This window comes from Abramis brama (assembly GCF_963993115.1).
Source record: "Abramis brama genome assembly, chromosome: 5".
NCBI classification, from domain to species: Eukaryota; Metazoa; Chordata; class Actinopteri; order Cypriniformes; family Leuciscidae; genus Abramis; species Abramis brama.
Window position 1 is genome coordinate 24,579,791 of NC_139967.1, and position 212,726 is coordinate 24,792,516.

Genomic DNA, 212,726 nt, shown 5'->3' on the forward strand with positions numbered 1-212,726 from the left:
AGGTTGTGGGACTGTGTGTGGACTCTGGCTCCCTTCCTCCAATGCAGACGACAGAAGGGTGAGTATGCTTCACAGCTCCCCGCCACAACAACTTCCCGGCCTGTAGTTCCGGCTTTTGTCACCCCGTGACACAGAGACCACACCACTATACAAGGAAAAATTGGAACATCTGTTGATTGACTGGCCTACTGTATACTCAAAAGAGATTGGACATTCTAGCATGGTCAAACATCGAATTATAACCACTGATGAACTGCCAGTCAGAAAAAGGGCATACAGACTTTCTATGGACAAACAGAAATTTGTTGATGATGAAATTCAGGAACTGTTGAATAAAAAAATCATACAACCATCTGTTTCACCATGGGCATCTCCTGTCGTTGTTTACCCAAAAATGATGGAAGTTGCAGGTTGTGCATTGATTGTAGAGGCTTAAATGCCAAAACACATCTTGATGCGTACCCCATGCCACAAATCCAGAAAATATTGGAGTCTTTCCATGGCGCTACTGTCTTCAGTACATTGGATCTCAAAAGCGGCTATTGGCAACTTGATATGGAAGAGGATAGCGTACAGAAAACAACATTTGTGACATCAGCAGGCTTATTTGATTTCTTGTGCTTACCTTTCGGCCTCAAAAACTCAGTGGCCTCATTTCAGAGACTTATGGAGACGGTGTTGAGAGCCCTCAAAGGCAAGTGTTGTCTGGTATATATAGATGATGTAGTCATGTACACACCGACGACCTCACTCAGGTATTCCATTGTTTATACAATGCTGGACTTACACTTAACCTAGGAAAATGTAACTTCATGCAACGCAACATAATTTCATTCCACATTTCTCAACAAAAGCAGCACCTTTACATGCCCTCAAGCAAAAAAAAAAATCCACCTGGATTTGGGAAGAAGAATGTCAAAGAGCTTTCAACATCATAAAACAGGACTTGACTCAAGCACCAGTTCTCTTACCGCCAGACTTCAATAAACCATTTCGGGTGCAAACGGATGCAAGCGAGATGGGACTGGGTGCAATACTTACCCAAGAGATGGAGGATGGTGAAAGAGTCATTTCATATGCATCCAGACTCCTCAGAGGAGCAGATAAGTCAAGTGTTCAGCAGTCATTTGGGCAGTTGAAAAATGGAGACTATATCTAGAAGGGTGGACATTTGAGGTCATTACCGATCACACTGCACTCACTTGGGTATTTCAACATCCTAAGCCTTCATTGCAACTGACTTGTTGGACAATACGGTTGCAGGGTTACGACTTTACAGTCAAATATCGAAAAGGCCATTGCACTGTAGTGCCTGATGTGTTATCCAGGTCACCAGAACAACTATCCTCAGACATTATTGCAGTAGCCCAGCTAACAGGGAACATTCACTAACGTTCTTTAAAAGTTGTGTAAATGTTAGTACAAAACGTTATTAAAATAATGTTTTTGGAACGTTCTTATAACGTTATTAACATTCTTGTAATGTTGAGAGAAAACGTTAGAACAACGTTCTTGGAACGTCTTTATGACTTTATTTGTAATTGATGAACGTTCTCATAATGTTGATAGAAAACGTTCTTAGAACAACGTTCTTGGAACGTCTTTATGACGTTATTTGTGATTGATGAACGTTCTCATAATGTTGATAGAAAACGTTCTTAGAACAACATTCTTGGAACGTCTTTATGACTTTATTTGTGCTTGATGAACGTTCTCATAATGTTGATAGAAAACTTTCTTAGAACAACATTCTCAGAACGTCCTTATAATGTTATTAGTATTTTCTGAATGTTATATTTAGGCTATCATAAAACGTTCTGGGAACATATGTTACTTGCTGAACATTCTCATAATGTTAAGTACACTTGTTAACAAATGTACACTTCTGAACATTTGTTAACAATCACTACATTTATATAATATGCCTATATACATCCATAAAAACATTTTAAACATCACAGTAGTTAATAACAACATAGACCCCAATAAACCAGCACTTATACAGCCTATTAATAAATTCATATAAATATAGTCTATCCTCATACGTGAAGCACTGTTAAATATATTGAAATACATTTTGAAAATATAGGCTATTATTTCAAAAATACATTGAACATAAATCTTATAAATTGTTCCTCATGTTACATCTGTAAATATGTGTACATATACAGTATTATAAAATATATTCATGCCTTATATCATGTATAGTTTTTAATAAATGTTTTTGCAATTTTATTTTTACACCACGTTAACCATTTCTATAAAGCTATATTATATTATAGGCCATATTCTATTCTATTCTATTTTATTCTATTCTATTCTATTCTAGCCTATTATAATGACTTTGTAAACATTGTTTTACATTCTCAATGCTTCATATTCTCATTCCGTTTACAGTTTGGTGATGGCCACAAGCCTACTATAGACTTAATAATGTATCAAATTTCAGGATATTTTATCTGATTATCAAATAATTCCCTCCATCAATTCTACTTTTATGTAAATGCTTTTTATATAATATTTTAATATTTTAATGGGCGCGCGCGCTGAACATTAGAGTTGCATTTGAACCACTGGATAGCTCATGACGTAGGAAAAAAAAAGAAAAAAAAAGCTCATGACGTCATAAACTGTGGCCTATGTCACACTTCCTGCTTCCGGAACGCGGAGTAGGGATTCAGAACTAACGGTCAACAGTATTTCTCGATAAGGATTTAGATTATCAGCCATAATGTCTAAACCATCCGAGGTAGACTGACCACGAGCTATGAGGTTGTGAAACGAAGGTTCTCTTACGAGAGGTCTCTCGTACTGCGTTGAAAACGCTAGGGGAAAAACTCTTTTTCACGAAATACTGAAGCAAAAAATTATCCTTTAATTTTGAAATAATGTAAAGCGCATTGCAGCAGCACGCAGCCATGGGCGAGACGGCTCGCTCGCTCATTGGCTGCTCTGCGGCAACTGCATAAGCCTATCGAGCGAGGCCTGTGGTGACGTCAGGCCAATGAGGGCGCTTCGCGCCCTCCTCACCACTTCCCGCCGAAACGGGCGTGGCTTAGTCCTATAAAAGGAGCTCGAAAAGGCTGATTCACTGATTTTTCATCTTTTCAGCGAAGCTCACGCATCGTTGGATCACGAGAGGAAGCAACGCGTCGTCTGAGAAGCACTTCAGCGGGACGAGTCACTCACGGAAGCTGCTGGCCCACGCCGCCTTCGACTGCCGTTCCTGCTGCGCTTTCCGGCGCCCATATCCTTTTTCTGTTTACTCTCTGTGTGTGTGTGTGTGTTCGCCCTGCGGTGGTCCGCTCCGGTTCGCCCGCCTGCTTCACCGGTTTCGCCTGGATCACTTCCTGATGCTCAGCGACCGCTGTCTGCCGCCGCTTCAGCAGAGGAAGCTGATTCTAAAGCCGCGTCGGGGGATGATGACTCGTGCTCTCTGTTAGCCTCGGGCAGTGAAGACTGGGCGAGCTCTGCGGATCTCGCGCTTCCTGCCCGTACACCTAACAGAAGAGCTAACATCGAGAGGGAGCTGATGCGTGTACTCTCGCTGGCCGCGGCGAGCCTCGGCCTTGAGTGGTCCGCTCCGGAGCCCCCTTCTCGGACTCGACTGGATGGTAGCTTTCTCCCTGGTGAGCGCACTTCTCCGGAATCCAAGCCTGCCCCCTTTCTTCCTGAGCTTCATGAAGAAGTTGCGAAGGCTTGGAGCGCTCCCTTCTCAGCTCGAACACGTTCGTCTGTCTCACCAGCATTCGCTACGCTCGACGATGCTAAAAACAGAGGCTACCATTCGCTTCCGCCGGTGGAACAGGCGATAGCGACCCATCTTTGCCCGCCCTCTGCTGGACGGCGGACGAAACCGGTGTTGCCATCCAAAGCCTGCCGCATGACGTCGACGCTGCTCGCGCGAATCTTCTCCGCCGCTGGGCAAGCCGCGTCTGCACTACACACCATGGCTACACTGCAGATCTTTCAGGGAGATCTTCTCCGTCAGCTGGATGAGATGGGACCTGATGCAGTCTGCCTCTCGGACTTAAGGAGCGCTTCGGATCTCTTTCTCCGCGCTACTAAGTCCGCTGCACAGGCCATGGGACGGTGTATGGCTTCCGCCACTGTAGCTGAGAGACATCTGTGGCTAACGCTCTCAGATATGGCTGATTCTGAGCGCACCGCGTTCCTCGACGCCCCACTATCTTCTGCTGGCCTCTTCGGATCCTCTGTCAACGAGTTCGTAGAGAGATTCGCCGAGGTCCAGAAAGCGTCTCAAGCCTTTAAGCACTTCCTCCCGAAGCGCTCTAGCTCTTCAGCGAGCCGTGCTAAACCGGCCCCACGGAGCTCTCAGCCACAGCCTCCCCCTCCTGCTGCTTCGTCGCAACACCGACAGCAACGCAGCTCGAGGCCCCGCTCTCGCTCTGCCAACCGTCGCCCCGCTCCCCGTGGAGCTTCGCATCCAGCCCTTAGCCATCCATGCGGACGCATGGGCAGCGCTTCCAGGGGTTTCGGAATGGGTGCTAGGCATTATAAAGAAAGGCTACTCGCTACAGTTTTATCGACGTCTTCGCCGCTTCACAGCGCGCGTCGAGACTACGGTGAATTCAGAAGTAGCACACCTACTTCGCGCCGAAATATCAAAACTGTTGAGCAAAGGGGCTATAGAGCCTGTGTCTCAGGCTCAAAGCGAAGAGGGGCTGTACAGCAGATATTTTCTGGTTCCCAAGAAAGACGGGGGTTTCAGACCCATACTGGATCTAAGACGGCTGAACAAAGCATTAATGAAACGCAGTTTCAGAATGCTCACGACCAGGAAAATCCTCGCGCAAATTCGCAGAGGAGACTGGTTCATGTCGATAGATCTGAAGGACGCGTATTTTCAAATACAGATAGCGTCACGTCACAGGCGATACTTGAGGTTCGCTTTCGAGGGCCAGGCATACCAGTATACAGTCCTGCCGTTCGGCTTATCCCTGGCACCTCGTACATTTACGAAGTGCATGGACGCAGCGCTCGCGCCTCTCAGACTCAGAGGCATGCGAGTGCTGAACTATTTGGACGACTGGCTGATTCTAGCTCAATCGCGATCAGAGCTCGTGGAGCACAGGACCATTTTACTCGATCACCTCGAGAATCTTGGTCTCAGAGTCAACTGGACGAAGAGTTCACTGAACCCCAGTCAAACGACTTCGTTTCTGGGCACAGTTCTGGACTCACAGTCTATGATAGCGCGGCTGTCACCACAGCGCGTGCTAGACATTCAGCGCACGGCGAAACTGTTTCGCTGTGGCGCGACCGTCACGCTCAGGAAATTTCAGAGGATGCTAGGTCTTATGGCCTCAGCATCATCAGTTCTCCAGCTGGGCTTGCTCCGCATGCGCCCTCTGCAGTTCTGGTTGAAAGAGCGGGTACCGCGCAGAGCGTGGGCATCCGGTTGGCTGCGTCTCAGGGTCAATCAGAGCTGTGTGGAAGCTCTAAAACCTTGGAAGTCGAGCGACTGGTACCAATCAGGTGTAAGCCTGGGGACTTCCTCGAGAGTGTTAGTGGTGTCGACAGACGCCTCCACATCGGGATGGGGAGCGCTGCTCGAGGGCAGAGCGTTTTTCGGCCTGTGGTCAGAACGTGAAAAGCTCCAACATATCAACTGCCTGGAAATGATGGCAGTGGACAACGCGCTGACGCGTTTTCGTCCCCAAATCAAGGACCAACACGTCTTAATCCGTTCGGACAACATGTCTGTGGTGTCCTATATAAATCGCCAGGGCGGTCTCACATCCTTAAACCTGTACAGGCTGGCGGAACGCCTCCTTTTATGGGCTCAGCGCAACTTGCGCTCGCTGAGAGCAGTGCATGTGCCAGGGATCCAGAATCTGGGTCCAGACAGACTGTCCAGGAACAACATTCCTACGAGCGAATGGTCTCTACACCCGCAAACAGTCCGGCTGTTGTGGGAGAGATTCGGCAGAGCGGAGGTGGACCTGTTCGCGTCCCACGAAAACGCTCACTGCCCCGCGTTCTTTTCCAAGAGCGAGAGCGCGCTGTCCCGAACGTGGCCGCGCTGTCCGCTCTATGCTTTTCCCCCAGTCTCCCTCCTGCCTCAGGTGTTAGAACGGATCAGGGAAACGAAATGCTCAGTGCTGCTCGTAGCGCCGCTCTGGATGAACCAGCCGTGGTTTCCAGTCCTGATGCAGCTAGCAGACACTGCCCCGTGGCCAGTGCCATTGAGGAGGGACCTCCTCTCGCAGGCCAGGGGTTCGATTTGGCATCCTCACCCGGAGTTGTGGTCCCTCCACGTGTGGGCGCTCAACGGGTACCCGCTGATCTCTCAGTAAGGGTGCTAAACACTATCACTCAGGCTAGAGCACCGTCAACCAGACGGCTTTACGCCTCAAAGTGGTCAGTATTCTCCAGCTGGTGCACAGCTCGGGGTCTTTCACCCCTCGATTGTGAGGTGACGGAGGTTCTTTCCTTCCTACAGGAGCTGTTGGATAAGGGCAGAGCCCCTTCCACGCTCAAAGTCTATGTGGCAGCTATTACAGCGTTCTCTGAAACAACGCTTGGTCAGTCATTAGGGAGGAACGATCTAGTCATCCGCTTCCTCAGGGGAGCGAGGAGGCTGAATCCTCCCAGACCTCCTTTAGTCCCTATGTGGGACCTCTCTGCAGTTTTGGAGGCCATGAAAGGTCCCCCTTTCGAGCCCATCCAAACGGCTAGCCTCAAACATCTGTCATTCAAAACAGTGTTTCTGTTGGCTCTCGCTTCAGTTAAGCGCGTAGGTGACCTGCACGCGCTCTCGGTGAGCGCGGCGTGCTTAGAGTTTGGGCCAGGTGACTCGAGTGTCATACTCAAACCTAGGCATGGTTATGTGCCAAAATCCCTCAACACACCGTTTCGGGCTCAGGTTATCTCCCTGTCTGCCCTGCCGATGTCAGACGAGGAAGGGGACTCAAGTTTTCTCTGCCCTGTAAGGACCCTGAGAGCTTATGTGTCTCGCTCTTCTGTCTTTAGACAGACTGAGCAGCTATTTGTCTCGTTCAGTGGACGTTCCAAGGGAATGGCTGTTTCGAAACAAAGCCTGTCCAGATGGATAGTCGATGCTATAGCGCTAGCTTACACTGCCAAGGGTCTTCAGTGCCCGTTGGGTGTCAGAGCGCATTCCACGAGAGGCGTTGCCTCATCGTGGGCTTGGTCTAGTGGGATTTCCTTACAAGACATATGTATGGCGGCAGGCTGGGCCTCGCCGTCTACATTTATTAGGTTTTATAACCTAGAGGTCCCCGCTCTACAGGCTAAGCTATTGTCAGTTTAATCAAATCAGTGGTCTGATTAGGACTCTGAGGCCGCGAGCGCAGTGCGCTGCCGGCTATCATATGGGCAGTATTGCGTAAGACCCACATATTCCCACATTAGTTCAGGCTCCCCGCCTTGTCTATGTGATGTCATGTTACTGCGTCAGTGGACGTCACCATATAAGGGCAGAAGGGTTCCCTTTCTGTTCCAGGACTCTCTGTGAGTCCCTCTAGTGATTTATGCTTGATAAATCCTGGGTTCCAGGTTTATGGGTGATTAATCACAGTACGCACGGCGTTTTGCACTGGTTCCCCTAGCGTTTTCAACGCAGTACGAGAGACCTCTCGTAAGAGAACGTACTCGGTTACTAACGTAACCTCGGTTCTCTCTAGAAGAGGGAACGAGTACTGCGTTTCTGGCCGTGCGTACGGTTCACTCTGGTTCGCTTCGGCGATGAATAAAATCAGTGAATCAGCCTTTTCGAGCTCCTTTTATAGGACTAAGCCAGCGCCCTCATTGGCCTGACGTCACCACAGGCCTCGCTCGATAGGCTTATGCAGTTGCCGCAGAGCAGCCAATGAGCGAGCGAGCCGTCTCGCCCATGGCTGCGTGCTGCTGCAATGCGCTTTACATTATTTCAAAATTAAAGGATAATTTTTTGCTTCAGTATTTCGTGAAAAAGAGTTTTTCCCCTAGCGTTTTCAACGCAGTACTCGTTCCCTCTTCTAGAGAGAACCGAGGTTACGTTAGTAACCGAGTACGTTTTTGCTCCTGTAGAAGCTATAAGTTCGTATGAAATAAAGCTTGTTTTAAGAAAAACATGTTTTATCCGCGATCTTATGAAAAAAAAACTACACTAGTACCCACAATCCTAAGCGTAGCAGCAACGTCTGCTGATTGGTCCAACTCGCTGTTACCATAGAAACGTTTACCTTACTTAATGTATAGAACTACATTTATTATAAAAATAAAAATAACTGTTTCTATTTAGACTTTTAATAATCAACTGTTGTTTTAGTTAAAATTGTACTTAATTTAATTTAATGTTTGATATATTTTTGTTTACATTCAGAGATATATTTCATATACTAAAAATAACTAATGCTGTTGTGCACTACATTATAGTTATTTCAATTACTATTTTTACCTCATACATAGGCATAAGGGATGCCTGGGGAGGCAAAAAAGCACATGTTCTGCTGTCGCGAATGGGGCCCTACAAAATATTTTACTGGGACATTTTGAGGACAGCCCCAAATGGAGAGCTTGAAAGCGAGGTGAGCTTAATTGAATGACTGACTTGTCTACTTGGATTGTATATAATTTATCCAAGGTAATGCTACATACTCTTACTCATTTATCTGTCTCACAGGTAATAAATGCATACATAGGCCAGGCAGTAAAAAAAACAAAAACAAATAAGAGACGAAAAGGCTCTTCAAATTGACTCCTTTGAAATGACCAGAATATGGGAGAGAAAAAACTCACGACTGAAAGTATGCACAGGAAAATCTTTTTTGTAGGGCCTTTTTAAGTGGATTGTAATTTAATAGAATTTATTAACTGATTTTGTAAATAATTATTATCTGTTTTAGTGTGATCCAATAAAATACAAAGTGATTTTGGGAGCCGTCCATGAGCCGGGTCACTGGATGTTGGCTGTAAGTACCTTGCTCTGTGCATTGCTGACATTTGTTGAGAGCCACAATATTACCAATAGCTGTACAACATGACTATATTGATACTATACAATAATATATTATAATATAATAATCTACTAATCTACAGGCAATCTTTCCGTCTGAAAAAGGAGCCTTGTGCTGGATCCCCTGGGGAATGATGCATGCAAAATAAAACAGTGTTTGGAGTCCACAAGGTAATTGTTCCAATCACATAACGTTTGGTTATGGCGTGTTATGTGCATGCTCAGCCGCATCTAACTTCCACTGTAAACACATGTATGATGCGAAAACAATGATGCGTCGTCACGGCTCTCAGCCCGCCCTCTGTTCGTTGATTGGCCGGCTGTTTTTAGGCCGGAGGAAAACGGAAAGCTATTACGCTGTCTCAGACTGAGTACAGAAGCGAAATGAAATTGAGCGGAAGTACGAAGTCTGACGTAGTCAGGCTAGCAAGTTGTTCCCTTTTAATTACAAAACTAAAATATGTGTAAATATGTTGGCATAATTTTACCTTTGTCTTGCCTTTTCAGGGCCTTTGTCAGAAAACGAGGCTGCAGTGTTTCAAAGTGGACAGCCAGCACAGCTCCACACAGTTCACAATTGGATGGAACGTCATGTGGGGTATTTGTTCTGAAAGTAAGTTTTTTTTTTATCATGCTGTGTCCACTTTGTTATACTGGTGTCTACATCATTATAACAGTAAAGTATTTTAAAACAATAGTATGCTGGTTTATATAGTACTTATGTATTTATTTACTATGCACTAACAAATCAGTTATAAGCATGTGTCATATTAGTATGCAGAGAAAATTCTGGCAGGGGAGCCTCTGACGTTTGCAAACAAGGCGTCAGCAGTGAACAACTTCAGGAAAAAGATCGCCATGACCCTGCTGGATGAGAGTGGTACGTTTGTTTAATTATGTACTTTTGATTAATAATTAATCTTCTATGTGAGCGGCTGCACAATAGAAGTGCACAAAATATCACTTGTAAGTCTTTAATTCAAGAACTCTCAATACAAAAAAATGTGAAAATTCAAGACAAAGAACAGAACAAGTAGTATAAATACACAGGAGATTATAACTGAGACAACAGGTGAATGGGATAACTAATCAGACACAATGGGAAAACTGGATCAAAAGACAGGCACTAAACTAAAACAAAATAAAACATAACCCTAACACCAGTCAAATTTAGAGCTCAACACATCAATGACAGCTTTTACTGTAACTTGTGCTGGCAAATGACCATGGTATAAGGAGGAAAATCCAAGGTTAGCCGTTCATTAAACTCCTCTGAGCCTCTTTGCCTCTGTGGTGCAATAAAATAGTTTAATGAGCTAGTGGATTATCCCTTACATACAATATGTTATTTAAATGATTAACACATTTATACATTTATTGACAAGTTAAATTTCTTTTCAATGGTGACCAGATGACCTTACTGATTTGTGCCGCCATTGTGGGGAGAATAATGTGGAGGAGAAGGGCAAGACAACACCTTGGGTAAGAAGCTATTTTTTAAATAAAGAAATCCACCATAGGGCTCTGATCATTCTGGGCATGGCCTGTCTTTGCTAGAGTAGGAAATATATGCATCACGGGTATATGTAACTCATATTCACCCTGAAAATGCTAATTATTATCTTTGTTGATACAGATCCAGTGTGATGTCTGTGCCCGTTGGTTCCACAAAACACCCTAGCAACCGCCTAGCAACACCCTAGCAACCACCCAGAATACCCTAGCAATTGCCTAGCAACAGCATAGCAACCACCCAGAACACCCTAGCAACCAACCAGAATACCCTAGCAACCACCTAGCAACAGCATAGCAACCACCCAGAACACCCTAGCAACCACCCAAAATACCTTAGCAACCACCTAGCAACACCATAGCAACCACCCAGAACACCCTAGCAACCGCCTAGCAACCACCCAAAATACCCTAGCAACCGCTTAGCAACACCCTAGCAACCACCCAGAACACCCTAGCAACCGCCTAGCAGCCACCTAGCAACCACCCAGAACACCCTAGCAACCAACCAGAATACCCTAGCAACCGCCTAGCAACCACCCAGAACACCTTAGCAACCCACTAGAAAACCCCCAACATCTTTTTAACTTTAAACTACTTTTAACTTTTAACTAATTTAAACTTTAAGCTAATTTAAACTTCAAACTAATTTAAACTTTAAACTACTTTAAACTTTAAACTAATTTAAATTTCAAACTACTTTAAACTCCAAACTATTTTAAACTTCTTCAAACTTTCAAGTTTGTCTCGACAAACTTTTTAATCTAGTTTTTCTTTATAATTGTAGCCTACGTAGTTTTAAAGGCAGGGTAGGTAGGATTTAAAAAAAAACAACAACATTCCAAATGTGTTTAAACTGTATTTATATACCAATACATAATTAAAATATAAGTACTCTGAAAAGAGAGTATAAAAATCGAGTGTCTGTAGTCCTCTCACGACTGTTGTAAACACAGCTAATTATTTCCATTCACTCCACCCCCTCCCTTCTGAGCTCCTTCCAAAGCCACGCCCCCAAAACACATGAACGCGCGACGCCAAACGCTCAGCTGGAAGACGCATTTATTTACCTGAGACGAGTGCAGAGGAAGGAGCGCAGTGCATGCAGTGACATCATGTCAGAATCACATGTAATAAAATACCTAACCTAACTCACTATAAATATAAACAAATAAGATGGCTTTTAGTACTCACTATCAAGCTAGCATATCGATACTGGTAAAGTTTAAAATATATTTTGTTTTATTCGGTAACAAGCTATATTTATAGGTAACGAGCTATATTTATAAGGCAAAGCTAAAAACAGGTTGCATTGATACACATTTTTCCATTTCCATCAGTTACACTGTGATGAAGGTGAATTTCGTGTGAGATTCATAACATATACGGTGTTTTGCATGTAAGAGTTTCCATGATGAAAACATTGTTGACTCTGATGAGGACTACACTCCGCAGACAAGTACCGCATCAACGGTTCGAGGACAGGTCCGGGGTCGAGGGCGAAGCAGAGGAGGTCGTTCAAGAGTGCGGGCAACCAGGGTCCGAGGAAGTAGTTTTTGCCTTGTTTGCCTTCGCTGACTGCATATGCAGGTGCTTTGAATTTTGAATGCTCTTTCTCTGCCATAATTTTACTCTTCGTAGGTTCCGCGCCTCTCTTGCACTCCCCTCAAATCAAACGGGTGCGCGCGATCTTGTAGCAACAGGGGTGGTAGCCATTGGTTGCGAGAGAGAGTGACAGTCGCCCAAACCAATCAATTGTTTCGTCCCGGATGGAAATAATGAGCTGTGTTTATTGCAGATTAAAAGGTAGTTTTTGCAGGTAGTCACTCGATTTTTATACTCTCTTTTTCAGAGCACTTACATTTTAATTATGTATTGGTATATAAAGACAGTTGAAACAAATTTGAAAAAAAGTTTTTTTTATAAAAATCCTACCTAGGTTTAGGGGTAACTTTGGGGTAGGATTAGTGGCTCAAACTATCTTTTAATGCTATATTGTTAATAAAACTGCAATTTCCCTACACATATCTGTCCATTACGTTTTATCCTTTTAATATTGTCTATAAAATGGGTATGTTTAGGTGTGGGAGTAGGGTTAAGGGATCTTACATTTATAATCTATAAAATGGTAAAAATGAAATTATACAGATATCTTTATGATATGAAATATTCGTAAATAGTTTACGTTTTTTAGCTGTAAAAACGTAATAATGTTACGTTTAAACGTCCATATTATACGTTTCAGCATATATCCAAACGTGCAAAAAAGTATGTTTTCTATCTTTGAAAATTACGTATTAATACTACGTATTAACAATGAGACCAGGCTGAAATAACTTAACATTTAAGGGTTAACATTTATGGAGTAGCCACACTGTTATTATTAAATGTTTATGAAATAATAAATCACCATTAGTAACATCAGTCAATCTGTTCACTTTACAGATGGAGCATGAAGAGACTGGACCACAAACCGGACCACAGTGCTAGTTTGGCACCCCCACACTACTTATATTTAAGGGTTAGTTCACCCAAAAATGAAAATTCTGTCAGTAATTACTCACCCTTATGTTGTTCCAACCCTGTAAGACTTTCATTCATCTTCGGAACACAAATTAAGATATTTTTGGTGAAATCTGAGAGCTCACTCCTCCATAGGCTTCTAGGCAATTTAATTCTGCCGGCCCAGAAAAGTTAGTAAAAACGTTGTTAAAATAGTCCAAGTGACTACAGTGGTTATCAAACGACGAGAATACTTTTTGTGCGCAACTTACCCCAGCATGTGTTACAACCTACCCCGGTATTGGGGTAGGTTAAGGAACATCATGTATCAACTCACGAGGTCTGTGATATTCTTGTAGAGGGTTGAATTGGTTCCATTTGTAGTAAACAAATGTGGGTACTTTGTATAAAAGTTTGAGAACTGAAGCTAAACAATTCAGTGAGTTATAGGTGCTGAAGCAAAAAGTGTTACAACCATCCCCGGTCTCCCCCTACACTTGCAGGTGTTGATTATAATTAAAGGTGCTCTAAGCGATGTTGGGTGACGTCACTTCTTGTTGACGTTCAAAGTATTGTCAAACAAAACGGAGGCTAGCTCGACCCTCCCTCCTCCTCATCCTGTCCACTCCCCCTCCCTTCCGTGCTTCCTTTTCCCTCTTCTTTGCTATTTGTTCATCGGAACGTCGTCTCTTTGGTCGTGTGTCGGCCATATCAAAATTCAAGAGAATATAATTCTAAAGTTAGTCGTTGTCTAGAACATCTCTCCTCTAGCTAACTTCCCTCTTCATGCTTCTCTCTCCTCCACTCCCAACACCCCTCTTCATGTGCACGCGCACTAACCCCCCCAACCCCACCCCCACATCATTCTTGTCAGTTATTGGCTGGAACGCTGTTTGTTGTTTCGTGGTGCGGGTTAGCCCAGTTTGTTTTTATTGCCGTTTGTGGAGTCTGGGCTGTCTACAGAGACCGCGTTTTTTTGCAGTGTGTTCAGGGAACAGGCATCTAGCGGATAGTGAGGAGATGTTTGCTGTATGTGACAAAAGATGTTTCAGCCTAAAAAACGCGTGACATCACTTAGAGCACCTTTAATTTACTGTTAGGCCCATTAAATAATAATAAGGATAAACAATATTTAAAAAGTATATATTTATCTAACACCTGACTAATTAAAAATGAACCTCAAAACATAACATGCTAAATGGGGTATATCTATATCTAGCATAAACAATTTTTTGTCAGAACGTCATCTCGCAGTTGCTGAATGTCGCACAACAACGTTGTTACAGTCATGTCGCATCTTACAATTCTACGTTGTTACAATGTTGCGAGCACATAGACAGAGACGTTGCCATAGTAGAAATGCAATGTGCCACAGACGTTGCCACAAATGTGTTTGCTGGGATCTGACTGCAGCTACATGAATTACATCAGAAATCACTTGTAAAAGATCAGGCATTAGAATGAACAGGGTTACTTACATGTTGTGGCAATACTGTCGATTCTATATCATAAAAGCCTGTAAAGTCTGCGCGGAGTTTGCAGAATCCAGTGAAATGTACCGAATACGAATAAATTATGTTCAATTGAGATATTCACATTATTGAAAATAAATAACCACAATCCTAGCATTAGGATCCTTTGGAAGGTAATGTTATTTTTAATCCAGTGAGTGACCCTGTGCTCTTCTCTCTTCCTCATCTCACTAACGCCAGTGGGTTCTAAGTGATCGGTCTAAGAGGCGGTCTTTCAATACTCTATTACGTCATAAAGAGCCACAGTCCACGATGAGTCGTTCGCTGGGCCTGGTAACAATAAAAGCTGATTTTGGACTAACAAGGACATTTTGAGTTCTGAAACTTTCAGGATATTCTTATAATATGATGACCTCTTATATGTCAGAACCTCAAGGAAAATTGTATTTCTCATTTCATGACCCCTTTAAATAAGATAAAATGTAAATTACTTGACTGTGAATTATAAATGTATAGTACTACTTAATAACGAACAGATGTTTTTAGCAGGCCAGATCTTCACTATAATGTAAATGCATTATGTTCCTTAAAAAGTTTGTAAACAAAGTCAAACACTTTTTATACTTTTTTAAAAACCATTTAGACTTAAGGTTTAAAATGAAAATAGTGAGTTTTGTTACTGTGGTTGTTTAGCTCTTTTGTTTATATAAAGCTTAAAACTTTTAAACCGAGAGGTAACCTGCCAAACCGGTTTTCTTCGCACAGGGCATACCTGTACTGAAAAGTCAAACATTTGTTTCTGTATGAAAAAAACTTTACTCACACAACTAAACACTTGAAAACAAGCGGTACATTTTTTAATATTTAAAGCTACCAGCTCAAAGCCACTAGACATTAATTTCCAAAAACATTTAAAAAAAAACATACAAAACAATAAAAAGCTAATGTAACAAATCAATAACAAGCATGTTTGTTTGTGCATTAGTAACAATAGCCATTATTTTGTAGGCACCAAAAGCTAAATATTTAGCCTGCCACCATGCACACAGTGTGGTGAACACATATGTAATAAAATGTATCCTCTTATGCACCAGTTCATCGAGCTTCACCCACCCCTGTAAAAACACTCATATGTGTGGAAGAGACAACCAATCTGGTTCTAATCCCCTGTCTTGAGCTGAAACCCCATTATGTGGGGAAGTAAATATTGACCTCTTCTAAATCATAAATAGGACTCAATCTCTCTCTCTCTCTCTCTCTCTCTGTCTGTGTGTGTGTGTGTCGGCACCATTGCAAGTGTATGCGCCTAGGTGTGTGCAAACAAACATGAATATTGTATGCTTGTGTTTCTGTCTGTCAATTTCTGCCTTTTCAGACTTCACACTATAAATCAAGACAAAAGCTTTCATTCTCCCTAAGGTCTGAACCCAAAACTGTCTAATGTGTTTATCGTGTCTTTGATCTCCCTATAGTCCTGCCAGCAAGCACCACTATAGCCAGTCACAAGACAAGAAGGCCTCTGATGATAAGATCCCGTGTTATGTGGCATTATTTGTTTGCAAAGGCAGCTCTCACTCAGTTCTTCTGCACATCAATTTGGTCTCTGTGAAGATAAGAATTACACTGTGATTACTTGGAAATAATGGAGGCTGAATGCAGAAGTTGCTAAAGCTGAATGCAAGATGCTGTAATAAACTAAAGGAATTAAGGAAGGGAAAGTCCCATATGTTACCCATATGTTATTGCAAACCAGTATGACTTAGATTTATTTATGTGAAACAAAACAATTCTGAAGAAAGTTTTATGCCCCTAAAATAAAAATCAGTGGGATACAAAACCACATTGGACCCCAGTTTTCTTTTATTGCATGGACGCATTTTATTTTAAATATCTTATTTTGTGTGGGTGTAAATGAAATAATCTATCCCTTTAAGTGACATACAGAGAATATACATTTGAAGTGGATCAAAAACCTTTCACCAAAGTTATACATGAATTTTGAACAATACCCGTTCTTGTCTTTGGACAACTTTTTTGATCCACTTCAAATGTTGACAATGTAGTTGTGTATGTGAGAAGTTGTGCTGGATGTAATCATTGTCTAGTTGGATATACTTAACAGTTAGCATTAGTCACCTTATCTTTATGGCTCCTCTGGTGAGCCCTGAACTGCTCTGGGTTTGTGAACATCTGTTGGCAGAATGGGCAGACTGACTCCGGGAGGGTATTCCACGGTACCCGTCCGACTGAATCTGGAGAGTTCAATTGTTCTTCCAGGTGATCTGCCTTTGTCCAGTGCTTCTGCTTATCTGTGTATACCATGCTAATAACCGACGGCCTGTCGCTTCTCACCGCTGTGTTGCTCTGAGATCCAGAACCAAATTCTAACCTGGAACCGCAATCTGATCGCAAACCAGATTCTGGTTTCATAGCACAGGACCTTGCGTTACCTTCCTCTAAACTCTGTGGAGCCTCTGAGGTGTAGTTGTGTTGAGGCCTCCCCTCCTTGCCTGAGACTGAGGTGTGTGTGTCTCTTGGGAAAGAAAATCCTGTAACTCTGCTCTCATTGTTTCGAACTCCTGCCTCATTCCTCTGGTTCTTCTTCACATTCCCAGGTTGAAAGGGCCTCTTCTGCAATCCAGACGCTTCCTGTCTCCCCTCTGCATTAAAGCTGACCAGCCCTGCACTCCAGCTTTCTAATGGAGGCACGGAAAGCTGCTGAATGCAGTGGTGCAGAGATGGGTAGTCCACGTATTTAAACTTGGGCACCTTTTCTTTAGGACTGGAGGGCCTACAGTTTGGTGCCTTTGCCAACGAGCAGGATCCCAGCCAACCGTTCAGTGGAGGCACAGAAAGCTTTTGGATGCACTGGTGCAGGGAAGGGAAATCCACATACTGGAAACGAGGCACCTTGCGAGGAACATCACAGAGATCGTCTTTTCTCACACGCATTTGTGTTGAGGTCTCTGAGTCACCCTGCTCTATCCTGACCACTTTATCTTTATCTGCTAAGGCGGAGCACTTGGGATTGCCACCTCCATCTAGAGGCAGGTGCCTCCTGTCCTCCATCCCTCTATCTGCACAATGGTGCTTTTGTCTCCTGTAACCATAAAGAGATATAAATTGTTATGAAGGTCTAATGAAATATAAAAGTGTCCAAAACAGTTGTTAAAGGATTATTACGGGTTCAATACAAGTTAAGCTGAGTCAACAGCATTTATGGCATAAATGTGCGGGCACTATAGCGAAATTTCAGGATTAAAAGGTTTCAAAAAAGGTTGTTTTTTAATTGTAGTGATGCATACACACATAGAAGTCACTTTCAAACCAAGATGGTTTCTGTTGTCAACCCTGTGAATTAGCACGGGAAACTTTTTTGCATTCAGGTGAAACTCCTGATCGAATAGATTACTATTGACATGACTGGATTTCACCTGTGAAATTCCTCAGAGCAATGGTAAATGTGACCACACCTTAATGTTGATTACCACAAACAAATATTTAAAAAATAAATTTTACGAGGCGTTTACAATAAATGTAACTGCGGCTTAGAATGAAGCTAAAAAAAACACACGTGTATTAAAACTTGCTTATTATTTGAACTGTAAAACTGTTCTCAGCATTTTTACAGTCGTTTTAGGGTTGACAGCTGGATTTAACTTTGCAAAAAAGGTTAGTATGTTAGTATTCACAAAATCATGTTAACATGCATTTTATTTAGCTATGTTTTGTGGCTGTTCAACTTAACCTGAGTATTTAAACGTTTTACAGATTCACCCCATATTATTTCCATTGTAACATAAGTAACTTACTGTAACTTTTTTTTTTTTTTAAGAAAAAAGGAAATACTCAGTTGAAGCATATTTTGTTCACTTAAAAACTTAGCAAGAATCAACATGACTTTTTCTTTTGTGATAAGTAGTACTTCAAGTCTCCAAACATTCTGGGACAAACAAATAATTACAGATGTGGGTTGATCCTTATTATATAGATTAGACAGAAAAGCATTCATTAGGCATGCTTTGGTATGTGAAACAGGCTTCCACATGCATACTGGGACCAGACCCTTTAAAAGAATACAGCTCACCCTCACTGCACTCCTGAGGGGCTGTGGATTTCACGCCGTGTGGGTGGGTGGGAATGCTCTCCACAGGCCAGGCTGGGAAAATTATAATAAAAAAACAAAAGAAAAAAACCTGTGAGATGGCAGGAGATGTGTACACATATGTGTGTGAGCATAAAGTGCCTATGTGTGCATTTGTGAGGGGAGAGATGGTCTGAGCTGCTCCTGTAGCCCTGTGCCATGGGTATAAATAGCTCTGCAGGTATGGAGTAAAGGAGAAAAGTAGGTCAGCTTCAGACTGATCGCCTTCTCCAAGGGGCCCAAAACAAAATATCTGTCACACACACACACAACACTACAATCTTCTCTTTCTGTATTCTCTATGGTCAAAACCACACAAAAGCCTATAGGAGCAGCCCAGCCCAGCCTGACTTCAAATCACAACACACATCTATTGAAATTGACACTGGCTCACTCCCCATGTGTAATCAACAGGTGAAGAGATGTAGTTTACCACCTGGTTAGCCCACGGGCTATACGTTAATGGAAAATTCATTTTATCTGATCTCTCACAACCACACCCCAAGCTTTATCTATAGTAAAAAAAAAAAAAAAAAACATAACTGATCTAAAATTAGGGCAAATGATTAAGCTCCCAGGCAAGATATGAGCCTGCTGAGTGAAACAGCTCATGCTGTGTTCAGTTGTAAATATTTCCTGTTTATTGAGGGCTGTGGTCAATATAGAGATTGAAGAGCTGGTCTAGATAGATAGATAGATAGATAGATAGATAGCTTATATTTGCTTTTGACACAATTGATGCATACAATAAGTAAAAGGTTAAGTTTTTTTTTTTTTTTTTTTACATTTTATATAGCCTACATATAAATGTTCAAAACTCTTTTACTCATTTCTTATTTCGTTTACTTATTTCATTTGTGTCAAAACAGAAATAAAACAGAGAAAATAAAACATGTAGAGACGTGTAAAATACTTTAAAAACTTTCGACAACTAGTTTCCTTAAATAGCAATTGGATACATTTAACATTTCTTTCTTCTCTTTCATATGTCTAAAAGCCCCCGAACATTGCTTGGCACAGAGAGAAAAACACACAGTGGAACCCGCCCTGGAACCGTGCCGGGCGTGGGGGATAATAACCGTGCTCCACATTCACACTCGCTGTGTTGTTCATGAGGAACTGGGTCACGCGCCGTGGCCTACATTTTTAAGGTTTGTTGTCTTCGTTTTTTTCCCCTCCCCACATTTATTTGGGCTGGCCCCGCCCTCGCTGGCTGGGCTGAGCAGTGCAACGGGGGTTGGGGAAGAGCGGTTCGCACGGTTTGAAGCTGAGAGCCCGAGCTGCCAGGCAGTTAGATGCGCCCTCGCAACATGTAGACAAACAGAGCATTCACACGCGCGTGACAGCAGAACAGAGCGCGAACCAAAGAGAAATATGCGCGTGCAGACACAACGAGCTAATACAGAAAGATGCGCCTGTCGGTCTACACATATTACTGTGGCTTCTTATTAATCCACGTATTCCCCCGTAAAATGCACCTGTCAGAAAATAAACTCATTCAGGCAGCGGTTGTTACAAAACCTGCATAAACTATTACGAGGTGACGACAACAATTCAGATAACAAATAGGTAGCCTATATTTGAATATATAAGATATAATTTACACATTTCATATTTCCAGAGGTTTACCTTATGTTACCGTACTCCGTGGAAGTCCGTGAAGTGCATGTCAAGTGAGTTCTCCGTTGACTTAACCGGAATTGTGTTCGTCTTATTTCAAAGAAGACAGACCCTCATCATTTAGGCATATTATTTAAAATAAAGCATAAGGAAATTATTGCTCTAATGTCAAAATAATTCGTTTGGTTTCTTGACGGACCATTTACACTTCTTCAATTTGAAAACAATGACCAAGACGGCACAATATTATTTATCCTGTGTTAGTATCAGCGCCACTTTACCAGAGACAGTTCCTTAATGTGTAAAATGTGGTTTGGCTCTAGGAGCCGCTATTCGGATTCTGATAGAGGGAGACGAAAGCCAATCATAGTTTGGTCACGCTTCATGACACACCCATGGACTCCGCCTCATTTACGTTTCTGTGTCCAATCAACGAGATGGTTTTTGATAATTGGGCGGAGCCAACATGTCCTAGTTCTAGGCGAATTATAATTCAGCTCAAGACTCCGTTTACTCGAGTCACCCGAGCGCGAGTTGACACCCAATCCTTCGCGCGTCTTTATCAATCAGTCATATTAGCCTTGACATATGCACGCAAAACAGAGATGTCTTTTCTTTCTTTTATCATCGCACGGATATACAACTTGATTAAATGTTTAAATTAATAATAATACATCTTGGTAGAATTAACACTGGGATCTTTTGTTTCTTGTGCGTTGACATCCTCATACCTGTAACTCTTATTCAATGTGGGAGAAACATCCGTGTTTGTGGGCTACATTATATTTGCTACTCCGATGCGCTGGAAGAAGACTTTGAACTGACATGTTATCTGAAACTGTCCAAACAAACATAAAATAGGGGATAACTGAGAAAATCTTATAACCTTTTTGTTTTTACATTTTACAAGATTTACATTTCATAATTCTAGGAAGGTAAAGGTTAGGCTAGTACATTGAGGATTCACATACTGATATGGAGCTAAATAAGCACATGCATACACTAAGAAAGAATCTGCACATTCACTAAAACCATTTTTTATTTACATAATCACAGACAAGATAAAATGGTGAGATTTGCTATTGAAATTCAGCTACATCCTGCTGTGACTGTAGCTCCCCTGATTGTGCTTTAGGTATCAGGTGACAGAACGTCATCCTGGACAGCCACAGGCGCCAGAACCCTCCTATCTTAATGAAGATATCCAGACCACACATTTAAAAGTCTGTCATGGCATTCTTTCAAATAATTCCCCTTTTGGGGCACATATAGCATATATTTACAGAGTGCATGAGCAGGCAAAATAGTGCTGAGATAATCTTTGGATACATTTTCTCTTTGGTAATATTTCAGGACTCTGAAGCAGGGTTTGACATCAGGATATTATGCATGGAATGTGCCGAGTATATCAAGATAATGTGCCATGCTATTATAAACCTGACAATTTGTGTCTGTCTCGGCGAGTTTCCTTTTTTAAAGTACCTCTTACTCTTAACTCAAAGAGGACAATTGAGGTAAGCTAATCAAATGATAGCAAGTAATTCTCTGCCATATAGTCTTGGGTTTAAAAGTTGTTTTATTGGCCAAGAAAACTGCTCTGAACGCATTTCGCTTTCTATAAAGGCCAAACAGTGCCACATGAAATGAAACAGAATGAAAGCAAGGAAAATGTGAAGAATGTGACGTTTTTTGAACTAGCACCTATTTATTATAGCCTGATATTCCTAGCAAATAAATTCAACACAGTATTTTAAATAATTTCAACACATGGATATTACTGCTGTTATTTTCCACTGAATTATAACTAAGTTGTCAGGTGCCATTATAAACAAGCACCATCCTTCACTTTTGTCTTATAAACAATGAAATGAAGAAAATAAATCTCTTTGTAGAAGTGGATTAACTGGAGGGATCACAGATGAATGAGGCATGTGCTGTTGTTCTCATTTTCATGTCTGGATGAGCTGTGATCTCAGCAGTGTCTTTCATTTAGTATTGGATGAACTGCCGTATAAACTATACAGTTTTTAAAAAAAAAGTTCTCTGTGACCATCCATAGCAGCTGGTACATGCCATCTTGTTGAGCTGATGGTTTCGATGGACTGGCGTTCAGGTTGAGTGTTTGTGCCTTTTGTCAGATGTCCTAGTGAGGTTTTCCACTCTTTTTTGGAATGAATCGGGTAGAAAAAGTTTTTTGAACACCTCATTCCACTCCTTTCATCCCCTTGCCCCACTTTCTCCTAAATTTGATAGGCTGGTGCAGAAACATGAGCATCACAGCCTATTGGAAGGCACAGAAACAGAACAGCATGAGTTCAAAAGTTTGAACAACCTTAAGTTGCAGAGCTTAAAGGGACAGACACCTAAAAAAAAAAAACTCTCATGTTTCCAAACCTGTATGTTTTCTTTCTTCTGCGGAACACAACAGAAATTAAATGCCGTCCAAAGCAACATTGGATCCCAGTGATTTTTCAAAATATCTTTTTATGTTCCATAGAAGAAAGAAAATCATATAGGTTTGGAATGACAGGGTGAATAAAAGAACTAAGACATGTACTGTAGGTATAGTTACAGCAACTACATTAGTGAACTGTAAACTCTTTTATCCATTCATTAGGCAGAAAACTGAAATCTTCCAAACTAAGAAATAAACCAAATGTGACTGAAATCACTGAAATGTCTCTGTTCTCAACCTCAGCCCATATTCTTTTGTCGATCCAGGAATTTCTGCCGCCTGTCAACCGGAATCTCATCCAAGCTGATACCATGGTTGCTCGCCCTTTGTGGCAACATAAAGAAAGATATCAGCATATCGACACAACACGTTTAGTTTACTCTAGGTGTACATGAATACAGAAGTGTTTTTTCTTTCTTACCCAGGAGTAAGGTCTGGCGGTATAGGTAGTGCCTTGGTAAATCCATCCCTCCCAACCAACCAAAATGTTTCCTCTACACCTTTACCCTGTAAGAGAATGACAGGAGCTCATATGACAGGCTTCAAGACATTTATGAGGCATTTAGTACAATACTGTATAATAGAGTGTGTTCCCTTGGTTATAGTGTGTGTTTCGTGGGACTTGTTAAAAAATAAACTATCTTGAAACACACTTTCACCCTCACACTAGTTTACTGAATTTGTTTATTAATAATGTCCAATGGAGGACATATATGCAACAGTGAAGAATTATTATTATTTTTTTTCTGAAAGTCATGAACCTTTATAGTTTCTTTTCCATCACATTTCAAATGATGTGTTCTGTGTAATAACATTATGTGCATGGTGGAAATGACGGTGATGGAAATTGTAAACATTTTTTAAATAAAGTGGTCGTCTCCTTTCTTTTTGTTTATTTCATAATTAGCATTCAAGTGGTATTTGCCTTGATTTTTTTTCTACATACATCACATGTCTCATATTTATCAAGTGTCAAAAAATCTTAAAAAACAAGTAAAACGCCTGATAAATCTGTATTAGGAACAAAACGTGTCTGTTGCGGTGGAGATGATGGCAGAAATTTGGGACAGATGAAATTGTGTAAATATGTATTTATTATACAATCACTTTCACAAAAAATATTGAATTGATGCTTTTTTTACTGTCTGTTTAGATCATAGTTATCATTATAGTAATTTTAATAAAAATCAACTGAGACATAAAAATGCATGAACTGAAGAAACATTTGTCAGTGTGTGTGTGTACCTTGAGCTCTGTCCTGCCCCTACAATCTATTTTATAGCCAAGTTTGAGGCTGTTCAGGACATCAACAGTACTCTGGTTGACATGAATTCTGTAAGCTGTAGAAACAGGGAGAGCAAAAAAAATATATTTTTTTATTTATTTAAATTAATTATTAAATAATTAATACATCAAAATAAATTGTTACAAATGTATCACTTAATCATTGCCCACACTGATTTCTTCTGTATGAGTTCATACAGACTCATCAAGAACATTGTGCAGAGTTCTATTTGAAGGTAATGATGTTCCCTGAGAAACCACTAGATGACAGTATGCCTCTAACTGTTAAAGTTTTCGAGCTGATGCACTAGGCTTTGTTACATCACTGGAGACGTTCTGTCACTCTTTCGTTTCCTTCAGATTATCTGGGCAAGTGTGTTCTAGTCATTTCATTGCGTAGGTGAAATCACACAGTACTAAACGTGTGACCTTTGTGGCCCAGTCTATGATGAAAACATCTTTAATCTTTCATTTAAGATTAATTTGAAACAACCTGATTTTCAAACAAAGTCTTCTTGTACAATATGATAATGTTTACAATAATTCTGAAGTAGTCTAATTCAATGCCCACTACCATTCAAAAGTTAAAAAATTGATTTATTTAATAAAGAATACAGTAAAATATATTAAAATATCTAACGGTTAGTTTCACTTATTTTATATATAGATAGTTAGATATTTTAATATATTTTAAAATATAATTTATTCCTGATGCCAAAGCTGAATTTTCAGCATCATTCCTCCAGTCTTCAGTGTCACATTCCAATATGCTGATTTGCTGCTCAAGAAACATTAATTATTATTAGCAATGTTGAAAACAGTGCTACTGCTTGATATTTTGGTGGAAACTGTAATAAATAAATAAAAATCAGGATTTTATTGAAGAAAAGGACAAAATCTTTTGCAACATTATAAATGTCTTTGCTTTCACTTTTGATCAGTTGAATAAAAAGTATTGATTTCTTTTAAAAAACAACAACTTTTGAATGGTAGTGCGTTAGCAAATATTTAATCAAATCTCACACATTTTGTCCATGTTCTTCAGCATGAAACGTGAAGTAAATGTTCTTGGGTAAATGTGACAGAAGGTCTGATTAAAGGTCAGAGAGTTCAGGGTGATAGCGGAGGCTGAGTTCTAAGAGGACATTAGCTTTAAAGCAGAATTTTCTTTCTAATTTGGCTTATACTCTTAAGAGCTTACAGGGAACTCTTCACTTTAAGCCCTCTGAGCTTCTCACTGACATGCACTCACTGATCAGCACACACACACACACAAAGCACTAACTACTGAACCTTAGCTAGAGACAAATTCATGGAATCACGACTTCAGACACAAGTAAAAAAAAGCGTACATCGTTAGTATCAGACACGTGCTGATGTATATACATATACAACACAAAAGTTTTAGGTGGACTCACGCAACCCTGTGGATTCCATTCGGGAAGCTGTGTTTACTGTGTCCCCGAATAGACAGTACCGAGGCATCTTCAACCCAACTACACCCGCCACCACTGGACCTGTACAGACACACATAAATAATAAGTTAGGACATTAGCGACTGCATTACATTTCATAAAATTACATAGTGCTGCGTCAGTTCAGTCACACCTGTGCAAGCACCATGTGATCTCTGTTGAGTTGGGGGGTGGGGGAAAGGCCCAGCGCTGTGCTTACTAATTGGATGAATCTGTTAATTGGATGATGCCCGGGATTTACATTTCACTTGTTCTAGGAATACACAGCCATCAGAGGATCAAGTGTAAATACGTATTTACATTTAGCAAACATGTTCAGTTTGGTGATGTAAGACTAGGCCATTTTTGTCACTGAAATTATATGGCTGATTTTTAACTTTGTGAGAAGGGCATAAAGTGCTAGTAAAGTGCTTTACAATAAAATAGAAAACTGTTATTTTAAATTTGTAATTTCACAATATTGCTATTTGAACTGTGTTGAAGCCTTGTGGCAGCGTTTTGACACGTAGTGCAGAGTTCGAGTCCTGGCTCGGGAATCTTTCCCAATCCTATCCCCCTCTCTCTCTCTCACTTAGCTTCCTGTTAGGCTACGTTTACACGGAACTGATCTGAAGAGAAAACGCAAAAGTGATCACTTTTTATTCTGCGTTTAGACGAGCGTTATGGGGGGGAAATCTGCGTGCATATGGTGACGCAAAAGTGTGTGAAATTCAGTGTAGTATGCACTCCAGGCGGCTAGGTGGCACTGATCGGTGCCTTCACTGTCTAGCAGACTTTTGCGTTTTTACCGTTTAGACGGAAACGCGACGGTGGAGCGTTTTTAAGATTTCCACTCTGGAGGGTGGTTTCACTTTTTTGCGTTTTTAAGCCCCAAAAACGCTGTCGCCGTCTAAACGAAAGGCACATCTGATAAAATATTTTTACGTTTTCACCCGCGAGCGTTCTCGTGTAAACAGGGCTCAATAAAAGCAAAAAACGGCAAAAAAAAAAAAAAAAAAAAGTCTCCACAAAAGACCCCAAACTTTTGAATGTTATTGGTGTAAGTGTTTGTGTGCATTGTTCTTTTCTTACCAGAATGGAGTCCAATGCGGATTTTGACTTTGACGTCAGGCATGTGCCTCATTTGAAATGTTCCGATGCAGTGCAGAATGTCTAGAGACATGTTGGCCATCTCTGCTGCGTGACGGTTACCATTTCGGTTCGGAACACCTGATGCCACCATGTACGCATCACCAATAGTCTCCACCTGTTGATATATAATTTGTCATATAAAATGTTCCTTTCAGAAAAAATTCTGTTTTTGTAAAGAACTGTTTGCATGTGTTATAGAAATGACCTCAGATTATAAAATGTTATATAAATAATTATTTTAATTTAGCCCATCAAAAGATTTTTAAAAGAATATCTTACCAAAGAAGAAATATTTTACAGTATTTTCCCTTTTTTATGCACTCTCAGAAAAAATGGTCCAAAACCTTTCACCAGGGCACACCCTTTCAAACGTGTAAAAATGGACCATTTAGGTACTAATATGAACCTTTGGGGCATTATTATGCACCTTTTAGAGCTAAATAAGGTACAAAAGTTTACTTTTTGAAAGGGAACCGCCCCAGTGACAGCTTTTGTACCTTTTTTTCTGGGAGTCTCTGATTTTTTTTAAAGGGATCTGCAGCAAAAACACTCTAAATCTGATATTATGAGATCAGTATAATGAAAGAATCTCCTCAATTTCAAGTCAAATATAAAAAAGCTCATGCGGACCTTGTAGACATCGTGGATTGCGATGATTCCATCGAAGAGTGTGTAGAGGTCGTTAAGCAGATCGACCACTTCGATAGGTTCACTCAGAGCAGAAATGGTGGTGAAACCCACAATATCACTGAAATACAGTGTGACGTCTGAAAAGTGCTCCGGTTTTACTGGCTTTCCTGTCTTTAATGCCAAGGCCACAGACCTGAAAGACAGAATGGCATTATAAGAAACAAGAAGAGAATAGGGAAAGAAGGGTGAAGTTAGACTGAAGTGGGACTCACTTGGGCAGCATCTGGGCTAAGAGAGCATCAGTTTTCTGACGCTCTACCTCTAGTTCTTCAGTCCTCTCTCGGATCAGATCCTCCAGGTTTGAGGAGTACTGCTCCAGCATCCTTAACATTGAGTCAATTATATTTGTCTTCTTTCCCTTGTTCACATTTTTAAACTGCAAGTAAGAAAGTAAGAGACAGAGAATAGTATTTTTTGTTTTCTCCCCTATGTTTTATATGGTGAATATGTGTGTCCTGGTAAACCCTACATTATGGGGACAAAATGTCCCCACAAAGGTGGCACTATCCAAAATCCTTGTCCTTGTGTGGACATTTTCTGGGCCCCATGAGGAAAACAGCTTGTTGATGTTTTTTTGTTTTTGTTTTTTTATTAAATGCAGAATGTTATGTCTGATGGGTAGGTTTAGAGGTAGGGTTAGTGTAAGGTGAATATACAGTTATATACAGAATATACAGTTTGTACAGTATAAAAACCATTACATCTATGGAGAGTCCCCACAAGGATAGCGAACTTAGATGTGTGTGTCTGTGTGTGTAAGGATCTTCAGTTTAAAGATCTTAAAGGGGTGGTTCAGGATTTTCGACATCGGTCCTCATTTTCAAGTGAGCCTGGTTGTTATTCATCAGTGGAGACAGTTTTCAAAAAAAATTATCCAGTCCTTACTTTTGGATAGTTCGCCTATGCTAGGCTAGCGCGAGTCAACGGCGCACGTTAGCCTGCCATTTTACTCCATTTTACCCACTCCACAGTACACCAAAAGCAAATAAATTATAACGCCAGACTATCGATGTAAATGTCTGTTGAGAGAATAATGTTAGAAATCAAACTACCCTTTCATCACATTGCATTAGTTATAATTTGTTCCCTGTATTTATAAGCAGTCTACAGCAGCGGCGGAGTTATATTTGGTTACCTAGGAAACCGAGAGAGCCGGTCCACATAACAGCCATGCAAGTGTATTTACCTGCCGCTGACACTCATCACTAAAGTTACAGAGTATCTACATAGGACTATTCTCTGAATAGACATTTACATCGATAGTCTGGCGTTATAATTTATTTGCTTTTGGTGTACTGTGGAGTGGGTAAAGCTGTTTTTAATGGCAGGCTAACGTGCGCCGTTGACTCGCGCTAGCCTAGCATAGGCGAACTATCCCAAAGTAAGGACTGGATGAATTTTTTTGAAAACTGTCTCCACTGATGAATAACAACCAGGCTCACTTGAAAATGAGGTCCGATGTCGAAAATCCTGAATCACCCCTTTAAGACTGTTCTCATGAGAATTTGTGTGTGTGCGCGTGCACATGAGAGAAAAATAAGCTGTACCTGTTTGAAGATCTCCTCAAATGTGGGTCTCTTGTCAGGATCCTCACTCCAGGCCTGCTTCATGATCTGAATCACCTCCAGCGGAGCTTCATCCACAGACACAGTGGGTCTGCACAGCGGTGGAGGAGAGCGCACCTTATCTATGATTTCTGCACACAGAGATACACAACTGAATTGCTCCAAACAAGCGTAATTAAATCATTGCTATTTTCAGCTTCTCCATTAATTAGGTAAACATGGAAAAATGAACATCGATGTGGTAAGCGATTATGTAGTGGTGTGTGATAGTGTCAAACCTTCAGGAGGCATATCCAACATGCAAAAGGGTGCGCAGCGAGAGATCACCTCCTGCATGATAATAGCAAAGCTGTATACATCTGCTGAAAACGCCCCCTTCTTCTTCAGATTAGGGTTCCGCAGGATCTCTGGAGCCGTCCAAAATTGATCTGAATCAAAGATACAGAGATCAGAGTCAACCAGAAAGACTGAATACATAAAAGCAAGCAAGAGGAGACTCTATATCCTGGTTCTCATGACACTTTCCATATGTATTATACGTACCCTCCGGTTTGCTGTCCTCCAAGACGATGTTTTGACAGTTGATGATTTCATTGAAGCCATAATCTGTAACCTTCAGAACAAACCTGCCATCTACCACACAGTTTCTTGACTTCATGCGTCCATGAATAATCCCACGATTATGCAAGTACTTCATTCCCTGAGAGAAAATTGATAGAGATGTATGAGAAGATGAACACAGGTGACATCTTTGACAGTTCATTACTTAACATGCAGCCAGTCATTCTTTACCACATTTTCATCCATATCTTCATCTTCTTACTGAGTTGTTCTTACATATCTGTTCATCTATGCATTCATTCAACCCTTTGTTAATTGAGCTTTCCTTCCATCGCTTCAATTCCTCACCCTGATCAGATCAAGGAGAAGAGAGGATTTGAACATCCAGTCCAGTCTCATTTCCTCGTTGTTGAGTAGGTCTTCCAGGCTGCCTCTGGTGCAGTGCTCCGTAACAATGCCAAATATGCCATTATCCAGGAACAGACCCAGAAACAGGTTCAGATTCTCATGGCGCATGTCTCTCAGCTAGAGAGAGAGAGAAGGGAGCAAACAGAAGCAAAAGGGTGCAGCATTCAGTTTTCCTTCCAAAACCTGTCCACAACTTATTAGCTAACTTTCATTTCTTTTCTCTCACTTTCTCTCTCTTACCTTGATAAAGATGGCCTGTGTGCTCTCAGTGATTTCTGAAACAGAATCTCCACAGGGGCATTTCTTCAACCAAACCCAATCACCCTGACAACACGGAACAATTCAGTTTAACACAACACCACACCACATGTGCAGACAGAATCTCCTGACTCTGTTTTTCTCATTTCCTACACTGAGTTTAGAGGGAAATATGTATAATTCTATGGAATTCATTTAAATAAGGTACTGTAAATGGATTAAATTGAATTACGAGGACTACACTTATATTGGTACGTATGTTTTATTAATTATAAAATATTATAATGAAATACATAATGTGCAGTTTGATAAACACGCAAGGGACAAGTGATGTGTAGAATTTTGTGAAACACAGACATCTGCAGCTTTCGACATATTCTGCATACTACCAATACGTCTCCACAACATCTGATTTACAACTAACTGCTGTATGTTGTTCATAATAATATACAGGCTACTTTATACCACAGTCCTCTAATCTAATTGTAAGCTTAGTTTGCCTGCAGTAACGTACAGGTTTTTGAAATGTAGCGCTTACTTTAATCACCAAGCACCCTGATTAAAAATCCAGCATTGCTGGGGCCAGTTACATAAACATAGCCATTGTGTTAAGACTGTGCCTTAAAGGGTTTGTTCGCCCAAAAATGAAAATTCTGTCATTAACTACTCACCGTCATTCCGTTCCAAACTTGTAAGTCCTTTGTTCATCTTCGGAACACAGATTAAGATATTTTTGATGAAATCCGAGAGGTTTCTGACCAGCCATAGGCTCAACGTCATTGCAAAGGTAGTAAAGACATTGTTAAAATAGTCCATGTGACTACAGTGGTTCAACCTTAATGTTATGAAGCGACGAGAATACTTTTTGTGCGCAAAAAACAAACAAAAACAATTACTTTATTCAACAATTTCTTCTCCTCTGTGTCAGTCTCTGACGCTGTTCACATTGTAAACACAGTGCAGCGCTTCCGGGTTCTACGTCAGAAAGCCGGCTCAGTATCGTCCGGCTCCTGCGTCAGCAGCTCACGCATGTGTCAAGGTGCTCACATGAAGAGTGTCAGAGACTGACACAGAAGAGAAGAAATTGTTGAATAAATATATAATTTTTGGGTTTTATTGTGCACAAAAAGTATTCTCATCGCTTCATAACATTAAGGTTGAACCACTGTAGTCACATGGACTATTTTAACGATGTCTTTACTACCTTTCTGGGTCTTGAAAGTTGTAATGATGTTGCTGCCTATGGACGGATCACAAAGTTCTCGGATTTCATAAAAAAATATCTTAATTTGTGTTACGAAGATGAACTAAGGTCTTACAGGTTTGGAACGACATAATGGTTAGTAATTAATGACAGAATTTTGGTGAACTAAACCAAAAAGAACTAGAAAAGTTTAAGAACTAGTAAGAAACTATAGTATGACTAACTAGCCGTTATTTAGGGGTAATCAGTCTTACTTTTCGGTATCAAATTAGATCAATATGTTTTTATGGAGTAGGAAATGGAAAACCCTGAGCAGAGCTTTAAAAACCTAGAGCGATTACTTAACACTTTGAACACCTGAAGCACAACTACTTTCAAATTGCTGTTCCAGTTTGGTGCATTAGGCTTTCTTTGGAACTATATTCAAATTTTGTCTGAAACATTGGTTACTTTCTAGTATTCAGAACAAAATTCCTCGTTTGTGTGATATTGCTTTAATATAGAACCAAAACACTTTGCTAGCAGCTTATTATGGTGTATGTCTGGACATAAAACGCACAGATTAACACACCTCAAACACAGCAACGTTGGACGTTTCAGGAGAGGAAGTAATGTAACTGCGAGAAACTGAGTGGTGTGGGGTTTTAACATCTAGTTGACTCTTCACCATACTATCCTCATTCAGCTTCTACAGAGAGAAAGAAGAGAGAGAGATTGATAAAGAGAGAGGCATCCACAAAAAAATCTATGAAGAAGAGAGAGAATTAATGACTGAGTAATTTCTATGAAAAGACTCATTCTTGTCCTATGTATTACCATCAGCAGGGCACACACTAAAATTATACAATTAAATTATTATCATACTCTCCTCATTCAGCTTCTACTCACAGAAAGAGAAATTGAAAGTGAATGAGACATAGACAAAGTCTATGAGCAAGACAGACACACATAGCGAGAGAGAGAGAGAGAGAGAGAGCATTTGTGACTGACCCTCCTGCTGAGTGTGGTGTTGATGAAGACCAAGTCATCCAGTGTCAGCACTATCTTAGCAGCGCTTCCTCCTCCTCCTCCTCCTCCACCAAATGCCACCAAATGACCGTGTTTCCTGGACACACACACACTCACATACTTATTTGTTTGTCAGTAAGACTATAAACTTGTTCAACACAAGGTGGTTTGCTAAGAATCAAGCAAGTCAATTCATACCTTACTTGTAGAAAAATGACACCTGCCCCACCTATCAACACAATGAACAACAAAAGGAGGAAGAAAAGTCCATCCAGGCCTGAAACAAAAAAGAAAGAATGAGAAACAGAACCAGTCGTGATATTGATGACATAAAATGTAATGTAATGAAATTTGGCATTAGAACTTCTGCTTCCTCACCTCCACTACAAGCAATATAAGGGCTGAACCAGCAGTTTGAGTCACTGCTCGGAGAAGCTCCAGCAAAATGAATCGATTTCCCAAAGTACTTCAACCCTCCATATTTTCCATACGTGTGCGGTGCTTCGAGGGCGTGCGTGAGGTGTAGGCTGGAGCCAGATCCATCTGAATCCAGGACAGCGTAGCGTGCCTGCATTCCTTCTCCATCAGAACCTGCTGATATCTGTTGGTTAAAGCCATTGAATTCAAATCCGCCTTCGTTGCTAGCCAGTGCATCACCCGATACCCAGCGCCCACCACTCGTAGCACGACTCTTCTCTGCAGCCATAGCTGTATAATAGAGCATGTTATAAATCGTCCCAAAAAATGGAGTAACCTGCCAAGAAAGAAAAAAAACACAAAAATAGGAAAAATAACACAAGAGTCTTAGTGTGATTCTAAGCAATTTCTCATACCAGGGAAAACTTAATAAGTGTCTGTTGTTCGCTTTATCAAAGTGTTATTTTAGTATCACTATTATAGTTTTTTACAAATATTCTGAATTCGTTTTTGAATTAGTGTTTTGGTCATTTGTCATTAGGATGTGTCTATATATTTTTTATTCATTTTTATTTCAGTTTGTTATTTTAGTACATCAACCCCCGGTTTCACAGACAAGGCTTAAACTTATGCTGCGTTCCAGGCAACCTGTAACCCGTGTTTTTCCAACTCGTAACTGGGAGTACATCGTTCCAGGCAACCTGTAACCCGTGTTTTTCCAACCTTATACCCGTGAAAGTGCACTGGAACGGCAGTCAAACCCGTGACTTCCCACCCGTGAACTCGTACTAGATCGATGTACTCCCAGTTACGAGTTGGAAAAACACGGGTTACAGGTTGCCTGGAACGCGGCATTAGTCCCAGACTAAAATGCATGTTTGAGCTGTTTTAACTGAAAGAAACTTATACTAAAATATATTAAAACATGTCAGTGCCTTAGTTTTCTAAATATTTGATTTGATTTCAGGTAACATTTCTTTTATTTCAAGTAACGAAAAATGTTTTTTTATGGTTTTAGTTAACTATTATAACCCTGTTTTATGTGAATCATTTAGAGACAAAACACCAACCTGCAAATGTCTTAGCATAAACAAATGATGTACATATTAAATACATAACGCTTAACGCCTTTTTTTCTGTGCTAAAAAACATCTGAAGAGTCACTATTGTGGCAAAGATTCTTTCTAATAACTTATAGCGTTTGCTTTTGCTATTTGTGTCCCTATATAGCTTTTTAAAATGAGACCACTAGTTCTAAAACCATTTGGTAAGACGAGTTCAGACTCAGTGTATTACCTCTTCAGCTGGTGTGCTGGTGCGGATGTCATAGGATTCCCGTGCTGCATTAAAGGCCTCATAGAAGTTTTGTTCCCCTTGGTCCATGGTTATTGTTAAGACCCCATCGTATGCTCGTCGCAGTTTGGTGTCATTGGCCAGGATTGGATAGTTCACATTTTTATATGGCAGTGAATACAGTAGTGTGTCATATGGGATGAAGATGTATCCTCGGTCAATCATTCTCATGTCCAGTGCTGTGGTTAGCAACCGATACTGTTCCTCTCCACCAATCAGAACAGAGTGCATGCACATAATGACAACTGCGCACACACACACACAAAAATGAAGAGGGAGGAAAAAGAATTGAGCAATAAACGAAGGAATAAGTTGATGTTAATAATTATTAAAAAACAATAAGATATAACACAATAACAGATATAACAAACTTTTTGCCCCAATAATATTTATAGTTTCTGTCCTAATATTACACTCACAGAAGAGCACACACTTAAATTATAAATAAACTTTGTTAAAATAATGGAATAAATATATTTTTTAAATGTATGTACAGTACATTTTAGATTACATACATTTTCTTTTATATGATAATATTTTCAATCCTTATTCACAGATTTGATTTATCTTAGTATAACTGAAGATATAGAAGCAGATCATTTCATTTGAAAACTCTAACCACTGTTCTGTAATCTTCTGTTTTTAACTGAGGTTCTAAAAACTTTAGTTAAGAGTTACTTGCTGCACATTTTAAGTGTACCTTTTTAAACATAACTCAGAACTCACCCCTCACTCGATCCATCTCTCGTATTGCCTTTAGGGCTCGTCGTGGTCCCTCCTTGTCCGCCCCCATGGTAACAACCGTGCCAACTGGCAGACCAAGAGCACGCAGGGATGCTGCTAGTTCATGCCCAGTCGCTTCCCACATGTCATTCTCCACAGTTATAATCCCAACATGTGCCCAGCGGAAAAAGCGCAGCACAGAGAAGAGCACGCGAGAAGACAACGGGAGCGGCCGCAGAAAGGAGGGATACATTTCCTTATTCATGTCAGCCTTCAGGCAAGCCCAGGACAGGATGCCCTTGTTCCAATTCTTTGCCAGCAGTGCAGCAGCAGTGCAGTAGGCAGGGTTTGCTGGTCCGAGAAAGGCCGCACCGTAACCCTCCAGCTCGGCAAAGCGTACCAGGCCTCTCGAGCTCGAGCAATCCTCATTAATTAGTGTGTAATCATACCAGTAGCCTTTGTTGAGGTCGGGGTCTTTGTTTATACGGCTAATGGCTAATCGGGCAGCTAGGTCTGGCAGGGCTTTGGAGTACATAGGGTCACACGCCCATGGTCCTACTATGGCAATTTTGAAGGTGGTGCCCCAGGCCTCACAGGGCAAGTATGATAGCATGACTAGAGGAAGGAGCAAACTGTTCCCCCACCAACTGTGGCTGCGTAGCACTGGGGTCGAAGACACCGAGCTCGCTGGGCCATCGGGGCTTTTTGCTTTTTGCTTTGAGGTTGGTTTTTGTCGTCGCTTTCCTGCTGAAGACTGCGGTTGCCATTGTGGGTGGTGGGACTGGCAAAGAAAGCTAGAGTTTCTGTGGTCATCCATTTCCATTTTTTTTCTACTGTTAAGTGTCAGGGATGGTGAGACAACAGGTGCCACTGAGAGATGTTGTGTGTTTATGTGAATATTTTGTCAGGGACAGTATGAGGGCTGATAAAAACACACTCAAAACACCCAGCTCTCGATTTGGGTTCTACCCACTGAGGGTCACTAGCCCAAAACTATTGCACAATAACCAGCCATTACTGTCTGTTATGGAGATGGAGCAAATGTGTGAAGTTTTGTTTGAGAGAAACAATAAAGGTTTGGTTAAAGAGAGGGGAAAAGACAAGGGACAGAAACAGAACAGAAAAAGACAAAATTAGTCTTTCTTCTTAGAATTAGAATATTGCAGTTCTTTTTACCATTGTTTACTATATTTATTAGTGATGCAAAAGTGGCTCAAACATCAGTATCAGGGTCATTCATAATGATACCAAGGTCAACAGATCTACACTACGGTTCAAAAGCTAGGGGTCAGTAAGATTTTTTTTTTTTTTTACAAAATTAATACTTTTATTCAGCAAGGACAATAAATGTCACAAACAATTTTTAAATAAATGCTGTTCTTTTGAATTTTCTTTTCATCAAATAATCCTGAAAAATATATATCACGGTTTCCACAAAGATATTAAGCAGATATACATACTGTTTGTATATAAATATTTATATATTGTTTAATAATTCTATTAAAAGGAATTAATTACATTTTAAAATAAATAAATAAAATTAATATAAAAAGTATTATTATAGTAACAATATTACTGTTTTTACTTTATTTTGATCAAATAAATGCCTTAGTGAGAGACTTCTTTCAAAAACATAAAACATATGTAAATAAAATAATAGCAGATCCTTTTTTTGTATCTGAAAAAGTATGTGACTTCATTTCTTGTTTTAAACTATCACGGTTTCCACAAAAATATTAAGCAGATATATATATATATATATATATATATATATATATATATATATATATATACACTGTTTGCATATAAATATTTATATATGGTTTAATAATTCTATTAAAAGGAATTAATTACATTTTAAAATAAATAAATAAAATTAATATAAAAAGTATTATTATAGTAACAATATTACTGTTTTTACTTTATTTCTTATTTTATTTCTTCTATTTCTTATTACTTTACTTCATTTCTTATTTTAAACTATCCTTCAATTACTTTTTTATTTTGTACTGAGGCAGAAATATAGGGTTCCAGCCTGAATTATGTGTTTAGCGAGGATGAAATATATATATATTCATATTATTTCTTTTAACAGAATGATATCTATCTATTACTTCTTTTCAGAGTGGCAACTCTCAATTAAATGCTGTTTGGTTTGCTAATAAAGATTTTGTGGTGACCAAAGTGAAACTGAGAAATAGGAAGCAGGGTATAGAAGTCTTCTTCAAACCACTACTCATTCTGGCCTTTCCATTGCGATCCTAGAGACCTGATCTCTGATTGTAGGCTTGGTCTGGTCAGCTGACCAACCACTTCCTCACCTGACTCATGTGCCATCTGTGTTTAAAGGTGGAGCTGGGGTGAAGTGTCACACAGCATGTACCAGGCTGTCTCTCTCTGCCTCTATCCATTGCTCAACAGGCAGAAAGCAGATTACAAGCTCTGCCTTCATTAGCCCTGGTCATAATAACTGCCAAATAACGTAAGGCTTAATCAATCTTAATCTTAATCAACCTTATCTCTTTACATAATCATCACTCTGTATCTATTGACCTGTCAGAAGTCTTTTCTTCTCAGATTTTTCATTATTTTTCAACCTTTTAATCCATGTCTTTAGTATTCTGTATTACTTCTGTATAACTTTCCTCTCTCCCTCACGTCTTAACCGTCTGGCTTTCTTTCTTTCTTTGGACCTTTAGCCAGCACTTAAATACCCCAAGATTACAGCGGATTGCATGGGATTCCACGACGGGTTACCCCCGTGTTTGAGTAATTTACTGTCTGTAATATTGGTTCACTGGTACACCACAGCAATTTTTATTTGTCTAGCTGTCTACTTATAACCTCCTTTTTATAGCCAATGATGTATTAAAAACACATATGCAGTACATTCAAGTTGATATATAACACGGTGATGTAACATGGTGATGATATATAACACATTCTTTTAGCATTTGCAGTATAGTTTCCTCTACACTGCCTATTTTGTGGCATTTGTACCTGGATATGTATAAAGTATGTAATGTGTTAGTTTAAGTGACTGAACAAAAACATTATAGTGAATGGACACCTGTAATAGAACAATAATATTTCTTCACCACAAAGAGTCATATATTTGAATGTTAGCAGAGTTAGCAAATTACATCTTTCGTAAATTGATTCAGACAGTTGACATTTAACTAAGTAGACCCAATAAAATTAGATAGTCTAAACTACTTTTTGGCTGATAAGAAAACAGAATAGAGAAATAAAATAATGCATATATTATATAAACAAAATTATTTAACAAACTCTGCTTATACAAAGTTCAAAAAAGCCAAAGCATATCTAATGATGTTGTAACAACCTAAGATTACTTGGCATCCCTCAGGGAAGTCCTATAATTCTCTAAGAATCCAGGACTACTCAAGCAAATTCAATATTGAAAACTACTTTTACTCTTAATATAGAGGAGCAAAGTATTGGCTAACCTGGTGTGTTTGGCAAATTGAGAGCCATGATGAGTGCTCGTTCCATTAGAACACAGAGAGTCTGGGAAGAGCCAGCGGGAGACCAGAACTGCGCTCCCAGAGAAGTGGATGTAGATGACAAAATCCAATTTAAAAATGTAAAAGTCCAAATTGAAGGTGGAGAAAAGACAAATATTCCATGTAAAAACAAATAGAAGAGCAGTCTTTAAAAAAAATGTCTTTGAAAAGAATTGTATAAAAAGTACAGAAGTAGAAATCCACCTTTCTCTTTTTACAGTGGATAGTTGATTTTTGGTTTGTGGTCTCCGGAGGTTGAAGGCCCTCTATTAAACTGAGTCCTGCCCCAGTCTGGAGAGCCTAATGGGGGAGGCCACTGGAACAAGAGCCTCTCTGAGTCCTGGGTCTTACTGGGAACACGCAGATTTACTGACAGAGAGAGAGAAAGAGAGAGAGAGAGAGACAGAGAGAGAGAGAGAGAGAGGTAGCGCTGGACAAGGAATGAGCAGAGGAGAAAGGAGGGGCAGGCCAGGAATCTAAGAGGTGACTTCTTAACCCTCTTTAGCCTATAATCCACACATACATGGCAAAAGGCATTTTGCCTCCACAGTGAATGTGAGCTTGTGGCTTAGAAATATATTGATTGACAATTTTTAAGTAAATTGAAATATTCACCAAACTTATATACTCACACTCTCAGTCACAACATTAGACATTTTATTTATTTATTTAAAATCATTTTAGCTATCTCTACTCTCTGAGTCCAACTATAAATGGTTGGTTTTGGCAGGCTATTTCCTTTTTAATGCAATACTGTGACAGTTGCGTGATGGTTGATAATTAAGCTGAGAATTTGATCCCATGCACTGTCTGTGTAGGATCAACACTGAGCCAACAAATATAACAGATTGTACCTGTACTGTCCTACTCCAACTTGTTTCCTCAGGTGCACTCTGTAATTTTTATTTTTATATTTTTATGTTACACTGGCCAATATGGCGGTCCCCCGAAATTCACTATTCACAGTCAGCCGTGATTAATATTCCAATATTAGAAAATTTTCAGAAAATAGTAACTGAAATAAATGAGTAGTATTTGGTATTTGGTACTCAGAATGGCAGCCACATTGTTTAGGTCACAGATTTTGTTCGGCTACTGACATGACTAAAGTCTCTTTTTTCCCAGAGGTACTATAGATTTATTTTTTGGGGAAAAAAATTTAAATGAGGAAAAATATTCATGTCTCTACATACATCTATGTGACAGTAAAAGAGCATCAAGTTAACACAATGAACAGAAAAGCGGACAATATGAAGATCACACAGCACAACTTCTGCAACAGGATTAAGATGATGGTGTTAAACCATTAGTGTAACACGTCCTCACGTTACATTAAAAAAATCCCAAGTGTCAGTGTGTCCCTCTTTCTTTCCTGCTCCTCCTCCTTTCTTCTTGATCTTTCTTGAGTTTATAAGCTTGGCTAGGAATGCCCAACAGGTGAAATGAGATTTGAGTTCCCAGGAAGCCCTAAGCCACGATACCTTTGTTCATTGTGACATTGAGTCCTATAACACTATTACACTCTTCTTATTAAAGTTTGCTTTGACATAAAAAATACTTTTCAGCCTGTTATTTGTGGGTCAGACATAAAGACTTTATCCAGGTCTTCCTGGAGAAGACCTGGATAAAGGGTACAAGGTCAGCAAGCTCTTATTATGAGAAGCTGTTAAAAAATTAAATGGAAGGATGGAGATATATGAAACGAGAGAGAGGGAGCTGTGAGGTAGTCATTCAGAGCTTGTGGAGTGGTAAGCGCTTTAAGGTCAAAGCCTGTGAAGATTAGGCCCTGACTATATCCTTGAGCAGCCCTCCAAAACTGGAGCAGTGCTTGGGACTTTATTCAAATTTATACAAACTAATTTATAAAAATTAGTTTGACCAAAATATTAAATACTGATTTGTAAAATAGAAATGGCCCAAGACAATAAAACGATTAAATTTGCCATAGAGCTCAGACACATAATAGTGGCTTAGGTTTCTATTTCAAATAAATGCTTTTTTGAATTTTGTATTCATCAAAGAATCCTGAAATCCTATAAAATTATACAAATTATACAGACCCCAAACTTTTGAATGGTGGTGTATGTTTTGGACCATTCTTTTCCCTCAAAGTAAAGTAATGGTTTGGTCTGTTTTTGAATGTGTCATGATTCACCTGTCACCTCTGCACTACACTTCCCATCATCCTCCCTGGCTCCCACCTGCACTCACTTCATAATCACCCACACCTGCCAGCAATCACCCTCATCTGCTCCACACTACAAAAGCCTGCACCACACACATGCCCATGTTATCATTGTCTGGTCTAGGACTTATCCAAGTTGTGCATATTCTTTACTCCCGTCACCTTCATGGTTGTTTTCTGCCTGCAATGTATTTATCATCTACCTGTTTAAATGAAGACTGTTTATTGTTACACCCTACATCTACGAGTCTGTTTCCTGACAGAATGTTGCCGCCTGTCACTTGATCCAGTTTAATCGTTCCTTCCCCTTTACTGGCCCCATTAATGGTCCTAACAGAAAGAGGACCTCCATGCGGCCACTGGCAATATTGGCTTAGCTTTGACCACAGCCCTATTAAACACTATGTGGTTGGCTCACATTAATCAGAGTGCTGTTGGAGCATTGGAAACAAAGTTCACCTTTTGACCCAAGATGCTGTGCCGGACAGAGAAAGACAAAGCGCATATATCTTTTGTCTCATTCTCCACCCATTCACATTTTTTTACATCATTTTTCAGTACATCAGGACATGTTACAGCACCATAAGTGTCTTGATCAAGGTCATAATACTGTCAAGAGGTTGAGGGGACATAAACACAAACCTTTAAGGCTTTTCATTCGGTCATGACTGTTTCCTGCCCAATACTTCTAACCAGCAATAAGTAACTGTCTGATCTCACTAGCACTAGGCCTGCTTGTGTGTGTCTCACACTAGCTCATGATTGATAGGAGTCCATTTTAAGATAATCAGATTAGTCAGATTGGGTTGTGCTGAGCTTCAACCGGCAAGCCTCTTACCTCCAATCAGAGAGAGAGATGAGGTGGGGGGATACAGGTAGCCTCAAACATTGTCTAAAATAATTTTGAATTATTAGTCAAAGAATTATCAGTACATTATCATAGTAAAACTGTTTAAAGTTTTATAAATTATTAAAAACTGATAAAGTTTATAAATGCTCAAATACAGCAAAAATGTGTCTGTGTATGCAGTATTTTTGTAAAACTGCAGTAGTTTAAAAAAAAATAGCTCACCCAACAATGAAAATCCTACAATTATTTACTCATCCTCATGTCCTTTGAAACCTACATTTCTTTCTTCTGTGGAACACAAAAGGATTATTTTTTTTTTTTTAAATGGCAGAAGGTTATGAAGAATGCGTTTTTACATTGCAATGCGCTGCATTTTACTAGTTTTATTATGTAGCCGAATATGAGCTAGAAGTATGTGTTTTATCGTTGCGCTCATGTCTCAGGTTTTTTGTAGCGTCTCGGGCATGACACTGTGTTCTAAAAACACAGCAATCAAGTTCAACTTTTAAAAATGCATCTCTAGACCTTGCAGACTTTTTTTCATTTCGCAACCCTTCGTCTTGCAAACAAAAATGTGTTCTTTTGTGATTGGCCCCTAAGCTGCTTTTCCATACAATTAAAGTGAATGCAGCGACCACGGCTGTCAAGCAAAATATTTCTAGTGAATAACAACTTAAATTTAATTATGTTCCTTATATAAAAGCACAATAAAAAAGTCAAGGACTGATATGTGGATGAGTATTTTCATATTTGGGTGAATGATGTAGGTTATATCTACATGGCATATCAAAGTAAGTCATTTCAGAGCTGCTATGCTGATAACTAAGCTTCATTCATGCAGATGTGCAGGATGGATCCTGATGCAGCCAAGAAAACCTGTGGCATTCCAGGTGGGCTTAAAAACACTGGTCATGTTAACCCATATTGCTGACCTTCTGAACCTCAACCAACACACCTAATATGAACTTGTAAACCAGTGAGCAGGAGAATGGCAACAATTATGTAAAAGAAATTGAATTTCAGAAGATGCTTCTGTGTTTATAAATTTAGCCAATCAAAGAGTGTAATCAGATCCCCAAAAACCAAGCAGGCCTGGAGACTGCTCTGGCAAACCTATTTTTACAAGTATTCAAGTTTTTTTACAAGTATGTTTTTGTATCTTAAAAAGCTTTCAGTAAACTCTAAGGCATATGTTTAAATTGACTGACAAAAAAAAAGAAAAAGTTTTCTAGACATTTATCTCTCAAAATCAATGTCCTGCAACATAATTGGGTCCTAAAGGCATTCATAATATTACAAAGATTCTGATTTTGGTGAATAAACAAAGATTTTGTAAGATTTTAAAAAGATGTTTATTGATATTAATATGTAGTCAGCATTTCATATTTGAAAAAAGATAAAAAAGATATCACTTATCACTTACAATAATACATTAGTTAATACATTACAATAGTACATTCATTAAACTGTTTTTTATTTACCTGTTACTAAACATGTACAAGAATAGCAAATTTTAAAATAACATGTTTGCAGTATTCCTTAATAAGTCACATAGGATAGGCCTTAACTGGGTGTTTTTCATTAGGTATGATTTCAGCGTTGTCATTTGTCTTTTGTGTTCAAAACTTTCTCGTTACAGTCCCAAAACTGTAAGACTCTGCTTGTTGTCCACCACTCTACATGGACTTACATCATCTTGAAAGAAGGACAGCCTATGGGTAAGAAGCGCTAAGGCTTCAACATTTATTACCCCGAAGCACCTTTGACGCAGGCAGCGGAAGCAGAAGCGTCTATCACAATGAGGGCAGACAATGTTGGGACAGCCTATTCCGTTGTGTGTAAGCAGGGCCTTGCAACCTGGACAGGCCCTGAAGTATGGACATCCTCTCACCGAGCTTTGTGGGTCACTGATTTTTGTGTCGCTGAGGAGGGCAGCACGGAGCGCACAGTTCGGCAGCATGCAGGATTTGGTGGTCGAAGAGTCGCGTGGCCATTCTCTCTGACATGCCAAGCAAAACTGAAACACGCACCGCTTCGATTTAGAGCAAGACCTGCAGACCGCGCACTGACCATCCAGAGTGCCAATATCAGACTGCTGACAAATGGGACACTGGGAAACGAGGAAAAAAAATTGTGGGATTTGGTCACACAAATAAATAAAGAGGGGCCCTACTTCACAGATTCCATTAACTTGCTATTCCACTTTTTTTTTTCTTTTTTTTTTTAAACAGTATCCAGCTAAATATTTATTTGAGTGAACATTTGCACAATATTTACAATTTCCATAAATGTTTTTTTTTTTAAACTTTATAAATTGACATAAATCAATAGGTAGTTAAGATTTTGTATATATATATATATATATAGGCACACACACACAATGACCAGTGAAATATGTAGCCTTATTGACGTAATTGAAGGTGTAATTACATTCTGAGGGGTAAATAAATTATTTTAGTTAAAGGAATAAAACTAGTACAATAATAAAACTATAAAATAAAAATAATAAAACAAGTATTTTTCTTCAAAAGTAGGCCTACTTCAAGTACAATTACCTTAAATAATGCTCTGGCCTAATCAAGAACAGTATGGGAGTACAATGACTCATGTACTTTACAACCCAAATCTGAAGCATTTGACCCTGACATAGTTACATCATGAGCTTATTCATTCAACTACAGAATCAAAACTGCAAAAAAATAAATAAAATACTGATCTTACTAGTTGCCTTAGGAGTACATTTTTCACAATTTAACATCTAAAATAGAACTAAAATGATAGCTATAGTTCAATGACCCTAAAAGTTTTAACCCAGGAAGGCTCTTCTAGACACTTATCAGTGGAAAACTACGTAACAGTTAATCAGACCCCTTGGCATAGTGTGCTAAATGAAGTCTAAGAGCTTAATTCCCCTCCTATACTATGTCAGAACAAGTGCCTAAAAATAGCGTGTACAAAATGTCTGACGTCATGATGGATATCGGAGCTCTCGCACGGTCAGTCTACCTTTGGAACGTTCATGGCTCAAATCCTCCTGGACTACATTCACAGATGACAAACCTGAGTGAGAGAGAGAGTAGACGAGGGTCAGCGGATTAGAAAGGAAAAGGTAAGACAAAGGTATGGAAAACTGTGCTGGCAGGGAATCTGAGGACACTGACACACAGACATTAGGGGAGAGTGGGGTAAGATGAGCCATTTTTTACTTATGTGGTCCTCAAGAAAAGAGATAATTAGGCAGGAGTACAATGAAAGTTGTAAGAAATGTTTCCTATCATTGAAAATGATCAGAATACATCTGACAAAGGGTTCTAAAAATATGGCTAAATTTACCCCATATTAGGGGTAAGTTGATCCGAGTCAGTGGGTAAGTAGCACCATCTGGGTGTAAACTGACCAACTGAATCTGAATCAAACCCATGTGAAATTTTAAAGATAATTTATCTCTTTTAAAAACTACTTTAATAACCAAATTTCTTGTTATAAATAGTCATATTTATTTTCTGAAAGCTAACTTAAACAACATAAAACCAACCAAATGAAGTTGAAATTTCAGTATCTTTAATTGTTTGCATTTCTGAAACAATAAGTTGAAGACCAAAGTTCTAACCTTCAATGTCGAACACGTTAGGCAAATTAGGGACTACAGGTGGAAAGATATATATATATATGATTAAGCATCTTTTGGTTCTTATCAGATAAGTTTATTTGATTGTTCCCATCATATAAACATAAACATAACAAGTTAATATTACATTGAAATTATACCAGTTTATACTTAAGATAATTAACTTAAATTTACAGTGCTCTATGGTGGGGTAAGTTAAAACGCTGGCTCAATTTAACCCACAGCATTTGGCTCACTTTGCCCCATAGCTGCCATTTTGGACAAAGTTGTTTGCTTGCCAATTCAGGCTAATATTTAGCAAAATGATTTGCATGATTTTATACATTGCTAAATCACCAGTATGGATCAATCAAAAATATTTTTAAGGGTGGACAAATCTGCTTTGATGTAACAGCCATTACATCTGTTATACTAAAATTTTACTTTGACAAGCCAAAAACAGTTTTTAAAGTAAATCGGTGTCTTCCACTCCTGACAGAAATCATGTGCACGAGAATAACATCTAAGGTGTAAAATAACAGGCACTTCAAACATCTTTCTTTTTTTGCCAACAAGAACAAGTGTATTCGAAAAGTCTGAATTCTATTCAGTGACTCTTGCAATAGGATGTAAGCCTATAGAAGAACAGACAACTAGAAGTAAAATTAAATAAGTAGGCTACGTACCGGTTGACTCAGTGTTCTGTCCACTTCTTTGTGCGTAGAGACACGAAACGTTTCTGTTTATTTCCTGTAAGCTTAAACAGGGGAATACCAACAGACCTGCTTCTTTCACTTTCAGTTTTTATACAGACAATAAAATAGATTCAAAAGATACCATATTGACAGTCTTCAAAAAAATTACTTTAATCTGAGAAAGGTATAAGCCTGTATGTGTCGTTGTTTGGCTGTTTGTTTGTTTTTCTTGAAAAATACTATTAATTTAAAAGATGGATTATAGCGACAGCTGCTGACCAGTGAAGGAAAGTTCTGGCTCTGATCACTCATCAATGCTGTAATTATGAATCTGTTTTACTGCATCCTAATCCTCTACCATAATCTAAATATGTTCTGAGGAACTTTTCCATTCTCGAAAAATGTCAAGATTCACTGCAGCTTTTACAATAAATCGGCAAGATACTCTTGTTGCCTATTCAAATAATGAAATCAAATTACATGCAGAAGTTTACAGTTAACCAAAATCACAAATTTAATATGAATTCTTCAGTTCCAAAATGTTTCTCTTCATTCTCTTAAACAATTATTTGAATCATCAGGATTATAATTTGATCTAATCATAATTTTATTCATTTCTGCACCTCTGGCTTACAAAGAAAAGAGAAAAACACAACTTTTGGAGTAAACATTTATTCTCTTTGGTAATTACTCTTTTCCTTTCCCATTATTAAATCAATCAAATTTAAATTAAATGTTATTTTTAGTAGTTTATCCTCAGAGTTATTCCGTTTATCCACTACTACAGTTCTAGATGTCGAAGGATCTCAGTGTTATCCACTATCACACAGGTCTCAGGATCATGATCATCATCATCATCATCATCGTCATAGTCATCATCGTCATAATCGTCATAGCATTCTGGGCGCAGGCAGCGAAAGCAGAACTCCTCGTTGCAGTGTGGACAAATTATGTTAGGGCACCCCTCACCGTTGTGTGTTAGCAGGGCATGACATCCAGGACAGGCCCTGAGGAACGGGCATCCTTTCACCGAACTTTGCGGTTCACTGATCAGTTTCACGCTGAGGAGGGCAGCACGGAGCGCACAGTTCGGCAGCATGCAGGAGTTTGTGGTCGAAGCATTGTGAGGCCATTCCCTCTGACATGCCCAGCAGAACTGAAACACGCACCTCTTCACTTTAGAACAAGACCTGCAGACCGCACGCTGACCATCCAGCTTTCTGATATCAGACTGCTGACAATGGGGACACTAAAAAGTCAGACAAACAGTGAACATTCGTCCTTCAGTGACCCTTTTCTGCAGGATACATCATGTCAGTATTAGGTGGCAACAAATGACTTTGGTCACTATGAGCCAACCACTAAAAAAGTATGTTCTATATAGAATGAATGTGTGTAATATGAATATAATTCAGACGAAGTACATTCCAGCATGTTGTCATTTTCATGTGACCTACCAGCGTCAGTTGCGTCGCTTCACTACCTTTCACAACTCTTCTCCTGAGGCCTCATGGGATAGTAACGTGTCCATCATATTATGCACACTTCAGAATCTTGCCTGAAGCAGTAGGTCTTCCGGATACTTTTTGCCTACTCTTTTATGAGTACTATGAATTCAGACATACTTCTTGTCACATACTGTTTTTTTGCCTACTATATAGTAGGGAAGTATGTGATTTCGGATGCAGCCATTCTGAAGTGCGTTAACTAAGAACACTTTACTATACTATGAGGCCATGGAAGAGGATTTGTGAATGGAAGGGAAGCAACGCAGCTGATTCCCTAGGTCACATGACAGTGACAACATGGCAGATGTAGTACAACCGAATTTAATTCATACTACATACATTCATACTATATAGAACATACTTTTTAATGGTTGTGAAGCAAGTTTAAAACCAAATGTAGTACCTACTATACAGTATGCGGTTTCGAACACAGCCACTGTCCTTATGATTGAGTCATTGAATTATTCACTCAACTGATTCTATCAAAAACACTGAATCATTCGGTAACAGGGCAACTGTGTGTTGGTTGGAGATGCAATAATACAGTGATAAATTGTGCTGGCTTCGTTGGATATATTTTTGTTGTTGAAAAAAAAAAAAGAAAAAAAAAAAAAGGCAAATTTGTGTCTAAAAGTTATTAAGTGTTATAAAATTCACTGTATACGTGCATTATTTGACTAACACCAATGGGAGGTACATATTACGGCTTTTTTGGAAAAATAGTTTTTCACTCTGAAGACTAAAAAATTACTGTTTAATGTTATTTTTTAGTATTCTTTTTCTTTATTCATTTTCATAATAATTTCATAATGTATTTTGTGAAGTCAGAGTATGTTATACATGTATGCTGAGCAGAGATCTGGGATGAGCTATATTTTGCTTAGAGGTATGTGTGCAATCTGATGGAAATGTACCACGAATGTATACACCAAGGATAGTTTCTTAATATAGAAAGTGGATTGTGCCATGTGTAAGCATGACATATACGTTCCATTTTCAAAGCTCAAGCAACATGTTTTGCTACCTTACAAGAAGCTGTAAGTCTCTCTGTGATGTATACAAGCTCAATCTTACTGTACTGAAACGCAGAGACCTGGCATGAATACAACATCTTCTCAAGTTTCACTCCTGACATATAAGAATAAAGATTTTTCTTGGCAAGATAACTGGTGTCCGGTCCCGTGAATCAAATAATAACGGGGAAAGGCTTAATTCCAAGTCTACACACTCAGTGCAGACCCCTTGAGTGCACTAAATTAAAATTTCCTTCCTAGAGGATTAGGTTATAATGAGGGCAGATTGTACAAATTCATGAAAATAAAATGAAAATGAAACGAAAATAAAAGCGTTACCTTTGGACTGTTCATGGTCTAAAATGTCCTGTTCCACATCCACAGATAGACTGAGAAACCTGAGAACAATACAGAGAAATACTGGTAATTTAGAGTAAATTAAAAGGTTTAAGCCACTGGAGAACAACATGCATATTCAACACAGTCACAGTTTTCAAATCAGTCATTAGTCAATGCCTAATTCTTAATACAACGAAACAACACTTTAATGTACAAATGTCAATCTCCTCTGAACTGACTGTTCACAATGATAACAGAACATGTACAGAGTGAAGTAACTAGAAACAAAACATTAAAAAGCAAACAAATACCTTCTTCACTGGCAGATCATAAACACGTCTGTGCCTGAACCGGTAGGTTCCTGCTTGTAATCACAGCTTGAATGAAGGGGAATACCAAAGAACCACATAACTTTCACTTTGTCTTTACTCACAAATGTCAAGCACAACCTTATATGACCTTTTTTTCACTGCTTCTCAACTGATTATGACAGGGTGGGATCATTTTATCTGACATTAACAGTGAGTGCAAGATTTGTTGTCTGTTCAGGTCATTTATGGGACAGATGAATTCACCGATTTCGGTATTCGCCGAAAAAAAAAAAAAGAAGTGATATCACCTGCATTTAACATTTAGTGATAATAAAGTTTTAGTTATAGGTAATTGTTTCTTAGTCACAAATATTTTAATATTCCCATCTTAAAAATAATTAATATTATCATTTTTAGATTAGGCTACAGCAGTGCATTTAAAAATACAATAAAATACTTTGTATAGCCTACTATACTTGTATTTGTCAGGATTTGATGGTCTGTAATACAGGTCTGACAGTAGGTATATTACACTTTGTTATTTAATTGCACTTGCACTTACAATTGCAAGATGATCATTTTTGTATTAGCCTATATTTCATCTTTGCGATCACAAACAATTTTTTAACCATCAAAAACTTTTCTTTTAAGTATTTATTTTAAACTTCTAGGCTAATTTATGTATTTAACTAAATAAACTTACATTTAATTGTAACTGTATACAATTTCTTAGAATTAACTGGAGCATAAGACTAGGCTGAGAAACAAGTCGATATCGCCATCTTGAACAAACAAATGAACGATTCGAAGAAGCTGCATGGTTCAGGACATATTTATACCTGCTTATTTGTACTTCTGACAAATCCATGACATGAAAGTTAAACAACCAACAATGTAGGGATAAACTGTCGCCTACAAATCATTAGAGGTGCGTTACCAATAACTTTGTCAGTATAGTACCCTATCCTTACCCCTAAACCTAACTTAACCCATGACTTATCCCTTAAATCAAGGGGAATAATGGGTGAATAACACTGATGTATTAGCACCTGACCCTGGTTGTAAGTCTAAACTGGACATAAACTGTAAATTGGCCCTAAAATTTGATTGGTTGTTTGGAATGTAGTTCCAGGATCAACAAAGATGTTGATCCAGGAACATTCTGTACTTTGTGAACGGTGAAATCACATTCTATTGAGAACGCCACTCGAGATCAAGTACAACATGTTCCTAGATTAACATCAGGAAATAACAGCATTAAGGCGAGGTGCTGTTTAAGTTTATAGCGTTTGTTTGTGATTTAATAGGAGTGTCTACAATCAGGGATAGTCCGTGGCTTTGTTATCTGTTTCGTACAGTAATAAATTGTTCAGACAGGGTGTCATTCAGAAGTGATAAACTTATGGATGGCAGGTCGGACCACATGATATTCGTTTATCGATTCATATTCAAAACATATCGCCTATCACTTATTCAAGGGGATCAACATAATCGGAGATAGGCTATGTGAAGAGTAGCCTACGGTAAGAGGACATCTCACCTTTTAACACGAGCTATGCGTTTGTTTCGAAGCGGAGTAACGTTAAGTCTTTTGAGGATCTGGGGCTCGTTCTTCGTACGTTGCTTATTACATCCGAGATCAAATGACACATCCAAGATGATATCATCGTGCTAATCATGATCCGGCTAATTGGGTTCTTCGAACACACCTGTTGTTTATGATTAGTATAGCTGGATTGAGTTATCTGAGATAACTGCGCGTTCATGCGCTGGTTTAAAAGGGGATATGTATCGATAGTAGAAACATTGATCAGCAACGCTGCTATTGGCTGTTCAGCGTGGCCAAAGAGCGCGCACAGTTTTTCTCCTCAGCAGAGCAAGAACTAATAGTCGAAGTTTATTCGGAATTTTAATGTTTAATCAAAACGCCAGGGAACACCTCAAAGTCTACAAAAGCCAGGAGAGAGGGCTGGCAAAAAGTAGCAGACAATTTAAATCCGTTAGAAGTGGCCATGTTAGATGTTTTTATCTCTTATTAGCCTTATTTGTATTTTAATAATTGCATAATTACTTTGTTCATTGTAATGTCAGAGTCACCACACTAGAACATGGGAACAAATAAAAGTGAAGAACAAAAAATTCTACATAATGGTAATTTTTAGTTAAATTATAGTCTCTTCTCTTCTATAAAAGGCACTGTTAAATAAACGGTTGTCTGTTTATAAAAGCAACCAAGAAAAAGGCTGAGAAAAAAAGAAAGAAAAGATCTTAGTAGCCTACACTGTAAAATAATTTTTGCTGCATTAAATTAAGGCTGTATAGTAATTTCAACTGTTAAATCTTGAGTAATGATGAATTGCTTTGACTTGTGAAAGTGAAAACTGATAAACTTATGTTAATGTAAAAATATTTTGCCATGAGTTATTGATCACATGTTTCCCAAGTGTAGTTCATTGTAATGACATTGTGTTTTCCTCTTTTGTGCAATTTTACATAATACACCAACACTTGTATCTGTTCCCAAGAAAGTGGCTGAAATATGTGCAGTAAGTGGACATTTTCTAACTTTCCAAAAGAAAGAAAGTATAAGACTCTGTAATGTCCATTTGTTTCCATTGCACTGGACAGTGAATAAACCCTCTCAGATAACTGTCATATGGAGGAACTAGCCTACCTGCAAGTGCATAAATAACTTTACTTAATTTATACTTGTATGCTTTATGGCTGCAATATAAGTTGCAGGATTCCACATCAACAGAAAGGCCTACAGAAGAGTCTGCACAGACAGATGAGACATAGGCCTACAGGTGGGCAGTGTATGGACAACTTTTCCTTTTTATTTGTTGAATGAGGCATGTGTCTAATATCTCTTGTTGCAGGCACTTGACCACTGGCTTTTCTTTACAAAGAACAATTGAAATAAAACTCAAGGAACTAAGCATATTTGTCTTTTATTAAACATTTAATGAAAAGTGTTTTTTTTTTTTTTTTTTGGCAGTGTTGTGTAATATGGCACATGCAACAATGTCACAGGCCCTGTCAGGTGTGCAACCCTCAGACTTTTCACACTGAAATCTTCTTTTTAGTTAGCCAAAGTTCATTTCATTGTGTGCCCTTGTTCAATGAGCTAGAGCTGCATTGTAACTGGTTTGGGTCAGGGAATGGGGTCATAAAACACCTGTCTGCAGGCAGGAACATGTCATAATCACCTATGAAAAAATGCAGTTCTGTTAGGATCAGCATAAGTGTGTGTAATACAGTGAGCTTGATATTTAATTGTGGAACTTTCCTTACAAATAATGTGCATAAATGTGAATCTCTGAAAATTCTTAAGTCATGCACAGATCCTGGCCATTTTGCTTTCACATTTGTGATATGGAAGATTTGTCAACTGCCTTTTTTTTTTTTTTGATATATTATTAATCTGGAATATTAAGAATCACAATAGTAACTGGGCTGCACATTTACATTGTGAACCCCCTTTCTGTTCACATAATCCCCTTCATTGAGGCCTTGATGGCAGTCTGGTCTAGCCTATAAGCCTGAGTGACATATATACTGTAATCAGCATGGTCAAGATTGCATGATCTTCATAAAAAAATATGATAGCCTAAAAAAAATAAAAAAATAAAACTGCTTAAAAAAAACTGCTTTACAACATTGGGTCTTAAGTGGCTTGGAAATGCCACAAAAAAAAAATAAAAGAAAAAATTAAAACTGTTTTTTAAACCTAAATCGCCAGGTAAACTCCGAATGACACGACAGACAGCACTTTCCATAAAGTTCTCCACATCTCCAATAGTGTAAAGGAAAGAGCCACTCGCAAATAATAGGGTACAGTTTTTGCTGTAGCCTAGTTAAAGCCCGACTCCGACAAGTCGAAAATAAATGTGCGTTTCCAACAAATTAATAATGTAAACGACAATCTCACGAGTCACGAGAAAAAAATATATCTCTCAGAAAGTGCACTACCGCCCTTCCCGTATCAGCTCCGCTTATGAAGCCGGGATCTAATCTTGTTTACATGAAATAAGCCTGCTCCCGAGCAGGTTTAAGCTTGCGCACCTGTTGCTATGACAGCAAGTCCAGGATGAGCTTCGAAGAACCAAACAATCCAAGATCATGCCAAATCGTCAACAATCAAATCCAGCTAACTGAGTTAGCGACGTACGAAGAACGGGCCCCTGGTGTTCCATTTTATTTACATAACACATCAGTGATTCTTGGGAATTTGGATAAAGCAGGTTTTAATTTTGAAAATAAAAAGTTAGTTAAATTACAAAATCTTAAGTAGGCCTAGGCTATATCATTATAGACCAAGGTCTTGGTTGTTGTTCAGCAATGCACCGGACCGGTGCAACCTCCTCATATTGTATTTTTTTCATAAAATAGTCGTTTCACCAGTTATTACTTTGTTTTTGTCAACACTGTCAGACAAAATAAAAAGCAAATTATTTTTTATTTATTTGGTCTAATATGCATTGAGTTTTTAAATAATTATCTGGCATTCTTAGTACATATATATGCTGTTAAATGTTGAATATTCACTTTTGTTCTTTTTTATACTGTTTCACTTGTGCTCCTTTAAAAGATCTAACATCATACAACTTTTACTTTAAGCCTAAATAGAAAAAGTAATGTTTTTTTTTAATTTAACAAACATAGACTATTACTTTAATAACTCGACAGCACTGATGAAACATATTGTAAGCATATTCATTTAAAACAAATAAAACTGTTTTACGGTGGTGACAGTGGCCTACCACTGTTTATACTTTATTTAACGATTTGGTCCAAAAAATAACAATCCTGAGCACTGTGATAAACATTTTAAGGAATATAAGGTACAATTAAGTAATATCATTATTAAAAGTACCCCCATCCCCATATCATCAAATATCAAATCATCATAGTAAAAAATAAAGTCATTACCAGTAGGAATAATGTACAATGCATCACTGACATCATCTTAAACTGTCATCTAGTGCCCCCTACTCATACCCAGCAAGCAATTTTGCGTCTAATAGCCGTCTAAACACAGCCCAGACGTCTAGGCTAAAACTAGGCTAATTTTGGGCTGTCAGTGAAAATCTAATAGACGTCTAAACATAGCCCAAGAATAGACAGCTATTGAATGACTACACATATACGTCTAATAGACGTCTAACCATAGCCCAAGAATAGACAATTAGACAGCTATTGAATGACTATATTTATACGTCTAATAGACGTCTAACCATAGCCCAAAAATAGACCAGTCATCAATTAAACAGCTATTAAATGACTACATATATATGTCTAATAGACAGGCAATATGGGTCTAGGCTAAAACAAGGCTGATTTTGGGCTGTCAGTGAAAATTTAATAGACGTCTAACCATAGCCCAAGAATAGACATCATCAATTACACTACATATACATGTAATAGACAACAAAATGAGGCATAAGGATTATTTTCACTCAAATATAACAGGTTCTCATAAATGAAAATCCATCCAAACTAATTGATTATAAAGGGATTTATTTAGAACAATTATATTAACAACTTAGACAACATTCAAACATAAAAATTAACAAATAAAATATTGGAAAATATACAAAAAAATTTAAGAATTAATTGTTAGCTTTATGGTGCTCTCCCTGGTGCTTGTTTAAAATGACCAGAAATTGCATTTTTTATTTCCCATTCAGTCGCCGAAGGAAAGTTGGTCATCACTGCGTCTGCCAAATGAGAAAAAGAAAAAAATTATTGCTCAAGAAAAGCATTGTTGACAATCATTGTGCAAGCACACAATTTTTTGCCTGCATAATGGTATTCTGTACGAGGCTTTCGGTTCGATTTCAGTACGGATTTTTAAACAGAACTGTTCGTTAGACAATTTTTCCTGCTGACCAAACTTTTTTAATTACAAATGTAGGCATGTCAAAAAGGGCGCTCATAATGTAAGAGAAATCATAACAAATCATGCTCTTTCAGGTAGTGACCATATAGACCTGCATTATATGACTGACTGACAAGAACAGTTTGACCTAAAAATATCAAAATTGAAACTACTTCAGAAACAAAGACGCCTACATCTTGGATGCCCTTGAGGTAAGCTAAAACATACCAAAATTTTATTTCAAAGTGAACGATCCCTATAAATCATTCTTTATCACTTACTCATATAACTCTAATGAACATAAAAATATATTATACTTAATAGGGGTAGTTCACTTAAAAAATAAAAAATCATGTAAGCATTTACTCACTTTCACTTGGTTCCAAAACTGTATGGCTTTCTTCTGTTGAACAAACACAAAAATATATATATTTTGAAGAATGTTGGTAACAAGACATTTAATGGTAGTCATTGACAAGTGTCCTGTGTATTCAATTGCTGTACTTTGTTGACTGATTGCTGGATAATTTGCAATAAACAGTGTCTTTAAATCAAATAAAGTGGATTACATCACTCCAGTTCTGAGGTTTTTACACTGGCTATCTGTCTGTCAAAGAATTCATATCAAAATACTACAGCTGGTTATTAAATTAATTAACATTTTAAGGCCAAAGTAAATTTCTAATCTTCTGATGCATTATGAACCATCCAGAGCAGACCTCTCAGGTCATCTGGGACAGTAGCCAGCTACTTTTATATCCCCAAAGTCAAAACAAAGCATGGAGAAGCAGCATTCAGTTTTTATGCACCATATCTGAAACAAATTCACTGAAAACTGAATGTATGCTGCATATTTTAATTCTTTTAAATCAAATTTAAAGACTTTACTGTTTGCCATTACCTTTTATTAATTTGAAAGGAATTTTTTTTATTTTTTTATTTATTTATTTTTATAATTTGTTGCTGTTAAGTTTTATGTAAAGTACTTTGAAAATTTGCATTAAATCAAAAACTATTATTTCTTACTCTAATCTAATAACAAAAATATATTGGTATCTTTAATAATATTAAAAAAATAGTAATGATAAGTTTCATAGTTTCATGCTTACCACCTTGAATTTAGATACATTTTAGATTAAGAGCAACCAAGCTGGTTGTTTGGAACTAATTTTTAATGCGGGCGAAAGTCAAAATGAACGTTAGAAAAAACACAATTTAATCGCTTCAAACGTGTTCAGATGCAACTGGAACTGCTGTATAAAAGCAATAGCGCTCGTGTTCGTAAGGATATCCACGAACATCTCCACTCTCATTCGCGCTATATTGTTTAATAATAGCATGCAGTAGGCCTGTATGGAAGAAATATAGGGGGAATTACATATACACATATAAAAGAGGTTAAAGCACTAGGGGTAAAATCTTTGCGTGGCAGGGGGAGCTGCCACTCGACCCGTCACTGCTAGGGGCAGCTACCACTCGACCCGTCACCGTTATATGTGCCTGCAACTCGACCAGTCACGGATATATGTGGCTGCCTCGCGATCTTACACAATATGTATGTTTTTTTTTAACCAAATGCAGCGCGTAGTCTGTAATCTTAGCTTATATTTTATTCGCTCTTTTTGCACGTAGGCCTATTGGAGCGCGTCTCGAGGCTCTAAGCGTCGCGCCAGCCACAAGATCTCTCACTGTTTTCATCTACCAGACACTCCGATTGATGCACGGGAGCACACAGACAGTGCAATCCTGCTCTCATTTACCTTTTTGCCATCTTATCTTACATTTTATTCAATCTTTTTGTTCATAATTGAGCGCGTGTGTTGGCTCCTAAAGCGTCGTGCCAGCTCAAGATCTCCCACTGTTTTACTGCCTGATACTCTGATTGACATGCTGAAGGGAAAAGCAGACGAAGAGTCTTCACTACATTGATGTGTTTGTTTTATAGGCCTTGTAGGCTATTTTATTTCATTTTATTTACAGAATATTGCAGAATATCAACATTTAAGGATGAGGTCTTTGAATTTGCATCAGTGAGAATGCTGATAAGATTAAAATAAGTTAAAATAAATAGAAATTAGTGCATGGGGTTTTACCAATCGGTGACTCTAAAAAAAAAAAAAAAAAAAAAATCAACACTGGTAGGCTACGGCAAATCCAACACAAATGGACTCACTGAATTTAGAGTGTAAAATTGAAAGCATTTTAATGATTAATTTAATATATATATATATATATATAAACAACACAGCAATATTTTGCACTTGCCAGTTGTTATTTTGTCAGTTTTTCACACAAACATTTAATGAGAAAGATGGTACGCTACCTACCGTAATTTCTACATAGACCTTTATCAGAATGTCGATCACAAGTAGCCTAATAATTATGATCTACCATAACAATAATTTGCATAAAAAAATTTAAATAAAAAAGTAAATAAAATAAATAAAAATCGATAGGCCTAGGCTATAAAACAAACAAACTGATGTAGTGAGGAATCTTTTCCTTCAGTAAAGTATCGGGCAGTAAAAGTGAGAGATTTAGAGCAGGCGCGACCATAGATATCATATATAAACGCTAGATGTCTTATGGCGCAGTCACTTCCGGCATCACCGTTCGGCCATCTTACCACAGTGAAGCTGTGCATTAGGTGAGTGATCAGCATGCACACAAATCCTCATATCTCGCTGAAATATTGACGGATTTACAAACGGTTTGGTTTCTTACAAACGTTATTAACGTGGCTATAATTCCGAATGCTTGAACATGTATGTTATAATTATTCATATGTATGCAGTGTATGTATGTAGTGTCATAACTACATATCTGACGTTTATAACAAACCAAACCGTTTGAAAATCGGTAGAAAATTGAGCAAGTTATGGTTATTTAAAAGTATATGCACCATTAAACGAGTGAGCGAGCACACTGTGGCAAGATGGCCACCACGTGCGGACGTCGACCTGCATTGGCCAGCAGCGCGCACGAGACATCTAGCCTTTATATCTATGGGCGCGACGCTAAGTTGTGGCTGGCACGACGCAGGTGGCGTGACGGTTTTGTTATGAACATAAAGAGTAATAAATATAAGATAAGATGGCAAATATGAGCAGTATTTTGCTGTGTGTTTATACACGTGCATTAATCGGAGTGTCTGGTAGCCTACGTGAGAGATCTTGAGGCAGGCTCGACGCGTAGGTGTCAAGACTCGCGCTCCGGATTAAAACGGCGGAAAAAATATATAAAGTAAAGGTGGCAAATGGGTAGGCTAAATAAAAGTAAAAGTAGAAGTAAATGCGGGATGCGTATCTATTTTCTATATTTGATCACATGCATCAGTCGGAGTGCCTGGTTGTAGCTGTAAGGCAGGTGAAAAGCGTTTAGTTAATGGTGAATATTGACCTATTGTGCTTACCATTCTTGCCCGCTAGCTACAGGGGATCCGCGCTGCATTTTGTTTAAAAAACACCTTATATATACGTCCCGAGGGGTAACGTAACGGTGACTGGTCGAGTGGCAGGCGCATATATCCGTGACTGGTCGAGTGGCAGGCGCATTTAAGACGCGCAGACGGTTGTGACAGTAGCAGTGTCCAAAAATATGAACAAGTTTAAGAGAAAATAGCAAACTTAAGGCGGGCGTACACGGTGCGAGTTCGGACCAGGATCGGACACTCGGGAGGTCGAGAGATATTGCACACGCTGCGAGTCAGTTTAACTGATAATCGCGTCAAAGCAGCTGCACACGGCACGACTGTCTGTCCTGCACGAATTTTATCCCGAGCCGGCAGCAATCACGTGAGCTTTCGCGCTAAACACAGAGACCGTCAATGTTGCATGCAGCAGGCAAAGCTTCAGATAGAAAAAATGACAGAAATGTGTGTGCAAATGATTTGTTGTAAAGCAGAGAACAGTAGCCATTCCTTTCAACATAAAAACTAAAGAGAGAGAGAGAGGGGGTGTGTGTGTGTGACAGTGTATGCGCACCCTGTATGGTTGCTGCCACTGAGGTATAGCCCCACGTGGTTGTGTATGATTAGCAATAGGGGACAGCTGGTGAAAATCGGGCCGACTCCCCGAATTTTTTAAACATGTTTAAAAATGATCGGGAGGTCGGGGAGGTGCTCATAACGTGCTCGGCTCGGCTCGTGATTCCTCTCACACGCTGCGAGCCGCGACCATGCGAGCATCACCGATTCCACTCGATTACTCCCGAGTGAAAAAAATCCTCTGCGAGCTCGTAAAAACAGCAAAAATCGCACCGTGTACGCCCGCCCCGGGAGCTTGAGTGATCTTGAAGCATGCAGTAGAGCTGAAGGTTTGAAAATGGGGTCCTTAGGAATGTAGTTGACCATGTAGTTGCCTGATTTTATTGCTTTTTATACATATCTGACGGCGGTGACGAATATGTGGGATACATATTGAGCAAACACAAAATAATAGTAAATATTGTTAAAAACTCACTGTTTGTAGTTTTTAATACATATTACAATGTACTCTTTCATGTGATAAAGATAGTATTCAATTAAATTATTACGTTTTGTTTTTTAATCAAGTAAGTTTAAATGATTATCACCTATCCGGGGACAACTGATTTTGTAGGCAATGGGCCAGCATATAATCATTAATAAAAATAAACCTACAAAATAACCTTACATATGTGCAAATGACCCCCTTATAACCTTGATTATTTTTATTCATGAAAATGTTAATTTCCAACAGAATTTGCACTTTTCTTAGTGGGACATGTTTTTGCCAAAGTTTCAAGAATCAGTGACATTGTGTCTTACTGCCGACCAATGACGGCCAGACCTCAAGCGCAATGGGAGGAGCATGCATATATGTAAGCGTTGGTGTGTGTCTGTGTGTTCAGTTTCCCCCCCAACTCTAAACTCTGGACCACTCTGTGACACAAACGCGTAGTTTTAAAGAAGTAAGATGGGAGACATTTCAGAGTGCAGCTGTTCGTCAATGGGGTTGTGTTGCATTGGTTTCGTTACGGTTGTATATTTCCTGCTGAGGTGGTCATGGCAGTGTTGGCACGGATTCAAGGCATACATGATCTCTGAGATCTGGCAAACGGACTTGAGGACATATGGCCAGTGGGCTGGTAAGTCGTTTCTTACAGCTGCAGAGTGGGTTCCGTTCTCATCCTGTAATGATACAATTACTTTGATTCGTTGATGCAATACAGCTTATTCTTTCACTGTAAATGTCTTTGGCAAGCCGTTGTAACATTTATTCCCTTCACCAAATCTATTTTTGCATTATGAATACTTTTTATTTTTAGTCACAATAGCTACAAGTAACTATACCAATGTTCATGGGCCAATGACGTGACGCCTACATTTTCTGTCCGATTTAATTTTTTTTCCAGGTAAAAACGGGTTTAAATGCATACAAAGATACTGTATTTTGTAGTACCTCTCCCATGTATGTACTCACTTTAACTTTTCAAAAACCTTTCGTTATTTGTAATTTTATTTGTTATTTAAAGTGTCAAAATATCATGTGGTGCGACTGTCCGGCCATAACTTCTGTTTTGAAAACGTCTTTGAAATTACTCTAAATGAATTCAAATTTATTTTCTGCACTATTTGGCATGATTTCCAAAGTGTTTTGTAATCCTGTAAAAAAAATCAAAGCATTTGGATTTATATTTTCATCATAATATATAAACAAACTTTGTCCTATGATGTCCATTTTATGAAATATCATGTGGTGCGACCATCAAGGAACTACCATTTTGGGACTTTTATGTTGAAAACTATTCAAACAAAGGAAGTTACATCATATACAATTTTCCAAGGACCCATGAAAGCAGCAAGCAGGTTTGTAATTCTCTCAAATTGGAAGAAAAAAAAATTATAAACCTTTGTAATGGTTGGTATGTAGTTACCACATTTGGATGTCATGTGGTATGACCTTAAAAAAAAAAATTAAAGTTATTTCTTCAAATATATATTTTTATTATAAATGTCATAGTGACCTTTTGTGGGAAGCTTGCTTGTTTTGTTTAGGTGGCCAATTCTGGTGGTTCTGTAAATTTTGACTGAATTTGAAAATATCATGTGGTGCGACCACTGCAGACTGTTTTCCATGATTCATATATGTCCTAGATTGGCAGTTTTTGTGCTTTTATATTCAATTGACGGTTTATATACAAAAAGTACTTTAATTTAGTATAGTATTTAGTATCATTTGGAATAGATTTTTATGCAATTTGGTTACCTGTGTGTTACCTGTATACAATACTTGTATTTATATCTACAACATTATTATTTGTTAGAAATAAACTCTGTCAAGTTAAATTAAATGGTGCACTTATGTTTGCGATGTGATTTTTATATATAAAAAATATAAAATATTTTTATATATTTCCTGTTTAAGGAAAATTCTGTGAAATTTGTATAAAATCTGGTTTAAATCAATTTTTTGGTATAAAATGTATTGATCATTGATCTCTTTAATTAAATTTTTTATTATATAAGGTATTTGTGTCATTTGGAGCAACCACTCTTCATGTGGTGCGACCAATAAAAGCAATCACTGAAATATGAATCACTGATACAGAGATACATATTTAAGTGAATTATATTTTTTAAAAGATTTGTATCAGTTTTATGTGATACTAATCATCGGTTTAAAAAACCGCCCACAAAACCTCTCACACTACAACTTTAACATAGTAGGATGTCCTGTTACTTTATCCTCTACAGTAAAAGACCTAGGTGTTATACTAGACTGCAACCTGTCTTTTGAAAATCATATTTCATATGTTACAAGAACAGCCTTTTTCCACCTTAGAAACATTGCTAAGCTACGTAACATGCTATCAGTTTCTGATGCAGAAAAATTAGTTCATGCATTCATGACCTCGAGACTAGATTACTGTAATGCTTTATTAGCCGGTTGTCCTGCATCCTCAATAAACAAGCTACAGTTAGTCCAAAATGCCGCCGCTAGAGTTCTTACTAGATCAAGAAATATGATCATATAACACCAATTTTATCATCACTACATTGGTTACCTATAAAGTTCCGTATTAATTACAAGGTATTGCTACTGACTTATAAAGCCCTAAACGGTTTAGCTCCAGTCTATTTAACGGATCTTCTATTGCCCTATAATCCATCGCGCTCTTTAAGATCACTAAATTCGAGGCTTTTGGTCATACCTAGGATATCCAGATCCACCAAAGGAGGGAGAGCATTTTCACATTTAGCTCCAAAACTCTGGAATAGTCTTCCTGATACTGTTCGTTGCTCAGACTCGCTCTCCCAGTTTAAAACTAGATTAAAGACGCATCTCTTCAGCCAGGCATTCATATAATACTTTTAATCTTACAGTTAAATCCAACCTCTAGTTCATAAACGCCAGAGGAGAACTGGCCCCCGACTGAGCCTGGGTTCTCCCAAGGTTTTTTTTTTTTTCTCTCCATTAGGTCATTAGGATATTTAATTTAATTAATCAATCAACAATACTATTGATCAGCATTACCAAACGTGGACATTTTCCACTAGAAACAAGCATTGATGTATTATTTCAATTTAATACTGTGAAGCTGCTTTGATACAATCTGTATTGTGAAAAGCGCTATATAAATAAACTTGACTTGACTTGATTTTACAGAAAACATAAGTCTGTTAACTAGATTTAAGAAGGATTTAAGATTTAAGGATTCCAACTCTGAAATTCTAGAACAAAAAGTTGGATCATTATTTACAAAAACTCAAAAGAAATGCAAATACTTTTTCTAAACACTTTAATTACTAAGAACTTGTAAAAAAAAAAAATGTTAAGCATGTTAAGAAAATTAATTAATTTTAAGATAAATCACGGTTGCACCACATGACATTTTTTTAAGGCTATGGCCAATTCATCTAGATGAAGAAACACCAAAATCACTTAAATTATTTTTTTATATGAGTTTGTGTACACAACATCCTTAATGTTTGAACAATTGCAACAGGTATTCGAAAATCGTTATACGTCATCGACCCTCAAATGACACATTTTGCTATTGAATTCTGTTTGATTATATGCATGTCAGTTGTTGCTGGTACCTGTTCTTGTTAAACTAGCAACTAATCATCAGGTACTAGTAGCCTACTTATTTTTCTATTTATTAGATACAATTACCCATTTATTATACACTATATTATATTTCTAAATTGTTATTGGTAGCATATATAGGCTACATTATATATTTCCTTTTTATGAATATCTACAAGTGGCCAACTGAATTGATCACTATTCAATTCACTACTTTTGAAATAAGTACTAGTATCTAATAAAGAGTTAAAGGAATAGTTCACTTTAAAATGAAAATTCTGTCATCATATACTCACCCTCATGTTGTTTCAAACCTGTATGAATTTCTTTCTTCTGCTGAACAGAAAGGAAGATATTCAGTGCAGGCAGTTTCTGGGTCCCATTGACTTCCATAGTAGGAAAAAAAATATACTATGGAAGTCAATGGGACCCAGAAACTGTCTGGTTACTGACATTCTTCTAAATATCTTCCTTTGTGTTCAGCAGAAGAAAGAAATTCATACAGGTTTGAAACAACATGAGGGTGAGTATATGATGACAGAATTTTCATTTTAAAGTGAACTATTCCTTTAATAGTAAAATTGGAAAATATATGAATCACTATGACATTACATAAATACTAATAATTAAAACGTACTACTTAGTTTTAAGGCATACGTGTTCAAATGGATTGCCATTAAAGTTTGATCATGAAGAATTCACCACAGCATTTGTGAAGTTTTTAAACTAAATTTGTGAAATTTTTGAACATAGAAACTGGCACTCTGGTGTTCTTAAATGATTTCATTGTCTTATATGAGCTGCCTAAACTAATTTACTCATGTAAATGTAAAGTTGTCTGCTGTACTGCTTTATACAGGGACCAGCTTTTATGAGACCAGGAAACATTATATGGAGTAAGTCAATGTATCAGGTTTTGACACCCGTCTGTGTTAGTTAAACTAAAAAAACGGATTACCTAAAAGATCTGTTACCAGCATGAATTTTGTGCTGGTCCATGCCGGTTTGTACTGCTCAGCACAAGTTTTCTGCTGGTTCAGCTGGTGGACCATGCTTTAACCAGCAAAACCCTTCTGATTAGCTGGTGGACCATAGGGAGTCTGGCAGGCAAGTGAGGCAGCAGGGTCTTGCTGGAGCAGGACAGATGTTTGCGGTTAAACAGCATGAAGGGGCGTCACACCAACATCTAGTGTCAAAAACGCAACATGTGCTTGTGACCTGCTTTGCTATGTTTTTCTGCAGGGGTGTACTTTTGCATTGGTTGAACAGTACAGTACTCGTTCTGCTCAGGGCATCAGCACAGCCAGAAACTCATCATTGCTGCCTTGTCAGACTTATTCTTATTTACTTAAAATTTGTCTAGGCATAATCAAACACCTTTAAACATCAAATACTACTGAAAGACAATTATGGTGGTTAAAGGTGGGTGATCTAATGATAACTGACAGTAGAAGACAAAAGAGGAAAGAGTGCTGATATTTGAAATTGACAAATTTCACAAAACTTTCCCCTGTCTCTCACAGTTGTAACTGGAGCAACCTCAGGGATTGGTCGAGCATATGCTGAAGAGGTCAGTAAATAACAGTTTTTTGAAAATGTTAATTACATGGGAGTGTAATAGCACTGCGACCAAAATGGACCGCATATGCGACCTTTTGAAATGCCATTGCGACCCTAATTTTTAATGGGTCGCAAATGTATCACTGATTATTTTTGTACCTACCTTATGTTTTAGGCAATATGCTATGATTTACTATGAGCATTTATTAAAACAGAAATGTGTATTTTAAGAATACGTTTTATAACGTGCTCTGAGCATTCAACACATCAAGTTTTATTCAGTTGCGTAGCCTAACGTTGATTAAAAAAATAAATAAATACGGCTCTGAGTCTATCTACATCATAGACTGTAAAAAAAGATCTACATACACGAGTTTCACGTTTCCATGGTAATCAGTCACTCTTGCATCACGACACGCCCATGCTCGCACCCACGCTGAATCCATAATTTTCACCATAGAGGTCGCAACGAGTTCAAAACGGCAAAAACGCTTCACTCCTTTTCCCGAAAAAGTCAAGCACTGTAAGTTGTCATGTGGTATCCGAATTGTGTTGCACAATGATGAATAACACTGCCTATTTCTCGAGTTGAATAATGAACAAGTTTTGTTGGAAATTGAAAATATTCACTACCCGCACAAACGTGCGCTTATTTTCAGTCTTTTTTTAGTCGTAATGTCTTTTATTTTCACAGATATGTAATCAAAGCCCTTCAAATTAGAATAAAGATGGTGATTGTTAATGCTGAATTTGGATTTTCATGTATTAACAGCCACTATATCTGCTTGAATCATGCAGCGTTGTAACGTGTAGCCTACATGATGTTTACCATATAATTCAGTAACACTTTACAATTGTTAGATAAAAAATTCTGTAGACAAACTATAAGTTGTCTTGAAAAAGCCTAACCAGAAAGTTTGAAGTAGTTTTAAAAGCTTGAAGTTTGACATAGCCTACACAAAAAAAACAATTTGAAATATGTAAACAATATAGTACAATATACAATACTAGGCTATGTGCACTATAAAGTACAGAACATCTTTCTTTCTTTTTCTTTCTTTCTTTAAACATAAATAGCATATTAAGCAAAAACCTGTCAACAAAGTTCTGAAAAAAAAAAAAAAAAAACCTGGTATAACCCTTGGCATTCTGTCCCCCTCACTTTTGAAATGATGGCTACGCCTGCAAGAAGGCATGTGGTTTAAAAGATGGCAAGTAAAATAAAAAGTACATCTGTATGCAATACAGTTTCATTATTGTTCATTATTATCCAGAGCAGCTTGCTATAAATAATTTGTGCGACCAAATCATGTTTTGCGCCAGTAACTGAAAAAGTTAGTAGCGCAAGTGCCACCAGTGGAAAAGGTTAGTGTAGTTCCCTAGTGTAGTTCCCTAGTGTAGTAAAGGTTAGTGTAGTTAAGTTTGTAATTAACTATTAATCTGAGATGCAGTTAGGGTTTCTTAAAGCTACATGCAATATTTGACTGCGTTTGGTGACTTAAAACACCCTTAGCCATCACTTAAAGTCAAGTTTGCTCTATTATTGTCATTAAAATGCAATTTTAGTGCAGTGTTTGACTTTATAGGCGAATTGCCATAATCCAGATGCACTAGTAATTTCCGTTTTCCAAAACCGTATGGATGTGGTCAAGTATTTTAACAGATTAGAATCCGGCCCTCTCTTGGCTGTGACAGTGTGTTCTTGTCCTCAGGCAAGGAAGAGGAAAGTAGTCTGATTAATGAGAGGATGTCCATCATACAATGCGTTTGCAATCTTCCATATCTTATCAAAACAGTGAAAGACTCCTGTGATTGACTTCCACAATGGCTTTCATTCATATGGAAAAGTACTTACTAATTCACTTCTATTTACCTCTACCTCTATACACATGCACATATATAATGTTTCTTTTACGTATTTGTATCTTAGCTTGCCAAACGAGGATTAAACATTGTTCTGATCAGTCGCTCGGAAGAAAAGCTTCGCAGAGTTGCCAAAGAAATAGGTGAGTTACAAAGTGGAAGTGAAGAGGAAAAAAAAAAGCTTCTCAAAGAAGTGAAATCTGTCATCAGAACAGAGAAATATTAGACCACATTTCCACAGGTTGGAATTTGTCATGAACTGTCATGAACCATTTTTGCATATATACTTTAAAAAGGATGGTCTGATTTTCAGATCAATTGTAATCCATATTTAATCTGTTCTTTCAGCCAGATTAGTTTTTTTGTGGGAAAAACTATGTACTATTTGTAAAGAGTAAAAAGAGCATAAATCAGCTTTGTTTTGTTTGTTCCAGAGTCTCAGTACAATCAACAGACACATGTGATTCAGACAGACTTTACAGAAGGCCATTCCATCTACCCAGTTATCGCACAACAGCTAGTGGGGCTGGAGATCGGAATTCTGGGTAAGATAAAGATCAAGAATGATATATTTATACAATGCAGTGAGGATGGTGTAAACGAATTGAAACGAACTGAATTTTGACAAGCCTTATAGGGGTCATAGCTTAAATGTTTTTCATTTCTGGGTCCAAAAACTTTGTAATTTAGTTTTACATGACCATTTTTTTAATAGTATTTTTGCTACTGTACCTTCTTCTATATAAAATACATTTTTGAAGACTACAACTCTAAACTGCTAAATGTGGGTTATAAGGCACTGAGGTTTTATATAAATAATATATAGAACTTTTTAAATTTAAAATAAATGTCAGCTACTCCTTTTCTGTGTTTGGTCATTCTTCCCCTATATTTTACTTTAATCAGCTGTTAAATAACTGGAATAATAGACTAAATCACCATCACCTCTAGGTGTTTAGGAGCAATGGTATTTACCTCTGCCTCGTTATTTCAGTGTAACTAGCTGGGGCAAATACCAAAAAAGGACTTTTGTATGTGAAAACATTAGCAGTAATGTAATAATGTATTTATCTCTGTAAAGTCACAGATGCTGTTTTCCCCTCAGCTTATTTTCTATGGTGTAATGCCCATTTTTCTTAGCAGGAGCTCCATGCTATCAACAAGTAGGATAATAAAATACAAATCAATAAAAAGTTGAAGATAGGTGTATAAATGATTGATTTCTTCTCTTCTCCCTTTAGTGAACAATGTAGGTATGAACTATATTGGGGTTCTGGCAAATTTTCTGGATGTTCCTGATCCAGACCAGGTCTGAAACACCTTTCATACACCACACAGCTTGACTTTATTGTAATCTGAATCCATTGCATGAGAGTCTACAATATAAAGTACTTTCTTCTGTTTCCAGAGAATCACACAGGTGATAAACTGTAACATGCTGTCTGTCACTCAAGTAAGAATATCTGTATGTGAACCTGTTTACACATGGTTTGTCATACAATATATCATCTCATATATCATCTTGACATAGTACTGGCATACATTGATTGCATAGGTCATTCTAAAAAATGGGTGCCATTTAAAACGTAAAAAAAAAAAAAACTATAGATGGAAATGGATATAACAATGGATGTATATTATACAGATATAATCCAGTATTGTCTTTACTGTTACTTTTGATAAATTTAATGCATTCTTGCTAAATAAAACTATTTCTTTAAAAAAATCTTACTGATTCCAAACTCTTGGTGTGTATGTGTATTTATATTGTGGTAGATTTTTCCCCTACGCACCTGACTTAGGTTGAACCTGATCTCCTCTATACTAGAAAATATTATACTCAGTTGAGTTACCTCTGAACGCACAGGTTGATGCCTAAGCCGCAATCTAACCCCGCCTAAGAGTCGAACGACGTCTCGCCCCCCTATCGAACACTATCACTTGGGAATAAGGTCTCTAGTGTTCTTAACGCGATCCACACTATCACTTGGTAGTAAGGTCTCTAGTGTTTCGCTAAATACCTTGCTGCAAAGCAATAATGACAGATAAACTTCAGCAAATGTCCTTTAAATGCTTTAATCATGGCCGGGAGAGCTCTCAGAGCAGTTCTCCAGAGAATCTCACCCAAAAAGAATAATACATCAGGTTTTATAGGATAAAGACAGACACATCAAAAATAAGCATGCTTATCATAAGATCTATCAATATGCAATATGATTGGTTCAATTGGTAAAGCAAGCCATTTTCATCCTGTTACTGGTATAAGCAAAAATATCTGGAATCATCAAAAACATTGTAAAGGGTTAAGAGTTCAGTTGATTACTCAATATATCATGACATAATACAGACAAAGAACAGAATGTTTTGGTACGCCTGGAAGGGGAAGTAAAGATTTTTAGAGTTAGGAACATGGAACAATATATACACATTTCAAATAGTCTGGGAAGATCAGTAAGGTTTCTTTTTCTTACATAAATTAATAGTTTTATTCAGCAAGGATTAAATTGATAAAAAGTGACAGTAAAAACAAAAGATATTTTGCTACAAAAGATTTCTATTTCAAATAAATGCTTTTCTTTTGAACTTTCTATTCAACAAATAATCCTGGAAATAAAAAGATTAATAATGGTTTCCACAAAAATATGAATCATCATAATGATAATAAGAAATGTTTTGCATCAAATCAGCATATTAGAGTGATTTCTGAAGGATCATGTGACACTGAAGACTGGAGTAATGATGCTGAAAATTCATGCCATCACAGGAATACATTATAATTGAAAATGTTTTAACTGTATATTGGTTTAATAGAAAGGCCCTCATAACATATCTTTTTATATAAAATGTTACATTGATCTGTGAAAAGAGTTTGGTGGCGACAACAACAGTGATGCCGATAATAATATTATCAGTTGTTTTGTAGATGTGCAGACTCATTTTGCCAGGCATGGTTGAAAGGTAAACCCGCAGCCGGCTCTGATCTTATCTGTTCAATTATGAAAACTGTTTATGCTTTAACTGAGGGCTTGTGTTTACTCTCAGGGGAAAAGGCCTCATTATAAACATATCATCAGAGGCAGCCTCTCAGCCTCAGCCAATGGTGTCAGTGTATTCTGCAACTAAGGTACAACGTTGTTACAAACAAACCACATTTCACATGCTTCTATATTTGAATAGAATACGACCTTGCACAAACAAAAACACTAACTTGCTCTTCTCTTACACCCAGATATTTGTTACATATTTCTCTCGCAGCCTGCATGCAGAATACAGGTCACGGGGAATCACGGTTCAAGTAAGTCCAGTACTAGTAAACATCTTGTATAAACATTGTTTGCCAAACGTTGATGTTATTTCTCTTCCTTTGTCCAGTGTGTAGCCCCGTTTATCGTCTCCACAAATATGACTTATAATGTGCCGGTGAATCCGCTGGTAAAAAGTGCTGCTTCTTTTGCTAGAGATGCTCTGAACACTGTAGGTTACACAACGTACACAAGTGGATGTTTAACTCATGCACTGCAGGTAAACAAATCAGTTTGTACAGTGTGGGAATGCAGCTTTTATACTAAATTTTTGATCCTCCTCAATACACAGTTTGTACTATATAAAGATACAGGGTTGTGTGATCATGTAGAAATTTATTTTATTTAAAAAAAGAAATGTAGAAATCTGAATATGTTAAAGAAAGATAACTTATCACCCTTTGTTGTTTCAGCACATTGCGCTGTCAATTTTTTTCCCGGGCTGGCTGCGTCTCACGTCCTTTTGTGTAAAACTCGTGGCAAAATTTGCTCGTACCATTGAACCAAAATTAAAGGAGAGGATGGCGCAGACAATCAACAAACAGGACTGACACAAACCGTGGACCACAGAGATGTACATAACACACAAACATATGCCTAATGATATTAATAAGAACTATACACACAAACTATTTCTACTGCAGTGACAGGTAATCAGATGCATTATAACAATACAACCACGTTTATACATTTTCTGTTAAGTTGGCAGATCTAAGGTCTACGTAGAGTTAATATGAGTGTATTTGTATAGGAAGCAGATTCAGCAGTATCAAACTATTGACCCTTTTCACAGCACAGAGTTCAATGACATTTACACTAAGCTGGGTTAAAAAGAAAAAGAAAAAAAGTCACTTATGCTTACTAAGGCTGTGATTATTTGATCAAAAATGCAGTAAAATTGTGAAATATTGCAATTTAATACAACTTTTATTTAAAATATGAAAAATGTGGAAAACAAAAAATTTCTCAATGTAATTTATTCTGCAATGCTGAATTTTCAGCATAATTACTCCAGTCTTCGCACAGTCACGTGATCCTTCAGTAATCATTCTGGGTTCCAGAAGTAAAAACTCTGTTTTTGAACCAAAGATTTTGAATGATAACTTGTACACCTTTAAAGACACACTTACTGTGAGCTACGAGGTTGTATAGGTTGAAAGTAATCATGTTTAACAGCGGAATTCCTGGTGAAAAACTACATTAGCCATGATGCTGTACAGAAAATAACACCAATCAGAGACGAACAAAGCAAAACACTCTAAAATTAGCTCTCTAGCTCCGCCCACTCCCATGAAGCACTGTATTCTAAACTTGGAAATGTGAAAAAGAGCCATAGGACAGGACTGGAACACATTAACTACTTTATAATAGCTAGTTTATACTGTAGGCTATTTAAGCCTATTTATTGCTTTTCCATAATGTGACATGAACACACTCTAGGGTGGAATATAATTATAATTTCAGCATAAAGAAAGAGTCGATGAAGGAAAAAGATGACAAATGTTTTGTTTAATCATTTAATATTCGGTTTACAAACTCTACATTCAGTCATATGATTAAGCTATTGCATATACAGTGCTAGTGCTGGGTAATTGCAGTACATCCTAACTGAACTTCCTGTTGAGCTAAATTGTCAACCAAAGATCATGATTGTATACTGTGATTGTATGAATGTATTTTTGAAAGTATATTAATGGTAATGATGTGCCTTAACAATTTCTGATTTCTAAATATTCCGGATTATATGTAAACTGGATTGTGTAACGCAATTTTTACATACTTAAAGCACTGTTCAAAAAAACATTTTTTTTTATATAATTATGTATGTACAGAATGGAATTACTTGTTTATCATAAGACCTCTTGTCCAGCTTTTATAAAGGCCTGATATTCTTGGCCTGCTGCATTGTTTTTTGTTAATGCTGACAAATTAACACATGCGCAAAATATTCAAGTATTATTTATAGCCAGTGTCCCTTTTCAGTTCCCAAAGACCAGCACAGACTGAACACAAACATCATCATCAGCTCGGACCAATCAGATGATCCTTCATGACCTTTCACCTCTGCCTTCAGCCAGTCAGAACATTCATAAGTACAAAGAGCATTTGAACTGTAGAAATGGCAGGGTGCAAAAACAACAAAAGGTAATCGGGAATTTCATGAGCCCCACAATATGAAATCCAGACCTACTAATGAAAACAGGTGCACAAGAAAACACTTTCACTCTTTCTCCCTGCTTTCTCAAGCACACACAAAATATAATAATAATAAATAACATAGCATGTCTGTCCATATGATTATCCAGTAAATACACCATGAATGCGCAAATCCATTGTAAGAACTCTAATCTGAAAGCTGGGAACAGCATTTCTGCCATCACACCAAAAATGACCTAAACCCCTGAGGACTCCTCATTGGCCTGCAAGCTCTACCTGGGTCAAAATTGGTTCAGAGGGTTTGTTTCATACTAAGAAAAAGCAGAAATGATTAACAAAACGCCTCAACGGTGCATCACAATAACAAAACGCAGAAATGATTAACAAAAAGATTCAACAGTACATCACAATAACAAAAATTGAGTGAACAGGCTCAGTTTGCCCCATTACAGTGCCAACAATAACCATGTCTCATTTAGACAAATTCTTTCCATCCCAATTATTTTTTCCATACAGTGTCTTGCACAAACACAAAAACATGGATCACAGGATCTGTTTAAACATTTACATTTACTGTCTGACACTTGAATGAACATTAGCCATTCAAATTTATATGCAGACACTCCCTTGCCACGAAAACACTAAACTTTCTGTTGATGAGATTAAACGGAGACGCATGAAGAACGCAAAAATAACCGCACACTGCAACATGATTTGGCAGTACACACCCATAAACACAAGCCGTTTTCACCAATAACACACACTCCATCCATCCATCCATCCATCTTTAAATAACATTTTTACCAAGAGCACAAACTCCACCCATTTTTGATGGTCTTCAAAATCACCCACCATTTAAGAAGTACTTGTACACTTGTATTCTGCTCACTAACATTTCAGATTTTCCTCTCTATCACACAAACACACTTTGGTTATTGTTTCTCAGAGCTCAGTACATGTGACTGGTGTGACCCCGTGAATCAAGAGAGCTGGGCCCAGGTCTCGCGTCAAAGCGTCCAGCTGCTCCAGGTACTGCTGTGACAGCTCCGAACTGGAGGGAGGGTGGGGCAAGTACAGGAAGCGCACCGCTGCTGGAGAGCTGTGTTCCTTCAGTAGGGCATTCACAGCACACAGGAAGTCTTCAGACACTTTTTGCCTCTCTGAGCTTTGCTCTCTAAACATGCGTGCCACGTTATCCCACGCCACAATCTTAATAGAGGCACGGATCCTCAGCTTGCCCAGCAACTCTCTAAATTGCTCCTCTTTAGCCAGCCAGCCCTGGTCTCCCGATTCAGACTCCACACAAACGAATATACGTAACCTCGCACGACGCCACCTGTTGGCCATGTTTAACACGCACGCCATCTGAAGCAGGAAAAGACTGCACACGTCTGCGCAACTGGCACTGTCAGGGGACAGTAGGTTTGTTGGCCACACGTCGATGGTGTCCACGCTGTCATTTCCCCTAATGCCTGTTACACCTTTGCTATCAGGCGGTAGCTGGAAGAAGTACCTGGCTAAACAAACATTCTTGCCCATTTTTATGGCATCAAGGATGATGCTCACATACTCCTCGGGCTGCAGCGTGCGAGGGCTCTCCGCATGGCGCACCAGTGGAAAATGAGCCTGCAAGGATGGGAGGTCAACCCCAAAATTATCCCCCTCACCCCTATCGCCCTCGCAAAAGACAGGGTCCTGCAGGAAGTAGTCCTCTGGGTAGCAGTTGTCATAGAAGCCCAAGACCAGGGTATTAGGCTTCATACCTCCTGGAAAAGAAGAGAATACATAGAAGTATTGATACATTTTTAATAATTTGATTCTGATTTGAAGATTCTCTACATGTCATGTTATACAGAGCAGAGTTTCAAACTCATTTAAACTGTTCATTAAAAGAACTGGAACAGTTTTTGATTTACTAAAAAGAACCAGCTCACAGTAGTCATTCGTTTCTGAAATGGGCTACACTGGTTGTGCTGTATGTTTTTGATTCACTAAAAAGAACCAGCTCACAAGTATCATTTGTTGTGAAATCAGTTAACACTGGTTGTGCTGTATCATTAATGAATCATTAATATGGACTAACTCATAGGAGTCATTTGTTTGTGAAACAACCAAAAGCATTGGTTTTGTGTGTTTTTGATGCACTAAAAAGAACCGGCTCACAAGATGCCTAACCCCAAAAGTCTGAATGACACAAACAGTGATTGTTTACAGCCAACTCAAGATTATGTTCAGCTAAACTGAAGGAAGTGCTTTCTTTGAATACATTTAAAGTTCTCTTACAAACTGCTCTAAAAGGAACGTGTTGCTTTTTTCCTTGTGATTTGAGTACTTTTATGGTATTTTTTTTAGCAGTCTGTGTTTTAATTTGCGAAACAATTGTTTTGTTTTCTTAAGTGAAACTTTGTGCTGCCAACTTGTCTAGGACTCTCTGTCTGTAATTTCACTGGCTAGGCACTTGTACTTTGTACAGTAACAATGAAGATCTAGAATCTAATCTAATAGATGCTTTCTGGCTCCGTGTCAAAAAGATAACCTGATCAGGAAATGTCTCACCCAGTCCAGTGATGCGAAGCAGATGTTGAGTGCCCTGCCTGACGGAGGGAGAAAGAGTCAGATCCACAAAGGCCTTCACATCCAACTTATCCACCAGACTCAACCAGAAATTATACTGCGGCTGCACTGGGTCTGAGGGCAACATGTCTGCAAGAGAGAGTTCAGAGAGATTACATTTGGTCATTTGCTCCTTTCCATTCTGTGTGCAACAGCATGATAAAGTAAAATGAGTTTACAGGAGGAAGCAGGGTTCGTACACTTTTTCCAAGGTCAAATTCAAGCACTTTCCAGGTCCATTTTAAAGCTTTTTCCAGCACCTTACACTACCGTAAATTACATACCAATACATAGTTAAAATTATTATTTAGTGTTTTTATCACATCAAAAGAGATAAACAGCCAAATGTTTCATAATAGCAGAGGGCTGCACGATATAGAAGAAAAATGAGATATGCGATAACTCATTAAATAATACGATATTCAATATGCGATACGATAATGCTTAAAGTGTGTCAAATTAACTTAAATTATCTTTAAAATATCTTTAAAATGATATAAACTACACATACGTGTTTCACATTCTTTTTGTGATAAGAAAATATCCCTACAACTTCAAGACAGTGAACATCAGTGTTCTGTAGCATAATAAGTGTTATTTTAACATAACTGGGGTTTAGGGGTTCAGGTTATCCTACATTAGGTTTATTTAACAACAGAAACTGATTAATCAAATGTAAAAATAAACACTGCTTAGTTTTCACTGCATGAATTAAATATACTGATTCTTATTAAAGTTTTATTCTTCAAAATGTATCACTAAGTATATAGCCTATAATTTCATTATATTAATGTCCAAATATTGCTTACAATACCAGATAATGTGATTTATAGGCTGTAAAACTGAAATAATTTCAAATATGAAGACTTAGAAATATTCAGAAATATTTGACAGGCCTTCCCGTTTTGGGACACATTCTTGATATAGACAAGGTTTGAACAATATCTGAGTGCACAGGCACCTGCCTGATAAATGTATTTCATTGCCAAGATGTCTTGGGCCAAGACATAACGTTAGCTAATACATTTACTGGAATAGAGCAGTGTAAATATTGCATAGGGCCATCCTAAACCTTACAGTAACAGTATACTTCTTATGACACTGACTGATTTCAGTTCAGCAATCAACGACTGCTGTTATGCACTGGGCTAACGTTTGCAGGTTCATTTGCACGTTACAGTTCTGTAATTTTGGCAATGTTCACTGCATATTCCACAAATGAACGTGACATAACGGACATGCAATACTTAAATTACATTATCACACCAAGTACTCTCAGTCACTAATGGCCCTTTCAGATAGGACGCGGACCGCGCTGCGCTATGAAATGAAACCGATATATTTATTTCAATGGCTTGCGCCGCGCGACTCGGACCAAAGCGGAGCTCAGCGAGCTCGCGCGCACGCCGCGGTCAAAGTTTAAAATAGTTCAACTGTTGCCGCTGCGTGGCCAATAAAAACGGTGCATCCAAACAACCGCGGAAATCAAAATGAAAACTCCGCCTACTTTTGCTCTGGCCAGGTAACGCAAATCAATCTGTATCTGACTCTGAAGGGCTACATTTTTTTTCTCCATTTAATAAAGAACTATTTCGTCAGAAAGATATTTCTTGTGAAAGAAATACAGTTACAAATTCAAGCATTTTCAAGCATTGTATCCAAAATTCAAGCACTTTTCAAACCTTGAAAACACAACATCAAAATTCAAGCACTTTCAAGGATTTCAAGCACCCGTACGAACCCTGAGGAAGACTGTTTAGTATAATAAAGGGATAGTTCAGCCAAAAATGAGAATTCTGTCATCATTTAGACATTTGTTATTAAGAAAATATTTTGAGATATTAATTTATAGAAGTGTGTTTGTCCATCCAATGGAAGTCAATGCCAATCAAAATGGTTTGGTTATCGACATTCTTCAAAATATCTTCTTCTATGCTTCGCAGAAGAAAGAAGTCAAACGATGACATGATGAGGGTGAGTACATTACATTAGCTGCAAAAATGTAACCGAAACAAAACAACACGAGGTATTTTGGTGTATCCGACTTCCCTGAAAAGTGTAAAAGCCCTGTGACTATGTGATGTTATCAAAACATGGCTCTGTTTATTTGAGCATCCTGACCAGACCACACAGCTACAATGACCCCATTTACATAAACTCAGGAAATGTTTATGCAACTGCAAATAGTTTTTGGAGAAAGCAGCATTCTAAAACATTAGGTATACATGATCTCTGATTTTTTCTTTAGGAATCGGAGGAAGCAGTTAAAACGTCTGAATTTCAGCCAGAGATCATAAAAACACATAAGTGGTCACTAACAAGGGTAGAAACTTTTGGTCTATTGGTCTTGTGAAACTTGGGTCCTCTCATAAAGCTGCCGCCTGAACCTAATACCCCTTTTGTCCTACCCAGATCTCCGATCTGCACATGTCCAAGAACAAACAGCCCTCCTTTCTTCAGCTGGTTGACAAAGCAGATGAGCTGACAGGAGGAGCGTGGGTTCGCCACCATCAGTAAGACCTGCGGTCGCCAGAACTTCACATGATCCTTACGGGAGTCTAACATCAGAAGGTACTTCCTCACCTGAAAGAGCAGAGAAAGATTGTCTTGTGGATTTAAAATTTAGTGCATTCACATGTGTTTTGTGTGCGTGTGTATGTACCTGATGGAAGATTAGTGCTTGGCTGATGTAGCCCCAGCTGCTGGTGGGAGAGCGGTAGTGCAGGATCAGCAGGAGGAGTAGCAGCAGGACGATACTGGCCGAGGAATACACTGGGTTTATCACGAACATCATTACCACACAGCTGACAATACCCAACAAACATGTGTGCCAAGAGAAAAACTGAAATGTGGGCCTGGAAAGAAAGAAGAATGAAAATATACAGATAAATACTTACACTACTGTTCAAAAATTTGGGGTCATTACGATTTTAAGAAATAAATACTTTTATTCCGCAAGGATGCATTAAATCAATGAAATGTGACAGTAAAGACTTCTATTTCATGCTGGTCTTTTAAAATTTACACATAATATTTCTATTTTTACTGTATTTTTTTGATCCAATAAATGCAACCTTGGTCAGCAAAAGAGACTATCAAAAACATACACACACACACACACACACACACACACACAGACACACCAGTACCTGAAGTTTGGAGCGGAGGCCCATTCCAGAGCCAGACAGGCCAAATCAACCGCAGCATACGCCAACAGGTAAAACACTGTCACGATACCAGCAATCACATTCAGCTGTCCTGCAAACAGTGTACACTACAACAAACACACACACACACACACAAAATCTTAAAAGCACACAATGCAAAACCAGCAATGCAAGTTTGAGAGGTCCCTGACAAATCTCGCGAGAATCACGACTTGCTTTACGGCACGACGTCACATACATCAACAGCATATGAAGCAGCCTCTATGGAAGACACTAGCACGCATTTCAGACGTGAATCATGGAAGAGACGACGAAGAAAGCGTGGTCGGAAGAGTCAAGGAAAAGAAAACGAGGGATCAGGCCGTGAGTGCAGAGACGGCTCTGCGTGAGTGGCATTTACGACAGTAACGTTAAATACAAGTACTCCACAGCGACTCTAGGGGTTGCTGTTTGAGAAAAACGGACACGTGTGCCTTTAACAGACATACTCTTTCTATTTTACGTGTCACAGAAATAGCATCCAAAGACATATGCACACAGCTCCCTGTACCTGCACCAGGCCCCAGGTGTAGAGCACAGATACCCATGGGTTCCCAGAGCTGGAGGTGACTGCAGCCGGAGCCAGAGGCAGACCTGAAACCAGATCACACACACAGCACAGATCAACAAACCCATGACACACCCCAACAGAGCAGTACTATCATCTCACTCCAGGATACTATTACACCATCATATCATAACAGTCTCCTCACCCATGCAACTTAGTAACTGTGTCAGTGGGTGGTTGACAGTATGATTTCCTAAATCCAGGGAATTACACTGTTAGGACATCATTTTATATGTTTACACTACCATTTAAAAGTTTGGGGTCATTTTATTTTTTCAAGAAATTAATACTTTTATTCAAAAAAGATGCATTAAATTTGTCAAAAGTCCTGAAAAACTGTACATGAATGAAAAAATGTAATGATGCTGAAAATTCAGCTGTGCCATCATATAAATAAATTACATTTTCAAATGTAACAAATTAAAAACAGCTATTTTCAGTTGTAATACATTTCACAGTATTTTACTAATTAATAAATAAAATCTTTTTATTCTATTTTTGATCAAATAAGTGCAGCCTTGGTGAACAAAAAAAAAATTTTCAACTCTAGTGTATAATCATAATCAAATAGTAATTTAGTAAAGAGTCTTGGAAAAAGTGACATTAAATCATACAAGAATTTAAAATGTGTTATATGAGCCATGATAAATGAGCCAGACAAATATATTCTTATTCTTTTTCTTTTATGCAAACAATCCGAAAATAGTGAACTGATGTTTCCTATTTGTGCATGCATTATAGTTTAAATAAATGTGTACTGGTGTTTTGAAGTGGCTTGCATTCTAGATATCTTACATTTATGCCGTTTTACGCTTGTTTATTCCTTAAATTGAAACTTTTCTACAATAAGTTTCTATATAATAATAATCTGTAATAATTCTGTCACCACGATCCCACTGTGTGACAAATCATTTTCTGTGATTCCTGTGAATGATTTTTTAAATATACGTTTTGACAGGAAAAATTGTGAAGTTTTCATAAATAAATTCTCAATAAGAAAAGATTGTTTTTTGATTCTGTCAATTAACCGATTTCAGTAGAAAATGATTGAAGGAAATGAGCATGTGTTCTGATTCTTTTAGTAAAAATGTCCCTTTTTTACCTTCTTGCACAGAACATATGACCTCTCACACCATGTAACAGCCTAGAAAATGTGACAAAAATGAATATTCACTAATCATTTTTCTTAGGAACCATGAATACCGCTTTCCAAGTATTGCTCAATAACAAGCCCAAGTATTTTCCAATAACACTTCTTGTGGAGATGTCAACAACCATACCATATATCACCATCTCAGTATCAGTTTCCAGTCTGAAATTTGTCCCTTAAAAAGACCAAACCCTCAAATGCACACTAACCAAAAAGCTGGTCCAGAGCAAGAGCGTGGAGGATTCGGGAAGCTCCTATCATGGAGCACATAGCAGCTGAGAGAGACGCGCAGTACACCCCAATCGTCACCAGCGGAGGCCACACGTTCACCCGCTGGAACACTGCATAATCATTGATCAACAACAACCTGAGAGAGAGAAACCAAGAGAATGACAGGAGGAATAAAGGAGAGACGAATGAGAGGAAAAACAAAGCACTGTGTAAACGCATAATGTTTTTCCATGTGGCTTGAGTGTCGTTAACGGCACCTGTCGCAGGTAGAGCTCAGGAGCAGGAAGAGAAGCAGGTAGACAGTGAAGGTGTAGGACACCGCTATGATAGTCCCTTTAGGTATTGACTCACTGGGGTCCTTCAGCTCACCTGAGGAAGTGAGACAAATCAAATGACATGTTTTTGACACTCATCCGTTATAAGAGTTGTGTTATGAGTATCGTAAAAGGCAACACAAACACATCGGCAACCAAAAAAGAGAATCCAATTAAAGTATCTGCGTGAATGGTGTATGTGGGCGTCTCTGGTTTTGTACCTGACATGTTGGCTCCTGCCATGATGCCTGTGCAGCTAGTGAACATCACAGCAAACACAGTGGCGAAAGACATCATTGTGTTGGTACTGTAGTCCACAGAGTAGCGCGCTACAGGAGGAGACATATGGACAAAATTCATGCCAGTGCAGTAATTATATAAATGAATGAAAAGAGCTTTATGTGTGCTCCCTGATGGATGACTGCAATACAGAGCCTGTTATATTTGATTGCATTTGAGGTCATCCATAATCTTCCAAGTACTCTGCAAACTATTGTGCGTTTGTTATTGGAACAGTTTTATGATTTTAGTGGAAAACTACATTTTATTACTGTACTTGCATGTACTTGCACCACACTACAATAATATCGAGAATTTGCTGTTAACATGTTTGTACACAGGTCAAAGGATTTTTTTGTCTTGTGGAGTATATGTAAACATCTTTTAAGTAAAATATCGTATTCAGGACAGTACTAAATATAAAATAACATGCATTTTGTATGATCACTGTTATTTTGTTAAAATAATTAACATTTTGCAGATTCTGCAAGGTGTATGTAAACTTTTGAGCATGACTGTATTTCTGTTATATTATTTATAAATATTTCTTAATTAAAAACGTTAATCAAACATGCTTTAGTTTAAACAATCCAACAATCTAAAAGTCTTTACTATTACATTTGATCAACAGAATGTATCTTTGCTGAATGAAAGCATTAATTTCTTTAAAAGAAATCTTACTGAACTCAAACTACAACTACAAACCACAACAGTCAGTATCATTATTGCATTGATGATAATCTCACTCACGTCCAAGGTTGTTCTTTAATGTAGTGCCGTTGAAGCCTGTGTAGCTGGGGTTGACAGTGACGCTGTGGTTGTTGTCGTATGTGTGTGTGATGTTGAAGCGCTGTGGACTGAGTATAAGGGGGCTGATGATGATGGAGATCAGAGACACCGTCACCACCAGCAGAATGATAAAAGAGGCTTTGGCGTAGATATGAGCACCGACCAGACACACCACCAGACATAGCAACAGCACTACAGAGGAGTACAACACGGTGTACCAGTAGCCCTGCGGCAACACATGCAGCCCCTGTGACACAGCAGAGCCTGGAGAGAGAAGAAAAGAGAAGCTTCGCTGTAAAAAAAAGCTCTGTGTTACTGATTTAATTTGCTTCAAAGACCGTTTAGTACAGTGTGCTTCAATGCAGCGCTCACCTGGATCCTTCCCGAAGACGTCCAGTATGGCCTCCACCAGGCCGAGGACATAGACGCCACATGCACATACCTTCGCCAAGTAAAACATCAGGCCGATACTGCCTCCAAACTCTGGCCCCAGAGAACGACTGATCATGACTAATACTAAAGAGTTAAACGTCAACAACAACAATATGCAAACACTCATGAACAACCAAATCCAATAGGAAGGGAGCATCCATATGCCTTTCTCACTCTGAGGGGCAAAGCCCTTGAAGTGGAGACTTTGGAGGGAGGAAGGCACCTCAACATTTAGCCGTTTGGAATGCACTTGGCAAAGAATGAAAGACAATGTAATTTCTTCATTATCCTCACCTTAACCCTGGTTTTAGGGTTAAGGTTCGTGTTAGTCATTTAGTCGGGGCTAGGATTGTATTATATCAATTAATGCCCTCACAAACAGAGTCATACAAACTTCATATGAAATGCATGATGAAAATGTCTGTAATATATCACAAACAAAACAACTTAAAGGGTTAGTTCACCCAAAAAATGAAAATTCTGTCATTAAAATACTCACCCTCATGTTATTCCAAACCAGTAAGACAAATTAAGATTTTTTTTTAATGAAATCCGAGAGCTTTGCATCCTCACATAGACTGCAACGTAATCACCACTTTCAAGGCCCATAAAGGTACTAAAGACTTAGTAAAATAGTCCATGTGACTAAAGTGGTTCAACATTAAAAGCACAATAGGTGATTCTCTACAAAAACATTTTTTGTTATGCTGGTTGAAAATCTCCTCATATCTTGATAGCAATCACAATGTTAAGCAGTCTAAATGTATTTATATATATATATGCCAGTGGAAGGCATAGGACCATAAGTTCATTCACTTATTTAATTTGGTCAGAATTAAACTATACCATTTGTGTCCCCTGTCAGTCAACGTGTGTTTATATAACACTGCGCAGCCTGTTCATGCAGACATCATACGTCATTAGCACATTCTCGTACACTGTGCAAACAGAGTGAGAATGGCAGGCAAACAACCTAACTTTCCTTCTGAACTGACAACAAGTGGAAGATTTTCATGTTTGACAGTACAGTCACAGTTGTACCGCTGACTTTGCCCTATGCAGATAACTCAGTGAGAATCGACTGTGCTGCGCTATGTCCTGACATCGCATATGAATAAAGCTGAAATACAGTGCATTCTTTCCTTTATGTCAACAGGTCAACTTCTGAATTCTGAGAAGTTGAGTCATTTCACAATCACATACTTATGTATACAAGCACGTGCTTCTGTTTCTCCCCTCACTGTACTGTAAAGTTTTCTCACAGGTGAATGACACATGATGTAATCCGAATCGCTATGGATGTAATCCAATAACGTTGTCTCTGGTCGTCTCGCTTCTGGCCTGTGTGCTTTCATGTGTTTTGGAGGAGGTCTTTGGACGGTGATTTGCAGGGAGGGTGGTATCGTATGCTTTCAATGCTAGCCGGCTAAAGTTAGCATTTCCCAGATCACCTATCGCACCTTTAATGTTATGAAGCGACGAGAATACTTTTTGTGCGCAAAAAAACAAACAGAAACAATGACTTTATTCAACAATTTCTTCTCTCTGTGTCAGTCTCTGATGCTGTTCACATTGTAAACACAGTGCAGCGCTTCCGGGTTCTACGTCAGAAAGCTGGCTCAGTATCGGCTGGCCGAAATCTCTCGAATTTCATAAAAAAATATCTTCATTTGTGTTCCGAAGATTAACAAAAGTCTTATGGGTTTGGAACAACATGAGAGTAATTAATGACAGAATTTAAATTTTTGGGTGAACCAACCCTTTAATTGATTCTGTTTCTTCTTTATCTTGAACTTTCCTCCCATCTAGCTTAAAAATGAATCGACCCTGTGTCAAGTGACCATAAACGATAAAATAACTTCCTTGAAGTGACCATACCATGTAACCTTTGTTAATGGACTTGAAGTTATCGAAGGGCTGGCCCTTTGTGAAGGGATTCAGTTGTTCACTTTCATTTGGAAAGCCCTTACAAATGGTGTCCCTTTACCTAATAGAGTGCAACAGTCGGGTTCCAGAAGTAAAAATTACATTAATTTTCTCCATAAGGAAATTGATTTTGAACGATAGCTTATAACCTTTAAAGACAGGCCTACTGTGAGCTACAAGGTTGTTAATTCATGGTATTTGCGTTTTTATTTTTCAATAATCGTGTTTAACAGTGGAATTCCTGGTGAAAAACTACATTACCAGAGAGTCAAAAAAACAACACACACCAAAATAGCTCTTTAGCTCCACCCACTCCCATGAAGCATTGCGAATTATGTAATCGAATCTATCTCCCTACGCTCTCAAAATGCTGAAATGTTTGTATATATGCATATTTTTGCAATAAACTTAAAACGTATTGGCTTTTATACATATAATCAACATTTGTAAATGAGTAGTTTTTTATTTCTCTATCATTTTAATTTGATTATGCAGTTCGCAATGCTTCATGGGATTGTAGTTCTTTCCCTCAATAAAACCGTTAAGTACACAGTCTTGTACCTTTGTCTTTTTCTTTGTAGTGTAGTGATTCACTTCATAGCTGATTGGCTTGCAACTAGGCAGAGAGATAGGTTAAGGATACAGTAGGCCCCGCCCCCTTCCACAGCACCATTAGTTGAAATAGCACATATAGACAGGATTGTCAATGAAATGATGAAGTAGGCCACACACAGCATGAGGAGACCATGGAGAAGACCAGCCTGGCCCACAACAAAACCTGAAACATAGACGCTTATCAGAATTATTTATGCACAAAAACACACCCAGAGTCACACAGAGGGGAATTATATTGTGATACATCACCATATTAAAATGCTTTATAAAATCTCCTGCCATACTCTTCTGTCTTTTCCAATGTCACACTCACCTGTGCGAAGAAAGAGCACAATACTGAACATGGAGAGGATGGTGGGCACCATGACACCAAAGAAGGTGTTGAGTTTGCGGGGGTTTGATTTGGGGGATCCCTCTCCTGTCACTGCTGATGATACACCCCTGGAATCTTCAGCATCTCCCATCATGCTGTACACCCCGTGAACAAGAAGAGGCGAGTGCTCGTTTGCCATGGTCTGAAAAACAGGAACCTACAGATAAAACCGTTTCCTGTTCAGTACAATCAAACAAAAAAAGAAAAAAAAAAGACACAAATAGATTTTTTAAACTTTTGTCAGCTATTAAAAGAGCTTTGACTGTTTTTATTATTATTGAAATATGCTAAATCTAAATTACTGTTCAAAAGCTTGGGGCCATTTATTTGGTTAGTATTTTTATTTTGCAAGGGTGCACTAAAATTGCTCAAAATGACAGTGAAAACTAGGGATGCACCGATCCACATTTTTTCACTTCCGATCCGATCCCGATACCTGAATTTAGATATCGGCCGATACCGATACTATTCCGATACCAGAGCTGTGTTTGCTTTAATATTTTTGTTATTATTGTTTATTTTATATGATGCTGAAATAAACTTCCCTCAACATGCAAGTATGATATGTATGTAGGCTATGTATGTATGTATGTAAGTTAATGATGTAACTTATGTCCCAAAAGGCAACTTGAGGTAAATTATAAGGTCAGAAAAGGAAGTAAAAAAACAGGAAATACTGTTAACAGGAAAAATCCCATTCTGAAAACAAATATGCAACTTTAAGGGTTTCAAATTGATTGTAATGTCAATATTTATTACATTCACAAAATGTCAAATACTAGAGTCTTGAAATATAAGAAAAGTGCAAGTGTAAACAGCTTACACACACACACACACACTATCTGAAGGGTGATCCTCGCTCCGATGCAGTAACTCTCTCGATGAATGCTCGATCAGCATCTTGCGAACAGACGGATTTCACCTCAGACGCGCGAATGGATTCAAAATATTCAAGCGTCCAACTAGACGCGAATTTGACGCGCTATTCGCGTTTGGTGTGAACGCACAGTAACGTGGTGCTTTTTTAAATGTTTGATTGCGTTCGCTGTGTTGTACGACGCGAGGGAGCTTTAAAGAGCTCTGAATCACGGCTTTGCAAACATTGCATTTAACGTTAGCTGTCTTGCTCTGCGGCGTTTCCAGTGTGAAGTATTTACACAAAGCGGACATGTGGCTAGCCGCAAACTGCGGAACGGATTTCTCTCATAACTCTGTGTCTCATTGAGCCGCGCCTCCGTTCAGGAAATCCATTCCGCAGTTTGCTGCCAGCTAGCAGACTCGCCGGCGGGAATGACTTTTGGAGTCATTTCAGCAGACAACATTAAAGCGCAGACATGACTCATGGATATCGGATATCTCCGCAGGTTGGATCGGGAAAATCCGATACGTGAATTACGCTGGTATCGGGTCCCGATACCGATACTGGATCGGATCGGCCCCATCCCTAGTGAAAACTATTACAATGTTAAAAAAAAATGATTTCAAATAAACGCTGTTCTTTTGAACTTTCTATTCATCAAAAAATCTTGAAAAAAAAAAGGATCATGATTCCTCAAAAATATTACGCTGTTTTCAACATTTATAAATGTTTCTTGAGCAGCAAATCAGCATTAGAATGATTTCTGAAGCATCATGTAACACTGAAGACTGGAGTAATGAAGCTGAAAAATCAGGAATAAATTACATTTTAAAATAATATTAAAAAAACTGTTATTTTAACCCTAATCTTTAAATCATTCAAATCTTAACTTTTAATCATTCAAATCTTAACTTTTGAGTGTGTATTTTTGTTGTTGTAATAATTTTAAAAATGGGTCAAAAAGCAGACATAAAATTATAATAAAAAGCAGTCACTCTTACTATAATGTCAAGTTCATGATAATTGGATAAGGATTTCTTATATTGGCTTTATGTTTTTTTTTTTTTTTTTTACAGAGTTTACTTTCAAAACATCTAACGTTAGTTGATTAATTATTTTAGAGCTGAGCATAACTCGTAACATAATCCCTCCACCATAGAAATGTCAGTGGCTTAGAATTGTGTTTATTTCCACGGCTTTTTCAGGCCTGAATCAGTTTCAGACAGTGGGAACCCTGAAACTACAAGACAATTGAACGTTTTGGGTGTTTTTACAACAAATGTTGCATCGTTCTAGTAGCGGAAGTGCATGACAATGTAAACAATCCGAAATACGCGGTTGAAAAACATATGTTAAGTCCTATAAAGGTAAAGAGGATAACCTGACTATAAAATACCCCGCTGCCGTACAACAACAACAACATCCAAGTAGTTTGAATAAACTAGCAGACATTCATTCCAGAAAAGGCATCTGACATTTCTAGAGGAGAATGAGACCTCCATCTCCTTAAGCAGTCACTGATGCCAGGGCGTGTACGGTTAGCATTCGTGACACATATAACGTTATCGGTAAAGTACAGTAGGGAGGTTAAGAAACAAACACAACCTACCTGTCCTTTATAAACAACAGCGGCGACGCCGATCTAAATGCGGTATGTTACTTCCGCTTTTAGGAAGAAACTACACAAAACCACAAGAAAACCAAACTACTCGTTTTGAGAACGTGGATGCAGGATGTCCTATGTTTCATCAGAGCATCATGTCGAGTTGGTTTCGTTTCTTTAAAGAATCGCAGGTAGAAAGTTCTCAGATCTCGTGATCAAACCCCCGGGACATGACGGATGGTGTGAGACCCCTGTGGACCTGACAATGAACAACAGACAGCATGACCTAATGAAAACATAAATCTATTACGTAACGGTCCATGGAAAGGTCCTAATCGAAACCGTACTTTCATACGGCAGTACGGCGGGACTGTGCGCCGCCTGGCTGACCCTTTATTTGTTAAAAAAAAAAGAAAGAAAAGAAGTCACGGGACAGAGAAAGTGCCCATGTGACTCGCCACAGAGAGGACGGGTGAAATATCACAAGAGGGGGATGATTTTGAGTAGAACATGAGAGAACCATGTGCTGTTTACTAGTTAACTCGTTAATTAAAGACCTATCTGATAAGTCAAACTTTTTTATTTATTTATCAGAAATCAAACAATATACCATACATACACATTTCCTAATTTTAGGTTGTATCAAACTTTTAAAATTCAAACAAAAAAAATGATCACGTTAGTAGGCCAACTAGATAAATGTGTTGTGTATTTAGTAACTGTATTCCCCTAGCAGTTACTTTTATTTGTCAGGTCAAAATGTTAAACTGATGCATTTAAAAATCTTTGAAGTGCTACATTTATACCAAGTATTTAAAAAAAATTAGTTTCAGTTCTGATTTATGCAGGATGCACATTGTTGCATGACAGTGAACAAAATGAATTCTCAAAAGCAGAAAATGCATTATTGAAAAGTTTATTCTTATCTGGAACCTATTTCAAATTTTCGCAGTGTAACATCAAGTTGTTCTTATGCATGAAAACAACTCGTAAATTCTGGCTATGCTGCATGTTTGAGAAGGTATTTTGTACATATGGATCTAAATGATATGTTGATGTGTAAAAATGTTCATACAATCAGGCAAATATATATCTTCCAATATAACTCCAATTGATTCTGGACCAAACTGTTACTGAATTAACTTTATGTGAGTAATTCTTATGGCCTTAGACTGAATTAGACATTCGCCATTATTCGATAGTACGGTATCATGCACACTTCAAAATAAAATGAATCATTCTATATACCTCATTATTCGAACTGTTAAGATTTTAGAATGTACATTAGCTTATTTTCCATTAACTGGTTAACACTGATGATGACTTTCTGTTTCTGAACTCATGGAGATTAAATCAAATAGCCTTTAAATGTTCTCATTTTTGTATTCACTATGGTATTAATCAATCAACACCAAATACTTGATATTTATTTTCAAATAAACATAAGCATCTAATATTTATTAAATACTAAGCATTTATTTCCACTTGTACATTTTAATCTGGATTAAAACAGGCCAGCCCAGAAAAGATATTCAGATAATGGTTGAAAAAAATGTTCTGATTCTTTATAGTTGTATTCTTTTGCACATTTATCTGTTTGAAACAATCGGTTTAATTTAAAACAATGCACAATAAAAATGTCCATTGTATGTAAATGCTCCAGGTTATTAAGAGGACAAGTTTGTTCATCTTTTTAACCTGTTTTTGTAACATAATTCAATACCGCCATAATACTGTATACCGAGTTTCCGCAATTACAGCTTTGAAAAGTGATAGTATCACAAGCCTAGACTGAATCCAAAGACTGTGTGTTGAGATGTGACCAGACATAGGAGGGTCCGGCTGGGAGGAGAGGGAAGGAGGGATTGGCCACAGGAACAAATGTGGGTGAGTGTTTGAGTCTGTGCTTTTTGAGTTGACCGAGTTCTCTAAAGCAGCATCCGCACTCGGCGCAGCGGTACGGTCTCTCTCCCGTGTGAATGCGCTGGTGCTTGTGTAAGCTGTCCAAATGGCGGAAGCGTTTCTCGCAGTATCTGCAAGGATACGGCCGCTCTCCCGTGTGTATGCGCTGGTGTGTTTTCAAGCAGTAGAAACGTCTGAATCCCCGGCCACAAATGTTGCAGCGGTGCACTTTATCAGGGCTATCGACTGTCCCGCTGAACCTGGAGTCACTCCCCACAGGTGGCGCCAAGGCCAGCAAAGCATCGCCATCGCTCTCCGGCACTGGAGGCGAGGAGATTTGTGGTAACTCTTGCATGGAGTTGGATGAAGAGACTACAGCTGGATTTGACGAGGGAGGCTCTAATGTGAGTGAATCAGGATCGTCTTCGATTTTAATGGTGCCCTGTTTGATATCGTCAGCGTCCTCCATCACCTGTATCAGCTCCAGCTCATTAACATTCCCAGCAGGCGTGCTTATTTCAAACTCAAAATTCGTCATGTCAGACTGCTCCACTGGTGGGTTTGCGGAGGGGCCTGAAACTTCTGGCTCCTCGTGTCTCCTCTCAGTGTCTGTTGCTGCAGAACTGTTGTCTGTAAAACAAAGAAAAGCTCACGTTTATATGGATGAAACTATACTCAGACTAAAGAATCTGACATGCTGTTAATCCAGTAAAACATATTTGATACATACATTTTCTAAGCCCTCTAAATTATCAACATGACCAAAACTTGCACATAATCTATTACATGATAGTTCATACTTTTTCAGTAAGTAAAAGGCCTTTTAGAATAATTCTAAAAATGTCCCCCTTCATCTTTTTTCTGTAAAGTAAATGTTATAACTTTTATATTGTTAGTAATATGTCAAGATATACACTTACTGGACTGAAGCAATATAGGATTACTTGGTTATCTTGCATCATATTTTAGAAAAAAATTTGCAAGTATCAAATATGACACAACGGGCTTTTGAGGAAAGTTTTTTTGTGCATTTATCAATTATCATGGTATTGCATTATCTGCTTTGCCCTTCACAATTAAAATGACAGAGCTTTGATCATAAAACTTGCATGTTATGTAAGCAGTGTTATACTGTTATAAAAGTCACGTTGATTTACATTACAGGCTATGAGAATCTTTATTGCCTTATAAAGAACACCTGCACCAAATGTTTTTGCTCAGTTTGGGCATCTGAACAAAATTGTTAGCTCCATATTCTCTACATGCAACTCTTTAAAAAATATATTTTGTCTAAAGGCAAAATAAATAGTTCCATTTCAAACAGATATTTCTGGCTATTATTTCATATGTCAAGCTTTAGATGGTTAATAAACAGCTATGATCATTACTCTATGGCAGGGTTCCTCAAATCCGGTCCTGGAGGGCCACTGTTCTGCAGAGTTTAGCTCAAGCCCACCTACCTAACGTTACCTGATTTTCTAGTGAAGACCAAACTCTGGAGGGCAAAATTTGCTTCGAGCCTATTGGTAAATGGAAATAATAATAACAAAAATGAACCTTTTTCGCCCTCATTCGTGATGTAAAACGTGCCTTCTGTCTCATCTTCTGGTTTGAAGAGAACAGCACTGTTTTCCAGAAGAGTTTGTGCGGTCGTGGGGTCACTCCTGAGTGCTGAACTGTTGCCAACTGAAGACCCTCGTGTCTTTCTGCGGTTGACACACTCACGAGGCCAGTCAGACTGTACCGTGGGGAGACAGAGGCCAACACTAGGGAGAGTTTTAGGACTGTGAATTCTTCCCGGTGAGTTTCGGAAGGTCTTGCGGGAGGAATCTCTGCTCTGCGCCTGTGTTGTGGGGCTTCCATCCGCAGCACATGATGGAAACACAAAGTGTGCGTCGTCTGCCTTTGTGTGCACGATATTCGACCCAGGCAGGGTTCTGTTGAGAAGTAAACACTGTTTGATGTTCTTTTCAGCCGCAGTCATGTAGTAGCGAACCGCTTTCAGCTCGCTCTCGGAGATCTCCAGTCTCTCGCGCAGGCTCTGGTTCTCTTTGTGCGACTCTGCGGCGGCATTACGAGCCGCGGCCAGCTTTATGCCAACAACTCGCGCTGTTTCTTTCAACACTGATTCTACTGCGCATCTTACCGCATGGTCGATAGTGGAGGCGAGTTCGCACTTGAGAAAAGAAACGCTGATGTCCATGCTCAAAGTCATGGTTATTCTGATCCACGGCAGTATTTCACTGTGAGATGTGATGTTACATACGTGATTGCAGAGCTCAAAAGAGATGGTTTGGGTTTCTGTCTTAGCTAACTGAGGGCTAGAATAGAATAGTTTACGGCCTCGCTTCCATTACCAGTACTTCGATACGTTACCTGGTTATAATGTTAAAAGCACAGAAAACCTAAAGTGTTTTGTAAATCTTGCTCAAGCTGTCGCGTTCTGCTAGCATCACAAGTAGTGTCGAGGAATAATGACGTCAACAGCAGCCTGGGATTTGTAGTTTTCATTCTTTGAGCCTTTAGTTGTTGTGAGTAAAGTCATTCTGTTTATTATTAGGTGATTTACAATATATATACAGTACTGTGCAAAAATCTTAGGCACGTTAGTATTTTCACCAGAATTTTTTTTTTAAGCCAGTTATTTATATCTTGCTGTAGTATTTCAGTATGAAATATCAGTTTCCAGACATTAATTTGCCATTAATTGAAATAATCCAGTGAGATTTTTGTATGCACAAGGAGTCTGACAACAGCGAGTCTGTCAGTGATTAGCAGGGTTGCCGCTAGCAATTTTGGGCCCAATGAAAGAATATGAGGTTGGGTCCCCTACCGCACCCATTCTATTAATAAAATCGATCTCTGGATGCCCCAAAAGTGCGTGGGCCCTTAGAATCGTCCTAACATACTCCTTGTGTATACAAAAATCTCACTGGATTATTACAATTAATCGCAGAAATTTTTGGAAATTTAAACTGATATTTACTGACACACCTAAAACTATACTCTCTCATTATTAATCCACTGGAATCATATGGATTAGGCTACTTTTATGATGGATGGATGGGCTTTTTGGAGCTTCAAAAACTCAGACATTATTCAATGTCATTACAAAGATGGGAAGAGCTAGGATATTCTTAAATATAAATCCGATTGTGTTCGGCTGAAAGAAAAATGTCATACACCTAGGATGGCTTGAGGGTGAGTAAATTATATTTAATTTAAATTTTTCAAGGATGACAGAAGAAAAAGTGTTGCATTAAAGGATTAGTTCACTTCAGAATAAAAATTTCCTGATAATTTACTCAACCCCACGTCATCCAAGATGTTCATGACTTTCTTTCTTCAGTCGAAAAGAAATTAAGGTTTTTGAGGAAAACATTCCAGGATTTACATCTCGTGAGTCCAGAGTCTCGTACGTCTCCAGAGTCCTGCACACGGGTGACCCGCTAATATTTAATGTAACGGGTGGAATAAGACATAAAAAATATTTCTGGTGAAAATACTAATGTGCATGCCTAAGACTATTGCACAGTACTATAGATATATGTTTAAATACATTTTTGAATATAAAAGTGGATCCATATAAAAATTAATGTCTTTATTTAAATAAAAAATTGGAATGATGTAATTGGAATGATCATTGTTATTTATAGATGCAATGCTCCATGATGTGGTCTCCTTAGTAGGCCTACAGATAATCAATGAGTTCGTCATGGCGACAAAGGGGAAGTGTATTACTTATCTCTGAGTAGCTTACTGTATGGAATAATAATAATAATAAAAATTGCAACTACCTAGTACCTGTCTAAAAAGCACATCTGGACAATATGTAAATTCTGTGCATTGAAAACTGATGTTTTGCATAATTGAGTGAGACACAGTTTAAGGTTTTGAAACTGCTGTCTTATGACCTTACACTGCAGGATGTTGTTTGATTAAACACACTTCAGGGTTAAACATTAGAGGGAGCTTGAAGCAGAACACTAGATAAATCACTGTTGGGTTAAAGATCAAACGACAACTTCCTAGAATAACAAAAGTTTCATAGAATCCTGTCCATTTGATTTCATGTTTTTTTTTCCAGTTTTGATAGTTGTTGGAAATTAACTATTAACTAATTCTTATTATTATTTACATATTAAAACATTGTTTGACTTATACATGGCATTTGTTCAAATGGTTCTCATTTACACAGCATTTTCCCTCAGCATGCTGTAAGAAAGAGCAATAGCGAGCTCTAGAGGTCGACAAATGGAATAACACTCTATAATGGAAAAAAACTATATTTTTAGATCTAATGTTGTTGCTCTAAATTAAAATCGGGTCTGAACCTTCCTCTTTCTCTGCCATCTGTGAATCTGAGCCCAGAGCCCTGTTTAGCCCATGTAAAGAATAGTGTGATCACACTCATCTTCTCCAGAATCATAGGAAGCAGAGTTTAAAGCTTTTAAATTTCAAAATGTTCTATACATGGTTGTATTCTTATTGCTTACAGACATGAAGTAAACTCCATCATAGACTAAGTAAGATATTATGTGACCTACCTAAGTGGCTATGAATATATGTGTGGAGGATTAATGCAGAACAGTTCATGTCCATCCAACCACATACTGCATGCTTGGTTCTCTGGAAATGGTGTTGCTGGGCAACCCATCCACAGCTACTACAGTACCTTATGGGGAGTAAGGGCAGGTGGAATGTACCATCATTTGTTGAGGGGAGGGATGCAAATCACATTTTGCTGCCCTACTCCATAATGTGTGTGCCAGTTTAAAGGGTGCACAGTTGTAGATGTAAATAAAAAAGCAATAAATAATACATTTTTAACAATCAAAGTATTATAGCATACACAAAAATCGGAGCACACTTTTCTTTTAATACGGACCAATCAGCACGTGCACCTATAACATGTCTATATGCCCCTCCCCTCAATGGGTAATTATGGCAGGTGTAATTAGGAGTGTGTCTCCGGTGGGTGGCAGCTTTTTGTCTCTAGAGAGAAAGTGCGCATTACATTACTGAATGCCTTTACAGGGGAATTTTAATTACAGCTCGAAGTAATTTGAGAAAGTGTGAGGTTGGTTAACTTATCTGGGTTATAATTAGCTGTTTGGAAAATGCTGGAGTGGAGGCATTTTTGGATGTGTATTTACTATATTGGAAATAAATTGATTATAAAATATGTTCAAGTTAAAAGCATACGCAATCTTTTGAACTTCAGGCCTCATATGACGTACGGTTTGCGCTCAGACTGTGTTGCCATGTCCGCGTATTACTGACTCGGCTTGTTATTTATTTATTTATTTTACAGCGCAAATTTAAAGTAGCCTATATGGCCAACTTATTTTCGGAAAATGCAGTCACATTTTTATTGCTGGTCCTTGGCCTCCAAATCCCAATAAACTGCGACCAACTAATCGCACTTCCAAATAGCCTACACCCAACTATTGGAGGCTTGGAGCCATAGTAGGCCTATCTATCATAGTTTGTTCCCCTCTCTTAGCTCCGCCATGTCTCTTAGGAGAAGTCGCTTATTTTTTGTTTTTCCCTGCGCGATCTGGCAACACTCTGCTCAGGAGCGCATTCATGGAGTCACTGAGCACCGCGTAGGGGTAATTCTGCACAATGTCACTATTCTTTCCAAGTCATTTATTTGTCAATTTCTGCAAACATTTAAATAGAGATCCACATATTCTCGTTTCCACATTTAATGAAAGAACTGCCATTTTGCTTTAGCGACCTAAACTCAAGTGTGTTCCAGTGTGAGGTGCTGTTCACCCCCCTGAGCCGCTGTTTGGCACCGCGGTGGAGGTCTGCGCTGCAGTGGTACATTCGCAATAAAATGGGTGTGGTTGAATCGCGCAATAGTGATGCTACGTGTTTCTGGTGCAGACCGAATGATTTCATATGGGACTGAATTGACAGCATAGTGAGCGCACATTATTTGAATTATTTAAAAAAACAACTATAGCATACTGTTTATGTTGAATTCACCCCGCCTCCTATTCTGGCACAGTCACATTTGAACTGATGGATGGGTTAAATGCTCCTCCGGAGAGATAACCAAGTCGAATTTAGTTACTTTATTTTCATTTTTTGAAGGGCCACGGGGTGCCTCGCATTTCACTGAATAGGACATTTCGTGGACGCGGCGGCCAAAACGAAGCGACCAACACGAGAAGACTGAGGAAGAAGGCACTCGGAAGGAAAGAGGCGAGGATTAAGCAACGCAACATAAAGACAACGACGACGTGTTCTTAATTCGAAAGCTTTATTTGGACTTATTACATTTATCGTTAATTATATTTCTTGAGTCGCTTTTTTTTCTCTCTACAAAAGCAAAGTGTGCCGATGAAATCAGGAATAACGTTACAGTGGTTTCTTCCCATCCTTTCAAAACGACCAGAGGGCGACATGGTGGCTCCATACTTTTTGGTAACACCGTTTTGATTCGTTTCATACACGAAACACAGAGTCGCCGAGGCCTAACTAGCACCAGGAAAGAACCGACAGTATGCAGTCCTAATCATTTTCCAGCAGAAAAATTCCCTGCGAATTACTTCCGCCAGCCACTTCAGCATTCCACTCACTTTACGCGAGGAGTGACTAAAGCCAAACAGGAAGATTAACAGGTACTATTCAATTCTAAGATTCATCCGAATGGTGGGACCGAGATAAGACATATGATGAAAAGTAGGAAGGGCATCAGAGTTTTAAATGATTAAAATGGTTCATGTTCATTTGTAATGTGAGGATCAACTTTATCATTTGGGATTTAATTATTTTTGTCACCAAATCACATCAGTGGATTGTTATTCACAATCAGTAGGAATATTATGGAGATTATATATCATAGTACATTTGGATTTAAAGGTACTGCATGTTTAATTTTAGCCGTGAGTCGTGAATTGGAGCAGAAGCCTCCTGTTCTTCAGCTGGCCGCAGCCTCCAGCGCTTTACGCCACAGCTCTGATTGTGGCAAGCTGCTTTAACTTATATTCCTTATACTAGTGCTGTCAATCGATTTAAAAAAAAAATCTAATTAAACGCATATATTTCTGTAATTAATCACGATTAATTGCACATAACATCAATTATTGTTCTTTAAGATTTTTTGGTAGGTCTAACAGGCAAATATACAGAAATTGAATAATTAAACACTGCACATTGCTGTCACTTTAAAGAAATAGCCTAGTTCACCCATAAATGAAAATTATCCCATAATTTACTCGCCCTCAAGCCATCCTAAGTGTATATGACTTTAGTCTTTCAGCCCAGAACAACTGGAGTTATATTATCCTGGCTCTTCGCAGGTATGTAATGGCATTGAATAGCCATTTTTTGAAGCTCCAAAAAGTGCATCCATCCATCATAAAAGTAATCCATACGGAATAATAAATGCCTTCTGAAGTGAAGTGAGTAAGAAAAATATCCATATTTAAAACTTCGTAAACTATAGGCTAATCACTGGCTTCCAGCAATGGCCCTATACCTACGCGCGTTTACTAGTTACATGGTTTTCGCGAAAGGTGTCTATTCTCACCTAAGCTTATACGCTATGCCAAAGTCATCAGTCAGGTCAGAGGTCACCCTTCCACCTAAAACTCTACTCTCTCATTATTAATCCACTGGAATCGTATGGATTACTTTTATGATGGATGGATGGGCTTTTTGGAGCTTCAAAAACTCAAAGATGGGAAGAGCTAGGATATTATTAAATATAAATCCGATTGTGTTCAGCTGAAAGAAAAATGTCATATACACCTAGGATGGCTTGAGGGTGAGTAAATTATGGAATAATTTTCATTTTTCAAGGATGACAGAAGAAAAAGTGTTGCATTAAAGGATTAGTTCACTTCAGAATAAAAAATTCCTGATAATTTACTACTCAACCCCACGTCATCCAAGATGTTCATGACTTCTTCAGTCGAAAAGAAATCCAGGATTTACAGCGGGGCGGGTTGATCAAACAGGACCTGTCCAGGACTCTGTAATGGGATACAACGGTTTGAAGGTCCAAATTGCAGTTTCAAAGGGCTCTACACGATCCCAGCCGAGGAATAAGGGTCTTCTCTAGCGAAACGATCTGTCATTTTCTAAAAAATAAATAAATAAATATATATATACTTTTTAACCACAAATGATCGTATTGCACTAGCTCTGCGATGCACCAAGCATTACGTAATCACGTTGAAAGGTCACGTGTGACATAGGCGGAAGTACCTACCTAGTGTTTACAAAGCGAACGTGCAAAGACTGTCAAACACCATTTACAAAAAAAATAATTAAATAAATAAAAGGTAAAACAACGATGTTGGACGATTTTGAAGTTGGAGGACAAAATGAGTTGGAGTTTTTTGTCCCTTTCCTACCTTTTTTAACCGGAACACGCATGACCTTTAAACTTGATTACGTAATGTGTGGCCCATCGCAGAGCTAGTGCAAGACGATCATTTGTGGTTAAAAAGTATATATATATATATATATATATATACACATATATATATATATATATATATATATTTTTTTTTTTTTAGAAAATGACAGATCGTTTCATTAGAGAAGACCCTTATTCCTCAGCTGAGATCGTGTAGAGCCCTTTGAAGCTACACTGAAACTGCAATTTGGACCTTCAAACCACTGTACCCCATTGAAGTCCACTATATGGAGAAAATTCCTTGAATGTTTTCCTCAAAAACCTTAATTTCTTTTTGACTTAAGAAATAAAGGCATGAACATCTTGGATGATGTGGGGGTGAGTAAATTATCAGGAAATTTTAATTCTGAAGTGAACTATATTGCGCTATATATTTTTAATGCGTTTTAACGTGGGGGTATATATCCACTACTATGTTTTTGTAAAAATCTCCTATGTAAAGGTAGTTATTTTACAACTATATGAGTGCTTGGCAGGTATTCTGTGATTTTGTGTACTACAGTTGACCGAAAAGTTACTTATATTTCTTAAAGGAATTACAAAACCATGTTAGATACAATCAGGGACATGTGATCAATAAGAAAATACTATTTGTATCAAAGAAATTCATTAGGAAACCATTCTAACATATACAAATTTGTCTGTGACAGGGCCTGACATTTTAGGGGTGAAATGCATATAAAAATGTATTTTATTCAATCATAAAAACATGCTGAGATGGCATGATATGTGTTTCTCATAGTTGAACATGTCCTCCATATGACTCAACGTTCAGATTTAAGAATAAGATATTTTTTCCCCCAAGATTTTTTATAAGTGGAAATGTACGTTTCTGGTAGAATGTCCCTTAAACCGAAGAAGACGAAAAATGAATCACAAAATGAATGTGTTAATTTTGACAGCCCTACTAACTAAATATCTATATTTACTATAACTTGTTTTTAAATTACTAGCCATCAATCTAATAGTGACTACCGGTAGTTCCTTTTCACTTGATACTGAATTCACTGGATAGCCTACTTATTATTCACTTCCTATTGGTAGGAATTCCAGTTGTTGCTGGGACAAATTTTAGTTTTTACTATTCACTGGGTATTAATACTTTTTAAAAGAAATTGGGATAGTTACTAGTATATATTTCAGCAAATACTAGTGCCTATTGATAAGACCAAGTATGTATTGCCTTTTTGCTTGTCATGTAATAATTAGTCAGAATGGTTATAATCTTATTGGTAGATTTAAAAAAAAAAATTCTAGTACAATTTGAATACTGTCTAATAACTGGTTGGTTCTGTTCAAGTACTCAGAAAACTGGAATAGTAACTATTTAAATTAGTTCTAAAGAATAAGTAGTGACTAATCAAATTAGCAAAGCTAGATAGAATCATTGGAATACATATACCAGTTAGAAGTAAATAGCTGTTAGCCTATCTCATACACAGATCCCCAAGACACTAACGATAAAAAAATAGTAACATACAGTAAAAAGTAAGAGCTAGGCTACATGTTAAAACGGCTTGCCATACGTATGTCAGTAGCAAGATAAAGAGGATGTTAACCGTGCATATGTCTGTTGTTCTGGGCGTAGAACGATCTGACTGAAATATAAACGTAACCCATGTGATCAAACGCACGTTTGGCAGCTGTCTCTCGGGTTTAAAAGGATAGGTTGCGGTTTCTGTGAAAACCACAGTGTCAGTAAACGATAGAAATGCCGCTTACTTTTCTCCCTTTACTCGCAGTATGCAGAGAGTGCATATGCCACTCTGCATTAAGCTGTAAGGGTGGGGCCAAGGCTGACATTTCTTTATAGTTAATGCTATCAGAACTCCGTCTGGTTAATGGACACAAATCCACAGAACATATGATCATTGTCGCGTTTGTGTCGGTAATGGAATGGAATGTTGGTTTAACCGAAAATGGCTCCGCAGACCTGCCATTCTGCGTCGACGTGATGAAGCCGAATGCAACATGCTGTTTCCACATCTCATCTGTTTATGGCGTTCTGTGTGTAAAATAGTTTTCGTAGAAAACATTTTACCTTTGTTTCATGAAGACGGAGAAAACATTTGCCTACTCCGAGGCGGTGGCCTTGTTTGGTGCTTAGCTGACAGCCCCCTCAAGTCATGTTTAATGCATGAAGTCGTATTGTTTTACATAGTGCTGACAATAATATAACACCACTGCAAATAAGGAAAAAAAAACAGCAGGTTAATAAATAGATAATGTTTGATCCTCAGGCTGTTTCTAACCCATTTATACCCGATTTCAAACACTACATATCAGTCAAGATGGCATTGGTGCACTAGTGTGGACCAGAGGATAGGCTAACTAACCACTCTCCCCGTAACCAACTGCTTCTTTCCCAACTTGCTTGAAGACCTTAAAAGGTGAAGAAAGGTTTTCAGTCATGTAGATTATCTGCGATTCCTCAGAGCATAGCCATTTATCGAAATGAAAGGTTTTGTGGGTAAATGGCACACCACTGCTGTTTCTTTCTGATTGGCTCTAAAGTGGGTGTTTGTATCTTTAATGCTCTTTGTGTAGAATTTCATCACAGATTTTCTCTTATACATTTTTTTCCTCCTTCTGTGGTGTTGTGTTTGTGTTGAGGGAGTTGAATCTCTCTAATAAGTGTGGAGGGTAATAACAATAATTTTTGCATTCGTGTCTCACAGTTCTCCATCAGCATTGAGACAATAGCCATACCGAGATCTGTGTGGCTATAACTGGAAAACATGCAAAGTAGAACTGTTTATAAGATCTAAAAGATCTTTGTGATTGGTTGATGATTTGTGACATATTTGACTGTAAAAATATATGCAAAAAATCCTGTGTGTTTTTGCATGCCAGTTTGAATGTGTAACCTTATGTTCGATTTCAGGTCATGTAAATTTCTTCTCTCTTTCTGTTTGACACACTCGCTTTTAATTTACAATCTATTATAATCCTGATTCCAGATCTTGTTTCTGTGTTTGGAATGGATCTCGGAACATTAATCCTATTATTTTATAGATTATGCCAGCCAGATTAAAGATTATGCCGTAATGTTAATCTAAATCCCGCAGCACATCTGCACTATGAAATGATTAGTGTAACAAAAATCTTTATACAAAATGGTGCACATCATTTAGTTTTGTGTGTGGGAACTTTCTCCAACTGATCAGTATTGTGCAGTATGTACAGGATTTCCTGTTTGTTTACTCTTTGTAAAATCTTATAACCAAAGTGAGATTTATTTAAAAAAAATAAAAGGTTCTAATTTCAAATTGCATTTGAAACACTTTAATTATGATGTTATTTTGCTGGTCAGCTTGTCAAACCTAAAAAACTGGGTTTAACAGGAACACTGTGTCCTCTAACATTATTCATATGTCATGTTTTAATCTACAGGTGTCTGAGGGGGTGAGAGAGGTCAGAGGGTAAAGGTTAAAGATCATTTCAAGATGAGTGAGCTTGAGCAGCTTCGACAGGAGGCTGAGCAACTGCGTAATCAGATCAGAGTGAGTCCCAGTACTGATAATGCTGAAATATAATGGTCTTTATTTTTCACTCTCTGCTTTGGGGTCAGGGTTGCCATAATGACAGTTGGCTTTAAATGTATCATGTCATAGCTAAATACATTTATATGAAATTCAACTTATGACTGATCCTCATTTTAACTGCTCATTAAACTTTTGCAAACCCAGTATTTACATAGTTTGTCAAATTATGAGTCAAAAAGGGTTTCTTAGACTATGACTATGGGTTTGGCTCCACTATGCTCACATTCAGAAAAAAACAGTGTTTTTTTACACCATGCCAGCTTCTTTGGCTATTTTCATCATGAAAACCATACTTGAATTATAAAATAAATGAGATATATAAGACCCATGTTTGGATTTTGCATCATCATTTGGATTTACTTGAATGAAAAGCTTTTTCATGGGTATTAACAGAATAAAACATTTTCTCAGAGGGCTAGAAATATTACAATCTAATAAAATATGTTTGAGGAAATCAAATCTAATCAATTTAAAGACTTTTGGTGTTGGTGTAGTTATTGTGTTTGCCTTTTAGAGAACCATAAACAATGTGCATTGAGATATCCTGATTACTTCAGAAACAGGCCATACCTCCACCTGCAAATGGTGACTGCAAAATGATTCAGCTAACATTTGTCTGTTGTCTCTCAGGATGCCAGGAAAGCATGTGGAGATTCCACACTTACTCAGGTAAGACTTAATTACATTTAGGACCTGAATGATGTGATCTCCAGGGGTCTATGGGTTTTCACTCATGTGTTGTGTGTGTGTTTGGTAGATAACAGCAGGCCTGGACCCAGTGGGGAGGATACAGATGAGGACGAGGCGCACGCTGCGTGGGCATTTGGCTAAAATCTACGCCATGCACTGGGGCACAGATTCCAGGTATCTCTATCTTCAGCCTTCTCACAACTGTGCCACAGTCTGCTCTCACACCTGGCATCAAAGAGTTCCAAAAAAAAAGTTAAAAGTAGCAAATGAGCATGACTCAGCAAGTCGTGACTTGGCTTTGGTTTTTCACCTGTTGGCGGCACAGAAGACAATGAACAACACGACACACTGACCCACATGTTAACTCATCCCACATCCTCACAGCTTATCATCTACGGCTACACTGGTGTCACAATCGAAATGAATTTCTTTAAAGACGTGTCATTTTTGTGAGCTTTCATAAGCTCCAAGGATGTGTTGCACTTGAGTGCCATCTTCACAGTTACAACTATAAAGCCAAAATATTCAAACTATCTACAAAAAGTTTTACATGCTCTTACAACAGTGTATGAGATGAAGCGGAAAGTGGAAAATGAAGTATATCTGGGCCTTAAGTAGACAATTCAACATCATTATTGTTTTGAATAGAAAATATTACCATATTCATTTGACCATAGAATGAAATTCAGCATTTTAATAAAATAGTAACTACACACTGTATATGCTATCTACATAGGCTATTGGATTAGCATGATAACCATAGAGATTGCATGAGGGAATTTTAGCATAGAAGGCTAATTGTTATCATGTAAATCGCTTTGGAGTCCAAGGGAGACCATATTCAGGCCTGTGATCAACAGGGCACCACAGACTAGTAACCAGTTAGAATTAGAGTTGCTGCTGTGTAAAGATACAAAACACAGGGACTCATTGGTGTCCTAAGAAAAAAACAAAAAAAAACTGGAAATCGATTTCTTAGTAAAAATCTCCAGTTGGTGCCCCCAATGGTGCCATACTCTGCATATAGAGAGTGGCGGTACTAAGAAAACATAAACTTATAAACAAATAACATATAAGCTTGGTGATTCAATCATTTTTTTTTTCTTGCCCACTAGCTAAATTAAGTTTGAATAAAGAAATGAAGAGAGTGCAACTGAAAGCTTTAAATGTAGTTTATAAATTCATTGTTGGCTCTGTAAAGTAAATAAGTGTGTGTTTCAGTAAGACCACCAGCCATTTTCCTGTCTTATATTCTCTTTTTTTATCTATTATTTTATATATATATAAGTCCGCTTTCTTTTCTTCTCCTCTCCTCAGGCTTCTTGTTAGTGCCTCACAAGATGGAAAACTCATAATCTGGGACAGCTACACTACAAACAAGGTCTGTAGCTCAATCGTAGTGTTACACGTACAAGTTAAGCTTTCCATGAACTATCACCATTGAGTAAACCAACGGCAGGTTGTTCATGTAGTAAGTGATTTGTAAGGTCACATTAAAATCATCGGGTAAACAAATTATTATTACTATAGTACTAACACTGCCAAAAGGTCAGTTATATATGTTGTAAAGTTTATCAGCATGTGTGTTTTTCCTGTCATTATCCAATGTTCAACAACCGCGTGTATATTATAAACTTCAGATGCACGCCATCCCGTTACGGTCATCATGGGTGATGACATGTGCGTATGCGCCATCCGGAAACTTTGTGGCCTGTGGTGGACTGGACAACATTTGCTCCATATACAGCTTAAAGACGAGAGAGGGCAATGTTAGAGTCAGCCGGGAGCTGCCTGGTCACACAGGTTTGATACACACACACACAGGGCCTCATTTATAAACTGTGCGCTAAAATCTGTGCCAATGTTCATATTTATAAAAATGGCCTTTGACGTGAACAAGTGCTCAGCGCTCCGTCAGGGTCTAAGCAGACGTACGCACTTGTCCTTATGGCAGAGAATCAGAGTACTGCAGGTATTTGGAAATCTTACTTGAAAAGTAAAGGATTTGGACGTTGACTGGTGCTCTTTTTTATGCTAATGACGTTAATTATTAGGCGTTTACAAGGCAGAGATCTGAAACCATTCAGCTGCACACAATTTCTTTTTTAAAAATACTTTAATTATGAGTTTCAAGACAATGTTACAACAAAGAAAAACAAAGCAAAACAAAAGACAAAATCATCTTAAATAATAATACCCAGAAGAAAAAAAAGAAAGAAAGAAGAAGGGTAAATAAAAGTGTGGCTTAACAAAACAATGAAAGTGCACAGTCTGCATGATTAAAGAAAATGTAACAGAAAATGAAAGCTGGAAATAAGATTCAGTCTAAGTCAGACAATAAAACATGTTTCCCTGACATGTTGCTTAAAATGGCCCCAAGCGTTATTAAACTGGTTAGACGAGCCTCTTAGAGAGTGTTTCATTTTTTCTAACTTTAAAGTCCACATGAAATCAAAATTGACCATATTTACTTTGTTTGCCTAAATTGATCGTTTTGTGGTGAACAATTCAGTCATGCAAGTCAATCCACACAAAAAAATTTTTTGGCTTCGTAACCTTTAATCAAAATCTGAAAATGCCCCTCCCCTCTGCATTGGAGGACCTTCCCTGATGACGTAGGTTTGAGGACTTGGGTTGGGAAACGCTTAACCACTCCCCTCAAACCGTTAGTCTGTTATGAGCGAGAGATGGAGAGGAGGAGCGCTAGAGTAAAACCCTGCCCTCTGTTCAATATTCCTTTTCACTGGGAAATACGTCACAACACTGGAGAAAAGTCGTTTGCAACTTCCGGTTCACGCGGACTTTAAGAAAAAGAGGACATCTCGAATCCATTGTGTTGGAGTTGGAGGCCTACGATTCTTCCATCTCAGCAATATTAATCGTTTTGCTAAGAGCATGAGAAAAGCTGTACAATCAGATTGTATCTTTGTAAAATTACATGATTCAGAAGTGATTCCAAAAATAGCCATCAGTGGGCAAGGGGAGATCGATCTACCTAAGAAACCAGAGATGGTCTCAAAAATAGTGACCCAGAAGCTCTTAAGCTTTGTAGAAATCCAAAAGATATGTGCAAGCAGGATTTAAATGCTGAAAGTGCTTGGATAGTTTCAGCTTTGTCCAGTGTACAAGCTGCACACAATTTCAAGATCATTTGTGATTTCTACTGTAGATTTCACATTTGGAAGAGAGGCGTACGCACGTTCTTTGTGTGTACGTTCGTTCTCTGAATCACGCATACTCACTTTTGAGAAATGATAAGAAAAAGATCAAATGTAGGACGGTTTCTACGCAACCTTTTATAAATGAGGCCCACATACTCGCACCCTCATTTACAAATGAATGGCTCCTATTAAAAGAAATATCAATCTCAGAATTTTTTGCATGCAATGTTGTTGGCAGTAATCAAATGTACTACTCATGACTTCTGAAAGTAAAAAGAATCCGATCAAATCACAAAAGGATGTTTCTTTAGCATCATGCTGTTTCAGGGTGTGACATGTTGACTTCCTGCCTGTTCATTTCCTAGGTTACCTTTCCTGTTGCCGTTTCATAGATGACAATCAGATTATCACCAGTTCAGGAGACACAACCTGGTGTGTTCAATAATAAATATGAAACCCTACACTCTACTACAGTGGTTCTCAAGTGGTTTTGCTTCAGGACCCAGATGTACAGTATGGCATCTCCAACATAGTACCAAAACTGTTTATCGTACAAATGGAAACAAAAATGTCCTTAAAATCAAACCCTGTTAATTTGAATAATGTACATTTTTGATTAACGATTGTTATTAAAGGTTTAGTTCACCCAAAAATGAAAATTCTGTCATTTACTCTGTTTATATTCGCTGATCAATTTTTTTAATGTGAATAAAAGCCTAAATTCAATCAAGTCTCTTCAGAAAATTTGGACTAAACCGCTCAATTCATATGGATTAGTTTTACAGTCTCTTTCTGAACTTTTCCAAGACTGTCAATGGAGGGACAGAAATCGATATAATTTAAAATATCTTCACTTATGTTCCGAAGATGAACGAAAGTCTTACGGGTCTGGAATGATAATCGGGCGAGCGAATGATGACAGAATTTTCATTTTTGGAAGAACTATCCCTTTGATCTCAGCAACTAATATTCATCACACAAACACTTCCAGTCAGCACAAGCCCCTTTAATCACTGTTGAAAGTGATTTATTTGTAGTCTTTTATTTTATCTTGCATAGTTTTGTTTAAAGATTTTGAGGATAAAGATTACAAAATTTACCCAACTCCATGCCAAGTGAAGCTATGGAAAAACAGTTTGGACATCAACAGCAAATGAAATGGGAAGTGTTTATCCTCTCTTTTGAAAGTTAAGCCTGTTAATCATTATTTGCATTTATCCGTGTTCTTGAGAACCACTGTTGTGTACTTAAACAGCCTGTTTACGTTCAGTTACAAGAGTTCAATAACCTATGTGCAGGTTGTACGTCTTAACCTATAGCGTTTGTGTTTGTTCCAGTGCTCTGTGGGACATCGAGACTGGTCAGCAGACCACGCTGTTCTCGGGTCACAGTGGAGATGTGATGAGTCTGTCATTGGCTCCAGACTCTCGGACCTTCATCTCTGGGGCCTGCGACGCCTCCATTAAACTCTGGGACATCAGAGACAGCATGTGCAGACAGACGTTCACCGGTCACGAGTCAGACATCAACGCTGTCTGTGTGAGTAAACGCACTGCTTAAAGAAATACACATTACTGTTATTTCCTTGTTCACTCAATTTCTCCTCCATCTCTCAGTTCTTCCCCAGCGGCAGTGCATTTGCAACCGGTTCCGACGACGCCACCTGCAGGCTGTTTGACCTGCGCGCAGATCAGGAGCTCTGTTTATACTCTCATGATAATATCATCTGTGGCATCACCTCTGTGGCCTTCTCCCGCTCTGGCCGCCTGCTGCTCGCTGGATACGACGACTTTAACTGCAACATCTGGGACGCCATGAAGGGAGACCGAGCAGGTGAACATGCTGGTGTAATTCTCATGTGACTTGTAACCGTTTGCAAAGTGCTTTATTTGTTAATTGGGAGGTCCCGTAACAATCGTGATGTAGGATCTAGGAGGTTAAGGTGGTTGGAGGAGTGTTTAGTCCGGCATTGATGGGAACATAAGTACTGTTTAGCACCAAATTATTGCATCAGATGATCATAACGAAAATATATTGCTCTCGTCCCATTAAGATCAACAAAAGCTGCCTACAGTGCAAGCTAGTTTTGTTGCATTGTAGTGTAATTGCGTCAAATTTTTTTTAAATACTCATTAAAATCATTATTAACAAAAAAAAATGCTTTTACACAGATACATTTTTACTATTTTACTTATTTTTCAACATTGATAAGAAAATAATTTTTGAAGGAGCATGTGGCACTGAAGACTGGAGTAATAATGCTAAAAATTCAGCTTTGCTATCATAGGAATAAATTATATTTTAAAATATATTCAAATAGAGTATACACATATAACATTTTTTTACGCAGGAGACTACTTTCAATTTTTTTATTTTTTTTATTTCAAACTTCTGAATAGTTATATATTTTTTATTTTTATATAAAAAATAAATAACTATTCAGAAGTTTGAAATAAAAAAAATAAAAAAAATCTTCACACTCGTCGTCTCTTACAGGAGTGCTGGCTGGCCACGACAATCGTGTGAGCTGTCTTGGGGTCACAGATGATGGCATGGCCGTGTCTACAGGTTCCTGGGACAGCTTCCTGAAGATCTGGAACTGACAACACAGCTCACATATAGTACACATTATTCACTCATCATACACACTGTATGTACTTAACTGTACATATGATGTACACTTGCCTACACAGACACACATGCCTGACAAAGAACTGTACATACTATATATAATGGCAATTAGTTATAAGTTTACACCAAATCTTTTCAGTGCCACACCATTGTATACATATATAGTTACACTATAGGTAGGTTTGAACCACAAGTTTAAAACAGGAATGTTTACACACACACTTACACACTTTTTCCCTTACTTAAGCTTTGCTGGACCTACACGGTACCTTTACTCACTAAGAGACACAAGTGCATTAGGAGGAATGCGTGTTGAGTGAGTCGTCTAATTTGAGCGTACAATCCAAAACATTTATTTGAAACCCGTTTGACATACTTTTGAGACCTTGGGAGTTGGAGTTGATCCATTGAAGCGCTTTCATTTTTATTTTGACTCATTCTGTCTTCTATATTCAAAATTAAGCCTGAAGTACTGATGTTTCTATGAGCATGTAGAGTTAAAAATATGGAAGACCCTGAGACAGTTACCCACCAGGAATGTCCTGGGCTGTGTTTCCCAAAAGCATTGTGAGATAAGTTGATTAAGAGAACATTGGTGGCAATGGTCTCCACCATCAACTTGGGCTCACGATTCTTTCATGAAACGCAGCCCTGGTTGATACAGATCACACTATGTAGTTCATGTTTTTATAGATGCGTATGCCGGCATATTCCAGTATACAAGTAAATATGTGATGTTTGTCTTTCATTTTTTGTTTAGATTTTACCTTTTTTAAAAGCTTATTTTATTCATGTTTTCCTGTGTGCCACACCCTAAGGAAAATAAAGAAAGCTGAAACAAATGTGTTTGGTGTCACTAAATAAGTGACTAATGGTCGATCACATATGTATATGTAAATACTTATAATTATTATAAATAACTGTTCTAAACTGGTTTTGTTTCAGGACCCAGACTTCACATTAGACATCAAATATTGAGCCAAAACAGTATTAAAAGTGGCTTAGAATACAAAAGTGTCCTTAAAATCAAGCATTACATTTTTTTTTTTTTACCATAGAATAAACTGCACTGGCCCAGCAAGCAATATTATGAATATGACAATGTTATAAACGCATATACATAAGTGTGATACTGAACACATGAAACAAATTAGCCATATTATTTATAAATTATACATTTGCACCTTAATGCAATAAAGTTTGATTGGATGCACATACTTTTAATGTCACCATCAAGAGATATTTTGTAAAACATTTATGATTTAATCTATTTGATAATTATCTAACATGTCATAAAATGATATGGACACATGCAGGAATAAGCTAATAACATGATTCAAACAAGAGAATTCAAATTTATTGTTTAAAGAAATCTAACAGTGAGTGAGCTTGGAAGGAATAAAAAAAAAAAAAAAGGAGTTACACAAGGAGTTGTAACAGATCAAGTTATTTTAATTCTCAAATAATGCTGTATTGAGACATTACAGACTTGTGAATGCATTCAATCGTTAAGACTTAAAATCATCTGTTCATGAAATCATTCCCTCTCCTAAACAGAAACACTAAAAATGTCTGAAACATCTACTTTTTTTCTGAAACAAAAAATTATAAGCAGTAAATTATAATAATCAACCCATCACAGAGGATCAACTTTGTCAAGACCTCCAAATCCAACCTTTAACCTCTCCTGGCTACTGCTATGAGATTGAACCAAAAGCACACAGTAAAAGAACTACAAATGATGAACTCTTTTTCTTTGGAGTAGTAAATATTTGACAAAAAATCAGCTAAGGGATTAATTTGTATTACTAGAGAACGGCGAGAGAAATGCCACTTCTTGTTAGAGTAGATAAATACCTCAAACACAGCAGTAAAGGCCTTAAAACGAAAACCAGACAGCTCCACGTCTCTCGAAGACCGCTACACACATGACCTGGTCTAGCTTTTTAAAGACTGACTCTCGTTGGATAGAATAGACAATGGGCATTTAATGAAAAAACATTTGTTCAAATCTGTTGCAGACTCTAGGAAGGGGATGGAGTGGAAAATATCTGCACCTAAACCATGGATTTGGTCAAACTCTTCCAAGCCTTCGACAGATCGGTTTAATAAACCAGAATAAAACAAACTGATTACATTCAATAACGTCTGCAATAAAGCCAACAACGTGTGCCTTCAAAACAACCCCTGACGTGTGAGATTTCACATCAATACGAGTTTTTGTACGAGATCAGGCCTGTGGTCAGCTGCTGTAGAATGACTAAAATGTGTTCGTCAGTGGCATTTACAAACATGACCGGAGTCGAGTCCAGTGGTGATGCGTGTATGTTTGAACATACTGGTTCTCAATAGCTTTCGACTGGTCTTGTTTTCTCTCTCTCTCTCTCTCTCTCCCCCCCCACCCGCTCTCTTTCCTCTGAGGGAATAATGAACAGCACACACGCGGATATAAACGCAAAAATAGCTCTCCTATTCACACATGCACAGTCGCACACCCACACGCTCGCTTTTATAACACTCGCTGGGAAAAAGAGGGGAGAGAGACGAGTCGAACTGAATGTACAGCTCGACAGGGAGAAGCTTTGTGCTCCAAAAAAAAAAATACTGTTACATACATAAATGCAATTCTTTATTCATTTCTACTGACAAGGTTACGTTCATTATATTCTTTTTTTGTCAATTCACATCTATTTAGGTCAAAAATAAGAATGATTCAGGGGTTACTGTATATACACACACACACACACACACATTTCCTCCCAACAGGCCATGGTAATCCAAATATAAACTCTTCCATCTAATTAATAAAGCATATCTCCCCTCTATTTTTTATTTTGTTGTTCATTATATCATAATTCTGCTATAAAAACATAAATTCTGTCATTAGCGTGAATGCTGTTATACACATTTACTTTTAAGCATAAAGGCAAAATCTCAGCAAATTCCAAGAGCTCTTGGGATGCCAGGGACTGTTACATCAAACGCATGCGAGCAGCTCCTCACCATGACAACCCGAACCTTTTGTGAACCTCCGGCATGAAAACCAGAGGCTTTCCCTGTTTGGCAAAATGATATAGCCACTGAAACGGGAGCTACGAGCATCACCATCAAGCACTTTGGAACAAAGAGCTCATCGTGTCATGTAACTGTAGGGCATTTGAACTGCATTATGGTGTTAAAGAAACATCTAAATACTGCGGAGGAACGCACTGCCTTCAAACTGGAGGAATGGACTCTATATGGCATGGCTTTGTGCTAAATCAGAGTGAGAGGAGCCTGTCTTGGTGCTCTGGCTATTGTCAGTTTAAGTGCACTTTGTTGGCACAAGACCTATAACTGCGCACTGGACTTATTCTCTTCCCTGAACTTCAGTTCTTATTGAAACAATCACATGCTCACACACACACACACGCACACAATCGATCAAATACACCCAACCCTAATCCAAGGCACTGTTATTTCAGTAAACATGGCAGTTTGATTTACTAAGCAAGAAAATGCTTAAGTTCTATAGCAAGTAAAAGATGAGGGGCGAGAAGAAAATTAAATAAGTCTCAGAGAGAGTGAATCGGTTATAATGGCACAGTAGTGTTCAAGTAGTTTGATTTCGCACACCTACAGATGATGAAAAATCAAACTATTAGTCTCCGCCTCTCTCTGAAATGCAACTATTTATAATTATTTGTCTGAAGTGTTGTGCCGCAATGTTAAATGATGACTGACTGAATGTGTCATTGGCATTTAGTGCTCGTCTAGACTGTGCGACAGCAGCCAATGAGTCCAGCGAGAGGAGAGGGGAGGGGAGGGGCAATTAGGTAACCTATGATGATTGTACCGCCACAAACTACTTTACAAATCAGTGCTAAAATCATTTAGTGTTAATAACTACAAAAAAATGTTCAGGAAGGACCAAAGTGCAACAAATATTAGAGTACACAAACTTGTTACAGTGATACAATGGTATAATACCATCTTTGTCAAATAGGGAATGAGAAATGAAAAGACTAGATTGAGAAGGTGTTCTATTCATGTAAATGTAGATTATCTGCATGGAAATGAGTGAAAAGTTTGAGAATAATCTCTGGTCTAGTATTGCAGAGCTGGAGACAGTAACACCAGGCACAAACCCGTCACTAATCCTTAAACTATTGCTTTGTAGTGATCCTACTGTATCTTACCGATTCATATTTCCACTGCTCACTCTCTCTCTCTCTCTCACACACACACACACACACTTCGTTTGCACACTGTCAGATAAACAAAAGAATATTCTTGCTCCGATCCACCCAAGTCTTTGTATAAAGCATGACGTTTCTGTTGCTAAAACATGGTGGGGTCCAAATATTAAACAAAAAAAGTCTGATCAAATGCACACGTCCCTGATGAACTACAAGCCTGCCTAAAAAAACTACACTTTCCAGAAGCAATTTTGACAGCACAAACTTGACTCGGTTATGAAATCACTCTCAAGTGTATTATGCAGTCGTGTAGTGATTGTACTCCTAAAAAAAAAAAAATCATGTGCCTACTGAATACAAATAAGACTTATCTAAATACGATCATGACTGCTATGTACAATTTACATTGTGACAACCGAACTATACGTTTATGCTGCCAAAAAGTGCTTTTAATCATATCCGGAGTAACTTACTGTATCTTCCTGCCTAAAATCAGAATAACCCAAGAGAAACTCCCTCGTGAAACTTCGAACAAGAACGAGCACACAGCACGTATTGCAATAGAACAGCTATAGAACAGCAGATAATAAAAGTAGGAATAATACCAAATACGTTTACATACGGAGAATATTAAACTGTAGTATATATATGATGATACTTCTCACATAGAAAAAAAAAAAGTGCTTTGAAAAGCGAAACCAGAGACTGTTGCTCCATTATGGGTGACTTGGTCTCACCAGCTGACTAGTGGAAAAGTAAAACGCAAGATTCTGCTTTGTAAGCGGCCACCGACATTTCCATCGAACAAACAGTTTGGTGACATAGGCGTCAGATTATTGTTTATACATCAAGAAAGTGAAAACCTTCCCTCGTTCGGAAGGGAAGCTGTCTCAGAATATGTTAAAACTCATATTGTTAAATCAGTTTCTAAACTTCTACTTGTTGAAAGAAAGCATTATATCACTTTTATCTGAAACTCTGAATGCAACCATTAACAAACAACTACTACACTATACAGTGGAAATGGAAAATTACAGATGTTGCAGTACCACCTCACACCACTGGAGTTTCAAGTTGTTTCTGCTGCTCAAAGTAGCTTATAAAGTCTCTCAAACACACACACACCGCTGCTGCGTCACAAGACGCGCGCGATTCTCGTAGTTTACACACATTTTTAGTAGAATAATGTACAATTATCCTTTTTGTCTGGTCCTAAAAACTTCAGAAATATCATCGGAGAGGAACGTTGGCCCCAGTGAGCTGAAAGCTAACCCATAATTAGATGAACACCACATTGAGGTCAGCAGCGCGCTCACGGCAGACACACACACGCCTAGTACAGTTGGCTCAGAGATCACAGGAGAATGGTGAAGGAGTGTCTTCAGGAAGATGTGAAGTAAATAACTATGTGTGTGTTATGTCTGTAGGAGTGTGTGTATTTACACAGTGTGAGAGTGTATGTGGGTGGTGTTGTGTGTGAGGACTCTTTATCTCTTCAGTGTTTGTATGTGTGCACACAGCAGAATCTATGTTTATGTGGCGGCTCTTTCACCAGTTCATAATGCAGTTTCTGTTGAGGGTCATAAAGTAGACCTGACTGCTGCCGCCAGAACGCACTGACGCAAAGAACACCTGAAAGAAAGAAAGAAAGAAAAAACATGATTGCATTATAAAGTGGATGAGTATTTTTACTGAATTGATATTCAGTTAATAGTAGTAAATAATATTTTAAGCATTACCCTATTCTAAAAATCACAATAAATTACAACATTACTTAAAAAGACACCCTTTAAGTAACATAATTTGTTCTCTACAGGAAAATCTTATCACATTTTCTTTAATTTTTTACATCAATTGTAGTGTTTTTCCTCATCATTTTTTTTTATACATTTTGGTTTATTTAATGTTTCTTGCAGGGGGGGGGGGGGGGGGGGGGGGTCAGGGGTTTAAACTGTATTTAGATATGTACTTACCGTAAAACTTCAAATAATAGCCGAGTCCCAAATAGACGCCTGTCTCTTTTAAACGCCTGGTGTGACGACAGGTTTGGGTAAATAAAGGCCGGTCTCAAATAGAGGCCTGGTCTGTTTTTTTAGTATCGGGTTGTATTTGATCTTCTAAAACCCGTCAGATCGTCTGTTCTATGTTTTGATTAGATTTCACGTGACAGACGCAACCGTTCATGAAGGACTCATCACTATTCGCGCGCGTGTGTGTGTGTGTGAGGGAGAAAGAGGAGATAATATATTTCATTAAAGGGTTAGTTCACCCAAAAATGAAAATTCTGTCAGTAATTACTCACCCTCATGTTGTTCCAACCGCGTAAGACCTTCGTTCATCTTCGGAACACAAATTAAGATATTTTTGATGAAATCTGAGAGCTGATCACTTCTCCATAGGCTGCTAGGTGACCGAAACTTGCTGGCCCAGAAAAGTTATTAAAGAGATCGTTAATATAGTCCAAGTGACTACAGTGGCTTAATCTTAAGTATATCAAGCGACGAAAATACTTTTTGTGTGCAAAAACAAACAAAAATAACGACTTTATTCCACTATTCATTTCCTTCTCTCTGGGCCTCTAGTTGGTTCACGTAGTGTTTTTGCGCTGCGCGTCTGTGTTACACGTCACCACGTAGGCTCACTATTGGCCGACGCTGGTCATGTGTGTGATGCGTGATGACGTGTAACACAGACGCGCTGCGCAAAAACACTACGAGGCCCAGAGAGAAGGAAATGAATAGTGGAATAAAGTCGTTATTTTTGTTTGTTTGTGCGCACAAAAAGTATTCTCGTCGCTTGATATACTTAAGATTAAGCCACTGTAGTCACTTGGACTATATTAACGATCTCTTTAATAACTTTTCTGGGCCAGCAAGTTTCGGTCACCTAGCAGCCTCTGGACAAGTGATCAGCTCTCAGATTTCATCAAAAATATCTTAATTTATGTTCCGAAGATGAACGAAGGTCTTACGCGGTTGGAACAACATGAGGGTGAGTAATTACTGACAGAATTTTCATTTTTGGGTGAACTAACCCTCTAACTTCGGGATGTTATCCTTAGGTATGTGGCCTGACAGTAGCTTCTGATGGAAGCGAGGATCACCTTATCCATTGTTTCAAAGAGGGAGAGCCCTGCGCATCTGGGCGGGAGCTGTTAGTGCAAGCAAGGCAGGCAGAGTTAGCGGAGGCTGGAGAGGGAGAAGTGGAGGAGAGCGACGTGGAGGAGGAATTCGCCAATGAACTTGTAATTGAGGATCGCGGGGATGATGATAGTGATGAATAGAGTAATTTTCTATCACATGATTGCAGTTGTTTTACAGGGTAGCCTTCATTCTTTCTTGTTGATGTGTTTCGGGCAACAAGTTCATATGCTCGATGGATTTTAGCGGTAACTTGTGTTCTGCCCATTGCTGTCACATCGTTTCGTTTTTTATGTTTTCTTTTTTATGCTGACAATAGCCACAGACATTTCTTACATTAAATGATTTGTTAAACACATTCGAATTAATTATAAATAAAACATAATATAATGTGGTAACCTCCTACTGTCATGCTTGATCATCTCAACACTAAATTAAAGGCCTGTCTCTTATAGACGCCTGTCTCAAATACAAGCCGGTGCAGTTCGGCGATTTGGGTAAATAGAAGCTATTATTTGAAGTTTTACGGTAGTCCCATATTTTGGCAACAGAATTGTAAAACTTGCAGACATCATAGACCATAGAATACATATAACATATAAACCTCCTGAGGTTTAGTTAAGTATCCACTCTAGTATCTGCATTTATTTTGAAAAAGAGGCCCTATTTTGTACCCCATTTGTGCAAAGTGCAGTGTGTGTGTGTGAAAATGTATCACCTTGTCATTTCTTTCACACAGGAACTTAAGCCTCTGAGCTCTCTTGTGCATGAAGACTCCATCCAGGTGTCCCGTCTCAACAGAACGGATCTCAATGGCTTTCTCTCCCCAGCCCATAATCTGATTAGAGCAGATGTGGGCTATATGCGTAACACAAATAAAGAGACATACAAATATTTTATCATTCACTTCATTAATACAGGTTCATCTACAACAAGAAAAATACAACTTATGTGCTTTCATTCAGACAGGCCTTTCCCCATTTTCGCGATTCTGCAGAGAGAAGAATATGTTTGTGTGTGCACACACTCACCCACTGATGTGGGCATTTCTCCCCACTGCAGCACTACATCTTTAATGATGCGTCCATACGTGTTGACGTAAACACCCTCATCCTCATAGCACAACAGCATCTCCATCCCATCTGAATTGGGCAGGAATACAATGGCGTGAGGAATCACCTGTGACTGGATCTGACAGATGCGAAGAAAGTAAGAGAGAATGAAAGAGAGGAACAAACATCAAAGGAGACTCATTTCTCTGCAAGTATCCATTAAACTTTCTTCTTTATTTTCCAATTGATCAACAAATCACTGATCGCTTCCATGTCATCTTGTGAAAAAGGTGTATCACATGACAGCGTAACTCACATGTACAGGAATGTAGATGTCATAGTTGTTTCCAGAGTCGACATCAATGGCATGGAAGCCAGCACTTGACCCATAGATTACTTTTAACCTCTGACCCTCTTCCACTGTGAGGTCAACCAACAGAGGCCTATGTGGCAGGTCTCCAAACGACTGGGAAGAAAGACACATACGAATGAGCAGAAGGTTCAAATTACAGCACATTACAGAGATTGTGTGGAATGATGAAGTGAATCTTTTACAAAAATTTGCCAAGCTAGTTAATCCAGTGTTTTGCCAAGCTAGTTAATCCACCCCAAAAAACCTCAAAGTGAACTTGAAAATGCTACTTGTAAACAAAAACTGCGCTGTCTCTCTCTCTCTAAAAAAGATACTTGCTACTTTCTATTACTATTTAAATATAGTATAGTATTTATTATTCCTTGCACTACCAATTACAAGTTTGGGGTTGGTAAGATTTTTTAAAAAAAATCTGTTTTTGAAAGAAGTCTCTTATGCTCTCCAAGTTGTTTTTTTGTTTTCTATTAGAACATACTTTAAAATGTAATTTATTCCTGGGATGACAAAGCTGAATTTTCAGCATCATTACGCCAGTCTCTTCAGTGTCACATGATCCTTCACAAATCATTCTAATATGCTGAACAAAAAAAATCTCTTACTGACCCCAAAATTACCCTCAATTTAAAAAAACATCAACCTTGTAATGGCCAGTAAACACCATGTAAGTCGAGCACATGATAAATAAACCAATCTGACAATAAGAAAAACTTGTGGTCTACCTTGAAGGCCATGAATTTGTGGTAAGGTTTGGGAGCCCAGGCGTAAACCTCCACCGCATTCTTCATAGCGATAACCAGAAACTTAATCCTTTCATATTTCACTAAAAAAAAAAAAAAAAAAAGGTTCATAGCACCTTTAATAAATGTAATGAAGTACTTAAATGTGACGTATCTGAGGTGGCTACGGAACTGTAGACACCTCAGTTCAAGCGACAGCGCGGAGCGCGAGTCTTCCACTTTAATCCAAGTTATAGCACACACACAAATTATGCATGAACATCAAAAGATGTTTAAAGATACAGTACAACTTACTGAAATGAATCAATTCCTCAATCAGTGTTTCAACCGTGGATAATCAATAAATCATCTTGTGAACAATGCCACGTAATGTTGCATTTACCTCAGTAAAGTTATTCAGTGTTCACAGTTCACTAGTTGGCTATCAAAAACACTACAGAGGAGCTTATTTACTCTTGATATGTATGTTTTAATAAATTTGCCATCAAGACGAGTGTTTATGAATTGCATACAAATATTTCAGTTATTTTCAAAATGATTTCTGAAAATAAATACCAGTTGAATATAATAGCTCCGTTGTTAATATTAACATCTAATACTATAGTAAAGTACCAAATGAGATTGTTCCTTGTATAGTTTACAGCATTAGTTAGGAGAGATTTTTTCCTTAAGAAAATCGAATTATTGGTATCTGCGGATAAGGAGAAATTTAGTATCAGTGCAGTCTATAATTGTACACTTACCAACTTTGTAGTGGACACAGCCCTCCATTTCCCCTACAGTGGTCCAGCCCTGTTTCTTCTCCACCTCTGGGTCATTATGGAGGATTTTATTCCTCAGCCAGGCCAGATAATACACACGCACCTTATTCTTCTTGCCTGAGAGAGAGATACTGAACATCAAGATCCTCTAAATGATGTGCTTGTATGTATCCATGTGTCCTCCTAACAGAATGATGAGTAGATGCATGCGTGTATGTGTTTGTGTAAGTGATATATAAGTCCGTGTGTAACCTGATATAGTGATGAGGAGGTTCAGTCCCTCCAGAACATCCATCTGCTGAAACCTGCGTGAGTTGATCAGTGGATAAACTTTACCCTGGCCACTTCGATCCAGCAGCTTCAGACCGTTCTCTGTCCCCACCAGCAGATTCACACCTGACAGAACAAACACAGTTATAACACACACCCTCATGACCTATAACATGCACAGGCAGTGTTTGGGGAGCTACTCTCAAAATTATAGCTTGTCAAGCTTTGGGCTTCACTGAATTTAAAGTAGTTCAGATGCAGTCAAAACTATTTTGATAAGGCAGTTTGACAGACTCTGAAGGAGTAGCAGCAAAAAAAGAAAGAAAAAAAAAAGACACACTTTGTGGTGAAAAAAACAACAAAACGTAGGTATTGAATTCCAGGCACCTAGAAATGTTTGGCGCTAAGAAACATGACCCAATGGCCGTTTCTATACTTTTTGTCCATATTTTATGTAATTTGGCCAGTGGGTGGCACTGCCACCAAACTAGTCTTGCACATTCAGGGAATTAAGGCAATGACAGCAGAAAGTTCATATCAGTACATCAAAGAGTTACACACACATAGCCTTACTTCCCGTATGAACTCATATTGTGACAAATGCTGTAAATAACTCGACTGCCAAGTGACAAGCTGATGAAGCAGGACAAGTTTGGAAAAGATTTGGGCAGAAAATGTCAATGGGCAGAAAGTTGAAGGTAGAAATCACTTGTTGCTCTGGCATCGCCGCAGAACCAGAGGAAACGGTCCTGTTTCTAGGACACTTGCTTCAAGCATTTTTAGCTTAAATATGCATGGGTTTGAGGGACATTGAGACACGTTCTCGTCAACGTGCCAAATTGCGCAAACTTCACACAAAACACACACCAATGAGCTAAAATTACCCGAAATGACCCAATGGTACTTGAAATCAAGGACATTTTAAAAGGGCTCTCGATGCACTAACTTGGACATGTCTGTTTTGAACACTAGCTCAAGTTGTTAGCAGCTCTCTCAAAAGCAGATATACATGTGTTCAGATTGCGAAATTGTTAAAGTCACCATGAAATCAAATTGGACAATTCTTATATTTTACGGAATAGCGCAGTATTTATTATAAATAATGTATCCGTGCACATTTTTAAAATGCATGTGCCCTCGTAATCTTTAATAAAAAAAAAATATTCCTGTTTACTGGCGCAAGGCCTGAACAACCTGTCACTCACATGAGATCACAGCAGTAGCAAACCACAACGGTCCAACCATCCAATTGATTTCCGATGGACAAAATCAAGTCCCGCACTACATTTTTTCTAGTTCGAGAAGCTGTTTCACTTTAGATAAACGTTGCAATAGGGAGGATAAGACTATCACATCTGTTTCATGCCGACCTTAAAAGACAGCTGAGAAACCATAATGAAAAATGTAGTTTGTTAGTATAGCAAACACTGGCAAGCTTTCACACAGACACACGCACACACACACAACCCATTCTCGTTCAGCTCTTACCCCAGAGAGCAGCACAGAGGATTTCAGAGTTGAATCTCTTCTTGTATTTGCGGATTTCAGGAGTGTCACTAACTGGACGAGTGTTGGTGGGATTGACATTGACCATGGAGCCTTTCCTTACTTCCAGCTTCAGCTGCTCAAAACGTGAGCCCAGACCTACAACACCCACAAACGACACAATCAGAGAACCGAGAAGCACAGCAGTGAGTGATTGAGTCATCTGTCAGCAGCAACTTCACAACAATGAAGCAATGATCGTAAATTATTTTCTTAATCAGTTCTTTTGTTTTCCAGTAAAAAACACATAAGGATCCTTAAAACAAGATACACATACTTTCAAATAGATTAATTCTTACGTCAAGACACAATTCAAAGACTTAAGATATACAAAGACAGTACACTCATATTACTATGAACGGATAAAATAGCAGTTGAAGTGTTGTGGAGGCAGTCAAATGCAAATATCTGTTGCAGTGTGACGTCACAAATAGACAGAGGTGGAAAACAAGTCTTTTTGGCAGCTTGGTATTTTTGCAGCGAGGATGAATTTTTCAGTTGTTTTTAATAGTACAGTGACCTCTTAAATGTCAAAAGATCAAAGAAAATGTGATTCCTTGTGTCATGATCCCTTTAATGCTATTTGAGCATTAGAAACAACATTAATGGGACAGTTCATGCGAGATTGTAAAAAAAAATACCTAGCAATTGTCAGTCAATTTAATACCGTACCTCCAACAGAGATGTTATCTCCTGTGCCCCCTGATGGTTGGTACATTCCTAGGTCCACAAAGGTAGTAAAAGAGGACTTTCCAGAGGCCTTCACCAATCCCCTGGACTGATACTGAAATTGATTGCATGATCTTAGTTAATCAATCAACTACACACATGTTGTGCAGTGTATCTGTGTATCACTCAAACAAAGTAAGAAAACATGATACAATTATATATGGTGGAGAGAATGAAGCTTTTAAAAGTTAGGTGGGCAGAGCTCACATCATAGGCAGAGTCTTTCCCAGGGGAAGAGTGGGAGGCCGAGTCTGTGGGAGAGTGGGAGGGCTGAACCACATCAGGCAGGTTGGTGTATCCATTATGACTACGCTTCTCTGGAGTCTGCCAAAAACAAACACACAGAAACAAACACACATTGGCACAGGTATTATTCATGTTCTACTTGATTTCACATAGGAAAAACATAGTCCATCAAAAGCAGTAAACCCATTTTTTTTTTTACACATGCAAACAAACACTCAAAATATTTTTTTTCTGAGGCACTACTGATTGAAACTCTCAAACTGTAGGTAGTGAATCACCCCCCAAACATAACCCTCACAGAAAACTTACATTTTTACATTTTATTTAAGAAACGTTTAGTAAGTTTAATTAGCCATTTGAATTAAAGGGACAGCTGGATGTCCTTATAATGTGGGTGTAGAGACCTGAAACCTGAATACATTTAATCTTCAATGTAGGTAAAACCAGTACGTATACACACACACACACACACACAAATCCTACCCTTTGTACAAGCATGGTTTGGTCTCCATATCCTCCAGCACGTTCTTCGTCTCCTCCTTCACCTTCCTCCTCCTCATGGACCACCATAGTGTTTACAGAGTCAGAATCTGCATCACGTGGGCTGATACACACATTAAAAGAAAACAAATGAAAACCAAAAAAAACAAATCATCCAGACATTTTTTTTTTTACAGACTTTGTACCTAACATAGTGAAAAAATAAATCACACAATCGTTGTCTCCTACCGGTCAGTAGGGCTTTCCTCTTCTGCTCCCTCTCCACTCTCACTCTCTTCACTGCTTTCACTGCTTTCTGAGGAAGAGGAGTAGTCATTAGCCTTCACCGGGGGCCGCGGCTGCTCCTCTGCCCGCTCCTTAGAGTACAGCCCATGGTCCTGACACATTCACATGAAGAAGAAATCAACATGCAAGTGAGCAACACTTCATCACATCTCACATCTAGAGTCACCATTACAATAGCATTGGATCTCCCCAGATTAAGTCAGACCATAAGAGTTTGATCATGCATTCTGGCTTTCAAAAGCTATCTGGAAAGTGGGTGTGGTAATGGGATCTTTGGTGGGGAAGGTGAATGTGGTTATACAAAGGCTGTGAACGTGGGACTGTCCCTCTACAGACGCGATGGTTGTGGATTGGTGTTCAGTTGAAAACAACAGGACAGAGATTTCTGGAGAAAAAAAACGTGAGATGCTACGCAATGTTCTGAGATGCATGTGTAAATAGCGCATTCTCTGTGAACGGCTCTTAAAGGAATAGTTCACCCAGAAATGTATATTCTGTCATCAATTTCTTTCTTCAGTGGAACATCAAAAAATACATTTTAATAATGTCCACATATGTCACATGATCAAATAATGAAAGCCAATGGGCTCAAAAACAAGACCTCAATGAATGATAGTATGGGGGAAAAAAACATTTTAAAATACATCTTATTTTGGATTCCACAGAAGTCAGTCATACAGGTTTGGACTGACATGAGGGCCAGTAAAGAATGCCATTTTTTTTAGTGAAATATCCCTTTAAGAATGTATCCCTGCAAAAATGGATTGCTGTAGACACTTTTTGTCTATTTAATGCTTTTCTCATCTGCCTTTACTCATCTGAACTCATCTTCATTGGTATGCCTTTGTCAGAAAATATACAGTACTGTTCAAAAGTTTGATGCTGGTAAGATGTTGTAAAAGTCCCTTTTGCTCTCCAAGGCTGCATTTATTTGATCAAAAATGTTTTCTATTTTAACACATTATAAAAGTAATTTATTCCTGTGATTGTAAAGCTGAATTTTCAGCATCGTTACTCCAGTCTTCAGTGTTGCTTGTTCCTTCAGAAATCATTTATGCTGATTTGCTGCATTTCTTATAATCAATGTTGAAAACAGTTAACTACTTAAACATTTGTGGAAACCCTGATTCGTTTTTTCTCAGGATTTTTAAATGAATAAAAAGTTCAACAGAACAGCATTTATTTGAAACAGAAATCTTTTGTAACATACAGGTCTTTACTGTCACTTTGATCAATTTAATGCATCCTTGCTGAACAATAGCATTAATATATTTAAAAAAAAACACTGACCCCAAACTTTTGAATGGTATTGCCTATGGTAAGTGATTATTGATTCACTTGATTCATTCATCTGCATATCCAAACCGTAATTAATTTGATTGACAGACTTAATATTTTAAATCTTATGTAATTTATGCTGTGATTCACCAGAATTACATTTTTATTATTCATTATTTTAAAAATGCAATGAAAAAACAACATTCATTTGACAATTAGCATCATTATGAGAAAATGCAAGCATGCAAGAACACACACCGATACAGACTCATGCTGATACACGGATACGGGCACTGACCTCTCCTATCGCTCTCTTATAGCTCTGAGGGCAGGAAGAGGGAGAGGAAAAGAGATTGATGTGAGGAGAGAGGGATGAGAAGGATAAAGGAGCAGAGGAAATGTAAGGAACAGAGGTTATAGTGTTTAGAGGAGGGCCGAGTGTGTTCATTCTATACAAGACACGGGCGAACGATTTTGGACTCTATGTGCATGAGTGAGTGTATTTTTAACATGCGACTCTTTTGTTTGTGTGTGTGTGTGTGTGTGTGTGTGTGTGTGTGTGTGTGTGTGTGTGTGTGTGTGTGTGTGTGTGTCTGTATCTCACCGCTGGCCTGCTGGGCCTCGATGAGGTTCGGGATTCTCCTGGTTTGTGTCGGCCGTCATGAGAGAGGGTGGGGGAGGAATCCATCTTGGACGAGCCTGAAATGAACCCGCAACAACATTATAAACTTTATAATTCCTGCAGACAAACCCTGTTTTCCAACTGCGAATGTCCCCAGATGTTCCCAGATGGATTGGAATGATTAAACATTATTTTCTATTATCTAACATTCATACAAACCTTTTTTTAAAACATTTATTAAGCAGTGCCACCTGGATTTCATGTGAAAGTACAATTATCTGTAAATATTTGTGGTCCTGGTCGCCCATTCACAAGGCAATGGTGGCACCAGCACAGAAATATTCATAATTCTGCTTTTCTGCAGGACAGGTGAACATGTATTGATTAATTTGTTTGGGATTTTTATAAGCTAATCTTGCTTTTCTCCCTCCCAGGATTCTTTGCGGTCAAATTGTGGAAATAGGACAAATTGCAAGCTAACGCAAAGATTGCAGAGTGTGCTTGATTTTGCACTAAATTCTGCAAGTTGGCAAAACACAACCCACACAACACTCACTGAGTATGCGGTGTCTCTCTAGAGAGCCGGTCTGTGGCAGGTTGGACATGATGCTCATGCTGTCTCCTCTCTCCCAGCGCTCATTGCGACTCAGATCGGGATTACTGACACAGAATAAACACACGGTGCAGGAGTCAGTGCAGTCATATGATTTGTGTCACTTCAGTTGAATGCGCGTGTATGTTACCTTGCTCGGACTGGGTGTCTGATACCAGAGGAGAGATTTGTGTTCAGTGCGGTGGCTATGGAGGCTGTTCTCTGAGGAATCTAAGGGAGAGAGAAGGACAAGGGATTATGGGAAAATGATACATTAAACCACAATGATATTAATAAGCACCTATTACATTGTGTATTTGCACAAGCTGTTTGCACAAACCTGAGAGAGAGAAAGAAAACAAAAAACAATATTCTGTCTTACTTTAGGAGGTTGTTCAATCTCAGGAAGACGGATCCAGGGTCCCCGGTCGTCTCTCATTGGTCGAGACTGAGGGGCAGGGGTCTCTGAGGTGGGGTCTGAGTTCTGACGGACTAGTTCTCTGGAGTGTAGAGGACGAGGTGTGGGTGTGGGAGAGGGATCCTGGGTGGGGAAGGCGGACATGGTCTTAGTGGGCTGATCACAAAGAGACTGGGAGCGAGGGACAGGAGCGGCGTACGGTTTTAACGGCACCAGGTGGGCCATCTGGAACTACGGTAGATGGGAGTGAGGACAAGAGGACAGGATAAAAGATGAGACATAAGCCAAAAGAAAAGTGAGAGGGTAAAAGGTAGGCCAGTTGGGCAAGGTTAGATTTTTATTTTTATTTGAGAGAGAAATTAGGATTTTTTGTTTGTTTTGCAAAAGGGGTTTAGAAGAGTTTTAGAGAGCGTAAATCAGTAAAGCAGTTTACAGGAAATGAGGGTTGGGCAGCAGAGTAAGGTAGAAGATCAAGTGCAGGATATGCAAGTGAAGAGGATGTTCCCAAAAATGTTGGAGGATTACAGAGGAAACGAGTGGGCCCCACAGGAAAGAAAAAGAAAAAAGAAAGTCAATGAAAAGAGAGTAAAGTGTTAGCCAGAGCATGCAGCATTCAAGAACAGAAATGATGACATCCTCCTGCAAGTCTTTTTCTTTCATGATAAGTACATGATAAATGACTATTAATTAATAAAAAAATAATGGCTAATAACAACAAATCAATATATGCTGGAGAAAACCCTAAAATGTACACTAGCGTTCAAAAGTTTAAGAATATTTTTCTTCAAGAATTAGTTTTTTTCCCAGCAAGAATATATAAAACTTATTTAAAAAAATGACAGTAAAGACAGTTATGATGTTATAATATTTCTATTTCAAATAGTTCTTTTGAACTTACTATTCATTAAAGAATCAGGAGAAAATGTATGACGGTTTCCACAAAATTATGAAGCAGCATGACTGCATTAAACATTGATAATAAGAAGTGTTTTTTGAGCGACTGTTGACTGTTTTTGATAAGAAATATTACCGACCACACACTTTTGAACAATAGTGTACATAGTTCAAAGACATTAAATTACTGAGGTGGACATCTATAAAAAGTGTCTTTAGAAATCAATATATTGTTTTGCATTTACATTTCCATATCATTAAGTTAGGGACACACCAAAACGACGCCAAAGAACTAGCGCTGATAAAAGCCGACTGTGTTGTCACCTCGCATTGCCTACGTCAGGGAAAAAATCTGTTCTTGAAAGGACTACAGACGACTGTCGACTAGCGCGCGTGTTCTGCGCCTGCGTGTAAATGAGATAACTGTCAATTGAAGCAGATAAACTCATCTATATTCGTCATTCAAAAAGGGAACATGAAAGCAGTTATACAAACCATAAACAAAGCAAAAACCATTTTTGAATATAAACCATGCTGATCACGTTCTTTATTCCACTCCGCTCATGTTATTATGAAAATATTTGCGCTGTTGAACGCTCAGGTAAGATGACGTGAAATTAGAACAGTCTTTCTGTCTGTGCCGTCATGACTTCTTAGCTTGCTTTCATCACTTTCGTGTTTATTCTCGTGCACTGACTCGTTTGCTAAACTGAACAGCCAATCAGAGTTCTCCCTCTCACCGACGGCCCGACGCAGATTCTGTTGAATAAAAACGTCAGAAAAAACTATGTCGGCCGGATCTCAAAAACGGCCTGACGTTGCCCGATGGCAGACCGTCGGCTTGGTGTGTCCCTGGCTTTAAACAAAAGACATTAACTAGCATACAGTCCAAAGCAGACTCACACAGATGTTTTCTTGTATTATTATATAAATATTTATTCACACTGCATTCTAGCCGAATATGACCGCTGAGATTTGAGTGAGGGAATAAAATGACAGGTAGCACACCTTTCCCTGCCCACCCTGTGGTTCCACGGGTCTCTGCATGGGTGGAGTCTGTGAAGCTCCTGACTGGCTGATTGATTCTGAACGGGACTGTATGTTGGTGTCAGAGACTGTAGTGCAGATTTTGGGAGAGCCCTGTCTGTTCAGTTTACTGCGCTCCTCAACCTGAGAAACAAAGCATGAGAATTTATATTGTGATGCTTCAATTCAGAGCACTATTGTTTCCAGCAGGGTGTAAGCGTACCTCTCTAGCCCAGGCTGGTTTGTTGTTCTCTAGGTTCTTGCTGTAGTGGTACATCTGTGGTTTCTTGTCTTGCTGCTGCTGCTGCTGCAGTGAGACGAGATACGCGTGCTCCTGCTGCAGCTGTCTCTGAAGTCTCTCCGACTGCCTCTGCTCCTCCAGCTGTTTACGCTTGTACTCCTTCACACACATGAACAAACAATTAATAACTTATTAACTAGAAAAAAAAATGTAGAAGTCATAACATGGCATTTTTTGCAGGCACAGGAAATAATTAACACAAAACAGCACAGTGTCACATGCGCAAACACAGAGACACAAAGAAAAATGTAAAACATATGCCCCTTCCCAACATGCAAAGGAAATAATTATGAATTAATGAATAATTACACACAAAAACGTGATTATTTGAGTTTTAGGATATATTGGCTCACATTCTCTGAAGTTTTTGACAACTAAAGAATGAAAGAAAAACATTTCCCTTAGCTGTACAATTCTTCTGTCAAGGATTTCAAGCAATTGGACAATATGTAAAACAGCCTTGCTGTATTGGGTACACAGTGATGTAATATTGTGTGTAATTATGTCATATTGTATTTTCTTCTGATATTTTGACCTTGTTCGCAGCAAATTGTACATTTAAAATGAAATTAATCCAAGCAATATAAACAAATTACCAAATCAAATCTTTATGTTATATTGACTAAAACATAAACAGAGCTGTGAAGACACATACACGTGTCTCACTTCAGCAAAGGTTCTCATGTTTAAGAACAGGGGTCTAAAACTGCTTTATACTTAAGAGCGTTGTTGTTTTCATTTATAAATAAACTACCATTAAACAGTTTAGAGTCAGTAAAGTTGTGTTTTTTAAATTAATACTTTTATTCAGTAAGGATGCATTCAATTGATCGGTAAATACTTTTATAATGTTAAAAAATATTTCTATTTCAAATAAATGCTGTTCTATTGAACTTTCTATTCATCAAAATAATCCTGACATTTTTTTAAATCACTGTTTCCACAAAAATATGAACCAGCAGCACAACTGTTTTCAACACAGATAATGATAATAAATGCTTCTTGAACAGCAAATCAGTATATTAGAATGATTTCTGAAGGGTCATGCGACACCGAAGACTGGAGTAATGATGATGAAAATTCAGCTTTGATTACAGCTAAATTACATCTTTAAAATATATTCAAATAAAAAACTGATATTTTACAAGCGTAATGATATTTCACAGTATTACTGTTTTTACAGCATTTTTAATCAAATCATTTTAAATAACTTATTTTATTTTCATTTGGAAGGAACAATTAAACATTTAGCTCAACTTATGCTTCTTAACACTAGCTTTGGGTGAATTTAACTTAATACTGTATTTTTCTTTAATGCATATTTTCATCAAATTAATGATTAAATAATTAAAGACCCATGCTCCAGAACATTTCAAAACCCTGCTTTGTATGTTTCAAATTCTGAAACCGGGCGGATTCTGATCATTCCAGCACAATCTCGGGGTCCTGTAACATGACACGCACCAAAACTGTCTGAGGACTGACAGAGGGAAGAGAAAGAAAGGAGTGTTACCATTAGCAATGCCTGCTCCTGCAGTAATTGTTGCTGCAGTATCTCTAACTGCCGCTGTTCTTCCTCCAACTTATGTCTTATAAACTCCTACAGAGAGAGGGATAGAAAGAGATGGAGGGAGAGAGAGAGAGAGAGAGAGAGAGAGAGATGGGGAGCAGTGGAAGAGGAGAGGAAGGAAGAGACGGATCAGAATAGACTCTAAAGGATAGAATAAAAAGGTATTTGAGGGAGCGGACAGATACACCTGTCTGTGCAGCCTCTGAAGATAGAGGCAGACATTTTAAAGAAGTGTTTCTGATGGGCTTTTTAAAATGGCTGAAGACACCTCGACAGAGTGAAGAGATTTGTTCCACGCGCTTCATTCACTTACTGCGGTAGAGCCGTAACGTCACACCGCTTTTATAATCTTAAAATGGCACGCAGTGAGTGTTTACAACTAGTTCCTGCCACTCTGAGGAGTGTGTTGCGTATGCGTGTTTCTCCAGTCGTTTAGAGGAGGAAAACTGAAGGAAGTGTGATGTGAGGCATGTACATGTGAGGTCGTTCTGAAGAGTGTGTCCTGTGGCACATTGTGCACTAATTCATGCTGATTGGTCTTTTGTGTTTCTGTCCGTTTGAATTGTATTGAATGTAGGGCTGCACACGGCTCACCCACACACACACACACACACACACACTGCATTTGAGAACCTGCTGCCATGGCAACCACTCCACAGACATTCCAGGGCCAGAGCTGTGCTGAGTGGGGAACACCCACGCCAGGCTGCGATTGGCCGGCCCGGCTGCAGTTCTGTGGCTGTGATTGGTTACCTGCTCTCTCTCTGCCATCCTCCTGTCCTCCTCTCGTCTCATGTCATCGAGTCTCCGGTGAGGAGCTTTATCCTGTTGCTGCCGCACCATCTCTCTCTCCTTCCTCTGTTGCTGTGCGTGCGTGTGAGAGATAGAGAGAGAGTGAGTCACTTTAACATATTTGGCTGAAATAATGAGAGCCTTCCTGTTGCTAAAAAATCAAGTAATGCTTCTGAGAAGGGAAATTAAGGGGGAGAGAACAGAGAACATAGCCAGAGAAAAGAGAGAAAGCGAAAGTGACTAAGACATTGGGCACAGTTATGGTGAGAGAGAGTGAGTATAGTGATATTGGTGAGTCAGTGCACTGCGGTGCTGTATTCAGTGGGTTAGTGGCTAGATGGTGCTGCTGTCACACCGCACATGGCCTATATACAGTATGAAACTTTGAACAGCAAACCTAAACTATATCATTCCCAACACAAGCAATTTTACAGTATAATTATTCATTTGAATTTAAATATATCAGCAAGACAAAGTGTGTTTGTGAGAAATTTATGGGATATATATACAGTATGTATGCATGTACATATATTTTTTTCATATACAAGTGGTATTAGAGATGATGAGAAAAGCATCTTGCACTTCAATGGAAGAACATCCGACTACTCAATGACAAATTTACTTTTATGATTAGTGAGCTAGAAATAGTGCAGAAGAGTTAAATATTAACTTTAAAATTGTTAAATTAATAGTATTTAAATACCAATAATGTTATTAATAATGATGTTATAATTATTATTAATATTTATTGTTCCTATTATTTTTATTCTATCAAGTAAGATTATTAAATGTTTTCGAAAGAAGTATCTTATGTTCACCAAGGCTGCATTTATTTGATTAAATATACAGTTAAAACAGTAATATTGTGAAATATTTTTACAATTTAAAATAACAGTTTTCTATTTAAATACTTTGCTGATTTTGTGCTTTGGAAACATTTCTTATCATCAAATATTCAAAACAATTGGGCTTAATAGTTTAGTGATAGATTTTGTCCCCCCCGAATTCTTTTTGAAATGCATTTAATTCAGCATTTATTTGAAATGGAAATCTTTTGTAACATTGTAAATGTCTTTACAGTCCTTTTTGATCAATTTAATGCATCTTTGCTGAATAAAAGTAATACACTTTTGAATGGTAGTGCATTATTAAATGAAAATAATATATTTCAGCTCAAAATATTCCTTTGCTTTCAATGGGATTGCAAATTTGGTCAGATTTTTAAAGTGGTCTCAGACTTTTGTACCCTACTATACAAAGTTAATTAAGTGCCATATTCTATATCCCTCAGCAAACATGTCTTGATCCCACCTGTTCTTGATTATTAATTAGCTTAGCTGTGAGGGGCTTGACTTTGGGAATCTCTCCTAGTGTACAAAGGCAGACATGAATATAATGGCTTATGATGCTCAGTACATAACAAATACACACACTCCTTTGTGTTGTGGCCTATTCATCACCCCATGTCTCTCTCAGCTAGTGTAGGATAATCAGGCAGTCATGCTAATCATGTCCTTCCACAGTCATCCAGTGACAATGACCACTTTCAAATCAATTAAAAGTCTGACTTTGCAGAGTATGTAGAGTTCTCACCCATTTACCGGGTGTGTCTCTCAAATTCACCAACATGTACCTAACAAAATTCCACAAATACCTCCCTGTGTTCACTCTAATGAAGAAAGACCGGCTCCAGATAAGAGAAAAATGTTCAGCACTTCAACAAACACTGCTGTAAATCTTCTGGCTGTGAACTACGTGTTTTATGTCAAACATTGACTTTTCTAAAATATTCTGCTCATAAATTTTAGCAGCGTTCAATGAGCTGTTCTGATCTATATTCAGTCCAACATTCATGGACAGGAAATAAAATCTAAAACACTTTAAGGATTAGGCCACCAAACAATGAAAATCTTGTCATTAATTACTCTTGTTATTACATACTTGCATCACCTTCTATTCTCTGGAACCCAAAATAATACACTGGGCACGTTTTTAAATATAATGAAAGTAAATAAAGATGGAGCTGTTATGCTTCAGGGAAGGTTGCAAAAAGAACCATAAAAAAAATCATAAAAAAACTTTTTTTTTTGCATAAATTTTTATTTATTTATATATATTTTAGTTAGAATTATCGCGCTCCTATTCTTTTGCGATCTGTCTGTTTGGCGCTTGCGTGCGGCGGCCCTCGTTCACTGAAGTTCAGCAGAGACTAGCTTACATAAGGCTCGTCCACTTCAGACAGCAAAATGGGAATTTTTGCAAGACTTTCTAACACTGACAGATGGAGATTATACCTGTGAAGTTATGCATGGAGGAAAATACCACATCTCAAACAGAGCAAGTATCTGTCAGTGCACAAATACAGACCACCTTTTATGATTGGCACTCTGCCCTTATTTCCTGTGAGAAGAAAGATGATGTTCAGTGACTTTCATGTGCACATGCATGCATGTGTACCTCCTCTAAGCGACGCCTCTGTTCTTTCTGCTCCTCTATCCGTTTCTGCCGGTCATGCAGCAGCTGGCGTTTGTGCTCCTCAGGGTCTCTGCGCTGAGCGGCGAGCTGCGCCTGCTGTCTTTTTAAGGCCTCTGAACGCTCCTTATTCTCTTGCTGCAGCCGCAGGAAATCCCTCCGCAATGTCGACTCACCAGGAACATTCAAAATAGAGCTTCAGACATAAATAAACAGAGAAACAGGAGAGTCAGTTGATTTAGACAGTTAAGGTTTGCAAGGAGGACTGAACGTTCATCTCTCTCAGTTACATCAAGGGCATGCACTCATGTGCAAGTGAGTAGGGATTGATCCATGTTGAGTAACATGATAAAGCATTAATGGAGCATTACGAGGAACCATCTAGGACCATAAAATAGTTCCCTAAACAAATCTATTAAGGGTGTAATTTCTGCCCCAAAGCTCCAAGCGCAATTGCAAAAATAATGATTGTTTCCAAATAGCAGTTGTCATGATTTGATGATCCCACCTTAAACAAACAAATGGCTTACTTATTACTGACTCATCCAGACATGTACAGACGAGTCTCAAATCTTTTCTCAGAAGTTTTATGTGAATCAAAAGATAAATTGAATTCAAGCCAAGTCTCAAATCAGTTATCTACTAGTTCAAGTCAAGTCAGTTATGTACTAGTACTCAAGTCAGTTATCAACTAGTCTCAATCTCAAGTCAGCTATCTACTAGTTTAAGTCAGTTCTCAAGGAAAATTGATTACCAAATCAAATCTTAAGTGAAATTATCTACTAGTTTATGTGAAGTTTTAGGTCAATTATCTAATAGTTTAAGTCAAGTTGCAAAACCTTTTTTTTCTCACTTTAATGCAGCTCGACCCTAGAGTTTAGCTATCTCTGGTGTCTCTATACATTAAACTTTGATATAAAATTCACACACTATATAATGCTAAGTTAAAGTTACAAAATGTCAGCAACACTGGGGAGAGCTTCTGCAATGTTGTGTAGTGCTATGTAGGGTTGTGTAAACACAGATGCTGCTGTGTTTACCTGGATTCTCTCTCATCACCTCTGTTCTCATCCTCTTCATCACTACCGCTGTACTCGTACTCAGTCTCCTCTGAGAGGAATCAAGACAAAATGAAAAAGTGAGAGAGAGAAAGAGGGAGAGAGAGAGAGAGATATGAGGGCAGGAAAATAACAAGAAAGACTTTAGGCATTAATATAATATGGCTCAACACAGTTTATGCATACTGCAGCACTTTAGAGTCTAAATCATCTGCACTCTTCCTTAACTGATACCGTGTGAGCTCTAATAATAATGCTGAAGGCTGCTGGCTGGATGCTTCCATTTTTAGCTTTTCTTCATTCTTCATATCCAGAAAGAAACATAATTCAAGCCCAGCTGTGCTATTTGATTACACTCCTGGCCACAGATCTCATGAGTTACTCTAAGCTACGCAGTTATGCACAAGCACCCTATTTGTGGTCCAAGGCAAAGATGAGCTCTGATTGGATGGGAGTCTTGGTGACCTCACTGCACAAAGGCAAGTAAACAAACTTTATTAAATATTCTGTTCCACCACAGAGCTCCTGTGGACAAATTATAATCTATAGCCCAAGAGGAGCCCCTGCATCTGTCCTGACTCTGATGATAAAACTGATTTAACTACTGAATTAATTATTAAGTGCTTGGGTCATGAAATGTTTGGGGCTTCTGTGTTTAATAAAGCTCTATTGCTCTTATGTTTTGTCTAAAATCATTTGCAAAGGCAACATTAAAGAAAACACATTGCACATACCTTTCTCGCCGCGTTTCTTGCGTGTACGGTCGATGTGATCTTTGAGCTGGATGCGGACCTGTCTCTCAGTGGGCTGGTCTCTGATGAACGAGTGCTTCAATAGCTGCTCTGTGGATGGACGACTCGGATAGGACTTCACAAGACAACCCTCGATGAAGTCAATAAACTTCTTAGACCTGAAAGAGACAGAAAAACATGTAAGAAATTAATGTATTAGCAAGAAAGTCAATTAAAAAAATAAAACTGATTATAGAATGCTATTATACAAGGCCCACAGGCCTCGGGTCAGTGCAAAAGAGTTTCATGCCAGCTTCAATCAGTATAATTTTATGTTTTAAAGTGCCCCTATTATGCTTTTTCGAATATTACCTTTCATGCAGTGTGTGATACAGCTGTCTGTGAATGTAAACGGTCTGCAAAGTTGTAAAGTCAAAAGTGCACGATAAATAAAGTTATTGTCTCCCAAAAGAAAGAAATCGACTCTGAACAGCCTAAATGGGTCGTCAGGAACTCTTTCGTGACCTGCATACGTAACACGGTAACACATTTGCCAAATGCCCACCTATGGTCTGCATTGGCTGCCCGCAAACAACATTAACTTTGACCTGCCCTCAAACACTGAAGCTGGTGTTGTGTACATGTCAAGAAGCCGCTGTTTTATGCTCTGCAGAAGCAAATTCTCTTTGTAAACACTTCCAAAAGATGTGAAGAATTACCACAGCTATACAACAGCAGTATAACCTTTTGATGATTGCTTCTCAAATCTCTGTGAGGTCTAAATGGGATTTACAAAAAGCTTCTCCATTAAAGATGTATATATTTTCTTCTGGGTTTTCAAAACAGCAGGTTTGTGTTTTATATTGTGTAGGTCTAACTCACGTTATTACTGTCATACTGAAATACTTCTGCAAATGAGCTCTGGGTCCACTACTGCCTAAAATTGTGTCCATTAATGCAGACTGTCTGTTGTTGTTATTGAATGGATAAAGGATGGAGCAAGATTTGTTTTAAAAACTTTAATGTTACAGTCATTCACATCAGTGCTCGGCTAACGTATGCGTCGATACTGATACAGTTATTGATATAGTTTCCACACGTGCACTGCAATAAATTAGAAATCTACTTGTTGATGGACATACACTTGTTAATGCTGAAGAATTACAGTTGCAACATCTCATAATCTACTTCAAACTGAGTAGTGCATCACTGAGAAACGTCCTGCTCAACTCGTCCTTCCGATGGAGGTTCGGGTTGAATAACTAGTTCTTCCAATGTTTCATCATCGGACTCGCGCTCAGATTGATATGGTAAAATCAACGCCATCGTTTCTGTCTTTACAGTGTGTATAATCGGTGAACTTGAGGAAGCCTCCGGAGCTGAAATTCAGTTATGGTAATGGCGTTTTGTTTCCGACACACACTGTAAGCGGTAGACCAATCACAACAGACTGGGCCGTCTGGCAAATTAGAGCAGAGTAGCTCATGGAAAGGAGGGATTTAGAGAGACTGAATCTTCGGACGAGTCGTTTGAGAATCATTGAAAAATATGGTGATGTGCAATGTATATTGTGATAAAATGAAAGTGTTTTTTGACCTTTGATGCATGTAAACCTGTTGTAGAAGACCTCCAAAACAAAATTATGAACCTTTAAAATAGCATAATTAGGGCACTTTAAGAAATATATTAACCCCAACTTTTGAACAGTCAGTGTATATTTCTTTCTGACACGTAAAAATATATTGCTAAAAAGAAACATATTAAACAAGAAAAACTCCTCCTTGATGAGCCCTGTAATAGTTTAATATAAAGTCATAAAGGAAAAAAGATTCTTAATTATACAAAATCAGACAGACACATATTGAAAAAATGCCAACAGAACAGGCTGAAGCAGAATATCTTACACATCATTGCAAGTAACAGAGAATGCAGTAAAACGAAACAAGGCCGCCTTTTTTATTCAAACCCAACAAATGCTCCATCTCTACTTCTATAACCAGCTGTTCAAGGGCAGGGCTCTGACCAGAAGTACCAAAATAACTCCAATCTGAAAACTATAGCACGGCATGCCAATATATGACAACTGCAACCAACAGGAAGAAAAGATAAAAACATAGATGAAATGAAGGTAGAAAGAGAACTCATTTTTCGTCATGCAACTGCACTCTATATGTGTAAAAGGTGTATAAAGGTGTGAAAGCAAACGCTGCAACTCCTGCCTGAAAAACGAGGAAACCACATACAAAAAGAGAACCTATATGGATGGCAGCGATCATAACTTAGTATGCAGTGCATGTATATATAGATGAGGGGAAAAAAGGGAGGGAAGGAAGAAGGAAAATATAGCTTGATCTTAAAATAACAGCTGAAACAGCGTGTCCTCACCATTTCTTGGACTTCAGTTTAGGAGGAGGGTTCCGTGGGATAAGGAACAAAGCTCGCATGGGATGCATGTCACACAACGCTGAGGGAAAGAGCACAGAGATCAAACACGCTGATAAAAGACTCTTTCACCTATGTGCCCATTTAACAAACTAACTGATTCAAGAGGTGACAACAATTCATGAACGAAAGTAGAGCGGTGACAGGGCCGCTGCTACACGGTGTCTGTCTGAGCGTGTAAGAGAGAGAGAATATGACTAAGTGTTGTGCTGCATAAGTTATGACAATGGAGTACAGATCGACCTCTGTTACTCTATTACTTCTTTTGTTCAACTGGCATAACAGGTATTGGAAAGAGGGACGTTTAGTATTACTGTTTGCTTGGTTTGTAAAATGTGAAATGTTTTAAATAGAATATTTTTGAAAAATTTAAGAAAAAAGCACATCATCTTTAAGGCCCATTTACACTAAGGATGTTAACTATAATGAAAACTATAATAATAATAATTTTAATTCTATGAGAATAGGAAAGTCCACACAATAAATATAATGATAACAACAGAAGAACGATATCATTTGGATCTTTTTCAGAACGTTTTTTCCAGCTGATGAACGATAAGAATTTGACAGCCCATCAGAATCCACCCGACTCTAAATAGCTTGAGCGTTCAATGCAGAAGACGATAACTGTGCTTGTAAGAAACAGAACGTTATACCATACGTCACCCCATTTGCATTTCAGACCAGAGTATGTGAGGGGTAAAGTGAAAGCAGTAACTGTGCATCTCACATATTCAACCCTTTTTTGAATATTCACTTAAAAACAGGAGCTGCAATTGCGATTGTAATGTGAGTGTCATACTGCTGCTACGAGGGACTGATAGTTATTTTGTTCATATTAACGTCTGGATCCACATTGTAATCTGCATCTGTAAACACACAGACAGTGTACTTACGAGGTGCTCCTTCAGCCATCTCTATAGCGGTGATTCCCAGAGACCAGATATCACTCTGTTGTAAAATAAAAAATTAAAAAAGGTCATTTTATTCAGGCAAAGTCACACACAATCAATCAATACAAGGGGTGCAATAATAGGGATGGGTGGACTGAAATGGACAAATTCATACTACCAATACTAATGTGTATTAACAGGATCCTCACATAAAAATAAATCCAGTTTAAAGAAAAAAACATTAATAATAATTGCATTGTTTATTGGTTATGTACTATACATTAACGTGTATCATGAGCTAAAAGGTGAAAAACAAAGAACTTTCCCAACAAACAGTAGTTTAGACTTAGAGGAACCATTTCTCCACACAGACAATGCTATAGCCATTCAAACCAAACAGAGAAAAGTGTAGTATTCAGTATCACTTCACTGAATAATTACCAAGCTAAATGTCACGTGTATTTTCTGTAGACAGGTTTTTAAGGGAATTAATATTGCTTTAAATCTCACGAGTTGTTGATTGACAATATTGTATTATTCTTGTTAAACAGAAAACAAACAATTAGTCCCATTTAAATGTTGATAATGACTTTATAATGTTTAATTGATATAATTAAACATCCCCATTTTATCATCAGAATTCACAAAACCCTCTCCTTGTGATAGAGGCGTCAGTATTGGTATCATCAGCATATGATAACAGGGCTTTATGTGATCTCAAGCTGGCAGCCACCATGAAAGAAGACCCTCTTATGCAGCTAATTCTAGATCTGTCTGTTAAACTTATTGTAAAATATATTTGTCAAAAGTACCAATTGTTTCTTAAGATAAAAAAATGCCTGATGTACCTTTTAAAACAAAGACAATGTGGCCCACACACAGATGTATAATACTGTCAAAAGGTTTGAGGTCAATAAGATTTTGTAGAGAAATTTCAACAGCTTTCATGAACATCTTTCAAAATAAAAGTCTCGCATCAGAAAAACATAGAATTAAACATGGATAAAAAGTCTGTTGTTTCTTTGACTGCACACATCCAACCTACTCAAAACGGTCTTGCGACCCACTTTTGGTTGAGAAACACTGGTGTACATCAACAGTCAGAAGCTCATTTTACCCTGTAATCATAGGTGGAGTCAGGATTCTCATCACAGGCGATGACTTCTGGGGCCATCCAGTACGGAGTGCCAATGAAAGTGTTTCTTCTGCCGACTGTACGATCCAACTGTGCACTCACCCCAAAATCCACTACAGAAAGAGTGAGGAAAGAGGAAGCAATTAGGGTCTGTAATATTACACGACACGTTTTGCTTTTAAAGTCTTTATATTAAAGTGAATCTTAAAGTGTTTATATTCATCTATGCTAATTCCTTCCTTCTCATACACACACACTTTTCCACTTAAGCCACACTCTCCCTCGGGTTGCGGTGTGTGAAGATATTTTTGTCGTGGTGTCAGGCCTATATTAATGAGCTTCAGTTCTTTGCTCTAGTTGTTAAAAGATGTTCTCTAATCAGACAGGATATGGGCAAGACAACACACACTCAAACATACAAAACTGGGCTACACAAATCAAATATCACAGTTACTGAGCTAGTCTGTTTTTTTTTTTTTGTCAAACAAATATCCCACTCACCAAGTTTAACCTCTGCGTTCTCTGTAAGCAGTACATTCTGTCCCTTGATGTCTCTGTGGATGACTTTATGAGCATGGAGGTGAGACAGACCCTAAGGAACAGAGAGACAGCGTTTACTTGCTTTTACAATTACAGTTTTTACAGTAACATTGCTTTTACAGTAACATTACATATACAATTCAAGTACTCAAGTAAGGCTGCAGTTAGGCACCATGTATCAGGCATGTAATGTGTATTATTAAAGTCAGCATGAAACGAAAATTGAGATCATCTTTTTTTCTATGTTGCGACATGCAGTTTGCTGGAAGGGATGCATTATTGTCCCACACACTTGCAGGCACACATGCCATCAGTAAAGAGATGTCATTGCGAGAGGGAGGGGTTAAAGTTTTTGTTTAAAGACTACGAAGGCACGTGAATGAAGAAAAAGAAATGATGCACACAGATAAATCATTCATAATAAACACTGCACTACGAATTGTCAATTTTGATTTCATGGTGACTTTAAGAGTCTTACTCTCAGTATCTCTCTGCAGATATAAGCGATCCAGTCTTCTTTCAGAGAGTTGCCCTTTGTGTTCTTCACCAAGTCTGTCACTGAGCCGGCACCACAAAACTCCATCACCAGCTGAACAAAAACACACATATATGTACATATATGAAACTGCAAGCTGATACAAGCCATTGTTATCCAAATCAACAAGGTCCATGACCAAGAAATATATATTTTTCATGCTAAACCATTTCAGTTAACGGCAGACTATAGATGTATCTGATCACAGTGTCATGATGCAAGAATTTGAGCAGTTATGAGATCAGTTATAACGTCAGGAGTCAATCAGGTTCAGAAGTCTGAGGAAGCACAGACCCAGAGCTGGTCATCGTGTCCGGGCGGGCTCTTCTTCACGAAAGCTCCGTAGTAGGTGGCAATGTTTCTATGGTGACTGTACTTCTTCAGCATGTTGATCTCAGCTTTAATCTCCTCCTCCTCTTCCTCAGTCACATCCATGACCTTTATGGCCGCCAGCTGGCCCGTCTTTACATGACGACCCTGAGACAGAAAGAATTTCAATAGCAAGTAGCATAGAAATGGCTAATTTACTAACTTTATTTGTTAATACACCATAATCAGAGTAGATACCACCATATTTAATTTTACATGAGCAAAAATGAGGCAGTAAGGCATAGAAGTATGATGAAAACTGACAAAAATACACTGGCATTCACGAGTGTGGGGTAATTTCTTTCTTTTTTTTAAAGAAATGGATACTTTTATTCAACAAGGGTGAATTAAATTGATCACAATTGACAGCAAAGGAATTTGTAATGTTACAAATTATTTATATTTCAAATAAATGCTGTTCATTGAACTTTCTATTCATCAAAAAAAAAAAATGCTGAAGCACCACAATCAGCATATTGATTTCTGAAGGATCATGTGACATCGAATACTGGAGTAATGGCTGCTGGAAGTTCAGCTTTGCTGAATAAATTACAGTTTAAAATATATTAAAATAGAAACAGTTATTTTAAATTGTAATAATATTTTACAAAATCACTGTTTGTATTTTTGATTTAAAAAAAAATGAATGACTTGGCGAGTATAAAAGACATCTTTCAAAAAAATCTTACATACCACAAACTTTTTTTTGGCTCGACAAATGATCAAATCCAAAAAAAAGGTATATTAATATATAACATATTGCGGACTGTACGTCTATTGTTCACCACCTTGTTCTAATTTGCATATAATTACCCTTTCAAAATGATTGTGCTAAAACCATAGTACTTTGAGAAATAACACGGGAAGACACATAGTATACACTAGTCTACAAACTACATTATTAAACACAACACTAAAACTAAGCTAGATAAACACCACATCACTGTCAATCCAAAAGCTAAACACATTCATACCACATTCCTTTATAAACTACAGTACACACTCATTAAACATGACATAAACTATATCCTCACTACAGTCTATAAACGACACATTTTCCAAACAATACAGCCTGAAGTACAAATTACACCCTACACACTCTTTAAAGGCCGCTTATGCCATATATTGCAATAATTACAGAGGCCTTTAGGGTTAAAATCACTATGAGTCTGCAAGTATAATGACTTACTACACACTACATGTCATGTGGTTCCTTAAAAATGAAGAATGTATTTTTTTTTTTATGTTAAAATACTCACTCCTATCCCAGCTTAATATGCAGACTATAAGAAAGCCATTTGTAGACCAATTTATCCAAAAAGTGTAAACATACCTGACTAACCCGAAACAGTATCACTGGACTATATGTTTGACTGACTAATTGTAGATGAGGAGGGTTAAAGAAATCTGTTTGAAATCCACAGTTACTTTCCAAATTCTGTTTGGTGGCACTAATAGTACAGAAATTACACAATTTAGCTTTAACCACTGAATTTATCTGCATTCATTCTGTTCTCCATTCATTCGGCTCTGTCAGCTTCCTCCCCTCATCCAGGCGTCTTCATCTCAACGGCGAGTATTGACAGGTCTGAGCACAGCTGCAGTGATCTGAGGTACTCTGTGTTATTGCACCACGCTGAGAGTTGCAATGACATTCCCACACATGCCCTCACGTACACATGAACACAACTGCTTTAAACAACTTCTGTCCTCTGTTACTCATGTATACCAGCAACCACTCAATCCATCTTCACTCTCGCACTCAAACACACATGATGGTACATATCATTCGAGAGGTCATCTAAGATTGCTGAGTAACAATAGGACAGCATTTACTCCTAACAAATATCGCCATCCCTCTTTCTCCTGCCCTCCATCTGTATCTCACCTTGTACACTTGTCCGTAGGTGCCGTTGCCCACGACTTCCACCAGCTCAAAGATTCCTGCTGGGTCCTGACGGAGAGAAAAAAAAAATTAAGATTGTGAAATCCTACAATCATGCAAACCCCTAAAATAAAGACTGTAGAGGGAAATTCATTTGGATTTACGTACTTCAGTCCAATGACATTAAGACCCCAGAAAATACCTTAGAGGCTTAGGCCAGAAACATCCTTTACTCAGGAATGTGAACGCAGATGCCAGAATTTGACCAACATGGTTGAACATTCTTTTATATGCGCTCTTACGTTGGCAAAGCAAACCTCAGAGGAAGGTAGAGGTACATAGAGTTAATTAATTCTGTGCCATTAAAAAAAAGAAACTGTTCTCCATTTGGTATTTTAGTGTTGTTGTTTTTATTTACAGTTAAGACCAGTTATTAGATTTTATTTAATTTAAAGTCAATAAATAGTTACATATTGACTTTTCACATCTTTTTAGAGGTGATATAAATCAAATCTAACAATTGGTATTAACGGTTTTAACCTTTTCTCAAGAACTGTCTTACATTTTTGAAACATAATTTCATTAAAAGAACGGTTAATGAAACTGTTAAGTAACCAGGATATTTAAGACAAATCAGAATCAATAAATTCTTGATGAAACGGCAGATTTTTTCCCTTATATTTTATGCTAATATAGTTATGGCTCCCCTTGTGGCAATGCTGAGAATTGATAAATTGTGGTCGGGCATTTCAGTATGCATGAAATAGAGCTAGCATAGCTAGAAGTGTCTGCATTTGTAACTTGCACTGGGTGTGTTTTGAACCTTATAAGTCAGAACTTCACTCTCTGTACTTTCTTATTGTCACTCTCAGTGTAAAATATCCAAACTACACGATCTGAACTAAGTCTACGATGACCAGGAAAGAAAATATTTCATGGCCTAAATCAAGCTTATTTTTGGAGATCATTTTTCTCTCTTAGACGAGCAGCTCCCTTCTGGCTCAGGATGGCAATGACAGAACCATTACCTGCTCAGCCATTGAGAACAAGACAAAGCGTCATGCTTTTACAAACCCCAAGGTTTAAAACAGGAGCTGATGCTGCATTGTCGTGTATTAAGACCCATTATGCAACTCTCAAGCAGCTTTATGTACATCTTATGTGTGGCTTCAGCTGGGGAGCGCAGCCAAAAACTAGAATGAGTAGAGGGTTAAAAACAGCCAGCGCAGCGCGCACACACACACACACACACACAGTGCGTGATTCAATATGGCCTCGGTACAGCTCTGTGGGTGGACAAGGCTAACGTTCTTCCTAGCTCTCACACACATATACACACCATGATCATCTCGCTCTCATCTGCCTCCAATAACTGCAATCTTTTTCCTCTCTCACTCTCTTCATCTCCTTTTTATCTTTTCCTCTCTCCCTCTCTTAAAGAGATCTGGAGTGGTGAGCTGTAAGTGAGCAACATGCTCTTATGTGAAACATCAGTAAGAGGGCGAATGGAAATGAGAACAGACACAAACAGGATTAAAAAAATTAACATTTATAACATAAAATAGCACATCATATCAAACCTATATTTTAGTGTCCTTATAATATTCAAACTGAGTTTACAAAGATCAAAGGAAATTAGTCTATACTCTAGAGAGAGCATCGGTCTCAGATGACACATACGCAGGGAAATTAATAAATGAGCCGATGAATAAGATGATAAACATATAATAAGGCTTTCCCTGGAGAATACAGGGGTGAAGTTTGCCTGTGGCTTTTAAAAAATTGTGAAACAACAGAATTTAAAATAAAATAAAAAGCAGGGTAAATCTTCCAAATGAGCCAGTGTATGTCCATGCATGTGTGATGAGTAACAGGACAGCACATAAACTGCAATGTGCCAATGGAAATATGTGCCAATATATGTAAATGTTCACTGAAAAAAACATTTAAAACATACAGAAAAAACATCAAATCAAATTTAAAAATGAAATAAAAAAAATAAAAAAATTGATATTTAAATTGCCATGCTAACAGAGAAATGATGCTCTCATAAAAGTTGAGCAAATTAGACTACTAAACCCCTTTGAAAAAAATTGCGGTAACACTTTTATTTTACAGTGTCCTTGTTAAATATGTTACATGTACTTACCATAGTAATAACAGTAAATTATGCATAATTACATGCAACTAACCCTCAACCAAATCCTAATCCTACCCTAACCCTATAATAAGTACATGTTTAATATCACTCATATATAATTACACTGTAACAATGACACCTTAAAATAAAGTGTAACCAAAATTGCAAATTACAGTTTGTTCAAAGATTCAGTCTCTCTAAACCACTTTTTTCTGCAAGTATACCCAGCCAGGTCTGTTATGATTGGTCTACCGCTTGCAGCGTGTGACAGAAATGAAACACCTTTTACCATATCTGAATTTCAGCTCCGGAGTCTTCCTCAGCACTTGATAAGTGCAAAGAGGATTCGCAGTGCTGAAAATAGCATCTTCTCGACAAAACAAATCAAACTCTTCCAGGCCTCAGCTACAAACACAGTGTTTGAGGGAAGGTCAAAGGAGACATTGTTCGCGGGCAGCCAATGAAATTGGAATTCTGCAAATTTGTACATTGTTCCGTAGGTATGTAACAGGAAGTGAGACTGGAATTGCTGACGACTTGTTTAGGCAGTTCAGAATCAATTCTTTCTTTTAGGAGACAGTTACTTTATTTGTAGTGCACTTTGATCTTTAAAACTTTGCGACTTTTACAGCTACACACAGCATAAAAGGTAATGTTCGAAAAAGTAAAATTTAATAGCTACGGGTAAAGTTATCACAGCTAGACTACTTCGCCGTGTCGGGCACTACTAGTTTAACTACATTTCTCAGTAGCGTAGTGGTAGCCGTTGCTGTTTTCTGAATCAAATAGCTGTTCAGTAGCGAAGCTCTCTTTTTGATCAAGTAGTGCGGTAGCATCCACACAAGCTACATTTTCCCAAGCGTTTCTAAAGCTCAAGCTGAAATCGGAAATACAACTGCTAAGTATCACTGATGCTGGATCAGTAAGAGACAGTGACGACTTCTTCGTGTTTTACGGTGTTTGGAAACTATAAACTGTTTGCAAAAAACACGCAAGGAAACGTGGAATCCAGGCATAAAAGCGTAATTTACTGTATAACGCGGAATTTCACGGAATTTGTCAGATCTTGGATGAAATGTAGGTCAGTAAACTTCAAATCGCGATACAGACTAGTGTCTGTGCACATTAAACCGCATAAAGACCTTTTAAAAAGGAATCATGCATGTTCTGAGCATCTCTGTGAATGAATGACGCAGACACAGGGATTCATTTACCACACACTCACTGAAGCACGCATGACGCTTGCGATGTTTTCAGCCTATATGAGGACATTAATGGATGAACTTCATCTACACAGCTGCTCTGAGCGTCACTTTAGCCGCATTTTAGCTTGATTTGAGAAAAACCATCGTCATATTATAAAAACACAGAGACTCAAAGGTCTACTCGGCAACCCGTCAATATAAAAGGTTTAACCTTTGAAGAAAGTTTTGCTTAAATCATTAGGCCTACATTTTAAATAATTGGTCATTACAGTTTAAACCAGTAAAATGGAATAAAAAAAAGATGGCCTAAAAATGTAATTTTTTTAAAATAAATTTTTATAAATTGTTCAATTGTATACGTTTCATGATTTCAATTAATTACACATGCTTTTTGATTACTATAATTTAATTTAACCATTAAAATGGGAGTCCAGAAAAATGAACACAGAAAAAAAGTGAATTTGGAATGTGGGAAAAAATAAAACGGATTTTATAGGGCCCTACAACCAGCTTTTTGGTGCATTCCCACCACCTTCTGCTCCGGATGGTGACATCACGTCAATCCTTGGCAACACGTGAGAAATGTACTTAATGGAAAAAGATGCACACACTCTCGACACCTGGTTTTGTTATAGTTTTATATAGTTATATGATTTTATATAGTTATGTTTTTTTTGTTTTTTTTTTGCCAAATTGGTTTGGAACAGTTGTTGAATTAACAACTGAACTGACAAATTATGCCTGCCTATCTGTTTGACTGACAGTTTTATTAATCATTGAGATAGCATTGACCTGGAATGAAGTTGGTTCAATATAATTTAATTTGAAAAAATAGCTTAGATTAGGGTTGGGCCGATACACGATACCATCGTCCATCGCGATGGGTGACAGACATCATCAGTAGCCTATGTTTAGCCAGCATTAAAAAAAATTGTTTAGTGGTTTAGTCCAAATTTTCTAAATGGAAATGATCGCTTTATATGATGAACAGATTGAATTTAGGCTTTTATTCACATATAACATTTTTATTTTTGGGTGAACTCCCCCTTTAAGGTTGGAAAACAAAAACAACTATTGGAAATATTCAGAACAGCATGCAGTTATCTGACAGGAAGATGAAGCCATTAGACACTAAAGTAATACCCATCAGAGCCAGCCTACGGTTATCAATATTTAAGCATCACTAGATCAAGTTACATCATTAACCTGCAACCTCATGAATACAGATACCAACAAACATTAATAAATATTCTCTCCTTGCCAATGTATGGCAAACATCTGGCTTTAGGCACGTGTACTTCAGCTGGTTTATTTTGATCAGTCAATAACAAGCTTCTGTTACATTTTGTAAGGTACAGTATAGCAGAATTCTAGTCATCATGACATACATATTCATTAGTTTGTGTTTAACCAATATCTTATGTCACTACTATTTGATATTTTGGTTTCTGTTAAGATATCATTAGCATTTATGTCGCATTTACATAAACAACCCAACTGTCAAATAGGCTGCTATTATGATTATGTAAAAATGATGCCGCACATGTCCTGAAAAGTGAAGCCAAAACGTTTTGATTGCCCCCAGGTGGTTGGGCCCTGTATAGGTCATAAACCCACCCTCTTCATGTAGTCTAATGGCCTATGAGACAAACTAAATCAATTTACACTTCAATTTTTTTTTTTTTTCAAAGATCGTTTCTGTCATTTTAGGTAGTTTGGTTTTAGTTAGTTATTTGATGTTGTAAAAACGGGAGTGACACGTCATGATTCTCTGAGCGAAGTAGCCACTGAAGCACCAACAGACTTTTTTTCAGGATTTTCAGGAGGAGTTTGGAGCTTTAATTTCTACATTTCCATAACTGTTTATTTCACACTGACATGAGTTGTTCTGCAGTAAACTGTACTAACTGATTCTGCGGGAGTGTGGGAGGGGCCTTGATACCTCGGCTCCACTTCATACTTGTCCACTCTCACTACTGCGCAGACTCGGGTACCGAATCAGTGCAACACTGGGACATTGGCGGCTTCACTTTTCTACAATGATAAAGAATGAAGGTGCGTCGTCCATCTTTTTTTACAGTCTACGTTATGCAATAATAGACCAATTTAAATACATGACTTTACAAAATTTAGGAGCCAGCAAATAACTTCAGCTGCTTCTGTGCCAAGTTTGATGCTCTGGCAAGTCAATGTTATTTAAAAGTGATCCTTACAAGAACTGAAACTGAGATGACCACAGGTGAACTTGAGAGCAGGTTGCTCTCAAGTTCAAAAACAATACAATGAAACTACAAACCACCTCGGCCGTGTGCGATTATAGCTAGAGGGCCACATGCAAGGCAGAACTCTTGAGATAGTCTAAATGTGTTATGCTCGCCTAAATGTGCATCTACGCTGTATGTGGGTGTTATATAGGACAGCTATCAAACAATGAGCTTAAGTGAATCATCGTGCTCTTTCTCTCTCTCTCTCTCTCTAGGGGCAATATCACACACATCACGCCCTGGGAGAGCCGTGCCCAGGAACTCACTGTACCAACACACAAGAGATATAGAGTTATGGCCAGAGGTCTAACGTTTATGGCATATTCACAACTGCACTAACACACGTAACTGCTGAAGTGTCAAAAGGATGGAGCCCTGTCGTGTTTATGTCCAGTCCAAAGCAGTTGTTTAGGAAGGACGCATACCTCGACAAACTATTAAAAACATTTTTGTTAATTGAAGAAAAATATATATAAATATTAAATAAAAAATAAAAAAACTTTAAAAATTTGAAATTTTACTTTGGCAACCAACTAAATGATTGGAGAAGTCTGGCATAGATTTACTGCATGACATTTTAATGAAAACTAATTGAAAACTAAGTGAAATACTTTTAAGTTGAATAATAATCAATTGGAAATAAAAACTAGCCTAAAACTGAAATGGAAAAATAAATAATTTAAACCTAAATAGTAATACAATAAAAATGACAAAAGCACATAAAAATTATACTAAAAGTAAAATGATTTTTATTTTCAGATTGACATGTTACCTTATCTATATGCTGGTATTCACCTAATTAGTGATCATAATTAGCCCTAAGACACTGGATTAGCCACCTGCTAACATACCTCTAAGCTAGATGACTAGATTAGCCTTCTGCTTGCACATTAAATACACACAGTCTATTCTAGTATACAACATAATATGCCAGCTATTCTAAGGCTAATGTGCACAGTGCATAGGTTTGGGGTCAGTAAGATTTTTTTTTAAATAAATTAATACTTTTCATTCAGCAAAGATGCATTAAATTGAGCCAATGTGACAGTAAATTCATTAATGTTACAAAGATTTATATTCATCACAAAATCCTGCAAAAAAAAAGCATTTAGTTTTATATTAAATAAATAGTAGGCATATTTCACAATATTCGAGTTTCAATGTATTTCTGATTAAATAAATGCAGCCTTGGTGAACATGAGAGAATTCTTTGAAAAATATTCCAAAATCTTACTGACCGTTACTGACAGAGTGCATAGGTAATTTGTTGCTAAAATGGTATTTTAGCTGGTTTCCTGCTAAATTATACTTTGGTGAAGGATTATCATCTTCTTGCCATAAAGTCTGGATTAATGTCAAGAAAATAATCTGCCCACTTCTCCATACTACGTGGGCAACTCATTTTCTCCCCTCACAAAATGGACTCAATCGTTGCTGTAAACATATCAAATGTATCCATTAACTGAGACTTTCCAGCATCTGGTCAGTAGGGAATGGTGAGTTTTTGTTTTAAAAAAACTAAGAAGCCAAGCCATTTAAAAAACAAACAAACAAAAAAACAGACAGTCCACTGAATCATTCCTTTACATTTGTATTGTAAGTAAACATGGTGAGTTATGGCCTAAATGTAAAGTTACACTAATGTTTTGCAGGGCATTCCCCATTCAACAAGGGAGATATTCTAAGATTACAGAGGAAGCATATTCAGTGTCAACACTTATTTGCAAACTAGGCCCTCCCAAACCACAAATGTACGTGTGTGTGTGTGTGTGTGAGAGAGAGAGACCTAGACTTACACACACACACACAGAAATAAATAAACACTCCAGGCCTTGATTATTTTATTACACAATACAGGCCCAAGACTCACCTGCTCGCAGGAAATAATCAATCACGAGCTAGTAAACCTTTAAGATCGTTATTAAAAACTCGTTATGTATATATTTTCCTCATAACCCATAATATCGGCATAGATCATACTGTTATGGATTTGTTTGGGTGTGAAGGCCTCTGGCAGGTGCAGGCAGGTGAACAACACACACACACACACACTCACCCGCAGGGCGGCCAGGTCGATGTCATCCAGACTCCGCGTAGGTGCGTTTTCTGACATTTTTACAGCGATTCAGGAGGAAATTCAAAATATGTACTCCAAAACTGCAGCTACGACAGCGGTATTTTTATTTGATCAGTATATTTCTTTCAATGGACAGTTCAGAAAAACTTGTGAGGTCCCCGGAGAAACATTTGGCTCGTCCCCGCCGCGACCAGTTTAACCGACAACAGCTGCAGGATTTCTGACCATAAAATGTTTATTTCTTCTTTATCGGAGAACAAAGGGTTCTTTAAGGCTAAGTGATCCGGTTCTTCATGCAAGTGTTCGCGAAATGCCTAGCGAACATTTATCGACGATAAAGGCTGAGGTTGAGCCTATAATCCTAAAGACTGCATGGCAACATTTACATGAGCTTGAATCAGATGTGCCACACTGCACTCCGTCTCTAAACTCATTTTGGCAGCACTGCGTAAGTTAAGCCAAGCCTACCTCAGTCAAAGCAGTAGAATAATATATACACGAGCAGTATAAATCACAAAATATGTAAATAAAGAGGCAGAACTTCAAGATAAGTCAAAAGCCGAGCTCCAAAACAGCGGCGCTCGCTCGTGATATCCGCGTCAATCTGCCACAGCCGTCATGTTACGGCGCAACCCACGCACACGCCTTAAACGGGAATTCTGTGTGGATTTCGATGTCACTGTTCGGCTCAGTTAATGTCCACAGTTTTTAAAAGTCTCTACAATGTGTCTCGGATTGAAATACACGGTCCTGATGTCAAAAACAAGAAGTGTTTACGTCGAATAAAATTCCGCCCGCCTGGCAAACTTTCATTCCCTCCTGATGTCAGTCAGCGGCACCTCCCGGTTGTGCGCAAAACCTCCGCCGATTTGTTGAAGAGAAGGAAAGGGGGAAGAACGGGAAATCAGAAACAGCACCTTGTTTTCAGGCCGGACCCTTTGGCAGTTACTCGTCACGATGCATAACGTTACATAATATTATTATTATTAAGATATTTGTTAGAACGAGTCGCCTCGGGAATAAACTTTATCCTTTTGCTGTAATCTCGTTTGTTTTCATGGGTCAGATTGAACTTCTCTCTCCTGTGTTGGTATGATCCTATTCCTACTTCTGCTGTGTTCGGGCTGTGACGTCCCTCATCTGCAAGAATACACAACACTCTGTTTTCCAGCCACTTTATTTCCCCCCCTCCCCTGCACTTTCTCACTCCCGTCTTCCTGTACTGTTTGACTCAATTGCTACGGTGCTACAACAGGGACAAACTTCCCGAATAAGCTAGTTACAATGGAGACAGGTGGTACCGGGATAATACCTCAATAACTGTAGCAGAAGCAGAACATAAAAAAAAAAAAAAAACTAGAGCAGAACATAATCACACAAGCTGTTTTTGTAATTGTTTTTAGGCTTTACATTGACTTCTATTGCTTTTATACTAAGCTAATGATATTTTGTTCTCATAAACTTAAGTTACATAAGCCTTACTCTCACACTTTAACAATTTTCTAATTTAAGACATAATTTAGTATGTTTATTGAAGGGATAGTTCATCTGGAAAACAAAATAATAATATTAACATTCAACATAACATCCCTCGGTGGAACACAAAAGATAGTGGTCACCAAAAAAGTATCCAACGTTCCTTAACATATTTTCAATTTTGTTCTGCATAAGAAAAGTCAGGTTTGGAATGACATGACAGTAAATTATAGAACTTTTATAGACTATTTGGTTGCGCTAGTTTTAAATATATATATATATTATTATAATTTACTTTGCTTAAAAAAAGGTCTTATAGCCTGCTTAAACACTTTATTTACTTAAATTATCCTGTTTCAGTTGGTTCTTTTGTTTTGTTGGCTCTTTAAAGCGACCTTGAGTTTAAGAAAGGTGCTATATAAATAAATGAACTTTGTTGGCTGGTCTTGACAATGTTGGTAATTTCAGGCTTTATTACATTTGTGGGACTAACTGGTCCTCACAATGTAGGCAAAACTTCACACACTCTCTCTCTCTGTCTCTCTCTTTGCACATGTTTTGTCTTGGTAGTTTACATATTCAATTGATTTTAAAAACCATTCCAGTGCTAAAAGAGGGAGGCAAGATAATTTAATTCGGTATCGCGCACTGTTACCTGTGCGCACAGCTGCACACACAGAGAGAGAGGCGCATTTCATAACTGATTCCTCCACTTGGATGAACACACACACACACACAAATTATGTCAGTCAAAATACCCGTCTCAGCAAGTATTTTCGTAAACATGTCTTAAGTGAAAAAGTTGAGAAAGAAATCGGATGTGTATCATCATACTGGATCAGTGCGTGCATGGGGTCTTAAAGTGACAGTAACCTATAAATACCTGCTGTTGTCTGTCATGTTAATCAAACAACAAAACACAGCTTTAACAAAGATTTATCTATATTACATTTATACAGTGGACATAGTGTTATTTTACATTTAATTATTACATTTCTGTACCCGAAATGAATACTACAGTTAGTCCTTCATTTATTTGTGACTTTATGTTGTATTTATATATGCTTGTAATTGGTTTACTGTGTGTTCACTTGCCTTTAATAATGTTTTAACTTTATTAGTTAGGCTAGTAGTTTTTGCTGTGGTATCAGAGTACTTAAAGTAAGCTTAAAAAAAAAAAAAAAAAAAAAAATTGCTGATCCGAAAATTGATCCGATTCGTGACCTAAAAACTGTAATATGATCCAAACCGCGAGTTTTGTGATCTGGTGAACAACAAACAACACAAAGCATCTCTGAAGTGAATGGTATATTTATTCAGATGGAGAACAGATGAAGGAAAGATAATTGATTGCTCAATTGCTTACAGATAACTGATATTGCATTTATAGTCATTAATCCAAACATACATGTAGCCAAAAACACCATAAAACAGTTTTGAAAGTGAGTTTTGAAAATGACATGTGATCTAGGACCTTTATAAAAAGCATGCCGTTGTAAAGACTGCAAGTCTGTCCTTCACAGCCTCGTTTTCATCTGAAGAAAATTCAATTTGCTGTCTATCCTAGCTGTCTATAGTAGACGTCCAGAAGTTGTGAAAACACATAGTGTTAGCCAAGATTAATTTAAGTATTAGTCTGTGAGCTCAGTATGCTTTCTAAATAAAAGCAATTGTATATACAGTACATAAAAAGTATAAAAAATGTGCAAAAGCAGATACAACAGGTATAGAGTGATTTTTTTTTTTTTTTAAAAAGCATAATTGTCAGTTCATAAAGTTGACTGCTTGATGTGATTAGAATGTTACAGTATATTAATGATTGTGTCTTCAGTGGTCAAACCCTAAAACATTATCTTCCAGTGCAGGTAAAGTCACCTACAACATTCTACAGCATTACATGTGAGATTACTAATCATTTACAAAGTGGGGCATTGACAAAATTAGCTTTGCTTTTCTGGTCTCCAGTGTGCTCTCCACTTGTGTCGACACCCCCTTCAAAAAACTCAAAGTGGAACCTTCTGGGCCACTGACATAATTACATAACAATAATTTCTTCTGGTTGTCATGGAGATAGGGTGGGGGGTGGTTGGTGATAAATGTTGAGCTGAGAGACTCCCCCTGAATATCTCACCATGTATGATGCCCCACCTGATCCCTGCTCCGTAACACTCCCCCCTACCTGTTTCAAAAAACATTACATAATTTTCCCTTACCAAGTACGCCAGCACCCAGAGTTATCCCTGTTTTTACGGTTTGTCTATTTTTTCCTGATTCTTCTCGCTCTTCCTCTCTCTTTCTTTCGTTCTCTCTATCGCTCTCTCAGCAGCCAAGACCAAGTCAGCTCTTTATAACCGTCACCATAACAACCACAAATGTTCTGACAGATTTGCTGCCACTGCATTGAGAGGTGTAGTGCACGCAAGAAAGAAATAAAGAGAGAGGGAAAAGAAGGTAAAGCAATGCTATCCACCCACACACATTCACAACAATAAATGTACGTTCTGTTCCTCAGTCATCAAAAATACTCTCTCTCTCTCTTTTTCCTTGTTTTCTCTTCTTTCCTTGTTCCTCATTTTATCCTCGATAATATGCAGCACATCCTCTGCCATCTTAAATACTCAGATCATGACATCTGTGGCTGTAATGGGCATTTGGGGAGAAGATCGATGTCATTTCATTGTATCTTCATAAAATTAGCAACTGCACCGTGTGATTCTCCTAATAAAAACGCATTTATCTTCTTATATAAGATCAGCATGTGTTTCTACACTGTATTTGGGTTAGTGTACAGAGATAATCATACATTTACTACCATTACGTTAGTACAAACATAAATGGACAAAAAAGTGTGGCAGCAGCTTATAGCGTAGTTAGCCGATGTGTGATATTTTAAACTCTGTAATCCTGTTTCACTGGCACACTTCAAACTATTTGATGCTTTTCCCTGCTACGTCCACACATCCATAGGAACCATTCCTTCTTTGCTTTTAAATGATGGGAGCAAGTACTCCTCACAAAGGAAATGCAGCGGAAAATGGACCAGAATGCCCTGGATGGCCTGTAATTCTTCTCTGGCTTTCTCCGGGTCGGTAAGACTTAGATTCTCTGTGTTCCCGTGCCCCAGCAACTCACGCAAGTTACGGATGGAGTCCAGTGGAAGACATCGGAAGACCTGCACAGTGAAGAAAAGGTACTGCAGTACATTCACTGGCCAACTTTTATTTTAAGGTGAAAAGAATCCAGAAACCTAATTCATAACTAGAACATGCAACCATCGAGATCTCTGGGATTAGCATTGTGAGTGTAAATATGTGGGTAATGATAGCATAGAAGTACATGGGAGTGGTGCTATTGTCTGCAGGACTGCTGCACAACCTGCAAATTACAGTAATTGCAGGTTTTGTCATAGTTTAGACTTGCATTCAATGCATTTGTATCAGTTCAAACCCAGCACTGTGAATTTAAATGAAAACCTTTAGTTAAAGACATCAGATTCATAAATGGCGTTATTCAGAACACAAGGTCTGTCCCTCACCTTCTCATAGATGACGGCATTGGTTTGGGCGATTTTGTTCCAAACATTGTTGAAGAAATGATCGCTGATTGGATCATCAATGTCCAGAGTTGGGTCAGATTTTGCTCCGAGAAGTACACTGAGGAGAGGAGGTAAAGGGTGAATTTAGACAGTTGGTTTAGTTTAACAGTATTTAGAGCAGTCGTTCTCAACTTTTTTAGGCCCCCTTTGTCCAAGACAATATTCAAAGGCCCTTCTATGTGCAGTAAGCTGATAAGTACCTCTTGTACTTCAACTAAAAAATAAGATGCTAGTTTAATGCTGTACATCTTTATTCTCAGGGGTCGTTTACACCACCATTTTCAACTAAAAACGGAAAACCTTTGATGCATTTTGGCCATTCATTTACACAACAATGGCGTTTTTTCACAAAAACGCAAACTTTTGAAAACCTTTTGGTTTTAAAGTGCAACTTTTTAAAAACAATGCTATTATTGTCTCAAATGTGCTAAAACGGTGATGTCATGCGCATGCATATTACATGTTCAGTCTATAGGCGAATTGTTTTTTTTTATTTTACAAAGTGACATCGTCAACTATCGTCATCTGTGTGAACAGGGATCGTTTTGACAGCGTTGTCGTCTGCAAGCGAAACACTTTTCCGTTTTTAGTACATCGTTGTCATGTAAATGTAATGTATCATTATTGTTTTAATTATGTTTCACAAGGCAACACTTCAAAACGAACCATAGTATGTTGATAAATCACGTGAGAACTCCCCCCTCCCCCTTTCCAGAGTTCGCTTAAAATCTAAGTGTGATTGATGTGTATATATATGCTTACATGGACCAAACAAAAGTTTTAAAAAACCCTCCTCTGAATCAAATGCTCAAACTAGGACTAAAAATTGTGGTTGCACAATCTCAGTCTACATCTTATTTCAATTTTTAATCATATCATATCAAGAGGTATTTTCAGAGTATTTTACATCAAGTCAACATCAAAAAAGAAAATATCAACAAACTGATACAGTGCACCCTTGGGGTGTAGAAAGCCTGCGGAAAGTCTCATAAAGCAAATAGAAATGTGAACTGTGAAAACTATTATGTGATGAGATTAAAGTGGAATAATTCAATCAAATCATAGGACCCAGAGACGGACATTAACACAATCACTTGAGGTCACATCCCAAGGCTAGCAGTGAAAGGTGCTGCAGACACACACGTCATTAGAAGCATCTCACTGTTTCCCTTGGCAACCAAGAGATGTTCTGGTAGCTGGCAGTATGGAACGCAGCGTGCCAACACAAATTGCTCTGCTCACACACACACGCACACACCTCTCTCTTTCACTCACACACTCCTACACAGACAGGGGAGAAGTTGGACAAAATGGGAAGCCGAGGTGCTTCGCTGCACAAACAGAGATCTATCATAGCTACAGAACCATTCTCATATAAAAGAGATGGATTATGACTATGTTTAAGGTATTTCATGGAAAGAAATGCAAAAAGATACAAAAGTGATTAGCTATTGACTACTAATGATATATTCGTATCTCTGTTACTCATTTCCAATCAATTGTGCTTGACATTTCGTGACAAATTGCATAAATTAAATGCTTTAATTTGTCATTAAGGTCAGCTAGTCTTGCAGATATTTGTGCCTTACCTCATAAAGATTCACATCAGTAAATCATGGTTTGTGATTCGTCTTGAACGATTCATTATTTAGCTCATGAAACTCTGGAGGATACAGTTTTCTGAGCCTCCATGCAAAGCATATCCAAAGACATTTTCATTCACTATGGAAATTTTCATGACTTTTCCAAGCTGTGTTTAAAATTCCCTAAAATTTCAGGTTTGAATGTAAGTACAAGTCTGATGTAAGTTTCATATAGTATATGTGTTTGATTAACACTATTTGTTTTGGTTGGTGGTTGTGACTCTTTCTGACTTCTTCACAGAGAGCTAGTCAACTTTAAAAACATGTTCTGGTGCATCTCTGTCGCAGCTTTGGACACAAGTATACACACACCTGAAGCACTCCTTTCGTAAGGCGAGTGCTAGTGGTCCAGCCTGGTACTCCTCTCCGTTCATGACTGAGGGAACTCTTTCCTCATCCTCAATCAGCACTGCCAGCTCACTGTCACGACTGCCCAGCATGCTCCTGTCATTGATGTTGGCTGACCCTGATAACAACAGGAGAGGAAGGACATTTTGAAGAACTTTAGATTTCAACGTACAGGAGGATTTTGGAGCTTTTTCATGCAAATAGTAAGTATCATGGGTCAGCGATTCCCAAATCCCATCCCAAGGTGCAAATACCCCAGGGGTACTTTATATATTTTGCTTTGTTAAACCTATATAAAATAGAAATTATTTAAAGACGGTCATCAGATCGAAGTTGAGCTTTGATGATGATTAATTTTCACCATTATCCACCATGGGTCTGTGGGGGGTTTCAAAAGTTTAATGTTTTTGAAAGAAGACTCTTGTGTTCACCAAGGCAGCATTTATTCGATCAAAAATAAAGCAGTAATTTTGTGAAATATTATTATGATTTAACATGACTGTTGAATTTAATTTATTCCTGTGAAGGGAAATCTGAATTGTCAGCATTATAACTTTCTTCAGTGTCGCATGATCCTTCAGAAATCTTTCAAATATGCTGATTTGGTGCTCAAGAAACTTGTCTTATCATTATTATCTGGTTATCACCATCTAATTACAGTTTAAAACAGTGGTGCTGCTTAATATTTTTAACCGTGATATTTTTTTTCAAGATTCTTTGATGCCTAGATTTATTTGAAAAAAAATATATACTTTTGTAACAACACAAATGTCTTTACTGTCACTTTGTATCAATTTAATGTGTCCTTGTTAAATAAAAGTTTTAATTTCTTCAAAAATCTGTCTTACATCCATCTTTGAATGGTAACGTACATAAACAAGGTTTTGACATCCTGAGTCACAGACATAGTCTCTTGTGTCTTATTGTGTTAATCTGAATGTCTCACCTATGATGTAGCAACGGTCGTCAGCGATAAGGGCTTTGCTGTGGACATAGATGAGCTCTGTAACAGGGCATTGACCGAGCTGAGTGTGTGTGCGCAGACCACACAGAGAAATATACTGCGTCCATTCGTCCTGCACTGATGAGAAGATGAGACAGTCATTAAAACAATAAATGGTAAACCATTAGTGTGATTGGTTAATGGGTAGAATGTTATAACACATTGCTAAAAACAACAACATCGGATAAACTAAATAATTTAGTCACTGATAAACAGACAAATGTGAAAGTAACAGATGGCGAACAAGACAGTATCTAAAAATGTACTGTATCAGAGTGGCAGAATTACAGACAGCTAAATATGTTTCTGCCAGATACTTACTTTGTTCCTTTAATCTTGAAAGAATGGAGTGTTCTCCTCGATTAATCGTTCTACACACAGAAAAAGTTCTCTTAGTAAAACACGATCGCATATTTTGGGTGGTGAGAGTGTGTATTAATGTAGATGTTCAGCTGGAGTGTGTGTGTGTGTGTACCTGTAGGTGAAGTGAAGTATAGCCTGAATGGCGTTTCCTCCTCCCTGACTGATGTCACCCTCAAAGCCGGGCAGCAGGGGAATTACAACAAACACCCTGTACTTCTTCCCCTCACTAAAACAATTCAAACAAAGCTGACACTTCATGCTAATAAGAAACACAGCAGAATACATTTCATTTGACTGCAGCTTGTATTATTTTCACAGAGGTAACACACCTGTGAGCCCGTAGGATCCGTTTGACAATAGCATCTCCGATGGTGTTGTGTACATTTTTCTCATCCGAGCAGCTGATGAAGAACTGATTCTAAAAAAGAGGAGGGACAGAGAGGGGTTTGTTTCATTTGTCTCACTTGTTTGCTAAGCTCTGGGAATCTGGTACTGAAATAATGTGATTGTCTAAGAGCATCAAACGGACATGGTGGGCTGCAGCATGTGATCTTTGCAAAAGTTCTATGTCCAGTAAAGCTGCCTTACTAAATGTCCTACAGCCAACGACCAGCAGCCAACATTCTTACTGTAACATTCTCCCTGTAATGGCTTATTCACACCGCACCTACAGATGTCGACCAACAGCAACAGACATGATCATCAGTGCGTTACCCCTGTTGACCAGCGCTTGTTTCCGGTCATTGAAAGTCTGAGATGTCATACTGTAATCTGGCGATTGTTGGTAATGGTCTGTTGGTGCAGTGTGAATTAGCCTTAAGATCGCTATTGTCTTACAAATGTTTATTGAAACAAATGTTTATGAATATTTTATATAAATAAAAGATATTCCCAAAAAGACATGATTTTTTGAAGACTATTGTTAAATCATCAGTTACTCACCCTGATGTCGTTCCAAGCCTGTTTGGGTTTCTTTCTTCTGCAGAACAGTAAAGAAGATATTTTGAAGAATGTAGGTAACGAAACCGTTTTGGTGACCATTGACTTCCATTGTATGGACAACAAAACACTGAGACATTTCTCAAAATATCTTCTTTAGTGTTCCGCAGAAGAAAGAAAGACATGAAGGTGAGTAAATGATGACAGAATTTTCATTTCTGCGTGAACTATCCCTATACAAATCACCATAAATAAACTCTTAAACTTAGACTAATTAGATGTGTGTAGTACAGAATTATAAATTACTAAGCCTGACATTGTTTTCTTTAGAAAATAGATAATAATTGGAACATTCTTATAAAATACCTAAATAAAATGTTTATAAATTCATTAATAAATTCATAATTTTTTTTCTTAAGAATTGTAAAGTCCATCTTAAATAATTAATATTTATTATTATCCATAACATCCATTCTTCCTAGTTTAGCTGACTCGCATTAGGACCCTGTTTCTGAGCATGAGGCAAGTGCAGAGGGCTATTGTGTGTTGCCAGCTGAATGCAGTAGAATCACATGATCCTAGTGGGAGAGAACACTGTAAACAACTCCACAACACTGAGACTTTGTGTGTGAACAGAACACAGTGTCTGTTCAGCTGTGTGTGCGTGAAGTCTTATGAGTCAGAGGTAAATGCTTTTGGTAAGGTCATAGAATGAGTGTTACCTCTATATAAATGTAATGCTCGCTGTTCTCAATAACATGTACATAGGCATTGAGGATTGAATGTTCACATGTGCCAGTGGACCAGCGATCGACAGAACGAAGAACCTGGGAGAAAAATAAAGGGGAGTATGAAAGAGAAACAGACATAAATAAATGATGATGGCAAAAAACAAAACAAAATAAATGAAATGAGGAAAACTGCATGAACACACATGTACCTGTACAGAGGCTTTTGTGACACCAGGGATTGTGAATGGCAGCTTATTTGCTGTGTAGTGCGATTTCGGCAGTAGGTACGGGTAGAAGTCATCCTTGTACTTGTTCTTAAAGATCTTAAAAGACAAACAGAATATAAGAAGAAAAAAGCAATGATAGAAGTTTCCAGAGTGCATCAAAATTGATTCAAAAACAATCACTAAAATTAGTCATTTGATTTCTGACCTTAGTGAAGTTCCAGCGCTGGATGAAGTGTCGTGCAAGATCTCTGGCTGCTTTCCCATGATGCACCGCACCCAGGTCTCGCCAGGGGATGCGTGGCACCTGAGTTCTGTCAACATTGTCTGAGGGGGAAAAAGCAGAAGCTACTCTACTGGCTATACCCACATTCAATATTCCCTTATCTTTGTTCTTGCAAAGCATAAATATCAAATGGTAATTAAATGATAATCATAAGAAGAATTCTGTTCTTTAAAAAAAACAATTATTCATCAAAGAATCCTGAAAAAACTGTATCATGATTTCAACAAAAATATTAAGCAGCACAACAGTTTTCAACAGTGAAAACTTGAGCACCAAATCATTACATTTCGGTCTGACAGTTCTACCAGGTGCCTGAAAAGGACAATACATCTGCAACGTCTTTGCGGAGAGTGGAGAAATTGCGACGACATCAAACCCTACAGCATGACAGAAAGAGACTCGGGCTGTGTGATTTTAGTACATTTCTTTCCTTCACAGCGGTGCACTTTCGTTCTTCCCTAAAAGCAAATCAGCTAAATCGGCAATTGTCATAGAATGCAGTCTACTGTTGCTAAACTGCAGCATGTGCTCGATGATAAAGAGTTATTAAAACTGCATTAAGCCGCGAAATAGAAATTGTTCCCCAAGCGACTTTCTGTGTGTGCGCTAAGAGATGGAGTGTAAAACAGACAAGCTAAGTGAACTTTGAGTTTCGGGTTCGCACCTAAACGGATAAATACACACAGAAATATGTAAAAATGCCTGGCTTGGTGAGTATATGATTAAATGTTGGTTATGTCTTAAGTGAACAAACATTTTTTAGAAATTCGTCACATGTGAAACAGTATATTGGATCCGTGCATTAGGACTTAAAGTGACAGCAGCCTAATATTCCTGCTGCCGTCTGTGTCATTAAAGCAACACTAAGGAACTTTTCCTCTTCTGTCGTCCTACAGGTTGGAAGCGGAATTGTCCATTACCGCTGTCGTAAATAATTTCGCCGCCCGCAGCCTACCATCGCACGCACGCTCGCTGTTTATCCAGCACCGGCTTTGGAATGAACGATGTCCACTGACAAGGTAGAGTTGTTGCATGATTTCATGAAAGTATGATGTATTGCGACATCAGAAACGAAGGAAAACTAAATAATGACTATTGTAGCGCTTGACGTAAAGCAAGTCAAATTTGTAGTTTTCTTATGTCTCATTCGAACTACAGAAACAAGACCCGGTTTGGCAAACTTGCATGGTGTGGTTATAGCAGATATAGGGCTGCAAAGCGAATCCAGAAGTGCCTTTCACCCTGTTACGACTTGATGAAGCACTGATATGATTTTGGAAACATTATTTTAAGGTAAAAAATGTTCCTTAGTGTTGCTTTAATGTTAATCAGACAACCGCTCTTTAGTAGATTTAGTAGGATTAATCTCTATTTAATTTATACAGTGAAGACTATGCAGTTTGCATTTGCACTATGCATTTGATTACTTTCTGTTGATAAAGACTGTTCTGTTTTTTATTTTTATTTCACAGAAGTTTTTCCTAATCACCTCTAAGAGAGGAAATGGAATATGTTGCACATGTTATTTGCCAGTAAATAAAGAGTTGTCAATTCATGATATTTTCTCATCTCTTCATTTTTTTTATACTTAAATTGTTGTTAAGACTAGCTAAATAACCTCAGTGGGTCTATTTGAAGCCTTCTATTTATCATGTAGTATTATTTATTTCAGTGATCGGTATCGGTGATTGTATCGACCAATACTGTTTCCAGTGATCTGTAATTGGCCCCAAAAAACCTGATCGGAGCACCCTTAAGGTTTTGGTTAAAAAATTATGCTGTTTTTATAAAAAGATATGCAAGTGTTAGATGGGTTATTTAAAAATATATATATATTTAAGTAGTGATGTAAGTCTACATTGGACTGTGTACCTTGATAGGGCTGATCCAGCTGTGTCCAGTCTCTCTTGATAAAGTTGCTGTAATCTTTTCCCAGCCACAAGAGGGCATTACAGCTCAGATCGACTTCATCCTCACACTCTGACGCAGATGCTGTCAGAGGAACTGCAGAGCCATCCACAGTATCAGACTGAGTCAGGAAGAGGGAGAGGGAGAGGGAAGTTAAAAGACAGAAATTAAACAGGGAGAGATGAAGACCCAGGGATCATTTAAGGATTTCATCATATCTACTGGTCACAACTGTACCTCTGGGCCTGCCTCTGCATGATTGGCTGATTTTGGCGGTTCCAGATCACTCAGTCTATAATCGCTGTCATCCCACCTCCCAAACGCAAGATCCAACCCACCCACGAAGGCCACTGATTGGTCGATGGCTACCATTTTCTCATGATGGGCCCAGAGGAACACAACTGAGGAAACATGATCAGGGTGACGCATCACCTAAGGAAAAGGAAATACAGAATGAATCATCTATATAAAAAAAGAACACAATAAGACAGCTGTCATGATGTGAAAGAATGACAAAATTGGAAGGGAGAAGAGAACAGCAGTATGAGCAGATGTGTGTAGTAAATCAAACCTTAATATTGGGGTGCATGTTCATTAGTGTTCTCTTGCTGTAGCCGCTATTGATACCCAGAGCCAGTTCCACCTCCTTATACAACAACACACACACCTTCACTCCCTGTTCCTAAACACCACACACACACACACACACACGAGTAATGTTAAAGTTTATGGCAATCAACATATTTAAACACTTACACAGTTTAACAGATGGACTGCTTTTTAAGATATATAGGGGAGAGAACTTATGAAATGTATAAAGGAATAAATGTAATGTAAAAGATTTTTCCCCCATACTGCTTTGCGTTTGAGAATCTTGTCCAGGCGCCAGTATGTTCCTGTAGCTGGACGTTTGAGGAAAACCTCTGGACTGAGCCTGCAGAGAGAAAACTCAAATGTCTTCACAGCACTTTCAATCATGGCAACATACAACACAACATTCAACAATGACAACACAATATTGTACATCTGAATCTCAGATATTCCCAGCATCCGAAAATGCCTACTTCCCAAGTTAACTATGGTTAAAAAAAAAATTGGAGTTTGTAAAATGTGTTAATGTTTTTAAAAGAGGTCTCTTATGCTCACCAAGTCTGTATTAATTCGATCAAAAATACAGTTTTAAAAATATATATATATAATTTATTCTTGTGATGGTAAATCAGAATTTTCAGCATCATTACTCCAGTCTTCAGTGTCATGCTTCAGAAATCATTCTGATATGCTGATTTGTTGATCAAGAAACATTTCTTATTTTTATCTTTGTGCTGCTTTTTTGTGGAAACCCTGAAAAGGTTTTTTTTCAGGTTTCTTCGATGAATAGAAATTTAGAAAAAACAACATTTATTTTGAAACATTACTTTTGTAACATTATAAATGTACAATTTAATGTGTCCTTGCTAAATAAAAATATAAACTTACTGATCCCAAACCATTGAATGGAAGTTTTTAGCATATGAAAAGCAGTAAGTCACATGAGTAGTATGTCCATAGGTTAAAATACTTTTCAATGTTTCAAAGAACATGTTACTATCCCATGAGGCCACAGGAGAGGAATAATCCTCATATTCGTTAATGGCGGAGAACAGCGATGCAAGCAATGCCAACATGTTGGAAGCAGTATGTCTGGATTGTATATATACCACACACGGTCAAAAACTGGATGTTGTGGGGCTGTCTTGGCTGACACGCCTCTGCAGCATCGCGTGGCGGTCGGGGACAGTGCCTCTGGGATGGCAGACCGGGGTGGTGGTCCCTCTTTTTAAGAAGGGGGACCGGAGGGTGTGTTCCAACTACAGGGGGATCACACTTCTCAGCCTCCCTGGGAAAGTCTATGCCAGGGTACTGGAGAGGAGAATACGGCCGATAGTAGAACCTCGGATTCAGGAGGAACAGTGTGGTTTTCGTCCAGGCCGTGGAACACTGGACCAGCTCTATACCCTCTACAGGGTGCTGGAGGGTTCATGGGAGTTTGCCCAACCAGTCCACATGTGCTTTGTGGATTTGGAGAAGGCATTCGACTGTGTCCCTCGCGGCGGCCTGTGGAGGGTGCTCCGGGAGTATGGGGTCCGGGGCCCTTTGCTAAGGGCTGTCCGGTCCCTATACGACCGAAGCAGGAGCTTGGTTCGCATTGCCGGCAGTAAGTCAGACTTGTTCCCGGTGCGTGTTGGACTCCGGCAGGGCTGCCCTTTGTCGCCGGTTCTGTTCATAATTTTTATGGACAGAATTTCTAGGCGCAGCCAGGGGCCGGAGGGTGTCAGGTTTGGTGACAACACGATTTCGTCTCTGCTCTTTGCAGATGATGTTGTCGTGTTGGCCTCATCAAGCCAGGACCTTCAGCATGCACTGGGACGGTTTGCAGCCGAGTGTGAAGCGGCTGGGATGAGAATCAGCACCTCCAAATCCGAGGCCATGGTCCTCAGTCGGAAAAGGGTGGCTTGCCCACTTCAGGTTGGTGGAGAGTTCCTGCCTCAAGTGGAGGAGTTTAAGTATCTTGGGGTTTTGTTCACGAGTGAGGGAAGGATGGAACGGGAGATTGACAGACGGATCGGTGCAGCTTCTGCAGTAATGCGGTCGATGTACCGGCCTGTCGTGGTAAAGAAAGAGCTGAGCCGCAAGGCGAAGCTCTCGATTTACCAGTCAATCTACGTTCCTACTCTCACCTATGGTCATGAGCTGTGGGTCATGACCGAAAGGACAAGATCCCGGATACAGGCGGCCGAAATGAGCTTTCTCCGCAGGTTGGCTGGGCGATCCCTTAGAGATAGGGTGAGAAGCTCGGTCACTCGGGAGGAGCTCAGAGTAGAGCCGCTGCTCCTCCACATCGAGAGGGGTCAGCTGAGGTGGCTCGGACATCTGTTCCGGATGCCTCCTGGACGCCTTCCTGGGAAGGTGTTCCGGGCGCGTCCCACTGGGAGGAGACCCCGGGGAAGACCTAGGACACGCTGGAGAGACTATGTCTCCCGGCTGGCCTGGGAACACCTCGGTGTCCCCCCAGAAGAGCTGGAGGAAGTGTCTAGGGAGAGGGAAGTCTGGGGATCTCTGCTTAGACTGCTGCCCCCGCGACCAGGCCCCGGATAAGCGGAAGAAGATGGATGGATGGATGGATGGACGGTCAAAAAAATAGGCTCTTTTTCATCAAATGGAGTGCTGTACATACACTGACAGTATGTCATTTCAAATGGAGCAACTGACGCTTTCAGGCCATCTACTGTACATGTGTGTGTGGTAGCACACTTACCACCAATCAGTGATGAAGATCTCCTCCTTGGCCTGTTCCAGTGCATCAGCCAGGTCAGAGAAATAGCCATTCCCGTTAACATACCTGTCAATCAACCAGTAAGTAATTTACTCAATACCCACTTCATTATCTAACTAGTCAATCAATCAATGTTCTTTGAACAGAAGTACATCCAAGGACATATTATGTATATGCACACACCACTTTGTGAGGGTGTCCGGCCTGGGTGGGGCGAAGCCTTTGAAGCGATGGGTCTGGAGGAAATCACATCGCTCAGAGAGACACCGAATCTCATGACTCCACCACTGGGCCTGCCTGTAGCTACTGCACTTAATCACCAGCTTCCTACAAAACACACACACACCAGCTGTGGCTACACATGCCTCTGTAAAACTGTCCATATCAGTAGTGGGAAGACTTCCAGATATTGGTCTCCACTGTTTTACCTGCTGAAGTTCTCGATGCAGACGCCATACTTAGTATCAGTGTAAACACGTCCAACCAACACCTTCAGCTCAGGGTCATAAAGCAGTACAAACGACACATTGCCAGGATCTCTGCTCATACACAGCCAATATAGAAAACAACAACAACAAAAATCTATTACAAAAACATTTTGTCATTATTTAGAATGTAACATTAAATATTAATCCACATTAAATATGAGTATTGTAACAAACAATAACAAATGCTGAGTCTATTCAGAGCAGACTCCAGCAGCATTTTATACACAGAATAAAAAGTATAAATATATGATTTCAAAAACAACACAAAGAACAAAATAATTTTGTCAGGTTCGCATTGATTATACACTACCGTACAAAAGTCTGGAGCCAGTACGAAATTAAGACTCTTCAGCAAGGATGCATTAAAATGATCAAAAGTGATAGTAAAGATAATTATGTTACAAAAGATTTCTATTTCAAATAAATGCACTTCTTTTGACATTAATCATAAGACATGTTTCTTGAGGAGCAAATCAGCATATTAGAATGATTTCTTAAGGATCATGTGACACTTAAGACTGGAGTAATGATGCAGAAAATTCCACTTTACCATCACAGGAATAAATGCAAAAATATATTCAAATAAATTGTAATAATATTCAGCTTTTACTGTATTTCTGATCAAATAAATGGAGCCTTGGTAAGTATAAGAGACCTCTTTCAAAAACATTAAAAAGAATAGTAAACGATAGTAATTATGAGAGGTGGAGAAGGTGTAAAATAGTGGAAGAGAGTTTTATATATAGTTCTAATAATATATGCTGTGTATGTCAAACACATATAAACAACTGATGAGGAGGTCCACACCCAGATGAGGCAAGTCAGCCAAAGAGACAACACCTCTGATTGTCCTTTATGAAGATATGTAAACAAGCACGACATTGAATAGCCAATATATTTTATGATGGGCCAGTCAGAGTACCGGCAACATGGGAGACGTATGGGTACGCAAGAAAAAGTACCTGTACTGCATACCGACCCACTTCGAGCATTGCCCTCAGGGCTTTTTACTAGCACACAATAAAGGGCTGGGCAAAGTTTCACTTGTTTTCAAGGAAACCGTTCTATTTTCAAGAACTGTTTGTCATACAGGCATAATGCATGGTTACTGCAACTAACTAAACCAGACCCAAGCTACAAAAGTAGAAGGAAAACTATGAGTCATGTCATTTCCTCAAAATGTCTTTCCTGCATGTTTTAAAATGCTGTTAAAATACTGAGAGAGGCATTCAGTGCTGTGCAACCGAGTGGTTAAATGTGACACTCCTGACCTGTGCAAATGTATCTTAAATTCTATTAGAGATTTACACACTTGTGATAGTCCTTTAATGACCTAGTGTCTGTTCTGGTTAATGACACAACACCGATGACCTCTATAACGGATATAGTAAAGGGAAGGACCTGTTTGACAGGCTTCTAATCCAAGTACTAACTCCAGTATCATCTTAAACTACAGCTTTAAACTTTCTATAACCTTCTGTGATTTTGAAACAGGAAGTAAGCTGCAGGCTGAGAGGGATCAATATTTGTTTTGAGAGACAATCCTTTCCACCCTACATTGTATATAAGTCCATAGATGAAACATGCTGGATGTAGCGTCTCTCTGCTGGATGTGGTAATCATTGTTTTCTGAGGGTAAAATTAGAGGTTTGCCACATGACAATAAAGGGTTCTGGTAAATATGACTCATGCTAAAGGAGAATGAATAAAAATATTTATGTTGTAACATGAAACAAAATAAAATAGCATGAAGCAATGTAAGGTAACCGATATCAATTCACATGTGGGTTTATTTGTTTTGTAGTGAACTCACCTGGACATGTACAGGAGGAACGAATCCTTCACCACAAGCCAGCGACGGGACCAGCGGAAGCAGAACTGATGGTGTCCGATACAGTTGAGCCCCTGGATGCGGTGACCCCCGGACCGTTTCAGAATATAGCCTTCTCTGAGACAAACAAATAAACAAACAAAAACTAAAAAAAGAGTTGCAGAAATACATGTAAGCAACAATGGAATAGTACTAAAATCACAAAAGAAGAAACACACACAGTCTGTACTCACAGGCCTTTGGGTCCAAGGTCTCTGATGAAGGACAGCGGACTGATTGCCAGGAAGTCTAACTGAGAGCATGATATACAACACTCTTAAGTATGTATGTATGCAACCAAAATCCTCTGTAACTTTGTATTTGTGTGTGTGAGGGGATCAACTCAGATACACTAAGAATACAAAATTGTCTCCAGAATTTAGCTAAATCTGACAAAAAGTCTTTTTGGAGACATCCGGGACATCCTTAAAGGTCCCATGGCATGAAAATTTCACTTTATGAGGTTTTTAACATTAATATGAGTTCCCCTAGCCTGCCTATGGTCCCCCAGTGGCTAGACGTTGTGATAGGTGTAAACCAAGCCCTGGGTATCCTGCTCCGCCTTTGAGAAAATGAAAGCTCAGATGGGCGAATCTGGAATCTTCCCCTTATGTCATCATAAGGGGAAAGGTTACCTCCCCTTTCTCTGCTTTGCCCGCAAAGAGAATTTGGACCACCCATGAGAAAATGAGCGAGATATTGTTTTTTCCTCAAGAGACATCATGGCTTGCAAACGAGCAAAGCATGGCAGTTGCTCAGTGTTTGGATGTACAAATGAACACAAAACTATTTTTTTAGTTCCTTCATCCAAACCTCTGAAGAACCAGTGGGTTATGTGAATTTCTGATGTGTAATTGTTCAAGTTCAGACAGATAATCTTTCTCTCAAAATCGTTCAATACTGTTTATGCATCAGTAAATCAAGCCAGTGACTAAACGATCAACTTCACGTCGTTTCTCTTAGTAGGATGAAAATAATCTTACTTAAACTGTGATTAATATATATACAGAAAGCGATCAAAGAACAATCCCTTTCCAATCACCCAAGCTGTCAATCACACAGCGCGAGTTTATCTGGACACTTGCCAAAACTCGTTATGAAATCAATGACACTGTTACACTACACAACGAAGCTCTTACTGTATTTACATCATGTTTGCATTGGTGAAAGCATTAGTGAGAGTGCAGAAACTGCATTGCAATAATAAGATCTTCATTCATTCATCTGCATTATTTTTTTATTATTCAGTAGACCCAATGCTGAAGGACGAATAACTGTCAGTATGTAAAGTTAAAAATTATTCAAAAGGTATATGAATATCAGTTAAAAACATAGTTAAACCATATAACCATATATAAACCATTTATATGGTTTAACCATATATTAAACCATATAAACCATAAGGCTAACCCTAACCCTAACCAAACCACATACCAGTCAAATGATTTTTTTTATTTTTTTTTTACAATAATGTTTATTTCTTTTAAATTATGTGTATTTTAATTCTAAAAATGTAAAGTCTTTCTTTTAGGGGTAGGGCAATTATACGTATTTACAGTATGTGCATGTATGCTTCTCACCAGCCCATGAAAGTTCCTGTAGAAAGTGTTTTCTAGCAAGCTGTTTAAATATTCCTCCAGATATTTCTGGAAAACACAAATATAAACACCTTGTACAACACGTTAGGTGTGTAACTTTTGGAAAGAAGTGATGCTTTGCTTTAGTACATATGTACCAGTTTGCTAGACGTTCTCCTGATTCTATCGGTTCCGTGTAAAGTCGGCATGTCCTCTGTCAAACCTGCCAGCTGTTGTCTCTGAATGGCAAATCTAATTCAAATCACAAGCAAAATGAAAGGAAAACACAAGGTCAAAACTCCAGGCCAAACAAATGAAGCGTTGTGAATTTGCGTGTGTGTGTGTGTGTGTGTGTGTGTGTGTGTGTGTGTGTGTGTGTGCGCTCACCTCCCCAGAGGCAAGAACTGTAGCAACACTTTGTGTTTGTACAGGTCTCTGTGGAGCTCCTGGAAGTGCTTGTACTTTTTTTTCACCGTCCATGTGAACTCACCATGTGTCAGACGGACTGTGTACAAAGTGCACACATTTACCTACAAACAAGATATTTAGACTGTCAGGTATAATGCAGCAATACACTGTTAAGTAAAAACTCACAAACGTACCTTGGAGCGGGTAGTGTGTCGCTCCATGTTTTCCACTTTGCAGGTGATAGGTGTGCCATGAATGAGAGGAGGAATGGCTCCCTCCTTCAGGTCTGCTAGATGATGTACAACGAAAAAGTCACGCTCCTCTGATAGCGAGACACAAAAAGACAAGAATTAAGCCACTATTGCGAAAATGCTTTTTTCGTTTGCCTAACTTAATACCAAAAATACAAAACAATAAGTGAAAAGTTGAATTGAAAAATCATCATGAACTTCTGTTTTAATGAAAGCAGCACTCAAGATGCATGAACTCCACAAGTTTGTGTAAAACCCAGTGTTGTAGTCGAGACCAGCTGACTCGAGTTTGAGTTAAGGTCAAGACCTGAAGAGAGTCAAGACTGAGCCCACATGCTCCCAATTTCATAACAAGACCAAGGCCATAAAACATGCTCTCGGACTCAGATTTAAAGACCACATTTTCATGGTCTTGGCCTTGTCGTGGACTCTGGAGCATTTGAACCCGGTCTTGATTCAGACTCGAATGAGCTGGTCTAGACTACAACACCGGTATGATTTAAAATGATCCAAAGAGCATCTTGTGCTTCAATGAGAATATCTTACCATCAGTACAAAGAGTCACATGATCAATGTCACAGATTTCCTTATTTGATTAGTTTCCTTATTTTGATTACTTCTACTGTTGTGGCCTGTCCGGGTTCACCCCTCGCTCGGGACGCCAGGACATTACACAGATGCACATTTAAGTTTATGTCTTTTATTTTTACACGCACACACAACACATCCATGCACCTGCCCTACACTAGTGATACTGACATTCACACTCCATATTTGGTTCTGTTGTTTAAATTTGTGTTAGATACACAATAAACTTATGTTTTGCATCGTTTGTTTGTGGCATGGTCTCCTATCTATTGTTATGGCCCTGAGTCAGTCATAACAAAGTGGGGGCTCGTCCATTGGTTTTGCGCGTTTTGCTGCTAGTAATTTGATTTTGTTTAGTGCGCGTTGTGCTTTGATTTAGTAATTTGTTTAGGAGCGCTTGAGGGGCACATGAGAGCGAGTGTAGCTCCTAGCTTCTCTTTGAATGGTGGTTTTCTGTGCGTCTTGATTGGCGGTTGGGGGGAGATCCCGTGACGTCATTGTCCTTATATGGTTAGTTGTTGGAGCTCTTGGAGACATGCCTGAGTTTGATTAGTTTTGATTAGTTGTAATTTGTTTGCTGGCGTAGGCCTACTCGAGCGGGAGTGCTTGGGTGTGTGTTTTGGCAGTAGCTGCTTGTAGGCCTTGTAGGCGTAGCAGCGTTTCCCAATAGGGGGTTGGCTGCACTATTGTTTTAGTGTGGAGGTACGGCGGGTAGAGCTTCCCATTTTCCTTCTGCCTACATCGGCTCGGGAGCATTTCCGTGGTTTCAGGGGGGTTGCCAGCTTGCTGGTCGCCTTTACCGGGCCATCGGGTTGTAATTAGTAGAAATAGTGCAGAATCTGAAAAAACTATTTATTTTACACCATAATAATTATTTGTTTATTTTCAGGTTTGAATTAGATTTGAATCCCAGACTTTGGCCCCTCCGTTCCTCCTCGTTGTGTTTTGAAGAACAGCCCCTGTGACAGGCCTCAGTATCAACAATGTTATATCACCAGAGGTCAAAGATCAGGCAAGTCACTGAGTTTCAGTGTTGTGCTTAAGAACACAATCCTTCTAGAAGTATGTGAATGAGAGAAACAGCAACTGTGAAGCCAGTCACTCCTCTCTCTGCATTCTACATGTTTCAGAATTTTTTCACAAGGAAGTGTAAAACTTTCAATACCTGTTCTTACAGCATGACTGACATGTGGATGTGGCATAAATAATCTTTAGTCCTTAGAGACAAAACAGTGATTTAAAAGAAGTCTGTATGTTAACTGTGAGTTGTTAAGCAAATAACTAATAACTGTTTTTGTTCTGTAATAAAATAAACACTGAGAAAATGTCACAAGCATTATACCTGTCCCCTGAAATTCCTTAGTTGCAAAGGAACTGAGCACTGGAATTATTTGATCACATCTGAGACACTGTTTCAATCAAATTTTCTTACAGCTCACATTGTCATTGTCAGAGTCTTGATTGTCTATATAGAAAACCTTCTGTGCTCTTGGTACATGACACTGTAACAACACATATAAATGGTAAACTTATTTGTTCTTGTGACAAATATATATCTACATAAAAAAAACCTGTTGTGCTCTTTGTAACAATTTTAGCCAACACCAATAAACCAATAATTATTTCCATGTTGTTCCATTTAAAACTGATAAACGGTTAATGTTAAATGTCTAAACTATTAAAACAATAAAACTTAAAAACTCCAATAAGTTTTGAAATTGTCCATCAGGGTGTGGACAGACAGTAGAAAGGTATGCAAACAATTTACACGGTGATCATAGCTATGAGGCAAGCAATGAACAAGCTAAAAAGCCAATGAAAACTGTGTGCACAAGTGGTGCATATTCAAGCTCAAAGTAAAAACACATGAACTAAACGATCTTTTGGGTTTACTGGAGAGTTACAGGCAGGTTTCAAACTTTGTGATCTGTTAATAAACACTATTGTGTGTAATTTGTCTCACCACTATTGTTTTTGATAGATTTCAGCTGATCCTCAGTAAGGTCGCACAGCACGGTGTCCACACATTTTCGCCACCTTTGAGCTGCATTCGTCTCAGGACTAGCCATAAGGCTTCTGGACCACGACACACCTGTGCAAACACACCAACAAACGAACACCCACGCACACTTTTTTTTTTCAACATAGTTTTTCAAATTGCAAACATTAACATGACATAAAACTACAGAGCATGCGGAATTATTAGGCACACTGATTTTCCGATCATACTTTCTTTCAGGCACATTTTACCAATTCCAAACCACATTAATCTTAATAGCCACTATTAATTTTGTATTTAATAATAAGTGATGTATAGCTAATTGTTCATGAAGGCTGGAAATGAAAAGCGCCTTATATTCAGATTTACAGATAAAATAAGCCAAAAAAGAGATTTAAAAATGATGAAATGCCCATTAGAAGGATGCAATACTAATGCAATACTAGAAATTGCAGTTAAGGCAAGACTATTGCACAGTAAAATGCTCATTGGGTCAGCAGGGTCAGACAAAAAACAGGTGGAGAAAAAAACATGTTAACTGCAAAATAATTAAGAATTAAGGTGAAGAATTAAGTGTGAAACCATCAAGAACCCTTTAGTCTCCATTTTCCAGAACTGCAACCTACCTGGAGTCTCCAGAAGTACAAGGTGTCAGGATCTCAGAGACTTAGGTTAGGTAAAGAATCCTAAAAAAATGACCCCCACTTAATAAGAATCACAAGATGAAGTGTAATAAAATACATGAAGACTGTTTTTTTTAGGCTTTATAGACAGACAGATTGAGAGTGACTCTTGGAGGACCAGCACCACATCCTCTTCTACCACTATTTGAAGAATTCATCTTCCAGAATCTGGCAGTAAGTTTTGGAGTTCATTTTAGTCCATCTATACCCTGAAGTCCATTTTGCAGAGGTGGACTAAAAATAAACCTCCAAAACTTAGCATTCAAGAATTAAGACAGTTTAAGTAGAAAATTTCACATCTATGCTTAAAAAGTGATTAACAGGTAAGAAATGGATTATAACTATACCATAAATATAATTTAGTACCATAAAATCCCCCCAAAATACAAAATATTAAATAAAAAACAAATCGAACTAAAATATAGTACATTCATTTGATTTATTTTTGACTGCCACATGAGCAGCAGAGGGTTAAAAAGTGCTGCAGGGAGGAGAGAGATGGATAGAGATCTGGGCTTCTAACACAAAGTTCACGTTTAATAGCAGGATGTGGAGCTTCAGGAACTAAAGAATCATCTAACCATTCATATCATCTATATCAACACATTTTATCTTCTATATGCTTTTTGTTATATTACTTGAAACCAATATTTCCATAATCTTCTATGTAGCCTTTCTCCTGTGATGCATTATTCTCCTTTTATTATTTGGTTCTTTTATTTGCTGTTTTTATATATAAAAGCATGTTTCATATTTTGACAGTTTGTATGCAATTTAATTGTAAAGCAACTTAAGCTGCATAGCATAATATGTATGAAAAGATGTATGATTAAAACATCAATTATTGTTATCACTGTGCATCATGTATTTTATATTCACAGGCACAGGATTTGTCTGCGCAATGTTATTATCACATAATCTGTATTCATTTAGGAACAAGTAAAAATAACTAGGACAAAAAAAAGCTAAAGCCCTTGTGGCTGTTAGGAATAGGAATCAATCCAGATGGTCTTTGGGCTGAACTGCGTTGTATTTCTAAAGCAACTTTGCCACTAAACAAAAGAGCACAACATTCTAGCAATAAAAAAACTGCACTCCAGCTGTGGCACAGATGACTCACTAACCTATCATAAGATATCCATGACATTGTGGGGAACCTCGAGGAACAGGCTGTGAAATAGTGCTGTTGTAAGTAATTAACAAAGCAGAGTAAGATACCTTAGGTAATATGATATTAACCATGTCTCTGAGGTTCTGTTACGACACTGGATATTACTCTGACATTATCACTGACACAACTGACAAACATTTTGGTTTAAAATAAATTAATACTATTGCTTAAATTGATCAAAATTAAACTTTAAATTGTTGTAAAAGATTTAGATTTCTTTTAAACTTTCTAATTATCAAAGAATCCTGAAATCTCACTAATGTCACAGTTTCCACAAAAATATGAAGCAGCACAACTGTTTTCAACATTAATAGTAATAGGAAAAATGTTTCTTGTGCACTAAATCAGCATATTATAATGATTTCTGAAGAATCATGTGACGCTGAAGACTGGAGTAATGGCTGCTGAATGTATTTTCAGCTTTGCCATCACAGGAATAAATTACATTTTAAAATACATTAAAATAGTTTTTTTTTTTTTTTTTAATTGTAATAAAACTTATTTTTTGATCAAGTAAACTAAGCCATGGTGAGCATAAGATACTTCTTATTTCAAAAACAAATTTCCCTCCAAACTTTGAATGGTAGTGTGTTATAAATTCAAATATTTTAAGTCAAAAATGAAGAGAACAGTAGGCTATATACCAAGAAAATGTAATAGACCTTATTCACAGCAGCGCCATCTTTTAACAGGAATGAAAGCAAGGCTGTGAGGGATAGACATGCATCTATTCAGTGGGTTGTACTGTTATTTAATGTGTTTTTGGATTGTTCTGCTGTCAAAACGAAATTTCAGCAGACGAAAAAAACTCCAGACACCATGAGCTGTGGAAAATGTTGAGTGATTTAGGAGCTTGTACAGCTTTTTACAGCAGATGCCAATGAAAACACGGTAAGTATATCCCTCACACAGGCAGCCTCGCTTTCATACCCGTCATGGCGCTGCTCTGAATAAGGTCTATTAGAGGGTGTTGCACTGGCTGACTGGGCCCACTGTTGCCAGGCAACCAGGCTCCAGGCGAAACACTAGACACAGTGGGAGAGAGAGAAGCTAAAGTAAACTTGAGGAGCTGGAAGAAAGGGAGGGAGAAGCTAAAGTAAACTTGAGGAGCTGGATGAAAGGGAGGGAGATGTTAAACAAATCATAAACGTATAAAAAGATAGCAGATAAAACCGATCATAAAACCATGTATGAGTAAAATGATTTGACACTGTAGTTCACTCTCAAGATATACTGCATCTGTTTGCATTTGATTTCCAAATGTGCAACTATTTTGCCTAGATATGAAAACCACAGCTACAAATCCTGAACTGTGCCCATGACTCAAAACTATGTGATTTCCTGAAGAGCAATTTACCTGATAACAGCTCAAGCTGCTTACAACCACAATTAATTAACAGATACTTGGAATGGAAAAGGGTAGTTCACCAAAAAAATAAAATAATAATAATTCTGTCATTAATTACTCACACTCATGTTGTTCCAAACCCGTACTTTCGTTCGTCTTAAGAATACAAAGTAAGAGATTTTTAATGAAATCTGAGAGATTTATGTCCCTTGATTGACAGCAATGCTACTACCACTTTGATGCTACAAAAAGATCATAAAGGAGCGGTTTAGTCCAAAATTTCCGAAGAGACACGATCACTTTGATGAACAGATTAAATGTAGGCTTTTATTTATATATTAACATTCATCAACTCACACATGAATTATGGTGAATGGAAGCTCAAGCATGTTCACTGGAGTGCGAGAACCAATGATGTTCATTCTCGTGTTACGCAGCGCGTTTTGTTTGAGCTTCAGCAAGGTTTGGATTGGAATGACATGTGGGTGAGTAATTGACAGAATTTTCATTTTTGGGTGAACTAAACCTTTAAGTCTGTAAAATTGTGTATTATGAAAGGTAATGCATGCATCCAATACATAATTATAATGTAAATCAAAATCAATCTATCTAATATTCAAGTAGCCTACTTGAAATGATTTCCCCCCAGGACCTGACAGTAATTATGACTGATATCTAACTATTCTCGTATCTTCTTCTGTCCCATGAGCAGTGCACACACAACTATCCCAGACAATTTCCTCTTCAAAAATCTCTCTAAACCTGCTTCTTCCTGGCAACCCGGATAAGGCTGTCCAGTGTCCACTAATAATCCTTAAACGGCCAAGAAGAGGATGTGGGAATGGAGTGTAACCCGTGGCCGTGAACATCACGGGTTTACGGTGCAACAAATTCTGTCTAGATAGGCAGCTCACTAGTTTTTGGGACAGGTCCATTTTTATACATCAATGACCTTCTTCATTTTGTGACCATTAACATTCCTGTCTCGTGTTTTATGGGACACCCTTCACTCGCCAAATAAAACGAAACTCTAAAACCTTTATAAAATCGTATGAGATTTATAACAATAAAGGGTTTCACAGATTGTAAAGACAAGCGTAATAATTATATTTTACAATACACTGTTGAAAATATGTATGAAGCCACATTTTCCGATGCACGCTGATCGTATTTCCTCCTTCTAAACAAGAGTAATTATTAAATATTACTCACCCACAAGGAAACTGTCGCGATTAAGTGTTTGTTTTGCTCTTTGTAGTTTCGTATGTTGTTATTTCCAAGTTATACTCCAACTTCTGGATAACTTTTCTCCCATCACAACTCCCAAGGCGTAGTAGGTTTGCTGCTGTAACATTCAACGTAGACAAACTTGAGAGGCCGAATTTACCGTAAAGCCCCGAGAATGATCTCCAGAAGAATCCATAAGTACGTATGCTACCTTTTACATGGCCGTTCTGGCGCTTTAAAAATGTGGTCCGTTTAGAGAAACATTCCATAAATATATTGTCTCTATAAGTGCTGTCTGGATTATTAAAACAAATATTCCCCAAGTGTATTTGTCATTGGCGTAAACGTCCCACAACTACACCGTAATTTGCGTAGATGCGACGCGTGCTGCAGCACAGATACGCAGCGTCTTGTTACAGAATATCCTCAGAGGCGCTGATGGAGCATCTGCACTGGTGGAACAGTGGATTTATGAGTACTCTAACAACAACACACTGATAATATCTACATCAGAGGAGACACTCAGAAAGCTTGGACCACAGCAAATACACGACAGAAACCTCTGGGTATGGCAGGAAATTAACACCCTCAGTGCACTAGGCTAGCAACAGCACAGGAAATCGTCATTGTGGAATTAAAAATACCTTTAAACAGGCTCACCCTTTTCACATGAAACCATTTCACTGTGCACTGTAAAAAATCTTTTTCACTTTAACTTCAAAACTAAAATGTAACTGCTGCTGAAGTCAGAGTTTACAAATGTCCTTGCAATATATCCCCCCACTTTTATACACACACACACATAATTATACACACATATTCACAGAGATCGTGACCGACCGTAGGCCTACTGTGTTGTATATATTAGTATTGCTCCGTTAATTTGTATAGACTACTAAGTTGTCTGTACCTTTACATATTAAAGTAAAACTCAACAAAAAAAAAGACAAAAGATGTCACTGGATTCTACACTTTTGTACTTTATTTACCCCTCAAGGGTACATATTAGTACCTTAAAGGTAGCCTACATAGTATTACCTTTTTAAAAAGAAAAAGCGTATAAGTACATACCTTTTAAAAGAATTCTGCCCCATAGACAGCTTTTGTACAATTTATTTTTCTACGAGTGTGATAGCTGAGCTAAAAAAATAATCAAATAGATGTTTACCCTGAATATGTCAGTTATTTTTTTCTCCATCTTTGGTACATGTAAGACCACCAGGTACCGGAACAGCTTCTTTCCTACAGCTGTCAGACTCCTGAAATCTCACCCACATTAAACTCATGGACTGAACATACACGTACTCACAACCACTCACAATCACCCATAACTGAACATACACACAATGGACAAAAAAAACAAACAAACGGCCGACAGTATCCTCATACACACAAAAATAACATGGACTGAACAGTCACTTACAGCCACTTGCACTTTATATCATTACTGTATAATTTATCCATATATATTACACTGATTTTTAACTGCACTACTGTAAATACTGTATAGACATCATACTGCACAATACAATACAATAATTATAGTTCTACAGTTGTTTACTAATACTTGTATATTGTATATTTATAGTCTGTTATAGCCTTTCATATTTATAAACATATGTATAATCTGTTCATAGCTTGCACATTCACTACAGTTATAGCTTGTATACTTATATTTATAGTATATTCATAACATACTTTCAATACTGTGTACATTTGTAATATATCTACAACATATCTATTTTTTTTTGTAATACATCTATATTCTTGCTAAAGCACTTCTGGATGGATGCAAACTGCACTTCTGTTGAATTCTAATTCTAATTCTAAAAATCAGAACAGCACAGTGCTTAAGGATTTAAAAGTGTTCTTACAAGCAGACTTCAAACTTTTTTTTCTTGTAAATTTGCAGTGCATATCTTAAGACAGTGTTAATTAATGTGTATATGTATGTGTGTGTGTGTGTGTGTGTGTGTGTGTAAAGCTTATAGTAAATAATAAACCGTAAAATTGCATAAGTGAAATTTAACATTTAAACCGACAATAAAATACATAAGATAGAACAAACAAAAATGAACATGCATCTCAATGATACTAATGCTAAATACTACAGTACAATCAGTTATAAAAAAGGGTCTGATGTAACACACTGTGAACAGTAACACACACTGTAAACAGAGACAAAGGGGCGTTGCAAAATGCAGCCACAGTGAACTAGAGAACCATTACATGGTATGAAATGAGCTGAAATCTTTATAATTTATTCCTTATTTCACTAATCATTTTCTTTCTTTTTTTGCACAACTATAAGCAAAATGTACATTCCTGTAAAAATCCCACTAGTGTAAGTAATATTTAGTACAAAATGTCAATGCATGCATGGACAACCATAGTTCCAAATATCAAATATAAGACAAGATTTCATATCAAGTCGAACGATACTGTTCAAATCATGTACAGCTTGTTGTACTCTAACTCCAGATATAAAACTTGTCCTAGTATTTTTTAATGTTCCAAATAAGCAGAAAGTAATTGCCTCTTTGCTCGTTCCATCTCTCTACCTGTTGGACAGAGTCTTCAGAATTTCTTCTCTACTCAGGTAAGTACTTTTTGTTCTCCCAAGGAAATGGGTACTCGGGTGCCTGGTTGAAGTGACCCATGAGGAAGATGGCCACTGTTCCAACAGAGAATAGCATTAAGGCTGCCCAGAAACAAACCTTGTCAATCATCTTTCCAATCAGCACCCAACTCTCCATCTCCTGAGAGAAAAAAAAAAGAGGAACAACATGATGAAAAACAAGATAAATAAAACGTGTGTTAGTGGAGATGACCGCACTTATGATGTTTATAAAAGTGTTCTCTTGCTAGGACACAAACACACACTTACAGATCCGATGTCATTCTGCTGCTTAGTGGATTCAGCAATGAAGTTGCAGGCATCCACACACTCTTTTATTTCTGGTGCTGTCTTTGCCAGACTCTTGTATAGGTTTGCTGTACTGCTTACATCAATTTCATCCACTAGAGGGAGACATACACAAACACATTTGAAGCTACAACGGAATTAACTGTTTTACACACCACATCACTAATTGTTAAGTCGGCATGAAACAGAAGTTGACAGTTTTTTTCTTCCATATTGTGTCATATAGCTGAGTAAAACGGCTTCTGGAATGAGAAAAAAAATGTATGGCGGGACGATTTCGTCCTCGGGAATTGACTGGATCATAGGAAGTTGGTCGTTACTAACTAAATGGAGGCAGATCTGAATACCAGTTTACAATCAGTTGTGGAGGATATTTAGTCCCACCTTCTGCTGAGACATAGGTCATGAAGAGAACAAATGTCATTTCGAGGGGGAGGGGAGGTTAGCATTTTTGATTGAAGAGTGCACATGAAATAAAAAAAATAATGATGTGCATGGACATTTCCTTTATAATAAACACTGCAACATTCTTTAAAAAAAATAAGAATTGTCCATTTTGATTTCATTGAATCAACATTTTATGGAACATTGCAGTGTTTATTAAATATGATTTATCCGTGCACATCATAATTTCTTTCAAATTCATGTGCCCTTATAATCTTTAATCAAAATAGCTTCCCCTCCGTCTTGTAACGACACCTCATCTCTTCTCTTCTCTGATGAAGTGTTCACTGGCACGAGGGCGGGACAACCTATCACTCAGATGAGATCACAGCAATAGCAAACCACAACCTTTCAATTAATTCCTAAAGGACAAGATCAAGTTCCACCCTACAAGAAGCCGTTTCACTTGGATACTTCCGTTTTATGCCGACTGACCACATGTATGCATCTGTAGTTCACTATATTCCTGTATAATAATGAATTCTTTAGGTAAGTGAATGTTTGAATTTGTTTTACCAATTGAGCGCATAAGTCCATGTCTTTCTCTCTGTTTATCAAACATCATCTCACTGCGTGGCTGTTTCAAAACATATTCCTCTGCCCTCTGCATCAGCCCAAACGAACTGCGGCGCCTCTCCCTCATTTCATATGTCCCTCCACCTGGCTCCTCCTCATCCACAAATGAGGCCATGCCAAGGAAACGAGGGACCACCACGAGGAAAATCTAGTGGATATAAGAGATGTACAGTAAAAGAAGGACTACAGATTCAGCAATATTTATAATTAGGAAATATGATACATTTAGGACAAAACACACATAAACGCACATGTTTGATGGTGTGCGACATGTTGTGTGTACTAGGACTGCGGAGGGAGAAGTTGAGGACAATAATGCAGTTGGTCACGATCAGTGTGGTCATACACATGACGAAGATTAAATACCTAAAACAAAGCAAGAAAGTGGAATTAAAGCCAGTAAGACTGATTCAACTTGGTTTAAAAATTCAGCTGTCTACACACTGACACTCACTTGCCAATAAGAGGCACGGAAAGTGACGTTTCTGGAATCTTCTGAGCAATCAGGAAGAGAAACACAGTCTGAGCCAACAGTACAGAAATGGACACAGTCAACTTCTGCCCTCCAGCTAAAAGAGACGGAAAGAAAGATAAACAGTGTACAGAGACAGACAGAGTGCAAAAGAGATACGACAGACAGAGGGAGTACCACTACCAACATTGTAAGACAAATAGAAAGGGATCTTAATACTGTATTTTGAGGTATACTGTACATTAACCTCAGAATATCTACACATGCAAACACCTTTTGCAGGCAGAAAAAAGGCCAGAACAACCAGAGAGGAGATGAGAGAGCAGGGCAGGATGATGTTGATGATGTAGAAGAGTGGTTTCCGCTGGATGATGAGGTTGAAATACACCTCCTGGTACTCAAGGTCATCGGGGGAGTAACGCGAGTTCGTCATCTTACGGGCGGGACGGTGCTTGATTGCCCACTCACCGTTTTCTGTGAGAACATATAAATAGAGCATCAGAAGAAAGACATGTGATTGGATGAACTTTCCTCTTAGTATTAAATGTGATGTAATAAATGCTTTGTACAGTGATGTACAACTGAAAAATTATATATATCTATTTTTTATTTTTTATTCCCTATTTTATCTGTTCTTGATTTATCTTTTTGAATTGTAATTGCTTTAAGAGTTTCATCATTATTTTTAATCAGTTCATTGACATTTTTAGTTTCAAATTTTTAATAAATTACACCCTTTCAAAAATTTGAGGTCTATACATTTTTTTATGTTTTTGTGTGTAGTCTCTTATGCTCACTAAGGCTGCATTTTTTTTAATCAAATATACAGTAAAAAAAACATTTGTGAAAAATTACAATTTCAAATAACTGTATTCTATTTGAATATATTTTAAAATGTCATTTATTTCTGTAATGGCAAAGCTGAATTTTCAGCATCATTACTCCAGTCTTCAGTGTCACATGATCATTCAGAAATAATTTTAATATGCTGATTTTGATGCTTTCTTATTATTATCAATGGTACAAACAGTTCTTCTGTTTCATATTTTGTGGAAACTGGGATGCGTTTTTTTTTTTTGCAGGATTCTTTAATGAATAGAAATTTCAATAGAACAGCATTTATTTGAAATAAAAATATTAAGCAACATTATAAATGCCTTTACTGTCACTTTTGATCATATTAAGTCTGTCCTTACTGAATAAAGGTATTAATTTCTTTAAAAAAAATCTTAGTTATCTCAAATTTGTGTGTCAGTGTGTGTGTGTGTGTGTGTGTGTGTGTGTAAATTGTGCACCTGTGAAGGCCTCAGGATCGATGTCCACCCACTCAATAGGCTTCCCTGTATCTCCATCTTCTGCCAATACCATAATAATTTCATTTGCACTGTATGTCTGAGACCTGTAGATGTAAAATAAAATATATCTAGCTTTACATAAAAAGAAATAGTAAAAATGAAAAAATCATGAATCTCCATGAACCCATGAGACTTGCATTTAAAGGTATATTTCACCGCTGGAAAGATGACTGTGTATTTAAATTGGGTCATTTATGTAGTAGAAATGTGAAATTATTTTAGAAGTTGGTGCCATCTAGACTGAGAAAAGTCAGAAAATGTATTTTTGGCTCATGTGGATGAAAGACAACAACTCCCAGAATGCACTTGCTTCGCTGCCCTATGAGGCCACTCCCAAGCCACGCCTACCGGTTACAGAGGGCAGTATTGGAAGAAATTATACAACTAGGCTACTAGTTGACTCGAAACTGAAAATACACCGTTTTATCGTGAGATCCCACCCCCTACGGGTGGGTTGAAAACATGTGGAACTAGCTCCTACTACTGGCTGTAGTCTCTCGCCTCTGGCCAAAAAAGCTTCCGATGATGCAAAATGACGACTTTTGCGTCATCGGAGGGTTTTTTCCGGACACACAATACAGAAATCTCTCGTCTCAGGGGGACATGAGGGAGGGAAGCACGGTCATTCGAAAATACTACCGGGTTTCTACTGATACAAAGCTTCATGCTAATCGGTGAAGTATCCCTTTAAACCCAAATCTCACTCTGTGCCAACCTGAAGACTAGTGTGCAGTTCTGCCAGTCAAAAGGGAAGTAGGTGATCTCAATGGTACAGGTACTGCGGTAGATGGCAGGGGGAAGCCAGTACATGGAGCCGTCACTCGAAATCAACACATTAGCGTAGTATGCCACATCAAACTTGCCATCAATGCTGTTAAGAGAGTAGAAAAGAAGGTCATTTTTCAAGAGAGACAATATTGGAAAACTTACTCTTTTACTGCTAACTCACTTGTTTTCCAAAACTATGTCTGGTAGCCACACAGTGTTGTATGGCACACGGATTGTATCAATGCCGTGATATTCAGATGTATTCCATGCAAGACGGTAATCCTGCCATTGCTAAAGAGCAGAAACATGAAAGAAGAAAAGCAGGAATTAGCAGGATATAGAACAGAAAAAAGAAGTGCAGACAGACACATGTACCGCGTTATAATACATTTTAGATTATAATCGTGAACCAATGAAGGAGCAAAAATAGGAGAGAGAAAATTGTTCAGAAAAAAGATAAAGTAAACATGGAGATGGAGATGAAAAAAAAAAAAGTACTGTAACTAAATATTTTAAATCTTGAAAAATAAGATAATTAAGATAAATGATTATGAAAGATAAATTATTTCTTTGAAACATCTTGAAGGCCATTCACACAAAACAAGTTTTTGTATCCTACAGCACTGTGTTTCTTTTGTTTCTCTGTAAACACACGAGACAGACGTCTTTAAATGTGAAGTACGCCATGCCAAGTTTAACTTTTAAAAAGGTTTTGAAAACTTTTGAAAAATGTTTTGTTTCTTTTTTTACACTGGGTATCACCTGTTCAAAATCCATGTTATTGATCTTATGTAGATTCATTTATGTATATGCTTTTTTTTCCAGGAAAAAGTCAGACCTCTTTCTTGTGATGTATATGCCTGACTTCTATAACTTCTGTTACATCGCGACTTTAAAAGTAAAAACACGTTCTGTGTGAGCGGCCCCTAGGAGGTTACATAAGATACTTACAATCTCAATCCAAACATTTGTAGTGAGAGTCTCCGCTTTTTCATTCTGTTCAGGGAAGAAAAGATTCTAAATGTAAATAGTCTCTAGCCACTGTGCACAGTCCCTGTTGAATATATAATTGAATTATACTATAAGAAACTACAAACATTATCTAAATATTACCAAAATATTTTATAATATACTAGCAATGATGTACATGCACATTTCTAAAAACAAATTTTATGTTATTTGTAATATTTCAGCTTTTACTTATTTTTACTGCTATTTACATCACTGATATAATGTAATGATATATATGTCTGTTCACTAAAAATTCACAATACTTGTTACTGTTGGCAGGGAGATTAGTTACCAAGGAGATGAGGTTGGTAAGGGTTAACTTGACCTGAACCTTCACTTTTTCATCAATGTTTCTTGCTGGTCGAATATTTTTATTGTAGTTCTTAAATTTATCTGCAATCAACTGCCTCTCTTCATTTCCACTGACTGCAAAATAAAGAATGAAAGACAGAAATTAGCTTTAAAACTTACTAACAAAACCATTGTTAGTAGACAAATTGAATAAATTAGTGAAAGTGTGAAAACTGAGAGTTTACAGAATTTATTACTAAAAGTTAACATCGTAATATTTAAGATTTCCTATAGGGAGATATATCAATTATCATTCAATTTTAATGTTACAAGATTCCAAATCATAGCATAATATTCATAATATAGGCTACATTAGCCATTTAATAGGCTACTTTACAGACTCAGCACAGTAAACCCAATAAAGTACAGTAGCTTACACTGCAGTAACACCTAAACACAATGTTAATGTTTGTAACAGCTTTATATTACATTTTTATATTATTAAATATCCACAAAATAGAAAGGACCTTTATAAAATATAATGCACTTCAATATAAAGCTGCCCGCGGTCACAGTGCAGTGTGATAAAAACGGAGAGCCACGTCAGTCACTGTTTGAAGTAGGCTACACAAGAGCACGTACCTTGTAATACTAATACAGTGGCCACGAGCGCAAAAGCAAATACACACGTCCTGCCGAACCGGTCGGCCATGGCCATGGTCGCCAAAAGACGGTCTTGAAAGTTGGTAACAAAGAGACAGACACGTAACTTTCCAGCAGTCAGTAACCAAGCTCTCTCTTCTCTTCGGTGCTACAGCTGTCACTGCACGAGGCTCGAGTTACAGCGCTCTTAAAGTCACATTCACTAATCGCCAATATCATAACGCCACTAATAAGCTACAATGATTCAGATTATGTAGGCTACTTCTTAAGTATGACTGTAAGTGATCTCAGATATAATGAATAGAGCCAAAAACATGCTGACAGGAGCGTGAATTTCAAGTGCCAGTCGCTTTGGTTCACTCAACTGCTGCGCGAGCTCATGATGATGCTTACAGTCGTGCATTTCGAGTATCATAATGGCTTAATGACGATACGTATAACGGTTATTGACAGTGTTGTTCAGCCTTGGGGAATTGTGTTTCAGTCTGAGCAAATGATAAGCAATGTCAACAGGTGTAAGGGTGGGGAGGGGGGCTTAAGGGCCACAGTGTTGATGTCTCCCATGCACGTGGGTATAAATAACCAGTGCTCTGCTCTGTATATCACTGGAACAAAGTAAATGCAGGGGTTATGGAGCCAATGGTGTGGTGTGTTGTGTTGTATAAAAAAAAGTCCGTAAAAATATGCCCCAATGTACATAATGTGAAGGAATTTTCCGTACTGATTTTTTCACTGGTGTTTTACTTGTATTTTGAATTACGCATTGCATAAAATAACAGATGTCCTTCAATAGAAAAGTGTGTGTGTGTGAGGGAACAACGAGAACTGTTAAAAGTTTATTTTTGTTCCCAGAAGGTAAAAAGCTCAACGGTGAGTTATGAGAGATGTCTGAGTGGTGAGCTCATGTGCACAACTGTCCTGCATGTCCGTTTTTAAATGATTTATGAGGTCCAGCACACACTATGATAGCTGACACTATAGGTCGGTTATAAAGAATGTCTGCACACCATAGAGAGCATTTCAAATGAAATAGCCACCATGATCTACTGATGTTTCAATAATCGTATGCACACAGACTTTAATAACAGGAGAGGTCAGGCTCTTTGATGCCATTTAAATTAGATTATGGAATCATGTTGTTTATTTCATGGATTTTTGTTTTATTTACATTCTGTATGAGCCAACTGGCATCGATGCATTGCTTGGCCAGTTGCTGGCCACTGGGCTTAAGTGGTACAAGGTACATGAGCTTAAGTGTTACTGGATTGCAAAGCTTGTTGGTGGGTTTACCGGAGCATGAATTCCTGTTTCCTTTGTGTACTATTAATATGACCTGAAATTGAACCGTGTTCTATGTGGGTAACCGGAAACTCCACATCCGGGGAAATGTGACACACTGTCTTTGCCAAATGAGAATGTCAAAGATGCATGTGATAAGTGTCATGAACAGTGACTGTTTGTCTTAATTTTCTAAATGTGTCTTACCAAAATGTATTCATCATATTGGATTAATCTTACCATGAGCATGTAGCAAACATCCCAAATTGTTAGATGAAAAGCCTCCTGAAAAATTGTTGGTCGATACAAGGGTTGCTTGCATATCGGGACACCAGGCAAGCCTGAGTGTTTTTTCTCTACGTCTACGAAGCTCCCCCTAGTGTCTGGTAGTAAATGCTTTCAAACACTCTGTCGTAAAAACGAACTGTTGTCCCTCCCCCTCCTCGCCACGAGCAACCCAGCTGATCAGCTGTCAACCCAGCTGAGCAGAGGAACCGGCTATTTCAAAACCAGTTATGTCTACCGAGGCTAGTAAAGCAATATTTTCTTTCCAACTGATGGAGATTTTTTTTTTTTTTTTTTTTTTTTTTTTTTTTGTGTGTGTTGTCATGCATACTAGTATTTTTACCGGGAATGAACGATATGAACGAGGCGAACTACTGCTTTCGTGTTTGTTTGTTTTTGGGAGAATGGGCATGAGCATAAAACAAATATATATATCGGAGGCTAATATTTGTCTAAAGTTATATTAGCAAGGTCTATAAGTTCATCTGGTAGAATGACGGTTTACCTTTGCTTGTCTAAGAAAACATCGTGTTTGCTAATGACAATGCTAACATCAAAGTTATAGTATCTAGCATACTAGTAGTAAAGGCCCGTTCACACCAAGGACGATAACTATAAAGATAACGATAAAGATATAATTCTAAAAATCATTCTCCATATTAAAGAATAACAGAGTTCACACCACAACTATAACGATAAAGATATGAGGAACGATATCGTTGGGATCACTTTCAGAACGATTTTTTTCCAGCTGTCGAACGATAAAACACTGACAGCCAATCAGAATCCACTCTAATTTAAAGGTCTCGCGCATTTAAAATGGATCTGGATCATCCGGGCGCGCGCGTGCTTAGAATAAAAAGACCGTTATCGGTCGTTGGTGTGGACACATATATAGTTATCTTTATCGTTATCTTTATAGTTATCGTCCTTGGTGTGAACGGGCCTTTAGCCCGTAACAGACAGCGATCATAATAAAAACCTTTACAGACAATAGCAAACATCATGAGGTCACAATTACTTGAAATTTAAATATTAAACACAGTTTATTCCAAATATACTTGCAAGTGCAACAGCAAGAAGGCCAGGTCAGCATCCGTTTTGCAGGCTTCTGTTTCTCTCAGTTCTCCCCATTCTGAAAAAGCCGGTCCGATATTTACTCGAGTCTGACTTCTTGCTCGGTCAGTCTCCCGTTTCTTCTTTCGTTGGTCCTCCGACAAAGATTTCCTAGCTTTCTGCTTCTTTTTTACAGGCTCAGCCATAACTCAATCTATCGTTGCCCTTTGCTATAGCTGGCCGCGTAGCCGGTGCTTGAATGTGTACGTGTGCAGTGCCGTCAAGCAAGCAATTCGTTACATCGCGAGACCTGATATCACGCGATACTTCCTGACGGCGAGGACGGCGGCCCGCCGGCCCAAAGTTGCAAGTGAGTTTTTTCCGCTCTCGGGCACCAGGGGGGTGCGAAACCACCACCATTCAACCCGAAATAAGTAATATAACCATTCCACTGACTCCGAAGCTGTTCAGGTTAAAAAGTTACTCAGAGCACCTTTGCTTTAAAAAAATATGACGATATCTTTTAGGCTGAAAAAAATTAAACTCGGCATCAGAATTTTTCTTGATTTGTCTTGACTTTTAATATCACCTTAGAGATAAGCATAATTTAATCATGAGGAGGGAAATAACATTGATAATATATAGCGTGTGAATTAATGATAGCTTTGATCAGATAATGTCACCCTTGATGAGTGACTATGTTTGCCTTTGTGTAAATGAACTGAGGTCTATAAATTATAACAGATGACTTGGGTAGACTGCTAATGCCTTCAGTCATACTTACTCTGCCAAACTGGGGCATTAAAATTCATCAGCTTTCAAACCAGTGTGGTGAGGTTTTTAGGGCATGACAGCTTCTTTTTAAGGTGCTCACTGACATATTAGGTCAGAGTGACTGTCCAGTGCTGACTTGATTAACATTGGCATTGTCATGCAATTCAACCATTCTAAATATACAAATATGGTCTCTTTGAAAAGTGTGTCAGATTCACTAAAATTATACAAATATATGAATTTAAGGTAATTAAAGAATAAAAACCAACAACATTATTTAGTTGCCTAACCAGAACATTTGAATGTGACGCATTTGAATTCAACATTTGAATGGGACATTTGAATCTTTCAAACAGTCCTTATTTTCTGTCGAAGAAAGAAATCTCTCTTTCGTTGAGAGATGCACATATTGGACAGATAAAACCCAGGACCTTCCCTTGCGGATTTCAGGATTTCACAATTTATTTGTGACATGCGTTGTACAAGTGTGTAGCGTCTGTACGTGTTGGTGTAAAGGTTACTACAGTTTGCTTAGGGCTTGCCTAATAAGGAGTGATTTGTTGTTCCTGACTAATCTATGGACTCTGATTGAGCAAGATCATTGGAGACTGACAATACAGAGAGAGCAGGACAGGAGATGAGAGAAAGAAAAACAACATAATGCAAAGATCAACTTAGCATAAGTTAGGCTGGTGGAATAAACTGGAGATGCAGAAAGAGAGGAGTAACACAAAACAGGAAATTACATAGAGTTTGTGTCTGTGCAGTAGTGTAAAAACATGAGAGTAAGGATTCGCCAGGCAATTTGAGTTTGAGCAAAGATTGAAACCCAATCAAAAAATACTGTGTAAGAGAAGAAAGGTACTGAGCACAGTGGTGGTGGTGGTGTAGAGATGCCGAGGAGAGAGCGTGAGTGAATAGACTGAGAAGGAAAAAGAGGCCACCCGAGGAGACGCAGCAGAGAGGAATACAGCAGATCATTATGGGAGTCAAATTCAGGGCTTGTGTTGCTATAGTCTTCATCCTCCTTTTGCTTGGATCCATGTGGCTACGTAAGTTTTTCCATATTTTTTTTTATTTGTTCTTCGACAGACTCGATGTAACATATTTGGTGCATGTACAATTGGTTCATAGGCCAGATTTTCTTGCACACCAAAGCGGTGCGGTCAGGTTAATAGATTTTCTTTTTTGAAGTATTGTTTTCTTATTTTAATTTTAATGAAGCTTGTAATTACATCAATATTGGTTTTGTTGAGTTATACTTGTCCCTATGGCAGTTACAGCAGAGCTGATTGACCATCACACTGTAAGGGATTTCCACCTTTCAACTGAAAAACTTAAGTTCAGCTGCTGCCTTCAATTTTTGAGTATAATCAAATTGGCTTTTCAAGTAATTTCAACTTAAATTATATTAAGCTGACTTAAATTGAGTTGAATCTTGTAAAACAAGTTGAAATTGCTAAAATAATTTTAATGTTAATGTAAAAACATATGTTGTCACGTCTTCATCATGATTATATATATTTTTTACAGTGCACTCATCAATGAACAGACGCTGAAAATATATTTTATCTTATTTTGTATCTTGTGTACAGTTCATGAAAGTAGCTGGAGTGTTTCCCATACTGATTTATCTGTGGCGGCTCGCCACAATATCAACATTGACCCCCACAAATAAATGTCAGCGCTTCCTATTCATTAACTAGACTGTGGCAGCCAGAAAGTATTAAACTTCCCATAAAAACATAAAGGTCTTTAATGTACGGTGGCCGAGAAGGGTCACAACACATACAAACGCCACAACAACTACATATTCAGAAAACACCTCCAAATTCAGAAAACACATACAAACGCCACAACAACTACATATTCAGAAAACAACTTCGTCGATTTCACATCACGTATGCTGCAAATATTCACAGCACGAGCAAATAGGGAAACGAACTGCAAACTGCAAAGACACAACGGAAATGTTTCCAGGGGGGCCATAATCAGTGACGGACCCGCATCCATCCGGTTGTCTTCGCGCTATCTGAATGTGCGCTTTTGTTGTCTACAAGAGGTAAGTGTTTCTCTTTTATTATGACAGACTTGTCGATGTGCTCTGATAAAAAGCTCAAAAGCCCACATTCAGATAGCGCGAAGACAACCGGATGGATGCGGGTCCGTCACTGATTATGGCCCCCCTGGAAACATTTCCGTTGTGTCTTTGCAGTTTGCAGTTCGTTTCCCTATTTGCTCGTGCTGTGAATATTTGCAGCGTACGTGATGTGAAATCGACGAAGTTGTTTTCTGAATATGTAGTTGTTGTGGCGTTTGTATGTGTTTTCTGAATTTGGAGGTGTTTTCTGAATATGTAGTTGTTGTGGCGTTTGTATGTGTTGTGACCCTTCTCGGCCACCGTATTAATGTCGTGTTTTGCACCATTGCTGTCAAACAAACTAAAATCAAAGCGTGATAAGGCTATGTGTCCTTATCAAAAGACTGTCTGACTGCACTGCACAAAAAGAAGTGTCCACTTCACTCCGCGATCAGGTCCTTGTCTCAGTTCAAAGTGAATGAATGCAGTGAACTCTATCTGTGCATGTGCTGGGTTTAGCGTGCATTTAGGAACGCAGTTACGCATTATTTTCACATATGTATAGTTGACGTTTTTTTTTCCGTCAAAATAAAAACTCACAGGTTAAGTTCATCTCTTGCATGTATAGAAATTATGACAAAAAACTAATTATGAAATGTTCATTTATTTTTCAGTGCATTTGTTTTACAATATATCACTTTTACTGTCATGGGAATAATATTATATTATTATTATTAGTGGTAGTATTATGTAGTGTAATGTAGACTGAGACACTATATCACAACTAAAAACAGGTTTGAGTCCCCTTTAAAGTTCAGGTACAAGTCAATGCACTGACTTTGTTCAATTTACACACTGAATATGGGTTGGAGCTCTATATTTTCAACTCTCAAAGTGCACCAGATTTATGAATTTAACTTTAAAATGTACACATACACAATTTTGTTGAGTCTGACCTTTTAATGATTGAGTTCAAGTTCAACTCACCGGTCTCAGAGATAATTTTGTTTTCCAGGGAAAAAAAGTAAGTCATTATGTTTAAAATGGCATAAGGATGAGTAAAAGATGACAGGTTTTTTATTATTATTTTGGAGGTAACTACTCCTTTAATATTCAGATAAAAATTTACAATTGATTACTTTATCTCATGCAAGTCAGTGATACAGTTTATAGACCTCTAGGATAGGGATGGGCTTTTTTGTCAACATTTTCTCATTTCTATCATTGACAGGTCTCAAAAAACAAGTAGGCCTGCTCGAGTACTACTCGGAGGGCAGGCGTGTCCGTCATGAAAATTAAAATATTTTAAGACTATTAACGAAAATTAATGTTGACAAATAAATAAAAATGACATGAAAACATGCATCTATTAGAACATGAACGTATATCACTGCTAGAATATGATGCATCAATGTTATTGGAAAAGAAACATCTAAAAGGAATAGCTGCTTTAGGTAAAGCTGAAGATTAAATGATCTCCAGTAAACTGAAGCCTGTTCTATGACCCATCCTATGAGATTAATAATCAGATATCCTAGTTACATAACATAAACGTAACATTACAACTTGCATCTGCACAAAAGGACGCAAATGCGCATGTGAACTAGTTTTTTACAGTCTATGGTTTGAAAGGGAAACTCTGGATGCACTCTTCCCTCACAGCACGCAGATATACTGGCAAAGCACAGATTGCATGTATATTGGTGCTGCACATATTGCACTTAATTTTATTTTTCATGATAGAAAGTGATTACAGTCATCACTGCACGTTTTTGCACCATAAAGAGAAACAACTTTAAATGATGAGAACAAAATAACACTGCTGCATTATTAATATCATCAATGATTTTGAAAAAGAAATAGCCTATCTAAAAGGAATATGACTGTCTCAAATAACCAAATCATAGTCAATAATGTCAGACATTGCATTTGAGCTGAAACTGAAGAGAGAATGAACACTGGTCGGTAAACTGCAGCTTTTTGCTGGCTGTTTATTAAACTCAATCAGCTCAGGCATCACTGCAGTGCGCGCTTTCAAATCCAGTTTCACTTTATTTCGCCGATCTGGAAGGCGTAATGTCTAACGCTAACAAATCAGACCGCAGGAACCACCACAAATGCTGCAATAACCAATCAGAAAAAAAGAGAAATATATTTTTTAAAGTCAGGGCAATCTTCGTTTTCATGACTGATCATCGCAGTCACGTACGAGTACTCGAGTACTCTTGCCCATCCCTACTCCTGGATGTGTTTCTGTGGGAGTCTAATTAACTTACACTCTGTGAAACTATGTGATTTGACTGTATTACTTTTTTATTTTCTCTTCCTGTTTAAAAATATTTATTCTCCCATCCTCTGCCTCTCATTGTAGATGGGAACCTGGAGCAACACTGGGATACTTGTTCGTTAGCTCATAGCCTAAAAAACAAGGTAAGAATGGTAAAATATAAAAGAGAACACAATATAATACGAAGCTGTCAGTTATTTCCAGCTTGTGCGTGGTAACAGGAACTTTGCCCAGTTATTGTCACTCATTTTATTGCACCACTCTCCTTAGAAATCTGTCCCTCTTACCTCACGTTTCCACCTCTTGTCTTTTCTCAGCCTCCATCTTTGGCTTTAGTTAATAGTTCAGATAAAGGTGAGGCTCCACTGAGGGCGTGTCCTGGTCAGAGGTTTCAAATTGCCGATTTGCTGGCTCACCTGCAGGCAGCACCAGTCTCGGCCAATGATGTGCTGCTAAAGCCATACCTAGCAAGCTGGGATGAGCTTATCAGGTAGGTTAACGGACATAATCTCATCATATAGCAGGCTATGCTAACCTAAATATTCCAAAGCTATAACATATGAGCAGCAAGATGAAGAACACCAACTTCAATAAACAAGTTAATACTGAATAATTTATATTTTGTGCATTTTTTTTTTTTTTTTTTTTACCAACAAGTAGCAAAGCAAGAATAAACCGTTGTGTGTCCCCGAGCAACACACATTAGAGGTGTTTCGTTCCAGAATGAAACAATGTTGTTGAACAAATTGGTTAAATGAATGATTCAACAACTCACTCAAAAGTCACTTGTCGCCACCAACTGGATTACCAATGTAACTTGCAGAAAGAGTTACTAGCTGCGTCTAAAAAGCAAAAGTAGGTACTACATTTGAAGAACTTACCTCTAGTCTATACCATTAAAAAAGTATGTATTATATAGCTAGTATGAGGAGCAAAACTCTGCATGAAAGTGATCCTTGAGGGTCAGAGCTGAGAATTCCTGCACTATACACTATTCACTTATACTATGCACTACATGCATCCATCTATTGTATGAATTGATACGGTTATTTTGTCATCCAGCATCTGATAGTTGTAAGGAAAGCTGCCACAGTGCACGAAGTGTCCAAAATTGCACACTTAATTCACTCTTAACTTTTTTGGTTAATTAAGTGTATCATCTGGGTATTTTAAGTGCTTTTTCTTTTGTGGATTTTCCACTGTAAACACACTACTCGTAATAGTATTTATACTATTTCGGACATACTACTCTTTTCACAACACCAACTGGCCAATCAAATCCGAGAACTGCAACTCTCTGATAATAATATCATAAATAAATTTGAAACATGCATGTTCAAAATATCTCTCTTTTCTGTGCATTTAAGGTTTTTGGAAGCCTTGGGGCCAATGGTGGGTTTAATTTCACAAGAAATTGAGTCGAAAACCACCATCATCCGTGACCTGGCACAAAAAGCGGAAAAAGAGGCAGAGAAGAAAATGAAAGACAGAAAAAGAATGACTCAGCAAGGAGACACAGTGTCATTTCATAACAGATCTTCTAGCTACTCTGAAATGAACCACAGCCTCTTATTTGGATACACATCTGTTCGGTCTATGATTAAATGGGAGTTGGAGAATGGTTTAGTGGATTTTCACAAGCAGACGAACTCAGGCTGCAGGACTCTTCTGCGCTTACACCGCGCTCTGCTCTGGCTGCAAAACTTCCTGGAGGAACTAGGGAAGGATGCAACTGAAGGAGAGCGTCTACGTAGGCCTTCTGACCTCTGCAAAGAGACTTACCAGCGCACACTGGCCCACCATCACACCTGGTTTGTGAGAAAAGGAGCAGAGCTGGCCTTTCTTGCTATGCCTGAACGACCTTATTTCTACAAGTTGGTGTGTGTGGGAACGCAGACAGAAGCCAATGTGGTACTGAGCAGGGTTGTGAGAGCGATAGCAGAAGTGTACAAGAGAAATGAAGTTGCTCTAAAGGAACACAGCATGCTGGGTCTACCCTGAGTAGAAAAAGAAAGGGAAATAAGAATGGGACCAACCTAAAGAACAGGACACTAAAATACAAGACTAGAACTTTGAACCTTTATAAGAAGAGAATGAAGACACAGCTGGATAAAGGGGAGAAATACAAGAAGAAATACTCAAAGGAGAAATACTCAAAGAAATTACAGCTTTCTTAAAGGATTATTAATGACAAAATTCATGACTTGGATTGGTTATGAAAACAAACACCTTAAACGTAATAGTTTTTTGTTGTTAAACATAACTTTTTATAGAAACTAGGCAACTGGTCAACATGCTGTGCTCAGTGTTTGTCATCTGTTTTCCTGCTATTGGAGGAAAAAAAACATGCATTGATTTTTGTGGAGATATTAGCAGTTTCCAATAGGTTTGCACCATAACAGTAGTTGATTATGAAAGATCCAGAAATGCAGGCACAGAAAAAGTGACAGACTTTGTTATGTAAGTTCAAGTTTCAGCAGAAAAACATTTTTACAATCCATATGCTTATCAAAATCAGTTTTATAACTGTGCAACTGATACCTAATGATTGTCCAGGCGATATTCAACTCTCACACACACATGCCTACATCTATTCTGGCATGATGACACGAGATAGCAACTATAGCAATGCAACTATTTTCTTTCACTTGTTTTCTTTAAGCGGTCGGTTTACAGAAACCACTCAAGGTGGCTAAAATTGGCTCTAAATGAAGAGCACAGAGGGGTATGGAACAGGAAGTGTGCTAAATTATATTATTTTACAATAATCTTGAACAGTAAACTTGAAAATGTACTGAAATGTATTGTTTAAAACATTCTTTCAAAATATTTGAGATTATATGAAAATGATATTTATGAAATCACATTTTTAGACATAAAAATGGATATTTAACCTTGCATTGAGTCACATATGCATATTATTTCAGGAAACCAAAGCTCATGCAAATAAAGAAAGGTTCTCAAATAAAAACTCAGTATTTATTGCAATGAAATTGGCCATAATTCGGATTTAGCTGAGGCTGTTTTTCATAAAGTTTTGCATAATGACCACTGCTAACATGCATGAAAATTATTTATAAGGGCAAACTTACACAAATGCATATGGCATTCATATTCTCATGTGGACAATGGAAATACTGAGCATGCAATTGTGTGGGTATTCCAGCTCTGTTCTTTATTAGTCTGTTTTAGTTGAACAGATATCACTAATGTAAACTCAAGAAACCTTGGTTTTAACCCTTTTAACCTCCAGAATTGAGTTATAGAATTTCTAATGCAGATTTTATTGACGAAGAGCAGACAGTGTATTTTTGTTCATTTTATTAAGTTTGTTATTTCAATACATTAGATTAAGCTTCTGATCATATACAGTATAAGGCGTTTATATAATTAATTTAACTGACTAGGTAATATAATTTCACCCTCTTATTGTTCATCAAACATTTCAGCACACTTTGCGCAAGGTCCAGTTCTGTGTGAACCACTGAACATTGAGCCATATCGAATGAACTGCAGTTTTGTTCTGTGATGTTGCTGGGCCTGTTTACACAACCCACTTTATCTGTTCAAATACATCCAAACCACAGCATTTATTATATATCCCTTTTCATATGCTTCATATACATTAGATGGACTTGTATCTTGTTTTCAAAAGCTGAAAGTTCAGTTCATATGGTTAATATGTTCACAGGAGACATTTAATTTGTTCTAACAGATCATCATCTTTGGCATGATCTGTTTTATCACTGTGACATTTGTAGTTTTATGAAACATAAAAGTTGCATATATTTTGGTATTTCAAAGGCTATGGTGAGATCCAGACTAGTGACCATGAATTATTACATTCTCGGGCTAAGTAAGCCTTGTGACCTCCTTTATAATAAGCACTGCAAAGCTTAACATATCGTACATTCCCCAGCTGGTACATGCTTTTTTCATAAAATGCTCAACAAAAATAAAAATATAGGTTCTTTGAAAATATACTATCTCTTCTGTATTGCATGTGATTTTAAAACACATCTAGCCATTCTCATCTATATATTTATTTAAATATATGCTACTAATACATAATTATCTTCATGATCAGCCATTCCAAAGGTAAATAAACATATATTACGTAACTTTTCTTTATACACGAAATGGACACAAAATAAAAATATATATTGCTTTTCAAAAGATGCATATTAAAGGGATAGTTCGCCCAAACATGAAATTCTGTCTTCACTTACTCCCCCTCAAGTTGTTCCAAACCTGTACGAGTTTCTTTCTTCTGATGAACATAAAATAAGATATTTTGAAGAATGTTTGTAACCAGACAGTTGGTGGTGGCCATTGACTTCCATAGTAGGAAAAAAAATGGAATGGAACCATGGAAGTCAATGGGTCTTCTTTTGTGCACAACAGAGGAAAGAAACTCATACAGGTTTGTAACAACTTGAGGGTGAGTAAATGATGACAGAATTTTGGGTGAACTATACCTTTAATAAACACATGCTAATAGATACTATTAAATGTGTAGTTCACCCGTAGAAACGGTGGGGGCGCTGTTTGAAAAATCTCCAAGCCTGCTTGCAGCAAAGTCTGCACTTACAGCTGTTATCTTTTGCCTTTTTGTGCATGGTATTGAAAATGAACAGCATTCTCAAAAAAAATTAGAACAATATTTGAATTATATTGCACAGTTAGAATTATGTTGATCTTTCACTCCAGAGTGTACAGGACTATTGAACAGGATCAAGTTAATGATATGTGAGCTGGGACCTGAGGTAAATGAATATTTCATTTTGTTGATTTGAAGCTTTCTCTGCTGGGTCAGATAACATCCTTACCTTGCACAAACAAAAAATATGCAATACAGACATCACAGAGCAACATGTGAACGTGATCAAATGTAATGAAGCATTTTGTCACTCAATTGAATATTCTTCAATAAATGAAGATACTTAACTTATGTCTGATGGATGGATAGATAGACAGACTTTTGGAGAAATGTCGGTGTGTAGAGCACCATACCTATTTAGGATTATCTAGTGAGATTAAAGGATTAGGGCATTAGAGGAAGTGTACACACAGACTCTTGTCAGAGCGACTACGGCACAGAGAAGCATGTGTGTGTATTCTTATGGGTGATCCGTTCTCTTCTCTGTATGACAGTAGTCTAAACATGAAACACAAGACACTCACAGCATGGAGCATGAGGTGTATGTGCTCAAAAGGGGATTTTTTTGTGTTTAAAAACATAAAAGAAAGAAAGAAATGCGATTTTAAAAATGATGAGAAATGAGGTGGGTGACCTTGTTTTTTTGTTTGTTTGTTTTATTGACTCATGCAGGGTAAGGACTGGGTTGGATTCACTTCTGTCTCCCTTATCAGCAGAAACATAAGCCTGCTGTTCCTGCTCTTAGAGCCTCTCTATCTGTCTCTATGGAATCACTTACAACAAAATCCAAATATATTCAGAAAGTAAATTGTGCACAAAGATTAACATAAAAGAAATGAAATCAAATCAAATAAAACACACACACACATGCAGAAATCCATACGTATTCTCACACACACATATTAAACGTTTTCTACCTATTTTTCAGATTTTGAACTGAACCCAGGCCTGTTGTCATCCTCTGAGCCGCTGCAAATCAATACAAAACATCATATCCCCTCACCATGTGAGACAAATAGGATTACACATGCAAAAAACAAACAAAAAAAAAACACTGGAAAATACTGCAAAAGATCTATTTATACATATAAACAAACTTAAATAGACACGCCTCATAATAAATGAAACGTGACGCATATGACAGTCAGTGCCGAAACCAATAGGAATGCAGAAATGTTTGTATGAATCAGAATGTATCAGATTTTTCATGTGTGTTGAAGATGAATGTAGAGCTGACTTTGATCAGTGTTATCTACATGTTGGTATAAAATATCCACAAATCAGACAGAGGAGAGGTTTCAGTACCACTTTTCACAACTGATACATGCATGCATGCATGCAAAAAAAACAAAACCTTTCTTAGCTAGCACTCAAGAGCATGAGATCCAAACATGAGATCTCTCACATAGAGTCATAGACAACTGCTTTGAAATCATAATTATTTTCTGCTAAATTATTACAGCTACTAATGGAAGAAAAACAGCATTTTTTAAGTTCTGACTTCTCCTCCTTTAAAAAAATGATGTCCCTTTATTCTTACTATTGTTTAATAGAATAATATATTATTTAATAAATAGCTCTCATAGCTGAGCATGCGGTTTAACTTTTGTTTCAGAAAATAAATACTGTAATATCTCAACTCACACATGCAAACACACGCACACACAGATGTACACACATTAATACACACAAAACCACAACCTTGATAACTCTCTACAACCTCACTACAGTCTCAAATGAAAAAAATATATATTTCTTTGAAATGTTGAAGTATTATTCTCTGATCTGTCTGTGCTGAGGATTGCTGTGCCTGGCTTATGTCTCTAGCTGTGCCTTCTGTGCATATTGTGCCTTCTGGTGTGTGTGTGTGTGTGTGTGTGTGTGTGTGTGTGTGTGTGTGTGTGTGTGTGTGTGTGTGTGTGTGTGTGTGTGTGAAATAAAGGAACATAATTTAATCTATTTAAAATCTGGAGTTGATCCTCAGTTTGAAGGAAATGCGCCCAGCAAACTTGTCTCGCTCACTGCCCGCACCAAAGCCGTCAGCATTGATTTTGCACTCCACGTTGACATCCTCATTCATGGTGATGTTGAGGAACTTAATGGCCACCAGAGGCTGAGAGTAGTTTACCTGCAGCAGAAGAAGAGTGAGATGTGGCTGATTTATTAAAGGTGGCCTAATAAAAGCTGTATTGAGATGTTGAGATCACATGACCAGCTGAATACAACTCGCTTTATCTCAGTTGCCTCCTGTTATTGGACACTTTCATTTGCTGTGCATAGCACATTTCTAAAATGACATTGGTACCGGTAACTGTCAACGTTTCCTATCCTTTTTCTTCCTGTGATGCTACATCCACATCACTAGGTGTCAGTATCAGAAGAATACCATGTCAGCACAACATAAAATACTGGCTGAATCCGAAATCGCCCCCTAAACCCTCATTCACTATTTCTTACATTAGTCCACTAACACTGTTCACTTGAAGGAGTGAATGAAAAGGAGTGAGCGAATTCTGACAGACGTTGAGCGTACATCGGTTGAACACTCGTTATTGCAGTGAAATGTGGGATTGAATGAGTGCACTCAATAACGTCCACTATGGTTTCGGACACCACTGCAACTGGCTGTCCCCTCAAATAATGCCCTATTTGAGGGTATAGGGGGCGATTTCTGATTCAGCCACTCATTGCACTTGAAGGCTGCGTTCGAAAGCGCATACTCTCCTGAGTAGGTACTTATTTTGAATAATAAGTCGGTTTAGTGGTCGTGAAGTAATTACTTCACGACCACTAAAAAGTATGTTATATATAGTAGGAATGTGTGTAGTATGAATTTGGACATACTACATTCGCCATGTTGTCATTATCATGTGACCTACCAGTGTTAGTTTCGTCGCTTCACTGCCATTCATAAATCCTCTCCTGTGGCTTCATGGGATAGTAAAGTGTACATTGTATGCACACTTCAGAATCTCGCCAGAAGAAGTAGAAGTCATTCCTATGGGTTCCTACGGATACTTTTTGCCTACTCTTTTATGAGTACTATGAATTCAGACATACTTCTTTTGTCACATACTGTTTATCGCTATATAATAGAGAAGTATGCGATTTCAGATGCAGCCTGAGTCTTTTCTTCCATTTAATCATGTACATCTGAGTAAACGGGTTATCGAGAGAAAAAAACATGTAGGATGGGGACAATTCTTTCCATCAACTGATTATTGGACGGAGGAAGATCTGAATGCGATCTCTAGATTGATTGTAAGAAAGGGGCGGGGTTTAAGTGGCCTAATTGATTGGAGAATTCCAGCATATGAGAGATGTATGACATTTCACTGGAAAATTCAGTTTTTGAATTTTGATTTAAAATGGTCAATAATAATAATAATGAAACATACATGTATCAAAACAGATAGGGTGATTCATTTCATGCTGACTTTAAGTGTGTGCTTACAGGTGTATTCTCCAAGTGTGTGTGTGTGTGTGTGTGTGTGTGTGTGTGCATTGTACCTGGGATTTCTTGCCATAGTATGGAAAGTACATAAGATTCAAGGTGCCATTGGGGGGAAAGTACTTCAGTTCACCAATTTTGTCTGAGTCATCCGTCTACAGAGGGAGGGATACATTCAGTTCATCTCAGCTCAGCATTTGATCTGAGGGTATCAACCTGTTCTAATACCAAAACTACTATTACTATATTAAACAAACAGAAAAACTAATTACCCCTTGATATGATCTTATGCTGGAATTATCTAGCATATGATCTGACTGTATGAATAATCATTTTATCTTTTGCTGCTAAAACATAGATTTTAAACTTAAATAAAGATTGGTCAGTTTGAGAAAAATATAAAGTCCGGCTTCCAATTTTTCTCTCCTTGCAGAATATCGAAGCTGTAAAATACAGCTAGTAAAATACTCGGTTAAAATGATTATTCTTTATTCTGTCTATTATTCTTACCCACTCGTCTTTCCCAACTTTGTATTTCTGACAAGAATGGATGGGGAGAACAGATGAGACAGAAAAAACAAAACAAATCATCCACATGAAACATAAATGAAGATGATGAGCAATGGTGTAAAACAACACTCATTGAACAAACAATGAAAGCAACAATTAAATGACAACAATACAGAACACAGGAGGAGGAATGATGTGTCCATGATGACAAAGGGGCAAGATGTGTTAAAATGAAAAAAGGAACATATCTGCATGAGCCTGAATGGCACCATCAGATTAAACCACTGGTCGACAGCCAGAACCAACACAAACATAATTGATTCGGATTCCAATGGCACACACTATTGAGAAATCTCCGGGAAAGAGCATGAAAAACATCTGCTCTAATGCAATACAGATCAAAGTTTACTACCCGATAATGTGTGGCATTACAGTGGGGTAACAACAACTTAAACTAACCTACAGTATGTGAATACAAACAAGCAACGGTGTTGTTAACTAAAACTATTTCATTTTCTAAAACTAAACATCTAAAGTAATTATACAAATGAGGTAATGGCTTAAAAACGCCCACCTCTCAGTTTCATGGAATTTGAAAACAGTGCAAAGAGACTGAATCTTGCACCAACTAATAAATGCTGAATGCATTCTGACTTACAATGAATGGGAAACACACCAATGTTTCTTAACTTGTTCTCATTTCAGTTTGTATCTTCTCGTTTATTTGCATGTGAGTCGGCAGCACACAGCTTTTCTCCGAAGCTGGCCGCAGTTCTGATTAGGCTACTGGCTAATTTAATCTGGTGGCCTTGTTGAATGGTTCATGTAACTTTAATCTGAAATCAATCCCTTTCTAATAGACTGAAGGATAAGAAGAGAGTGGGAGACTGAGACAGAGCGCTCTTACCTTAGCATTACATGTGACGTAAGGAGGAATCTTGCTTTGAGAAGGTAACAGATTGATCACCTGCAAAAAAGATTGAAATGAGAGAGAAAAAGAAAGTGACCCACAGATAAGAACCAAAAGGTCAAATTGGGTCTCGTTACGAACCTAAAATAACTCTGATGAACTATTATAAACAGTCAGGTGGGAGAGTCTGCAGGAATACTTGTCTCTGATTTGCCAATTGAAGGATTGAGCGGTACAATATGTTTGCATATAAACTGGGTAACACTTTAGATTAGGGCCCAATTCTCACTATTAACTAACTATTAACTATAATGTTTGCCTCAGTAAACTCCTAATTACTGCTTAATAATAGTCATTAAGGTAGTTGTTAAGTTTAGGTATTGGGTAAGATTAAGGAATGTAGAATATGATCATGCAGAATAAGGCATTAATATGTGCTTTATAAGTACTAATAAACAGCAAATATCCTAGTAATATGCATGCTAATAAGCAACTCTCGGAAAAAAGATGGTTCTTTAAAAGTTCTTTACACATAGTAACAGTTCTATTTATAACCATATCATCCTGAAGATGTTGTTTACATGTTGAAATGGTTCTTTATGTTAGAGTTTAGGGTTGTTTATTCCCGCCTTTTTGTTTTTCAAATCTGTAACTGTCAAGGCCTCCTCATTACTGATTGTCTGGAGCTCAGCTATAACTACACTGACTGTCAACATACTCTCAACAGGTAAATGATTTCTTTCTTAAAATGTCTATAAATTATAACTTTAAAATGGTAACAATCATTTCCTAACAATCATGTTTTTGTCTCTTTTTAGTTTAGCAGAACATGTAAGGGTTAGCAGCTCTGTTCATTTAAGGATAACGTTACTCATCTTCTCCACAAAGTAAGTAACAAAGATATGGAATTTATGATCCAAATTGTTTTTTTTATTTTGTATTATTATGACTTTATGCCTAAACATACCCAGTCACAAAAACATTAAAGCCATCCCATGACTTTAAATCACTTTTTCCTTTTAACATGGTAAAGGGCTCATAACTATCCATTCTTGCTAATTTTGGCCTTCATGAACATAATTGTTTTTACATAATCAAATGGAAGAGACATAACTCTAAACTCAATTGTGTATTTTAGATGCTGTCCAAATCATAACCTCATCATCTGCAGAGACAAACTGCCACACATAATGAAGGACGTAAAGACATCATTGAGGATTCTGAAGATATTTCACTGGAACTTGAAGTTTAGTACCCTAAACTAAAGTGTTACCATAAACTGTAATTTGACCATTGTCCATTACTGGTACAACTTTTTGGATATTATTGTAAATGTTTCTGACACAAAGATTTCACTCTATTCCATTCCAAGCTCGACGTCTTACACGGTTGAGCTTGATGATGACGCAGGGCTTGCCCTCGTTGTAACCATAATAACGATCTGTGAGCCCAGAGCAATCCTCCAATATGGAGCGGTTGAACTGGCAGGAACGCTTGGGGAAGTTTTTCAAACTGCCGCTGTCCTCCTGGATGAAGTACTGATCCGGTTTACACTCGTAATTCTTCTGGGCCTGGACTGAGTCATTGTAGGCTGCATAAAAGAAGCAAAAGGACATGACCTTCTGTGAATGTCTTGCTAAATTACATGTGTAATTTTATTAGTAAAATAACTGCAGCAGTTTCTCTGTAATAGGCCTACATATATTATTGTATCTGTACTCACGAGAGAGGAAGTTATTGAGGGCCTGGACATATCTTTCCCAGGTCTCTGTGTACTCCACTGTGTAATCGATCTCCAACTGCTCTCCTCTAGGTCTGATCATCATCCCTACAAAACAACAGAGAACCAATAAGAGGCGATGTTCACAGATGTAGTCTGTGAGTGTGTGTATGTTTGGGTCACCATGATTTCACCAAGTACAACATGTTTCTGGATCAACATCTTTGTTGATCCTGGAACAACATTCCAATCAACCAGTCAGATTTGAGGGACAAGTTTACAGTTTATGTCAAGTTTAGGCTTACAACTATAGGTGCTTCTACATCAGTGTTATTCACCTATTATTTCCCTCTGATTTTAGGGATAACTTATGGGTAGGGTTAAGTTAGGGGTAACGATATGATAGGTACATTTTCAGACAGAAATGTTGTTCCAGGATCAACAAAATATGTTGATCCATGAACATGTCTTAACTGGCACAATCACTGTGACCGAAATATGTTTGCATTTATTTTTATACATCAAAAAGGCTAATGAATAGACCAATTAATGGTAACATTCGGGTGCAGTGGTTATAATTTGCTTAATTTAAAAACATATTATAAAAGGTTTCCACATGTATAAGAACAAGTCTGTGTGTATCACCTGGAGTTGAAAGTCTATCTTGGTATGTTGGTTTGTGGTCATCGAGTGTCTGCAGCATTGCGTACATGGTGAGAGTAAATAATCCAGCCAGGAAAATGTAGAATGCCAGATAAAACAGCAGGATCAGACCTACATGGACACACACAAATACAAACTCTAAACGAACACATCCTGCACTCAAGTTCTTGGAAATTCCCCATACAGTACATGCACAATATGTGTCACTGGTCAAACTTAGCATCAAAATATACTTTTTAAGGGAATTATGGGTGAATAACATTAAGAATATTAATTATTAATAATAATTACTACGACTACTAATACTACTACAAATAATAATAATAATAAATAATGCTGATTCATTTAAAGATTCATTTAAATTGACAAATAAATACAGCTGCATACAGGAATTATTGGAGTTTAGGCACCATGAACCCATATTTTGCGTGGCATTAAGCATTTTTGACAGACAGATAGCACAATGACAATGTAAATGCCCCATACATTTCAAGGCGCCATATGGAGAAGGCATTTTTGATGCCACCTACTGTCCAATCAGCACAAGCAAATTTTACACGTCTCCCACTTTATATGTGTTTTGAGCAGATCATTTTAACCTGTCTACAGTAATAGCTGCAGGCGATACTGATTGGCTGATGGCGGCTATTTTTATATAAGACTGTCCTCACTGATGGAACAAGTATACTACATACAAAATATAGATTGAACAACAGTCCTGTATAGTGAGAGCCATTTTTAAGGTTTTCACTGTGATAGTGCTGCCAAGTCCCTCCAAATTTGCCATGCGTCCTTAATTTGAGCTCTTATATTAATATACCAAAGTTTGTTTACATATCTCGTTCTTTTAAGAGTTACAGCATTTAAAGTAAAAGTGGCCAAAGCCAATACATTTATTTTGGTACAGTATGTGGCAGCCATGCTGGATGAAAAGTTAATATAATGAGTGATAAATGTTACTGTTAAACGGTTAGTTCACCCAAAAATGAAAATGAACCCATAATTTACTCACCCTCAAGCCATCCTAGGCGTATATGACTTTCTTCTTTCAGCCAAACACAATCAGAGTTATATTAAAAATATCCTGGCTATTCTGAGCTTTGTAATAGGAATGAATGGTAACAGATTTTAAAGCCCAAAAAAAGCACATCCATACATCATAAAAGTAATTCATATGGCTCCAGGGTGTTAATAAAGGCCTTCTGAAGTGAAGCGATGCGTTTTTATAAGAAAAATATAAATATTTATACATTTATAAACTATAATCACAGCCTTCCGGTAACGTCCGGTAATCGCATACCATTCACTCCCATTATAAAGCTTGGAAGAGCCAGGATATTTTTAATTTAACTCAGATTGTTTTTGGCTTAAGGAAGAAAGTCATATATGCAAAGGATGGCTTGATGGTGAGTAAATTATGGGATCATTTTATTTTTTTAGTTGAACTAAGCCTTTAATTAACTAATATTTGCATAGGGACTCCAAATATTTTTTCAGATTGGACCAGCAGTCTAGGAGTAGTTTGCAAAAGTATGTTTTGCAAACAATCCCTATTTATTCTTGACAGAAATTATATCAGAGCTATACATTTAGTGTGTCTTGACCTATGGTCTTGACCCAATGACTCAATTAAATGTTATAGGAGTTATAAATGTTATCCCTTATTGTAACTTCTCCTACACTCTACACTCTTTTATAAAAACATATTTGTGATCAGAGTGTTTGTTATAAGATATACAGAATATTATATGACCATAACCATCTTTTGCATATTTTGCACTTTTTCTTGCTTCCTCTCCCTCCTTCTGCTGATGTAACTGAGAAAAGAAATAAGACTAGTAGGCCTAATCCTCTTAACTTCTCACCAGAGCATCCCAATCTCCTCTCCTCATTCATATATTTATACAGTACATTAATACACATTCACTGCAGTTCTGTCTCACACACATTCATACTTTTATACACAAATATCCCATACAGGAATTCTTGTAATCCTTTCTGGTCAATGTCTCTGACAAAATTGAATTACTGCAAGGGCAGATGTGTGTTAAGAGGGGTGTAAAGGGGAGGGATGGTGACAGAAGGAGGAGAAGAGGGCAGATTAAATCACAAGGGGGATTTTCAGGGAATATACTGTATGGTTTAAAAACTCCAGAGTAGCCTATGTCTCTACAGACAGTCATGCAAGCTCTCTTAATCATGAAGATGATTGTCCACACAACTGCGCTAAATAGGTATCTTTACAGACTGCAGCACTGGCATTATGGGTTGATATTTGGCAGTACCACTTAGATGAATGGCTAAATGATGTCAATAGTTGTTTATTCATGAGGAATTTAATGTCTGTACTCTGGACTGTAATTTTGTAAAATAATCTGGCACCATATATGGTTATAAAAGAGCCAGGAGTTTTTGCTGATGTTAATGACAGACGGAGCCATTTTGCATAAATAAGTATTGTTTATGAGCCATTGATATAACGGTAATATTTATCATATGGGTATATATGCATATATACTGTATACTGTTATGTGTATGGGAACATGTATGATGTTCACTATTTTAAACACCTTTTTGCAATAGACTTGTAATAATAGTAGTAATAATTATAGTAATAATTATATACACTACCATTCTACTCGCAAGTATTTTCTATTCACCAAGACTGCAATAAAATACATTAAAACAGGAATATTGTGAAATATCATTACAATTAAAAATAACAGTTTTCTATTTTAGTTTAGAATGATTTCTGAAGGATCATGTGACACTGAAGACTGGAGTAATGATGCTGGAAATTCAGCTTTGACATCACAGGAATAAAATACATTGTAAAATAATATGCTGATTTGCTGCTCGAGAAACAGCTGTGCTGCTGAATTTTTGTGGAAACTGACTTCATTATTATTTTTATTATTATTATTATTATTATTATATAAATATAATAGAATGTTCAAAAGAACAGCATTTATTTGAACTGGAAATGTTTTGCTCAATTGCATCCTTGATAAAAAATGTACTAATCCCAAACTTCTGAACAGCAGTGTACGTGTAGTATTTATATTATATATCAGGAAAATGTTGCTCAAAATAGTATATCTTGTAGGACGCTTGGACTGCCTAACATTTTAGGTTAATTACCTGAATACTCTGATAAAAAGTAGCTCCTCCATTTGCCTCTGTACGAAGAATGTACTTCAAAACATATTCACCAACACATTACATAATTTATGGTTGCTATTTTGAACGGATCAAGCTCTATCATTCCATAGAGAGGATATGAGGGATGTTTGCAGGAGTGTGTACGCCTGAGGAGAGCTCATTAAGCTACGGGACACCTGAGCTTCAGGCAGCGAGGCCCCTGGGGACCGTCGATCAGGTTGCCCCGGGCCGAGGGAGGAGGGATACCGGATCTCTGCCCCCCCCCCCCGCTCCGCTGCATCCAGGAGCTCCCCGCACAGACAGGCTTTCACTGATCAATAACAGCAGTGCAATGTGAGGTTACTCTTCAGGCTAGGATTACACAGGAGTGTGTGTTAATATGCCTGGAGAGAGTGAAAAAGGACGCAATGGATGCGTAAGAGAAAAAGCGAGCAGAGATAAGGTGAGAACGTTGCCTAATGCAGAGAGACTTACAATGCCCAAATGATCGAATCATTAAGCACTACTTAATCTCACAGCAGGAGAGCCTTAAAATAACAGCTCTATCAGGACACCAAGTACCTGCATTATCAAACATTACCTGCTGAACTTGGTTATAGGGTTAAAATGTGGTACATCCTCATTAGCTCTGCTGTCCCTCCTCACGATCTCTCTGTGTGTGTGTGTGTGTGTGTGTGGCGAATTCTGCACCGGGTGAGAGTGATACACTATCGGTGCTCTTCTGTTTCTTTATCTGTCTCTCATCATGATGAAAGATACCCTCCCTATTTCAACCCTCTAATTTGAATGCAACCTGAAAGACAGGAGCAAAATGTGCCGCTGTGATCTGTTCATTAATACAGACACAAACCCATACAAACAGTCTCTTTAGATCTATGCACACATCCTTTCTGATTCATCAAACCTACCAGGCCACCATACTATCAAACACAGCTTCAGAGGAACACACAGCTGTGATGTAGACAAAGGGAATATCAAGTGAATATCAATTTCCTGTTTTGGCAACAAGAACTTCATAATGCATGCAAATAAATATAGTAACTAAATGATAACATTACAATGTGCTTCACATTGTAACTAAATTAACTGATTTTATTTAAGGCAAAAATACTTATAATCACTGAATAAATTAAGTTACAATGATAAGGGTTAGATCAGGTTAAAAAAAAAAGAAAGAAAAAAGCTCCTCAGGGTAACTACAGCAAATAGCTTATTACTTAGCTCTCTGGAATACTTGATTTGAACATTCCCAGTCATCCATAGCAACGCTGTACTGAACTTCTTCAGAAACTAAACTGAAACTACTTTCAGAAGGCCTCATATTAATATTAATGTAATATTGTTAGTGTTCATTGTTTTGTACATTGTAGTGGACTATTTTTTGTAGTACAATATTAAGGATAATATGCAGGTAAAATTACATAATTTCATCTCAGTCAAAATTAAATACTTACTAAAAAAGATGAATTTTTATTTTTTACTTACTGTTAACCGTCTTCAGAGAGCCATACTCATGCAAATGTATTGTTAAATTATTGCAATATTAACTTAAAGTCTAAATTATTTACTTCAAGTAAACATTTTAAGTCAAAAGGGTTTGGCTGATCATTTTTTTGGGGAACCCCTGATCTAGAATATCAGCCCTATAATATCTCCAAAACAAAAAAGTTGCTGCCATACATTTTTAAATACAATCAACTTGAATGTTTAAGTCATTTCAACTTAAAATGCTTAAAAATGAGTTGAATCTTGTATAACTTATTGGTGTATAACTTAAAGTTGAAAATTATTTATTTTGATGAGTTAAAGCAATGTAAAAACGTATGTTGTCATAACTTCAAGAACTTCTGCTGTCGGATGCTGCATTATGAGCTGTAATTCTCAGGAGTGGTTTAGAGATTCACTTACAGCCTTTGCAAGAGTGATGTTTAACAACAAGATGAATGAATAGCTTTATTTATGGGGCACAGGCTGTATATTACCCTCCAGAGGGCTGTAGTGAGATCAGGTTTAAGTGCTTTTACCGGATGTATTGACCCCTCTGTGCCCCATGAATCCTGAAAGAAACCTTGGATATGTTTCAATAGAAGACACAGCTGTATGAATGTAGCTTCAGCTTCCACCGTCCTCCATAGGTCACGATTAAGCTCCAGTAATGAGGATGTACTTTGTTAAAGAATCTAAGCATACCCAGGTTCACTCTGGTTTGGGCACAGACAAAAATAGACTAATTAAGGAGTCTTAGAGAGCACACTGGCTTAACTGGGCAGCTAGTCCTCAGAGCATCTCTCTCTCACACACACACTCAAACACACACTCGGTGAAGTGTTACACACTCAGCTCCCTAGAGCAAAATGTGCTGGCATACATGGAAGTCTTGAGGGCAGTGATCTAACATTTTTCCAACTCAAGTGCTCTCTCTCTCTCTCTCTCTCTCTCTCTCTCTCTCTCTCTCTCTCTCTCTCTCTCTCACTCACACACACACACACACACACACACACACACACACACACACACACACACACACACACACACACACACACAATCCCATAGCATTGACAGCTGAGTTATAGATGCCCGGCGGGCAATTTTGGATGGCAATTAATGCCATCACACCCTGATTAAAAGATACATTCAGTTCCAGAATTAATCTATGGCCCTTGAATAGGCTGCGTCTCCACATGATAGCCTCACCAAGGCAACCAATGAGCCTATTAGTAAAGGATTACATCTTACACTAATTCACAAACCCCCACGCACACACTCAAAATGGCCCTTGGCTAGATTAAATCATCCCAATGTCACTGCAAAAGACAATTTGCAGCAGCATGCAATGGGCTAAAGGTGTTTTATGGTTCACTTCTATTTAGATTTGGATATGTTTGGAAAGTTTAACCAGGTTTAAACCAAATGGCAGAATGAACATTGTAAAACTGCCTAACCACCTAAAATTTTTAAAAAAATACTGGCTGATGATGTTATCAAAATGAAGGGTTGGCATTTGGTGACTGTATATGTTACAGTTCCTAACTGTCATTAAATTAGGATTATACCAGCCTTATGATCAAATGTACACATAATGATAAAGGTGGCACACTAAGGGCTAAAGTTAATCAAAACTGGCCTCTCTAGCAACTGTTTGGGTAGCTCATGGTAACACACACAACGGTAAAATAATGCAATAAACATTATAAAATACAACATAAAGCCCTCCAATCTACATAACTGCTACAAAGAAAGAAACTAACCTTCTGTTTGAGCAGGAAATGCCCCTTTTCCAATTAAAGTGATTCATAATTTTAACAAAAACATCACTTATACAGTATTTTCACTATATCTGAACTGCCTCGTTAAGTAGGTTGTAATCTTTCACAAAAAAATTATACAATAATTAATACTTTGTACTTCTATAAACAACTGTACATAGTAAGGTATTTAACTACTGCAGAATTTTGACATTATTTTGCAGTTAAAATTACCATTCTTTACAGAATGTGGTTCAGGAAACACTGATGTGTGCAAGCCTTTAGGCCAGTGTCCTGCAGAGTTTAGCTCCAACCCTCCAACCCTGATAAAAACACATCTGCCTGTAGCTTTCTAGTAATCCCGAAGACCTTGATTAGCTTGTTCAGGTGTGTTTGATTAGGGCTGAAGCTAAACTCTGCAGGACAGTAGACCTCCAGGACCTAAGTTGCACATCCCAGCTTTAGACATTCTGCCAGAAGCGCATTGTGGAGTTTTGCAGTAACTCGACGCATCACATTTCTCCGCACTGTTCATTGGCTGATGCAGCGCATTCAACACTTCTGACCGCAAAGTCCAGAATAAGACAATAATCATTGAGTACAGTAACATCTATCCGTACATGCAAATTTCGTTAATTTGACAAGCATAAACACACACCAATTCTAACGTATTACGTTTTGCAGCTGCATAAACACGCCGAGGAGAGGAAACGCATGTGACGCATTACAGCCCGGCAAAGCAACGGGAGTTTCAGCACCTCGGACAGCGACGTGTCTGTTCAGTGAACTTCTCCGCACAAACAGTGAGCCTCACTGTGCTAAAGTTTGCAGCTCAGTTACATATTATAATGCAAAATGATGTGGAACTAATTATCATACATGCATGAGTGTAATCCTGTCAATGCTGTGTAAGACTTACCCCAACTGCTCGCGGTCCTCCCACAGAACTCGCGCGTCCTCGGGTTCCAGAAGAACTCTTTCCACCCGTTCTCCTTATCATCTTTTGCCATTTTCCTTGCCTAAATAAATGTGCACTCACAGAGTCAACGCCGCGAGGCTAACACTCTCTTTGAGAGTAATACAGAGCTATTCAACCCTTGAATAGTGTAGAGAAATGGTTAAAACGAGCTTTTAGGTCTCAGTGGAAAGCGTTTTTATTTGAAAAACAGGGTACAAGCGATTCTCAAGGCACTCTGTCGAAACCGGAGCACTCAAGCGAGAACTGAGTGTGATTAGATCTCGCTCCCTCTGTGACGCCCGGTGTTCTTCCCACCCAAAAGTGCAGTGCGCATTCCGCAGAGAGAGAGAGAGAGCGAGAGAGCGAGCGAGCGAGAGAGAGAGAGAGAGAGAGAGAGAGAGAGAGAGCGAGAGAGCGCGAGCAGTGCAGCACTAATGTGCCTATACTGCAGTAGGACAAGCTCTGCCTGAAAAAAAGAAGAAAAAAAAAAAGAAAAATTGCCATCCCTGGGCAAAACTCAAGTCACGTCTTGGCCAATAGCAACGCTATGCGGCGCACTTAGCTCCGCCCCCCTCAGCAAAGTGACAAATTGTAAAGGCTGTGATGGCGGAGACTTGTGGGCATCTGTCAGCTGTCAGTATCTCATGTGGCCATTGCCAAGGAGACACTCGTCGTGTGCCCTGCAATGGGAAGTCTCAGGTGAGGTGAAGTCAGGAAAAACTCCTCTCAGGATCTGCAAAGACTCCCAAAGGCCTCAGATTATCAGATGCACTGTAAAAACATAATCTTATATTAAGTAAATGGTACTGAAAATAAATAACTAAAGATTTACTTGATTAACGTAGATACTACTCTGACTGTCAATTGGCATTACAGATAGATACAACTGGATTAATTAATTATTTTAGTTCAGACAGCGCTACATTAAAAAATATTTTTTGTTTAAAACTTATTTGCCATATTCCCAGCATGCACTGGGGCATTAATACTTAAATAGCCTATGTGTGAATTCGGAAACGCATACTACCCCAACTATTTCTGTCATAGAAAGATATTGTAAAAGTAGTAAGAGTGGTATATTAGCATGCGGTTCCGAATTCAGCAAGGGTTACATACATTGCTTGGCTACTTGCAAGTTTTATTTACATTGCCATTGATTTCATCATGTTCAAAACCTTGTCTTGATGTCAAGAATTCATTTTTAAAATCATAGCAGATTAATGGCAATTTGACATTTTACGTTCAGTAATAGATTTATTTTAAAATAATTATATAAAGAATTAATAATATGTAATAAAAAATTAGGGTCCAATTCTCACTAATAACTAGTTGCTTATTAGCATGCATATTAATAGGATATTGGCTGTTTATTAGTACTTATAAAGCACATATTAATGCCTTATTCTACATGACCTTATTCTACATCCCTTATACCCAATACCTAAACTTAACAACTACCTTACTAACTATAAATAAGCAGTTATTAGGAGTTTATTAAGGCAAAAGTCGTAGTTAATAGTGAGAATTGAACCCTAATCTAAAGTGTGACCAAACATTCAAACTCTTGGTTTCATTTTTTTTTTTTAGTTCTACAAACATCCCAATTTTGCTGTCCAGAATTAAGCAGTACCATTTTTCCTAATGCAGGGAAACAAAAAGTACTGGGAAGTGGCCAAGCATTCTTTTTATCTAATTATATTGGCTACTAAATATTTCTGATGCTTTGGACAGCAAATCATTAC

At 38.1% G+C, this 212,726-nt stretch overlaps 12 protein-coding genes and 1 long non-coding RNA gene across 21 annotated transcripts; 3 read left to right on the forward strand and 10 right to left on the reverse strand.

Annotated features, from left to right (window-relative positions):
• Positions 1–15,301: 15,301 nt before the first annotated feature.
• Positions 15,302–20,575, reverse strand: LOC311082874 (uncharacterized protein). Of its 2 annotated transcripts, XM_084114040.1 has the most exons (4): positions 20,243–20,575; positions 18,557–18,628; positions 16,606–17,569; positions 15,302–16,072 (listed from the first exon to the last, which is right to left on the reverse strand). In XM_084114040.1, the coding sequence occupies exons 3-4, from the start codon at positions 17,536–17,538 to the stop codon at positions 16,061–16,063; spliced, it is 945 nt and encodes a 314-aa protein (XP_083970166.1). In that variant the 5' UTR covers positions 17,539–17,569; positions 18,557–18,628; positions 20,243–20,575; the 3' UTR covers positions 15,302–16,060. The 2 variants fall into 2 exon arrangements, with proteins under 2 accessions (XP_083970166.1, XP_083970167.1); XM_084114041.1 differs by lacking the exon at positions 18,557–18,628 and having other exon boundaries at positions 20,243–20,574.
• Positions 20,576–21,254: 679 nt separating this feature from the next.
• On the reverse strand, positions 21,255–38,641 carry gucy2d (guanylate cyclase 2D, retinal). The gene is made up of 21 exons (XM_084113242.1): positions 38,497–38,641; positions 38,236–38,323; positions 34,769–35,786; positions 33,986–34,287; positions 32,651–33,026; positions 32,471–32,549; positions 32,255–32,369; positions 31,836–31,952; positions 30,043–30,126; positions 29,743–29,919; positions 29,377–29,533; positions 29,112–29,261; positions 28,816–28,964; positions 27,481–27,644; positions 27,209–27,401; positions 26,519–26,693; positions 25,391–25,489; positions 23,934–24,028; positions 23,110–23,195; positions 22,927–23,012; positions 21,255–22,514 (listed from the first exon to the last, which is right to left on the reverse strand). The coding sequence occupies exons 3-20, from the start codon at positions 35,586–35,588 to the stop codon at positions 22,928–22,930; spliced, it is 3,423 nt and encodes a 1,140-aa protein (XP_083969368.1). The 5' UTR covers positions 35,589–35,786; positions 38,236–38,323; positions 38,497–38,641; the 3' UTR covers positions 21,255–22,514; position 22,927.
• Positions 38,642–42,655: 4,014 nt separating this feature from the next.
• Positions 42,656–45,869, reverse strand: LOC311082644 (uncharacterized protein). The gene is made up of 3 exons (XM_084113594.1): positions 45,621–45,869; positions 44,334–44,387; positions 42,656–43,437 (listed from the first exon to the last, which is right to left on the reverse strand). Exons 2-3 carry the CDS (start codon positions 44,346–44,348, stop codon positions 42,961–42,963), a joined length of 492 nt encoding a protein of 163 aa, XP_083969720.1. The 5' UTR covers positions 44,349–44,387; positions 45,621–45,869; the 3' UTR covers positions 42,656–42,960.
• Positions 45,870–54,423: 8,554 nt separating this feature from the next.
• Positions 54,424–58,373, reverse strand: LOC311082646. Its single transcript, XR_014606152.1, has 3 exons — positions 58,323–58,373; positions 55,052–55,084; positions 54,424–54,520 (listed from the first exon to the last, which is right to left on the reverse strand). It is a non-coding gene; the product is annotated as an uncharacterized lncRNA (long non-coding RNA).
• On the forward strand, positions 58,116–71,353 carry hsd20b2 (hydroxysteroid (20-beta) dehydrogenase 2). Of its 2 annotated transcripts, none has more exons than XM_084113592.1 (11): positions 58,116–59,787; positions 64,256–64,302; positions 66,223–66,298; positions 66,590–66,700; positions 67,397–67,464; positions 67,564–67,620; positions 69,079–69,113; positions 69,198–69,279; positions 69,385–69,450; positions 69,528–69,677; positions 69,871–71,353. In XM_084113592.1, exons 1-11 carry the CDS (start codon positions 59,616–59,618, stop codon positions 70,006–70,008), a joined length of 1,002 nt encoding a protein of 333 aa, XP_083969718.1. In that variant the 5' UTR covers positions 58,116–59,615; the 3' UTR covers positions 70,009–71,353. The 2 variants fall into 2 exon arrangements, with proteins under 2 accessions (XP_083969718.1, XP_083969719.1); XM_084113593.1 differs by having other exon boundaries at positions 67,564–67,608.
• slc12a9 (solute carrier family 12 member 9) lies at positions 70,944–87,001 on the reverse strand. Of its 2 annotated transcripts, XM_084113590.1 has the most exons (14): positions 86,579–87,001; positions 84,051–84,252; positions 83,766–83,900; positions 81,137–81,274; positions 80,726–81,028; positions 79,918–80,025; positions 79,640–79,751; positions 79,361–79,518; positions 77,945–78,027; positions 77,377–77,501; positions 76,890–77,082; positions 76,636–76,810; positions 74,171–74,317; positions 70,944–73,380 (listed from the first exon to the last, which is right to left on the reverse strand). In XM_084113590.1, the coding sequence occupies exons 2-14, from the start codon at positions 84,247–84,249 to the stop codon at positions 72,557–72,559; spliced, it is 2,700 nt and encodes an 899-aa protein (XP_083969716.1). In that variant the 5' UTR covers positions 84,250–84,252; positions 86,579–87,001; the 3' UTR covers positions 70,944–72,556. The 2 variants fall into 2 exon arrangements, with proteins under 2 accessions (XP_083969716.1, XP_083969717.1); XM_084113591.1 differs by lacking the exons at positions 84,051–84,252; positions 86,579–87,001 and having other exon boundaries at positions 81,137–81,280; positions 83,684–83,802.
• A 133-nt stretch (positions 87,002–87,134) lies between these two features.
• LOC311082443 (uncharacterized protein) lies at positions 87,135–90,947 on the reverse strand. The gene is made up of 2 exons (XM_084113277.1): positions 90,032–90,947; positions 87,135–89,104 (listed from the first exon to the last, which is right to left on the reverse strand). Exons 1-2 carry the CDS (start codon positions 90,687–90,689, stop codon positions 88,359–88,361), a joined length of 1,404 nt encoding a protein of 467 aa, XP_083969403.1. The 5' UTR covers positions 90,690–90,947; the 3' UTR covers positions 87,135–88,358.
• Positions 90,948–94,051: 3,104 nt separating this feature from the next.
• On the forward strand, positions 94,052–107,783 carry gnb2 (guanine nucleotide binding protein (G protein), beta polypeptide 2). The gene is made up of 10 exons (XM_084113283.1): positions 94,052–95,109; positions 100,308–100,417; positions 101,090–101,128; positions 101,217–101,323; positions 102,467–102,530; positions 102,790–102,952; positions 104,676–104,742; positions 105,648–105,849; positions 105,927–106,143; positions 106,807–107,783. The coding sequence occupies exons 2-10, from the start codon at positions 100,361–100,363 to the stop codon at positions 106,911–106,913; spliced, it is 1,023 nt and encodes a 340-aa protein (XP_083969409.1). The 5' UTR covers positions 94,052–95,109; positions 100,308–100,360; the 3' UTR covers positions 106,914–107,783.
• Positions 107,784–108,372: 589 nt separating this feature from the next.
• Positions 108,373–149,141, reverse strand: mink1 (misshapen-like kinase 1). 5 transcript variants are annotated; one of them, XM_084113281.1, is made up of 32 exons: positions 147,977–149,141; positions 140,315–140,380; positions 138,352–138,534; positions 138,001–138,111; positions 137,484–137,574; positions 136,965–137,095; positions 135,851–135,905; positions 134,898–134,976; positions 132,516–132,691; positions 131,764–131,833; positions 130,709–130,919; positions 128,213–128,323; positions 127,403–127,489; positions 125,812–125,988; positions 125,571–125,732; positions 123,633–123,791; positions 123,402–123,481; positions 123,215–123,318; positions 122,641–122,735; positions 122,335–122,358; positions 120,702–120,850; positions 120,456–120,576; positions 119,934–120,050; positions 119,670–119,781; positions 118,941–119,096; positions 117,435–117,578; positions 117,165–117,299; positions 116,404–116,504; positions 115,628–115,777; positions 115,291–115,450; positions 114,978–115,117; positions 108,373–112,751 (listed from the first exon to the last, which is right to left on the reverse strand). In XM_084113281.1, exons 1-32 carry the CDS (start codon positions 148,031–148,033, stop codon positions 112,668–112,670), a joined length of 3,798 nt encoding a protein of 1,265 aa, XP_083969407.1. In that variant the 5' UTR covers positions 148,034–149,141; the 3' UTR covers positions 108,373–112,667. The 5 variants fall into 5 exon arrangements, with proteins under 5 accessions (XP_083969407.1, XP_083969404.1, XP_083969406.1 ...); XM_084113278.1 differs by having other exon boundaries at positions 123,633–123,899; XM_084113280.1 differs by lacking the exon at positions 127,403–127,489 and having other exon boundaries at positions 123,633–123,899.
• Positions 149,142–150,768: 1,627 nt separating this feature from the next.
• pld2 (phospholipase D2) lies at positions 150,769–176,003 on the reverse strand. The gene is made up of 25 exons (XM_084113343.1): positions 175,425–176,003; positions 170,975–171,103; positions 168,367–168,494; positions 168,152–168,294; positions 167,923–168,016; positions 167,768–167,833; positions 166,382–166,440; positions 166,131–166,265; positions 164,258–164,368; positions 164,013–164,156; positions 163,812–163,895; positions 161,369–161,447; positions 161,085–161,195; positions 160,751–160,945; positions 160,478–160,634; positions 158,528–158,646; positions 158,305–158,418; positions 158,087–158,191; positions 156,755–156,843; positions 156,538–156,651; positions 156,384–156,433; positions 156,006–156,140; positions 155,024–155,177; positions 153,009–153,126; positions 150,769–152,645 (listed from the first exon to the last, which is right to left on the reverse strand). Exons 2-25 carry the CDS (start codon positions 171,078–171,080, stop codon positions 152,421–152,423), a joined length of 2,835 nt encoding a protein of 944 aa, XP_083969469.1. The 5' UTR covers positions 171,081–171,103; positions 175,425–176,003; the 3' UTR covers positions 150,769–152,420.
• Positions 176,004–176,400: 397 nt separating this feature from the next.
• Positions 176,401–184,363, reverse strand: chrne (cholinergic receptor, nicotinic, epsilon). Its single transcript, XM_084114275.1, has 12 exons — positions 183,925–184,363; positions 183,284–183,417; positions 182,932–182,976; positions 182,162–182,271; positions 181,928–182,083; positions 181,153–181,256; positions 180,131–180,331; positions 179,840–179,954; positions 179,637–179,751; positions 179,326–179,533; positions 178,327–178,460; positions 176,401–178,198 (listed from the first exon to the last, which is right to left on the reverse strand). The coding sequence occupies exons 1-12, from the start codon at positions 183,998–184,000 to the stop codon at positions 178,031–178,033; spliced, it is 1,566 nt and encodes a 521-aa protein (XP_083970401.1). The 5' UTR covers positions 184,001–184,363; the 3' UTR covers positions 176,401–178,030.
• A 3,552-nt stretch (positions 184,364–187,915) lies between these two features.
• On the forward strand, positions 187,916–195,684 carry gltpd2b (glycolipid transfer protein domain containing 2b). Its single transcript, XM_084115439.1, has 4 exons — positions 187,916–188,390; positions 191,790–191,848; positions 192,023–192,195; positions 193,073–195,684. Exons 1-4 carry the CDS (start codon positions 188,321–188,323, stop codon positions 193,704–193,706), a joined length of 936 nt encoding a protein of 311 aa, XP_083971565.1. The 5' UTR covers positions 187,916–188,320; the 3' UTR covers positions 193,707–195,684.
• A 48-nt stretch (positions 195,685–195,732) lies between these two features.
• atp1b2b (ATPase Na+/K+ transporting subunit beta 2b) lies at positions 195,733–211,503 on the reverse strand. Of its 2 annotated transcripts, XM_084115440.1 has the most exons (8): positions 210,946–211,503; positions 203,602–203,730; positions 202,960–203,064; positions 202,622–202,827; positions 201,234–201,293; positions 200,327–200,353; positions 199,876–199,971; positions 197,001–198,493 (listed from the first exon to the last, which is right to left on the reverse strand). In XM_084115440.1, exons 1-8 carry the CDS (start codon positions 211,034–211,036, stop codon positions 198,326–198,328), a joined length of 882 nt encoding a protein of 293 aa, XP_083971566.1. In that variant the 5' UTR covers positions 211,037–211,503; the 3' UTR covers positions 197,001–198,325. The 2 variants fall into 2 exon arrangements, with proteins under 2 accessions (XP_083971567.1, XP_083971566.1); XM_084115441.1 differs by lacking the exon at positions 200,327–200,353 and having other exon boundaries at positions 195,733–198,493; positions 210,946–211,433.
• Between the last annotated feature and the right edge of the window lie 1,223 nt (positions 211,504–212,726).

Bases quoted from the DNA above. Each gene is read 5' to 3' on its own strand.
- atp1b2b (XM_084115440.1), bottom strand. From the start codon at position 211,036: ATGGCAAAAGATGATAAGGAGAACGGGTGGAAAGAGTTCTTCTGGAAC. The intron at 202,828-202,959 runs GTGAGTACAGAT...TCTTTTATGCAG, and splicing joins CCTCAATAACTTCCTCTCTC to CCTACAATGACTCAGTCCAG. The intron at 199,972-200,326 runs GTAAGAATAATA...CTCCCTCTGTAG, and splicing joins AAGTTGGGAAAGACGAGTGG to ACGGATGACTCAGACAAAAT.
- chrne (XM_084114275.1), bottom strand. From the start codon at position 184,000: ATGGCCATGGCCGACCGGTTCGGCAGGACGTGTGTATTTGCTTTTGCG. The intron at 182,977-183,283 runs GTAACTAATCTC...TTCCCTGAACAG, and splicing joins TTACCAACCTCATCTCCTTG to AATGAAAAAGCGGAGACTCT. The intron at 178,199-178,326 runs GTAAGTGTGTGT...TTTTTCTCTCAG, and splicing joins AGCAGAATGACATCGGATCT to GAGATGGAGAGTTGGGTGCT.
- LOC311082443 (XM_084113277.1), bottom strand. From the start codon at position 90,689: ATGACTTTGAGCATGGACATCAGCGTTTCTTTTCTCAAGTGCGAACTC. The intron at 89,105-90,031 runs GTTCATTTTTGT...TTTGTTTTACAG, and splicing joins CACGAATGAGGGCGAAAAAG to ACAACAGTTCTGCAGCAACA.
- mink1 (XM_084113278.1), bottom strand. From the start codon at position 148,033: ATGTCAGAAAACGCACCTACGCGGAGTCTGGATGACATCGACCTGGCC. The intron at 132,692-134,897 runs GTGAGGACACGC...TGTCTCTTTCAG, and splicing joins AAACTGAAGTCCAAGAAATG to GTCTAAGAAGTTTATTGACT. The intron at 117,300-117,434 runs GTTACACACGGA...TCTCTCTCTCAG, and splicing joins CCTCCTCATCACTATATCAG to GCAAGAAGAATAAGGTGCGT.
- gucy2d (XM_084113242.1), bottom strand. From the start codon at position 35,588: ATGGAAATGGATGACCACAGAAACTCTAGCTTTCTTTGCCAGTCCCAC. The intron at 24,029-25,390 runs GTGAGTCCACCT...CTGTTTCTACAG, and splicing joins AATGGAATCCACAGGGTTGC to CTTACAGAATTCATGTCAAC. The intron at 23,196-23,933 runs GTACACACACAC...ATTCTCTTACAG, and splicing joins GGGGCAGGACAGAGCTCAAG to GGTAAAGGTGTAGAGGAAAC.
- slc12a9 (XM_084113590.1), bottom strand. From the start codon at position 84,249: ATGGCAAACGAGCACTCGCCTCTTCTTGTTCACGGGGTGTACAGCATG. The intron at 79,752-79,917 runs GTACAAAACCAG...TCACTTCCTCAG, and splicing joins GGCAGGAGCCAACATGTCAG to GTGAGCTGAAGGACCCCAGT. The intron at 76,811-76,889 runs GTACATACACAC...CTGCTCTTTCAG, and splicing joins AAGCACTAATCTTCCATCAG to GTGAGGAAGTACCTTCTGAT.
- LOC311082874 (XM_084114040.1), bottom strand. From the start codon at position 17,538: ATGGAGGACAGGAGGCACCTGCCTCTAGATGGAGGTGGCAATCCCAAG.
- hsd20b2 (XM_084113592.1), top strand. From the start codon at position 59,616: ATGGGAGACATTTCAGAGTGCAGCTGTTCGTCAATGGGGTTGTGTTGC. The intron at 69,280-69,384 runs GTACAACGTTGT...TCTTACACCCAG, and splicing joins CAGTGTATTCTGCAACTAAG to ATATTTGTTACATATTTCTC. The intron at 69,678-69,870 runs GTAAACAAATCA...TTGTTGTTTCAG, and splicing joins GTTTAACTCATGCACTGCAG to CACATTGCGCTGTCAATTTT.
- pld2 (XM_084113343.1), bottom strand. From the start codon at position 171,080: ATGGCTAGTCCTGAGACGAATGCAGCTCAAAGGTGGCGAAAATGTGTG. The intron at 164,369-166,130 runs GTGAGTTCACTA...GTGTATGAGCAG, and splicing joins TTCCTCCTGTACATGTCCAG to AGATCCTGGCAATGTGTCGT. The intron at 156,844-158,086 runs GTAACACTCATT...CCTCTTTTTTAG, and splicing joins AGCATTACATTTATATAGAG to AATCAGTTCTTCATCAGCTG.
- gnb2 (XM_084113283.1), top strand. From the start codon at position 100,361: ATGAGTGAGCTTGAGCAGCTTCGACAGGAGGCTGAGCAACTGCGTAAT. The intron at 101,129-101,216 runs GTAAGACTTAAT...TGTGTTTGGTAG, and splicing joins GAGATTCCACACTTACTCAG to ATAACAGCAGGCCTGGACCC. The intron at 101,324-102,466 runs GTATCTCTATCT...TCCTCTCCTCAG, and splicing joins CACTGGGGCACAGATTCCAG to GCTTCTTGTTAGTGCCTCAC.
- gltpd2b (XM_084115439.1), top strand. From the start codon at position 188,321: ATGGGAGTCAAATTCAGGGCTTGTGTTGCTATAGTCTTCATCCTCCTT. The intron at 188,391-191,789 runs GTAAGTTTTTCC...CTCTCATTGTAG, and splicing joins GCTTGGATCCATGTGGCTAC to ATGGGAACCTGGAGCAACAC. The intron at 191,849-192,022 runs GTAAGAATGGTA...GTCTTTTCTCAG, and splicing joins CTCATAGCCTAAAAAACAAG to CCTCCATCTTTGGCTTTAGT.